Source organism: Silene latifolia, chromosome 2 (genome assembly GCF_048544455.1).
Source record: "Silene latifolia isolate original U9 population chromosome 2, ASM4854445v1, whole genome shotgun sequence".
Classification (NCBI taxonomy): domain Eukaryota; kingdom Viridiplantae; phylum Streptophyta; class Magnoliopsida; order Caryophyllales; family Caryophyllaceae; genus Silene; species Silene latifolia.
In genome coordinates, this window is record NC_133527.1 from 192209023 (window position 1) to 192497380 (window position 288358).

The 288358-nt window shown below is 39.2% G+C and overlaps 21 protein-coding genes, 2 long non-coding RNA genes and 3 pseudogenes across 30 annotated transcripts; 13 read left to right on the top strand and 13 right to left on the bottom strand.

The window, feature by feature from the left end:
* Positions 1 to 10234: 10234 nt before the first annotated feature.
* Positions 10235 to 11950, top strand: LOC141644069 (BURP domain protein RD22-like). The gene is made up of 3 exons (XM_074453505.1): positions 10235 to 10420; positions 10681 to 10792; positions 10975 to 11950. Exons 1-3 carry the CDS (start codon positions 10382 to 10384, stop codon positions 11835 to 11837), a joined length of 1014 nt encoding a protein of 337 aa, XP_074309606.1. The 5' UTR covers positions 10235 to 10381; the 3' UTR covers positions 11838 to 11950.
* Positions 11951 to 13592: 1642 nt separating this feature from the next.
* Positions 13593 to 15486, top strand: LOC141644070 (BURP domain protein RD22-like). Its single transcript, XM_074453506.1, has 3 exons — positions 13593 to 13754; positions 13882 to 13993; positions 14458 to 15486. Exons 1-3 carry the CDS (start codon positions 13716 to 13718, stop codon positions 15282 to 15284), a joined length of 978 nt encoding a protein of 325 aa, XP_074309607.1. The 5' UTR covers positions 13593 to 13715; the 3' UTR covers positions 15285 to 15486.
* Positions 15487 to 20009: 4523 nt separating this feature from the next.
* On the top strand, positions 20010 to 21632 carry LOC141644071 (BURP domain-containing protein 3-like). Its single transcript, XM_074453507.1, has 3 exons — positions 20010 to 20087; positions 20257 to 20368; positions 20742 to 21632. The coding sequence occupies exons 1-3, from the start codon at positions 20049 to 20051 to the stop codon at positions 21530 to 21532; spliced, it is 942 nt and encodes a 313-aa protein (XP_074309608.1). The 5' UTR covers positions 20010 to 20048; the 3' UTR covers positions 21533 to 21632.
* Positions 21633 to 22655: 1023 nt separating this feature from the next.
* On the bottom strand, positions 22656 to 23777 carry LOC141641848 (uncharacterized). Its single transcript, XM_074450495.1, has one exon. It carries the CDS (start codon positions 23775 to 23777, stop codon positions 22656 to 22658), a length of 1122 nt encoding a protein of 373 aa, XP_074306596.1.
* A 19-nt stretch (positions 23778 to 23796) lies between these two features.
* On the bottom strand, positions 23797 to 24288 carry LOC141641849 (putative mitochondrial protein AtMg00310). Its single transcript, XM_074450496.1, has one exon. The coding sequence runs from the start codon at positions 24286 to 24288 to the stop codon at positions 23797 to 23799; it is 492 nt and encodes a 163-aa protein (XP_074306597.1).
* Positions 24289 to 24782: 494 nt separating this feature from the next.
* Positions 24783 to 26329, top strand: LOC141632142 (BURP domain-containing protein 3-like). The gene is made up of 3 exons (XM_074444717.1): positions 24783 to 25010; positions 25161 to 25272; positions 25364 to 26329. Exons 1-3 carry the CDS (start codon positions 24972 to 24974, stop codon positions 26161 to 26163), a joined length of 951 nt encoding a protein of 316 aa, XP_074300818.1. The 5' UTR covers positions 24783 to 24971; the 3' UTR covers positions 26164 to 26329.
* Positions 26330 to 58643: 32314 nt separating this feature from the next.
* LOC141644073 (uncharacterized) lies at positions 58644 to 64322 on the top strand. Of its 2 annotated transcripts, XM_074453510.1 has the most exons (7): positions 58644 to 58799; positions 58941 to 59380; positions 59465 to 59540; positions 59718 to 60062; positions 62346 to 62437; positions 62525 to 62591; positions 63767 to 64322. In XM_074453510.1, the coding sequence occupies exons 1-7, from the start codon at positions 58788 to 58790 to the stop codon at positions 63962 to 63964; spliced, it is 1230 nt and encodes a 409-aa protein (XP_074309611.1). In that variant the 5' UTR covers positions 58644 to 58787; the 3' UTR covers positions 63965 to 64322. The 2 variants fall into 2 exon arrangements, with proteins under 2 accessions (XP_074309611.1, XP_074309612.1); XM_074453511.1 differs by lacking the exon at positions 62525 to 62591 and having other exon boundaries at positions 58646 to 58799; positions 63767 to 64210.
* A 1402-nt stretch (positions 64323 to 65724) lies between these two features.
* Positions 65725 to 67120, bottom strand: LOC141641850 (uncharacterized). Its single transcript, XM_074450497.1, has 5 exons — positions 66651 to 67120; positions 66457 to 66552; positions 66198 to 66349; positions 65895 to 66116; positions 65725 to 65792 (listed from the first exon to the last, which is right to left on the bottom strand). Exons 1-5 carry the CDS (start codon positions 67118 to 67120, stop codon positions 65725 to 65727), a joined length of 1008 nt encoding a protein of 335 aa, XP_074306598.1.
* A 2477-nt stretch (positions 67121 to 69597) lies between these two features.
* On the top strand, positions 69598 to 70926 carry LOC141644074 (BURP domain-containing protein 3-like). Its single transcript, XM_074453512.1, has 3 exons — positions 69598 to 69659; positions 69810 to 69921; positions 70008 to 70926. Exons 1-3 carry the CDS (start codon positions 69621 to 69623, stop codon positions 70820 to 70822), a joined length of 966 nt encoding a protein of 321 aa, XP_074309613.1. The 5' UTR covers positions 69598 to 69620; the 3' UTR covers positions 70823 to 70926.
* Positions 70927 to 71064: 138 nt separating this feature from the next.
* LOC141641851 (uncharacterized) lies at positions 71065 to 72450 on the bottom strand. Its single transcript, XM_074450498.1, has one exon. The coding sequence runs from the start codon at positions 72448 to 72450 to the stop codon at positions 71065 to 71067; it is 1386 nt and encodes a 461-aa protein (XP_074306599.1).
* Positions 72451 to 72954: 504 nt separating this feature from the next.
* LOC141644075 (uncharacterized) lies at positions 72955 to 194655 on the bottom strand. Of its 2 annotated transcripts, none has more exons than XM_074453514.1 (14): positions 194215 to 194529; positions 193960 to 194094; positions 193239 to 193368; positions 192561 to 192643; positions 192079 to 192138; positions 191207 to 191410; positions 190437 to 190565; positions 188409 to 189050; positions 186280 to 186472; positions 185956 to 186149; positions 185258 to 185362; positions 184931 to 185073; positions 183254 to 183532; positions 72955 to 73250 (listed from the first exon to the last, which is right to left on the bottom strand). In XM_074453514.1, exons 1-14 carry the CDS (start codon positions 194428 to 194430, stop codon positions 72986 to 72988), a joined length of 2778 nt encoding a protein of 925 aa, XP_074309615.1. In that variant the 5' UTR covers positions 194431 to 194529; the 3' UTR covers positions 72955 to 72985. The 2 variants fall into 2 exon arrangements, with proteins under 2 accessions (XP_074309615.1, XP_074309614.1); XM_074453513.1 differs by lacking the exon at positions 72955 to 73250 and adding an exon at positions 182519 to 183040 and having other exon boundaries at positions 194215 to 194655.
* Positions 84671 to 102942, bottom strand: LOC141626814 (uncharacterized). Its single transcript, XM_074440447.1, has 3 exons — positions 102788 to 102942; positions 99792 to 100715; positions 84671 to 85164 (listed from the first exon to the last, which is right to left on the bottom strand). Exons 2-3 carry the CDS (start codon positions 100699 to 100701, stop codon positions 84671 to 84673), a joined length of 1404 nt encoding a protein of 467 aa, XP_074296548.1. The 5' UTR covers positions 100702 to 100715; positions 102788 to 102942.
* LOC141644076 (3-ketoacyl-CoA thiolase 2, peroxisomal-like) lies at positions 104531 to 110263 on the top strand. Its single transcript, XM_074453515.1, has 14 exons — positions 104531 to 104787; positions 106158 to 106234; positions 106328 to 106412; positions 106539 to 106665; positions 107197 to 107295; positions 107459 to 107526; positions 107655 to 107762; positions 107856 to 107933; positions 108254 to 108386; positions 108477 to 108573; positions 109046 to 109169; positions 109248 to 109356; positions 109549 to 109632; positions 109851 to 110263. Exons 1-14 carry the CDS (start codon positions 104698 to 104700, stop codon positions 109958 to 109960), a joined length of 1389 nt encoding a protein of 462 aa, XP_074309616.1. The 5' UTR covers positions 104531 to 104697; the 3' UTR covers positions 109961 to 110263.
* Positions 121421 to 122911, bottom strand: LOC141626827 (UPF0481 protein At3g47200-like; annotated as a pseudogene).
* Positions 123028 to 124460, bottom strand: LOC141626838 (F-box protein At5g51370-like; annotated as a pseudogene).
* LOC141644077 (BURP domain-containing protein 3-like) lies at positions 146304 to 180773 on the top strand. 3 transcript variants are annotated; one of them, XM_074453516.1, is made up of 8 exons: positions 175532 to 175619; positions 175764 to 176203; positions 176288 to 176363; positions 176541 to 176885; positions 178225 to 178316; positions 178404 to 178470; positions 178816 to 179015; positions 179614 to 179698. In XM_074453516.1, exons 1-7 carry the CDS (start codon positions 175608 to 175610, stop codon positions 179005 to 179007), a joined length of 1224 nt encoding a protein of 407 aa, XP_074309617.1. In that variant the 5' UTR covers positions 175532 to 175607; the 3' UTR covers positions 179008 to 179015; positions 179614 to 179698. The 3 variants fall into 3 exon arrangements, with proteins under 3 accessions (XP_074309619.1, XP_074309617.1, XP_074309618.1); XM_074453518.1 differs by lacking the exons at positions 175532 to 175619; positions 175764 to 176203; positions 176288 to 176363; ... (2 more) ...; positions 178404 to 178470; positions 178816 to 179015 and adding exons at positions 146304 to 146353; positions 179817 to 180773 and having other exon boundaries at positions 179614 to 179725; XM_074453517.1 differs by lacking the exons at positions 175532 to 175619; positions 175764 to 176203; positions 176288 to 176363; ... (2 more) ...; positions 178404 to 178470; positions 178816 to 179015 and adding exons at positions 179178 to 179466; positions 179817 to 180773 and having other exon boundaries at positions 179614 to 179725.
* Positions 146513 to 147663, top strand: LOC141626852 (BURP domain-containing protein 3-like; annotated as a pseudogene).
* LOC141632147 (SKP1-like protein 4) lies at positions 169770 to 170588 on the bottom strand. The gene has a single exon (XM_074444724.1). It carries the CDS (start codon positions 170487 to 170489, stop codon positions 170001 to 170003), a length of 489 nt encoding a protein of 162 aa, XP_074300825.1. The 5' UTR covers positions 170490 to 170588; the 3' UTR covers positions 169770 to 170000.
* Positions 180820 to 182300, bottom strand: LOC141626866 (uncharacterized). The gene is made up of 2 exons (XM_074440464.1): positions 181639 to 182300; positions 180820 to 181408 (listed from the first exon to the last, which is right to left on the bottom strand). Exons 1-2 carry the CDS (start codon positions 182233 to 182235, stop codon positions 180851 to 180853), a joined length of 1155 nt encoding a protein of 384 aa, XP_074296565.1. The 5' UTR covers positions 182236 to 182300; the 3' UTR covers positions 180820 to 180850.
* Positions 194656 to 210000: 15345 nt separating the features above from the next.
* Positions 210001 to 224734, bottom strand: LOC141644072 (agamous-like MADS-box protein AP1). Of its 3 annotated transcripts, XR_012543887.1 has the most exons (9): positions 224363 to 224734; positions 222694 to 222772; positions 222406 to 222470; positions 215127 to 215226; positions 214988 to 215029; positions 214564 to 214605; positions 214207 to 214337; positions 211567 to 211807; positions 210001 to 210226 (listed from the first exon to the last, which is right to left on the bottom strand). XR_012543887.1 is itself a non-coding variant. In XM_074453509.1 (8 exons), the coding sequence occupies exons 1-8, from the start codon at positions 224545 to 224547 to the stop codon at positions 210261 to 210263; spliced, it is 687 nt and encodes a 228-aa protein (XP_074309610.1). In that variant the 5' UTR covers positions 224548 to 224734; the 3' UTR covers positions 210001 to 210260. The 3 variants fall into 3 exon arrangements, 2 of the variants coding, with proteins under 2 accessions (XP_074309610.1, XP_074309609.1); XM_074453509.1 differs by lacking the exon at positions 211567 to 211807 and having other exon boundaries at positions 210001 to 210303; XM_074453508.1 differs by lacking the exon at positions 210001 to 210226 and having other exon boundaries at positions 211497 to 211807.
* Positions 224735 to 236848: 12114 nt separating this feature from the next.
* Positions 236849 to 239187, top strand: LOC141644078 (uncharacterized). The gene is made up of 2 exons (XM_074453519.1): positions 236849 to 237409; positions 237614 to 239187. Exons 1-2 carry the CDS (start codon positions 237025 to 237027, stop codon positions 238006 to 238008), a joined length of 780 nt encoding a protein of 259 aa, XP_074309620.1. The 5' UTR covers positions 236849 to 237024; the 3' UTR covers positions 238009 to 239187.
* Positions 239188 to 239292: 105 nt separating this feature from the next.
* On the top strand, positions 239293 to 245292 carry LOC141644079 (uncharacterized). Its single transcript, XM_074453520.1, has 2 exons — positions 239293 to 239863; positions 244671 to 245292. The coding sequence occupies exons 1-2, from the start codon at positions 239308 to 239310 to the stop codon at positions 244871 to 244873; spliced, it is 759 nt and encodes a 252-aa protein (XP_074309621.1). The 5' UTR covers positions 239293 to 239307; the 3' UTR covers positions 244874 to 245292.
* A 612-nt stretch (positions 245293 to 245904) lies between these two features.
* LOC141644080 (putative 6-phosphogluconolactonase 1) lies at positions 245905 to 249876 on the bottom strand. Of its 2 annotated transcripts, none has more exons than XM_074453521.1 (4): positions 249696 to 249876; positions 248725 to 248928; positions 248320 to 248455; positions 245905 to 246677 (listed from the first exon to the last, which is right to left on the bottom strand). In XM_074453521.1, exons 2-4 carry the CDS (start codon positions 248895 to 248897, stop codon positions 246183 to 246185), a joined length of 804 nt encoding a protein of 267 aa, XP_074309622.1. In that variant the 5' UTR covers positions 248898 to 248928; positions 249696 to 249876; the 3' UTR covers positions 245905 to 246182. The 2 variants fall into 2 exon arrangements, with proteins under 2 accessions (XP_074309622.1, XP_074309623.1); XM_074453522.1 differs by lacking the exon at positions 249696 to 249876 and adding an exon at positions 249502 to 249675.
* Positions 249877 to 255477: 5601 nt separating this feature from the next.
* LOC141632154 (uncharacterized) lies at positions 255478 to 256400 on the top strand. The gene is made up of 2 exons (XR_012537762.1): positions 255478 to 255866; positions 255997 to 256400. It is a non-coding gene; the product is annotated as an uncharacterized LOC141632154 (long non-coding RNA).
* A 2651-nt stretch (positions 256401 to 259051) lies between these two features.
* Positions 259052 to 259647, top strand: LOC141632157 (uncharacterized). The gene is made up of 2 exons (XR_012537763.1): positions 259052 to 259440; positions 259571 to 259647. It is a non-coding gene; the product is annotated as an uncharacterized LOC141632157 (long non-coding RNA).
* Positions 259648 to 276097: 16450 nt separating this feature from the next.
* On the bottom strand, positions 276098 to 276847 carry LOC141641852 (uncharacterized). Its single transcript, XM_074450499.1, has one exon. The coding sequence runs from the start codon at positions 276845 to 276847 to the stop codon at positions 276098 to 276100; it is 750 nt and encodes a 249-aa protein (XP_074306600.1).
* Between the last annotated feature and the right edge of the window lie 11511 nt (positions 276848 to 288358).

Here is a 288358-nt window from a genome sequence, read left to right on the forward strand (position 1 = left end):
TTTTTTTTTTTTATGTTGATTGAGTCCGCTTAATAGGCCATGTCGATGTATTACTGGTTGATTAAAGTGCTCAGTCGCATATTATTACATGTTTATAAGGAATCTAAGGGAGTTCCAAGGTTAATATTTATGTTTATTAATTTCACGTTTAATGCGTAAAGCTGCGTATAAGTGTAGCTCGTGGAAGATGCTTTTGGTCCTAGGTTAATATTAAGTTTAAGACGAATATTTCTGTCCTAAATGAGAATTTGTGATTTAATTGATGTTCTGATATAAGAGTTTATGTCAAACAATGATTGTTGTAGGAATTGTGGCCTTTTTTTTTTTTTTTTTTTTTTTTTTTTTTTTTTTTTTTGCTGAAGAGGACTTGTGGGCCTGTGGCCTTCTTGAGAGTACGGATGAATCACTATGAATAGTGCTTGAAAGCCGTCAGGAACTTTTCCTAATATTTTTTTTTTCTCAATCCTCCCTTTTTATTACTCGGTACTTGATTAAACACAAATTCTCATTATAGACGGACACTATCCGTCTATACGTATAGATGAATACCATTTCCCCTCAGAAAATACCCATTTGTCATAAAGTGGGAAGCACATAGGGGTGCCCCACCTTGTCCCCCATACCCATTTTATTAGAGGTCTTTACCCGTCTGTTCGCCCCACCCGTATATACCAAGACCTATTGTTAATTTTTTTTTTTTTTTTTTTTTTGGCGGGCCTCGTACACTCTTACTTTTTTTTTTTTTTTTTTTTTTTTTTTTTTTTGACAATGGGCAAAAGTCTTACATTACAGTAATATGACTATCAAAGCCATACTCAAGAACTACAATGTAAAACCGAAAAAGAAACAACAGAGAGAAATAGATCCTTAATAAAAAAGGACAACTAGGAAGCGATTTCCATAGGCAATCCAAAACTTGATGATAGATAACGATGATCTGGTCACGAGCATCTTCACCCAAATCATCAGCCCGACAAACATTTCTCCCAGGAGACTGGATCGGTTGAGAAGTCATGAGGCAAGAACGAAGTGCACTTACGCCACAAGAGCGTAGAAATTTAAAATGGAAAGTAAGCCACGAAGGGCTACATCCGGTGGAGAAAACTCTCCTACACCACGTAGCACGAACACCACAGTCAACGGACCAAACTCCAAAGACAAAGAGTAAGCTGACAAGCTGGGAAGAGGAAAGCTCCACAACCAATCCCAACGTCAAATTCATCCAGCTACAGACAAAGACGGAAGAGGAACAGGACATCCTCTCACCCAAACCCCCATGGAACCAAAAGTGGCCGAAACCAACAGCTGCACAAGAGCACTGCTTAGCCACTCCAACAAGACTAATTATTCGACAATTATGACATAAACTCCTGTAAGAGGAGATTATTAAGAAAACCAAATTAGCTAGGAAAAGGAAATGAGACAACATAAAGAACGGAAAAATACCACCATCTCCGATCCAACCATCTACACTGAAACATTCCATTATACAGCTGCTCATTAAAAAATCAACTCCCAAAACACCACAAAACACCCAGTTATGTGACAAGAAAAGCCCGAACAGAAAACATCCGACCGAAACCCTTGATCCAACAAAAGAGCAGACAACAAGAAAACATAAACAGAAGCCTACAAAGGAGTTCCTCAGACGACCCATGACACACGGATAACAACCAGACAACACACATGCAAGCTTCGAAACGGGAGACCGACCGACCGACTCCTAAACGCAACAGGACACAGGCAACGATCCGATTGGCGGGGGAAGGGGCGAGGGAGAGGGGAACGCCAAGTCAGACAATCAGACCCATAAAAACAAACAACAGACTACAGAACAGTCCGACCGCACACATAAGGGAGGTGGGGGAAATGGGGGGATCACCTCCCTGACAACCGATCAGACCCATAGAAACTTCAACAGACCAACCGTGTAGCCTAGAGTGATGGGGGAAATGGGGGGATCACCACCCTAGTTGCATGCACGGAAAAAGAGATCAATAAAGACGATCAAAATCCCGAGGAACAGCACCGTGGATGGAGAATCACGAGGACATGAACACTGAAGAAAACACCGAAAGCAGGCTCACAACACCAAACTTATAACAAGAGAAACGGTCAAGAATAAGATCGGAAGATTCAGAAAAAGATGATTAAAACACAAAACTGGGTGAAATTGAAAAAAGTGATTTAAGAGAAGGGGTCACCGGAGATGGACCATATGACGGCCCAGTCTCCGGCGACCCGAGCAAATGTACTCAGGGTTCAGGGAGAGGAAGGGGGAGGATGGTGGTGGCAGATTATATTTTTGGGATTTTCTAGAGAGAGGGAGGAGGAAAGTTTTCTAGAGAGAAGTGGTACACTTGAGTACACACACCCTATTGTTAATTAATAGCTAAGATTTAATCTTTCACGAATTTACCTTATTATCATATTCTCTTTTTCATTACCTAATATTATGAATTGTTGATTCGAGAATAAATCATTAATTTCCTTAAAAGAAACAAAGAGGATCGTAGTTCATTTGCTAGATAACATGGGCGCTCTACTCTTCCATTTTAATGGAATATATGTTCGTGTATCAGTGGCGGAGCTGTGGAGACTGGAGAGTAGCTCCCTTTAATTAACAAAGAAAATTTTGAAATTGAAATGGCGGCTTTCGTCTTCAATTACCAAGATGCCGAATCTGCCAAAAAAAAGAAGACTTACTCCGTATTATTTAAGATCGATGACAATTGGTTAATCATGTGAGTTATAGCTTTCCAAGTTAAAACGAATTGAGTCATATTACGCCTTTTTTTCGCTTATTTTCATTCGATTCATTTATTCAAATTTCTATTGATTCGATTAATTCGATTTGATTGATTTGGGCTCCATTCGATTGATTGATTGATTCGGCTCCATTCGATTGATTTTCAATTTCGATTAATCAAATTTCAATTTCACTCCATTAAATTCAAATTTCATTTAACTTTACTAATTTAAATAATAGTTATTATTAATTTTGTTAACAATAATACTATTTTTTTAATATTAATATTATTTATTATTTATTATTATTATTATTATAATTATAATTAATAGTATTGTTAATAATTTATTTATTTATTATTATTATTATTATTATTATGATGATGATGATGATGATGAATATTATTATTAAAATGAATAATAATGTTATTAATGTTAATGTTAATGTCGTTGTTGTTGTTGTTGTTGTTGTTGATATTATTATTATTATTATTATTATTATTATTATTATTATTATTGTCGTTGTTATTATAATAATTATTGGTATTATTATTAAAATTCATAACATTTATTGGTATTATTATTAAAATTCATAACATTTATTATTAATATTATTAATGAGGCACACCGAACCGACTTGACTCACTTGCCAACACGGGGTCTTACAAGTCAACACGCTTGCCAACATGGTTACAAATTCGCTTGGTACCCTACGAATCATAAATCGTTAAAAGCGAATTCTATCAAGTTGATTACTGAAAATACATGTAACACATTTTCTATAAGCGAATCGCGAATCGGTAAGGCGTATTCATAGCGAATATGGTAACCGTGCTTGCCAAACCATCATTTGAGGTACACATAAAACCTATAAATATCTCACTATTCACCAATCAATGGTAAAAACTTCTCACCAACAACTTCATCTCTCTAGAAGTAAGACTACTCGAGCTACTACAAGAGGGCACAAAGATCTTAGCTTCAAGCAAGGTCCCGACTATCCACCTTTACCGTAAGGCATCAGAGAAGGACCTTTTGCATACCCTCTGAGGCCTTTGTTACGCGTGAAAGATCCATCCGAAGAGAGCAAGCATAGACTCGAGATGCCATATGAGAGTAGGGCGTTGACTCGACCTGAATTCGAGCAACGCTTACTTGAGTGTTTTTATTCTAAACAATTATTTTACTAATATCATTATTAATATGACCTTATTATTTATTATTGTTATTAAAAATATTATTAGTAGAAAAATACTATTTTTTCATTATTATAATTTATGATTATTCATATATAATATTATAATTTTTTTCTTTTAAATATTAATTTTAGTATTACTATTATACTATGAATATTAATATATTATAGTTGATAATAACAATAATTTTGAATACTATTATTATTATTATTAATATGATTATCTCAGTTCAATTCAACTCAATTCACTTTATTGATTCGATTCGATTCGATTCACTCACTCTATTGATTCGATCGATTGATTCGGCTCCATTCGATTCGATTCGATTCGATTCAGCTCCATTGATTCGATTCTGGCTCGATTGATTTGCTCAGCTCCATTGATTGATTGATTGATTCAGCTCTAAAAAGCCAGAAAGAACAGGGCCTAAGTTCAAGTTATGTCGAGCATTTTGGGTCAATTCGAGTGCAAATCTGATCAATATCGTATAACAAGTCAAGTTTATTCGTTTCAAGTTATTATCAAACAATAAAGTTATATACATATGGGATTATATTGTGAAACTGAGCATAGTAACAAACTGAGCTTCCATTAGAGAAGCTTGAGGTCGCCATTAATGGAGGTTGAAGCTTAGTGATGAAGAAAATATCTAAAACAGAATTTAGGAGAAAGTATGCTAGTGAAGAGAGAGTAAATAGAATGAGCAGATTGTATTAACTTAATCAAATCAGTTACAAGTGTTAGTTTATATACAAGATGAATCTCTAACAAACTATGAGTCAAAGTTAGTTATATGGTCAACTTGACAGCTGTACATGAGGTGGATTCTGTTAGAGGATGGAGCTACTAGAAACTTCCAGCTGGTGGTAGTCATGGTGATGCTTCGTCAGTTCAAGCCTCCTGCTCCATAGCCCCCCCTCAAGTTGGATGTTCATGAGAAGAAATAAACCGTAATCCCAACTTGGAAGATAAGAAATGATGCTGTTGAGCTCCTAGGGGTTTAGTCATAAGATCAGCTAACTGCAGACTTGATTTAACATGATTTGTACAGATCAAGCCTTCTTGAATCCTCTCCCTGATGTAATGACAATCAATATTGATGTGTTTAGTCCTCTCGTGAAAGACAGGATTTGCTGCTATGTGCTGCGCTGCCTTATTATCACAGTTAAGCTGAATAGGCAGAGTGACATGGACATCAAAATCCTTCAACAAGGCTTGTACCCAAACAATCTCAGATGAAGTATATGACATAGCCCTGTATTCAGATTCTGCTGAGCTTTTTGAAATGGTTTTTTGTTTTTTTGTTTTCCAAGAAATAAGGGAATCTCCTAAGAAAATGCAATGACCTGTTAAGGATCTGCAACTGAAAGTGCAGGAACCCTAATCAGCATCACAGTAAGCTTTTAAGTGGAAACTGTTGTTGGCAGGGTATATCAGTGTAGCATCCACAGTGCCTTTCAGATAGCGTACCACATGTAGGGCAGCTTGATAATGTGGCTCCCTGGGCACACTGAGGAATTGGCTAAGATGTTGTATGGCATAAGATAAATCAGGACGAGTAAGATTCAAATACAACAGCCTGCCCACCAGTCGTCTATAACATTCAGGATCAGAAAGTGGCACCCCATCATCAATTGAAAGATGCAGTCCTTTGGGTAATGGAAATTCAGTAGATTTGGCATCCTGTAATCCTGTATCTTTCAAAAGATCCAGCACATATTTCCTTTGATTCAATTTTATGCCTTCTGCATCCTGGATGACCTCCAAACCCAGAAAGTATCTAATGAGACCAAGATCCTTGATTGTGAACGCCTGATCTAGAGCTTTCTTGAGAATGGGAATAAAGCTGATATGGTCTCCTGTAATGAGTAAATCATCCACATAGACTAACACGATAGTGACTAGTCCATTTTCTTTCCTTATAAACAAAGAATAGTCACTTTTAGACTGAACAAACTGATGTGACAGAAGGAGTTTTGTGAGTTCTATATTCCACTGTCGAGATGCTTGCTTGAGCCCATACAAGGACCTTCTTAGTTTGCAAACCTGTCCTGGAAGAGCTTTGGTGTACCCTTCAGGTGGTATCATATAAACTTCTTCTTCAAGGAATCCATGAAGAAAGGCGTTATTGATGTCTAATTGATGAATTTTCCATTGCTTGGCAGCAGCTACAGTCAAGAAGATTCTCACAGTGACAAATTTAGCAACAGGGGAAAAGGTGTGTTTGTAATCTTTGCCCTCTACTTGACTGTATCCCTTTGCCACTAATCTAGCTTTATGCCTCTCTACACTGCCATCAGGTCTGAACTTAACTTTGTACACCCATTTGGATCCTATGGCTTTAAAACCAGGAGGAAGTGGCACCAATTCCCAAGTACCATTGGCTTCCAATGCCTGAAGTTCCTTGGTCATGGCTAAGACCCAATTTGGATCCCCTTGTGCCTGGCTGTACGATGAAGGCTCAAAGGTTTGGATGACAGCATTCAGAGAAGCTGTGAGAGCACAGGAATGTGCAGCTGCATCTGAAGAGTCTTGCTGAATGATCTTCTGAATATTGCTTGGGATAACAAAATCCTTGAGCTTAGAAGACAAAACTTTAGATCTAGTAGATTGTCTAGATATAATAGGTGGTATATCAGTATGTGTATTATGAAGACTGTCAGATGGGATAGGGTCTGCAGCATTGGATGTAATAGGAGAATTATTTGAAAGATTATTTGAAAAATTATCAGGAATACTATGTGTATCTGGAATATTATGTGTATTATGAGAAGTAATATTATCATGATTTGTGGTATTATTAGGTGTTATTATAGGAATATTCAGATCATCATCAAAAGGAGAATGGTCGGGAAATTTGTAAGGATCAGTAGAAGGTGTAGGCATGTCTGTATCAGACCTATGGAAAGGGAACTTATGCTCCAAAAAGATTACATCTCTGCTGATTATAATCTTTTGGTTATCAAGATCATACAATTTATAAGCTTTCTGGCCAAAAGGATATCCTATGAATATGCATCTCCTTCCTTTGGCTGCAAACTTATCCTTGGAAACAGTATTGATGGGTGCATAACACAAGCAACCAAACACCCTTAATTCATCATAAGAAGGTAACTTATCCATTAAAACCTCATAAGGAGTTTTCCACTCCAAAACTGAAGAGGGGAGTTTGTTGATGATGTAAGTAGCAGTTAGAACACTTTCTCCCCAAAACCTTTTAGGCAACTTGGCAAACAACAAAATAGCCCTAGCTGTCTCAATCAAATGCCTATGTTTTCTCTCTACTCTTCCATTCTGCTGTGGAACCCCTGGAACACTCTTTTGATGAAAAATGCCCCGTTTTGCTAGAATTCCTAAGCAGTTCTCTTGTATGATTTCAGTTCCATTGTCACTTCTAACAGTTTTGACAGTGGTCTGATAAAAATTCTCAACTTGAGCAAGAAAATTATCAAAGATAGATGCAACTTGAGTTTTGTACTTAAGCAAAAAGGTCCAAGTCACTCTAGTATGATCATCAACAATAGTAAAAAAGTAATGAGCACCAGTAATAGTAGCAGTCTTATAGGGACCCCAAAGGTCTACATGAATAAGATCAAACTTACAAGCTGCCCTATTAGTACTTCTAACAAAAGGTAGCTGATGTATCTTAGCTTGTAAACATGTCTCACACTCATATTGCTTCATGTCTTTACAAGGAACAACATCAATGTGTTGCATTTTAGACAACGAAGTATGCCCTAATCTAGAATGCAAAAGAGCTACATCAGTAACTTTATTACAAGTGGTATTTCTAGAACAAGAACAACTAACAGCAATTGAATCAGAAAACACTGAACTGTTAACAGTCCTAGCAACTGATAACTTGACAGCCTTATGCTTGAGCTTGTATAAGCCTCTTTCTTGAAAACCAACACCAATAGGAATGCTAGAAGCAGGGTCCTGAATCACACATTTATCCACCAAAAACTTTATCAGTAAACCAGTAGAAGATAATAACTTTCCTACTGATAAAAGATTATGTTTAAAAGCTGGAACATAAAGTGCATTATGCAATATAATTCCTGACTCAAGAGTGATATGACCTCCATATGACACAATTTGTGAAGATCCATCAGGTAGTCCTATCAAAATAGGTTGTTGTAATAATTGCAATTTATCAAAATAGTGCTTATGACCAGTCATATGATCTGTAGCACCAGAATCAATAATCCAAGCATCTTTACAAGTATCACAATACTGTTGAGAAGCAAAGGTGATACCTGCAAAATTGACTGATGCATCAGAAAAATCCCAGGAGTATCAGACTTTGCTTGATGTATCTGCACCATATGATTATAGAGTGCTGTCAACATAGCAGGATCAAACTGCACTGGAGGAACTTGCTGTGATGCATTCTGCAGAGAAAACCCCTGTGCTGCACCCTGCTGATGCTGAGTAGCAGCAACAAACCCTTGTTGATTGTGAGAACTACCCCCTTGAACGCATTGAGGCATATACTGAGAAGAAGAAGGGGCAAACTGCTGAAACTCCTGAGTCTGCTGTCCACAAGCAGGTCCACTAACAGTATTTCCAGAAAATCTTGCAAAATACTTTGCCTTCAACTCAGGGAACTTGATAAAACAAGCTTCAGGAAGGTGACCTTTCTTATTGCAATGATAACACCACCGGTTATCTTCTGCCTTAGGCTTCTTATCCTCCTTTTTCCAGACATTCCAGGGTGTTTTACCACCAAACTTAGCAGCATTCATAGCACTTGCATCTTGTGTGTTGTTAAAAACACTAGAAATCATCTTTTGACTCTCAATTTGTTGAATGATAGAATAGACACGATTAAGAGGTGGTAATGGTTCCATAGCAAGAATATTAGACCTAGGATGTTCATACACATCGCTTAATCCCATAAGAAAACACATAACTTTCTCCCTAACAGCTAAATCAAGCATTTTCCTATACAGATTACAAGTACAGGCTGCCATAGCTCCACAATTACATTCAGGTATTTCCTCTAATTCATCAATATCATCCCAATAACGCTTCAATTTAGTGAAATATTCAACAACCGAATCATTTCCTTGTGTTACATTCCTCAATTCCTTCTTTAATCGAAAAAGTAATGGAGCATTAGACTGTCCATACCTTTCACAGAGATCTGTCCATAAACTCTTAGCAGATTTACACGAAATGAAATTCTCCTTGAGCTCAGGAGCAATAGAATTGAGTAACCAGCAACGCACCATATTATCACTTCGCTGCCATTGCTGATACTTCTGAGACGTGGGAGCAGGCATAGGAACAGCACCAGTAAGAAATCCTACTTTGTTCTTCGTTCCTAAAGCCATAACCACGCATTTGCTCCAAGATAAGAAGTTTTTACCAGAAAACTTCAAATTTCCCAATTCCATGGAAGGTGAATCAGAATTAGCAAGAAAAGTAGGTTCATCATAAGGATTGACATAAGAAGCTTCAGTTGTAGCTGCTGAAGTCGCCATATTTGTACTGACTTTGTGAGAATATGATCAAAAACAAGAAAAGAAGAGGAACGATTGTTGATTTTGATATAAGCGAAGAATCGCGAAGAGAAATGAATGAAAATCTTTAATTTTGAACAAAATCAGAGTAAATGCGGAAGTATGATCTAAAGGTAAGCAGAAACAGGTTAAACCTGCTCTGATACCATGTGAAACTGAGCATAGTAACAAACTGAGCTTCCATTAGAGAAGCTTGAGGTCGCCATTAATGGAGGTTGAAGCTTAGTGATGAAGAAAATATCTAAAACAGAATTTAGGAGAAAGTATGCTAGTGAAGAGAGAGTAAATAGAATGAGCAGATTGTATTAACTTAATCAAATCAGTTACAAGTGTTAGTTTATATACAAGATGAATCTCTAACAAACTATGAGTCAAAGTTAGTTATATGGTCAACTTGACAGCTGTACATGAGGTGGATTCTGTTAGAGGATGGAGCTACTAGAAACTTCCAGCTGGTGGTAGTCATGGTGATGCTTCGTCAGTTCAAGCCTCCTGCTCCATAATATTCATTCATATATTCTATTTTATGTTGTCGTCTTCTTATTGATCATTATTAAACTAATTCATTATCAAATCATCTTAGTTCGTTTTTGATTCGCGGGAAATAGGTAAAGTTCCCCAAATTAATGTCTCTACATATGACTTTGATGAAACGTTACCATCTACGGTTATAATAAGCTTGCATGGGGCACAACAAGTGTGTGTTCGAACACGAAAAATACGCAATAAATTCATTCCAACTTTTTCCTAATTCACGTTTTACGTACATGTCCCTATGTGCTTCTTTCACTATAAATTCCAACTCCATTTTCAATTTCCTACAATTCCCTCTTAACATTACGAGTATTATTATTAATATTATTTTCTTTATTTCTCAAATCTCGTTTTGTTTTAGGCAACGTTATTACAATGGCATCGACCATGATTATTGTTCTTACAGTTGTTTATGTAGGCTTTCTTTACTCTATCTCTAAGCTCTTGAGTAAAATCGTTATTTAGACTTAAAATTAAGGTTTGTTAGAAGTTATGGGTCCAAATAATGACATTTTTACCCAAGACTGTTGTACAACATATAACTAATGTATGTCATTTGATATATGAGAAGTACAAAGTATAATTAAGTTATTATGAGGTCGTTATATGCGATAAATCATTTTTATTCGAGTTTAATCAAAATTTGATATCCACACACTTTTTTGTTATTACAGCTCATGTCGATGCCAATACCTAATGTAGCTGAGTCTTCAGCAGAAGCATATTGGAAATTGAATTTAGGAAGTGAGACCGTCATGCCAAAAATCGTTAAGGATGCACTCATAGGTACGCTTATAATTTAAATGTACCCCGTTATATCTCACGAGTCACGTCATACAACTTCTCTACAACTAACAACTTTATATCATAAGTAGTATAGCGCGCTTTTGTCTGAGATCCAATCAATGATCTTACGTCTTATTACATATAACCGAAAATCCTAAAACAAAGTCGATTTTATTTTTCAGGTGCAAATGAAAATGCCAATTATGTCCTACAACATGAAGTCCAAAAGGGTTTCAAAATATCAAAGGAGCTTGAATCAAGTATCCTTAAAGATGCAGAAATTGTAGAATACGAGATGGCCTTCAAAGTTACAAACCAACAAAAGGAAAGCATAAAAAAATTAGATCAAGAATCAATAATGCTTCAAACTACTCATGAAAATCCCACCATAGATCCAACAAAACATTCAGTTTATTTCACCGAACCTGACCTGACCCGACCTGGTAAAACACTTAAGTTAAATTTCATGAAAATCGAGGACGATGCCAAGTTTTTACCAATCCAAGTAACCAAATCAATACCCTTTTCGTCAAAAGCTTTCCCTCGAATTTTAGACTTATTTTCCGTTCAAGCGAATTCAAGTAGTGCCGATATAATGGAGGATACAATTAGGGCTTGTGAGATTAAAGCGATGTCTGAAGAAAAGAAGTTGTGTGCCCTTACACTAGAGGACATGGTAGATTATGTTAAATCCCATGTAGGGAAAAAAGTGTGTACATTATCGGGTTATGTAGCGAAAGACGTACAAAATGTGCATAAGATTGTGAATTCTAAGAAAGTCGAGAGTGATGTTAGTATGGTTTGTCATAAGATGGGTTATCCATACGCGGTGTTTTACTGCCATAACCTTAAGGAGACGAGTTTATATGAAATTTCGATGGTGGATTCAGAAGGGAAGAAAATGGATGCAATTGGTGTGTGTCATAAGGATACATCTTCTTGGAGTCCTAAGCATGTTTCATTTCAAATGCTTAAGGTGAAGCCTGGAAGTGTACCTGTTTGTCATTTCCTTAATGAAAGGAGTATAGCTTATGTTCTTAAGTAGAATAATTTTAAGGCTTTGGAAATTGAATTGTATGATCATGTATGATGGATTATATTATGTGTGTGTGTTGAAATAATATTTGTACAATAAAAAGAGTAAAAATGTTGCTAAAACTTGCCTAAATTAATTTATCATCTTAGTAATGAACAATAGAGAAGTCGAACATTCGGGATGTCGATTAAATACAGTAATATATATCGAGGTGAATACATGTCGGGTCATGTCTCACGTTAGATCGAGTTTGTCCGAGATATTATCGGATGAGGTTATCAACATTTACCATCTTTCACAATTTTTTCATCGGCTATTTCTTTACATTTCATTTATTAGTGGGTAAAAGTTGGTTTTCTTCTGCGAGTAGATCGAGTTGATTTTTTTTTTTTGGTAAAGCGTTCATCTCTCATTTTTTGGTCGTTGTACCGAAGCAAAGGTAAATAATAACCAGAACGAGAGGAGTTAAAGTTGGCCCAATAGTACAGAATCATTGCTGATATCTTCTCTTTAACTTGTATTTTTGAGTCTTTTAATTGTATGCACGTTAGACGTACTGGGAACAAAGTTGCTCATGCGCTTGTGAAACTCAGTCTTAGTCGCAGGAGTGACGATCAAGTATGGTATGAAGGGTATGCAAGTGAAATTGGAACGGTTTTTATTTTCCTATTTTTAATTAATATATAAATATTTTTTAATTTTTTTTAAAAAAAGTTGCCCCAATAGTACAGGTCAGCTCGATCAGGCCCGACCCAACCCACATTTTTCGGGCTCCACCCCCTCCTTGAACTCCAACACCCGACACTGCCTTCCCTTGTGACACCGTAATCCAGCCCGCCCTCAGTCAAGACTGGCCCACACTTTCTTGGCCAAGTGTGATGACTCGTGATCGGACGCTCGCTAGCTCAACCATAAGTTGAGGACAAGAAAATGAACTGGCTTAATAACATCCAAATAAGAACAAAAAATAAGAAAAAAATATACTCCAGATCGCCATCAATGACCATAAGGATCTTAACAATCCTGATAAAGACATGTCAGTTAGAAATACTATTAATAAAGAAGAAATTTGGTGGGAGAAACCTAAAAATGGCTTTCTAAAGCTAAATTTTGACGGATCAAAATTAAATGGTAATAAAGCTGCTCTAGGATATGTTATAAGAAATCATAATGGTAAAGTCATTTTGCTAAGAGCAAAAAAGTGCGGATCTAATACTATTCTTGTTGCTGAAAGTCTCGCTTTAAAGGAAGACATTTTAGCAGCTAAATACTTAGGAATCTCGAAGTTAATTGTAGAAGGTGATAATTTATGTGTTATCAGCTCAATCCGTAGTAGTTGGCAAATCCCTGGGAAATTTTTAGTATTATCAAGGATGTAAAGTTGGACATTCAGTTCTTTGATGAATTGATAATTAAACATTGCTTTCGTGAAGCCAATAAAGTTGCTCCATGTGGTGGTGCGGGAATGCATGGACCCGGGGGATTCAACCCCCTCGTCATCAAAAAAAAAAAAAGTTGCCGACTTTATGGCTTTTATTGGACACCCATGTCCAACTCTTTCGAGGTGGTTTGAAAGCCGGTGGCTTCAACTTACCTCTATCATTCGAAAGGATGAGATAGATTGGTCCTACCTTAGAAGATCAATCTAGTTTTAATACCTTATAAAAAAAACGTACGCCCTTTGCATGGGAGTATGGGACATAAGTCACACAAAGTGTATGTTGGAAGACACATGATAAACAACGTGCGTTATATTTGCTTGCTAATTCACGTTTTAGTTCCATGTTTCATGTGCATCTTCTTCCTATATAACTTCCAACTCTACTTACAATTTCTTCATTATTTGTTCGTCGTAAATCTCGTTTTCGAACAAGGAACGTTATTACAATGGCATCTCCCCTGTTTCTTGCTCTTACATTAATTTCTGTAGGCTTTCTTTGCTCTGCCTCTATTAAGCTTTCATTAAAAATCGTCTCTTTTTTGGAAATTAAGAATTGTAAAAAGTCCATAAACTTATGTAAAACCGTCTTATCTAAACATTTGTTTGTTACAGCTCACAATGATGCCTACACCTAATGTAGCCGAGTCTTCTGCTGAAGCGTACTGGAAATTGAAGTTTGGCAGTGAGACTGTCATGCCAAAAATCGTCAAGGACGCACTTATAGGTATTCTTATTACTTCCAAATCTATTCAATAGAGGTGGTTTTCGAGACAACACTTTAAACTTTTTTTAATTGCAGTTTCAAGATTGAGGTCAAACCTTGCCCTCCATTTGTTGCTCCAAGTAGACCTGTACTCGGGCTTGGTTAGGACCGGGTCAGGCTGGCCAAGGGCGAGTCGGGCTCTCCAAGTCAGACCGGGCCAGGCTTGGTCGGGTCGGGCCGGGATATGCTTGACCCGGGCCCAAGGCGAGTCTTACCAATTTTTATTTTATTTATTTTTGCTAAAATGGACGACCAAGAGCGGACCGGGCTGGAATTTTAGGACTCGGGTCAATGGCAGGCCAAGGCTGTGTCTGGCCGGGTCGGGCCAAGCTGCATAAATAACGGGCCAAGGCGGGTCGGGTCAGCCCGTTGTCTCGAGACGTTGTTTTCCATATTCCTAAGACAAAAGTATTCATTTTTTTCAGGTTCACATGAGAATGCCAACTATGTCTTACACCATATGATTGAAAAGGGTTTTACACTATCCGAAGAACTCGAGTCAAGTATTCTTAAAGGAGAATCGATTTATGGATACGGGCCCGGTTTGGTTCAAATTATTCATGAAGATCAAGTAATGGCCATGGCAAATCCCACCTTAGATCCCTCAAAATATCCAGTCTATTTCCTCGAAACCGATCTAATCCACCCTGGAAAAACATTGAAGTTAAACTTCATGAAAACCGAAGACCATGCCAAGTTTTTGCCAATCCAACTAGCCAAATCAATACCCTTTTCGTCGAATGATTTCCCTCAAATTTTAAACATCTTCTCCGTTAAAGCGAATACAAGCAGTGCCGAAATAATGGAGACTACAATCAAGGCTTGTGAGACAAAAGCAATGTCTCAAGAAAATAAGCTTTGTGCAGTTACACTTGAAGACATGGTAGACCATGTTAAATCCCATGTCGGAAACAAAGTATCGACATTACAAGGGTATGTAGAGAAAAACATACAAAATGTGCATCAAATTGTGAATCCTAAGAAAGTTGAAAGTGATGTTAGTATGGTTTGCCATAAGACGGGGTATCCATACGCCGTGTTTTACTGTCATAACCTTAAAAAGACGGTTTTATACAAGGTTTCGATGGTTGATTCAGAGGGGAAGAAAATGGATGCAGTTGGTGTGTGTCATAAGGATACATCTTCTTGGAATCCTAAGCATGTTTCCTTTCAACTTCTTAAGGTGAAACCTGGAAGTGTACCTATTTGTCATTTTCTCGACGAGAGAAGTATAGCTTATGTACGTTCTTAATTAAGTACTCCCTTCGTTTCAGTCAGTTGTTTACCTAAAGGGTATAAGGCTTCGTGTACTTCGGTAAATTGTAGTGCGTTCGAGTTGTGTGCTTAATTGTATTATGATGTTAGTGTCGTAATAAGCATTGTACAATAAAAATGTTGCTAAAACTTGTACTACTTTATCAACTTTGCTCCTAACAATGGAGAAGTTGAGTACTTCATTGTTTTTGTGAATAGTTTACACTTATTTTATTTTGTGAGGGCTAGGGAAATAAAACAAGTGTAATAATAGGCCGTCTTACTTAGACCCAATACCTTTAGAGTTTAATATCCTGACTTCATGTTAATCTATATTTAAGGAGCTTATGATTAATGAGAACTAGTTTAGACCCCGCACAATGAATGCGCAGTATTTATAGAGTTTTTATTTTTGTCTTACTTAATCATGCTAAGCTAACCGTTCATTAATTTTTCATATTTCACGTTATTATATTTTGAGGAAAAAATTGAACTTTAAAATTATTCAAAAAAACTAAGTAAAATTGAACTATAAAATAATAGTGGTATCTCATTAATTGTTTATTTTTCTCGTTATATATTTTGTTTAGAGAAAAAAATAAATTAAAAGTGAAAATTAATCCAAGAGGATTGAGTAATGTGCTGAAATACATTTTTGTAAATTATTTTTTATACCATAATGCTAATGATTCCAATTTATAAATTCTGTCAAGTTTTTTTTGTTATGAAGTAATCAAAACCAGTTATAGTTTTATTTATACATAGTATAAATAGTATGAGTCAAGTCATTATCAAATAATAATATCAATAAAAAATTTAATTTCTTATAGTTTTATATTATTTATACTTTAATTAAAATATAATAGTTTATTGTTTAGTGAAAATTATATAATTTGATGAAAATATTAATTTTTGTGAAAAGAATTATATAATGAAATACATTATTATTATTAATTTCCTTATTTAGTAAATACAATTAAATTATAAATAGTTTCCTTATTTAAAAAATGTTTTTTAGAGTGAAAATTTAAAAAATCTGGTAAGTGTACCTGCGGCATCACAAAAGATGCTGCCTCTCGCCAAGACTCGGAACGGTTGCACAAGTTTCTGATGGGCCTGAATTTATCTATTTATGCTAATATTCGCGAATTTTTTGGTTAATGAGGGTTCATTAGCAAGCTATTTAGGGAATTAGGGTTGGTTTCAAACTATTTTGGGTTCATTAGCAAGCTATTTAGGGAATTAGCGAATTTTTTGGTTAATGAGGGTTCATTAGCAAGCTATTTAGGGAATTAGGCCTGAATTTATCTATTTATGCTAATATCCACGTCATCACTTTTTTTTTTATTTTCAATTTTTATACAAAACCGCTAAGAAACCTAGCGGCTTTACAAAATGTCATCGTCCAAATATTTGTATCAGTTTAATTAAAAAAAAAAAAAAAAAATTTGAAAAGCAATGCCGCTGAGATTCTCAGCGGCTTATTCCACCATTTTTCAACAATTTGCATTAAGTCCACTATAAAATGACAGTACTGATATGGTAAGCCGCTAAGATTCCTAGCAGTTTTGCCTTTTATATATATAAAAAAAAACTAAATAAAGCCGCTAAGTTTCTTAGCGGTTTCATATAAAAATTGGAAAAAAATAAAAAGAGATGACGTGGACACTATAGACCCAAATAGTTTCAAACGAACGCTAATTACCTAATTATTTTGCTAATTAACGCTAATTAACCAAAAAATTCAATATTCGCTCTCATGTTTTGGCACTCGATCCGTTGTCCTCTCTTAATCGTGCTTTTCAGATGGTCTTGCAAGAGGAGCACCTCCGTACTGATGGGTCTGTCGTCTCGGCTGCCCCTGCGGAGGTCATGGCGTTTGCTATTCGCCAACCATCTCCACCGCAGCCCCCTGCACCTGTTGTGGACTACCGGAGAGAACACCGTGATACTGAACGCCAAGAACGGCGTAAACTTATTTGCTCGCATTGCTCTGGCACAGGCCGTTTGGTTGCATCTTGTTTGATTAAATCTGAGAAATTCCTGGATTGGTGGGGATGAGATCGTCCATGTACTATTGAATAAGTACGTGCTCGATAGCGGGCCAACACATGCTCGGTAGCCTCCACTTCTTCCCGTGTTCCTGCAACAACTAATGTGTTAATGGCGGCTTTGACTTATTAATGATCGTCTTTCTGGTATGTCATCTGATTGTATAATAGACACCGCCGCTTCTCGTCATGTCACCGGAGACCTTACCTGGTTTACTCATGTTCATTCTATTCCGTCTTGCCCTATTAATTTGCCCAATGGTCATATTGTCTCGGCTACACATGCGGGTTCTGTTTGGCTCGGTGACGCCTTAATTTTGATGGATGTTCTATTTGTTCTGAGTCTCACCTGCAACTTAAATTCCGTCTCCAATTAGTTGCTACTACTAATTATAATTTATGTTTTAATAATTCTTCTTGCTCCATTTAGGACCCTTCATTGAGAACGAGATTGGAGCCGGTAAGCTGCGGGACGGACTCTATATTTTAAGTGTGGTGGGACGGTCAACCAAGGTGCATCGGGTGAGCGTTGCCGACTCCTTTGATTTGTGGCACAAACGTCTTGGCCATCCTTCAAATAAGATTGTTCATTTACTTCCCAATGTTAGCAAAAACAATAATGTTTCCTTTCGTGACAATCCTTGTGATGTTTGTCATCACGCAAAACAAGTTCGTCATTCGTTTCATTTAAGTAATAACTAGTATAGACCCCGTGCAATGCATGCACGGTCTTTATTCTGAATTAGCTCATACAGGACTTAATGATACATAATTGGGCAATACCTCGCCTAATAGCGAGGAAGAAACTGACTCTCCAAATGTTGCAGGCGAAGTTTCTGCTCCGTCCTCTACTATTACTTCCAAGCCTCGTGGGCGTGGATACCGCATTAAAAAATGCATGTATACTTAATAACTAAAAGGGTTTGAGGTAATACATCAGATGCGTAATCCTTTTTCTCTACAAACATGGGGCGCGGAAATAGGAATAAAGTTCTGGGTAGCGAATTTTCCTCATGTTGTTTTATACTTACGTTAAGGTTCCATATTTAAAAATTTTTAAGTAACAAAAATCGATAATCTTACCCATTTTTGAACCCTACCTATTAGCTAGGTTCCCCCGACTACAAAACCAGCTCTGTTTGCGATGGTGTACGGAAAATCCTAAGACAGTTAATTTTTTCCAGGTTCAGGCACTATCAGATTGCTCATATTGGGTGTTCGATCGGTTATCAATTCAAATTCTCGATCAATTTTTGAATTCGGGCTTATTTTGCTAGGGAGTCATTGTTGGGCCTTAGGCAAAGGTCTTTGAGAATACTTCATAGACAATTGGGTGGTCTAATGGTGAAAACATGTAAATTTGAAATGTCGAGTAAATATGTGGTGAGTGGTGACAGGTCAGATCGAGTTCTTTATCAGATATTATCTTATCAAGTTATCAACATACACCCACTTTCCGAATTATTTCTTTAGGTTTTGTTATTTGAGTGTCCTAGTTATTTTTTTGTTTTTCCATTTTAAATAGGTAAATATTGTTTTTCTTCCGCTTGTTAGGAGTCTTTTGGTTTTTGAAATTTTAAAAAACGATTATGTCTCATTTTTATGTCTTTGTGCCAAAAGCAAACATATATAAATTAACTGAGACCGAGAGAGTATATTTTATTTAATGTTTAGTTCATATTTTGAGCATTATTAAGCCAATTGGTTCTCTTGTCATCCATACGGTTGAGCTAGTATAGGATCACGAGTTAACCTAGCCCGATTCTGCTTTAGGTTGATTTATGACAAATAGAGTTGTTATTGAGACTATCAATTTTATAACTTGAAAACATTATCATTTATCATATTGGTCGGGTTGAGTTTCCTGAATCGTCTATCAGCTTTCGTCGGCTCTAATACACGTTCCAACTAAAACGAGTAATTTTTTTGTTTTTCCATTTTAATAAATAGGTAAATGAAATGCTTTCTACGTTTACAATCAGCTTGCATGGGACACAACTCACACAAAGTCTATGTTGGAATACACATCATAAACCACCATTTTTACTTGCCAATTCAAGTTATATTTCCATTTCGGGAAATTTACCCTTGAACTTTGTAATTTTGCACATGGTACCCAACGTTTTAATTTTGTGTATATTATATCCTTCATGTTTGATTGTCATGCACAACATATCATTTTTGTCGCGCTGTAGGAAAGCTCAATTGCGCATAACTCCAAGATCGGAATTCAGAATCGGCCAATTTTTTTCCGCTAAATCATTATCTCGTCACAATCTACGATATGAGAAAAAAATTGCTGACTGACATTTCATAGCGTTTTTTAAACGAAAATTTCAAATCAAACATATCTTCGGTCTTAAGTATCCGAATGATCATTTTGTTTTATCAATCCATAGATCTTAAAGCGTTAATCAATTTGAAAAAAAATTGGTCAATTTCGATTTCTGATCTATAATTTATGCTTAATTGAAAATTTTAAAAACGATAAAAATGACAAGTTGTGCTTGAAAATCAAATTTCAAGGCTATCATGTGCACAAACTTAAAATGTAAAAAATGACAAAGTTCAAGACTATCACGTAAATTTTCCGTTTCCATTGTCCATCTTTCACTATAAATTCCAACCCCACCTACAATTCCCTACAACTCCCTCTTTACATTATTATTTTTTGTCTTAAATCTCGTTTTAGTACCGGAAACTTTACTACAATGGCATCCCCTCTGCTTCTTGCTCTTATACTTATTTCTGTGAGCTTTTCTTGCTCTGCCTCTATTACGCTTCCATTAAAAAAAAGTCCTTTTTTCGAAAATTAAGAATTTTAAAAAGTTACGACGACTTCAACTAAGAAGCGCCATTTAATTTAACCTTTTGTGTTTTTACTGAAATTTCGTATCTAAAAATTTGTTTATTTTACAGCTCGCAATGATGCCAACACCAAATGTAGCCGAGTCTCCTGCTGAATCGTACTGGAAAATGAAGCTTGGCAGCGAGACGGACATGCCAAAAATCGTCAAGGATGCACTCATAGGTATGCTTATAATTTAGTCTATTACTCCCTCCAATTTTTATTTATCCTCCCTTTTCTTTTGGGCACAACAAATAAGAAAAGTAATAAAAAATGAATAAGGGTGTGAGGTAATACTTCAGATGCGTAATCCTTTATCTCTAAAAACATAGGCAGAAATAGGAATAAAGTTCTGAGTAGCGAATTATCCTCATGTTGTTTTATACTTACGTTAAGGTTCCATATTTATTATTTAATAAGTCTTAGGTAACAAAAACCGATAATCTTAAGTGTTTTTGAAAGTTTACCCCTTGCTACTACCTAGGTTCGCCGACTACAAAACAAGCTCTGTTTGCGACAGTGTATGAAAAATCCTAAGAGAGTTAATTTTTTTCAGGTTCAGATGAAAATGCAAAAGTTATGATCCAAAAGGGCTTCTTCACAATAACAAAAGAAGTAGAGTCAAGTAGTATGTGTAATACAGAAGATCATAATTATTCGAAGGCCTTTAACAATACTCTTGAAGATATAGATCCTACAAAACATTCAATCTTTTTCATCGAATCCGATCTAATCCATCCTGGAAAAACATTTAAGTTAAATTTCATGAAAATCGAAGACAATGCAAAGTTTTTACCCGTTCAGGTCGCCAAATCAATACCATTTTCATCAAAAAATTACCCTCAAATTTTGGAAATGTTCTCTGCAAAACCGCATTCAACAAGTGCTGTAATAATGGAGGATACAATCGAGGCTTGCGAGAAAAAAGCAATGGAGTTTGATGAAATGAAGCTTTGTGCACTTACACTAGAAGATATGGTAGATTACGCTATATCATACGTTGGGCAAAGTATGTCGACGGTATCAGGGTATGTAGACAGAAAGATACAGGATGTTCATACAGTATTGAATGCCAAGAAAATTGAGAGTGATGGTGCTATGTTTTGTCATAAGATTTGTTATCCATACGCCGTGTTTTACTGCCATAAACCAAAGGAAACAAATTTATACGAGATTTCGATGGTTGATTTAGAAGGGAAGACAATGAATGCAATTGGTGTTTGTCATGCGAATACAGCTTTTTGGGCTCCTAAACATTATGCCTTCCAGATGCTTAAGGTGAAGCCTGGAACTGTTCCTATTTGTCATTTCCTCAATGAGAGGAGCATCGCTTTTGTTCCTAAGTAGAAATATTCGAAAGCACACAACCGTTTGATCGGGTTGTGTGCTTAATCGTATTATTTTTATGTTAATGTTGAAATAAGCATTGTACAATAAAAATGTTTCTAAGACTTGTACTACTTTATCAGCTTAGTTATGAGCAATGCACAAGTTTAGTAATTGTTACGAGTAATTGTTACGAGTACGGAGTATATCGTAACTTAGGTTAGCTGATAAAGTCATGAGAGATAGTACTTATGACCGGAGTTCAAGTTCCGTAGCATCAAATTTAGTAATTTATCATGATGGATCCCTATCGCCAAAAAAAAAAAAAAAAAACAATTCAATTCAAATTTACTAAATTTGATGCCTAAAATGAGTACCATTCGGTTATATTATTTGATTTAATTTTTGGGTCGATGCGGATCGACTCGGGTTTTAGCCACTATCAAATACTCATATTTGGGGTTCGATTGGTTATCAATTCAGATTCTCGATCGATTTTTGGATTTGGGCTTATTTTTCTAGGTCTACACAAAAGGGTTATTATTGAGCTCATAGGAAGCAATCGGGGCGAGTCATTGTTGGGCCCTAGGCAAAGGTCTTTGAGAATACTTCACAGACAATTGGGTGGTCTAATGGTGAAAACATGTAAATTTGAAATGTCGAGTAAATATAGTAAATACTATACGTCAAGGCGAGTTCATGTCGAGTCATATGTGGTGAGTGGTGACAGGTCTGATCGAGTTCTTTTCTAGATATTATCGTATCAAGTTATCAACATACACCCAGTTTCCGAATTATTTCTTTAGGTTTTATTATTTACTAGTGTCTTAGTCATTTTTTTGTTTTTCCATTTTAAGTAGGTAAATATTGTTTTTCTTCCGCATGTTAGGGGTCTTTTGGTTTTTGAATTTTTTAAAAGCGATTATGTCTCATTTTTATGTCTTTGTGCCAAAAGTAAGCATATATAAATTAACTGGGACCGAGGGAGTATATTTTATTTAATGATTAGTTCATATTTTGAGCATTATTAAGCTAATTGGTTCTCTTGTCATCCATACGGTTGAGCTAGTATAGGATCACGAGTTAACCTAGCCCGATTTTTTTTTTTTTTTTTTTTTGAAATCCCAAAAGGGATGGGAAACTATCATATCAAAAGAGTAGCCAAACCATCATTCACATCAAGCCTCGGAAGACCGCCTTCCCACAGTTTCTTCCCCGACCAAAGACCCGGATAATGAGCTAATGGATGTGTTACCTTAGTACAATTACGGTTAACAAAACGCCAAATTATATCCTCTACGTTACGACTAAAGCTTCGAATTTCATCCACAATTAGATACAAGCTGCTGCGACCCGTCTTCCCATCTCGTAGAATGTCGATTACAGTCTTGCAGTCGCTTGCCATGATCAGCCGCCTGCATCCCCGCCGCACCGCCTCCTTCAGCCCCTCCAACAACGCCTCTGCCTCCGCCTCCTCAACTTCAGCCATTCCCCTTCTGTGTATAGCCATAGCCCACACCACATCCTCCTCCCTGCCTCTACACACGACCCTCATCCCAACTACCCTCCCCTCTTTAACTCCCGCGTCACAACAGACCAAACTCCAACCCTCTGCCAACCGACCCCTGCACCCATCCTCCCTCATTTGTCCCTTCCGTGCTATGCTGCCACCATCCCCGCTCTGTCTCTCCACCCCACAATCCACCTCTGTCCTAATCTCCTCCACCCTTCTAAGAACGTCCCCCACATCGACTCTCCTCCCATCAAAAATCCATTTATTCCTTGCCTCCCAAATAGCCCAACACCCCAACATGATACTCCTCCTCTCATCCGTCCCACACTCCCTCCACAAATCCTCCACCCACTCCCTCACCCTCTCATGCCCAACTTCCTTCTTAATCTCCACCCCCAACCCATCCCAAATTCCCCCCACCCAACCACACTCTTTAACGAGATGGAGACAAGTATCCATTTCGCTATGGCAAACCGGACACACAACATCCAAACCACGAGTTCGACGTGCAATGTTTTTCTTTGTAGGAATCGCCTCGGAACAGAGTTGCCAGAAAATTTTTTTAACCCGCGGTAAAACATTCGAGCCCCACACTCCCTTCCACAACCACTTAGAGCTCGTCCAATCAAACGGGCCTTGCTCATCCACCTCCTCATTCATAAGAGCCCGATAGGCCGATCGAACCGTATATCTACCATCCTTTTCCAAAGCCCAACTCCAAATGTCCTCACTATATACCTCACTAAGCCTCATATTAAGAACCGCATCTTGCTCAAAAGGTAATAACAGCTCGAATCTTACTCGAATCCCACATCCTCCCATCAGCTCGCATCAAATCCGCAACTCTTATATCCTCCCTACCGGCTATTCTAGGCGACAACACCATTTTCGAATTCGACCCCTTGAGCCATGGATCACTCCACACCTTCGTGCCTTGTCCGTTCCCAATTCTCCTGATGCCACCCTTCCTCACCACGGTCCTTGATTCCCAAATGCCCTTCCACGTAAAACTCGGGTTCCGCCCTAGCTCAGCATTCATAAAAGCCTTCCCTCGATAGTACTTAGCTCGTAGAACCCTCGCTAGTAAACAATCCGGCTCCGTAGTCAATCTCCACGCCTGCTTTCCCAACAAGGCCATATTGAACTTGTGGAAATCTCTAAACCCGAGACCACCCAAACTCTTTGGTCGAAAAAGCTTATGCCAAGCCACCCAAGAAATCTTTCTCTTATCCCCATTCGAACCCCACCAAAATTTAGAGACCATTGATCGAAGTTCTTCGCAAAAATTGCTAGGGAGTTTGAAGACACTCATAGCATATGTAGAGAGTGATTGGGCAATAGCCTTTATCAGAACTTCTCTACCGGCCTTCGATAGCAACAAACCACGCCACCCTTGCAATCGTTTACTTAGCTTATCTCTCAATAGGCTCGTTAAAGCGCTCTTGGAGTGCCCAATAATCGTGGGCAAACTTAGCCAGATTTTGGTTTAGGTCGATTTGTGACAAATAGAATTGTTATTGACTATCAATTTTATAACTTAAAACATTATCAATTATCATACCGGTCGGGTTGAGTTTCCTGAATCGTCTATCAGCTCTTGTCGGCTCTAATACACGTTCCAACTGAAACGAGTACGTAATATTCGATTATTGGATTATACATCGACATCGACATCGACGTCTCTAGTCTCCACATATGACTTATGACGAAACGCAATGCTTTCTACGTTTACAATCAGCTTGCATGGGACACAACTCACACAAAGTCTATGTTGGAAATACACATCATAAGCCACCATTTTTGCTTGCCAATTCAAGTTATATTTCCATTTTCCATTGTCCATCTTTCACTATAAATTCGAACTCCACCTACAATTCCCTACAACTCCCTCTTTACATTATTATTTTTCGTCTTAAATCTCGTTTTAGTACCCGAAACTTTACTACAATGGCATCTCCTCTGCTTCTTGCTCTTATACTTATTTCTGTGAGCTTTTCTTGCTCTGTTTCTATTACGCTTCTATTAAAAAGCGTCCTTTTTTCGAAAATTAAGAATTTTAAAAAAGTAAGAAGCGCCATATAACGTTTTGTGTTGTTTTCTTGAAATTTCGTATCTAAACATTTGTTTATTTTACAGCTCGCAATGATGCCAACACCAAATGTAGCCGAGTCTCCTGCTGAAGCGTATTGGAAACTGAAGTTTGGCAACGAGACTGCCATGCCAAAAATCGTCAAGGATGCACTCGTAGGTATGCTTATTATTTAATCTATTCTACCCATTTATCTGGAACGGGTTTTCGAGACAACACTTTGACCGTATTTTGCGTACATATTTTTCAGGATCAAATGGGAATGCCAACAATGTCCTAAACCATATAATCCAAAAGGGTTTTACGCTATCCGAAGAACTGGAGTCAAGTATCCGTAAAGTCGGATCAATTCAGTTTTACAAGAAGGATTCGCTTCAAACTATTCATGAAAATCAAGATCACACAAAATATCCAATCTATTTCCTCGAAACCGATTTACTCCACCCTGGAAAAACATTGAAGTTAAATTTCATGAAAACCGAAGACAATGCCAAGTTTTTGCCAATTCAAGTAGCCAAATCAGTACCCTTCTCATCAAAAAAGTTACCAAAAATTTTAGGCATCTTCGCGGTGAAACCAAATTCGACAGGTGCGGAAATAATGGAGGATACAATCAAGGCTTGTGAGACAAAAGCAATGTCTCAAGAAAACAAGCTTTGTGCAGTTACACTTGAAGACATGGTAGACCATGTTACATCCCATGTCGGAAACAAAGTGTCGACATTACAAGGCTATGTAGACCGAAAGATACAAAATGTGCATAAAATTGTGAATGCTAAGAAAGTTGAAAGGGATGTTAGTATGGTTTGCCATAAGACGGGGTATCCATACGCCGTGTTTTACTGTCATAACCTTAAAAAGACGGTTTTATACAAGGTTTCGATGGTTGATTCAGAGGGGAAGAAAATGGATGCAGTTGGTGTGTGTCATAAGGATACATCTTCTTGGAATCCTAAGCATGTTTCCTTCCAACTTCTTAAGGTGAAACCTGGAAGTGTACCTATTTGTCATTTTCTCGACGAGAGAAGTATAGCTTATGTACGTTCTTAGTTAAGTACTCCCTTCGTTTCAGTCAGTTGTTTACCTAACGGTATAAGGGTTTGTTTGTGTACTTTGGTAAATTGTATTGCAATCGAGTTGTGTGCTTAATTGTATTATGATGTTGTCTCGAGTGTTTGATAAAACAGGATTACAATAACAGATTGTCAATTCGTCATACTAAGCCAAACATTCATCTACCTAGATACAATTATACTTTCTCGTATGTAACTAAACGACTATTTAGTTTGGTCCCACTTAAAATCATTAAAAACAGTCTTATACAAGAATATGTAGATGTAAACTAAAGTTAAGTGTCTTTTGGTGGTTGATGAGTCGTAATTTGGTTACATTTTGCCCCGCATTTATACCGATTCGACTCGATTTTGTGTGCTTAATTGTCTAATAAGCTCATTTAATTACTAATTTTAGTAATAATTAGTCGTATTAATTTATAATTAATAATTAATTGTATTTATGTATAATATTAGTATTATTATTATTATATTAATTTAATGTGCAGGCAAGACGGGAAAGTGAGGCGGAAGAGCCAGACGGGATTATGAGAAGAAATGGCGGAGGTGAAAATAGGCCAAATCATGGAAAAATAAACTAAGTAAAGGAGCAGCTGCTAATTTCAGACGGTCTTTACTGAGCTATTACTACCACCTCCGGCAACCGTGGCAGCCACCCATCACCACCACTAACATCCTCCCACTTCCAACTTCACAACCCAACCTCACATAACTACCATTGACCACCGTGGAAGCCACCACGACCTCCCCTATACCCCATGTCCATCGACATCAATAAACAACAACCATCTTCTCACCACCATAACAACTACCATGGACCACCTTGTCCGCTACCCACGACAACCACGACAGCCCAACACTCCCCTATCGCCGACGAACACCACCGCCGACCGCCACAGCAGCGGCCAAGGTCACGTTTTCCCCTTCATTTGTCCCGCAAACAATCAACAAACAACCCCTTGTACTCCATGCCGGTTCGGCATCCGTTTCTCCCTACCGGCAGCGCATTACAGATTTTTCTCCTTTTGCTCAATGTCTCGCTACCGGCATAGGCACCGGCAGCCGTCTCACCGGCACACAACACCTCTTTCACTTCGCGCATCAATTCTCGCTGCTCTCTACCGGTGGCCCTTCGCGGGTGCACCGCAATCACACACACCCCATTTAATTCTCGCTTCTTGCTTCAATGGTCTCGCTATCGGTGATCACATGGCCGGCGGGCCGGCAGGGCCCCCCTGCTCTGTTTTTGCCCTGTTTTTGACGGATTAGAGTATGCTGTGCGTGGATGAGTTTGCTTTTTTTTTTTTTTTTTTTTTTTTTTTTGGATGAGTTTGCTTTGGAGGATTAGAGTGTTGACTATTAACATTATTATTATTTTTTTTTTTTTTTGAAAACCACAAAGAGGGATTTAAATTTGCATATATGAAAACTCGGAACTACACGGAAGTCGACCTTCCCATACTTTCCTACCTATTACAGAATTCAAAATATGAGCTAAATTGTGAGCTACTCTAGTATCCTTACGGTTTACATAGCGCCAAATAACAAAATCAAAATTGCCACACACTTGTCGTATCTCTTCAATGAGCAGATATAAAAAACTCCGTCCCTTCAGTCCTTCCTTCAGAATGTCAATGACGGACTTGCAGTCACTCTCCACAACAACTCGTCTTGCTCCTCGCCTAGCTGCTTCCTTCACTCCTTCGAAAATTGCTTCCGCCTCTACTTCGTCTGCCTCCGCCATACCACGTCTCCTCTCCATCACAGCCCACTGTACTACATCCTCATGATCCCAACACACCACGCCCAATCCCACGCCCCATCCCTCCTTTACTCCCGCATCACACATGACACGCACCCATCCTTCCTCCAGCCTTCTATCAAGCAGCTCCCTTCTTGTCATCCTACTGCCCACGCCCTCCTTATTGTACCCTGCGCTGCCAACACCCACCGACCCATTATTTCTCCCTAGAACCCCTATCTCCATCTCCATTAACAGCTCCTCCACCCTCCTCTTCGTTTTACCCGTATTCATCGACCTTTCCTCAAAAACCAAACCATTCCTAGCTTCCCAGATTGCCCAACAACCCATCATAAACTTCCCTCGTTCCTCTACCCCCATCTCATGCCCAACTTCCTTCTTTGGCTCCAAACCCAACCCGTCCCAAATCCCTCCCACCCAACCACAACCCTTAGCGAGATGGAGACAAGTCTCCACCTCAGCTAAACAGACCGGACAAGTAGCATTAAAGCCTTGGATACGTTTTGCTACATTACCTTTTGTGGGAATCGCTTCATTGCATAGCTGCCAAAATAAAACTTTGACACGAGGCAGCACATTCGCAATCCAAATCCCCTTCCATAACCATTTACTCCGAGCATGGTCAGACGGCCCTTGATCAGCTCCTTCATCATTCATTAGAGCACGATATGCGGAACGAACTGTATAAATACCGTCTTTTTCAAATGTCCTCCATATTTCCTCCACATAATCTCATATTAAGGACCTCATCTTGTTCAAAGGGCAAAGAAAGAGACCGTACCTTATGCATTATCCACGATTTTCCATCAACTACTATAAGGTCAGAGACCATTAATTCCTCTCTCCCAGTCACTCTAGGCGATAGCACATATCCCGAATTTGAGCTTCGAATCCAAGGATCACCCCATATTTTAGTACTCAATCCGTTCCCTATACGTCGCAAAGCACCATCTACCTTAGAAATTAGACTAGAAATTAGATTAGAAATTAGTCTCTCTTATTCTCTCAATATTGTAAGACAAGAACATCTCCATTTAATTTTCCATTTAAATCAAAGTTGTAATTTTTCTTCTATATTAATTTAGTTCCTCTTTAGCTTATTCAAGTTTTACAATTATCAATAGTTTACATTTACATTAGTGGGGTGCAATTTGAAGGAGGAGGAAATTCATCCTTGTTATTCCAATCCAAGTTTCCATCTTTATGGTTGTTGGTATAATTCTTCCTCTTATTTCTCTCTTTATTTTCATTTGTATACATTTACTTTTTCTCTTCCTTGTTCGTGTTTCCAATTGTTGTTTCTCACCCAAAGATTGAATCTTTGAGTTGTTGTGTCAAAGTTTATGCCTTTTTATATTAATCTCATCTTAATTAGTTTCTTCTCATAGTTTTGTTGATTTATTGCATGTTTAATTGTAGTATTCAATTTCATATCATGTCTATGGTTAAAGAATTCATCTTTATTAATTATTTTGTCTTAATTACCATGATTAGTGAGTAGTCCTTTAACTAGGACTCGGTTTAATCCAACATGAGTAATTTGCTTGATTGATTCCCTTTAAAAGGTAGTTGTTGGGGAGGATTAGTAAGGGTAGACTAGAGGATTGATTTTGTGAAGTGGTCAATTTTGGGTAATGTTGGTTTGTGACCCTTGTCCACCAACGAAAGTTGGTTAGGTCGGGAATCGGGTACCCGGAAACCGGTCATATTGCTAACCTAGGTTGAGACCGAAAGGGAGAACCGGGGAGGGCACCTCTAGACTAGCGTTTGAATTCGACCTTCGAGAGAAAGAGTTGGATGACCCGGAAAATTATGAGGGCTAAATGGACTTAGGAGATGCTAGGATACCTTAGAGAAGTGCACGTTTCTAGGGTAGTCGAGGCCTCTACCTTTGGATTCCGACCTCCGAGACCGAAAGGGAGGGGGGTTGGGAGAACTAGTGTCCTAATGCGAACCCGAGAGGGGGGTATTAGGCGAATTAGAGCTATCTCCTCCTTACATATCATCCCAATAAATAGCTAAAGGAATCATGATGATGAATTATGAATTGTTGGTGAAAATCGGGTCCTAGGCTTTTAATTCCTTGAATTACATCATTTTCATTTTCTTGCTTTATTTCCATAATTAGTTCACTTGTATTTTAATTTATTTAGTTTATTAGCAAATTTTCCATCTCAATTATTGTCGACTTAGCTAAACACAAGATTTAAAACAATTAATATTTTCCCATGCTCCTTGTGGATTCGACCCTCAATTAGTGCAACGAACTCGTTCACTTGCGAGGTTAGATTTGATCACCATCAGTTGTCCCATTAAAAGTGGGTGAATTGGAAATTCACGTGAATTGGAGAAATGGAGGTTGTTTGTTTTCCCAAAATCACGTGAATTGTATTTTCCTAGGAGTTCTCAATTCTTCTATTATGGAGGAGTTTAATTACCTAGCCCTTCCTAGGCAATTGAAAACTCCCGCATGAATCCAACACCCAGATGCCAACCAAACAAGTTTTGGGCAATTCACGTGTTTTGTAAAATCATGAGAAATTAATTCCCGTAGGGCAACCGAACAAGATCTAAAAAATCTTACATAAATCAATTAACTGGGACAAAGTCATGAGCTCCACATCAAATAAAAGTGCAGAGTCTTATTGAGGTCAGACATATTCCGCCCCATGAAAAGCGCACACAAACCCATTAGTATAAAAACATGTGCTATTAAACTACTGTCAAGGTCATCATAGCTATCACTCTGAACTATAATCCGTAAAAACAATAGGTTTCAAAAAATCACGGAGTCCCAATCCGTAAAAACTATAGGTTTCAAATTTTCAAAACCCGAAATTAGGTAAACATAACCATCTTATTAGGTGAACCCAAGCAACACAGACCGATACCGAGTTGGAATGCCAGGGATCCCATTTGATGGGGCATATTCTGCACCCGCTGACCGAGTCAACATATTGAGCAAGGTCAAAGATATCCACAGCAAGTCAACGTATCAGACAGCATAACCGACGCAGCCTGCCGGCCTGTCACTTGGGTCTCGGCTGGGCAACTAGCCAGCCGGGAGGCATATCCGCGTACTCACATCCAAGTACCCTCGTCATGGAGTCAACCAGGCCAGCCGGCCTGCCATGGGTCCCTCGGTCGAGGGTAGAACAGTCTTTCCACCTGCTCTGCCACTTGGCCACTACGTGACAAAAGGTGAAAGTCTATAAATACTCCTCAATCCTCATTGAGAAAACGATCCAATAATCCGCAATTCACCCTAATACTCACTATAAATCTGGTATAAACTCCCTTATCTCTCTACAAGATACTTTGCCAAGTAACACACAACTTAACCTCTTTAAGTTTACTGACTTGAGCGTCGGAGTGAGTACGCTCGGTACCAAGCCGAGCCCTCAGTTTGTTCATTGTTTCAGGAGAGGCCGAAAGGAAGAGTCAAGCAAAGACGTCATTCACCAAGCTTACGTGGTAGCAAACACTGCTCCGAAATTACACCCGGAACAATTGGCGCCGTCTGTGGGGATAGATACTAAAAGCTAGTCAAATCCCTTACAAAAAAAAACCAAAACAAAACCCACCCAACAAGCTAAGAAAATGTCAAAACAGCCAGAACTTGTGAGTGTAGAAACTGAATTCTACCAGGATGAGACATTCCCTAATTCTGAGACCGGGCAGTCCCCCACCGGCCGAGTGATTGAGCCGGTGAAGTACGGGATGCCAAGAGAGCCAGAAACACCGCTGCCCACCGCCAAGTCTTTGTCATGGGACATGTGGTCGATGCAACCAAACGAAGCTATTCCTGGACGATGGGTAGTACGCCGATCACCCCGCCGCAACGACGGTGGTGGCAAAGACACCCAGGTGACCAGGGCCCATAAAGTGACCCCGAACAACTTGTCTGGGGCGATACAAGGAGCCATGCATACTAGGACGCCGGCGGAGCCCCGTCTTTGCCGATGGCGAGACCAAAGTCCTTACCCACTCGCGGGAGGACAGTGTCGCCGCGGCAACAACAAGGCCACCCCCGAAGAAATGAAGAAAGAAGTCCGACTCTCCAAAGTCGGACAACAAGAAGCCTTTCCCGCCACGGGGAGAGAAGCCGGACTAGGGTTGCGAGGAGCCGATCGCCACGTGTCATTCGACACGTGGTCAGACAGCCCCTCAGTGCCTATGTCCTCGAAGTCTCGGTGTCGACTAAACTGAAGCTGCCGTCCCTATCATACAAAGGGGGCAGTGACCCAACCGACCACGCCGAGGCTTTCGAGTCTTACATGTCGGTATGGGAGCAGCCTGATGAGGTATGGTGCCGAGTCTTCCCAACAACCCTGCATGGGATGGCCCAGAGTTGGTACAAGGGGTTGCCTAATGGTTTGGTATACTGCTACGTTGACCTAAGGGATAACTTCATAGCCCAGTACGCCTGCAACAAGAGAAGGGCCGTGGAGACATCGGATCTCCTCACTATCCGACAGGGGGAGGACGAGTCTCTGCGAAGCTATGTGAAGAGGTTCGACGCCAAAGCTCAGCAGATCCGTGAGCTGAACACCGAGCTGGCGGCCTTCGCACTGATGAACGGCCTCCCGAAAGGCGAGCTCAAAAATGAGCTGATCAAGTGCGAGGACCTCAACCCGAACTCCGCGAGAAAGATGGCCGACCGAGCCGTAAAGGTGGAGGATTACCACAAGACCTGGGTAGGCCATAGTGAAGTGGGCACCCTTTAAAGGAGGAGCCGCCGGGAGAATGTCGATGAAGGTCGCCGTGACATGAATCGGTCACGGCTGACCGAGAGATTTAACAGAAGCGAACTCGGCGGGCGCCGGGGAGTTCGGGACCATACACCCGTAAGCGCTACAACGGTCTCACCCCTGGTCAAATCTCCGTAGCCGAGGTCTTTGCCCCGAGCAAGAATGAAGGGCGAAGTGGGAAAGACCCCCAAGACGAGGGGGAAGGCGACGCAAGCCAATTTTGCGATTACCACGGCCAGACCGGCCATAAGACCGACAACCGTCGGCATCGAAGAACGCCATCGAGGAGCGATCCGAAAGGGGGCCCTCGGTAAGTACGTAGCTGGGGTCCCGAAACGAGCTCCGACGGGCGAATAGAAATCGTATTCCGGAGGATGGGAGTGATCCGGTGGTTATCGGAGGAAACGAGAACGGAGGGTCGCCTAATGGGCACAAACGGCACCTAAATGAGCTTTACCAAGCCATCAACTTTGTGCCCACCACAACGATCCCCGCTTCCACCGTCCCTGATATAACCATCGGAAAGAAAGACTACGAAGGATTCATAGCCCCGCACAGCGACCCGCTGGTAGTCCACCTGGACATAGCCAACCACTTGGTTAAGAGGTGCCTAATTGATACAGGCGCCTACACGAACATCATGTTCAGGGAATGCTTCCTCAATCTCGGTCTGAAGATTGAGGACCCGAGCCCCCGCACCAACCCACTATACGACTTCTCTAGGGCCTACTGGTACCCCGGGGTCAATCAGGTTGCCGGTGATGTTCGGCCAAAGCGGATGCGGCCAAGAATGTTTTATCCGAGTTCTCGGTCATTGATGGTTCGTCCGCCTACAATGTTCTGATAGGCCGGGTTACTTTGAGCGAGGCCGATCTTTGTAATGTCCATCCGGGCCCCGACATTGATGTATGTCTCGGACCGGGGGAGGCACAAAAGCTCGTCTCAAAGGACGAGAGAGACGAAATTGTCAATGTCCAAATATCGCCGAGGGTGTAACATGGAATCCCTCAAAGTGGCGAAGAAATCAGAGAAAGGGAAGAGCCCATCCAACAACGGGAGGGTGATCCGATGAACACTTGTCGGCATGGTCGAAGGAGCCGAGACCGAGCAAGTGGAAATTGACCCAGGACGCACCGTAACTATCGGTGTCGGCCTGGAACCAAAATTCAGAGCCGATCTCCTAGACCTGCTAAGGAAGAACAAAGACGTCTTCGCGTACTCAGCCGCCGAGATGTCAGGCGTGAGCCGAGAGGTGATCGTTCACAAGCTGAACGTGCTGTCCACCGCTCGCCCTGTCAAGCAGAAGATGAGTAACTCCTCGGCCGAGAAAGATGAGGCCATCAAGGCCGAGGTAGACAAATTGTTAGAGGCAGGCTTTATCATGCCTTGTACTTACCCTGAGTGGCTAGCAAATGTTGTAATGGTGAAGAAGTCATCAGGGGGGTGGAGGATGTGTGTTGATTTTACAAATCTTAATAAAGCATGCCCTAAAGATTGCTATCCCTTGCCTCGAATAGATAGCTTAATTGACGCAATGGCAGGCTACACTATGCTAAGCCTGCTAGACGCTTTCTCAGGGTAACATCAGGTATTCATGGCCGAAGAAGACATGCCTAAGTGCGCATTCATCACCATACATGGCACATACATGTATAAAATGATGCCGTTCGGTTTGAAAAACGCTGGCGCAACTTACACTAGGCTGGTGGACAAAGTGTTTCAAGATAAAAAAGGGCGAAACATCGAGCCTTACGTCGACGATGCTATTGTAAAAAGCAAGTCTGACAGCGAGCACTTGGCCGACTTGAGCGAAACATTTTGTTCACTAAGGAAATACAAGATGAAACTTAACCCAATGAAATGCAACTTTGGTGTCCGGGCAGGTAAGTTCCTCGGCGTGCTTGTCAGCGCCAGGGGAATTGATGCCAATCCAGAAAAAGTCCAAGCAATACTGGACCTACCGGAGCCGAGGAATCGAAAAGAGGTTATGATGTTGACCGAGACGATGGCGGCTCTCGCCCGTTTCATCTCTCGGTCAGCCGACAAGAGCAACCCATTCTTCAAAGTGTTGAAGGGGAATAAAGACTTCAGCTGGGGGAGGAACAGAGCACAGCTTTCAGGAAACTGAAAGCTCATCTTCTAACTCTCCCGACCCTGTCCAGGCCGATGCTGGGGGAGACGCTATATCTATACATAGCAGTTACCTCGGCCACGGTCAATGCCGTAATCGTCAGAGAAGAAGACAAGCAGCAACACCCAATCTACTTTATCAGCCATACACTGCTGGCCGCCGAAAGAAATTACCCGCTGATCGAAAAAGCAGCCTTTGCTGTCGTCGTTGCCGCAAGGAAACTGAAACCTTACTTCGACGCACATCCCGTGACGGTCCTAACCGACTAGCCATTGGAGAAAGCATTGGAAAAATTCAAAAAATCCGGCAGGCTCATCAAATGGGCAGTAGAGCTATCCGGCTTCGGCATTCAATACAAGCCGAGGCCCTCGATAAAGGGGCAGGCACTTGCAGACTTCCTGGCCGAATGCACATATCAAGAAGAACCAAATCCCGGAGTGTGAAAAGTATATACCGACGGGTCCTCCACGGCGAACAGCTCAGGAGCCGGCATCCTTATCATCAGCCCAAACGGGGACGAGTTTGAGTACGCCTTGAAGTTTACCTTCTCGGCCTCAAACAATGAATCCGAATACGAGGCGGTGATAACCGGAGTCGAGCTAGCTAGAGCTGTCGAGGCGGAGCATGTTGTGGTGAAAACAGATTCACTCTTAGTCACTAATCAAATCAGAGGAGAGTATGAGGCTCGAGACGACGGGATGGTAATGGAAAGGGTAAAAGCTGACACCGCTAAATTGAAATCTTTCCAAATCCAATGCATCACCAGGTCTGAGAACAACCGAGCCGACGCTCTCTCAAAACTTGCCAGTTCAACCATCAAGAATGTCACCGAACCGTCTTTGGTGGATATCGGGAATGCTAAAAGCATCACCGAGACCGTCGGCATGGTGGGCGACATAGAAGCCGAGACGACGTGGATAACTCCGATAATGAAATACAAACTAACAAAAGAGTTACTGGGAGGACCGTAGTCTCTCCCGGAAAATAAGAAGGATCGCCGCAAGGTACTTGGTGTTCGAAGGAGAACTATATAGAAGGTCCGTGATAAGACCACTTTTGAAATGTGTCGGCCCAGCCGACGCGGAGCTCATACTGACAGAGATTCACGAAGGCATCTGTGGACCTCACATGGGGGCAATAACTCTAGCCCACAAAGCTCTCCGAGCCGGCTACTTCTGGCCTACCATGCTTGAAGATTCCAGAGCTAAGACCAAGAAGTGCAAGAATTGTCAGATGCATGCTCCGGTGATACACGCACCTTCCCGAGACCTGCAACCGGTACTTAGTCCCCTTCCATTTGCACAATGGGGAATGGATTTACTAGGGCCATTTCCGACGGCCTCCGGAGGAAGGAAGTACCTGATCGTCGTCGTTGACTACTTCACCAAATGGGTCGAGGCGTCGCGGCACCGCCAAGACCACGGCCGTAAGAAAGGTAATCTGGGAGAACATCATAACTCGTTTTGGGTTACCCAAAGTCATGGTATTTGACCACGGCCGAGAGTTTTGGAGTGACATAGTGATGAACTGGCTAGAAGAGCTCGGTATCAAATTTGCATACTCCTCCGTCTGCCACCCTCAGAGCAACGGAGAGGCGGAAGCAGCTAATAAAGCAATCCTAAACGAGCTGAAAAAGAAGGTTGAAGATCTAAAGGGAAGGTGGGCTGATGAACTACCCGGCGTCCTGTGGTCACTCAGAACCATAGAGAAAGAAGCAACGCGGTACAGTCCATTCCACCTAGTCTATGGGTCCGAAGCCGTCCTGCCAATTGAAGCAACGGTGCCGACATTCAGAACGCAAACCTTTGACCCAGTTAAAAATGAGGAAGGCCTGAAAGCCTCCCTAGACCTGGTCGAAGAAAGTCGAGACACGGCGCGGCTTAATTTGGCAGTATATCAAAACCGAATGAGAAGAGCATACAACCGTAGGGTCCACAAAAGAGACTTAAGAGTAGGAGATCTAGTCCCAAGAAAGTCGGCCGCAACAAACAAAGGAAACATTCATGGTAAAATGACGGCCAATCGGGAAGGACCCTACAAAGTGGTTGAAAAAATGAGGCCGGGGACATACCTACCGACAGACATGGAGGGTGTGCCTCTAATGAGCCACTGGAACACGACAACTTAAGGAAATATTTCATATAGCGGCGGAGGTGTCCGAGACCGTTGTGGACACCCCAACGTATGATTATACCTTATAAAGAATGATCCAAGTTTTCCATCAAAATGCTTATCCCCTCCGAAGTCACTACCGAAGTAGACGCCGAGGCCAAAGCCGGGCAGTCACTACCAAAGTATAAGAGCGTATAAGCACTGTTGAGACGCAAATCTGACTGCCCCGGCCAATCCGAGAGTGGCAGAGGAAGCGATCAATATGTCTATAGATACGGAAAGCAGTTAAAACGTAAACTCGATTGCCTCGGCCAAAGCCGGGAGTGACGGGGGAAACGCGACTTGCCAACAGCAGTTGATACTCGCGAAAGTGACCAACATGCTTAGGAACGTATAAGTACGGTTGAGAAACGCAAATCTGACGCCTCGGCCAGACCGAGAGTGAAAGAGGAAGCGATCAACATGTCTACAGATACGAACGCTGTCGAGCCGTAACCCCGATTGCCTCGGCCAACGCCGGGAGTGACGGGGAAACAACGACCGATACGCTAACATGTTCACAACGGCGGTTGGGAAGCGCAAATCTTACGCCTCGGCCAGACCGAGAGTGAAGGAGGAAGCGACCGACATGCCAACATGTTTAAAAACGTTTAAGTACAGTTGAGATACGCATTCTAACTGCCTCGGCCAAGCCGAAGGTAAAAACGAAAAAAAAAGCGCTCAATTAAAAACGTAAGAAGACAACTGAATGAAGGATTGTGATCAAAGCCCCGGCCAAGCCAAGGGCAAATAAACAAACTTTATTAAACATGTTTACAGGTGATACAAAACGAAGTCAACGGCCGTCCCCAAAGGGATAGCCTAAACACTACCTACCAAAGTTCAACAAAAAAAGAAAGGTACGGCAAAAGGTTACAGACATAAGAATTGAAAGCGCCAAAAAGGATGGCAGGGAGGAAAGGCTCAATAGTTAGCCCCCGAACAGCTGAAACTGTCTGAAGGCCCGGGTGAATCTGGTGACGACCGCCCGTCTCCCTATGCTTGTTCCTGCTCGCCACCGGCGGCAGTAACGGCATTACCATCAGTGGGCGACCCAGAAGCCGACTTGGCAGCTTCACCTGCCTTTGCCCTCTCAGCTTCCTCCCTGGCCGCCTTCACCTTTTCATCATGGGCCGCCTTGGCCTCAGCCTCTTCAGCGGCCTTTTCCGCCTTTGCCTCCTCCGCAGCAGCCGCCTTCTCATCGAGAAGCCGGTCAAAATCTTTCCACGGGAAGGAGCCGTCAGGAAAGAGCTCTTTAATTACCTCCCTAGTAGCATCTTCGGCCTGGTCCCGATACCGGGCACACATCTCAGGGATAATGGCAGTTTGGAGCGTCTCAATGTCCTTCTCCCTCTGAGCAAGGATGACCTTTGTGTTCCTGTGCCCCTTCGCCTGAGCCGAATACAGAGACTTCCATTCTTCCCTCTGACCAACCATAGCATCATAACCGCCCTGAAGCTTCTCTCTCTCCTCCCGCAGCTTAGCGGCGTCAGCCAACGCAGCCTCAAGCTTGGCTCTCTCGGCTAGGACCGCCTTCTCAGCGTCCTCCCTGAGCTTTCGCTCAGCGAGGAAATCATTTTCGGCGGCCTGGAAGTCCTTCTTCGCCTTCTCGGCCTCTTGCTTAGAAGTAGCAAACTCAAGCCTAAGCCGTTCAAGCGCAGGAGCTGCCTCAGCCATGAGCTTCTCTTGCTGAATAATATGAGCGCCGGCTATGTCAGTCCACTTCGCAGCCTCTTGGACAACCTTACACCCTCCACCGCAATCTGGGCGGAGGAAGGCTTCAGGGACGAGGAGTCGACGGTAGCATTCTGATCACCCTTCTGCACAGGCCGCTTCTCCATTTGCCGTTCAGTAAGAGCGACAGCTGACGGCGGCTGATCTACAAAAAACCCTGACAAAGCATCCATGTCAACATTCATTGACATGTCAGAAAGTCTGTTATCAGGAATGCCTAATGAACCTGCTAAATTCGAGCCATAGGTTAGATCCGTACCAGCCTTGTCCTTCTTGGTTGGAGGGCTGGCTGGTCCCTTTTCTTTCCCGACCTCGGTAATAGCAGCAGCGGCAGGCTCGGACTCTTTTCTCTTGTTTGAAGAAGGAGGACCTTCCGCAACGGTGACCTCCTCTTCAACATCGACGACCACCACCACCTGATCCTTTTGGACCACAGGGACTGAAGATTGATCTGGGGTTGACGCCGTTGCCGCCGCAGACGTTGTCTTTGATCTCCGGCGCGGCACGTTACCGGCAATCCGCGCCTGAGCCGCCGTCACATCCAATGCCTTCAACTGCTGCTCCATAAGTTCGTGAGGAGTCGGTCTGCGGTCACGTGGTCCGGCCTTAGGATGCAGCTCAACAACTCTCCCATTCTCGTCAAGTCCCAACCTCTCGAGGACGGAGACAGGCAGTTCCGGGCCAAATCGGTCTGCAGAAGAAACGAAGTAGGAGTTAAGAAAAAGAAATAAACCAAAGTTCAAAAACAGAAACATAAAAAGCAAAGATGGGCCTCACACCGACCCCACTCACCCTGTTCGAGGGCCGGTATGAGGCCGACGTGGCAGAGCAGCTCATCCTGAAGAACAATCTGCGTCGGGGGCATCCATCCCTTCGGCGTCCCATCCTTTTCAGCCTCAAACAGCTTCATTGCCCGCTTTTCGTCCTCATTAAGATAGACCTTCGAGACGTCCATCTTAAGCTTATTCCGGTAGACGTATCTGTCATGCTCCCCTTGATTCTCGCACCGCAAATTGACACGGTCCTGGAAGGACCGGGGCAGCGGATAGTCCTCCGGAACCTCAACGTATACCCACCGCCCCTTACAGTCCTTGCAAGAAGTAAGCTTAGAGACGGTGATATAACCCGGCTCAGTCTGTATGCTATACCACCTCGTGCCACCTAGGACATTCTGTCGAAGGTGGTGAAGCCGGCGAAAGAGGTTCACCGTTGGGGCCTCTCCTTTGAAAAGACACAACCATACAAAACCAACAATCGTCCTGATGGCCAACGGATGAAGTTGTGCCACGGCGACATTCATGGCTTTAATAATGGCAGCAACGTATTCATTCAGAGGAAACCGGAGCCCATACTCCAGGTGTCTGATGTGTACGCCGATACAACCCTCGGGAGGGCAACAGACGGCCTGACCCTCCTCAGGGATAACAATTCTATACCCCCTGCCGAAGGAGTAATGGTGTTCAAAAAGTTCAGAACCGGAGCAGCTAGCGAACTTATTCGTCTAGGCACGATCAGGACTGATCGAGCAGGCATCACCGTGCCACGAAACAAGCGGCCTCTCTACGGCAGAAGGGGCCGCCTCATCATCATCATCATCCTTAAAACCCTCCAAAAATTTGGGATCAACCTCAGGAGAAGGCGACTTAGGACCCCCGAACCTTATCGGGGTGACGGCAAGTGGCTCCTGCTCATCAGGATGCGACGGTTCGCCCCCGTTAATATCTGGGTCCAAAGATCAGAAGACATGACAACAAATACTTAACAATTAAAAGTTGAAAAAATTTGTTTGTTTACCTTGGAAAAAGTGCTACGCCGAGTAACGCTTTGAAGACTAGAGAGAAATTTTTTCGAAAAAACTAAGAGAGGGAAATTTTTTTTGAGAAAATGAATTTTTGGTGGCCAAAATCGGGGCTAATCGCTTCTATTTATAGAGCAAAGCCCATGAAACGGACCAATCAGGGCACTGACCCATGAAGCGTCAACCAATCAACACCGAGCCACGTGTCAAGCATGCAGCCACAGAATGCCAATCGACGTATCTTCTTCAACACGCTCCTTGGTATCTACTTGCCAAACGGCCCGCTGTTCAACCAAGCTTAGCGGCAAAGATCGGCCGGGGCAATCAAAAGCACACGGCACTCTCAACCTCGGTCTCGGCCAGCGCCATTTTCTTTTCCACATTTGATGTCCATTACACATCCATGTGGAGGGGGATATGATACGGCCGAGCGAGTAACCAAGCCGAGGAAGAAGAAGCGGGAAGAAATTCAACTTGCGCAGAATACGCTTAACACTCATCGAAGGTCCATACCACGGCATAGACTACGCTGGGGGCAAATTGATGGGGCATATTCGCACCCGCCGACCGAGTCAACATATTGAGCAAGGTCAAAGATATCCACAACAAGTCAACGTATCGACAAAGATAACCGACGCGCACTGCCGGCTGTCACTTGGGTCTCTACTGGGCAACTAGCCACCGAGAGGCATATCCGCGTACTCACATCCAAGTCCCTTCTAAGACAGAGTCAACCAGCCAGCCGGCCGCCATGGGTCCCTCGGCCGAGGGTAGAACGATCTTTCCACCCGCTCGCCACTTGGCACTACGTGACAAAAGGTGAAAGTCTATAAATACTCCTCAATCCTCATTGAGAAAACGATCCAATAATCCGCAATTCACCCTAATACTCACTATAAATCTGGTATAAACTCCCTTATCTCTCTACAAGATACTTTGCCAAGTAACACACAACTTAACCTCTTTAAGTTTACTGACTTGAGCATCGGAGTGAGTACGCTCGGTACCAAGCCGAGCCCTCAGTTTATTCATTGTTTCAGGAGAGGCCGAAAGGAAGAGTCAAGCAAAGACGTCATTCACCAAGCTTACGTGGTAACAAACACTGCTCCGAAATTACACCCGGAACACCATTGTCTACGGCTCAACGCTAAACAATATCATTGTCCTAACTCCTGCCGTGGCAAGAAAGTCCACATAAGAATGAATATGCAGCAATCTTACCCAAAACACCACTTCAATTTAATCCCCCTTTGTAATTCTAGACATAAGAGAACAGACTAATAATGCAAGGAGATCGTATACAACTTTTAATGTGATATCTTTCTTAATCAGCAGTAGTCAATTATCACCCAACTGAATCAAAAATTAATATGGCATTATAAAGGAAACCAAACAGATCAAAGTAAAGGAGTATATTAGTATATTTATTCATATCTGAATTGACCAATTATATAGTGAGGCTATCTTAGTGTGCGAGATTAAAAATTAGTGTTATACTTGAAGGTAAGTTATTTTAAACTTCGCTAGTGTGTCAATAATAATTCGACCACACAATAACAGTCTCACTCCAATTACCAACAGTAGAAGTTTATGTGGCAGAATGGAACAAGACCCCAGGAGCCTGAGACCTCCAAAGAGCCATAATTTAATTATACACCTAATCTTATTACATTAAGCAAAGAGATTGAGGAAACACATTATGATCAGTACAAAGAAATGCTTATGGAGCAAAGGCGTCAAGCTCGTGAATCCTCATCTTCATCCGACGATAGCTGTAGGGCTTATTTGGTAAAATTCCAAGGTGAAACCAAGAATGGCGATAAGCTGAACGCCACATGTTCTAAATTTCCATTTTTGTTACCTATTTTGTTGTTTAGTAACCGTTTATTGAGTCTCATTAGTAGTTGGTTGTTAGCTTGCGTTGTCTTTCTTAAATAGCAATTTGGTGACTTTCCAAGAAATTTAAAAAAAATTATAACGAAAAGTAATCCAAAGAATTGCCAAACCTCAAGTAAGTAACGATTCAAATCAGAAATTATAAATTGTTAATTTCACTGTACAGCGTAGATTTTAGAAAATTTAAGTTGAAAAGAAGAAATTAAAAACCTAAATCTCAAATGATGAAGTTAATCACAAAAAAGTAATTCCAGAAATCACCAAAACTCGAGTAAGAAATAATCCAAATCAGAAATTACAACGATTAGTTGCTGCAAAAATTCAGAATGAAAAGCAATACCAGAAATTACCAAACTTGAGTAAGAAATTCATTGCAGTCCTTATTTATTGAAAGGGAAGACATATAAATGTTATTACCAAACCCTCGGGTTTGTTATATACTAGTTTGGATGCCCGTGCGTTGCAACGGGTAGTTAACTTAGTTTAAAAAAATTGGTTATTAGGTCTTAATATTTACATCTTATGTCTAATCATTTATTTAGATATGATCAAAAGTCAAAACATCTTATTTAAGAGACGTAAAAGATGTTAGGTTGATACCTAAGTTTCAAGGATGCCTCATATTTATAATCATAAGACCACTACATCTTATGTTAATCTTTCGATGTGGGACAATTCTATTATTTTTATATAATCCTACATTATTTTTCAATGTGGGACATATAACATACTAAGAAGTACACAATTTTATATATGTACAAATTATATGAAATCTATACGCTAATGATATCATTTTTACCACGAATCAAATTTGTTATTTTCATAATTTTCTTAATGATATTTTTTTGCCAAATGAAATGTAAAAATTTTTATATAAAAATTAGAAACATCACTTGAATATAATATAGGAAATAAATTTTATAATAATTAAAAGATTCTCCACTTTATTTTTTACATCAAAAAATATTATTTATAATACTTTCCTAAATTAATTTTTAAGATCAGCCCACCTTATGATAATTTTCTAATGTGGGACAATTCAACTATTTATATGTAGTATATTTATCACACATTCACACCTACATTATTTTTCAATGTGGGACAAATAACACACGAAAAAGTACACCATCTTTTTTGCACCTATTTCGATATCCAACCCGATTTAATAATCGAGAAAAAATAGTATACTATCTATTTATATTCGTACGTTTTTTTTCCATTTTTTGTCATAATTAAAATATGTACAAATGATATGATTTAAATTACCTTTTTTCCTAACACGACTTTTAAGATGTAATTGAGGGAGCAATAGAATGTATAAACAAATGTAAAATATTTCCTTTTTCTGGTGCGATTTTGATTAATGGTTAAAAATTATAATGTATTTTAGTTACTCAAATGTAATGAGGCATAATAATTACTTATATTTGAAAGTTAAAAAATTTAATCTCTACTATTTATCAATTTAAAAAAGCTCATTTTTGATTTGTTTGTGGATTTAAGATCTTTTTATGCAACACTTGATTGTATTATAATTCATAAATTTTCTATTTTAGTGCAGAGATTATCATTATATGATACAAACAAATTTATGTATATTTAGCACCCATTTTATTTTTTAATTATGACTTTGTCTTAAATAAAGTTATTATACTATCGATTGTCTTAAAATAAACATTATAATATCACTAATATAGTAATAAATAATCGCTTTTATAAATATCTACGTGATTAATATTTGTATGGTATTGTTTTAACTAAGGTTTGTCGTTAATACAAACTCTTATAAGAACTGTCTAAGATAATTTTTAAGCGATTCAAAAGATTTTGGGTTGATACCCCTAAGTTATGACTCATATTTATAATCATGTGATACCTCACCTCATGATAATCTTCTAATGTGGGACAATTCAACTATTTATATGTAGTATATTTACCACACCACCATTATTTTTCAATGTGGGACAAACAATATACTTAGAAATACACCATATTTTTCACACCTAATTCGACATCTAACTCAGTTTAATAATAATAAGCAAATAATATAGGAATACTATTTATTAATATTCGTATAGTACATTTTTTTTGAACTTCTTATCGTAATTAAAATATGTGCAAATAATATGATACTATATTCTAATGCTAGCATTTATTTACCACAAATCTAATTATATAATGTTTCAAAAAAAAAATTTATGTTATTTTTTTTTGCTAAATGAGATGTATAAGTTTTTATATAAAAATTATAAACACCACTTGGACATAATGATATAAACTCTTAAGAGCTCTCCAAGTCAATGCTTAAGAGATTCAGAAGGTTTTGGGTTGGTATTTAGGTTCTAAGGATGTCTTCTATTTATAATCATATGATCACCCACCTTATGCTAAACTTTCGATGTGAGACAATTCTATTATCTATACGTAATATATTCACCACACCAACATATAAAAATTATGTTATTTTTTTGCTAAATGAGATGTATAAGTTTTTATATAAAAATTATAAACACCACTTGGACATAATGATATAAACTCTTAAGAGCTCTCCAAGTCAATGTTTAAGAGACTCAGAAGGTTTTGGGTTGGTATTTAGGTTCTAAGGATGCATTCTACTTATAATCATATGATCACCCACCTTATGCTAAACTTTCGATGTGAGACAATTCTATTATTTATACGTAATATATTCACCACACCAACATATTTTTCAATGTGGGACAAATAACATACTTAGAAATAAACCATCTTTTTCTCACATAATTCGACATCTAACCAGTTAATAATAATGAACAAATACTATACTCCCTCGATTCAAGACCAAATACAACATTCCTTTTTTACACTATTCATGAACGAATATAATCTTTACGATTCTTTGCAATATGTAAGACAAAATATGGTCATGTGAGATCTTATTTGATTCACCTATAAAGTACAATGAGAATATCAAATTTTAAATTTTTTTTTATAATGTAAACTTAAAGATATTTACGTTGTAATTTGTGTATTGGCAAGTGTGTAAATGAAAATGTTGTATTTGGTCTTGAATGGAGGGAGTACTATTTATTAATATTCGCACGTTTTTTTTATAATACTTTTTTGGCAAATGAGATGTATAAGTTTTTATACTTTTTATCATACTGTGAAGATAATGATATAAAATCTTAAGAGCTCTCCAAAACAATACTTAAGAGACTCAAAAGATTTTTGGTTGGTATATAGGTTCCAATGATGACTCCTATTTATAATCATAGGATCACCCACCCTATGTTAATCTTTCGATGTGGGACAATTATATAATTTATACGTATTATAATCACCACACTAACATTGTTTTTCAATGTGGGACATATAACATATTAAAAGAAGTACACCATCTTTAATACTCGTATGTGCAAATCATATGAAATCTATACTCTAATGAAAGCATTTTTTACCACGAATCTGATTATATTATTTTCATAATTTTTATAACTTTTTGCCAGATGAAATGTCAAAGTTTTTATATAAAAATTAGAAACTTCTCATGAATATAAAATAGGAAATATAAATATTATAATAATTAAAAGATTCTCCACTTTATTTTTTATGTGGAAAATATTATTTATGAAACTTTCCTAATTTAATTTTTGATGATGTGGACGCTCTAGAATCGCTCGAAAAAACTCTCTTATATATATATATATAGATTCAGTAAAAAAAAAAAAGGAAACAAACCCGGCATCATATATGATTGTAGAATTAAGAAGATATAAGTTGAAAAGGGGACATTACCAGGATAATGTGAACCATCTGCCTGTTCCATCTCCCTATTTTAATTTACTGATTTGTTGTGGTTTGATAAACTATATGATGTATGAAAGATATGAATTATTGTATTTCTCAATGAATGAATATCGATACAAGGGTTAGCTTATATACAACAACTACCAAATCTTCCCCTAATCATAATTCCTATAAGTTAGGTAACTAATAATACATAAAGATATGAATACCTATTTACATGAGATTATGATATTATGCTAAAGGATATGGAAATAACTATCTAATATATTCTAAAACTCCGTCCCATTGTCTGTTTGTATAACTTTGACTCTTTTTCCAAATTGGTTATGGGTCATGTTACAAAAATTTCGCAATAGGGTCCCTACCTCACGTCTGTCTTTCATGAGAATCACCCAAACAGCTCGGCTATGGTCGTTAACAATACTTAAAAAATAGTGTGCTCCCGACAAACTACCCGTTCGGTAAGGTCCCCATATGTCGCAATGTATCAAAGCAAACAAAATATTACTTCTTTTATTATTAAGTTGAAAAACTGAACGAGTTTGCTTTGCGCGACAACACGAATCACAATGGGAATCAGAATTCAAATGCAAATCTTGACCAATTAAAGACGAAAAACGAGGTAAGATACTATTTGAAGGATGTCCGAGACGTTGATGCCAAAGCCTCGCATCTTTGTCAACTGTCGTCCTAGCTGCCTTATGTGTGTGCCGAAGGAAGTAAATCTCGTCTTTATGCTCACCCCGTCCAATCTGCATCCTCGTAGATTGGTCCTGAATAACGCAATAGTCACGATAAAAAGGCAAGACACAGTTATTTTCGTCTATCAATTGTTGAATCGAAATCAAATCACAAGTCAATTTTGGAACATATAAAACGTCTTTCAAAATGAAATTGTCATTCAAGGTGACACAGCCATGTTCACGTGCAACTATATGGGATCCGTCGGGTAACCCGACTCGGGATGGGTCTCCTGTCCATATATCTTCAAGAAGTTCACGCCGTCCGGTCATATGGTGCGAAGCACCGCTATCAAGTAACCAATTTCCAACATCAAAATTATTATTTATAATTCCTGACGACTTCGAAATACCTTCGGATTTCGCACTCAGGAGTGCACGTAGTTGCTGCAATTCCTGTGACGTCAAACTCTCAAGGCCTGACTCATCTTCGCTGGCATGGACCGCATTAGCAACCTGAGATTGTGATCCACGCCCTCCTCTGCCTAAGCCTCTGCCTCCTCCTCGACGTCCACGGCCACGACCTCGTAGGGGGTACCCGTGTAGTTCCCAACAAGTTTCCTCCGTATGAAACCACTTATTGCAGTGGGCACATCGAGGAGGTCCGTTTTGATCACTCGTTTGTGTACTACTGCTTCCCCTGCCTCCGGTAGCGATTATAACCGCCATGGCCGCCTTTGTGTGCTCTTCGTTTTCACGAGTCAGTGCCGAGTGTCTTTCCTCGCGCAGAACAATGGCGTATGCTCGACTTAACGAAGTAATGTTGTCTTCCATCAACAAATTCGTTCGAACGCGTTGATAAATGGGCGAGTCCAAACCCATGAGAAATTGATGAACTCGCTCCTCTTCTTTTTCCTTGGCTAAAGCTGCGGCTGCACCACAAGTACTGATGGGGCATATTCTGCACCACTGACCAAGTCAACATATTGAGCAAGGTCAAGGGTATCCACAGCATAGTCAACGACTCAGACAGCCTAGCCGATGGAGCCCATCGGCCTGTCACCTGAGTCTCGGCATGGTAACCAGCTAGCCGGGACACATATCCGCGTACTCATATCCAAGACCCTCGGCGAGCCTGCCACAGGTCCATCGGCCGAGGGTACAACGGTCTTTCCACCTGATAGCCACTTGGCCACTTGGCCACTACGTGACAAAAGGTGAATGCCTATAAATACTCCTCAACCTTCATTGAGGAAGGGATCCACAAAAATTGACCTAATAACCACTATTCATCTGGTAATATCTTCCTTATCTCTCTACAATACACTCTTAGCCAAGCAGAACATCTTACCTCTCTAAGTTTACTGACTTGAGCGTCGGAGTGAGTACGCTCGGCCAAAGCCGAGCCCTCAGTTTGTTCATCGTTTCAGGAGACCGCAGGAAGGACTCTAGCAAGGACATCATTCTACTAGCTACGAGTGGTATCAAACATCTGCTCTGGATTTACGCCCGGAACAATTGGCGCCGTCTGTGGGAAATAGACACTAAAAGCTAGTCACATTCATTCCCAAACAACAAAAACAAAAACACAAGAAAAACCCACCCCAAAAGCTAAGATGTCAAAACAACAAGTAGTCGTGACCGACGAAACCGAGCTACACCAAGATGACACATTTCACCATTCTGGAGTAGTGCAACCCTCCACCGGCGGAGTAATCCAACCGGAATTCGGAATGCCGACATTACCGGACACACCGCCGCCCGTCAACCAGGTCACCATCATGGGACAGGTGGTCGACGTAGCAAAACTGAAGACACTCCTGGACCTAATTGGGGGTGCACCAACTCACGCAGGCACGCCAACACGAGCGACGGAAGCCGCCCAGAGAACAGGCCTTAACGTGACTCCAAGAAACTTGAACGAGCACTTCGGGAGAAGCAGACCATATCAAGACGGAGGAGCCCAAAGTGGTCGTGGTAAACATAAGTCCATCTCGCACTCGGGAGAGGACAGCGTCGCCGCAACACCGACGAGGCACACCCCGGGGGAACCAGCGAAGTCCGACTCAGGAGAGTCGGAGAAGAAGTCCAAGTCAAAGAAGGAGCCCTTCTCGCTACGAGGAGAGGAGCCGGACCAGGAATGCAAGGAGTCGGTCGCCGCGTATCATCCGACACGTGGTCAAGCAGCCCCTAAGCGACTATGTCCTAGACACCGCCGTGCCACCCAAGCTGAAGTTGCCGGCGCTCACATACAAAGGAGATAGCGACCCAACCGACCACGCCGAGGCCTTTGAGTCTCACATGTCGGTATGGGAGCAGCCCGATGAAGTCAGTGCCGGGTCTTCCCAACGACTCGCATGGGATGGCTCGAGTTGGTACAAGGGGCTTCCTGACGGCTCGATATATTGTTTCGCCGACCTAAAGGACGCTTTCTTGGCCCAGTACTCTTGTAACAAAAGGAGGGCCGTGGAGACATCGGACCTCCTGACTATCAAACAGGAGGAGGGCGAGTCTCTGCGAGCCTATGTGAAGAGGTTCGACGGCAAAGTCCAGCAGATTCGGGAGATCAACCCCGAACTGGCGGCGTTCGCACTAATGAAGGGCCTCCCGAAGGGAAGCTTAAAGGACGAGCTCATCAAGCACGGGAGGCCTGGGCCGGACGCGCAAGGAAGATGGCCGATCAGGCCATCAAGGTGGAAGATTACCACAACAAGACTGGGTAGGCCCCAGCGAGGCCGAGCCCTCAGAGAAGAAAAGCCGCCGGGATGACAGTCCGGATGAGAGACGCCGCGACACTAACAGGTCGCGGTCTGATGAGAAACGCCGTGACAAGAACAGGTCACGGTCCGATAGATCTGCCAAGAAGCAGGACTCGACGGGCGCCGGGGGGAGTTCGGGGATGTTTTACCAAAGGCATTACCATGACAAAACCCCTCTGGTCGCATCGGCCGCCCAGGTCTTCGCCCTGAGCAGAAGCGAGGGCCAGAAGTGGGAACGGCCTCCCAAGCCAAAAGGAGATGGTGACGCGAACCAGTACTGCGAGTACCACGGTTGCGCCGGCCACCTCACTGACAACTGCCGGCACCTGAAGAATGCCATTGAAGAGCTAATCCGAAAGGGGTGCCTCGACAAGTATGTGGCCAAAGGCCAGAAGACTGACGCCAGCGGCTCGGATAAGAAATCCGTTTTTCAACGGATAGGAGTTATCCACGTAGTCATCGGAGGAAACGAGAACGGTGGGTCGGCTCATGGGCACAAAAGGCACCTGAACGAGCTGTATCAGGCCATCAACTTTGTGCCCAACACAACGACCCCCGCCTCCAGCATTCCCGATATGACTATTGGAGGGAAGGACTACGAGGGAGTCATCGCCCCTCACAGCGACCCGCTCGTAGTCAACTTGGACATTTCCAACCACCTGGTAAAGAGGTGTCTGATTGACACAGGCGCCTACACGAACATCATGTTTAGGGAGTGCTTTAAATGACCTCGGCCTTAGACTCAAGGATTTGAGCCCCGCACCCATCCATCACAGCCTTCTCTCCGGTGGCCTGGTACCCCGGGTTGATCGGACTCCGGTGATGTTCGGCGAGGGGAATGCGGCCAAGAATGTCTTAGCCGAGTTCGTCGTCATCAACGGCTCATCCGCCTACAACGCCCTGATAGGCCGAGTTACTCTGAGCGATGCCGACGCAGTGATGTCCATCCGGGCCCTGACACTAATGTATGTCTCGGACCGGGGGGAAGCACATAAGCTCGTCTCCAAAGACGAGAAGGACGAGGTGGTCAACATCCAGATATCCGCGCGAGGAGGATGCAACATGCAATCCCTCAAAGTGGCGAAGCAGTCGGAGAAAGGGCAAAGCTCATCCTCACAACCAAAGGGCGACCTTATGGATGCAACCGACGGCTGACGTGGGAAGAGCATGCAATCCCTCTAATAAGGCATTAGGAAACTAATAGACCTTGTTTAGCGCCGGAGGTGCCCAAAAACATTGTGGGCACCCCGACGCATGTTAATATCAAATGTAAAAGGGACCAAGTGTTTCATCAAAATGTTCATTTTTCGTGCTAGGCGCCATCGAGAAGCCGACGCCGTCTCTCATACTTGTCGATTGGATAAGAGCGGCGTTCGTTGTGAGAAACGACGACGCCCGCTCACACTCTTGTCGATTGGACAAGAGCGGCGATCGTTATAAAGAATGAAGCCGACGCCGTCTCATACTGTCGATTGGATAAGAGCGGCGTTCGTTTGAAAACGACAACGCCGCTCACATGTCGATTGGACAAGAGCGGCATCGTTATAAAGAATGAAGCGACGCCGTCTCATACTGTCGATTGGATAAGAGCGGCGTTCGTTGTGAAAAAAACGACGACGCCGCTCACACTGTCGATTGGACAAGAGCGGCGATCGTTATAAAGAATGAAGCCGACGCCGTCTCATCTGTCGATTGGATAAGAGCGGCGTTCGTTAGAAAACGACAACGCCGCTCACACTTGCCGATTGGACAAGAGCGGCGATCGTTATAAAGAATGAAGCCGACGCTGCCTCTCATCTGTCGATTGGATAAGAGCGGCGTTCGTTGTGAAAACGACGACGCCTGCTCACACTGTCGATTGGACAAGAGCGGCAGTCGTTATAAAGAATGAAGCCGACGCCGACTCATACTGTCGACAGGACAAGAGCGGTGGACACCATGAAGAAACGTAGTGCTATGGCAGTCACCCCAAATAGTAGACGCTTCGGCAGTCACGTAAAGTGGTAGACGCCGCGTAATACGCTATCCGGACGCCGACTCTTACTGTCGTACCAACAAAAAGCGATCTCCATCGAAAGCGACACCGCGACAAGATCGCGGCCAGCGCATTTGATAAAACAAATCAAAATGCCTTGAAAACGTTAAGTTGAGATAAACACTCTAAACCGCCTCGGCCAAGCTAAGTCGGAAACAAAAAGAGACGCTCAATTAAAGACGTCAGAGGGCAACTCAGGCAAAAACGAGAAAAGACCTCGGCATGCCGAAGGCAAAGGAATCAAACCCTTATTAATAATAACAGGTTACAGGTGGAAAGAATGCAGACAACGGCCGTCCCCATTGGGGTAAGCCGAAACACAACCTACCAAGGTTGTACAAAATACAAGGAAAGAAAAACAAAAATTACAAGCATCATTTGAAGCGCCAAAGGATGGCAGGGAAGAAGGGTTTAGCAATTGACTCCCAAGCAGCTAAAGCAGATCTGCTGTAAACTTGTTCTCATCAAGCAGCACTTGGTAGTATGTGAGGAGCTGAGGCAGATCTGCTGTAAACTTGTTCTCATCAAGCAGCCCTATGCCTGTTGCTGCTTACCATCAGCAGCGGTAGCCGCATCTTCTTCAATGGGCAACCCAGCAGCTTTCTTAGCAGCCTCAGCTCTGGCCTCGGCGTCTTCAGCCGCCCTCATTCTGTCAGCTTCCTCCCTGGCCGCCTTAGCCTTCTCAGCAAGAGCAGCTCTCTCCGCGGCCGCCTCCTTCTCAATTTTCGCCCTCACCGCCTCCTGGGCCTTCTCCGCCATGGCTTTCTCCTTAGCCGCAAGCTTATCATCAAGCAGCTCGTTATATCTGTCCCACGGAAAGGAATCCTCAAGAGGAAAAAGCTCCTCGATCACTTCCCTGGCAGCTCCTTCACCGGATCCGGGTCGGCGCATGATTGGGGAGCATGACGGTCTAGAGCATCTCAATGTCCTCCTCCTTCTGCTTGATGACGGCCTCTTTGCCCCGAATCACCCCGCCCTGGGCCTTAAACAGGCCCTCGGATTCGTTCCTCTCCGCTGGAGATAGAGGTCGCACGCCCCGTACAAAGTTACACTTCTCCAACAACTTCGCGCCTTGGGCCGCCGCAGCCTCGGCCTTGGCTCTCTCGGCCGGGACATCCTTTTCGCGTCCTCCCCGAGTTTTCTCTCGGCCAAGAGCGCCTTCTCAAAGCATCTCCCTAAGCTTCCGCTCATTGAGGAGATCCGGCTTCGCCGACGCAGCCACTCGCTTAGTGGCATTACGCTCATGAACAGCTCGAGCCACGGCCTTCTCTTGCTCCATGAGACGAGCACCGGTAATCACGTTCCACCTTGCCAGCTCCCTAATCAACTTCGTGCCTTCCTCTATAAGTCGGGAGACGGAAGCCCTCCGGGATGAAGGGACGGTGGTGACATTTGACCACCGGCCGCGGGCCGGGAGGAGGAAGCCTTTTGGGATGAAGGGTTGACGGTGACGCCTTGATCACCGACCTGCGCAGAGGACCCCCCTACCGCCGCCCAACGAGACCAAGAGCCGATGCGGTTGGTCCGCAAAAATTTAATAAAGACATCGTATCAACTCAGTATCGACATATCGAAAGCCCGGCTGAATTTGAGTCACGGGATAGATAGTTACCATGCTTGGCCTTCTTGACCGGAGGAGGCAACTCCTCGCCAGCAGTAGGGGCTGTCTTCTTCCTCTTACGGATGAGAGGAGATCCCTCCCCATCAGAGTCCCCCTCAGAAGGAATATCAACAATCTCCAATTTCTTGGGGGGAGGGATAGGAGATGGAGCCGGGGTCAATGGTGTTTTTCGCGTCCGACGCACTACACCGCTAACGACCCTCGCCTGAGCCTCCTCCACGCTCAAGCTTTTCAGCCGTTGTTCCATAAGGTCACTCGCCGACTTCCTACGGTCGTGGGCTACAGCCTTCGGATGCAAGTTAGCAACGGTCCCATCTTTGTGCAGCCCCATTCTCCGAAGAAGATCCTCAGACAAGTCTTTTCCAAAGTGGTCTGCGAAAGAAACAAAGCAAGAGTTAGGTAGAGGAAATAAACCGAAATCCGAGGAGCAAGAGCATTAAGAGCGGCGATGGGCCTCACACCGACCCCACTCACCCTGTGCTAGGGCCGGTATGAGGCCCACGTGGTGAGCGGCTCATCCCGAAGGATGATCTCGCGTCGGGGAATCCATTTTTTCGGTACCCCACTCTTGTCCGTCTCAAAGAGCCTCATTGCCGACCCTCTCATCCTCTCGGAGATAGACACGCGGCATCCATTTTGAGCTTCTTCCGGGAAACCCATCTATCGTGCTCGCCCGAGTCTCACACCGCAAGTTAACGGTCTTTGGAAGAAGCAGGGCAGCGGATAGTCATCCGGCACCTTAACGTACACCCACCGGCCTTGCCAGTCCTTACAAGAAGGAAGTTTGTTGACAGAGACATAACCCGGCTCCATCTCCACACTGTACCATCCGACACGGCCAGAAAATGGTTTGAGATGGTGAAGCCGGCGGAATAAATTGACCGTTGGGGTCTCTCCTTTGAAGAGACAGAGCCAGACAAAGCCGATTATGGTCCTCATAGCCAACGGGTGCAGTTGTGCAACGGCAACGTTCATGGCTCTAATAATGGCCATAACATACCCATTCAGCGGAAACCGGAGCCCATACTCCAGATGGTGCATGTATACGCCGGTATGGCCCGGTGGAGGGCAACAGACGGCCTGGCCCTCCTCGGGGATAACTATTTCGTATCCCCTACCGAAGAAAAAATGGCCCTCGAAAAATTTGTCGCCTGAACAACTGGCGAGCTTATGAGTCCAAGCACGGTCAAGACGAGCCTTACAGGCGTCGCCGTGATCCATAACGTACTGCCTCCCTTCATTACGACGAGGCCTTTCCACTTCATCACCAAAATCGCCATAGGAATCAGAGTCCTCCCATTCCTCAAGAATTTGAGGATCAACTTCAGGAGAAGGAGACCTAGGGCCCCCCGACGCAGGTATCCTAGGTCCAGCATCAGCAGAAGACATGTTCACAACAAATTACCAACGAAATAAAAGAAAATTTGTTTAATTACCTTGAAGAAATACACTCGCCGGATCGAAGACCGAAGATTTGAAGAATAGAAAGCCCTTGAAAGTTTAGAAAGATGAAGATTTTTGGGAGAAAATTTTCGAAAATTTGAGGAAATGAAAGTAATGGCCAAAATCACGGAATAAACTGCCCTATTTATAGGGAAAAGCCCATGAAGAAGGACCAATCAGGGCACAGCCCATGAAGCGTCAACCAATCAGCAAGCAGACACGTGTCAGACATGCAACCACGGAATGTCAATCGTTGCAACAGTTAAATGTCAATCAATACTACAGTGACCAAGCGTATTCAACACGCCCTTTCACATCTATACACCTGTTCATCTCCCTCAGAAAATTACTAAGTACCCGCTCTCCGCCGGCCACACGATCGACCAAGCCAAGAAGCACCGGCCGGGGGCAATCAAAAACAACCGGCACTCTCAGCCCTGGCCTCGGCCGGCATCATCATTCTCTCCCACATCGGATACCCTTTACGCATCCATGTGGAGGGGGGATATGGTAGGCCTACGAATGATCAAGCCGATGCATCAGAAGAAGCCGACGCAGAAAATTTTTGCAAAATAAATTGTGCAGAATATACGCTCAACATACATCGGAGCCCATACCACGGCATAGGCTACGCTGGGGGCAAATTGATGGGGCATATTCTGCACCACTGACCAAGTCAACATATTGAGCAAGGTCAAGGGTATCCACAAAGATAGTCAACGACTCAGGAGCCCTAGCCGATGGAGCCCATCGGCTGTCACCCGAGTCTCGGCATGGTAACCAGCTAGCCGGGACACATATCCGCGTACTCATATCCAAGACCCTCGGCGAGCCTGCCACAGGTCCATCGGCCGAGGGTACAACGGTCTTTCCACCTGATAGCCACTTGGCCACTTGGCCACTACGTGACAAAAGGTGAATGCCTATAAATACTCCTCAACCTTCATTGAGGAAGGGATCCACAAAAATTGACCTAATAACCACTATTCATCTGGTAATATCTTCCTTATCTCTCTACAATACACTCTTAGCCAAGCAGAACATCTTACCTCTCTAAGTTTACTGACTTGAGCGTCGGAGTGAGTACGCTCGGCCAAAGCCGAGCCCTCAGTTTGTTCATCGTTTCAGGAGACCGCAGGAAGGACTCTAGCAAGGACATCATTCTACTAGCTACGAGTGGTATCAAACATCTGCTCTGGATTTACGCCCGGAACAAGTACATTGGGGTACTTTGCTATGGCTAGCCAACTCGTCCCATATGGTTTTGAGACGGGTGTAGTATTTAACCACAGATTGTTTACCAAGTCGACAATCATCCAAATCGCTTTTCAGTTGATGCAACCTAGGGGCGTTACCAACCAAATAGCGTTCCTCCAACTCATCCCAGATTTCTTTTACGGTAGATGTATTGAAAGAGATGCTCGAGTGGAGTTTCGGGTCGATAGCAGCGCGAATCCATGCTTTAACCATAACATTGCATTGACGCCACGCTACTAACTCCATCTCGTTTTCTTCACTTGTGCCAGCGGCTGGTTTCGTCACAGTCTCGTCAATTAAACCGAGTTTGTTCTTTGCATCGAGACCGTTGCGCACGGCATCGGCCCAGATGACATAATTATCACCGTCAAACATGGTGGGTGTTAATTTGAGACTTGGACTATTATAAGGGTGGAGATATAATGGGGGAAGAAGGCGAGATAGCTTCGATCTTCTTGTCGCCTCCTCCTTTGCCAGTACCTCCAACACCAGTTGTATTTGTCATTGATTGAGAATTGTGATGTGCTGAAAATAATTATTTTTGTGTCAGGATCGATTTAGGCTGATACCATGATAAACTATATGAGGTATGAAAGATATGAAATATTGTATTTCTCAATGAATGAATATCGATACAAGGGTTAGCTTATATACAACAACTACCAAATCTTCCCCTAATCATAATTCCTATAAGTTAGGTAACTAATAATACATAAAAATATGAATACGTATTTACATGAGATTATGATATTATGCTAAAGGATATGGAAATATCTAATATATTCTAATATGGTTCGATATCAAGTAATTTAAAAAATCGATATCAAGCAATTTAGAGAATGGGGATGAGATAAGGATAAGAGAAGAAATTTAGAGAATTAGGATGAGATAACGATAAGAAATGAGCGATGAAGAAACGAAGAAATTTAGAAGGGTTTTAGATAAGGTTTTTAGTTTAATAACTATCTGTTTTAATCTGACAACTTAGCTTTTAAAATCAAAAACTTGTTGACTGAGTTGGCGGAACCACGCGCGGGCTATAGTCGCCGATTGAGGCTAGGGTGGTCGTCGTTCTTCCTTGGGAGGCCACATGAATTCGGTTTTGGTGGGACGTGGCAGATAGGGGAGTGGTAGAATTTTATATGACATGGCAGACAGGAGAGAAGATCCTATAAATGTGAATGAAATTTGGGTTTATGTCTAATTGGCCTATTCTTATTAATCTTAGAGGTTGTTTGGTTACCCACTAAACAATGCAGGAACTTAAATTTATGTGAATTCCAAAATGGGTATGTTGTTTGGTTACCCCAATTCACATGAATTGGAAGTTCCCATGAATTCTAATTCCTCCATAATGGGGGAAGTTGCTTACCTAGGTCCCCATAGGTAAGTTAGAATGCCTACTTGAATTGCACTTCCTCCATGGCAACCAAACAATTTTTTGCAATTCACATGAATTCCAAATTCACGTGTTTTATGACTTCCTAGATAATACAAATTCCTATATGCAACCAAACGACCCCTTATAAAACAATTTTGGTGATTCACCAGTCACCACCACCAACAACATCTAGTTGTTCTTAAATATGGGCCATGTGGGCTCAATATTGTTTACTGCGAGTATCTGTCTACAACCTTGTGGGTTTTCCATTTCACCCGTTACTTTTTTGTAAATAAATACAGTAATAAATTGTTTACTGCGAGTATCAGTCTACCACCCGTTACTATAGCATAGGTCTGACCCAAAAGGAGAGAAACCCGAGGAAAACAATTATATTTATTTATATTTTAATTTTATTTTAACGACCCGATATTTTATGATAAAAACTAACATATCTAAATATACAATTTATCAATATAAAATTTTAGGTTATCAAAATAAAATAATTTTTTATAAGTTTATTAATTAATTTATTTTGGCTTTTAATTATTGGGCTAATCTTATAAATAAATTGGTCTTACACAATAATTTGTGTAAATATAAATACTTAAATAAGATCCCAAACAGATATCCACGCAATCAATCTTTTTTTTTTTTTTTTTTTTTTTGTTCAATCGAAGCGCACTTAGGCCCTGTTTGGTAAACAGCATATTAGGTGAAATTAGTAGATTTCGGCTTAAATAGTAGTTTGACCAATCAATCTACTAATTTTACATGTTTGGTTAATAGCATATTCAGATAGCATATTGGCCGGAATCTACTGTTTTTGAATATCTTTGCTAATAGCAAAGATATTGTAATAGCATATTGAGTTTATACATGGAAATGGTAGATTTGTCCTATAATCTGCTAATTACCAAACACGCTTTCTTAATTCTGCTAATTTCATATGATGGTCAAACCTGCTACTAAAATCTGCCAACCGTATTCTGCTAACGCTATCTGCTATCATTAATCTGCTTCTGCTGTTTGCCAAACAGGGCCTTAAACCGCATTACAATATAGGGGAGGGAACCAAAGTTGGTTGGTGTGAGTGGTAAGGGCTCTCATCTCTTAAACAAGTGGTCACGGGTTCGATTCCTGGCTCTTGCGAATGAAAAAGCCAAACTTGGGAGGGGTCAACCCATTAAATTGCCTTCAGTACCCCGAAAGGAGATTGCCCCAGCTGTCGGTAGGGGATACTCCTGGTCAATACCAAAAAAAAAAAATATAGGGGAGGGAGATTCGAACCTGGGACATATTGTCCACAATACCTCCGTCTTAATCAGACATCTTCGGTGAATCAATCTTGTTCATAGCATTGCAAACCTAAAATTTGAGTAGTGAGAGGTTTGACTGCCGCTGCTGATTAATATGGTGTCGCCGGTATGTGATCTATCTATTTATTTAGTTTAGATTCAATGGTTGGCCTTATTATTATTATTATTATTATTATTATTATTATTATTATTATTATTTGGTGGGATTCTTTATTATTGATTGATTGTTGTTAATCTTTGTGGACAGCCAATATTCGTTGATGAATCATTTCGGCATATTAACGCTGCGTCGATCGAATCTGCAAAAAACCCATCTTATAAAGAACAAATCGAATTGGCCCTATTATACGAAAGAAGACGGGATTTTGTTGAATTGATTAATAACTCACCATCTCATTTACTCGATGAAAACTTATATTGGATACATGCTTTAATGTTTATGTGGGATTCTGGCAAATGTGTTGCTGCTGTTCTTGACGGCCAAACTAAATTAACCCAAATACCTCTTGCAATGTCTTGGTTTTCGCTATTCAACAATGGTCCTCTGCTTCAAGCAGCCGCAGATAATGCCACTAAGATTACCGCTTTACTGCTTCAAAGAGGATTTTCAGCTGACGTTAGAGGTGACCTCGATGGGAGGTTAGAAAACAAACTCCTCCCACTCCATGCCATTTTGAACCGCCTACGGTACTAATATTTCTTCTCCATCAACCAATATTATTTTAGACCTACATTAACATTTTAGTTCTATGATATGATTACTTTTCGCAGCACACTTGTATTGTTATTCCTTCCTAAGGAAAAACTTTCCGCCACAGTGCTTGTTGTTAAACTTTGTCAACTAGAGGTATGTATTTTGTCACAAATTCTCATTCTTGACGCAGAGTATCCATGATCAAATAAAACTCACATGAGTAGATAAAGACAAATCATTGCGGCTCCCTAGGCAGTTTGACTTTTTGTCTTATCTACCCATGTGACTAATATTTGAGGTGCTTGATAGTATTTGATGGTCTTGTGGTAGATTCGACGGTCGTTGGAAACTATCAGATTACTTGCCCTAAACACAAGGGAAGTCAAGCGTGAGTTCTATAACTACATAAAGGAAGGAAAAATGATTGAGGTTGGTGCATTGCTACTGGTAGCCAAGTCTCAGATATTGTCTCCATCAACATCTGCCGTTAACAAAGAATTCCGAGAATTCGAAAGCATCTCTGAGATGTATGATTTTGTCTTAAATGCCAAGTGCCTTAAAATAAACAATAATAAGTTGTTCGAGATGGAGGAGACCCTTGTATTACTCCGTATAATTGACAAGATTGGTGACAAGCTTGCAACACTTCTACGGCATGAGTTCGTACCAATTCATGTATGTATCCCCCCTTTTTTTCATTGTCATTAGCCCAAATGTGTTTCAATCTCGTAGTCGTAACCATATTGTGACCATGGCTCAAAATCTCGGCCGAGTTGTATTGGAATTTCACTTTACCGATACCAGTTATCTCTCAACCGAGATTTGAGTGGCTTGAGTGGCTGGACTAAGCAGATGGGTGGGTAGGTAGGATATGTTTCCGCTTTAAAAAATGTACGTTACTATTAGTTTACTTTTAAATAAAAGGTAGTTTTGTACATTTATAACACCAGACTGTCTCGCTTGCTTGTGACGGTCACGTGACTTCTCACACCCCTTTCCCACTTGTTCCTTGATCTTGTGAGAGGTCACAAGCTTCTCGCGGAATAGCGCTGTCACAAATGAGAATTTGTTTCGTAACACTTCAAATTCCAACAATTATGATACTTTACCTTTTAACTTCCCAAAGACACCAGAAAAAGAGACTAAAAAAGCCGACTATTTATGTCAATTTTATTTTCAGTAGTTTAAATGTAACAAAGTATTCAATTTTTATAAAAATTAATACTCTCTCGAAGTTTTATGAGTCTACCCTATTTCCCTTTTGAGTCTATTTTCCTATTTTCTCCTTTCATTTTTTGGTTATATTTTATTCATTTTTTTTTCAACCTCTTTTTTTTTCTATATTTTCGCATTTTGAGGTGTGTGTTCACTCATGGTCCATGGACGGTTCTAAACAGGGATTATGGATGGCAATGGATCCCGAATCCTGTAGAGATCCTCGGATCTTGGATCTAGTGGATATGGATATGGATATGGATATGGATATGGATATGGATCTGGGTCGGATCCATATGCATAAAAACGGATTCGGATAAAGGTTGAGATCTAGATTCTACCCTAGATCCATTTTTATTCAATTTTAAAATGAAATTTAAAAAATGAGTTAAACAAATAGTAACATTATATATTCATTTCTTAAAGTTTTTTCATATAATAAGCTATGATTTCTTTCTCATTAACATTTTTCAATTCCAAATTTATTTTTGTTATCGCTACTATATTTTATATTTTATGAAACTTTATTTCGATATCTTTACAACTTTATTTTAGCATTTGTACTCTAAAATAAATAAAATTAGTATGTTGAGTTGTAGTATAACCCAAAAAATAATATTTTAATATTTAAAAAATGATTTTTTATCATAAAATGGATACGGGATAGATCCAGATCAAGGATTTGATATGGATCTCTGAATCTGAGAATTGCAGACCCTGTGGATATGGATCGGATCTTGATCCACCATAGCACATAAGGATATGGATCTGGTAGGGATGGCAATGGATAGGATCCTATACGATCCAGATCACAGGATCTAAAATTCTGGATCTATCCATATCATTTTTGATAGTAAAAGAAAACTCCCTCTTAAAATATGAAAATATTAATTTTTGGATTTTAATACGAGGTAACATAATATTTTTCTCTATTAGATACAAATAATAAAGCTAAAATTTTTAAAACATAAAAATAATGTCTTATGAAATTACAATACTAAAAAAGTATTTTTTTTAATCGAAAAATGTTAAATCAGAAAAAATCGTTTTGATTTACGAGAACACATTTAAAAAACAAAGCATATAATTTTACTATTTGTTTAACTTAACTTATTTTTTAAAAAAATGAAATAACAATGGATCTAAGGGTAGGATCTGTATCTCTACCATATGATCCATAACCTTATCCACTGGATCTTAAATATTGCGATCCATATCCGGCGTGTCGGATCTGGATCCCAAGGATTCCATTGCCATCCTTAGTCTAAAGGATCGTTCATGTCAGCCGACCCCAAATCATTAATCATTTTGGGACTTGGGATTAAGGCTCTGATGTTGTTGTTTATTCAACCTCTATCCTAAAAAGTCAATAACTTTCACTACTTTATTCATTCTATATTCTTTATTTATTATTCATTTTTTATTATTTAATCTTTTTTCATTCACGTCCTTATTTTTTGTGCAAAAAGCAAAGAAGAAGATTGATAAAACTTGGAGGGAGTATTAATTTGCATTAAAATGTATAGTTTTATCACTTTAAATTATAGATTGATTATATGCACCTAGAACCTAGTTAGAACTTCGAACCATGTAACCTAGGTCCGTGACGACCATTTAAGGACCAATTATATTTATTTATACCGCTACCGCGACTATGACCGACGCCCAGATTTTGAAGCATGCTTGTGAGTTGTGATGTTTCTCACCCGACCCACTTAGGAGCTGTTAATTTCTGTGTTGTAGATGGGTGATTGTTCAGCGCTACTGGTTGAGTCCCTTCTTGAGGATGCTGGGTTTGATCCGAAGAATGTTGACTATAACCATCCTTTTCCCAGGTTTGATACTCTAAAGATTGCTCCTTTTTCTTTTGTTGGATATAATATAAAGATTAAAAGTTTGTTACTTACTTGCGGTTTTTGCAGAAGTGAAGTTGTGTCTTATTTTTCGAAAAGGGCCATTGATGATTGTGAAAACACAATTCGAACCTCAGTAAGGAATACTAATACTAATACTAACTTGTGGGCAACATAGTTTGCATTTCTATAATTTACCATTTGCAAATTACTACCCCTCTTAATAAGCTCTTATAATTTCTTTAAAATTACCATGTAGTAAGACCTAATTTGTTGCACTTTCCAACTACTCCCTCCGTCCTGGTCAATTGTTGCTCTGCAGACCACATGCTCTTTGGATGCAAGCAACTGTGCCAGGAATAAGCTTTCAGAGTGACTATCCTTAGTTGTTGGAAAGATTATACTGCTGATTAATCCTATCTAACCAAACCCCTCCCTTCCTTTGATCAATCTGCCATAGCCATTTAGACAACATGACTCTCTCTATTCCTAGAGAGCGGTTCTTTAACATCATATCCTCCTTTCAACCAAGGAACACAAATACCTTTCCAACACTTGTACGTACAACATTCTATTATGATTCTCCTGAATGTTCCAAAACAATTTCTTGCACATCTAATTCATAAGTTTGAGGATGTCATTTCAAGAACAAATCCTCATCCTCATCCTCATGGAGTTTGTTAGGAGGCTCAGGGTCTACAAGACTCATCAACCAGAGTTTCATCGAGTGATCAGGAATTATTGCGCTAAGTGGCATTCCGAGTCTTGTTCCACAACCAGAGCTAAGATGTTGTAGAAGAACTAGGACCTATCCTGAGTGCTTTACAGCCCCCTCAAGAGAGGTCGGTCTCCTTGCCCTCTAGCACGTACTCTTAACAGTCTGCATTCTGAGTTAACCACCTTTCTCTTTTGGGGCCTTGATTTAGTACTATGGTGGGTGGATGTGTAGTATCAAATGATATCAGTGCTTATTTTCCTCAACAATAATAAGCATGCCAAATGTTTTTCTTTCTTTGTTTGTCTGTCTTCTTTAACAATAAGTAACCAACCACATTAATTAAAAGTTGATGTACAATCCCAGAACTAATAATTTGAATGCACCCGAGGCTATACGTATGTTGTATGTTCTTCGTGTGTGGCTTATTGTCAGGTCTCTTACTTGAAGTTGCTAATTTCGAGGACTATGTTAATAATATTCGTTTAGTAGTTATTCTATTTTATGTTTTTTGTCACTTCTTGTGTCTTTGATTTGTTTTGTACCTCTCTCTGATGCCCTTCTTATGCTTCTAAAAGTGAATGTGTTTTTTCAAGGAAATGTTGCCGAGCTGGTTAAAAGAAGCAGTATGGAGGAGGGGTTTAGGTGACAAGTTTAGCATCACTTGTCGTCTTACTTATCCTGTTTTAGCAGCTGCATCTCCAATGCCAGAAAATATGAGGCCGCTACACCATCTCCTCAAGAGGACGGCTCCTTTTCTGGGGACGATAAAAAAGGTGTTTAGGCGCAGATAATTGCTCAGGTGATGATCCAGCGGAATAACAGCAAGTAAGTTGATGCAGGTGGAAGCTCCATCAACCAAAAGAAAGATCTTCCTCAACACTCTTATATATGAATCGGTTTTATGTCATAATTAGTTCGACGATTGTTGCTTAATATATTATTAAAAGTTGCCTGTCTGGTGTTGTACCCTATAATAAGGGAAACTAGTTATGCTTTTAAAATTACTAGTCACTGGGCCGCGCCCGTTAGCGTTGTTGTATTGGATTATGTTACTGTCTAGCTCCGATTGTTTTAATGTTGCGTCTAATTTCTGATAATGATTGATCACTTAATTTTATTTTTTAAAGAAAGGATCAATTCATGAATAAATAGTCATACGACATCTCTCTGATGCCCCTTAACTTTTTACTTTTCTAAGCTGTACCCTCGCGTATCACATAATACTAATTGTACCCCTGAGTTCAATAAGTAATTCTCAGTTGTAACTAAACTACCATATTCCGTCAATGTTAGGCGTTAACTGCCAACAAGGCACCGTTAAGTAGCCGACATGGCTTTTCTTTCCCCTTTTTCTTTCTTATATTTCCTCCATAAGCTTCCCCCCCCCCCCCCTTTTTCTAATTTTCCCCTCTATATTTCCCCTCCATTATTTCCCTTTTATAACCACTCATCCCTCAATCTTTTTTCATTAATACTCCAATATTCTTCACTCTCCTTTACTTTTCTCTTAATTTTCTATAATTTTTCATCTCAACATTCTAATGTCTTCTTCATCTAGCAAATGGAGAAGGAATGACTCAATTGAAGACCTTGAATTTTGAAACCAAAGATGCAATTTCTGTGGAAGGAATGCGGTTTTAAAGATATCAGGTTCAACATCGAATCCCCGAAAAGCGTATTTCAAATGTCTTGATTGCGACAAATTTTTTATGTGGTTAGGTGATAAACATGTTATAAAGAAAAAAGCTTTAGGAAGGATTAATGCTTATGAAGATGAAGAGTTCATGGGATTGAAGATGAAGAATGAAGAAGGACTTAAATTTGAGCTTAATGGGTTGAAGATGAAGTTTGAGTAAGTTGCTACCTTCATGAAGTTTATGTTTATGCTTAATGCTCTATTTTTCATCTTTGTTGTAGTAGTTGTGGTGCTTAAAATGTTAAACCTTGAAATTTAATGAAAGTTTGAAGAAGTTGTTGTTCCATTAAAAACTTGTACCATTATATTCAATGGAAGGTTTGCATCATTTAACCAAAATAAGACAATGTTTACAAAAGATGCTGCAAGTTTGCATACACATAGCAGCACATTTGGCACAAAATAGATGCAATGTTTGACCCTTAATTGTTCAACAACTAAACATGAAAAAAAAAAGATAGTTCATGGATTGAGAATTTCTTGCATTGAAGCTCCATTCAATCCGCCAAAAAGATGGTGCTTTCGTCAGAAACTAGTTACCTGCCTTCCTCTTTTTCCCTTTGTTTTGGCTTCCTTCCCCTCTCTCAGTGACTTGGCTTTGGCTTCCTTCCCTTCTCTCAGTGACAGTGACTTGGCTGCTCCTTGTTTGTATTGTCAACTGCTGCTGCTGCTTCTCTTTGGCTGTTAACCCTCCTTTGCACGTCTTGAAGTTATGGCCAAAACAACCACATTTCTTACACTTGACTGTGATTGACCTCTCCCCCTTTCTTTTTTCACCTGCTTCTCTCCTCCTGTTTCTGGATGGTCTGCCTATGGACCTCTTCAGTGTTGGAGGTTCCAATCTTGGGCAATCCATTATTGGCCATTGCTCGAATCTGGTATAGGTAGAATGGATAAACCATATGCAGCCTTATACTTAGCCACTGAGAACCAGTCACTGACTCACATATGCCTGAGGTACCTGTTGGCAGTTATAATGGCACGGATTGCATGCTTGCAGGGGATTCCAGTGAACTGCCACTAACCACATTTGCAGGTTCTATTGGTGAGGGAGACAGGTAAGTACGTCCTCCCATCACGAACCTCATAGCATGCTTTGGCAGAGGATGAAAAGGCTTCACAAAACTTGGATTCTTTCTTAAGCACTCTCAGTCTATCCCTGATGTTAGGACATATCCCATCATCAGGCCATGATTCAGCAACATGTTGTCTGGTTGCATGTCTTACCATAGAAATTCTTCTAATACCTGTAATGGGTGGACAATTAGAGCTAGTTCACAGAATAACAACATAGAAAGAATCAAATGCTTTATTGGTGTGTTTGTTACCTTCAAGAAGACTGAGCACTGGGTTGTTCCTATGCACTCCCAAGGTGTTGTTGAAACTTTCCACAAAGTTTGAGATGTTTTCATCATTAGACACTCTTGGATCAAACATATACCTCGCCCAATGTTCATGATTCCCTAAATCCATGAACCATCTGCCACAACCATGACCTCCATGCTGAACCAAGGAATCAAATGCTTTTTTGAAAACAAAATGGGAGTAAGCATTAACAATTTTCCATAACAGTTTATGCATAAGAACCCCAGGGTAGTCTTTTTTGAAATTTTTGCACAAATGTCTTGCACAAAACCTTCTGTAACATAAAGGTCATACTTGGTCCAATGTTGGCTCAATTCCCTACAGTGATAATACAATACACAAATCATTTCCTTAAGATGCCAAAAAAAATTATTGCATAGATGTAACATGTAAAAACCACAAAGTGTACAACTTACCTTCTGCCTATCTGATATGATGGTCCAGTCTTCTCTCCCACTTTCAGAAAGCATTTGCTTAAGATGTCAAAAAAATTAGACCAAGTTTCCTTGTTCTCAGCTTCAACAACACCAACAGCCACTGGAAATATTTCATTATTTCCATCCATTGTAATGGCTGAAAGTAGTACACCACCATGGTTACCCATTAAGTGTGTTCCATCCACTCCTATCAAACTCCTACACCCTTCAATTAGTCCCCTAAACTGAGCATTAAATGACACAAACAAGCTTTTAAACTGTAAAGGTTTTTCAGGGGTGTTCATGACAGTCCAAGCACATATTGCATAAGAATCAGGGTTAGTCTCCTTTATCATCTCAACATAAGCTGGCAGTAAGGCATAGGATTCATCATGCCCTCCATTAATTAAACTTAAAGCTTTTTCCCTCATTCTGTACATTGTAGAAGTCTTCATATTAAGCTCATACATTTCCATAAGTTTTTTTGAATGCCCTCTCCTGTTATTGCTGGATCTGCTCTAATGTCTTCAAGGAGTTTTTTGGCCACCCACTCACAATTTGCTAATGGGTTATTGTCTGTCACAACAACACAGCCATGGTCTGGGTTCCTGATTGATTTTATAGCCCAAGTGGTTCCATCAATTAGCACACTAGCATGGATTCTCCAATCACAGCCAACAATGGCACACCATGTTGTGTATCTAGACTTGTCAGCCTAGAGAGTGAACGAATCTTGAACTCCTAGACTCCGGGGTAAATTCCAAACACAAATCTCACCTTAAGTTCCAAACGAGTTCTGCGATACAATTCAATAAATTTATGGCCAAATGAACCTTGGGATTCTCACGAGTGCTCTAGAGAGATAGCCTAATCTCTCATAGAAGGAGGTCAATCCTTCACACTCAGGTAGGTGATTCCAACAAGTCTATCTCCATATAAACCACTCACGCATGAGCTATAGAATCATTAAGAGCTCTAAGGCTCAACCTCTCAACATAGCGGTGAATCCATCAAGTCCTTCTCAATAAGACCACCCAAATAAAGGGATATAGATTCATTAAAAGTTCTAAGGCTCAACCTTTCAACATAGCGGTGAATCCATCAAGTCCTTCTCAATAGGACCACCCAAATAAAGGGATATAGATTCATTAAGAGAAATATCTCAACCTCCTTCATTACGGTGATCTCATCAAGTCCGTCTCACAAGGACCACCCAATTTTGGGCTATAAGACCATTAAGAGCTATATGCTCAACCTTCCGAAATAGTGTACATGTCATAGGAATGGGATGTGTACACAAGTATGAGTTATCTATGGCTTCGTTAGACCACCCTTGCATAACAAGTTCCGGTATCCACCACAAATTCCTCAACTAATAGGCTTTTGCCCCATTCCCCTAGACAATTCTAGGACTTCTTTCTTTCTTAGTCCATTAGCTTAAATATGCTTCACTCAAATTTCACAAAGATAATAATTTGTGAGCGTATTATTCTCAATCAACTTTCTCAAATCTCAAATCTCAAATCTGCATAAAATGTATAAATCTGCATGTCATTATATACATTATTTTAGCATTATTAAGTTGATATTTCAGCATTATTAAGTTGATGTTAGCATTATGCTAAAGATAAACATTAGGCAAAACTACATGCCCCCAAAATTAAGTAGTAGCTAATAATAGCTTCACAATCACCCTGCATCTTACCCTGCAAGATTAAGAGCAATATAATATGCTTACACAATAGACAAGGTTATAATATTAAAAAAAAAAAACAAATCAATTCAAATTACTAAATTTGATGCCTAAAATGAGTACCATTCGGTTATATATTATTTGATTTAATTTTTGGGTCGATGTGGTTCGAATCGGGTTTCAGGCACTATCAGATTACTCATATCGGGTGTTCAATCAGTTATCAATTCAAATTCTCGATCGATTTTTGGATTCGGGCTTATTTTGCTAGGTTTACACAAAAGGGTTATTATTGGGCTCATCGGAAGCAATCGGGGCGAGTCATTGTTGGGCCCTAGGTAAAGGCCTTTGAGAATACTTCACAGACAATTGGGTGGCCTAATGGTGAAAACATGTAATAAATTTGAAATGTCGAGTAAATATAGTAAATACTATACGTCAAGGCGAGTTCATGTCGAGTCATATGTGGTGAGTGGTGACAGGTCAGATCGAGTTCTTTTCTACTAGATATTATCGGATCAAGTTATCAATATACACCCACTTTCCGAATTATATCTTTAGGTTTTATTATTTGATTGTCTTAGTCATTTTTTTGTTTTTCCATTTTAAGTAGGTAAATATTGTTTTTCTTCCACGTGTTAGGCGTCTTTTGGTTTTTGAATTTTTTAAAAGCGATTATGTCTCATTTCTATGTCTTTGTGCAAAAACTAAGCATATGTAAATTAATTGGGACCGAGAGAGTATATTTTATTTAATGATTAGTTCATATTTTGAGCATTATCAAGCCAATTCGTTCTCTTGTCATCCATAAAGTTGAGCTAGTATAGGATCACGAGTCAACTTAGCCAGATTCTGGTTTAGGTCGATTTGTGACAAATAGAATTGTTATTGACTATCAATTTTATATAACTTGAAACATTATCAATTACTCCATACAGGTCGGGTTGAGTTTCCTGAATAGACGTTCCAACTGAAACGAGGACGTAATATTCGATTATACATCGACATCGACGACTCTAGTCTCCACATATGACTTATGACGAAGCAATGCTTTCTACGTTTACAATCAGCTTGCATGGGACAACTCACACAAAGTCTATGTTGGAAATACACATCATAAACCACCATTTTTACTTACCAATTCAAGTTATATTTCCATTTTCAATCGTCCATCTTTCACTATAAATTCCAACTCCACCTAAAATTCCCTACAACTCCCTCTTTACATTATTATTTTTCGTCTTAAATCTCGTTTTAGTACCCGAAACTTTACTACAATGGCATCTCCTCTGCTTCTTGCTCTTATACTTATTTCTGTGAGCTTTTTTTGCTCTGCCTCTATTACGCTTCCATTAAAAAGCGTCCTTTTTTCGAAAATTAAGAATTTTAAAAAAGTAAGAAGCGCCATATAACGTTTTGTGTTGTTTTCTTGAAATTTCGTATCTAAACATTTGTTTATTTTACAGCTCGCAATGATGCCAACACCAAATGTAGCCGAGTCTCCTGCTGAAGCGTATTGGAAACTGAAGTTTGGCAACGAGACTGCCATGCCAAAAATCGTCAAGGATGCACTCGTAGGTATGCTTATTATTTAATCTATTCTACCCATTTATCCGGGTTTTCGAGACAACACTTTGACCGTATTTTGCGTACATATTTTTCAGGATCAAATGGGAATGCCAACAATGTCCTAAACCATATAATCCAAAAGGGTTTTACGCTATCTGAAGAGCTGGAGTCAAGTATCCGTAAAGTCGGATCAATTCAGTTTTACAAGGAGGCTTCGCTTCAAACTATTCATGAAAATCAAGTAACCAACATGGCAAATCCCACAAAATATCCAATCTATTTCCTCGAAACCGATCTAATCCACCCTGGAAAAACATTGAAGTTAAATTTCATGAAAACCGAAGACAATGCCAAGTTTTTGCCAATTCAAGTAGCAAAATCAATACCCTTCTCATCAAAAAAGTTACCAAAAATTTTAGGCATCTTCGCGGTGAAACCAAATTCGACAGGTGCGGAAATAATGGAGGATACAATCAAGACTTGTGAGACAAAAGCAATGTCTCAAGAAAACAAGCTTTGTGCAGTTACACTTGAAGACATGGTAGATCATGTTACATCCCATGTCGGAAACAAAGTGTCGACATTACAAGGCTATGTAGACCGAAAGATACAAAATGTGCATCAAATTGTGAATGCTAGGAAAGTTGAAAGTGATGTTAGTATGGTTTGCCATAAGACGGGGTATCCATACGCCGTTTTTTACTGCCATAACCTTAAGGAGACGGTTTTATACAAGGTTTCGATGATTGATTTAGAGGGGAAGAAAATGGATGCAGTCAGTGTGTGTCATAAGGATACATCTTCTTGGAATCCTAAGCATGTTTCCTTTCAACTTCTTAAGGTGAAACCTGGAACTGTTCCTGTTTGTCATTTGCTCGACGAGAGAAGTATAGCTTATGTACGTTCTTAATTAAGTCGAAAAATTTAAGGCTTATGGAGATTGTATGATCAACCTAAATGTTTTAATTTATGAACTTCGTAATGAATAATGGAGAACAATAACATATTATCGTACCATGCCAATTATTCATCGACACAATTACAAAATTATGTAAAAGATGAGATTGTTTCGGGTGGTCCAACATAAAACTATTTAAAACGGTCATATACAAGAATTTGCATATAAGTGAAAGCGAAGAAAATCATACAAAATCAAGTCATGGAGACGAAACTCATGAATTCTTGATCAGATAAAAGTGCATTCATTGTGTGAGGGGCTAGACATATTTGTAGCTCTACACTACCCTCGCCTTCCGGTCCAGTGAAAGCTCTGACCAGCCCATCGGCTTTGTTTCCGTACCCACATCTAACGCCCACGGCTCTACCTAACCCGAATTCAAGCCCATACAAGTCGAATCTCGTTGAGCCCATCATCACCACGGGGTTAGGCCGGCCCTCTGAAATCAATCGAGGGGGAACCATTGTTGGGCCTTTAGCATAGGCCTGTGAGAATAAGGCACATGCTGCGTTGTCGTCTTGGGCCACTACCGCCTGGTTAAGAAGTGCGGCAGCCCAACCGAGATTATTCAAGAGTAGTTGGCCCACCTCGGTGATATTGTTAACTGCTGAAACAAAGACACCGAAATAGGCTTCTGACAAAGGCGGCTTAAACCGTGGCCTAAGGTTAGCGATCAATCTACAATTCGGCTTTTCTGTTGATGAAAGGTTTCGAGCTCGACTTATGGATATCCATATTAGTGCTGTTAGAGCCTGAAATGAAGAAAGGTTTTCAGGGACGAAATTAGTATTAGTACATGACTCAACCATGGCTTTTGCCTTTTCCTTGAGCTTTTTAATTGATGTTGATGAATAATGGAATACTCTTTCCCTTAGATCGACTTCATCGGGTTGGACTATGAACTCGCGTGGTTCGAGATATGGGAGCATAACGGCCGGTCCATATGTGCAACAATTGGGTGGTCTAAAGTTAAAAACGGGTACATTTGAAATATCTGATGATCCCATAATTAATTCTGACAATGAATTCATGAAATGGTAAAACGAGGTCCCATCGGCTACACTGTGGTTGATGGAAAACCCTAAAAAGACACCGTCTGATATTTCAGTCACCTGAATCGATAACAGCGATCTAGTGTGACCGTCATGATTGATAGCCCTCTCACCAAGCTCAAAGAGGGACCGAACAATAGAAGGAACATCAAGGTTAGTCAAGAGGATATCCGAGCAAGTAAGATCTAATGCTGAAGCATGGATGAGCCGAGCTCCATGAGTACCCTTATCACAATCGACATATATGCAACAAGAATGCTTATCTGCATACCTCTCTGTGGCAAGTCGTCCCGAGAGCGGATAAAAGTGTGAAAGGGTTAGAGATAGGGAATGTTGAAGCTTCTTCAAGTAAGATGAAATTGAGAAATCAGGAGGTTTTCGGAAGAGGAGACCATATTGTATGTAATCCAATGATAGTAACGCTAAATCGACAGGACTTAGGTGGTACTTCCTTTTTGACGGAACGATTTCACAGCTTGGCATAACAAACAGCTCAGTATTGAGCTTTACCTTTCGACATACCGTCATTTGCAAATTTGGTGTTTCGTTGACAAAATATGGAAGAAATATTTTACTGCACCATAACTCGAATGTTTGCTTACTTTTAGGATCTGAATGATAGCAGGTTTTGTTATTTTCGTTCACTAGTTTACAGTTTCGTGATCCTATTTGTTTGCACGCTTGTGATTTGTTCTGCATAAGAGCTGCTAATTATAAACTTTGGTCCTATATTTAAGCACGTAAAACATTATCAGAAGATAATAGGCTTATATTTAGGACGACACTGGATCTGACCGTCTTTGTAACAAAAATAATTGATCGAGTTTTTATTAGAAGCATCCCCTTTTATCAGCGGGATATTCTCCTCCAGGTACTCCAGACAATTTAATAAATAGACTCCGTAAATCTCAACTTTGATTTCTTTCATTCGTAAGAGCTGATAATCTTAAATTACCCGCTTACAAAATTCATTATCTAGTCTATTATAATAAAATTACGAAATTTATAACTAGTCAATAGACTCAAAATTTTGCTGCACCTTTGCAAGAGTAGATGAAATAGCTTACCGTTTTCTCTTCCGGTTCTTTCCGAGCTGCCCAGACTTGAAAGCGTGTTCTTGCTCCTGAAGAAAAGCTTTTGCCTTGCCATACTTCTCTGCTCTCTCCTGCTCTGCTCTCTGTCTCTCTTTCTCTTTAACCTCGAGTAGGAAATGATTATCTTTTCTCAGCTCACGTTTTGCTCCCCTTGCTTCTTTTCTATATTCTTTAGCAAGCTTCCGCTTCTCAGCTCGCTCACGATCAGGATCATAACTTTTACCGATGGTGAAACTGTAAAAACAGCCGTGTTAGTGTATTCCTGTCACTTGGGAAGAATCAATACGAATTCCAAATACACACAAAAAAAGTGACAGCTAGCTTAGCCGGTGAAGCCAGTGAAGATGACACTCGTGATCAGGGTTCGATACCCGCTAACCGCTAGTATCAAATACCCTTTTGCTCCCTTTTTTTCCTTGTGAAAAAAAAAACAAAAAAAACATCAAGGTTGATGGAAATATTACTTCTCTTCAAATTTGGGATTCAATAATTTGATGGCCATGATGGGTACTGGCTTCTTTATCCTCATCTGAAGAGGTCGCCGGGAAATGTGATGTTCATCGGATTTTGTTCTTATCTGCTCAGCCAAATCTCTCAGTTTTTATCACTCACGTGGCCTCATTGTTGGTTGTAGTAAGAGAAAACAAAACCCTAAAGAATTACTCTCTGAGTCTCTGGTAAGAACACACTCTATACCTCTCTCCTCTACTCTTCCTTCATTTCTTACCGCCGTCTTTTATTATTTAATAATAATATTATTATTTACTTGACCTTGAGTTAATCGGCGGTAAGAAATGAAGGAAGAGTAGAGGAGAGAGGTATAGAGTGTGTTCTCACAATTTCTCATAATTCTCTCTAAGTTTAGTAGTTAGATTAGTTTAGTTATTAGTTTAGCTTAGTTTAGATTTACTTTATGTTATAAACATTTCAATGCAATTTTCATTCAAGTTATATTCCAAAGTTTCATTTCAAGTTATTTCATTACAAGTATTGTTCTTCCATTTCTAGATCATTTCCATGTTACAAAGTAATTTTTTATTCACATTTTCATTATGTTTTCATTTATCATTAATTTAATTTACATTTCCACCATGTTATAGCAGTTTCTTTTGTCTAGGGAATGAAGGGAGCCATGCATAAAAAGTATTTGTAAAATGTTAAATTAGGTTGATATAATATTGTCTAATTATTTCTATCACATGTTTGCATCGTCACGTTTAATCTTTTTTTAAAGGCCTTATTCATTGATTAAGTTTGTTCATTCGTTCTAAAAGTCGAGAGACACGGAATTGAATTAGACTAAGCATGTGTAGTAGGACGACCTAGTCATGGACGAGAGTTTCTCTAGGACTCGGTCTATGGTTGACACTAATATCGTAAGGTGGGTGTCTCTAAGCCTAAACAATTCGATTTATCAACTCTTGTGTTTAATTTGAGCATTTACATAATTTGCATGTGTGACCCGACCTCCCTAGATTATTTCTTTATCATTATTGTTTTCTTTCATAATCCAACCAACCAACCAACAAACGATAACCGACCTTAAGGTAAAATTCACTCCATAACAACTAATAAATAACTACCGCCTCTCTGTGGTTCGAACCCTACGTACTACATTCATTTGTTTTGCTAGGGTATAAATATTATCTTTGCATAGGTGTGCGATAGCGTATCAGTGAACTTAATTCCTAAACTCGTTTAATATTATTGATTACATCCTTTATTTACATTACAATTAGTTCATAGAAATCAAAGAACATTTGATGATGCCGGTATGCGATAAATCAGCCTTAGGCGAAAATCGGATAATAGTGAAAAATGCATTTACTATTTATTTTGTACTGAAATCAAATAGGGCAAGTCCTGAAGCGACTCTGGACACTTTGTTGAAAAACCAGAAGAAAAAGAAACGTGAGCCGGTACGACCTCCCGGACGACTCAAATTGAAATGTATAATACATGGTTGTTTGGATTCCAGGGTCCCAAAACAAAAATGACCAGAAATGGCACGGAAGCTTTCTCGGGTCAGATAAAGCAGCTATAAATATTTTGAGGAGCAACAAAAGACATTTGATGGTACCGATATGCTATAAACAAGCCTTAGGTGTAAATCAGATAATAGTGAAAAATACATTAATACTAGTTATTTTGGGCTGAAATAGAATAGAGCAAGTCCTGAAGCGACTCTAGACATTTGGTTGAAAAACCGGAAGAAAAAGAAACGTGACTCATTACGACCTCCCGAGCGGCTCAACTTAAAGTGTATAATACACGCTTTTCGGGATTTCGGGATCCCAAATAAAAAATGGCCAGAAATTGCACGGAAGCTTTTTTGGTTCAGATAAAGCAGCTACACAAATTTTGAGGAGCTGATCCGAAAATGGTTAGCTCGATTTAGGAGAAATACTATAATTTTTATTGCTGATATTTTAATTAGGAGTTTAATAAAGATTTCCTAAAAACCATAGAACTAGTTTATTTCCTAATTAGATTATTACTAGTTTATTTATTTCCTAGTTTCAGAATAATAGAATAAGGTAATTGTATAAGTTAGGTTTTAGGAAAATATTAACTTGTGAAGCAAGGCAGCACTAGGTCGTTTATTTTCTAGTATAAATAGAGGTCGTTGTATGTTATTTTTGTAACATTCCGTTTGATGTTTATGAGTGTCTTGATATTGAATTTTCTAGTGGATAATATGATATATTACGGAGCTAGCAACGTTTGTGGACGGTAGTTGGTAGTGTATGGAGTTGGTGTCGAGAGAGATATAATGGAGTTGATACGATATCGTGAGCCATGTTGTGGAGGTAGGAATAATTGGTGGAGTTGGTGTTACGGGTTCGTGTTTGGTAGATTGGAGTTTTGTTTTGAGTTCTTAGTTGCGTTGTTGTGTCTTGATCGATTTAGTATGTTTGTTTTTGAGTAGGGGTTGAACTTCGGGGACGAAGTTCTTTTTAAGGAGGGAAGACTGTAATACTACGGTTTTCTATGTCTATGGGTATCTGTCGAGTGGGGCTTACTCTGTCGAGTAAGTATGTTTTATACGAAACAGTAGTCTGTCTGATGGGTACTCGATCGAATATGTGTGGCACTCGATCGAGTAAGGGGCACTCGATCGAGTAAGTTACTTACTCGATCGAGTAAGTTACTTTTACGGGTTATTTTTGACGGGATTTGTTAATAACGCGTGATTCATATTTAAAGGTTTCTGTCACTTTATTCATCACTTTTACTTTTTCTAAAAACCCTTCAAAGAGAAAAGAAGTTACGTTGTCTCCGTCGTCGCGTTACTATCAAATTCCAAAGGCTAAGGTTGTCGGATCGTCACGTTCTTTACACCGTTGAGTTCGTCGTGTCGAGGGTAAGATCCTTGTATAGTTTTTATGTTGTTTCATTGATTTTGGTTAAACCCTAATTTGGGGATTTGAGGGGTTTTATGATTGTATAATTAAGGTAGTATTTGTATGAATGTATGTGTAGGAGGAGGGTTCGTAGAAGAGAGGTTTTGAGACAGTTGCTAGATCGTCTGATTCTGTGATTGCATTCCAGGTAGGGTTTCCCTACTCAGTATTAGTTACATGATTTGTGGTGATTGTGCTGTAGTTAGTGGTGATTGATTGATTCAGCCTGTTGTGATTTCATATTGTTGTTTGTTTCAGACGGTTGTTGAATATTATCATTGTTGTTGTTGTATCTGTCTGTGATCTTCGGGGCGCGTCCCTGGCTGAGTGGAGTCACTTGCGGGAGTGGCTTCACGCCCTTGATTCGCCTTCTGTGGAACCCGCCACAGAAGGGATGTGCACATTAATGAACATGAGTTTATCGCTCAATGAAGATGAGCGGGGATTTGATGGGTACGGCTGCGGTCCCCCACTGGCGGCGTGGAGTACTTGTTGCGATGGGTACTCTGGCAGGGCTACACACTTTAGTGTGTTGTCAGTTATGAGGTGATTGGAGACGGAGACTGGGATTGTGTGTGAGCTATTTGTATGATTGTTTCAGTGTGACTTTGATTGTGTAATTAGTACTGACCCCGTTTAAATGTTTTAAAAATTGTGGTGATCCATTCGGGAATGGTGAGCAGTTATTGAGCAGGTATGATATGACGCGTATGGGATAGCTGGGATAAGTCATCACGTGGCAGTTAGAAATCTTCTGCTGTGTCAGACGATGTTGTATAGTTTTGACAGTTTTATCAGTAGACCGTCTAAGAACCTTGTATTTTAGTTTAACAGTTTTGCTTTTGATCATGTAATCACCTTAAACTATATTGTTATTTAAATTATGTTTCCTCATTGTCATTTGATTATCATTGCCTCGGGTAACCGAGATGGTGACGTTCTCATACCTTAAGTGGTTCTGCTAAGGCACTTGGAGTATGGGGGTGTTACAATTTTCATATCAATTGAGTTATTGAATAAAAACAGTGAGTTTTTCGTTTACAGTTGTAAACATCGGTTCGACGCGTTCGTTCCAAAATTGTTATTGTTTGACGCGTTTTCAAACTTTAACCCGAGTTATAATCAATAGGTCTTGATTATAGTTCACCATTGTTCGAATTATAGGTCTAATTCGAGCAAATATCCCATTGTTTCAATTTCTTGGCAAATTTCGAAGCAAATATCCCTTTTTTTTATTATTGTTCATTATTCTATTAAACCGCTTCCGCGCAACTTTCATATCATAAGTGGTATTAGAGCCATTAGGAAAGTCGAACTATAGAGGAATTGTGTTTCCTTATTTTTACCAAAGGAGTCGTTTTAGTTAGTATAAATAGAAGTCATTGTATTCTTATTTTGAGCAAGATATATTGATTAATAAACATAGGATCGACGCGTTTTCGTTTCGAACTGTTATTGTTTGACGCGTTTCAAACTCTAACCCGATTGATAGCAATAGGTCTTGCGATTCAATCACCATTGTTCGATCTATAGGTCTAGATCGTGCAAATATCCCATTGTTTCAAGATCTTACCAGATTTTGAAGCAAATATCCTTATTTCATTATTGTTCCTTATTCTATTAAACCGCTTCCGCGCAATTTCCGTATCATAAGTGGTATCAGAGATTCGGCTCTTGATTTCCCTAAATCTAGACGGTCCTAGGCGTGTCAAAGCCAAGTTGTTAGTTGAATTTCTGATTGCGATTCGAGTTCAAGGGTTAAACTCATACAAGTAGTTCGAGGGTTAATCGGTTTTGCATCTCAGGAGCATTCTAGTAACTTGTTATTCAAGGCGTGACGGTTGCAAAAAACAAAAAAAAAAATACTGTTCACGAGACGTGGTACTGTTCATCCGAAAAAAAACTGGAAAAAAAGGGCAAAAAGAAGAAGACATGTCGGGAGTATTCTCAAGTCAAAGCACCTACGAGGAGAATGTTAAGTTTGATACGACATCACCTCCTATTTTTGATGAATATGATCATGAGGAGGTGTGGTACTTTATTGAGATTAAGGACTTGTTGAATTTTAGTATGGTTGATTTTCAAATAGAGAAGCATGATAGAAGTGTTGAGAAGTTGTTCTTTTAAGTTGAATATGTTATCAAAACGATTCATAACAATCAGGCTGATAGAGAATTTTCAAGACTTGTGCATGAAGGAAGGAGGGATGGTAGGCACATGCAGTTATGGCACAAGAAGATGCTGAAATTAAGAGGAATGACACGAGATGAGGCTTGGCATCGAAGGTGTGTTCGTTTTTTTATCCTGGCGGTTTTAAGTTACATGAATTGAGGACAATTCCTTTCAAAGGGGGAGGGGATGATCCGAAAATGGTTAACTCGATTTAGGAGAAATACTATAATTTTTATTGCTGATATTTTAATTAAGAGTTTAATAAAGGTTTCCTAAAAACCATAGAACTAGTTTATTTCCTAATTAGATTATTACTAGTTTATTTATTTCCTAGTTTCAGAATAAGGTAATTGTATAAGTCGGGTTTTAGGAAAATATTAACTTGTGAAGCAAGGCACCATTAGGTCGTTTATTTTGTAGTATAAATAGAGGTCGTTGTATGTTATTCATATCAATTGAGTTATTGAATAAAAACAATGAGTTTTTCGTTTACAGTTGTAAACATCGGTTCGACGCGTTCGTTCCAAAATTGTTATTGTTTGACGCGTTTTCAAACTTTAACCCGAGTTATAATCAATAGGTCTTGATTATAGTTCACCATTGTTCGAATTATAGGTCTAATTCGAGCAAATATGCCATTGTTTCGATTTCTTGGCAGATTTCGAAGCAAATATCCCTTTTTCATTATTGTTCATTATTCTATTAAACCGCTTCCGCGCAACTTTCGTATCATATGTTTTAAGAAGATTATGCTGTCAATTGAAGTAAGCACAACAAGCGTTTATGTTTAGTTCCTTCACTATGTTTGGTCTCGAGTGTTTACTTTCCTTTTCCTAATACAATTTCAACCTCCATTAAAACCCGGTTCTTTTGGGCTTAATTTCAGAGTTAATAAGTTCAGTTCAGTTCAGTTCAACTCTTCATTAAGTATAGTTTAGTTTAGTTCAATTAAGTTCAGTTCAGGTTCATTAAGTTCAATTCAATTCAATTCAATTCAAATTAGTTTATTTCAACATTAATATTACTATTCTTATTTTATATTCTTATTATTATCAATTATCATTACTATTATATAAATTTATTTACTATTGTTATTATTATTATTATTATTATTATTATATTATTTTATATTTATTATATTACTATTATATTTATTATTAATTAATTCGTATTGTTTATATTATTATATTTATATTTAATATATTTACTTATTATTACATCATTATGATTAATGAGAATATTAGTAGTATAGATACTTCTTCAATTCAACTCCACTCTAACGCTTTCTTTTATCACGTTTGTCAACGCGTATTTTACGCGGTAAATATCGTAAGCTACGTATTTTCAAAAATTATAAAAGTTAGATATTTTTAATGTACTCGTAAAGACGAATTAAAAAAGATCCCACATAAATATATTTTCACTTATGTATTGAGATAAAATGGAAATTAAAGTTGATTTGTGAATAATGTAGGAAATTGAAAGTGGTAGGGTGGAGTTGAATGGAAGAAGTATTTATTATTATTATTATTGTTATATTATTATTATATTTATTATTAAATTACTGTTTTAGTTTTTATATATCTTATTAGATTATTATTATTGATGGGGCATATTCTGCACCGCTGACCAAGTCAACACACTGAGCAAGGTCAAAGATATCCACAGCAAGTCAACGACTTAGATAGCCTAGCCGATGCATCCCATCGGCCTGCCACACCGGGTCTCGGCGTGACAACCCGCCGGTAGGGACACACATCCGCGTACTCATATCCAAGACCCCTCGGCGGCGAGTCAACATTGTCCGCCGGCCTGCCATAGGTCCCTCGGCCGAGGGGTAGATCAGTCTTTCCACCTGCTAGCCACTTGGCCACTTGGCCACTACGTGACAAAAGGTGAAAGTCTATAAATACTCCTCAACCTTCATTAAGGAGAGGATCTCACAATTATAACCTAAATACACTATTCATCTGGTAATATCTCCCTTATCTCTCTACAATACGCATCTAGCCAAGTAACACAGCTTAATCCTTTAAGTTTACTGACTTGAGCGTCGGAGTGAGTACGCTTGGCACACAGCCAAGCCCTCAGTTCGTTCATTGTTGCAGGAGAGGCCGAGTGGGACGATAGGAGCAAGAAGGATTCAGCTCAAGACATTATTCTACAAGCCACGGGTGGTAACTAATCACTGCTCTGGAATTATACCCGGAACAATTGGCGCCGTCTGTGGGGATAATCACTAGAAGCTAGTCACATTCATTCCCAAACAAAAACAAAACTCAAAATAAAAACCCACCCAAAAAGCCGAGAAAATGTCGAAACAGCAAGACGCAGTCGTGACCGACGAAACCGCGTTCTACCAAGATGACGCTTTCAACAACTCCGGAGTCATGCAGCCCTCCACCGGCGGAGTAATCCAACCGGAGTTCGGGATGCCAATAATACCCGACGCGCCGGTGCCAACCAACCAGGTCACCATCATGGGGCATGTGGTTGACGTAGCAAAGCTAAAAATGCTCCTGGACCTAATCAGCGACACGCCCGCTCACACTGTCACACCGACAAGAGCGGCGGAAACCGTCCAGGATAACAGGGCCCAAAACGTGACTCCGAGAAATCTGAACGGAGCACTAGGAGAAGTTGACCCGGTCAAGACGCGGGGAGCCCAAAGTGGGCGCGGTAGACCTAAGTCCTTCCCACACTCGCGGGAGGACAGCGTCCCCGCCGCACGAACGAGGCACACCCCAAAGGAGCCGGAGGAGTCCGACTCAGCAGAGTTGGAGAAGGAGTCATAGTCGAAGAAGGAGCCCCTCCCGCTACGAGGGGAGAAGCCAAGATAGGGATGCGAGGAGCCGATCGCCACGTGTCATTCAACACGTGGTCAGGCAACCCCTCAACGCCTACGTCCTAGAAGTCCCGGTGCCAAACAAGCTAAAACTGCCACCCCTATCATACAAGGGGGATAGCGATCCAGCCGACCACGCTGAGGCTTTCGAGTCTTACATGTCGGTATGGGAGCAGCCCGACGAGGTCTGGTGTCGAATTTTCCCAACAACTTTACATGGGATGGCTCAGAGCTGGTACAAAGGGCTTCCCGATGGCTCGGTGTACTACTACGCCGACCTGAAGGGCGCTTTCCTAACCCAGTACTCCTGCAATAAGAGAAGGGCCGTAGAGACCTCCGACCTCCTAACTATCAGACAGGAGGGGGGCGAGTCTCTCCGAAGCTACGTGAAGAGGTTTGATGGAAAGGTCCAGCAGATTCGAGAAATTAATCCCGAGCTGGCGGCCTTCGCGCTGATGAAGGGCCTCCCGAGGGGAGCCTTAAAAAACGAGCTCATCAAGAGCGGAGGCTTAGGCTGGGACGCCGCCAGGAAGCTGGCCGACCAGGCCATCAAGGTAGAAGACTATCACAAGACCTGGGTAGATCCCAGCGAAGCCGAGCACTCAGAAAAGAGGAGTCACCATCAGGACAGCCAGGACGAAGAACGCCGCGACAACAACGGTTCGCGGTCCGATGGAAAACGCCGTGAGAATAATAGATCACGGTCGGACAGATCCGACCGGAGGCAAGACTCGGTGGGCGCCGGGTGGAATTCGGGAACGTACCACCAGAGGCGGTATAGTGAAAAAACCCCCCTCGTCGTATCAGCCGCCGAGGTCTTCGCCCTGAGCAAAAACGAGGGCCAGAAGTGGGAGAGACCCCCCAAGCCAAAAAGTGACGGTGACACGAGCCAGTACTGTGAGTACCACGGCCACACCGGCCATTTAACCAACGACTGTCGCCATCTGAAGAATGCCATAGAGGAATTGATCCGGAAGGGAAGCCTCGGCAAGTACGTCGCAAAAGGCCAAAAGACTGACGCCGGCAGTTCAGATAAAAAGTCCGTTTTCGAACGGATAGGAGTGATTCACGTTGTCATCGGGGGCAACGAGAACGGAGGGTCCGCTCATGGGCACAAACGACACCTAAACGAGCTATATCAGGCCATCAACTTTGTGCCCAACTCAGGGATCCCCTCTGCAAGCATCCCCGACATGACTATTGGAAGAAAGGACTACGAAGGGGTCATCGCCCCTCACAGCGACCCGCTCGTAGTCAATTTAGACATATCCAACCACCTGGTCAAGAGGTGCACGATTGACACGGCGCATACACGAACATCATGTTTAGAGAATGCTTCCTCGGCCTCGGCCTGAAGATCAAAGACTTAAGCCCCTGCACCAACCCGCTATACTGACTTTTAGGGCCGGCCTGGTACCACCGGGGTCAATTAGGCTCCGGTGAGATTCGGCGAAAAGACGTCGGCCAAGAACGCCCTAGCCGAGTTTGTGGTCATCGACGGCTCGTCCGCATACAACGTCCTCATAGGCCGGGTCACCCTAAGCGAGGCCGACGCAGTGATGTCCATCCGGGCCTAACACGATGTACGTCTCGGACCGGGGGAAGCGCATAAGCTCGTCTCCAAAGACGAGAAGGATGAGGTGGTCAACGTCCGGATAGCTGCCCGAGGATGCAACATGCGGTCCCTCAAAGAGGCGAGAAAGTCCGAAAAAGGGAAGAGTCCGTCCTTGCAGCAGGAGGGCGACCAAATGGATACAACTAGGGGCCGGCGAGGAAGTGTGCTCGTAATGAGCCGATAGGGCATCGGTAATCTCGCAAGAATTTATGTAGCCGCGGAGGTGTCCAAAATATCTGTGGACACCCCAACGCATGTTTTCACCTAATGAGAAACCATCAAGCCTTCGATCAAAGCAAAATTTTCCCATCAGTTATCTACCAAGAAACAGACGGCTCACACTTTGTCATACCGACAAGAGCGGCGATCATTGCGAAGAAATACTGGCGCCGTCGCAGATCACCCCAAGTAGTAGACGCCACTAGCGATCACCCCAAGAGGTAGACTCCGTCGTGATCACTCCAAGTGGTAGACGCCACGTAACACGCTATCAAGAAACAGACGCCGGCTCACACTGTCATACCGACAAGAGCGGCAGTCGTTGCGAAGAAATACAGCGCCGTCGCAGTCACCCCAAGTAGTAGACGCCACGGCAGTCACCCCAAGAGGTAGACTCCGTCGCAGTCACTCCAAGTGGTAGACGCCACGTAACACGCTATCAAGAAACAGACGCCGGCTCACTCTGTCATACCGACAAGAGCGGCAGTCGTTGCGAAGAAATACAGCGCCGTCGCAGTCACCCCAAGTAGTAGACGCCACGGCAGTCACCCCAAGAGGTAGACTCCGTCGCAGTCACTCCAAGTGGTAGACGCCACGTAACACGCTATCAAGAAACAGACGCCGGCTCACACTGTCATACCGACAAGAGCGGCAGTCGTTGCGAAGAAATACAGCGCCGTCGCAGTCACCCCAAGTAGTAGACGCCACTTAGCGATCACCCCAAGAGGTAGACGCGTCGCAGATCACTCCAAGTGGTAGACGCCACGTAACACGCTATCAAGAAAAGACGCGGCTCACACTGTCATACCGACAAGAGCGGCGATCGTTGCGAAGAAATATGGCGCCATTGCCGTCGCAGATCACCCAAGTAGTAGACGCCACGGCGATCACCCCAAGAGGTAGACGCCGTCGCAGTCACTCCAAGTGGTAGACGCCACGTAACACGCTATTAAGAACCAACGCCGGCTTCCCCGGTCAATCCAACAAGAGCCATCGCACATTACACTCGCAAAAACATTCAAAGTGTCTTGGAAGCGTTGAAACACAGTTGAGATACGCACTCAAAAACGGCCCCGGCCAAGCCGAGGCGAAAACAAAAAGGGCGCTCAATTAAGAATACAGGAAGACAACTCTGATAGAGATGAGATAAAGACCACGGCCAGGCCGCAGGCGAAAGAAACGAATTGTTATTAGAAGATAAGTTACAAGATTTACAAGTGAGAAGAATACAGACGACGGCCGTCCCCGCGGGGATAATCCGAGACACAACCTACTAAAAGTTGTACAAAAAGCAAAAGCTACGATTATACCAAGAGATAGCGGGAAGGAAGAGCTGTGTAATTGGCCCACTGACGGCTGAAAAATCATTGTAAACTTGTTCTCATCAAGCAAAGACATGTTAGTGAGGAGTGAAACATATCTGTTGTAAACTTGCTCTCTTAGGCTGCTTGCCGCTCGCCATCGATATCGGCGGCCGCGTCTTCCCGAGAGGGCAACCCAAAGCGGCTTCTCTAGCGCCTCGGCCTTGGCCTCGGCATCCTCGGTTTGCCCTCATCCTTTCGGCCTCTTCCTTAGCCACTCTAGCCCTCTCAGCAAGAGCCGCTTTCTCCGCGGCCGCCTCCCCCTCCATCTTCGCCTTCGCCGCCTCTTTGGCCGCCTCCACCGCGGCTTTCTCCTTAGCCTCGACTCTGTCATCAAGCAGCACGTCGAACCTGTCCCACGGGAAGGAGCCATCAAGAGGGAAAAGCTCCCCGATAACTTCCCTGACAGCATCTTCGGCCAAGTCCCGGAACTCGGCGCACAGTTTGGGGAGCATGACGGTTTGGAGCATATCGACGTCCGCCTCCTTTTGCTTGATGATGGCCTCTTTGCCACGAATCGGCTCGGCTGGGCCTTAAACATGCCCCTGTATTGATCCCTCTGCTGGAGACAGAGGTCAGCACGCTTCTGAGCAAGGCTACATTCCTCCAGCAGCTTCGCAGCTTCGGTCGCCGCAGCCTCGGCCTTAGCTCTCTCAGCAAGGACCTCCTTTTCGGCGTCCTCCCGGAGCTTTCGCTCAGCCAAGAGCGCCTTCTCAGCATCTCCCCTGAGCTTCTGCTCATTATGGAGACTCAGCTTCGCCGACGCAGCCACCTGCTTAGTGGCATTACACTCGGAAACAGCTCGAGCAATGACCCTCTCCTGCTCCTTGAGGCGAGCCCCGGTAGCCACGTTCCACCTCTTGACTCCCTAATCGCTTTGTGCCTTCCTCTATAAGCTGGGAGACGGAAGCCTTGGGGGGGAGGAACGGCGGTGGTTTTTGGCCACCGACTGCGGCCGGGAGAAGGAAACCTTCGGGATGAAGAATTGACGGTGGCGCCCGATCGCGAGCTGCGCGAGAGAAGCCCACCGCCCGCCGCCCAACGTGAGCGATGGCCGACTGCGGCTGATCTGCAAAAATTCAATTAAAGCATCAGTATCAACTGACTTATCAGGAACACCTAATGGCACGGCTAAGTTTAAGCCACAGGATAGACGGATACCATGTCTGGCCTTCTTGGCCGGAGAAGGCACTTCCTTGCCCGGCAGCAGGCCGTCCTTTTTTCCTCCTACGAGATAAGGGGAGATCCCCTCGCATCGAGTCCCCCTCATCGGGAATATCAACAATCTCCACCTTCTTAGGGGAGAGGACGGGAGTTGAAACCGGTTTCGACGCCGTTTTCCGCGTCCGACGCACTACGCCGCTAATCACCCGGGCCTGCGCCTCCTCCTTGCTCAAGCCCTTCAGCCGCTGTTCCATGAGGTCATTCGGCGACGTCCTGCGATCATGGGCCAAAGCCTTGGGATGCAAGTTAGCAACGGTTTTGTCTTTATGCAGCCCCATTCTCCGAAGAAGATCCTCAGATAGGTCCGGTCCAAGTGGTCTCGCAAAAGAAACAAAGAATCAAGAAGAGGAAATAAATCGAAGTCCGAGAAAACAGGAGCATTGAGAGCGGTGACGGGCCTCACACCGACCCCCCACTCACCTGCGCCGGGGGCCGGTATGAGGCCGACGTAACAAAGCGGCTCATCTCGAAGAATGATCTGCGTCGGGGGAATCCATCTTTTCGGCACCCCACTCTTGTCCACCTCGAAGAGCCTCATCGCCAACCTCTCATCCTCCTTCAGATGGACCCTGCTGGCATCCATTTTCAGATGTTTCCGGGTGACCCATCTGTCATGCTCCGCCCTAGTCTCACACCGCAAATTAACCTGGTGCTGGAAGGAGCGGGGCAGCGGATAGTCGCCCGGTACCTTAACGTACACCCACCGACCCTGCCAGTCCTTGCAAGAAGAGAGCTTGTCAACAGAGACGTAACCTTGCTCCGTTTGCACGCTGTACCATCCGACACGGCCAGAGATTGATGGTTTTGAGATAATGAAGTCGACGGAATAAATTCACCGTCGGAGCCTCTCCCTTGAAGAGACAAAGCCAAACGAAACCGATTATGGTTCTCATGGCCAACGGGTGCAGTTGGGCAACGGCAACGTTCATAGCCTTAATTATGGCCATAACATACCCATTCAGAGGAAACCGGAGACCATACTCCAAATGCCGCATGTACACACCGGTGTGACCTGGCGGAGGACAACAGACGGACTAACCCTCCCCAGGGATGACAATTTCGTATCCACTACCGAAGAAAAAATGGCCCTCGAAAAGTTTCTCACAGAACAAGCGGCAAGCTTATGGGACCAAACACGGTCAAGGCGAACCTTACAGGCATCACCGTGATCCATGACGTACCGCCTCTCATTAGGACGAGGCCTTTCCTCCTCCTCACCAAAATCATCACCAAAATCACCACAAGAATCTTCATCCTCCCATTCCTCCAGAATCCGAGGATCAACCCTGCGGAGAAGGAGACCTAGGACCCTCCGACACGGGCCCACTAGGTCCAAAGAAAGATCGGCGAGAAGACATGTTCACAACAAATTACTAGCAAAGAAAAGAAAAATTCGTTTGTTTACCTTCAAAGGAAAAAGTGCTAGCCGGATCAAAAACTCTGAAGATTGGAAGAAAAAGAAGCCCTTGATTGAGCAAGATGAAATTTTGAAGAAAATTTGAGAAAATGAAATTAGTGACCAAAATCACGGGAAAAGCGCCCTATTTATAGGAAAAAAGCCCACAATGAAGGGCCAATCGAGCACTGACCCATGAAGCAACAGCCAATCAACGAGCAAACACGTGTCGAGCATGCAACAACGGAATGTCAATCGTCGCAACAGTTAAACGTCAATCAATGCAACAGTGACCAAGCGTCTTCAACACGCCCGTTCACATCCCTTCAACTATTCATTTTCCTCAACAAATTCCTAGGTATCTGGTCTCCGCCGGCCACCAGATCAACCAAGCTAGGAAGCACGGCCGGGGCAATCAAAATCAACCAAGCACTCTCGGCCTTGGTCACGGCCGGCGTCATATTCTTTTCCACATCGAGTGCCCTTTACGCATCCATGTGGAGGGGGGATATGGTATACGGCACGGCCTAGGATATGGTATACGGCACGGCCTAGCAAGAGCCACGCCGATGCACAAGAAGAAGCCGTCTGAGAAAATTTCTAAAAATTACTTGTGCGAATACATGCTCAACGTACATCGGAGCCCATACCACGGCATAGACTACGCTGGGGGCAAATTGATGGGGCATATTCGCACCGCCGACCAAGTCAACACACCGAGCAAGGTCAAAGATATCCACTGACAAGTCAACGACTTAGATAGCCTAGCCGATGCATCCCATCGGCTGCCACACGGGTCTCGGCGTGACAAACCCGCCGGCCGGGACACACATCCGCGTACTCATATCCAAGACCCTCGGCGGCGAGTCAACATTGTCCGCCGGCCTGCCATAGGTCCCTCGGCCGAGGGGTAGATCAGTCTTTCCACCTGCTAGCCACTTGACCACTTGGCCACTACGTGACAAAAGGTGAAAGTCTATAAATACTCCTCAACCTTCATTAAGGAGAGGATCTCACAATTATAACCTAAATACACTATTCATCTGGTAATATCTCCCTTATCTCTCTACAATACGCATCTAGCCAAGTAACACAGCTTAATCCTTTAAGTTTACTGACTTGAGCGTCGGAGTGAGTACGCTTGGGCACACTGACCAAGCCCTCGATTCGTTCATTGTTGGGGAGAGGCCGAGTGGGACGATAGGAGCAAGAAGGATTCAGCTCAAGACATTATTCTACAAGCCACGGGTGGTAACTAATCACTGCTCTGGAATTATACCCGGAACAATTATATTATATTAATATATTATTATTATTAATGAATAATATTATTATAATATTTATTATTATTATAATATTTATTGTTATTATTATTATTATTACTAATACCACTATATTTATTATATTATATTACTATTTTACTTTTTATATATCTTATTAGATTATTATTATTATTATATTAATATATTATTATTATTATTAATGAATTATATTATTATAATATTTATTATTATTATTATTATTATTATTATTATTATTATTATTATTATTATTATTATTATTATTATTATTTTGGTTCAGTTCAGTTCAGATAAGTTTAGTTCAGCTTCAGTTCAGTTCAGACAATTTTCGGTAAGAATATTCGTGGTCTACACCCAAACTAAATACGGAGTATTAATTTCAACTTTTTCAATTTTCAAATTTTTTCCTAAAAAAAGTTGTAGGATAACTTATGATTCGTATTAGCTTAATTTGATGATTTTTTATATATATGGAGTATATGACATCGTTTTCGTGAAATTAGGTGTATATATAGAGAGAGAGAGAATATGTTGTAGTTTTTTTGGTTGATGCGGAATTACGGTAGAATATAGGTCTCGCGTTTGAATCACCTTTTTTAATCGGACTGCTCTATGTTTTCCCATTTGACACCAAAGTATTAAGGGCTCGTTTGGTTGCCCTTTGTAAATCATGAAAGTTACAAAATCTCATGAATTACAATATTTCAAGGAGTTTTACCTAACCCCCTAGGTAATTATAAACTTATGCGGAGTTGAATTTCTATATAGGCAACCAAACGGATTTGCTAAAATCCCATGAATTTCATGTGAGAACATAATTCCCATGAATTTGATATTCTTGTGGAGTTGTAATCCAATGGGAAACCAAACGAGCCTTAATATTAGAGGTGTCTAAATTATTAAGTAAAAACTTAATTTTATCTATTACAAACAATATTACCTCTCAAGCCCAGCATATTTCTTACGGATTATATTAAACGAAGTTGAGGTATTTGATTTTTAAATTAGGTAGTTATTGGTCAAATGAGTATTTTCGTATGTTTTTTTCTAGCATTTTGTTTGTTTTATCAAGCTAACGTTTGCTTTGCTAGTATGGTCAGTGGCGGAGTGTGGATTTTAAGTTAGAGGAGGCGGAAATTTTCAGTGGAGACGAAAGGATAATATTATAAGGGAATCTCAAAAAATTCGAAATTTTCAAATGCCAGAGGGGGCAAGCACCACTGCTACACCCCCCCCCCCTCTCGCTCCACCACTAAGTGCGGTGATAGTCGAGTAGCGGTTAGGGAAAGGAGTAACGCAAGTCCGGTTGCCATCTCACACTAACGCGGTGCGTGTGGTCTCCGTGGGATATGGTTTTGTGGTAATTTTGGAAAACGCTCTTATATGTAATTCTCAACAATAATTCTTAACCCAAATTTTTTTAGCAGTCGGAAATTTAAAATATATTTCCTCCCATCCAAATCAAGATAACACTTATTTTTTGGCACTACTCATGGTTGTATGAAATCTTCGATTTAGTCTTAATTTATAAGAGAAAATATAGTCATGTGAGATCTGGTTTGATTTGTCGTCATGAACTCATGAATGCTATAAGGAGTCGTTTGGTTCACCATGGGAAGATAGAATTCCCGGGAAGATTAAATTCATGTGAAGTTGAAAATCATGTGAATTGTAGAAATCTTGTTTGGTTGGATATAGGAACTTGAATTCATGTGGGAACTCCCACTTACCTAGGGAGGTTAGAGCATCCATATTGAAGAGGAGGTCTTCTTCCTCTTCTTTATTTTTTTTAATTTTTTTATTGGGTACAATATTTTCTCTTATTTTTTGCCACATTTTCCAATTTCTCATCATCTTCCCCTTTTTTTCTCCACATCAAAGAGGATGTTGTGTTCCTCTTCTTTCAATCTTTAAAGTAGGACCCCATCACGCTTTTTCTCTCTTATATGGCACAAGGGCCAAAACAAGGACATACTCCATAAATAGAGGATGTCTTCCTCTTCCTCTTCCTCTTCAAAGAGAACACTAAGAGGATGTATCCACATTGAAGAGGATGTATCAATCAAATTATTACATTTTGAACCTCATTTCATTATTATACCGTACCCAACATAAATTACAAAACATTCATATAACAACTTTATAATTATCACACCATACCACTTCTTGTGAGGTCAGAACCTCACACAAACATTTACACATATCATAGACCCGTAATCACATCCAACTAGTCAATCCTGATCACGTAAGTTACCACTTGACAATGAATATCTCTCATCCGGACTTAACTCAGGTGCCTTTCATAACATATCCTCTCTTACACACAATTATCACCCCTCCGGCAAATGTAGCCATAACATCAGTACCCAACTTCCAGCGGACACCTCGTATATCCACATCTTATACTTTCTCACAACCAAACATACCAACCACCTCCACAAAATCAACCTCATTAGAACAACTAACTTCTCTAAAGTAACATCATTCTCAGCCACTAGTGACACTACTATGAAACCAACATCCTTCATGTGACTACTCTCTTACTATCACTTCTTAATATAACAATTTGTTTCCTCTCTTTGGTTATCATCCCAAATACGAACATCCAATCCATCAACAAAACATACCTCAACATTATTCCCAATTCTATCCTTTATCATATCGCTACCTAACTCTCCACCAAAATCTCAGATCTTGCAACACTCAACAAGCTTCTTATTCCCTTAATACCTCGAAACTCACGGCTAACACGTCGTCCTGCTCTCCTATATAACCATTAACTCACACCCTCTAGTGGGGATATCGTACATTTCATAATTTCCTACCTTCATGCTCCTTAACTCCGGTCAACGTTCTCTCAACTTGCTTCCGTCCCTCTTTCCCTCCTTTTACTCAATAATGCCAATTAATAAGTCATCTCCTTTCTCTTTCCACCTAACTCTTAGTCATTTGTTTATTTTCCATAGCTCCACAACTCTAGTTCCATTAATTCATATCAATATCTTATCATTCTTCTTATCATTTATCATCTCTCATCTTGCTTCACACTCACCCTTGTCACCATCAAGTCCACGCACTAACAGTTACTCTTCAATTAGTCGTATCTCCCTTTCGCATCTCTAGAAACCAAAATTCACTTCATACCGTTTGTCCAAAGAATTACACACTGGGCTCACCCCTTGATATTCCAACTTCCCAAACTTAGCCACTATCTACAAATCCACATCGCGACATAACTTCCTTTAAGTTCACTATATACCTCTCTTTCCTATCTTCTTACAACAACCTTCCATTACATATATCCTTAAGCAACTCTATCCTAGCTGTCTTCCTCCATAAATCCTTACACATCCAAATATGCCACTATTCGTATCCCTTATCTCAATCTTTCATTCTCATGCTTCTTTACACTTACATTACCCTTGCCCATATACACTTACTTTTATACTACTCAACACACGACTATATCACTTGTCATATCTCACAAAACATGCTCTTTACCTCGATTAGCTCATCATTCTTCCCTTTTCTTTTTCCACTATCCTTCACAACCACATTAACACATGTCTTCCTTACCCAACACATGTCCCTCATAAGCCGCCATTCTCCATGTCATAACTTCCGGTAACTTACGTATCAAGACCGTCTCACATATAAAAGAATGCGTTAAGACTCAAAACATACATGTGTATATACCCTACGACTCAAAACAATGTAAAAACATAGCCACCGGCTCAAAACAAAAGTAAGAACATAGCCACCGACTCAAAGTGGCCGCCCAATGAGGTACTCAGTCGAGTACATAACATACTAGGTCGAGTACAAGGTACTCGGTCGAGTAACTATATTACTCGGTCGAGTTTTCGACTCAGAAGCAAACTCAATTGTCGCAGAAGGATTACTCGGTCGAGTATTGGGAATACTCGGCCGAGTAGACCTTACTCGGTCGAGTATGAGACTACTCGGCCGAGTTCACGACTCCAGACGCTAAACAGTATTATCACAGAGAGATTACTCGGCCGAATATGGAATACTCGGTCGAGTATAAAAGATACTCGGCCGAGTAGGGACTACTCGGTCGAGTATCGCGCAGATTCTCAAAGACCGTCCAGTTTTCGTAAAACAGTCATATCTCACTCGTTACTTGGTCATTTTGGGCGTGTGACCTATCGTTAGAATCGTAAGAGGACAAGCTATCACCTCAAATTAGAATCACAACAATATCTTTTCTAGAACTAGACTTATGACAGTTTTAAGACAACCCTTCCGTAATCGATCTTCATACTAATCAAATTTCCTAAACCAAAACAATTTGAACATGCATCAAGCAACAACAACAACTCAAAACTCCAAGAAACCAGTACACAAGTGAACTCTTATCATACTCACATGAAAATTAAACACGACATTCACATATATAGATGCATGACCTTAATCACATGCTTCTACCAACAATCAAGCATTAAAATCATCATGTTCATATGCACATGTACCACTACCATACTTCATGTTCAACATTGTATTAAACAGGTAACATGATCACATTCTTCATGCTCAATATCAACTAGATACAATTCAGCATTCACCCTTCATATTTTTACCATGTTTCAACACTTAACATGCCAACATATTCCATGCTCAAAGTTTAACATCAACAAACCCTCGATACATCCTTCGACAACCATCACATTCCACTTCTTTCATCATTTCATCCAACCATGCACAAGATTCCAACTATAGGTATCAAACACACATGACTCAACATACAACAATTTCCCCCCATGTGACCGGCTTGAGATCGTAAGGGCCTTAATGCGACTTCGGGACGTCTCCCAAGTCTTTGCGGCAGCTCCAAACAACTCTCCCCGGGTTCATTTTATTTAGACTCCCTAAGTTCATTGGGTTCATTTGTTTTAGGTGCCGGAATCGTCGGCTCTGATACCACTTTGTAACACCCCCTCATACCAAGGTACCTTACCAGGACTACCCCAGCATGAAAGGTTGTTACCATCTCGGTTGCCCGAGGTTAGTATATATCAAAAGCAACAATCCAAACACATTTATTGATGTACGTAATTATAAAAGTTACATAGTCTCCAAAATCTAACAAACGAATTATCCAAATGGCAACAACTACAATAACAATAACTAAGGCTCATGATGGTGTCATCTAATCCAGCGTGGTGACTCTCCCATGACTGCCCCAAACTCAATAAATGTATCACCTGTCACAATCTGCTCACCATCCCCGAATGGATCACCGCAGGTTTTACAAAATAACAACACGGGGTCAGTACTACACAATCAATATAAGACAACAAACAATACAACTAGCTGATCATCGATCTCACACAGTAACCGACTACACACCGAAGTGTGTAGCCCTGCCAGATTACCCATCGCAACACAGGTAATCCTCGCCGCCAGTGGGTGACCGCAGCCCATCCCCACCTAGTCCAGCTCATCAATGAGCGACTAACAATCCCTGTCCCTTAATGTGCACATCCCCTCCCGTGACGGGTTCCACGGAGGGCGAACTAGGGTGTGAAGCCACTCCCGCAAGTGACTCCACCACAATCACACACACACAGCATCACATCTGCCACAACACCACAACCGTCACAACACAACCACACCAACACAATCTCCACAACACCCATCCTCCGATGATCAGCAGATAACAACAATTATGAACATATGCAATCTCAATCAATTAACAGTACTGAGTAGGAGAAACCCTACCTTTTCGCAATCCGCTATGCTGCAATCAATCATACAATATGCATAACAATTACCACATCGTCACCTACAACAATGATAATCAACAATCACATAACGCAAACACTATATGCAAAACCCCATTTCCCTCAAATTCATAATCAAAGACAAACCCTAGAACAATCATCAACAAACATGGGGATAAAGACTTACCGACGGAGGAATAAAGGATCGAATGCGATTGCTACGATTATCCACACACACATAGAGAGATTCGGAGTGATTAGAATGTCGTACGATGATTAGGTTTTGTAAATTATGTTTTAGGAAACTGCTTAAAGAAATATATATCGTTCTAATTGAAAGATCATAGATCCATATTAGACTCTCTAATAAAATTAATTTATCTCATAAATTGATGTTTATGTGATCTATGTAACATGCATGCTAATATGAAAGCATAAAAACAAAGTATAAGGAAAAACAATTTCCTTACATTGAATATAAGGTAAAATGGGCACAAATTAGTTCTCCTTACTAATTTGTTCTTGAGCTAAATATATGTGGATGATCCTCCTTGTATAACCTTCAACTAGAAAGTCTCCTCCAAGTAGCACCCAAGAACAACCCAAATAATATTAATAAGTAAGAACTAGTAACTTATTAATATGTGCCCTTGATAATAATACTAGTAATATTACTAACTATTCTTAGTAATAATGCATACTTATGAATTGTGTAAGAGAGGTAGTGTGTGCAAGTGAACAAATATATGGAGTGTGTAAGGAGGAAAGGAAGTGGCGGGTGGAAGGAGTCTTTAGTGGACAATTTTTGTTTTATATTTTTATCTTACATCACATGCAAAATGTAGTATAAGACATATATTATGGTAGTATACAAAATAAGGTAAAATGATTATGTAAGTAATCATCCATTACACTTATTTTACACGGTCCACATGACCATATACGGGTCCATGTTGGTTTTTATATTTGTCGCACAAATCCGTGTAATTTCTCATTTTAAACATCGTATCATGTTTAAATGCTTCCATAATAAATTCGTCCAATTCACTCCGTAAATATACGTGTACCACTACACATATTATTTACGTACTAATATTAATCACATTAGTCAATTAGTACAATTTTAGTAAATTAACAGTTAATTAACTAAAACCCGTTTCCCAAAACTTATTATTTAATTATCGCATAATTAAATAATAACTGCCGCTCCTCGAGTTCGCAACTCGAAATCTCTCTAATAATAATCGACTAACCTCTTAGTCGATAAATCAAGGGACTAAATAAATTGTATCTCATACAATTAATTAGTTATCAATTGGGGTTCGTTCCTTTAGGTGTGACCGAAAGGGGTCAGTTGATCACCGCCGCCTCACGACAATAACGTCAAACTCTAGTCGCCAACCGTTATCGATTTACGTTAATCAACCGACGAGGATCAAATAATTAAATATCCGATGATATTCTATTAATGAGATTTATTATGTTAACGCACTATTGTGGAGGACACTAACTCCAACAATCTCCCACTTGTCCGACACAAGGTGTGCGCTACCAATTCTCTTGTCCGTTTTAATCTCCCACTCAATGCAAGGTGTCTTTCAGGTCGCACTTGCACATGAACACATCGCGAGTGGTTTTCTCGATCGGGAGTGTGACTACCTGACCGGAAAAATCTCTCACAGATTACTTCCGAGCGTGGCCACGCATTTGTAGTCATTAACTCCTCGAGTGGCCTTGAGATATAGTTACCCAACGTGGGTGGACAATTCTGTATGCCCGGCCTATCTATCCTATTGCACAATACTGACTCACCATGACCTAGTAAATGCCCTTTTGGCCTCCTTTCACGGCACGACCTAGGACAAAAACCAAAGTCACTCGGAAACGCACTGCTCGGATAATAGTCTCCAGTCAAAAGAATCGACTCATTAGAACATCTTAGAGATCCCCGCCACGACCAGGCGTCTATAATAGAACTTAGGGACTCTCTAAATGGTCACTGTCCGACAAAGTGTCATACACTCTGCCTATGTAATCGACCAGTCATCACATATGACCTTATGGTGTTGAACAACCATCAATCGACTTACAATCTAGTCACTCCGAGACGTCACCTCATTAAGTGACTAGGGACAAAATACAATGTTCATCTTATTCACTTGAATAGTGTTCAACATTGTCTCCACAACTTATTCAGATAAACAAGGTATTAAAATTTAGTCACACTAAATAAAAATTCATAAAAGAATGAATACGAAAACAATGAATATGATTATCATATATATAATAAAAGATACACTATCCAATTATTACATATCCATAATCTAAAGAAAATCTGGTACTCGTCTCAATCCCATAGAGACGACATGACCATCATGCTTAGCCTTTGATAAAGGCTTGGTTAAAGGATCAGCAATGTTGTCATCTGTCCCAACCTTACAAATGTCAATTTCCTTCCTTTCCACATAATCTCTAATTACATGGTATTTCCTTTCAATGTGTCTAGATTTGTTACTAGACTTAGGCTCTTTGGCTTGAAAAATAGCTCCACTGTTATCACAATATAGAGTGATAGGATCTTTGGCGGAATGGACTACTCCTAGCCCCTCCATGAATTGCCTAATCCAAACAGCTTCCTTATGACCTCGGACGCGCAAGGTACTCAGCCTCTGTTGTAGAATCCGCAGTAACACTTTGCTTGAAGCTCTTCCAGCAAACAGCTCCTCCATTTAGCATAAACACGTAGCCGGATTGGGATTTCATGTCATCCCGATCGGTTTGGAAACTTGCGTCCGTGTAACCTCTTACACACAACTCAGTTTCTCCTCCAAACACTAAGAACGAGTCCTTAGTTCTTCTCAAGTACTTAAGGATGTTCTTTACGGCTATCCAGTGACTCTCACCAGGCTTGGCTTGATACCGACTTGTCATGCTCAAGGCATACGCAACGTCGGGACGAGTGCAAATCATAGCATACATGATAGACCCAACAGCGGAAGCATAAGGGACGGTCTTCATGTGTTCAATTTCCTTAGGGGTAGAGGGAGACTGTGACTTGCTCAAAGTAATCCCTTGGCCCATAGGTAGAAATCCTCTCTTGGAGTCTTTCATATTGAACCGGTCAAGAACTTTGTCAATATAAGCTTCTTGACTCAATGCTAGTATCCTCTTGGACCTATCCCTATAGATCCAGATACCTAAGATTCGTTGTGCCTCTCCCAAGTCCTTCATTTGGAAGTGTTTCCCTAGCCACTCCTTAACGGAAGTGAGCGATGGAATGTCATTCCCAATGAGCAATATGTCATCCACATATAGGACAAGGAATACAACCTTACTCCCACTAAACTTCATGTATAAACACGGTTCTTCCACACTTCTAGTGAATCCGTATTGTTTAATGACATGATCAAAGCGATGGTTCCAACTCCTAGATGCTTGCTTAAGACCATAAATGGACTTCTTGAGCTTACACACCTTCTTAGGGTTAGATGTATCCACAAAACCTTCGGGTTGTATCATGTACACCTCTTCTTCTAGAATCCCATTCAAAAAGGCGGTTTTGACATCCATTTGCCAAATCTCATAATCATGAAATGCGGCAACCGCTAAGATTATCCTAATGGACCTTAGCATAGCGACTGGAGCGAAGGTTTCGTCATAGTGTAAACCATGAACTTGGGTGAAACCTTTTGCCACCAATCTAGCTTTGTAAACATCTACATGTTTATCCACGCCGAGTTTAATTTTGTATATCAATTTACACTGAAGAGGTCGCACTCCCTCAGGTAAATCCACCAAGTCCCATACTTGGTTCTCGTACATGGAATCCATTTCGGACCGCATGGCTTCTAGCCAAAGCGAGGAGTCGGGACTAGACATGGCCGATTTGTAGGTAGTGGGTTCATTACTTTCAAGAAGTAACAAAACACCATCCTCTTCGATGTTACCAAGGTAGCGATCAGGTGGATTAGAAATCCTACTTGACTTTCTAGGAATAATTACCGTTTCAGAGGAAGAGGGAATGCTCTCCTCCACGTTCTCCTCTACCTCGTTCTCGGTTTGTGGCTCTCGAACTTCTTCAAGTTCATATTTCTTTCCTCCACGTTCTCCTCTACCTCATTCTCGGTTTGTGGCTCTCGAACTTCTTCAAGTTCATATTTTCTCCCACTCTGTCTCTTAGAAATAAATTCCTTTTCTAGGAAGACAGCATCACGAGCCACAAACACTTTGTTCTCGTGTTTATTGTAGAAGTAATAGCCACGTGTTTCCCTTGGATATCCTACAAAAAGACATTTGTCAGACCTGGGTGCAAGCTTATTGTCAGACTTGATCTTAACGTACGCTTCGCAACCCCAAATACGCATGAATGACAAATGAGGGACTCTCCCTGTCCATATCTCATATGGAGTCTTATCGGCTGCTTTAGTCGGGCTTCGATTTAGTGAAAATACTGCAGACAAGAGGGCAAAACCCCAAAATGAACTAGGAAGCTCAGTTAGACTCATCATTGACCGAACCATATCAAGTAAAGTTCGGTTTCTCCTTTCGGCCACACCATTTAATTGCGGTGTGCCAGGAGGAGTCCATTGTGATACTATACCACAATCTTTTAGGTGTGAATCAAATTCAATATTTAGATACTCACCACCACGGTCGGACCGTAGAGTCTTTATCTTTTTATCCAATTGGTTCTCTACTTCCTTTTGAAACTCTTTGAACTTGTCAAAGGCTTCACTTTTGTTCTTCATTAAGTAGACATACCCATATCTACTTAAGTCATCGGTAAAAGTAATGAAGTAGAGAAAACCTCCTCTAGCGGTGATGGTTAATGGTCCACACACATCCGTGTGTATGAGAGCCAAAACCTCACTTGCTCGTGTCCCTTTTCCCGCAAAAGGTGCACGAGTCATCTTGCCTAAAAGGCAAGACTCGCATGTACCATAAGATTCGAAACCAAATGGTTTGAGCACTTTTGATGAAGCAAGTCTCTTAATGCGTCTTTCGTTTATGTGGCCTAAACGACAATGCCAAAGGTAGGATTCGTTTGGATCACCCTTTTTGAGCTTTTTAGTTTCCATATGATAAACGTCATTAACATCATTTAAAACATAAATGCCTCCAATTGAAATGGCCTTGCCATAAACCACATCATTTAAAGAAAAAGTACAACACTTGTCCTTAATCATAAAACAAAAGCCTTCCGCGTCTAACGCGGAAATGGAGATGATGTTCTTAGTTAAAGTTGGTACAAAATAACACTTATTTAAATACAACTCTAAACCACTAGCTAAAGTGAGCACATAGGTCCCTACGGCAACGGCGGCTACTCTAGCTCCATTGCCCATGCGGAGATCCACATCACCTTTTGCTAGTGCTTGCACGTCCCTTATACCCCGCAAATGGTTACAAAGGTGAGAGCCACATCCGGTATCAAGTACCCAAGTGGAAGTACAAGCATAATTAACGTCTATCACATAGAGAGAGGAAATCATACCAATAGGCGTCACACGCCCTTCCTTGAGATCCTCCAAGTATTTGGGACAACTCCTCCTATAATGCCCCTTCCCATTACAATGGAAACATTCGGCCTCGGAGAGCTTGACACTTTTTGCCTTGGGATTGCCATTCACAACGGCCTTCCCCTTTCCCTTGTCAATTTTCTTTGACGATTTCTTGAATTGGGACTTTTCTTTCCCTTTTCCTTTCTTGACTCCAAGAGACATGTTCTTTAACTTCATGGTTAAAACATCTCCTTTTTCACTCCCACTAGCCTCCATATCCCTCTCCGCTTGGGTGAGGAGTGCATGAATTTCATGGTAACTCTTATCCATACCATTCATGTTGTAGTTTACCCTAAAGTGGGCAAACTTGGTGGGGAGTGAGTGAAGGATACGATCCACCACAAGAGTTTTAGGAATCTTACACCCTAGACGCTCTAGGATGTCAACATATTCGACCATTTTAAGGACATGGGGACCAACCTTTTGGCCCCTCTCAAGCTTAGCTTCAAAGAAGCGTGCCGCCGCATCGTATTGACGGACTTTAGGTGTTTGTGAAAACATAGTGATCATACGAGTGAATATCTCGTAAGCATTTAAAGAAATGCATGATAGCTTGAGGTTTGGCGATATTGACCATATCAACACATTCTTGATATCATTCAACATCCTCACATAGTCATCATGGGCGGTCCGCACCGCCGATGAAGCTCTTGCACCGGGCTCAATAGGAGGAGCATCGGTCAAGTAAGTGAGCACATTGTCGGACAACGCGGCACTTTTGATGTTGGATTCCCATTCAAGAAAGTTACTACCGTCATCTTTTAAAATACATTTGTCCATTACGGACCTTAGCCATGAATCTTTGCCTAGTGAAGTAGTCGATGGAGTTGATGAAGTTGCCATTGCGAATTAAAATGCTACAACAAAAAGGGAAAATTAACATTCATTGTTTTAAAAAATACTTGTAAAAACATGTTTAGCAAGTTTTAGCATTTATATAATGATCTCCCACTAAATTATATAAATGATTCCAAGACCCAAATATTAAACAAAAATGAGCATCGCTTGGGCGAAACATCCCATAATTGCGTAAATTCGGTAAGTCACGTTGACTAATTCTACCTCTAGAACTCTTGGTCGACAAATTTCCTCAAATTTATCTACTAGCCCCGGAACACAAGACCGTCTTATATCCCGTTGAGTCCAACCAATTTTGGCGTGTGATAACCGCTTACCACCCTACTTACCCAAGGTAAAAAGAGAACACCCCGCTTGGGCGAGCGTGGCTCTAATGAACAAGAGATTCATAGGTGTTACTAATTGGTAAGGCTAATCTCAATTTTAGTTATGTGAGAGATCTTGTCAATTTAGTCATAAATTCCTTATAAGTGAATTAATTCGGTGAATATAAATGACGTGAATTGACAATCGCGAAAAAGAATATGCATGTGAATGGCGATTTTGGCATGCGCGAAAATAAAACAAGCAAACATGTAAGCATATGATTAAATCCTAGTATGGCCTCCTAGTTAATAAACAACTAGTCTATTACACTTCGGAAACCAACTCCTTGGTCCCTTGCCTCTTCATTCCTTAAGTGGCTCTTCCTTGTGGGATTTGGAACACCTTCCAAAAATAGACTCCGTCTCGTTGTAATCCGTCTTTTGGAAACGCCGGTAAAATAACTATTACAAATGAATTACATAGCTATTCCTATTATACATTAATTAATAAAATGAATAAAACTATTAATTAATTACAAACCGACGATACGAGATCGTATTTAATTACAAACAAATCGATATTCCCATTCATTTCGGGTAATAACGATTAAAAATTAACTAGGCCATACTAGGTACAAAAGATAAATACTTTAAATAAATGACAATCATTCATTCAACTTAAATAAATATGCTTAAAATGCTGTAAATATGATGCCAAAATCGCCCTACCTATCTTCATTGGTATCCATCTCGGTTTTGTGGATTTAATCGATTTTTAACATGTAAAAATCAATAATTAACTCTTAAATCTCATTTAAGTCCAAACTAATTGTCCAAACTGTTTTGAACCTCAAAATTAGTCCTCACTAATTTTATGACAAATTATTAGTTTGGTTTGGTGATTATTTGCTAATTAAATCGGAAAAATCATAAAATTTAAGTAAAAATCCAAAATAATTGAAAAATTACCCAAACAATTGAAACAAAATTTTTTAGTATTCTGGAACACTCCCAAGAACACCAAAAAGTCATAAAAAATGCCCAAAAATTTCGGATAAATTTTGTGAAGAAAAAGATCGATATTTATCGGTTTTTAACCACTAAAACCAATAAATCATCAAAACAAAGTGAAAACACACATGCAAAATCACTTTTGACATTTAAATAATATTCTTAAATGTACATAAATTTATCATGGGCAGAATCAAAAATTTCGAAATAATGATTAATTAATTGGACTTTTATCGACTTTTTACTCAAAAAATCAATAAACATGCAAAAAAATCGAACCAACCTTCAACCTTTTGCATACAATCAGTAGAAAACATGCATGAAATACCATAAAAAGTTCATGCACCGAATCAACATTTAACTAATTTTAGTCAATTTTTCACTAAAATGCGACATTTTGACTCGGTTTTCTACCAAAAATCATTAAAATTAGCAAAATTACTTGACAAATCACCAAAAAATTCCACAAACCTTTTGAGATCAGTAGGTATGCATGTCCCAAAAATTTCGTGCCAAAACCTCTTCTAACACAATTTTTGAGTTTTTACTAATTATCTCATAATTCATAAAAATGCTTAAAATCAACATGCAAATTACAAGCCTATGCTCTGATACCACTTGAAAGATCATAGATCCATATTAGACTCTCTAATAAAATTAATTTATCTCATAAATTGATGTTTATGTGATCTATGTAACATGCATGCTAATATGAAAGCATAAAAACAAAGTATAAGGAAAAACAATTTCCTTACATTGAATATAAGGTAAAATGGGCACAAATTAGTTCTCCTTACTAATTTGTTCTTGAGCTAAATATATGTGGATGATCCTCCTTGTATAACCTTCAACTAGAAAGTCTCCTCCAAGTAGCACCCAAGAACAACCCAAATAATATTAATAAGTAAGAACTAGTAACTTATTAATATGTGCCCTTGATAATAATACTAGTAATATTACTAACTATTCTTAGTAATAATGCATACTTATGAATTGTGTAAGAGAGGTAGTGTGTGCAAGTGAACAAATATATGGAGTGTGTAAGGAGGAAAGGAAGTGGCGGGTGGAAGGAGTCTTTAGTGGACAATTTTTGTTTTATATTTTTATCTTACATCACATGCAAAATGTAGTATAAGACATATATTATGGTAGTATACAAAATAAGGTAAAATGATTATGTAAGTAATCATCCATTACACTTATTTTACACGGTCCACATGACCATATACGGGTCCATGTTGGTTTTTATATTTGTCGCACAAATCCGTGTAATTTCTCATTTTAAACATCGTATCATGTTTAAATGCTTCCATAATAAATTCGTCCAATTCACTCCGTAAATATACGTGTACCACTACACATATTATTTACGTACTAATATTAATCACATTAGTCAATTAGTACAATTTTAGTAAATTAACAGTTAATTAACTAAAACCCGTTTCCCAAAACTTATTATTTAATTATCGCATAATTAAATAATAACTGCCGCTCCTCGAGTTCGCAACTCGAAATCTCTCTAATAATAATCGACTAACCTCTTAGTCGATAAATCAAGGGACTAAATAAATTGTATCTCATACAATTAATTAGTTATCAATTGGGGTTCGTTCCTTTAGGTGTGACCGAAAGGGGTCGATTGATCACACCGCCTCACGACAATAACGTCAAACTCTAGTCAGCCAACCGTTATCGATTTACGTTAATCAACTGACGAGGATCAAATAATTAAATATCTGATGATATTCTATTAATGAGATTTATTATGTTAACGCACTATTGTGGAGGACACTAACTCCAACACTAATTACTTCCGAATCAAACCGCTGGAATATTACTCGCCAGACCGGATACTCGGTCGAGTAAAGTGTATACTCGGCCGAGTATCCTCTACTCGGTCGAGTATTCTTCATACTCGGCCGAGTATTCCACGGCAGAACCAAAACAGACTACACCATTGACACTACTCGGCCGAGTAGGCTCTACTCGGTCGAGTACTTAGCTTATAAAAATCCGTAGTGTTACAGTATCATTTCAATTTAAATTACAAATTGAATTAAATCCACAATAATTCTCAACCGAGAAATAAAGATTACACATCTGAGGTAGGAGTACCTCAGACCTTGTAATTTGTGAGCATATACACATTTTTTCTAAGTATATTACCATTTATAAATATAGTTTTTGAGCAATATTATATTTTTTAAGTGTAATGTTTTAGTAGATGTGCAAAAAAATTTTATGCTAAAGCAGAACTCAAAAACTTTAAAATAAAACTCAGAAAATAAACAATAAGAGGTACTATCTCAGATGTATAGTCTATGAACTGTTCTCAACCAGGGTCATAAAATTTCGGAAAAAAGGAACACGGATTAGGTACCAACAAAAATTAGTAGTCGTTTTTCTTACCTTACAAAAAAAAAAAAAAAAAAAAAAAAAAAAAAAAAATAATAGTCGTGTATATCTGTATCAGTGTAATCGATAGGTCAGTTGACTAGTTGTACATTATTGTTAAGTTCAGATTACGTTTCCGAAATGCTACATACATACTCACTATAAAAATCCCATATACCATCGTCATCATCTCATCCTCCTCCATTAATTTTCCTCACCTCTATAATCAATTTAATTTCTTTGATCAAATTCTTAAGCAATTTTAGAAATTATGGAAAGAGCAATTAATAGGCAAAAAGTTTTGTTAGATCATCTTCGTCCACCATCTTCATCTGATCACAGTTATGAAGCTTTCCTCTCTGTATGTCAATCTTCAAACCCTTTTTGATTGTTGGGTGTGTTTTATTTGGGTTAAATCATTGGATTATGATGGAAAGATTGGATTTTTATGTGTTTTTAGTAGTATGTTGAAGGAATTGAGATTTGAGGTTTTGGGTTTTGTTTGATTTGAATTGTTTGTATTCTGGGAGTTGGGATTTGGATTCTAGCTAATCTAATCGAAATTTCGTAGTTTTAGGTAATTGATTGTACACCTCCCGTCCCGGTCAATTGTTATCCTTTGTTTTTGGCACAAAGACCAAGGAAGGAGGAGAAGGAGGAGGGAGCCAATTATTAGATGACAAGTGGACCAAATTCAGTGTGAATGATCAAATTGCTCATCAAATGCATCCCTAAAATAGAAAGGACAACCATTGATCGTGACACCCCAGATGGAAAAGGCCAACAAATGACTGGGACCGGAGGGAGTATATTGTTTGATTTAGGGAAACTTGGAGATTGCTTTCTTAGTACATATACGTTGGAGAATTCGTGATTTATTAGGGTCTTAAAAAACGGGTGTCTTTCCGAAATTGCGTCTCGTTTAGTAGGGTTTAGACCGCGTACATCTCGACCCTCTAAATTCCCTTTTTCTTGGTGAGATTACAAGGAAATATTGTGAGGTGTAGCAGAATATGAGTGAACTTGGTAGAAACTAGGAACTTTAGTTATGGAACTACCCAATTATTTTGTTTACTATACTACCATGGAATACTCCCTTCATCCTGATCATTTGTTTACCCTGGATTAAAATACCCTCACAATCAATTTAAAAGTTAAACAAATGATTGAGACGGAGAGAGTATATTTTATCACTGGAGCATAAATAGAAACTCACTAGGGCAGTGTGTGTATGTTGATGATGTTTCAAATATTTGGGAAATGTGATTGGTTCCGAAAGAAAGCAAACTACTCCGTATGTCACAAGGGCTTGAGGAACCGATCTTTGTATTCCTCATATAGATCTCACTCTTCTTCTGGAAGTACCATCACCTTATCAACTGATTCACTGTGAGGACGCACTCGATAAATAATTAGTGTACTGCCCGCTAGTGTTTTGCCTGAATTACATCGAGTTTTCCTCCAGTTAATATTAGCCTTGAAATCTCTTATATTTCCTAGTTATCAGAAGTCGGTAACTATGCTCTACTATTCTTTTCACATTTCCTCCGATTTCCCTTGACATAATCTTATCTTTTTTAGTTCCCGTCTTCCTGAAATAACGTTCTGGTCATTAAGTAGAATAGGCCCTATCTAATTCATCTTCTGACTAGTGCTGTTCTCCTTGTTTATTATATTGTTTGTTTGATTAACTGTTTTTTTAAACTCTTGGTGTTGCCATGGTTGTTACAGGCATCTAATTGTGCTGCTGGAGATTCTGCTTCTTATCATAGGACTAGTGCTTTTGGGGATGATGTTGTCATCGTAGCGTAAGTTGTTGTCATATGATTTATCTAATAAATGCTTTGAATTCTCATGTTACACAAGAATTATTTATTATGCTGCATTCTGGTACCCTGCAGAGCATACCGCAGTCCGCTTTGCAAGGCGAAACGAGGTGCTTTCAAAGACACATATCCTGATGATATTCTTGCACCAGTTTTGAAGGTAACGAATTATAGTCCCTCCATGCAATATATTGCCAGCATTGAGTTTAAATATCAGCCAATATTAACTATTTAAACATGAACTGAATGACTATCATATACTTATTGACCTTTAAACTCATTGTAGGCATTGATAGAGAAAACTAATGTGAACCCAGCTGAAGTTGGAGACATTGTTGTGGGAACTGTTCTTGCCCCAGGATCTCAGAGAGCTAGTGAATGTAGGATGGCAGCATTCTATGCTGGTTTTCCGGGTATGTATTGTCCTTTTCTTCAACATTTTGTTCTCGGGTCTTGATTAGGAAACTTTGTTTAAACTTCATTTGAATTATTTTGTAACCTGAAGATATATACATTCTCACATTTGGCATGAACCTAATTTAAAAATATGACTTTGGAATTAAGATTAATATCTTATGATATATGGCTATTTTAATTTTGTCGTGCAAAGTGTTGTAGAACTTGTAGTGAATATGAATAATTAGGAGTTCCAATGTTGCATGTTTTGGTATTCAATTTGGTTTGGTAGACACAAACAGTACCTCATTACAACAACATAACAACAATAAACATTACCCCGATGCCTTGAGGGAGGGATCCTGCTCTTCCACAAATGGAAAGGTAGGGGGCGGTTGTAACAGCACAAAGAGGCTGTTTCTAAATGAGCCAAAATTTAGCTCCATTTGCAACATAGTTTAAAACAGTTGATGTTTCCTAAATCTGTAAGTAGGACACGTGTGTCTTATCTCTCACCTTTAATTATTTTTGCTACCTGTAATTGACAGAGACTGTTGCTGTAAGAACTGTGAATAGGCAATGTTCTTCAGGCCTCCAGGCAGTTGCTGATGTAGCTGCAGCCATCAAAGCTGGATTCTATGACATTGGTGAGCACTCCTAATTGGTGAAAGTATTAAATCGCTATCAGACACCTTTCCCTGTGGCCTGCAGCTTGTTGAGCGAGCTTAAAGGAAAATATAAAATGTGAATTATGTGATAATGTTTCCTAAATCTTTATAGCAATTTTCTTATCGGATGTTTGGTTTGCAGGTATTGGTGCAGGTTTAGAGTCAATGACGACAAACCCCATGGCATGGGAAGGATCCGTAAATCCTAAAGTAAGATCTCCATCCTCATGCCTATATAATGCTAATGAGATGGCTTGTTGCTTATTTTCACCCTTTAGACAGATGTTTTATGTGTGAATGTGGGACTTATGGTTATGATTCTTCTATGGTATTGGTAGGTTAAAGAATTTGTTCAGGCGCAAGATTGTCTTCTTCCTATGGGTGTGACTTCGGAAAATGTTGCACAACGATTTGGCGTTACAAGGGAAGAGCAGGACCAGGCAGCGGTGAGTTCGAGATCTTATGTTTCTGTAGTGATGTACATCGGGTATTTTCATACTTTAGTAATGTTGACATTTCCTTTGAGCTCGACATATTAGGTGGATTCTCACCGGAAAGCTGCTGCTGCCACTGCTGCTGGTAAATTTAAAGATGAAATTGTACCAATAAAAACCAAGGTAATTCCGATTCTTGTCTGTTTCGTTTGGCAAATAATGCTTCTTAGAAAACATCTGTGCTTACTTGGCCCTTCAATCCTCCTTTCTCTTCAAAGAGCAACTTATTTTTTTGTTGAAGACATTGAATGACAATTTTCTTCTCCTCTTGACCCTTCTTGCTTTTTCTTCATTGTGTTTAACCGAACCAATTAGTATTATCCACTTCAAACATTTTCCAGAAATTAGTATTATCCTCAAAGTTTTTCATCTAGAACATACAGAACCTTGATTAGTTTTGGTTTTCCTTCCCCTAAGTATCACTGACCTTTCTTCTCTTGTAGCTTGTGGACCCTAAATCTGGAGATGAAAAGCCTATCACTGTTGCTATGGATGATGGTATTCGGCCAAGCACAACCGTGGCGGACCTAGCAAAGTTGAAGCCTGTATTCAAGAAAAATGGGACAACAACTGCTGGTATAGGCTTTTGAAAAGTGGATTGCATGGGGCCTTTTCTTGTCGATCAGCTATATATTTGATGTTCTTTTTTCATATTTGTCTGTGTAGGGAACTCTAGCCAGGTGACTGATGGTGCTGGAGCCGTGCTACTTATGAAAAGAAGCCTTGCTGTGCGCAAAGGGTTACCTATTCTCGGTGTATTTAGGTATAAAATAGATTTAAAACAGTAGCTTAATGTTTCAACACATGTTTTTGGACTCGGAAATTCTATGAAAATAGTACACTTGGTGGTGCATGTGTTGTAACTCTTGCAAGGGTAACCTTGAGGTATGATAGAACATGCCACCAATAACAACGGTCTAGGATTGGATTTTTTTTTTCTTTTGTTTTTGAAAACTGTAATAGTTTGAACTCTTGAAATCATATGAAGGTTTTTAAAGTTGATAAAATTACAATTGTTCGGTAAGTGCGTGTCATTTATGGTAACATTAATTTTGGATAATGGAAAGAGTGTAAATGATACACACCAATCACTTCTACAATTAATCAACAAGGGTCATTTCATTTGGGTGCCATGTTATTCCTTTAAATTTCAAGAATAACGTTGTCTTATTTCTCTACGTCCGTTATTCATAGTGGTTGGGATGTTTTGAAATCGAGTGCATTGTTTGGTACAGGACTTTCGCTGCCGTTGGAGTTGACCCTGCTATCATGGGAATTGGGCCAGCTGTTGCAATCCCGGCTGCTGTCAAGGCTGCTGGCTTAGAACTCGATGATATTGATCTTTTTGAAATAAATGAAGTGATAATTGAGTAACGACGTTTTTCAAATATAATCTACGCCATTGTGTATCTTCTAACCTCAATTTTGGTTGTTCAGGCATTTGCATCTCAGTTTGTGTATTGTCAGAAGAAGTTGGGTCTTGATCCCGCAAAGATCAATGTAAATGGAGGGGCAATGGCAATAGGGCATCCTTTAGGTGCAACAGGTATGGACGTAATTTTTTTCTCTGTGTATCAGCCTTCCTCTTGGCTTTCCCCTCTGTCAGTGACTCCGCCACCTTGTGCTTAGCAGGTGGTCTTGGGTATCACGTCTCAAGGACTATACCATCTAAGCTAATAGACTGTCAACGTAACAATAGTTCACTGTATAATTAGCTCTTTATTGCCCTATGTTTTAGGTGCTCGTTGTGTTGCTACCTTACTGCATGAGATGAAGCGTCGTGGAAAAGATTGCCGGTTTGGAGTTATATCAATGTGTATAGGTATATCATCCCTTCCACCCATATTCTATATAATTTCATTAGGCAATTTGATATTTCATATAATTTTGACGAGCATATTTTGACAGTCCGTCAACTTAAGTATGCCTGTCACTAATATAAAGTTAACGGACCAGTTTCATGCTTTAAGACCGTCCACAGCAACTTGTAAACAAAACTTCTAGTTGTATGTAAAAACTAAGCATGGGTTGCAATTACAGGGACTGGAATGGGAGCAGCTGCAGTTTTCGAGAGAGGGGACGCTGCTGACGAGCTAGTCAATGCTCGTACAGTTAGCGCAAATGGGCTACTCTCCAAAGATGCTAGATGATATATTCGAGCTCCTGGAAATAATTGTAAACTCGACTGATAAACAAGGTTGCGTTTGATGGTGGTTTGAAATTATATAGCATTCATAAGACTATTTGGTGCCAGTTTAGTTTATCAGTCACCAAAGAATATCGATATACTCCCAAGGTCCTGAACAGTATCTGTTGTTCAGGTGGCGAATGTATCACTGTAGGTCTTTCTTTGAACATTCATAATTCATATGCTTTCTGAATAAAACTTGGCTATCAACCTATGACTCTGTACTGCTTTATTCAGACAGCTTAATAATAGATGTATTGTAGGATATTGCGTTCATATATCGCAAATTTGCAATCAGACAGCTTAATAGGTTAGTTTTGAGCATGTAAAGCAATACAAAAATATTGAACCAAATCCACAAACCACCTCGGAACCACAATCATGTCCGATGACCACCCACTGGTGCTCCGCCTTTGCCCACCTTGTCGACTCCATCTCCATATAACATTGAAATCTAGTGCCCAACCTCTAACCGCCAACCCAAACCCCAAAAAAGCCCTCTCCTACCACATCGTTATTGGTACATGACCGGCCATAATAACCGACACATGGTTAAAAAAAAACCCTTGAAGAAAGGATACGTGTAAAAGTGTTTTTTTGTCCCAGACCAAAAAAGACGGCTTGTTAATTTGTCTTCAATTTAGTTATATGATTATTACTCGTATTATTTTCGTGTCAATTGAACCAAATCGAGTACAATAACCCTGAGGGGAGGACATTTACGATAAGTCTTCTGTGACACCGTCTCACATTATCTTAATGTAGCATGTAATAAAAACAAACGAAAAGTAAAAGAGGGGAAAAAAAGGAATTCAAAGTTTATGATTAGATCGTCTCATATAAAATTTAGTTTTAGTTCAATACTGTTATTGAAAAACCGTCTCTCATAGGACCTGGTGGCACAATTTGTTGCATTTAAAACAAGGTCATACACAAACAAAGTCACTTCACTTCCTCCATTAACAGTTGAACACTCAGTTTCCAAGACATGGATGATCATGGATTCATGGACGTCGCAAAAATCCTGGACAATCGACTTCTCGTATAAAACCCTAACTTTTCTCTTTCCCCAATTATTCATCCTTTCTTTCTAATTTTCTTTTTTCATCCTTCATTCCGCGATTATTGGAGTACTAATTTAGTAATTTAAATTCAAAATTTGAAATATCTCTGTTAATTTTTTTTGTTTTTTCAATTTTTTTTCACGATTTTAGGGGTTTTTTTTTTTTTCGAATTCTATGATCTCTAATGCGTGAATTGACACTAATATGCATAATTTTGAAGCTTTGATTTTCTTTTCAAGTGTTGTAATGTGCTGCATGATTCTGAAAATGATTTTACAGAATGCGAAAACCATGTCGTTTTGTAAAGAAGAGTTCTTGAATTATCATCCACGAGATTACGCAGTAGCTACATTCGGGTTTTGTTCTCATGATTTTACTGGTGTAGATTGTAGAACCCTTTTACACAAGACTTACTCATTGTTTGTTCACATTTGATTAGAATATCCTTCACAAAGAATAAAAAAAGGTCAACAAATGATTGGAACGTAGGAAATGTATGTTATTGTTTCGATGTGATTATCCGATCTTATGATACGGGTTTATTGCCTGTTGTTTTCTTCTTAGGGGCTAATGGAGATAAGAATCCCATAGAGGTCGATAAGATCATAGTTATTCCAGATACTCGTGTTAGGTTATGTAAAAAACAGAATATTTGCCGGGACGCCATTTTCTCTCCACATTCTAATTCGCGAGCTTCAGGGGTGGCAAATATTGATACTTCAAAAGTTGATCCTCATTACAGAGGTGATTTTGGTGATATTAACGGGAGTTGCTGCGTAAATAGTCCGGCTGCTCTATCTTCCTTTAGGAATGCTCTTAGTTTGAGCACAGTTGCAGAGAGAAATATAGAAGTTCAAAAATATTATTCTACCCCTCAAAATGTGGAGGATGGCAAATTATCACACGACAGTTTTCCTGAAATGTCATGTCACCGCTACAATAGAGATGTTGTCCCGATGTTTGACCATGGTGGTATTAAGAAGGCTTCGAAAGACGTTGCTTCTCTACATATCCCTTCTACGTCTTTTTACCAGAAATGAAGATAAGGGGAAAGGGAAGACTGGCAATGATATTCCTGTTTATTGTGATGCCTATCCTGTGAAAAGCAATGATGAAGTTTCCTGTGTTGTTTTAGAGCATAATACTGAGGAGGGGATTCCTATGCCATGTAGCTCTGTGCGAGGACCTAACACTATAAAAAGGAAAAGTGTGGTTCACCATGGGCATCTATCTCCACATACTATACATTATAAGGCCACAATATCTGTAGAGAGTTCTCGTGTCAGTTCTTATGCCAAGTGTAACAGCGTATCTGGTCAAGATAAATGCAATGTGGCAATGTGGGTATTGGCAATGATAATCTTGTTCATTGTGATGCCTATCCTATGACAAGGAATGATGAAGTTTCCCATGTTGCCTTGAGCATAATACTGGAAAGGGGGTTTCTGCATTTTCGAGCTCTATCCAAGCACCCCGCATACAATAAAAAGTAAAAGGTTGGTTCACATAATATAGTAAAGGCCAAAATGCCTTCAGAGGGCTCTTCTGTCGGTTCTTATGCAAAGTTTAATGGCATAGCTGACGGTCCTCGTAATGTAATTGATCTGGAAAAAATCATAGCTAATGAAAACACCGCAAATCAATCGAAAGGAAAAGGGGTTTTTAAAAATCGTTTTAATCTTTTCTCTCGATTTAAATTTTAAGTTTTTATAAAAGAAATCTGGAATTTCGATTTTAAAACCCCTAAGTTTACCTTGATTTTCCATTACATTTTCGTTCTTCCTTTTCGTTTCTCATCTTCCCCTTTTTTTATTCACATTTTGAGGCGTGCGTTCACCCATGGACGGTTCGAAAGGATGATTCATGTCAGCCGACCCCAAATCATTTTGGGATTAAGGCTCTGATGTTGTTGTTGTTGACGTCATAGTAGCTTAATGCAGGTTTCTTAGAAAGGTGAAAACTTTAGCTTTGAAAAAAAACATTGAAGTGCTCATGGTTGGGAATGTAATTTGCATTTGTATGATGTGTGCTTGATTAAGGTATAATTCATTAGCTTTTCACCCCGTAACTAACAATCTTGTACCTCCTTTCTGCCATTCGAGAATTTTTGAAGGTGTGTTTTTAAGAAAAAACACGAAGAAATTTCCAGAATCCTTCTTCACACAATCGTTTGATACGTTCACGGATTCCTTCATCACATGTTGCGAGGTCAAGGGCTCATAGTAATCGTCATCCTTCTACAGTTGCTTCTGGAAGGAGTGGTAGATTTCTGCTGAACATGTATATAGATACGGTATTGCTTACCTATCTTCATTTTCCAATCATCTATTTGCATGTCTATTTCATTGATTAGCAGCATAACGTTGATTTTCGTTTTCCGTTAAGGAAAGTTGTGGTGCACAAAAATTAATTGGTTGTCGTTCGTTTCCTACGACCCAATGATCATACATTCATACGGATCTCTAGTTTTTTCAGTTGACTTATTCTGCTTGGTATATAAAGTATGATGTATCCTTAGTTCTTAGCTTATCTTTCTCTTTTTTACTTTTCAGTTTTTATCTTATTCATCAGTACATCATATACTCCTATAACTATTCTGTTTCTGAATTAATTCATTTATCACATCTCGTGCTGCAAAGTAGTCTTCTTTGATAGTGGTCTTACCTTTGTTGTATAACTTGGTATTAAAAATTAAAAATTTGACGTCCATTGGAAGCTAGTTATGTGATAGTGTTTCGGACTTTGTTAATTGTTCTCCTTTTTCATCCTCTGCTGTCTGAATTCCACCCGTAATTAGTTAAAAAACTTTTTTAAATTTGATTTCTGAAGCCTGAGTGAGCTTGCCTTATCTATCTTCAGAAGCATATATAGGGCTTCCGGCCTATTGTGTGACTTTATACTGTTGTGCTGTACATTAAGGCCATTTTCTGTGAATTGGCCTTTGACAACAGCTTATGTATGTTATGTAGAGAATGGAGTTATTAGAAGCATTGGAAGGTGTGGCTGGCCAATGATGATATTAGGATGATTAATCAACTTCTTCATTCAGATCAGGAATTTGGCGAGTAAGTTCTCATATACTCCTATCTTTCAATGATTGCTATTTTTGGTCTCCTTTGGTTTTTCTTTCAAATGACCATTATATAAAAATCATATTCTAACTTATACTATAAATTTAGAGGGCACAAATTCTCATTGAAGACATGACATATCCGTCACAAGCTGAAGACGGATACCATTTTACCTCACAATGTACCCACTTTTTCTCTCTCTGTAACACTATTCATGTGGTCCCCTTTCTCCACTAACCCATTTTGTTACCATTTTATCTCACAAAATATCCGTCACAAATGGTAACCCGTCACAAGGGAGACCAATTGTTTAGAGGGTGGCCAATCGTTTTGGGAATGACAAATGAGTCAAAATGGAAATGTGGCCATTCTTGTTAGGATCACTTTCTGGCCACAAAAGTCAAGTTTCCAACTTTGACCAGTGATGGCCGGTGCTTTCTTTTCTTTAATGGAAATTTGGTTAATATTATGTTTTAAAGGACATTTTGTATGAAATACTTATTTTTTTTAAGATAGTCTGCATTGTTTTTGTTTTTGACAAAATAAATAGAGAGAGAGAGAGAGAGAGAGAGAGAGAGAGAGAGTGTGAAAAGGGAATCCAAATAAGGCGAAATGAAACAAGTCTTGCATGTATGTCCGGTGGTCAACACAGTAAAAATGACCTTTATTGTCCGGAAAGTGAACTAGTTGAGTAAAAAGAGTAGACGGGGATGTAGCTAGTGACATAAATTATTGCAAAATTCAACCCCAAGATCACCTCAGAAACATTTATAGGGATTGAATCCAATGCAACAGTAGCAAAAATCAACCCCTGGACATTTCATTTTCCTGCATAAGCTTATATATATTAGTCTTCTGCTCTGCTTCATTATTTCCTCTCCATTTCCCACCTGATCTGGTATTGCCATAAGTTGCTCTATCTTCGTGGATTCAGTATTGTCATCACTGTATATTTCATTTTTACCTGCATGTTGTCGAGGTGCAAGAAAAATTAATGTATGGTCAATCCTAATACCATGAACTTTTAGTTAAACCAATCATAATCAGTGGCGTAGTTAGGAGAGTTGGAGTTTGAACGTTGATGGTGCTCCGAGTCTGCATTTTAGGCAGGCTTAGGGTTAAAGAATAATTGTTTTAAGTCATAAGGACCGGTAAATGAGTATAGAGAGGGTTCTGAAACCATAACCACAACCCAAGCAAATGAAACATTCCTTTTACGCCACTGCACCACAATCGTTATATAATGGACTTAGATGAATATTATTAGTAATTATTATAGTAGCGACGTCGCGAGGACCCTGCTAGGCCCTATCTCTACTGAGTGTGGGGTTTTAAGGGACGAGTACATCGTCCTACCATCGTGGAAGTGAAACTTTCTTATAATAAAAATTCAAATTTACGAGAAGAATAGAGACAGGGAAAACTTACATTGTACAAAGGTTATTAGGAGGGACAAAAATGATAAGTAGAGGAAAAATGTTGCATCTAGTTATAGTACTCACCATTGCAGTATTTTGTGAGTCTTTTGTTATTTCTTGAGTAAATAAATTTGGAGTTATGTTAAATTACTTTCCCAACATTGATTTTATACTAGTTGGAATTGAAGTTCATATAGGAATATAGTATTAGAAACTATATTATTGGTAGATAATCTGTTATATTATAGAAATAAATATTTATATTTTTGTGCAGAGAATATATGACTTTCTATAATAATATACAGTATTATCTAATATATTTTCTAATATTATTGGTAGATAATCTGTTATATTATAGAAATCAAGGGTATGTTTGGCCTCGCTTTAGAAAAACTGTTTTTGCTTTTAGAAATGAGTTTTTTAATAAGCTACTTCTTGATAAAACTGTTGGTGTTTTTTCTGACATTTTACAAAAAAACGACTTCTCAACAAGACTTTTTACATAAGCGGATGAAAAATGAAATTTTTTGTTGAAAAGTATATCAAGACGGGTCTCGATTTGTAGAGTGAAAAAATATGAATTAATAAGCATTAATTTTATTTTATTTTTGTCATGTTTACAACATACAATTTGTCATTTATGCATTAAAAATCTTTAAAATAAAAGTAAAAGCTAGAAGCACTTCTGCTTCTGGCTCTCAAAATTGGCTTTTGGGCTTAAAAGAAGTTGTTTTAACTTCTTCAAAATTGATTTTTGGCCTTGCTTGTGTAAAATAGTTTTTACTTTTTAAAATGAGTTTATTCACAAGTTACTTTTTGAAAAAAATTTAGTGTGTGTTTGGCCGACTTTTAAAAGTGTTTTTGGCCTTAAAAACAGTTTTTGGCCAAACACATCATTATTTAAAAGCTAAATCAAAATTTCTCAAAAACCAAAAAATCAACTTTTTGCCCATAAAAATAGAAGCAGCAATTTGCTATTTCTGTTTTTGAAAAACACTTTTAGAAAATTAATCTTAAGAAACAAAAACTCATTTTCAACAAGTTAGGCCAAACATGCTCTTAGTTGTTTGGCCATACTTTTGTAAAAGCGGTTTCTTATAAATTCATTTGTTTGGCCTAACCACTTCATCCAACTTTTTTTTTTTGCTTTTTTGGCTTTTTGGTGCTGTTTGGCCAAGCTTAAAAAGTGCTTTTGCAATTGAAAAAGTAGTAGCTTGGCCAAACATGGTAAATTAGAGGGTTTTAAAAGTGTTTTTGAAAAGCCAAAAACTGATTATTCACCCCTAAAAGGAGAAGTAGATAATTACTACTTCTACTTCTACTTTTCACATAAAGAACTAAATAAGCAAACAAAAGTTGTATTAAAGTAGTTAGGCCAAACATATAATTTTGTGAGAAACCACTTTTACAAAAATATGGCCAAACAACTAAAACTTTTCCGAAAAGTAACTTATGAATAAACTCCTTTTGAAAAGGAAAAACCATTTTCCATAATCAAGGCCAAACAGCACCTTTATTTGAAAAGTAGAAGTATAAGTAGAAAATACCTACTTCTACTTTTTGGGGGTGAATAATGAGTTTTTGACTTTTTAAAAGTGGTTTTAAAACTCCCTAATTTAATGTGTTTGGTCAGGCTACTACTTTTTCAGTTACAAAAACACTTTTAAAGTTTGGCCAAACACCACCATTTAGCCTAGCTTGTGCTTATTCAGTGAAAAAGCATTTCTAAAAGCCGGACCAAACAGCATCTTGGAAAATAAGGGAATGTACCAAATACTGTCAATTTAGGAAAATAAATGATCCTCTCCCATATTTGCTGATTTCATTCATGCAGTTGAGCTGTGCAATATCACAGTATGTCATTGAATGACAGTGAGAATGAGAAGTACCCACGATACTCGGACACGTCTGTTGAGTGGCGTATTCCGTATCGATACGATACGATACGGGATACGTATCGGATACGCCAATTACTGACACGATACGGATACGACAACGACAATGGAAGCATCTTGATCTTGATCTTAATTCTGATGGAAAAACATGACTTAACTGTAATATTTTAATATTTATGTATGGAAAGGATCTTATCTTGATCTTGATCTTTGGTGTGAGAAAGAGATTGATCTTGATCTTTGTGTGAGGGAGAGCGGTGTGCGTGGAAAAGGAGAGTGGAAAAGGAGAGAGAGAAGGAGAACTTGCGGCTGGTGTAATACGGTAATGGGTAGAAAGATTAGGGATTTATTTTTTAAAAGAGAAGTGTGGGGGAGGGGGTGGGTAGTTGGGTTAATGATACTTTTTTTGGGGATTTATATTACTGTCGAATTGGGTTAATATATTTTTTTTTGCAAAACGTCTTAATTACTTGTGATGGACAAATCCGTCATAAACTGAAGACGGATATTGTCTCTCTCACAATAAGGCAAGTGGGAGGGCAAGTGAGGGGGAAAAAGCACCCTATGAATAGTACCACTTGCATATTGTGAAAGGGGCACTATCCGTCTTTAGCTTGTGACGGATAGTGCCCGTCTTCAATGTGAATTTGTGATTTTTTTGTACTATGATTGATATCACATAAAATGTTACACATCTCTTTTTCTAACTTTTTATATCACAAAGAATGGATAATTCATATGGGGTTTGATTATATATCACAACGAGATAAATTGAACATGACATGAGACGTAGATCTCCGCAGCGGGCTTATAGAATTAGGTATAAGAGACCGACCCACAAGTAATTGAGTTTCCATCCTAAAACCCCATATGGGGTTTGATTATATATCACAAAGAATGTAAAGCTCATTTTCACATTTTCTACCCCACCAAAACTCTCTCTCCTACTCTTTCAATTATGAACAATTTATATACTCTTATTTTAAACTTTTATTTTATAAATTAATTAAGTATGTTCATTGCAAAATAATAATTAGATGATACGAATAATGTTAAGAATAATGGGGGGAAATTAGAAAAAGGAAAAAAAATCATAACAAAAACTAATAAAAAAAAAGTAAATCTCACCATATCTATCTAATTTCCCTAATTACCTTCCCATCTCTTTCCAAAACATTACCCCAAAGCAATTTCCCATTCCATCCTTTACCCAGATCAATCTTCAACCCAAATAATTTTTCCCAAATTAAATTAATCCATCCCCTCCCATCTATTTACCCAGATCTTCCCCTTTCATCCCCTTCACCGTAGTTAAATGATGAACTATTGTCATTTATCCCCTTCCATCTACCCCAATCTTCATCTCTTATGTCTACCTTACACTATGAACTCGGGTAAATTAATTTTTAATCGTAGCATTCATGTTTGAATCTAGTTACTAGTATAATTTACGGTTTTTTTTATGTCAAATATATTTATTTATGTATATATATAAAAAAAAAAAGATTCAAAATATGTCAAAATGGAGTTCATTTTATAGATAATTTAAAAAAGTAGACTGTAACTAAGAAGACATATGTAAAATGTAATTATCCCATCAACCTCATTGGATAGTGTGGATCTCGGATCCCGATGATGCCTGTTAATCTCTGTTGGTCGTTTTTATCTGATTGATGATTTTCTATAATGAAAATGCATAGATACCCATCCTTAGTCTTCTTGTGTTTTTTATTAAGACTTTGTGTAGTAATCCCAACGTCTTGATCAATAGTTATCTATTTCTTTTATTTGAGGGGGATTTCTTTTATTTAGTACAACTGATGAGCAGGCATGAGTAAAGCTAATGGTTATAGTTCCTGGTTTTTTCTGCAAAAACTGAAGCATAGAGTTTAACATGTCCATGTCATTTTTAGTGTGTGTGTGTGTGTTATAGTTCTCAATAAACGTCACTGGTCTACTTCAGTAGTCCAGTGACGTTTCAAGATTTTTGTTCATTGATGTTTAAGATTGCGCTTTATGTGCACATCCCTTTTGCACAAGCACCATATGTAAAGCTTGGTTTCCTCTACATTGCAGACTCAGGGACTCTGACCGATTATTTGCATCGGCAACTGTTCAACACATACTTTTGAGGCATCATTAACAGAAGACGGGCTTTGTCACTGTCTCAATCTTAAACATCAATGCACCAAATGAAGAATTGCACTCTTTTCTGGCTTAAAACTACAATCATCCATGACAGGAAGCCGAAAAAAGTAGACTGTAACTAAGAAGACGGTCTTTTGTTGCAATCGTTTAGTAAATCCGACTCTTTGCTAGCCCGAAAGTTGGATTAATTTCATTTTGAAGTACATTTAAAATTGTATAAATACTGTTGACGGTTCTTTAACTAGTGACACTTGCTTCTGCAATATTCAATCCCAAGAACACCATTGTAACAGTCAGGAGGTATGACCGAAAAACAGCAGTAGCAAAGCTTAACCCCCACACATTCGGACTGCTTGCATGTGTGGTTATTACAATAAACTTCAATCCCAAGAACACCATTGTAACAGTCAGGAGGTATTTTACCTGCATGTTGTTGAGGTGCAACGAAAAATTAAATGTATGGTTATTACGATAAACTTCTATCGTCAAACCTATTATGATCAATGGTGTAAATAGAACTGTTGAGTGGAAATTGCCGGAGTTTGTATCTTAGTCTAATTAAAAGAGGCCGGAAAATGAGTACATAGTAGATTTTTAGACCCCTCTCTCCGGGATTATGTGATAAATTGACAAGTATACTCGACTGCTCCTCCTATCGTTGTCGAAGACTCGAAGTTAAACTAATTAAAAGTGATCAAAATTTATGAGGAGAATAAAGACCCAATGAAAACTTACATTGTGCAAGGGTTACGTTATTAGAAGGGACAAAATGATAAATACAAGCAGACTGTTACATCTAGTACTGGTAGTCACCATTGCAGACTTTGCAGTACTTCCTTTGTGAGTCTTTTGCTATTTGTTGAGTAAATAAATTGTTAATAAGTTCAAATAAATTGATTTGGAACTTCAAGCATTTATTGTAAATTGCAAAAATAATCTGCCAAAATACAATAATTATTGTGTAAGACCATCTTACAATGTTAGGCGATCCGTTATGGTTAAACTCGTAGTTATAAACGAGTGTTTAACCAATAAAAGTATTGTCTCACAGTCTCACGGTGTAAAACAGTCTTAATTACTTTTTCAAATACATTTTTTCATTAAGTTTTCGCCTAATACCCTTCTTACCTAAAACCTAGCAAATTAACTCGTATTCAACTTTTTCCCCTAAAATCCAATTCAATTGCTCCAAGAACTTTAACAATGGAGATCCTAATCGCCTAATAAATTTAGTAGTTACCAGACTACATCATAATGTTGAAATGGGCTAAGTTAACAAAGAATCTTTGGTTTTATTCTTTCATTTTGGAGCAATTTGTCTCGCTTGATTTGACGGAGATTGATACCATCTTAAATATCGTTGCGGTTAAAAAATTACATTCTCCATGAAGTTAAAATAAAATCTAGTAAACGACCGAAATTATAGAGCAGGCACACTAATCAGTAATCATTGCTATTTGAAAATTAATTTGCTTGGGAAAGAATTTCATTCTCCGATTGTGGCTGGGGACAAACAGAGAATAAGGGAGAGTCGGTGCAGGTGGTGTTGGTGCGGTTGGCGGTGGACCTTTTGGTGGCATTGTACAACAGGGCTGGGTTGGACGACTGGTGTTTTAGGGAGGGTTGTCGGCTGGGTAGGTGGTGGCGGTAATTGATTTTAGGTGGGGAGAAAATGACAAGGGTATAGTCGTAAAAACTGTATGTGAAAGAGTAAAATTCGTATGTGAAAAAGCACGACCCTTTTTTTTAATGTGTGCCCTTAGCACACACATTAAGAACCTGTAAGGGAAAAAGATTCACAATATTATTTCATTAATTATGGTAAGAATAATTCCACACCTCAATTTTCATGAAAAAATCTTGAGAAGCCTTCCCAAGGTCCTTAATGTGTACCCTAAAAGCACATGTTAGAAAAACCGCTCTATATTTACCGAGGCAAATAAGGTAGTGTACCAAATATCTGTCAATTTACAAAAATAAATGATCCTCTTCCATAATTGCTGATTTCATTGTTGTCCTTTTAAGCAAAGTAATATCTGGGAAAATAGGGTAGATTCATACAGTAATTAGTACTTGAGCTGTACAATTATATCACAGTATGTCTGAATGACAGTGAGAATGAGGAGAACAACAGCAGCCACTGTAGAAATCATTGACCAAGGATTACTGAAGTAATCTTGTCGCAAAATCGCCTTCCACCTGTTCCACGGGGTCCCACAATACTCATTTAGACGCCTACAAACATCCGCATAGTAGAAGCTTCCTCGAGAGTATGTCGTCCCCTTGGAGATGTCGCTAAACAATCGATACACATCCTCGCTGCTACCAGGGGAGTTCAGAATGATGCCATTGTTGATCAAAACTTCCACGTCCTTTCGATCATAAATCAGACTGTCCAAGAAAAGAACGTAATCGATCACAAAAGATTATTCCCGAGGATAATGGCATTGCTCAAATGCAACTAGATTCCTGAGTTGAGATTCCGTGTAATTTTCCAGCATTAGTTCTGGAATTGAGAGTAGTCCATTCTCAAATTTGATGTCAAGGAATTTATCACTTTTGTCAGTCAACCTTTAATGTGACACCAGACTCGTACAATTCAGAGATTCCGTCAGGGAATCCCCATTCCTGATTCGCAGAGTAGAATTCTTTACTGTCTGGAGGTAAATAGTAAGTTGTCAGGAAATCAGTCAGATGCAAGACCTTTGTCTTCTGGAAATGCTGAGGAACCTTGCCAAGTCCGATCATACACTCACAAGCAAGTCAGGTTCATAATACTTGGGACCTTCTCGGAGTCTTCAAAAGCAATGTTATACATCAAAATCTCAAGAACGAAAAAAGGAATTTGGTTCTCAAGCAGTTTCAGATCTCGCATAATAGCTTGGCTCAGAGCTGGCCGGTAGAAAACACGATCATCCACGTCATAATTCGCTCCCTGCCAAGTCAGCAAGTACTCAATAATGAAACATCCATCAATAACTAACATTTCCGTGAACTCTATGCTGGACATCACATATTGATTGTTTCCACGTAACAATCCCGTGCTTCCTTCTCCCATTTCATTGATGCACTTAAGTAATCCTCCACCGTCTTGTTCTCATTTCGTTGTATGAATCTTTGAAGGTATCTCAACTTTTGCTCTTCCATCACTTGAACCCTTGGACAGCCACGATGAAATGGGCCGATGGAAACGAGGTTAGGAGTGAAGGATGAACAAAGGATCTATCTTCCGCTCTTACAACATAATTAACTACTCCGTGGCTTGTAAAACATGCAAACAATTAGGAGACCGCAACAATTACCTTAGACAAATGCATCAAGGACCAAACAAGCAATATATATAAAAGATCAGAATCTGATTACTAGAATGCACCAAGTTGTACAGATCCAACAAATGATAAACATTATCGGGGCACAATTTGGAGGGACAAACTCATTTAGGGCCTGCCTGTTTGTGAATTGCACATAAAACAGGTCTAAAAACCATTGGCGATAGTGGTAGCTCCCGCGTATATAAAGTGATCAACATCCTGCTGACAAACTTATCATCGTAATAGCACAATAATGTTGCCTCATAAAATCCGACAAAAACAAAACCACTAACATAGCAGCTCATCACAATTATCTGCATAATACTCAAACCCAGTAAACTACCTTCTCAAATCCCTACACAAATCTTCGAATCAAGTTATCTATCATTCGAAGCTCATCGTGTATTTGTGTCACATTAACCAATCATTTTCGTGCCAACTCCATATGTCCATAGAAGCAACATAAATCTATCAATTCTACTCTATATGCCGAAATACTCTTAACAATTTAATCAAAGGAATAATACCAAAATAACACAAAACAAATCTTACATTTGTTAACAAAATTACCAAATCAAAACAATACCAATATACGCGTATTTTGAAACTAGTGCACCTCCTCACAACTTCTCCAATACCTTTACGAGTAATATATGGGCAATCACTCACATTTATCAGCTCTAGGTTAGGGCAGGAGAGTGATACTTTTTCGAGACATTCATTCCTCAAGGTTTTGTTTGCGTTTAAGCATAAAACTCGAATATGTTGGTTTTTCGCATCACTCACAGTCACAGCAAACTCTTCCGTCCCCACGTTTGTTTTCTCCATCTCCAAACTATTTAACATAGAACAGTTCTTCAGTAAAGTCACCTTGGAGCAAGAATTTAGCTTAATAGTGTTCGCCTTAGGAAGAAAATTCGATATATCAATTATAGTTTGATCAGTAACCCAATCAACCCCTTCTAATAAAGCAAAGTATTCAAGGGACTGATAAGTACGCAAAAGCGATAAAACCCCAGAGAATGTAAATTCCTTGCAGTGGAACAATGTCAACTTTTTCAAAGGAATAGAAGCTTCAGCAATAGCACAAAGCAACTCATCAGAAATACTCACTCATATGCGAAAAATCGAGCAGAGATAATTTTTGAGCAAAACCAAGAGCCTCGCTGGTTGTAGGAACAGCCAAGTCCACACCTAACAACCCTACAGACCTCAAATTCCCACAATTACGCAACGCGAAAACAACCCCTTCTCGAGTGATATGTTTACAATTTTTCACCATAATCTCCTCTAAATTTTGACATTTGTTAACAAGACCAATAACAGACACATCAGAAACATAGAAATTACCAGACAAATTAACCTTCCTTAAACTACTAAGATTAGAAGCAATAAAATCAACCCCAGCATCAGTAATACCACCAGAAGTACCAAGATGGCTAACATCTAATTCTTCTAAATCAATCATGAATTGATCAATAACATTCAAATCAGAATCATTAATATCACGACAATTAGACAACTTCAATGACTTAATTTGTTGGGAAAAACTCATATTTCCCTCTTTGTGTAATTACGGGAAAAATAAATAAAGTGAGTAAATTAAATTGACAAAGACACAATAGAATTTTTGATTACGCGGAAAAACCCAAATAGGTAAACAACCGCGGGACGAGTGTCCAATTCTTCCACTATAATATTTGTAGTAGGATTACAAGTCGTCACCTTAATAAGGTGGATATCTCTCACTATTAATAGTGGCTCTCTTCTCTTACAAAACTCTCACAATAATAATACTAATTATTGTGGAATAGTAATATATGTTTTGTTGTTGTGATTGATGATGTGAACTTTCTAATGCTACGTATTTATAGGTGATCATAGTAGAGTAACCTATGCTTCCTTAAAAGCTCAAATGAATGTTATTTCTCATACATTCATTCAACTAAGGAGTTTTACGTATGTGAGAATGAACACATGTAGCTTGTTCATTCAATAGAGAAGTTTCATAGCATAGAAACATCTTGTATTTACTTCATGTGTTAATTCCCTCAATTAAAGAGAGAATAACCCAACAAATCTCCCCCTTCTCGACTTAATTGGAGGGCATCACCACACCGGAACCATCACAACAATCATCGAACTTCTTTGTTGATATGGTCTTGGTCATCATGTCGGACCAATTGTCATCAGTGTGAACTTTATCAAGTTGAAGCTTCTTTTCTTCTAACACATCTCGAATCCAATGATATCGAACATCGATGTGTTTGGATCTTGAATGGTAGGCTGGATTTTTAGCTAAATGAATAGCACTTTGACTATCACAAAGTAAAACATACTCTTCTTGCTTTTGACCAAGTTCTAGCAAGAAATTCTTCAGCCATAACATTTCCTTACAAGCTTCGGCGGCTGCAATATACTCAGCCTCGGTAGTTGACAATGCAACACATTTTTGCAGTTTAGACTGCCAAGATACAGCTCCCCCTGCAAAAGTAGTCAAATAACCCGATGTCGATTTTCTGGAGTCGACATCGCCAGCCATGTCTGCATCACAATAACCTTTTAGCAAAGGTTCGCCTTTTCCAAAACATAAGCATCTATTGCTCGTTCCCAGGAGATATCTAAATATCAATTTCACAAGCGGACCAATGTTCCTTTTAGGGATTAGATAAATGGCGAGTAACTACTCCGACCGCATAAGCAATGTCGGGTCTTGTACATATCATGGCATACATTAGATCGCCAACAGCGGAAGAATAAGGGACATTTCGCATCTCGAGCCTTTCATTCTCACTAATCGGACTTTGCTTCTTACCGAGTTTGATATGTCCAGAAGTGGCATACTAACCGGCTTGGCATTGTTCATCTTGAACTTCTCAAGGACTTTCTCAATATATCTCTCTTGGGATAGCCATAAGAGTTTCTTCTCTCGATCACGAATAACTTTTATCCCAAGGATCTGTCTCGCCGGTCCCAAATCTTTCATAGCAAACGATTTGCTTAGAGCTTTCTTGAGCGATACAATTTTCAGCTTATCTTGCCCAACAATTAACATATCATCAACATATAACAATAGTATGATGAAATCACCACTTGCGTACCTCTTCATGAAAACACAATGATCAGTCTGTGTTTTCTTAAAACCGTGCTCGGTCATGAAGGAATCAAATTTCTTATACCATTGTCGTGGTGCTTGCTTCAAACCATAAAGACTTTTGTTAAGACGACATACGAGATTTTCTTTACCTGGTTTTTCAAATCCTTCAGGTTGATCCATATAAATCTCCTCGTCAAGATCTCCATGTAAGAATGCAGTTTTCACATCGAGTTGCTCAATCTCCAAATCTAGACTAGCAGCTAGACCCATTACAACTCTGATAGATGACATCTTCACAACAGGGGAAAATATCTCATCAAAATCAATCCCCTTTTTCTGATTGCATCCCTTAACAACAATTCGAGCTTTGTATCGAGGTTTAGGATTGTTCTCTTCATTCTTGAGCTTGAATACCCATTTACATCTCAACGCTCGTTTTCCTTGAGGCAACTCCACTAGATCATAAGTGTAATTCTCATGCAAGGATTGCATTTCTTCTTGCATAGCTTTCTCCCAGTCTTCTTTATTATCGCTGGTTAGCACTTCTCGATAATTCTGAGGCTCTCCCGCATCAGCAATAAGTTCATACTCTTCTTCACTATATCTAGTGGATGGACGTCGTTCTCTACTGCCACGACGTGGTTCAGGTTGAACCGGAGCATTTATATCATCTGCTTCAAACTGTTCAACATTTTGATCATGATTTTGTTCTCTTTCTTCTCTCCCTATATCATCTGGTACCACGGGGGATGGTGAAGAATTATCACGAACAATAATATGAGGCTGAGACTTCTCAGACTCCTTGAGGTCTTCTATTGTTTGATCCTCGAAAAATACAACATCTCGGCTTCTCACGACCTTTCTTTTGACTGGATCCCATAATCTATAGCCAAATTCATCTTTGGGTGAGCCAAGGTAAATACATTGCCTGGTTTTTGAATCAAGTTTGGCTCGCTCGTCCTTTGGAATGTGGACGAATGCGCGACAACCAAATACCTTCAGGTGATCATAAGATATCTTCTTTCCCAACCATACTTCATCTGGAATGCCTCTATTTAAAGAGTTTGATGGCGAGAGATTGATAATATCAATAGCAGTCTTCACAGCTTCTCCCCAATATGAGTTTGGGAGTTTTGCGTGAGATAACATACATCGAACTCTTTCACAAATAGTCCGGTTCATTCTTTCAGCTATGCCATTTAGCTGAGGTGTCTTCGGAGGAGTCTTTTCTAGTCGAATGCCAAAAGACTTGCAATAATCTTCAAATGGACCACGGTATTCACCACCATTATCAAAGACGGACGCACTTTAACTTCTTACCCGTCTGACGTTCCACCATGGCATGAAATTCCTTAAAGGATTGGAGTACCTGGTCTTTGGTTTTCAACAAATATAACCAAACTTTTCTCGAATGATCATCAATAAAGGTGACAAAATAAGATGCACCTCCTTGAGATTTTTCAGTCATAGAGCAAACGTCAGTATGAACCAAATCTAGGATATATTTTCTTCTAGATGGCGAACTGGATCTTTTAAATGAGACTCTATGCTGCTTGCCTGCTAAGCAGTGTGTGCAAGGATCAAGAGATTTACCTTTCACCTTTGGTAGTAGGTCTTTTTGTGAGAGAATTTGTAATCCTTTCTCACTCATATGCCCTAACCTTTTATGCCATAACTCCAAGGAAGAATTATCATGAGCAATATTTGCCTCCCCCTTGAATAAGCGCCCATGGGTGAAATATAAGGTACCTTCTTTCTTTCCTCGAGCGACAATCATATTACCATTGGTGAGCTTCCACTTTCCATCACCAAAGTAATTCATATACCCAGCATCATCAAGTTTACCAGCTGACATCAGATTAAGCCGCATATCGGGTACATGTCTCACATCCTTCAACATAAGCTTACAACCGGTACTAGTCACTAGTTGAATATCTCCTAGGCCAACAATTTTGCTTGTGACTTGATTTCCCATTTTCACTGTACCGAAATCACCTTTCTTGTAAGATGAAAATAACCATTCATGTGGGGTGATGTGAAATGATGCACCTGAATCGACAATCCATAGGCTTTCATCAGAAGCTAAATTGAGATAATTGTCTTCTCCGATTATAAATATATCGGTTTCTTCCTCAATTGCGACAGCGCTGGTGCTTGGTTCTTCTTTCTTCTTTGGGTCAATTTGATCTGGCTTGACCGTACCATTTTTCTGGTCTCTCTTCAGATTTCGACATTCGGGTTTTCTATGACCCGGTTTACCACAATAATAACAAGTGATGCTTGCTCTAGAACGATATTTGGATCGTCCTCTTGACTTGTCACGCCCCTTGTTTCTAGAGTTATCACGATTTTCACTTCTGCCTCTGTTTTCAACAACATTAACATCTGAATCTGTTGAAATACCACGCTCCTTTCTCCTTGCTTCTTCATTTAGAAGACTGTCAGTAACGACATCCATGGTGAGATTTCCTTCAAGGGATGAGTTACTGAGTGTAACAACTAAAGTGTCCCAACTCTCAGGAAGAGAGCTTAAAAGCAATAGTGCTTGTAGCTCATCATCAATCTTCATATCCACCTTGGTTAACTGGTTTACAAGACCCTTGAAATTGTTCAAGTGTTCAATCATGCCTTGACCATCTTTATAATCTAACTTCACCAATCGTCTTACTAGAAGAGCTTTATTTCTAGGAGTTTTCTTTTGAATCATAGATTCAAGTTTTGACCATAATTCATGGGCATTAGTGAAAGTAGCCACATGCTCAAATAAACTTCGGTCGATATATTTACGTATCATAGCGACCGCTTTCCGATTAAGGAGATCCCAATCTTTGTCTGATTTTCCTTCCGGCTTGTCTTCACTAATGATAGGCTCATACAAATCCTTACAATATAAATGATCCTCCATCATTGGCTTCCAATAGGAATAATTATCAGCCGTGAGTTTAAACATGTCACCATCATAATGAGCGACGGTAGTCTCCATAATAACACAAGAATTTATAATGAGCCCACTAACGTGGCTCTGATACCACTGTTGGGAAAAACTCGTATTTCCCTCTTTGTGTAATTACGGGAAAAATAAATAAAGTGAGTAAATTAAATTGACAAAGACACAATAGAATTTTTGATTACGCGGAAAAACCCAAATAGGTAAACAACCGCGGGACGAGTGTCCAATTCTTCCACTATAATATTTGTAGTAGGATTACAAGTCGTCACCTTAATAAGGTGGATATCTCTCACTATTAACAGTGGCTCTCTTCTCTTACAAAACTCTCACAATAATAATACTAATTATTGTGGAATAGTAATATATGTTTTGTTGTTGTGATTGATGATGTGAACTTTCTAATGCTACGTATTTATAGGTGATCATAGTAGAGTAACCTATGCTTCCTTAAAAGCTCAAATGAATGTTATTTCTCATACATTCATTCAACTAAGGAGTTTTACGTATGTGAGAATGAACGCATGTAGCTTGTTCATTCAATAGAGAAGTTTCATAGCATAGAAACATCTTGTATTTACTTCATGTGTTAATTCCCTCAATTAAAGAGAGAATAACCCAACATAATTGACTATCAATTTTATAACTTGAAAACATTATCATTTATCATACTGGTCGGGTTGAGTTTCCTGAATCGTCTATCAGCTTTCGTTGGCTCTAATACACGTTCCAACTGAAACGAGTAATATTCGATTATACATCAACATCGACGTCTCTAGTCTCCACATATGACTTATGACGAAGAAATGCTTTCTACGTTTACAATCAGCTTGCATGGGACACAACTCACACAATGTCTATGTTGGAATACACATCATAAACCACCATTTTTACTTACCAATTCAAGTTATATTTCCATTTAGGAAAAATTATTTTGTATCCTTCATGTTTGATTTTCATGTACAAGATATTATTTTTGTCGCTGTAGAAAAGCTCAATTGCGCATAACTCTAAGATTGGAATTCAGAATCGGCCAATTTTTTTTCGCTAAATCATTATCTCGTCACAATCTACGATATGAGAAAAAAATTGCTGACTGACATTTCATAGGGTTTTTTTAACGAAAATATCAAATCAAACATATCTTCGGTCTTAAGTATCCGAATGATCATTTTGTTTTATCAATCCATAAGCGTTAATCAATTTGAAAAAAAAAAAAAATTGGTCAATTTCGTTTCTGGTCTATAATTTATGCTTAATTGAAAATTTTAAAAACGACAAAAACGACAAGTTGTGCTTAAAAATCAAATTTCAAGGCTATCATGTGCACAAACTTAAAACATAAAAAATGGCAAAGTTCAAGGCTACTACGTAAATTTTCCGTTTCCATTTTCCATTGTCCATCTTTCACTATAAATTCCAACTCCACCTACAATTCCCTACAACTCCCTCTTTACATTATTATTTTTCGTCTTAAATCTCGTTTTAGTACCCGAAACTTTACTATAATGGCATCCCCTCTGCTTCTTGCTCTTATACTTATTTCTGTGAGCTTTTCTTGCTCTGCCTCTATTACGCTTCCATTAAAAAAATGTCCTTTTTTCAAAAATTAAGAATTTTAAAAAGTTACGACGACTTCAACTAAGAAGCGCCATTTAATTTAACCTTTTGTGTTTTTACTGAAATTTCGTATCTAAAATTTTGTTTATTTTACAGCTCGCAATGATGCCAACACCAAATGTAGCCGAGTCTCCTGCTGAAGCGTACTGGAAACTGAAGTTTGACAGCGAGACGGACATGCCAAAAATCGTCAAGGATGCACTCATAGGTATGCTTATAATTTAGTCTATTACTCCCTCCAATTTTTATTTATCCTCCCTTTTCTTTTGGACACAACAAATAAGAAAAGTAATAAAAAATGAATAAGGGTTTGAGGTAATACTTCAGATGTGTAATCCTTTATCTCTACAAACATAGGTAGAAATAGGAATAAAGTTCTGGATAGCGAATTTTCCTCATGTTGTTTTTATAAGACTAGAAGATTTATGGAATTGTGATTGTATTGACAAAGCTGATGATACAACGGTTTATATAGTTTACAATTTGTGCAAAATAAGGGAAAGATAATAATTACAAAAGATATGGTAGCTATATTAACAATATACAAAGATATGAGTAAATATTTCCTAAGTATAGGAAATATGGTTAATACGCCCCCGCAAGATGGACGTCCGAGGAGTAAGGCCAATCTTGGAGCGAAGTTCGAGGTAGTCGGTTTTGTGAAGCGGTTTGGTGAGAATATCTGCCAACTGATCTTTGCTCGCGACGTGTTGAATTCGAATGTGACCATGAAGCAGCTGTTGTTTGACGAAGTGAAATGAGAGAGCCATATGTTTCATGCGAGAGTGAAAGACCGGGTTTTTGGCATATAGAGTAGCAGAGATGTTGTCACAGAAAATTGCTGGAGGGTTGGTGACGGAGATATGGAGCTCGTGGAGGAGGTTACGGAGCCAAAGTGTCTCGGTTGTGACGGATGCAACGGCGCGAAATTCAGTTTCAGTGGTGGAGAGAGCAAGACCTCGTTGCTTCTTGGATGACCAGGAGATAGGATTCCGTCCGAGATAAATGATATAGCCGGTGGTGGAGACATAGGTGTCTTTGTCACCGGCATGGTCTGCATCACAGAAGGCATGAAGACGAGAGGGGGAAGCTTTGTACAACTGAAGGCCAATGGTTTGAGTCCCCTGTAAATAGCGCAAGAGACGTTTCAGAGCAGTCCAGTGAGTGGCGGTTGGATGATGCAGGAATTGAGCTAGACGGTTGATAGGAAAGGCAATGTCGGGTCTGGTAAGAGATAGGTATTGGAGACTGCCAACAATGGCCCGATAGTCAGAGTGGTCTTGGATGGGTAGATGGTCTTCACGAGTTAAGGGAGGTGAGGAAGCCATCGGAGTGGTATTAGGTTTAGCATCTATCATTTTGTACTTGGTGAGGAGATCAAAGATATATTTTGATTGATTGAGATGAAGACCATGTGAGTTGTGAGTGACTTCAATACCTAGGAAATAAGATAGTGGTCCAAGGTCTTTTAGAGAGAAACGTTGTGATAATTTGTCAATAAAGGAACGAAGTTGAGTAGGGTGTGGTCCAGTGACAATAATGTCATCAACGTAAACTAGCATGTAAATAAATGTGTTGTTGGTGTGTAGAATAAATAAGGAAGAGTCGGATATAGACTGTTTAAAACCATAGGATAGAAGATAGGAGGTTAATTCAGTGTACCAAGCACGTGGAGCTTGTTTTAAGCCATAAATTGCTTTGTTTAATTTGCATACGTAATCGGTTTTAGTGTGATTGACAAAACCAGGGGGTTGTGACATAAAAACATGATCAGTGAGTGATCCTTGAAGAAAAGCGTTATTAACATCCAATTGGTTGAGAGACCATGAGTTAGTGACAGCTAAAGCTAAGATGAGTCGAACAGTAGTTGGTTTAATAACTGGGCTAAAGGTCTCATTAAAATCAATACCGGGTCGTTGATGAAACCCTTTAGCAACTAAACGAGCTTTGTGTTGTTTAAGGGTACCGTCAGGATTGAATTTGTTTCGGTAAACCCATTTGCAACCTATAACATTTTGGGAAGAGGTGCGTGGAACAAGTGTCCACGTTTGATTACGTTCAAGCGCATCAAATTCTTCTTGCATCGCATGACGCCAGTGAGGGAGAACGAGAGCTTGCTTGATCGTATTTGGTAAAATGTCAGTGGTTGATGAAGTTTGAGCGAGATTGGTGCTATAGTTCGGATTTGGTTTTCTAATGCCATTGGAGAGTCTAGTAACAACGGTTTTAGTGCCTGGTGGTAGTGCCCGTGGACGTGTTTTGGGATTGGGTTGGGGGGGTACAGCGGAAGAGGAAGGAGGGGTAGGAGGAGGTTGTTGATCTTGGGTTGAAGTGGCAGCGATGGATGGTTGAGGGCGATGAGTGTAGACTTGAGTGATGGGCGGTTTGACAGGAAGTGTAGGTGTCGGGTTGGAGGGTGTAACTGGGATGGGAGTGGCAGGAGATGACGCGGGAGGAAGGAGTGGGATATGAAGGGTGCACCATTCGTCAGTGGTGGCGGATGGAGTGGAGGAAGGTGGCGAAGTAGTGTCTCGAAATGGGTAGTGTTCGTCAAAAAATTTGACATGAGGAGAAGTGTAAATGCGATGGGTTTTGGGGTCTAAGCAGTGATATGCACTTTGGGTATTCGAGTAACCTACAAAAATACATGCGATGGACCGGTTGTTTAATTTATGCGTTGTATATGGTCGGAGCCAAGGGTAGCATAGGCTCCCAAAATTGTGTAATTTAGTATAATCCGGTTGTACATTATGTAACTTGAAATAAGGAGTGTCTCCACCCAAACCTTTGGTGGGGAGGCGATTGATTAAGTAAGTAGCAGTACAAAAGGCAAGAGGCCAATAGGACGTGGAAAGACCAGCGTGGTTTAACAGTGCAAGGCCGGTTTCGACGATGTGTCGATGCCGGCGTTCAGCGTAGCCATTGTGCTCCGGTGTGTTTGGAGGGCTAGTGCTATGCGAAATTCCGTTAATGAGAAGCAATTGATTCAGTTTTACATACTCACCACCATTGTCACTAAAGAAGCGTCTTATAGGTCTGTTGAAATATTTTTCAACCAAAGCTTTAAATTGCATAAAAATTGTAGTAGTTTCGGACTTCCGTTTTAAAGGATATAGCCATACATATTTGGTATAGTGGTCAACGAAAATCACATAATACTTATAATGGTCGTAAGAGTGAACCGGACTTGTCCAAACATCTGAGAAAAGTAAATCGAGTGGTGCGTGCGAGGTGATAGACGAGACTGAGAAGGGTAATTTGGTGCTCTTCGAAACACAACAAGATTCACAGTGATCAAAATTAGAGATACGAAAAGATAATTTTTAATTGATAAGTTTGGTTACATCGTTTGTGGGATTACCTAACTTATGGTGCTACGAAAGAGGCGTGGTTCCTTTCCACGAAGGAGGCGTGGTTCCTCTATGATGAAGCTCGGCCTGATTGACGACGGGTGGGGGTTGCCATTCATACACTCCCTTGGTTGCTCGGCCCTGAAGGAGCGTTTTCTGGGTTCGACGGTCCTTTACAAAGAAACAATTGTCAGTGAAAAGAACATAAGCATTGTTGTCATAGCATAGTTTAGAGATGGAAATTATATTACGCGAAATTTTTGGAACATGAAGAACGTTATTAAATCGAAGATTATGCATCATAAACGAACCTGTGTTAGCGATTTGGAGGGCCGAGCCATCACCTATGATAAGGTCATCGAGACCGTCATAGGGGGAGTAAAATGCGAGGGTGTCCAAATCGTGTGTCAAATGGTGAGATGCTCCACTGTCAAATAGAAAGTTGGGGTTTGGAGCGGGGTTAGCGAAGGACTGGTTGGTGGGAACGGCAGGTGCATAGGACGAGTTGCCGTAGTTGGCTGCATGGGCTTGCGGTGGAGCCTGAGGTTGACGGTAGTTAGGCTCAGGAAACGTGATATTGGGAAAAAGCCTTCGAAAAAGAGAGCAATTTGCGATAACATGACCCACTTCGCGACACCACTGGCATCGACCTTTGAAGGGGCGAGGAGCGGACTGGTTTTGTTGATATTGAGAGTTGGGTTGATGATAGGTGGTGGCGGGTTGATGATAGGTGTTTGTCGATTGGAAGTTTGGGGTGGTTTGAGGACGAGGGTTGCCACGGTGGTTGTGGGTGTAGCGGTAGGCAGGGTTGGCAGAAGGTGAGAAGTGGGTTTGAGTGGTTGAGGTATCATGCTTAAGGAGAAGTTCTTGTTGTAACAGTTTCTCGTGAAGTGCCTCGAAAGTAATAGGTGTATCCCGGGCACGAACTATGGTTATAACGGGTTTAAAGGTCTCATAATCAAGACCTTTTAGAACTTGGGCAATGATGTCCTCTGGGTCTAGGATTTTTCCCATAAGAGCTAGTTGGTCTACACAAACTTTGATAGAGTTCATGTAGTCTGAGACGGTTTGTTCCGTAGTTTTGGTTATGGAATTGAAACGTTCTTTTAGTTGCATGATATGAGCTCGAGAGGGGTTGGCGTAGGTGGAAGCAAGAATATCCAATGCTTCCTTTGCGGTTTTCGCTCTTACGATTAGAGGTTGTAAGGCAGTAGATAAGGTACCCATGAGGGCACCAAGAATTAGTCCATCCTGTTTGAGCCATGTCAAAAAGGATGGGTTCGGTTGTTGAACGTTGTTGTCGTCGGTGATGGTTTCGGTGGGTGGTTGATCGGTGCCGGTGACGAAGCCAAGTAGGCTGAAACCGAAAAGGATATTGGTGAGTTGGAACCGCCATGCGGTATAGTTAAGAGGGTTAAGCTTAACACAATGATTGAGGTTAAGCGATGTTAATGGTTTTGTGTTTTCATGAGGATTTGGTACGACGATGTCGTTATGGTTGATGTTACCTGCCATAGTCGTTGAAGGAAAAGAGACAGTGGACGAGGAGGCGCGGCGTTTGAACGAAGGGGTTTTAGGTCGAAGATTAGGGTTGGATCGATTTGTGACTTTTGATACCATATAAGACTAGAAGATTTATGGAATTGTGATTGTATTGACAAAGCTGATGATACAACGGTTTATATAGTTTACAATTTGTGCAAAATAAGGGAAAGATAATAATTACAAAAGATATGGTAGCTATATTAACAATATACAAAGATATGAGTAAATATTTCCTAAGTATAGGAAATATGGTTAATAGTTTTATACTTACGTTAAGGTTCCATATTTAATAAGTTTTAGGTAACAAAAACCGATAATCTTAAGTGTTTTTGAAAGTTTACCCCTTGCTACTAGCTAGGTTCGCCGACTACAAAACAAGCTCTGTTTGCGACAGTATACGAAAAATCCTAAGACAGTTAATTTTTTTCAGGTTCAGATGAAAATGCAAAACTTATGATCCAAAAGGGCTTCTTCACAATAACAAAAGAAGTAGAGTCAAGTAGTATGTGTAATACAGAAGATCATAATTATTCGAAGGCCTTTAACAATACTCTTGAAGATATAGATCCTACAAAACATTCAATCTTTTTCATCGAATCCGATCTAATCCATCCTGGAAAAACATTTAAATTAAATTTCATGAAAATCGAAGACAATGCAAAGTTTTTGCCAGTTCAGGTCGCCAAATCAATACCATTTTCATCAAAAAATTACCCTCAAATTTTGAAAATGTTCTCTGCAAAACCGCATTCAACTAGTGCTGTAATAATGGAGGATACAATCGAGGCTTGCGAGAAAAAAGCGATGGAGTTTGATGAAATGAAGCTTTGTGCACTTACACTAGAAGATATGGTAGACTATGCTATATCATACGTTGGGCAAAGTATGTCGACGATATCAGGGTATGTAGACAGAAACATACAAGATGTTCATACAGTATTGAATGCCAAGAAAATTAAGAGTGATGGTGCTATGTTTTGTCATAAGATTTGTTATCCATACGCGGTGTTTTACTGCCATAAACCAAAGGAAACAAATTTATACGAGATTTCGATGGTTGATTTAGAAGGGAAGACAATGAATGCAATTGGTGTTTGTCATGCCAACACAGCTTTTTGGGCTCCTAAGCATTATGCCTTCCAGATGCTTAAGGTGAAGCCTGGAACTGTACCTATTTGTCATTTCCTCAATGAGAGGAGCATAGCTTTTGTTCCTAGGTAGAAATATTCGAAAGCACACAACTCGTATTATTATGTTAGTGTTTAAATAAGCACTGTACAATAAAAATGTTCCTAAGACTTGTACTACTTTATCAGCTTAGTTATGAGCAATGCACAAGTTTAGTAATTGTTACGAGTACGGAGTATATCGTAACTTAGGTTAGCTGATAAAGTCACGAGAGATAGTACTTATGACCTGAGTTCAAGTTCCATAGCATCAAATTTAGTAATTTATCATGATGGATCCCTATACGCCAAAAAAAAAACAAAAAAAAAAACAAAAACAAATCAATTCAATTCAAATTTACTAAATTTGATGCCTAAAATGAGTACTATTCGGTTATATTATTTGATTTAATTTTTGGGTCGATGCGGATCGACTCGGGTTTTAGCCACTATCAAATACTCATATTGGGGGTTCGATTGGTTATCAATTCAGATTCTCGATCGATTTTTGGATTTGGGCTTATTTTGCTACAAAAGGGTTATTATTGAGCTCATCGGAAGCAATCGGGGCGAGTCATTGTTGGGCCCTAGGCAAAGGTCTTTGAGAATACTTCACAGACAATTGGGTGGTCTAATGGTGAAAACATGTAAATTTGAAATGTGAAACTGAGCTGTGTAAGCAAGAAAGACTCCATTAATGGAGCTTGAGGACGCCATTGTTGTACAGTGGAAACACAGAGTTGTAAAATATATGTAACTGATTAGAGAGAGAGAATTGATAGAGAGAGAAGGAGTAAATAGAATTTGTAATCTCATTAACTTAATGAATCTGTTACAAAGTTTAGTTTATATTCAAACTAATTCTAACAACCTTGGTCAATAGTTAGTTACAATGGTCAACTATGCTAGCTGTCAATCTACTGTGTCAGCTGTACAGGGAAGCTTCTAGAACTGCGATGGATACCATTAGATGTTGCAGTGTCTTTATCGTCTTCTTTGATGACCTGCTGCTGCAGATAGAGCACCTGGTTCCATAGCCCCTCCTCAAGTTGGATGCTCATGAACTGGAGTGAAAAGCAATCCTAACTTGGAAGACAAAAAATGATGTTGTTGAGCACCTAGGGGCTTGGTCATTACATCAGCCAATTGTAGACTTGATTTTACATGATTAGTACAGATTAATCCTTCTTGAATTCGCTCTCGAATGTAATGACAATCAATTTTAATGTGTTTTGTTCTTTCATGGAACACCGGGTTAGCTGCAATGTGCTGAGCAGCTTTATTGTCACAATTGAGTTGAATAGGTAATGCAACTGTAACACCAAAATCCTACAGCAAAGCTTGCACCCATACAATTTCAGAAGTAGTATATGACATGGCTCTATACTCTGATTCTGCAGAGCTTTTAGAAATAATTTTCTGTTTTTTTGTTTTCCATGAGATCAATGATTCACCAAGGAACACACAATGACCAGTTAAAGATCTGCAACTAAAAGAGCATGAGCCCCAATCAGCATCACAATAGGCCTTCAAATGAAGAGTATTATTTGCTGGATAGAAGAGAGCAGCTTCTATTGTACCCTTGAGATACCTTACTACATGAAGTGCAGCTTGAAAATGGGGTTCCCTGGGAACACTTAAGAACTGGCTGAGATGCTGTATGGCATAAGATAGATCTGGTCTGGTCAGATTCAGATATAGTAATCTACCCACCAACCTTCTGTAAGACTCAGGGTTAGAAAGTGGTTTGCCAGTGTCAGTAGACAAGTGTAGGCCTCTGGGAAGTGGGAATTCAACAGATTTTGCATCCTGCATTCCTGTGTCCTTAAGAATATCTAATACATACTCCTCTGATTCAGAAAGATGCCCTCAGAAGACTGCAAGACTTCTAATCCCAGAAAATACCTGATAAGCCCTAGATCTTTAATAGTGAAAGCTTGGTCTAAAGATCTCTTGAGAGTAGGAATAAAAGCTTTGTGGTTCCCAGTTATCAGAAGATCATCAACATAAACAAGTACAATAGTCACAAGATCTTCTTCCTTCCTAATAAACAGAGAGAGTAATCACTCTTGGATTGAACAAAAGAGTGGGACAAAAGCACTTTAGTGAGCTCAATGTTCCATTGTCGAGAAGCCTGCTTGAGCCCATATAGTGACCTCTTTAGTTTGCAAACTTGGCCTGGTGATGCCTTGGTATACCCTTCAGGTGGAAGCATGTACACCTCTTCATCAAGGAACCCATGAAGAAAGGCGTTATTAATATCTAACTGGTGAATTTGCCATTGCTTAGCTGCAGCTACTGCTAAGAAAATACTTACTGTGACAAATTTTGCCACAGGGGAAAAAGTGTGCTTGTAATCTTTCCCTTCTACTTGACCACAAGCCTGGCTTTATGCCTTTCCACACTACCATCAGGCCTAAACTTAACCTTAAAGACCCATTTTGATCCTATTGCTCTAAATCCAGTTGGGAGTGAAACAAGCTCCCAAGTACCATTATCCTCCAAAGCTTGGAGTTCCTTAGTCATAGCTGAAACCCAGTTTGGATCATCCTTTTCTTGTGAATAAGAGGAAGGCTCAAAGGTCTGAATAACAGCATTAAGTGATGCTGTCAAGGCAGAAGAAGCAGAGACAGTATCTCTGTGTATAAGCTTTTGTATTTTATTTGGAATAACAAACCCTTGTAATCTAGAAGAGAGTGTTTTATGTCTGACTGATTGCCTAGATTCATAAATTGTAGAAAGAGTAGGATCAGGGATAGAAACATCATTTGTAGTATTATGATGCAAAGATATGGAATTTGTGGTTATTTCATTAATAGGAGAAGAATTATTTTGGATAGGAGAAGTATTGTTTGTAGTATGAATAGTTGTATTTCTCTGCTGAGCAGGAGAAACAGCTGGAGTATGATTATTAGTAATAACATCATCATCAATGACAGAATGCACAGGAAATTTGTAGGGATCTGTGCTAGACTCATTACTTTGATTATGGTAGAGAATATTATTCTCAAGAAAGATGACATCTCTGCTTACAAAGATCTTCTTGTTGTCTAGATCAAACAGTTTATAAGCCTTTTGTCCAAAGGGATATCCAATGAAAAGGCATCTCCTTCCTTTTGATGCAAATTTATCCTTAGTCACAGAATTAATGGGAGCATAACATAAACAACCAAAAATTCTGAGCTCTTCATATGTAGGTACTTTACCCATTAAAACCTCATAGGGAGTCTTCCAATTCAAAACAGGAGATGGAAGCTTATTGATTATGTATGTGGCAGCTAAAACACTCTCACCCCAAAACCTTTTGGGTAATTTAGCAAATAACATCATAGCCCTAGCAGTCTCAATCAAATGTCTATGTTTCCTCTCTACTCTACCATTTTGTTGTGGTACCCCTGGCACACTCTTTTGGTGCATGATGCCCTTCCTGGCCAAGAGCCCTAGACAATTATCTTGAATTACCTCTGTGCCATTATCACTTCTAAGGATTTTAACAACAGAATTATAGACATTTTCAACTTGAGCAAAGAAATTCTCTAAAATGGACACAACTTGAGTTTTGTATTTGAGCAAGAAAGTCCAAGTAGTTCTTGAATGATCATCCACAATAGTAAAAAAATAATGAGCACAGTGATTGAAGCAACCTTGTAAGGACCCCAAAGATCCACATGAATAAGCTCAAATTTACAAGTTGCCCTACTAGTACTTCTAACAAAAGGTAACCTATGAATTTTAGCTTGCAAACAAGTTTCACAATCATAATGCTTCATGTCTTTACAAGGAATAGCAGTAATATGCTGCATCTTAGACAATGAAGTATGCCCTAATCTTGCATGCAAGAGATTAACATCACTATGTTTATTACAATCTGATGCCTGAGAACAAAAACAACTAACAGTAGGAACTACTGCATTATTAACAGTAGACAACTTGGCAACTCTATGCTTGAGCTTGTATAAGCCTCTTTCTTGTAAGCCAACACCAACAGGAATGCTAGAAGCAGGGTCCTGGATCAGACATTTCTCCACCAGAAATTTTATCAGCAAATATAGTAAATACTATACGTCAAGGCGAGTTCATGTCGAGTCATATGTGGTGACTGGTGACAGGTCAGATCGAGTTCTTTTCTAGATATTATCGGATCAAGTTATCAATATACACCCACTTTCCGAATTATTTCTTTAGATTTTATTATTTGATTGTCTTAGTCATTTTTTTGTTTTTCCATTTTAAGTAGGTAAATATTGTTTATCTTCCGCGTGTTAGGCGTCTTTTGGTTTTTGAAATTTTTAAAAGCGATTATGTCTCATTTCTATGTCTTTGTGCCAAAAACAAACATATATAAATTAAACGGGACCGAGAGAGTATATTTTATTTATTTAATGATTAGTTCATATTTTGAGCATTGTTTGAAAGAATGAGGCAGAGATGATGTTTTGAATTGTGAATTCCTTGTATTACGATCAACTGTTTATATAGGGTACATAGTTAGCTAGGGTTTTACACAAGATAACCTAAGATACAAGCTAAGAATATTGACAGAGAATAATATAGGTAAGATTACAGTAAAATAAATATTTACAAGATAAATCGAAAGATTACGGTGGTACCATAATCTTATCATCCCCCCGCAAGACGAACGGCGGTGATGAGAGCCCAATCTTTGGAAGGAGCATATTAAAGCGATAACGAGGAAGGGCTTTAGTTAGGAGGTCAGCGAGCTGGTCGTCTTGAACCACAGGAATTACATGAAGAGAACCAGATTGAACGCGCTCACGAATGAAATGAAAGTCGAGGGCCACATGCTTCATCCTAGAGTGGAACACGGGATTGGAACTAAGTTGCGTGGCACCGATATTGTCACAGTAAATGTGTGGCGTGGCAGGTAGTTGAACACGGAGTTCGCCAAGGAGATTAGTGAGCCAAATGAGTTCAGCTGCGGCATTGGCGATAGAGCGATACTCGGCTTCGGTGGAGGACCGAGCTATTGTCTTTGTTTCTTCGAGCTCCAGGAGATGGGATTGCGCCCCAAGTAGACAAGATAGGCACAGGTGGAGAGAAGGCGGTCACCATCACCTCCCCAATCCGAGTCAGAGAAGGCATGAAGGGTGAGGGGAGAGTCACGGTGAATGGTGACACCATGAGAGGGTATGCCAACGAGATAGCGTAGGACACGTTTGAGGGCCTTCCAGTGAAGATCAGTCGGTTTGTGCATAAATTGGGAGAGTTTGTTAACAACAAAGGCCACATCTGGGCGAGTGAGTGACAGGTACTGAAGTGACCCAATGAGTGCACGAAACTCGGTGTCATCTGGGTGAGGTTGGCCAGCAGTGAGGGTGAGCTTCTCATACGCATCTAGAGGGGTGGCAGCAGGGCGTGCATCGAGCATGTTTGCACGTTGGAGAAGGTCAAGAGTATAGCGATTTTGGTGCAAGTAAATACCTTTAGTAGTTGAAACCACTTCAACTCCAAGGAAGTAGGAGAGAGTGCCGAGGTCCTTGAGGGAGAAGCGGGTAGCAAGAGTAGCGATAAATTTGTTGACAGCTTGAGGGCAGGATCCTGTGACAATAATGTCATCTACATAGACAAGAATAAACAGAGTGACATTAGTGTGGGAGTAAAAAAGAGAGGTGTCAGAGACGGCATTGGTGAATCCAAGGCTGATGAGGTAGTTTCGCAACTCCGTATACCAAGCACGAGGGGCCTGTTTAAGGCCATAAATAGCTTTATGGAGGCGGCATACGTAGTCAGGATGGGCAGGGTCAACGAACCCCGGAGGTTGAGACATGTGAAAGACACCAGTTAGTGTTCCTTGTAGGAAAGCATCATTGATGTCGAGTTGACGGAGGGGCCAGGACCGAGTGACTGCAAGAGTTAACACCAATCGAATCGTCACAGGTTTTATGACGGGGCTAAAGGTGTCAGTGTAGTCGATAGTGTGGCGCTGGTGAAAGCCTTTGGCTACTAAGCGGGCCTTGTGCTTGTCTATAGTGCCATCGGGTTTGTATTTAGTGCGAAATATCCACTTACACCCGACAATATTTTGGGAGGGGTGAGGGGGAACAAGGCTCCAGGTTTTGTTAGAGAGGAGAGCAGAGTGTTGGAGTTCCATTGCAGCACGCCAAACGGGGTCAGAGAGCGCACTTTTTACAGTGCGGGGTTCATTGGGAGTGAGTTGGGCCGTGAGGTTCAGCATGTGGCGAGGTTTGTAGATGTTGTGGGAGGCACGTGTGGCATGGGGGTGAGAGGGAGGAGGTGGTGGTGGTGGGGGTGGCGGAGGAGATGGTGATGTGGGGGTGGCAGGGGTCATGGTGGCCGTGGAGGGCGTGAGTGGAGAGGTGGGTGAGCTGTTTGATGCGGAAGCAGGGGAGCTGGTGGAGGTGGCAGGGGTATTTCGGGGTGGGTTGGGTGAGTCAGGCGGAATAGGAGGGGGTTGGGATGACGGGGCAGGTCCAGGGATTAGTGGGACAGAGGCAAGGCACCAGTCCGAGGGGGAGGGGAGAGTCGTGGCGGCAGGGGTGGTTTGGGGTGGGTCTGTGCGAAATGGGTACGAGGTTTCAACAAACCTTACATGTCGGGACACATAAATGCGATCAGTTTTTGGGTCAAGACATAAATAGGCATGTTGAATGGGTGAGTAGCCAACAAAAACGCAGTCAATGGAGCGAGGGTCGAGTTTATTGTTGGTGTACGGACGGAGCCATGGGTAGCATCTACAGCCGAAGTTATGGAGGTTGGAGGACTTGGGAGTGGTACCAAATAACTGGTTGTACGGGGTGGAGTGGTTGAGGGTAGAGGTGGGCATTCTGTTTATGAGGTAGCTGGCTGTGAGAAAAGCGAGGGTCCAGTATTTAAGTGGCATAGAGGCGTGGTCAAGGAGTGCTAGGCCAGTTTCTACGACGTGCCGATGTCTGCGCTCAGCGTAGCCATTATGCTCAGGAGTGTGGGGAGGGGATGTAAGATGAGAAATGCCTTGTTCAGCGAGGAAAGGAGCGAGTTTTTGATATTCACCCCCATTATCAGAGTATAGAGTTTTAATGGGGGAGTTAAATTTTTTTCGAATAAGGCTTTGAAGATTTTAAAAATATAGAGTGAGTCGGATTTTTGTTTAATAGGATATAACCATATGTATTTAGTGTGATGATCAACGAAAATTATGTAATATTTGTAGTTATCGTATGAGTGGTGTGGTGAGGTCCAAACATCGCTAAAGATAATATCAAGAGGTGCAGTACTTTGTAGAGACGAAATTGAGAACGGTAGTTTCGAACTTTTATAAATAGCACATGAAGAACAATGAGTATTATTATTATTAGATAATGATAATGATAATGATAAAGAAGACATAATTTTTTGTAAAACAGGAGGTGCGGGATGACCAAAACGATGGTGATGATCACCCTTATTGAGCATAGTGGCTAGGACTTGAGGCGGAGAGACACACGGCCAGTAGTAGACACCGTCACGAGCAGGGCCGGTGAGGAGGGGTTGACCTGTGCTAATGTCCTGTACAACAAAGGAGGTGGGTAAGAACACAATTGAAACATTATTGTCACGGCAAAACTGAGAAACGGAAAAAATGTTTTTGTGCATAGACGGAACATGGAGGACATGATTTAAAGCAAAAGAGCGAGTAGAGGAAGAGAGTAGAGTGGAACCAGAGTGTCTGATGGGGATGCCATAGCCATCACCAATCACAACTTCGTCGGTGCCGTCGTAGGGGTTGTGGAGGGAGAGGTTTTCTAGGATCGATGTCACGTGATGAGAGGCGCCACTATCAAGGAGCCATGGGGAGGTCGGAGAGGCAGGTTCAAGAGTGGTGGGGTTGGCCTGTGGTGGGTTAGTGTTGGCTTTGGTGGGTCGAGGGATGACGATGTCAGGGTGAAGGCGTTTAAACTCAGCACAATAGTAGAGGACATGGCCGCGAATATTGCACCACTGACAGCGGCCCTTGAATGGGTTAGAAGAGGGTGGTTGAGTTGAGGCAGGGGTTTGGGAGGCAGGCTGGTGAGTGTTAGGGCGAGGAGAGTTGTAGTGACGGGTGGAGGTGGCCATGGCGACGGCAGGAGCAGGAGTGGGAGTGGTGGATTGTTCAATTTGAATAGCGAGTTCTCGGTTGATTAGTTTTTCGTGAAGTTCAGGGAAGGTAATAGGATTATCTCGGGCTTGAACAGCTTCAATGACGGAGCGGTAACGAGAGTCAAGACCATCAATGACAATGTCAGTGATGTCCTCAACACTCATGGGTGCACCAAGACTAGAGAGTTTGTCAGTGAGTGTGTTGATTTTGGTCATATACTCAGAAACAGAGGAGGAGTCAAGACGGGTGGCTTTGAGTCGATATTTGATCTGTTTGATGTGGCCACGGGAGGGAAGGGCGAAGATGTTGGCAAGGAGTTGCCATGCGGCACGGGTAGTGGTGGTATTGGTGATGAGCGGGGACACGGTGTCGTCAAGAGTACCTGCGAGCGAGCCAAAGAGGAGTTTATCTTGCAGAAACCAGGTCCCATAAGCAGGGTTGGCCGTGGTTGATTTTTTTTCAGAGGATTCCACGGTTTCTGGTGGAGGGGGCGTTCCATCAATGAAGGAAACGAGGGAGTAGCCAGTGAGGAGGGATTCAATTTGAAGTTTCCATTGAGGGTAGTTGGAGGGGGTGAGTTTTGTGACGGAGTTACAGTTGAGTTGAAGGAGGGGTTTTGTGGGTTGATGAGGGTTGGGAATGGTGCTTGCCATGGTAGAGAAAAAATTGACAGTGCAATGATACCATGAAAGAATGAGGCAGAGATGATGTTTTGAATTGTGAATTCCTTGTATTACGATCAACTGTTTATAAAGGGTACATAGTTAGCTAGGGTTTTACACAAGATAACCTAAGATACAAGCTAATAATATTGACAGAGAATAATATAGGTAAGATTACAGTAAAATAAATATTTACAAGATAAACCGAAAGATTACGGTGGTACCATAATCTTATCATTGTTAAGCCAATTGGTTCTCTTGTCAAGTTGTCATCCATACGGTTGAGCTAGTATAGGATCACGAGTCAACTTAGCCAGATTTTGGTTTAGGTCGATTTGTGACAAATAGAATTGTTATTGACTATCAATTTTATATAACTTAAAACATTATCAATTACTCCATACAGGTCGGGTTGAGTTTCCTGAATCGTCTATCAGCTTTTATCGGCTCTAATACACGTTCCAACTGAAACGGGTAATATTCAATTATACATTGACATCGACGTCTCTAGTCTCCACATACTCGTTCTGTTCCGGTCATTTGTTGTCCTTTTCCATTTTTGTGGTGTCTCAGCCATTTGTTGTCCTTTCTATTTTAAGAATGAACTTGATGAGTAATTTGATCATTCTCATTCAATTTGTTCCACTTGTCTTTGTGCCAAAACTAAAGAACAACCATTGACCGGGACGAAGGGAGTATGACTTATGACGAAGCAATGCTTTCTACGTTTACAATCAGCTTGCATGCAACTCACACAAAGTCTATGTTGGAAATACACATCATAAACCACCATTTTTACTTGCCAATTCAAGTTATATTTCCATTTTCAATCGTCCATCTTTCACTATAAATTCCAACTCCACCTACAATTCCCTACAACTCCCTCTTTACATTATTATTTTTCGTCTTAAATCTCGTTTTAGTACCCGAAACTTTACTACAATGGCATCTCCTCTGCTTCTTGCTCTTATACTTATTTCTGTGAGCTTTTCTTGCTCTGTTTCTATTACGCTTCTATTAAAAAGCGTCCTTTTTTCGAAAATTAAGAATTTTAAAAAAGTAAGAAGCGCCATATAACGTTTTGTGTTGTTTTCTTGAAATTTCGTATCTAAACATTTGTTTATTTTACAGCTCGCAATGATGCCAACACCAAATGTAGCCGAGTCTCCTTTGAAGCGTATTGAAATCGAAGTTTGGCAACGAGGCGCCATGCCAAAAATCGTCAAGGATGCACTCGTAGGTATGCTTATTATTTAATCTATTCTACCCATTTATCCGGGTTTTCGAGACAACACTTTGACCGTATTTTGCGTACATATTTTTCAGGATCAAATGGGAATGCCAACAATGTCCTAAACCATATAATCCAAAAGGGTTTTACGCTATCCGAAGAATCGGAGTCAAGTATCCGTAAAGTCGGATCAATTCGTTTTACAAGAAGGCTTCGCTTCAAACTATTCATGAAAATCAAGATCACACAAAATATCCAATCTATTTCCTCGAAACCGATTTACTCCACCCTGGAAAAACATTGAAGTTAAATTTCATGAAAACCGAAGACAATGCCATGTTTTTGCCAATTCAAGTAGCCAAATCAATACCCTTCTCATCAAAAAAGTTACCAAAAATTTTAGGCATCTTCGCGGTGAAACCAAATTCGACAGGTGCGGAAATAATGGAGGATACAATCAAGGCTTGTGAGACAAAAGCAATGTCTCAAGAAAACAAGCTTTGTGCAGTTACACTTGAAGACATGGTAGACCATGTTACATCCCATGTCGGAAACAAAGTGTCGACATAACAAGGCTATGTAGACCGAAAGATACAAAATGTGCATCAAATTGTGAATGCTAAGAAAGTTGAAAGGGATGTTAGTATGGTTTGCCATAAGACGGGGTATCCATACGCCGTGTTTTACTGTCATAACCTTAAAAAGACGGTTTTATACAAGGTTTCGATGGTTGATTCAGAGGGGAAGAAAATGGATGCAGTTGGTGTGTGTCATAAGGATACATCTTCTTGGAATCCTAAGCATGTTTCCTTCCAACTTCTTAAGGTGAAACCTGGAAGTGTACCTATTTGTCATTTTCTCGACGAGAGAAGTATAGCTTATGTACGTTCTTAGTTAAGTACTCCCTTCGTTTCAGTCAGTTGTTTACCTAACGGTATAAGGGTTTGTTTGTGTACTTTGGTAAATTGTATTGCAATCGAGTTGTGTGCTTAATTGTATTATGATGTTGTCTCGAGTGTTTGATAAAACAGGATTACAATAACAGATTGTCAATTCGTCATACTAAGCCAAACATTCATCTACCTAGATACAATTATACTCCTGTATGTAACTAAACGACTATTTAGTTTGGTCCCACTTAAAATCATTAAAAACAGTCTTATACAAGAATATGTAGATGTAAACTAAAGTTAAGTGTCTTTTGGTGGTTGATGAGTCGTAATTTGGTTACATTTTGCCCCGCATTTATACCTGATTCCGACTCGATTTTGTGTGCTTAATTGTCTAATAAGCTCATTTAATTACTAATTTTAGTAATAATTAGTCGTATTAATTTATAATTAATAATTAATTGTATTTATGTATAATATTAGTATTATTATTATTATATTAATTTAATGTGCAGGCAAGACGGGAAAGTGAGGCGGAAGAGCCAGACGGGATTATGAGAAGAAATGGCGGAGGTGAAAATAGGCCAAATCATGGAAAAATAAACTAAGTAAAGGAGCAGCTGCTAATTTCAGACGGTCTTTACTGAGCTATTACTACCACCTCCGGCAACCGTGGCAGCCACCCATCACCACCACTAACATCCTCCCACTTCCAACTTCACAACCCAACCTCACATAACTACCATTGACCACCGTGGAAGCCACCACGACCTCCCCTATACCCCATGTCCATCGACATCAATAAACAACAACCATCTTCTCACCACCATAACAACTACCATGGACCACCTTGTCCGCTACCCACGACAACCACGACAGCCCAACACTCCCCTATCGCCGACGAACACCACCGCCGACCGCCACAGCAGCGGCCAAGGTCACGTTTTCCCCTTCATTTGTCCCGCAAACAATCAACAAACAACCCCTTGTACTCCATGTCGGTTCACCGGCATCCGTTCTCCCCTACCGGCAGGCGCACACAGATTTTTCTCCTTTTGCTCAATGTCTCGCTACCGGCATAGGCACCGGCAGCCGTCTCACTGGCACACAACACCTCTTTCACTTCGCGCATCAATTCTCGCTGCTCTCTACCGGTGGCCCTTCTGCCGGTGCACCGGCAATCACACACACCCCATTTAATTCTGCTTCTTGCTTCAATGGTCTCGCTATCGGTGATCACATGGCCGGCGGGCCGGCAGGGCCCCCCTGCTCTGTTTTTGCCCTATTTTTGACGGATTAGAGTATGCTGTGCGTGGATGAGTTTGCTTTTTTTTTTTTTTTTTTTTTTTTTTTTTGGATGAGTTTGCTTTGGAGGATTAGAGTGTTGACTATTAACATTATTATTATTTTTTTTTTTTTTTGAAAACCACAAAGAGGGATTTAAATTTGCATATATGAAAACTCGGAACTACACGGAAGTCGACCTTCCCACACTTTCCTACCTATTACAGAATTCAAAATATGAGCTAAATTGTGAGCTACTCTAGTATCCTTACGGTTTACATAGCGCCAAATAACAAAATCAAAATTGCCACACACTTGTCGTATCTCTTCAATGAGCAGATATAAAAAACTCCGTCCCTTCAGTCCTTCCTTCAGAATGTCAATGACGGACTTGCAGTCACTCTCCACAACAACTCGTCTTGCTCCTCGCCTAGCTGCTTCCTTCACTCCTTCGAAAATTGCTTCCGCCTCTACTTCGTCTGCCTCCGCCATACCACGTCTCCTCTCCATCACAGCCCACTGTACTACATCCTCATGATCCCAGCACACCACGCCCAATCCCACGCCCCATCCCTCCTTTACTCCCGCATCACACATGACACGCACCCATCCTTCCTCCAGCCTTCTATCAAGCAGCTCCCTTCTTGTCATCCTACTGCCCACGCCCTCCTTATTGTACCCTGCCCTGCCAACACCCACATACCCATTATTTCTCCCTAGAACCCCTATCTCCATCTCCATTAACAGCTCCTCCACCCTCATCTTCGTTTTACCCGTATTCATCGACCTTTCCTCAAAAACCAAACCATTCCTAGCTTCCCAGATTGCCCAACAACCCATCATAAACTTCCCTCGTTCCTCTACCCCCATCTCATGCCCAACTTCCTTCTTTGGCTCCAAACCCAACCCGTCCCAAATCCCTCCCACCCAACCACAACCCTTAGCGAGATGGAGACAAGTCTCCACCTCAGCTAAACAGACCGGACAAGTAGCATTAAAGCCTTGGATACGTTTTGCTACATTACCTTTTGTGGGAATCGCTTCATTGCATAGCTGCCAAAATAAAACTTTGACACGAGGCAAAGACATTCGCAATCCAAATCCCCTTCCATAACCATTTACTCCGAGCATGGTCAGACGGCCCTTGATCAGCTCCTTCATCATTCATTAGAGCACGATATGCGGAACGAACTGTATAAATACCGTCTTTTTCAAATGTCCTCCATATTTCCTCCACATAATCTCATATTAAGGACCTCATCTTGTTCAAAGGGCAAAGAAAGAGACCGTAACTTATGCATTATCCACGATTTTCCATCAACTACTATAAGGTCAGAGACCATTAATTCCTCTCTCCCAGTCACTCTAGGCGATAGCACATATCCCGAATTTGAGCTTCGAATCCAAGGATCACCCCATATTTTAGTACTCAATCCGTTCCCTATACGTCGCAAAGCACCATCTACCTTAGAAATTAGACTAGAAATTAGATTAGAAATTAGTCTCTCTTATTCTCTCAATATTGTAAGACAAGAACATCTCCATTTAATTTTCCATTTAAATCAAAGTTGTAATTTTTCTTCTATATTAATTTAGTTCCTCTTTAGCTTATTCAAGTTTTACAATTATCAATAGTTTACATTTACATTAGTGGGGTGCAATTTGAAGGAGGAGGAAATTCATCCTTGTTATTCCAATCCAAGTTTCCATCTTTATGGTTGTTGGTATAATTCTTCCTCTTATTTCTCTCTTTATTTTCATTTGTATACATTTACTTTTTCTCTTCCTTGTTCATGTTTCCAATTGTTGTTTCTCACCCAAAGATTGAATCTTTGAGTTGTTGTGTCAAAGTTTATGCCTTTTTATATTAATCTCATCTTAATTAGTTTCTTCTCATAGTTTTGTTGATTTATTGCATGTTTAATTGTAGTATTCAATTTCATATCATGTCTATGGTTAAAGAATTCATCTTTATTAATTATTTTGTCTTAATTACCATGATTAGTGAGTAGTCCTTTAACTAGGACTCGGTTTAATCCAACATGAGTAATTTGCTTGATTGATTCCCTTTAAAAGGTAGTTGTTGGGGAGGATTAGTAAGGGTAGACTAGAGGATTTATTTTGTGAAGTGGTCAATTTTGGGTAATGTTGGTTTGTGACCCTTGTCCACCAACGAAAGTTGGTTAGGTCGGGAATCGGGTACCCGGAAACCGGTCATATTGCTAACCTAGGTTGAGACCGAAAGGGAGAACCGGGGAGGGCACCTCTAGACTAGCGTTTGAATTCGACCTTCGAGAGAAAGAGTTGGATGACCCGGAAAATTATGAGGGCTAAATGGACTTAGGAGATGCTAGGATACCTTAGAGAAGTGCACGTTTCTAGGGTAGTCGAGGCCTCTACCTTTGGATTCCGACCTCCGAGACCGAAAGGGAGGGGGGTTGGGAGAACTAGTGTCCTAATGCGAACCCGAGAGGGGGGTATTAGGCGAATTAGAGCTATCTCCTCCTTACATATCACCCCAATAAATAGCTAAAGGAATCATGATGATGAATTATGAATTGTTGGTGAAAATCGGGTCCTAGGCTTTTAATTCCTTGAATTACATCATTTTCATTTTCTTGCTTTATTTCCATAATTAGTTCACTTGTATTTTAATTTATTTAGTTTATTAGCAAATTTTCCATCTCAATTATTGTCGACTTAGCTAAACACAAGATTTAAAACAATTAATATTTTCCCATGCTCCTTGTGGATTCGACCCTCAATTAGTGCAACGAACTCGTTCACTTGCGAGGTTAGATTTGATCACCATCAGTTGTCCCATTAAAAGTGGGTGAATTGGAAATTCACGTGAATTGGAGAAATGGAGGTTGTTTGTTTTCCCAAAATCACGTGAATTGTATTTTCCTAGGAGTTCTCAATTCTTCTATTATGGAGGAGTTTAATTACCTAGCCCTTCCTAGGCAATTGAAAACTCCCGCATGAATCCAACACCCAGATGCCAACCAAACAAGTTTTGGGCAATTCACGTGTTTTGTAAAATCATGAGAAATTAATTCCCGTAGGGCAACCGAACAAGATCTAAAAAATCTTACATAAATCAATTAACTGGGACAAAGTCATGAGCTCCACATCAAATAAAAGTGCAGAGTCTTATTGAGGTCAGACATATTCCGCCCCATGAAAAGCGCACACAAACCCATTAGTATAAAAACATGTGCTATTAAACTACTGTCAAGGTCATCATAGCAATCACTCTGAACTATAATCCGTAAAAACAATAGGTTTCAAAAAATCACGGAGTCCCAATCCGTAAAAACTATAGGTTTCAAATTTTCAAAACCCGAAATTAGGTAAACATAACCATCTTATTAGGTGAACCCAAGCAAACAGGACCGATACCGAGTTGGAATGCCAGGGATCCCATTTGATGGGGCATATTTCGCACCCGCCGACCGAGTCAACATATTGAGCAAGGTCAAAGATATCCACTGACAAGTCAACGTATCGACAAAGATAACCGACGCGACTGCCGCTTTGTCACTTGGGTCTCGGCTGGGCAACTAGCCAGCCGGGAGGCATATCCGCGTACTCACATCCAAGTACCCTCGGCATGGAGTCAACCAGGCCAGCCGGCCTGCCATGGGTCCCTCGGTCGAGGGTAGAACAGTCTTTCCACCTGCTCTGCCACTTGGCCACTACGTGACAAAAGGTGAAAGTCTATAAATACTCCTCAATCCTCATTGAGAAAACGATCCAATAATCCGCAATTCACCCTAATACTCACTATAAATCTGGTATAAACTCCCTTATCTCTCTACAAGATACTTTGCCAAGTAACACACAACTTAACCTCTTTAAGTTTACTGACTTGAGCGTCGGAGTGAGTACGCTCGGTACCAAGCCGAGCCCTCAGTTTGTTCATTGTTTCAGGAGAGGCCGAAAGGAAGAGTCAAGCAAAGACGTCATTCACCAAGCTTACGTGGTAGCAAACACTGCTCCGAAATTACACCCGGAACAATTGGCGCCGTCTGTGGGGATAGATACTAAAAGCTAGTCAAATCCCTTACAAAAAAAAACCAAAACAAAACCCACCCAACAAGCTAAGGAAATGTCAAAACAGCCAGAACTTGTGAGTGTAGAAACTGAATTCTACCAGGATGAGACATTCCCTAATTCTGAGACCGGGCAGTCCCCCACCGGCCGAGTGATTGAGCCGGTGAAGTACGGGATGCCAAGAGAGCCAGAAACACCGCTGCCCACCGGCCAAGTCACTGTCATGGGACATGTGGTCGATGCAGCCAAACTGAAGCTATTCCTGGACCTGATGGGTAGTACGCCGATCACCCCCGCCGCAACGACGGTGACGGCAAAGCACACCCGCAGGTGACCAGGGCCCATAAAGTGACCCCGAACAACTTGTCCGGGGCGATACAAGAAGCCATGCATACTAGGACGCCGGCGGAGCCCGTGCTGCCAGTGGCAGACCAAAGTCCTTACCCACTCGCGGGAGGACAGTGTCGCCGCGGCAACAACAAGGCCACCCCCGAAGAAATGAAGAAAGAAGTCCGACTCTCCAAAGTCGGACAACAAGAAGCCTTTCCCGCCACGGGGAGAGAAGCCGGACTAGGGTTGCGAGGAGCCGATCGCCACGTGTCATTCGACACGTGGTCAGACAGCCCCTCAGTGCCTATGTCCTCGAAGTCTCGGTGTCGACTAAACTGAAGCTGCCGTCCCTATCATACAAAGGGGGCAGTGACCCAACCGACCACGCCGAGGCTTTCGAGTCTTACATGTCGGTATGGGAGCAGCCTGATGAGGTATGGTGCCGAGTCTTCCCAACAACCCTGCATGGGATGGCCCAGAGTTGGTACAAGGGGTTGCCTAATGGTTTGGTATACTGCTACGTTGACCTAAGGGATAACTTCATAGCCCAGTACGCCTGCAACAAGAGAAGGGCCGTGGAGACATCGGATCTCCTCACTATCCGACAGGGGGAGGACGAGTCTCTGCGAAGCTATGTGAAGAGGTTCGACGCCAAAGCTCAGCAGATCCGTGAGCTGAACACCGAGCTGGCGGCCTTCGCACTGATGAACGGCCTCCCGAAAGGCGAGCTCAAAAATGAGCTGATCAAGTGCGAGGACCTCAACCTGAACTCCGCCAGAAAGATGGCCGACCGAGCCGTAAAGGTGGAGGATTACCACAAGACCTGGGTAGGCCATAGTGAAGCTGGGCACCCAGAAAGGAGGAGCCGCTGGGAGAATGCTGATGAAGGTCGCCGTGACATGAATCGGTCACGGCCTGAGAGATTTAACAGGAAGCAGAACTCGGCGGGCGCCGGGGGGAGTTCGGGACCATACACCCAGAAGCGCTACAACGGTCTCACCCCCTGGTCAAATCTCCAGCCGAGGTCTTTGCCCTGAGCAAGAATGAAGGGCAGAAGTGGGAAAGACCCCCCAAGACGAGGGGGAAGGCGACGCAAGCCAATTTTGCGATTACCACGGCCAGACCGGCCATAAGACCGACAACTGTCGGCATCTGAAGAACGCCATCGAGGAGCTGATCCGAAAGGGGGCCCTCGGCAGAAGTACGTAGTGGGGTCCCGAAACGAGCTCCGACGGGCGAATAGGAAATCAGTATTCCAGAGGATGGGAGTGATCCAGGTGGTTATCGGAGGAAACGAGAACGGAGGGTCAGCTAATGGGCATAAACGGCACCTAAATGAGCTTTACCAAGCCATCAACTTTGTGCCCACCACAACGATCCCCGCTTCCACCGTCCCTGATATAACCATCGGAAAGAAAGACTACGAAGGATTCATAGCCCCGCACAGCGACCCGCTGGTAGTCCACCTGGACATAGCCAACCACTTGGTTAAGAGGTGCCTAATTGATACAGGCGCCTACACGAACATCATGTTCAGGGAATGCTTCCTCAATCTCGGTCTGAAGATTGAGGACCTGAGCCCCTGCACCAACCCACTATACAGCTTCTCTAGGGCCGGCCTGGTACCCCTGGGGTCAATCAGGTTGCCGGTGATGTTCGGCCAGGCGGATGCGGCCAAGAATGTTTTATCTGAGTTCTCGGTCATTGATGGTTCGTCCGCCTACAATGTTCTGATAGGCCGGGTTACTTTGAGCGAGGCCGATGCTGTAATGTCCATCCAGGCCCTGACATTGATGTATGTCTCGGACCGGGGGGAGGCACAAAAGCTCGTCTCAAAGGACGAGAGAGACGAAATTGTCAATGTCCAAATATCTGCCAGAGGGTGTAACATGGAATCCCTCAAAGTGGCGAAGAAATCAGAGAAAGGGAAGAGCCCATCCTTACAACAGGAGGGTGATCCGATGAACACTGTCGGCATGGTCGAAGGAGCCGAGACCGAGCAAGTGGAAATTGACCCAGGACGCACCGTAACTATCGGTGTCGGCCTGGAACCAAAATTCAGAGCCGATCTCCTAGACCTGCTAAGGAAGAACAAAGACGTCTTCGCGTACTCAGCCGCCGAGATGTCAGGCGTGAGCCGAGAGGTGATCGTTCACAAGCTGAACGTGCTCTCCACCGCTCGTCCTGTCAAGCAGAAGATGAGTAACTCCTCGGCCGAGAAAGATGAGGCCATCAAGGCCGTGGTAGACAAATTGTTAGAGGCAGGCTTTATCATGCCTTGTACTTACCCTGAGTGGCTAGCAAATGTTGTAATGGTGAAGAAGTCATCAGGGGGGTGGAGGATGTGTGTTGATTTTACAAATCTTAATAAAGCATGCCCTAAAGATTGCTATCCCTTGCCTCGAATAGATAGCTTAATTGACGCAATGGCAGGCTACACTATGCTAAGCCTGCTAGACGCTTTCTCAGGGTAACATCAGGTATTCATGGCCGAAGAAGACATGCCTAAGTGCGCATTCATCACCATACATGGCACATACATGTATAAAATGATGCCGTTCGGTTTGAAAAACGCTGGCGCAACTTACACTAGGCTGGTGGACAAAGTGTTTCAAGATAAAAAAGGGCGAAACATCGAGCCTTACGTCGACGATGCTATTGTAAAAAGCAAGTCCGACGAAATGAGCACTTGGCCGACTTGAGCGAAACATTTTGTTCACTAAGGAAATACAAGATGAAACTTAACCCAATGAAATGCAACTTTGGTGTCGGGCAGTAAGTTCCTCGGCGTGCTTGTCGGCGCCGAGGGGAATTGATGCCAATCCAGAAAAAGTCCAAGCAATACTGGACCTATCGGAGCCGAGGAATCGAAAAGAGGTTATGATGTTGACCGAGAGGATGGCGGCTCTCGCCCGTTTCATCTCTCGGTCAGCCGACAAGAGCAACCCATTCTTCAAAGTGTTGAAGGGGAATAAAGACTTCAGCTGGGGGAGGAACAGAGCAGCACGGCTTTCGGCAATCGAAAGCTCATCTTCTAACTCTCCCGACCCCGTCCAGGCCGATCTTTGGGGAGACGCTATATCTATACATAGCGGTTACCTCGGCCACGGTCAGTGCCGTAATCGTCAGAGAAGAAGACAAGCAGCAACACCCAATCTACTTTATCAGCCATACACTGCTGGCCGCCGAAAGAAATTACCCGCTGATCGAAAAAGCAGCCTTTGCGGTCGTCGTTGCCGCAAGGAAACTGAAACCTTACTTCGACGCACATCCCGTGACGGTCCTAACCGACTAGCCATTGGAGAAAGCATTGGAAAAATTCAAAAAATCCGGCAGGCTCATCAAATGGGCAGTAGAGCTATCCGGCTTCGGCATTCAATACAAGCCGAGGCCCTCGATAAAGGGGCAGGCACTTGCAGACTTCCTGGCCGAATGCACATATCAAGAAGAACCAAATCCCGGAGTGTGGAAAGTATATACCGACGGGTCCTCCACGGCGAACAGCTCAGGAGCCGGCATCCTTATCATCAGCCCAAACGGGGACGAGTTTGAGTACGCCTTGAAGTTTACCTTCTCGGCCTCAAACAATGAATCCGAATACGAGGCGGTGATAACCGGAGTCGAGCTAGCTAGAGCTGCCGAGGCGGAGCATGTTGTGGTGAAAACAGATTCACTCTTAGTCACTAATCAAATCAGAGGAGAGTATGAGGCTCGAGACGACGGGATGGTAAGATACCTGGAAAGGGTAAAAGCTGACACCGCTAAATTGAAATCTTTCCAAATCCAATGCATCACCAGGTCTGAGAACAACCGAGCCGACGCTCTCTCAAAACTTGCCAGTTCAACCATCAAGAATGTCAGCCGAACCGTGCTGGTGGATATCAGGAATGCTAAAAGCATCACTGAGACCGTCGGCATGGTGGGCGACATAGAAGCCGAGACGACGTGGATAACTCCGATAATGAAATACAAACTAACAAAAGAGTTACCGGAGGACCGTAGTCTCTCCCAGAAAATAAGAAGGATCGCCGCAAGGTACTTGGTGTTCGAAGGAGAACTATATAGAAGGTCCGTGATAAGACCACTTTTGAAATGTGTCGGCCCAGCCGACGCGGAGCTCATACTGACAGAGATTCACGAAGGCATCTGTGGACCTCACATGGGGGCAATAACGCTAGCCCACAAAGCTCTCCGAGCCAGCTACTTCTGGCCTACCATGCTTGAAGATTCCAGAGCTAAGACCAAGAAGTGCAAGAATTGTCAGATGCATGCTCCGGTCATACACGCACCTTCCCGAGACCTGCAACCGGTACTTAGTCCCCTTCCATTTGCACAATGGGGAATGGATTTACTAGGGCCATTTCCGACGGCCTCCGGAGGAAGGAAGTACCTGATCGTCGTCGTTGACTACTTCACCAAATGGGTCGAGGCTGTCGCGGTACCTGCCAAGACCACGGCGGCCGTAAGAAAGGTAATCTGGGAGAACATCATAACTCGTTTTGGGTTACCCAAAGTCATGGTATTTGACCACGGCCGAGAGTTTTGGAGTGACATAGTGATGAACTGGCTAGAAGAGCTCGGTATCAAATTTGCATACTCCTCCGTCTGCCACCCTCAGAGCAACGGAGAGGCGGAAGCAGCTAATAAAGCAATCCTAAACGAGCTGAAAAAGAAGGTTGAAGATCTAAAGGGAAGGTGGGCTGATGAACTACCCGGCGTCCTGTGGTCACTCAGAACCATAGAGAAAGAAGCAACGCGGTACAGTCCATTCCACCTAGTCTATGGGTCCGAAGCCGTCCTGCCAATTGAAGCAACGGTGCCGACATTCAGAACGCAAACCTTTGACCCAGTTAAAAATGAGGAAGGCCTGAAAGCCTCCCTAGACCTGGTCGAAGAAAGTCGAGACACGGCGCGGCTTAATTTGGCAGTATATCAAAACCGAATGAGAAGAGCATACAACCGTAGGGTCCACAAAAGAGACTTAAGAGTAGGAGATCTAGTCCCAAGAAAGTCGGCCGCAACAAACAAAGGAAACATTCATGGTAAAATGACGGCCAACTGGGAAGGACCCTACAAAGTGGTTGAAAAAATGAGGCCGGGGACATACCGGCTGACAGACATGGAGGGTGTGCCTCTAATGAGCCACTGGAACACAGACAACTTAAGGAAATATTTCATATAGCGGCGGAGGTGTCCGAGACCGTTGTGGACACCCCAACGTATGATTATACCTTATAAAGAATGATCCAAGTTTTCCATCAAAATGCTTATCCCCTCCGAAGTCACTACCGAAGTAGACGCCGAGGCCAAAGCCGGGCAGTCACTACCAAAGTATAAGAGCGTATAAGCACTGTTGAGACGCAAATCTGACTGCCCCGGCCAATCCGGGAGTGGCAGAGGAAGCGATCAATATGTCTATAGATACGGAAAGCAGTTAAAACGTAAACTCGATTGCCTCGGCCAAAGCCGGGAGTGACGGGGGAAACGCGACTTGCCAACAGCAGTTGATACTCGCGAAAGTGACCAACATGCTTAGGAACGTATAAGTACGGTTGAGAAACGCAAATCTGACGCCTCGGCCAGACCGAGAGTGAAAGAGGAAGCGATCAACATGTCTACAGATACGAACGCTGTCGAGCCGTAACCCCGATTGCCTCGGCCAACGCCGGGAGTGACGGGGAAACAACGACCGATACGCTAACATGTTCACAACGGCGGTTGGGAAGCGCAAATCTTACGCCTCGGCCAGACCGAGAGTGAAGGAGGAAGCGACCGACATGCCAACATGTTTAAAAACGTTTAAGTACAGTTGAGATACGCATTCTAACTGCCTCGGCCAAGCCGAAGGTAAAAACGAAAAAAAAAGCGCTCAATTAAAAACGTAAGAAGACAACTGAATGAAGGATTGTGATCAAAGCCCCGGCCAAGCCAAGGGCAAATAAACAAACTTTATTAAACATGTTTACAGGTGATACAAAACGAAGTCAACGGCCGTCCCCAAAGGGATAGCCTAAACACTACCTACCAAAGTTCAACAAAAAAAGAAAGGTACGGCAAAAGGTTACAGACATAAGAATTGAAAGCGCCAAAAAGGATGGCAGGGAGGAAAGGCTCAATAGTTAGCCCCCGAACAGCTGAAACTGTCTGAAGGCCCGGGTGAATCTGGTGACGACCGCCCGTCTCCCTATGCTTGTTCCTGCTCGCCACCGGCGGCAGTAACGGCATTACCATCAGTGGGCGACCCAGAAGCCGACTTGGCAGCTTCACCTGCCTTTGCCCTCTCAGCTTCCTCCCTGGCCGCCTTCACCTTTTCATCATGGGCCGCCTTGGCCTCAGCCTCTTCAGCGGCCTTTGCCGCCTTTGCCTCCTCCGCAGCCTTTGCCTCCGCAGCATCCGCCTTCTCATCGAGAAGCCGGTCAAAATCTTTCCACGGGAAGGAGCCGTCAGGAAAGAGCTCTTTAATTACCTCCCTAGTAGCATCTTCGGCCTGGTCCCGGTACCGGGCACACATCTCAGGGATAATGGCAGTTTGGAGCGTCTCAATGTCCTTCTCCCTCTGAGCAAGGATGGCCTTTGTGTTCCTGTGCCCCTTCGCCTGAGCCGAATACAGAGACTTCCATTCTTCCCTCTGACCAACCATAGCATCATAACCGCCCTGAAGCTTCTCTCTCTCCTCCCGCAGCTTAGCGGCGTCAGCCAACGCAGCCTCAAGCTTGGCTCTCTCGGCTAGGACCGCCTTCTCAGCGTCCTCCCTGAGCTTTCGCTCAGCGAGGAAATCATTTTCGGCGGCCTGGAAGTCCTTCTTCGCCTTCTCGGCCTCTTGCTTAGAAGCAGCAAACTCAAGCCTAAGCCGTTCAAGCGCAGGAGCTGCCTCAGCCATGAGCTTCTCTTGCTGAATAATATGAGCGCCGGCTATGTCAGTCCACTTCGCAGCCTCTTGGACAACCTTACACCCTCCACCGCAATCTGGGCGGAGGAAGGCTTCAGGGACGAGGAGTCGACGGTAGCATTCTGATCACCCTTCTGCACAGGCCGCTTCTCCATTTGCCGTTCAGTAAGAGCGACAGCTGACGGCGGCTGATCTACAAAAAACCCTGACAAAGCATCCATGTCAACATTCATTGACATGTCAGAAAGTCTGTTATCAGGAATGCCTAATGAACCTGCTAAATTCGAGCCATAGGTTAGATCCGTACCAGCCTTGTCCTTCTTGGTTGGAGGGGGTGGTCCCTTTTCTTTCCCGAGGCCTCGGTAACGAGCGACGGCGGCGAGCTCGGACTCTTTTCTCTTGTTTGAAGAAGGAGGACCTTCCGCAACGGTGACCTCCTCTTCAACATCGACGACCACCACCACCACCGATCCTTTTGGACCACGGGGATCGAAGATTGATGGGGTTGACGCGTTGCCGCCCAGACGTTGTCTTTGATCTCCGGCGCGGCACGTTACCGGCAATCCGCGCCTGAGCCGCCGTCACATCCAATGCCTTCAACTGCTGCTCCATAAGTTCGTGAGGAGCCGGTCTGCGGTCACGTGGTCCGGCCTTAGGATGCAGCTCAACAACTCTCCCATTCTCGTCAAGTCCCAACCTCTCGAGGACGGAGACAGGCAGTTCCGGGCCAAATCGGTCTGCAGAAGAAACGAAGTAGGAGTTAAGAAAAAGAAATAAACCAAAGTTCAAAAACAGAAACATAAAAAGCAAAGATGGGCCTCACACCGACCCCACTCACCCTGTTCGAGGGCCGGTATGAGGCCGACGTGGCAGAGCAGCTCATCCTGAAGAACAATCTGCGTCGGGGGCATCCATCCCTTCGGCGTCCCATCCTTTTCAGCCTCAAACAGCTTCATTGCCCGCTTTTCGTCCTCATTAAGATAGACCTTCGAGACGTCCATCTTAAGCTTATTCCGGTAGACGTATCTGTCATGCTCCCCTTGATTCTCGCACCGCAAATTGACACGGTCTGGAAGGACCGGGGGGCGTGGATAGTCCTCCGGAACCTCAACGTATACCCACCGCCCCTTACAGTCCTTGCAAGAAGTAAGCTTAGAGACGGTGATATAACCGGCTCGGTCGTATGCTATACCACCTCGTGCCACCTAGGACATTCTGTCGAAGGTGGTGAAGCCGGCGAAAGAGGTTCACCGTTGGGGCCTCTCCTTTGAAAAGACACAACCATACAAAACCAACAATCGTCCTGATGGCCAACGGATGAAGTTGTGCCACGGCGACATTCATGGCTTTAATAATGGCGAAGAACGTATTCATTCGGAGGAAACCGAGCCCATACTCCAGGTGTCTGATGTGTACGCCGATACAACCCTCGGGAGGGCAACAGACGGCCTGACCCTCCTCAGGGATAACAATTCTATACCCCCTGCCGAAGGAGTAATGGTGTTCAAAAAGTTCAGAACCGGAGCAGCTAGCGAACTTATTCGTCTAGGCACGATCAGGACTGATTGAGCAGGCATCACCGTGCCACGAAACAAGCGGCCTCTCTACGGCAGAAGGGGCCGCCTCATCATCATCATCATCCTTAAAACCCTCCAAAAATTTGGGATCAACCTCAGGAGAAGGCGACTTAGGACCCCCGAACCTTATCGGGGTGACGGCAAGTGGCTCCTGCTCATCAGGATGCGACGGTTCGCCCCCCGGCGCAGAAGTACTGGGTCCAGCATCAGCAGAAGACATGACAACAAATACTTAACAATTAAAAGTTGAAAAAATTTGTTTGTTTACCTTGGAAAAAGTGCTACGCCGAGTAACGCTTTGAAGACTAGAGAGAAATTTTTTCGAAAAAACTAAGAGAGGGAAATTTTTTTTGAGAAAATGAATTTTTGGTGGCCAAAATCAGGGGCTAACTGCTCTATTTATAGAGCAAAGCCCATGAAACGGACCAATCAGGGCACAGCACATGAAGCGTCAACCAATCAACACCGAGCCACGTGTCAAGCATGCAGCCACAGAATGCCAATCGACGTATCTTCTTCAACATGCTCCTTGGTATCTACTTGCCAAACGGCCCGCTGTTCAACCAAGCTTGGCAGCACCGGCCGGGGGCAATCAAAAGCACACGGCACTCTCAACCTCGGTCTCAGCCAGCGCCATTTTCTTTTCCACATTTGATGTCCATTACACATCCATGTGGAGGGGGGATATGATACGGCCTGAGCAGAACCAAGCCGAGGAAGAAGAAGCCGGGGAAGAAATTCAACTTGCGCAGAATACGCTTAACACTCATCGAAGGTCCATACCACGGCATAGACTACGCTGGGAGCAAATTGATGGGGCATATTCTGCACCCGCTGACCGAGTCAACATATTGAGCAAGGTCAAAGATATCCACAACAAGTCAACGTATCAGACAGCATAACCGACGCAGCCTGCCGTCCTGTCACTTGGGTCTCGGCTGGGCAACTAGCCAGCCGAGAGGCATATCCGCGTACTCACATCCAAGTCCCTTCGGCACAGAGTCAACCAGGCCAGCCGGCCTGCCATGGGTCCCTCGGCCGAGGGTAGAACAGTCTTTCCACCTGCTCTGCCACTTGGCCACTACGTGACAAAAGGTGAAAGTCTATAAATACTCCTCAATCCTCATTGAGAAAACGATCCAATAATCCGCAATTCACCCTAATACTCACTATAAATCTGGTATAAACTCCCTTATCTCTCTACAAGATACTTTGCCAAGTAACACACAACTTAACCTCTTTAAGTTTACTGACTTGAGCATCGGAGTGAGTACGCTCGGTACCAAGCCGAGCCCTCAGTTTATTCATTGTTTCAGGAGAGGCCGAAAGGAAGAGTCAAGCAAAGACGTCATTCACCAAGCTTACGTGGTAACAAACACTGCTCCGAAATTACACCCGGAACACCATTGTCTACGGCTCAACGCTAAACAATATCATTGTCCTAACTCCTGCCGTGGCAAGAAAGTCCACATAAGAATGAATATGCAGCAATCTTACCCAAAACACCACTTCAATTTAATCCCCCTTTGTAATTCTAGACATAAGAGAACAGACTAATAATGCAAGGAGATCGTATACAACTTTTAATGTGATATCTTTCTTAATCAGCAGTAGTCAATTATCACCCAACTGAATCAAAAATTAATATGGCATTATAAAGGAAACCAAACAGATCAAAGTAAAGGAGTATATTAGTATATTTATTCATATCTGAATTGACCAATTATATAGTGAGGCTATCTTAGTGTGCGAGATTAAAAATTAGTGTTATACTTGAAGGTAAGTTATTTTAAACTTCGCTAGTGTGTCAATAATAATTCGACCACACAATAACAGTCTCACTCCAATTACCAACAGCAGAAGTTTATGTGGCAGAATGGAACAAGACCCCAGGAGCCTGAGACCTCCAAAGAGCCATAATTTAATTATACACCTAATCTTATTACATTAAGCAAAGAGATTGAGGAAACACATTATGATCAGTACAAAGAAATGCTTATGGAGCAAAGGCGTCAAGCTCGTGAATCCTCATCTTCATCCGACGATAGCTGTAGCCGGCTTATTTGGTAAAATTCCAAGGTGAAACCAAGAATGGCGATAAGCTGAACGCCACATGTTCTAAATTTCCATTTTTGTTACCTATTTTGTTGTTTAGTAACCGTTTATTGAGTCTCATTAGTAGTTGGTTGTTAGCTTGCGTTGTCTTTCTTAAATAGCAATTTGGTGACTTTCCAAGAAATTTAAAAAAAATTATAACGAAAAGTAATCCAAAGAATTGCCAAACCTCAAGTAAGTAACGATTCAAATCAGAAATTATAAATTGTTAATTTCACTGTACAGCGTAGATTTTAGAAAATTTAAGTTGAAAAGAAGAAATTAAAAACCTAAATCTCAAATGATGAAGTTAATCACAAAAAAGTAATTCCAGAAATCACCAAAACTCGAGTAAGAAATAATCCAAATCAGAAATTACAACGATTAGTTGCTGCAAAAATTCAGAATGAAAAGCAATACCAGAAATTACCAAACTTGAGTAAGAAATTCATTGCAGTCCTTATTTATTGAAAGGGAAGACATATAAATGTTATTACCAAACCCTCGGGTTTGTTATATACTAGTTTGGATGCCCGTGCGTTGCAACGGGTAGTTAACTTAGTTAAAAAAAATTGGTTATTAGGTCTTAATATTTACATCTTATGTCTAATCATTTATTTAGATATGATCAAAAGTCAAAACATCTTATTTAAGAGACGCAAAAGATGTTAGGTTGATACTTTCCAAGGATGCCTCATATTTATAATCATAAGACCACTACATCTTATGTTAATCTTTCGATGTGGGACAATTCTATTATTTTTATATAATCCTACATTATTTTTCAATGTGGGACATATAACATACTAAGAAGTACACAATTTTATATATGTACAAATTATATGAAATCTATACGCTAATGATATCATTTTTACCACGAATCAAATTTTTTATTTTCATAATTTTCTTAATGATATTTTTTTGCCAAATGAAATGTAAAATTTTTATATAAAAATTAGAAACATCACTTGAATATAATATAGGAAATAAATTTTATAATAATTAAAAGATTCTCCACTTTATTTTTTACATCAAAAAATATTATTTATAATACTTTCCTAAATTAATTTTTAAGATCAGCCCACCTTATGATAATTTTCTAATGTGGGACAATTCAACTATTTATATGTAGTATATTTATCACACATTCACACCTACATTATTTTTCAATGTGGGACAAATAACACACGAAAAAGTACACCATCTTTTTTGCACCTATTTCGATATCCAACCCGATTTAATAATCAGAAAATAGTATACTATCTATTTATATTCGTACGTTTTTTTTCCATTTTTTGTCATAATTAAAATATGTACAAATGATATGATTTAAATTACCTTTTTTCCTAACACGACTTTTAAGATGTAATTGAGGGAGCAATAGAATGTATAAACAAATGTAAAATATTTCCTTTTTCTGGTGCGATTTTGATTAATGGTTAAAAATTATAATGTATTTTAGTTACTCAAATGTAATGAGGCATAATAATTACTTATATTTGAAAGTTAAAAAAATTTAATTCTACTATTTATCAATTTAAAAAAGCTCATTTTTGATTTGTTTGTGGATTTAAGATCTTTTTATGCAACACTTGATTGTATTATAATTCATAAATTTTCTATTTTAGTGCAGAGATTATCATTATATGATACAAACAAATTTATGTATATTTAGCACCCATTTTATTTTTTAATTATGACTTTGTCTTAAATAAAGTTATTATACTATCGATTGTCTTAAAATAAACATTATAATATCACTAATATAGTAATATATAATCGCTTTTATAAATATCTACGTGATTAATATTTGTATGGTATTGTTTTAACTAAGGTTTGTCGTTAATACAAACTCTTATAAGAACTGTCTAAGATAATTTTTAAGCGATTCAAAAGATTTTGGGTTGATACCCCTAAGTTATGACTCATATTTATAATCATGTGATACCTCACCTCATGATAATCTTCTAATGTGGGACAATTCAACTATTTATATGTAGTATATTTACCACACCACCATTATTTTTCAATGTGGGACAAACAATATACTTAGAAATACACCATATTTTTCACACCTAATTCGACATCTAACTCAGTTTAATAATAATAAGCAAATAATATAGGAATACTATTTATTAATATTCGTATAGTACATTTTTTTTGAACTTCTTATCGTAATTAAAATATGTGCAAATAATATGATACTATATTCTAATGCTAGCATTTATTTACCACAAATCTAATTATATAATGTTTCAAAAAAAAATTTATGTTATTTTTTTTTGCTAAATGAGATGTATAAGTTTTTATATAAAAATTATAAACACCACTTGGACATAATGATATAAACTCTTAAGAGCTCTCCAAGTCAATGCTTAAGAGACTCAGAAGGTTTTGGGTTGGTATTTAGGTTCTAAGGATGTCTTCTATTTATAATCATATGATCACCCACCTTATGCTAAACTTTCGATGTGAGACAATTCTATTATTTATACGTAATATATTCACCACACCAACATATAAAAATTATGTTATTTTTTTGCTAAATGAGATGTATAAGTTTTTATATAAAAATTATAAACACCACTTGGACATAATGATATAAACTCTTAAGAGCTCTCCAAGTCAATGTTTAAGAGACTCAGAAGGTTTTGGGTTGGTATTTAGGTTCTAAGGATGCATTCTACTTATAATCATATGATCACCCACCTTATGCTAAACTTTCGATGTGAGACAATTCTATTATTTATACGTAATATATTCACCACACCAACATATTTTTCAATGTGGGACAAATAACATACTTAGAAATAAACCATCTTTTTCTCACATAATTCGACATCTAACCCAGGTTAATAATAATGAACAAATACTATACTCCCTCGATTCAAGACCAAATACAACATTCCTTTTTTACACTATTCATGAACGAATATAATCTTTACGATTCTTTGCAATATGTAAGACAAAATATGGTCATGTGAGATCTTATTTGATTCACCTATAAAGTACAATGAGAATATCAAATTTTAAATTTTTTTTTATAATGTAAACTTAAAGATATTTACGTTGTAATTTGTGTATTGGCAAGTGTGTAAATGAAAATGTTGTATTTGGTCTTGAATGGAGGGAGTACTATTTATTAATATTCGCACGTTTTTTTTATAATACTTTTTTGGCAAATGAGATGTATAAGTTTTTATACTTTTTATCATACTGTGAAGATAATGATATAAAATCTTAAGAGCTCTCCAAAACAATACTTAAGAGACTCAAAAGATTTTTGGTTGGTATATAGGTTCCAATGATGACTCCTATTTATAATCATAGGATCACCCACCCTATGTTAATCTTTCGATGTGGGACAATTATATAATTTATACGTATTATAATCACCACACTAACATTGTTTTTCAATGTGGGACATATAACATATTAAAAGAAGTACACCATCTTTAATACTCGTATGTGCAAATCATATGAAATCTATACTCTAATGAAAGCATTTTTTACCACGAATCTGATTATATTATTTTCATAATTTTTATAACTTTTTGCCAGATGAAATGTCAAAGTTTTTATATAAAAATTAGAAACTTCTCATGAAACTTTATTTTTTATGTGGAAAATATTATAATAATTAAAAGATTCTCCACTTTATTTTTTATGTGGAAAATATTATTTATGAAACTTTCCTAATTTAATTTTTGATGATGTGGACGCTCTAGAATCGCTCGAAAAAACTCTTATATATATATATATATATATATATATAGAGGCCGGATCCGGTGAGGCACCTCATTATGGCGAGGCGGCCGGACTCACCAAAATCCTCATTATGGTGAGACAAGATCCGGTGAGTCCACCTATATATTTGAGTCCATGAGTCCATAAAACAATATCACGCACTATACAATACAATATCACGAATTTTTTTTTTCGAATTTTTTTTTTTCAAATTTTTTTTTCGAATTTTTTTTTTTCAATTTTTTTTTTCGAATTTTTTTTTTCAAATTTTTTTTTTTTTTTTTTTTTTTTTTTTTTTTTTTTTTTTTTTTTTTTTTTTTTTTTTTTTTTTTTTTGAATCTCATACCTTATTCAGTGAATCTTTAAGGCTTGTTTTGTGAAACTTGATCATCATAATTAGTTAAAATCACTTATTTCGCTCTTTTCTTTATTAGGTGAATCTCAGACTTTGTTTTGTGAATCTCAGACCTTGTTCAGTGAATCTTAGAACTTGTTTTGTGAAACTTGGTCATCATAAGTGGTTAAAATCACTTTTTTGCTCTTTTCCTTGTTTGGTGAATCTCAAACCTTATTTTGTGAATCTCATACCTTATTTAGTGAATCTTAAGGCTTGTTTTGTGAAACTTGATCATCATAAGTGGTTTAAATAACCTATTTTGCTCTTTTCTTTATTAGGTGAATCTCAGACTTTGTTTTGTGAATCTCAGACCTTATTCAGTGAATCTTATAGCTTGTTTTGTGAAACTTGGTCATCATAAGTGGTTAAAATCACGTTTCTTGCTCTGTTCCTTATTTAGTGAATCTCAAACCTTATTTTGTGAATCTCATACCTCATTCAGTGAATCTTAAGGCTTGTTTTGTGAAACTTGATCATCATAAGTGGTTAAAATCACCTATTTTGCTCTTTTCTTTATTCGGTGAATCTCAAACTTTGTTTTGTGAATCTCAGACCTTGTTCAGTGAATCTTATAGCTTGTTTTGTGAAACTTGGTCATAATAAGTGGTTAAAATCACCTTTTTTGCCTTTTTCCTTATTTGGTGAATCTCAGACCTTATTTTGTGAATCTCATACCTTATTCAGTGAATCTTAGGGCTTGTTTATTAGGTGAATCTCAGACTTTGTTTTGTGAATCTCAGACCTTGTTCAGTGAATCTTAGAGTTTGTTTTGTGAAACTTGGTCATCATAAGTGGTTAAAATCACGTTTTTTGCTCTTTTCCTTATTTGGTGAATCTCAGATCTTATTTTGTGAATCTCATACCTTATTCAGTGAATCTTAAGGCTTGTTTTGTGAAACTTGATCATCATAAGTGGTTAAAATCACCTATTTTGTTGTTTTCTTTATTAGGTGAATCTCAGACTTTGTTTTGTGAATCTCAGACCTTGTTCAGTGAATCTTATAGCTTGTTTTGTGAAACTTGGTCAATTTTGTTCCTCAACATGAACGTGGAAAAAGATCAGAAGCTATATACACAACTATACTAGTACAGAGCAAAATACCAAAGTGACAACTATTTCTTTTCAAACAGTAGCGATTAACCAAAAAATGGAAAGTTCCAAGGTAAGGACTAGAGCACACCTCGAGAATCAATTTCTTCAGTCGTTCCTCTAATGGCAGGGGGAGCATAAATAAGGGAACAACTCACATGATGAAAACTAGTGGAATGATTTAATTATTTTAAAACCAATTAGCTCAAATGGCAGAGCGTTGTGCAATGCACAAGGTGTGGGTTCGACTCCCATGTTGGTTATTGACTACTACTGTTACTTCAAAGCCTAATTGGTATTTCTCTAGTGGATTTTTGGGTTTTGGCCTTTTCTGTCATGTCCAATTGCACCCAATTTAGATAATTTCTAACATTGACTTTACAAAGGACTCAAAATTGTAATCATTTGCTCCTTTAGTGGCTCTACACGACGTTTTGGCTTATGCACGCCGTTTGTGGACATTTAAGTTTGAGCTTCTTCTACTCATCCTCAATTTTGCACATCTGAGTACAGATTTGGCTAACTCATCCTCAATGTTATTGTATTTAAGTTTAATACACTAGATTCTTAAATTAACTAGGCTATATGAGATTCGAACTCATATCTTTGTGCAAGATTTACACATTGCTCTCCCATTTGAGCTAATAGCCGTTAAGATAACGAGTACATAACAAAGATTAAATAAGGGGAACCTTAAGCTAATAGCCTTTAGATATGCAACAATGAAAAGTCTTTGCCAAGCTTAACATCTCGGTTTAAGGAGTTTCTTACAAGAATGATGAAAACAATTCTAACAAACACCATTATCCGTCAAGTAAACATCTCTCCGATTAACTATCCGAATACAACTCCGAGACCCGGCATCCTTTTCTTTCTTCATCATAGGCCTAAGTCTAACAAACACCATTATCCTACTACTATTCCTCTGCCTCTCAAACAGGGGATCCATTTCTTGACCCGGTTTTCGCCCTCCTCGAAACCCTCTTCCTTCTAACTGTGATCCTAATGACAATTTCCTCGCAAGCATATATGATATACCCCCGCTAAAAGGGTATTATAGTCAACTTGAACAGGAAAAAAGAGTAGGCACATACCAACATAATATCAAAGAGAGTATCCTGATCGACTTTAGCAAATTCAGCATCCCATTTCTTAAGTTGATCAGCAGGAGAAGTAGTATCCGAAGGAGTATAAGTATGTGAAGTTTCAACATGCTTTTCACAGTACTCAATTACCTTATCTAATATGTATGCAGTAATATTAGGAAGTGGGATTGCGTTATCAGCACAATCATCTTCAATCATGTGTTTGATTGTTTGAGATTGTAATGCAACAGCCTCTTCCACCTCGAATTCCTCGTCATCTGATGATTTCAGCACGATTTTCTTTGTTTCTGTTGCACCTGAAGACAATGATAATTTAATTGCGGCCGCCATTGCTTCTGTTGCAGTTGGAGACGATGATACTCCAATTGCGTCCGCCATTGCTTCTGTTGCAGTTGAAGACGATGAGCCTTCAATTGCAGCCGCCATTGTTGAGGTTTAGAGTTTCGATTGGCGTGAATTAGGGTTTTGTGTTGTTGTACTTCGACTGGAGGGGGTTGTGAATTGTTAGGGGAGATTGAGGGGTTTCTGGTTGAATTTTAGATGATTAAAAATTTCAAAATTAGTTGATTAAAAATTTAACAAATTAAATAAGTTGATCAAAAATGAGTGTGATAGATGTGGAATGAAATCGGGATGAATCGAATTGAAAATTAGTTGATCGAAATTACCTAGATCCGAATAGAAACTAAGATGATAATGGCGATCAAAATTTTAGTGGTAAAATGGCGATCAAAATTTTAGTGATAATGCTGAAGACGAGCTGATGAAGACGACGGAAAAAGAGAGAGAAAGTGAAGAGAGTTGAAGATGAGTTTAGTGATAAATTACTGAGTAGGGAGGAAAATTGCACCTGTAAGATGTAGGGCCGTAGGACACATGGCATCATCTAGTTTTTAGATCTAATGGTTTAGAAGGTGTCCAGCCGCCTCACCCTAAGAAGGGTGTCTCACATGATTCAATCTCTCTCTCTATATATATATATATATATATATATATATATATATATAGATTCAGTAAAAAAAAAAAGGAAACAAACCCGGCATCATATATGATTGTAGAATTAAGAAGATATAAGTTGAAAAGGGGACATTACCAGGATAATGTGAACCATCTGCCTGTTCCATCTCCCTATTTTAATTTACTGATTTGTTGTGGTTTGATAAACTATATGATGTATGAAAGATATGAATTATTGTATTTCTCAATGAATGAATATCGATACAAGGGTTAGCTTATATACAACAACTACCAAATCTTCCCCTAATCATAATTCCTATAAGTTAGGTAACTAATAATACATAAAGATATGAATACCTATTTACATGAGATTATGATATTATGCTAAAGGATATGGAAATAACTATCTAATATATTCTAAAACTCCGTCCCATTGTCTGTTTGTATAACTTTGACTCTTTTTCCAAATTGGTTATGGGTCATGTTACAAAAATTTCGCAATAGGGTCCCTACCTCACGTCTGTCTTTCATGAGAATCACCCAAACAGCTCGGCTATGGTCGTTAACAATACTTAAAAAATAGTGTGCTCCCGACAAACTACCCGTTCGGTAAGGTCCCCATATGTCGCAATGTATCAAAGCAAACAAAATATTACTTCTTTTATTATTAAGTTGAAAAACGGAACGAGTTTGCTTTGCGCGACAACACGAATCACAATGGGAATCAGAATTCAAATGCAAATCTTGACCAATTAAAGACGAAAAACGAGGTAAGATACTATTTGAAGGATGTCCGAGACGTTGATGCCAAAGCCTCGCATCTTTGTCAACTGTCGTCCTAGCTGCCTTATGTGTGTGCCGAAGGAAGTAAATCCCGTCTTTATGCTCACCCCGTCCAATCTGCATCCTCGTAGATTGGTCCTGGATAACGCAATAGTCACGATAAAAAGTCAAGACACAGTTATTTTCGTCTATCAATTGTTGAATCGAAATCAAATCACAAGTCAATTTTGGAACATATAAAACGTCTTTCAAAATGAAATTGTCATTCAAGGTGACACAGCCATGTTCACGTGCAACTATATGGGATCCGTCGGGTAACCCGACTCGGGATGGGTCTCCTGTCCATATATCTTCAAGAAGTTCACGCCGTCCGGTCATATGGTGCGAAGCACCGCTATCAAGTAACCAATTTCCAACATCAAAATTATTATTTATAATTCCTGACGACTTCGAAATACCTTCGGATTTCGCACTCAGGAGTGCACGTAGTTGCTGCAATTCCTGTGACGTCAAACTCTCAAGGCCTGACTCATCTTCGTTGGCATGGACCGCATTAGCAACCTGAGATTGTGATCCACGCCCTCCTCTGCCTAAGCCTCTGCCTCCTCCTCGACGTCCACGGCCACGACCTCGTAGGGGGTACCCGTGTAGTTCCCAACAAGTTTCCTCCGTATGAAACCACTTATTGCAGTGGGCACATCGAGGAGGTCCGTTTTGATCACTCGTTTGTGTACTACTGCTTCCCCTGCCTCCGGTAGCGATTATAACCGCCATGGCCGCCTTTGTGTGCTCTTCGTTTTCACGAGTCAGTGCCGAGTGTCTTTCCTCGCGCAGAACAATGGCGTATGCTCGACTTAACGAAGTAATGTTGTCTTCCATCAACAAATTCGTTCGAACGCGTTGATAAATGGGCGAGTCCAAACCCATGAGAAATTGATGAACTCGCTCCTCTTCTTTTTCCTTGGCTAAAGCTGCGGCTGCACCACAAGTACATTGGGGTACTTTGCTATGGCTAGCCAACTCGTCCCATATGGTTTTGAGACGGGTGTAGTATTTAACCACAGATTGTTTACCAAGTCGACAATCATCCAAATCGCTTTTCAGTTGATGCAACCTAGGGGCGTTACCAACCAAATAGCGTTCCTCCAACTCATCCCAGATTTCTTTTACGGTAGATGTATTGAAAGAGATGCTCGAGTGGAGTTTCGGGTCGATAGCAGCGCGAATCCATGCTTTAACCATAACATTGCATTGACGCCACGCTACTAACTCCATCTCGTTTTCTGCACTTGTGCCAGCGGCTGGTTTCGTCACAGTCTCGTCAATTAAACCGAGTTTGTTCTTTGCATCGAGACCGTTGCGCACGGCATCGGCCCAGATGACATAATTATCACCGTCAAACATGGTGGGTGTTAATTTGAGACTTGGACTATTATAAGGGTGGAGATATAATGGGGGAAGAAGGCGAGATAGCTTCGATCTTCTTGTCGCCTCCTCCTTTGCCAGTACCTCCAACACCAGTTGTATTTGTCATTGATTGAGAATTGTGATGTGCGGAAAATAATTATTTTTGTGTCAGGATCGATTTAGGCTGATACCATGATAAACTATATGAGGTATGAAAGATATGAAATATTGTATTTCTCAATGAATGAATATCGATACAAGGGTTAGCTTATATACAACAACTACCAAATCTTCCCCTAATCATAATTCCTATAAGTTAGGTAACTAATAATACATAAAAATATGAATACGTATTTACATGAGATTATGATATTATGCTAAAGGATATGGAAATATCTAATATATTCTAATATGGTTCGATATCAAGTAATTTAAAAAATCGATATCAAGCAATTTAGAGAATGGGGATGAGATAAGGATAAGAGAAGAAATTTAGAGAATTAGGATGAGATAACGATAAGAAATGAGCGATGAAGAAACGAAGAAATTTAGAAGGGTTTTAGATAAGGTTTTTAGTTTAATAACTATCTGTTTTAATCTGACAACTTAGCTTTTAAAATCAAAAACTTGTTGACTGAATTGGCGGAACCACGCGCGGGCTATAGTCGCCGATTGAGGCTAGGGTGGTCGTCGTTCTTCCTTGGGAGGCCACATGAATTCGGTTTTGGTGGGACGTGGCAGATAGGGGAGTGGTAGAATTTTATATGACATGGCAGACAGGAGAGAAGATCCTATAAATGTGAATGAAATTTGGGTTTATGTCTAATTGGCCTATTCTTATTAATCTTAGAGGTTGTTTGGTTACCCACTAAACAATGCAGGAACTTAAATTTATGTGAATTCCAAAATGGGTATGTTGTTTGGTTACCCCAATTCACATGAATTGGAAGTTCCCATGAATTCTAATTCCTCCATAATGGGGGAAGTTGCTTACCTAGGTCCCCATAGGTAAGTTAGAATGCCTACTTGAATTGCACTTCCTCCATGGCAACCAAACAATTTTTTGCAATTCACATGAATTCCAAATTCACATGTTTTATGACTTCCTAGATAATACAAATTCCTATATACAACCAAACGACCCCTTATAAAACAATTTTGGTGATTCACCAGTCACCACCACCAACAACATCTAGTTGTTCTTAAATATGGGCCATGTGGGCTCAATATTGTTTACTGCGAGTATCTGTCTACAACCTTGTGGGTTTTCCATTTCACCCGTTACTTTTTTGTAAATAAATACAGTAATAAATTGTTTACTGCGAGTATCAGTCTACCACCCGTTACTATAGCATAGGTCTGACCCAAAAGGAGAGAAACCCGAGGAAAACAATTATATTTATTTATATTTTAATTTTATTTTAACGACCCGATATTTTATGATAAAAACTAACATATCTAAATATACAATTTATCAATATAAAATTTTAGGTTATCAAAATAAAATAATTTTTTATAAGTTTATTAATTAATTTATTTTGGCTTTTAATTATTGGGCTAATCTTATAAATAAATTGGTCTTACACAATAATTTGTGTAAATATAAATACTTAAATAAGATCCCAAACAGATATCCACGCAATCAATCTTTTTTTTTTTTTTTTTTTTTTGTTCAATCGAAGCGCACTTAGGCCCTGTTTGGTAAACAGCATATTAGGTGAAATTAGTAGATTTCGGCTTAAATAGTAGTTTGACCAATCAATCTACTAATTTTACATGTTTGGTTAATAGCATATTCAGATAGCATATTGGTAGGAATCTTTGTTTTTGAATATCTTTGCTAATAGCAAAGATATTGTAATAGCATATTGAGTTTATACATGGAAATGGTAGATTTGTCCTATAATCTGCTAATTACCAAACACGCTTTCTTAATTCTGCTAATTTCATATGATGGTCAAACCCGCTACTAAAATCGCAACCGTATTCTCGCTAACGCTATCTCGCTATCATTAATGTCATTTTTTGCCAAACAGGCCTTAAACCGCATTACAATATAGGGGAGGGAACCAAAGTTGGTTGGTGTGAGTGGTAAGGGCTCTCATCTCTTAAACAAGTGGTCGGGGTTCGATTCCGGCTCTTGCGAATGAAAAAGCCAAACTTGGGAGGGTCAACCCATTAAATTGCCTTGATCACGAAAGGAGATTGCCCTTTGTCGGTAGGGGATACTCTGGTCAATACCAAAAAAAAATAATATAGGGGAGGAGATTGAACCCGGGACATATTGTCCACAATACCTCCGTCTTAATCGGACATCTTCGGTGAATCAATCTTGTTCATAGCATTGCAAACCTAAAATTTGAGTAGTGAGAGGTTTGACTGCCGCTGCTGATTAATATGGTGTCGCCGGTATGTGATCTATCTATTTATTTAGTTTAGATTCAATGGTTGGCCTTATTATTATTATTATTATTATTATTATTATTATTATTATTATTATTATTTGGTGGGATTCTTTATTATTGATTGATTGTTGTTAATCTTTGTGGACAGCCAATATTCGTTGATGAATCATTTCGGCATATTAACGCTGCGTCGATCGAATCTGCAAAAAACCCATCTTATAAAGAACAAATCGAATTGGCCCTATTATACGAAAGAAGACGGGATTTTGTTGAATTGATTAATAACTCACCATCTCATTTACTCGATGAAAACTTATATTGGATACATGCTTTAATGTTTATGTGGGATTCTGGCAAATGTGTTGCTGCTGTTCTTGACGGCCAAACTAAATTAACCCAAATACCTCTTGCAATGTCTTGGTTTTCGCTATTCGACAATGATCCTCTGCTTCAAGCAGCCGCAGATAATGCCACTAAGATTACCGCTTTACTGCTTCAAAGAGGATTTTCAGCTGACGTTAGAGGTGACCTCGATGGGAGGTTAGAAAACAAACTCCTCCCACTCCATGCCATTTTGAACCGCCTACGGTACTAATATTTCTTCTCCATCAACCAATATTATTTTAGACCTACATTAACATTTTAGTTCTATGATATGATTACTTTTCGCAGCACACTTGTATTGTTATTCCTTCCTAAGGAAAAACTTTCCGCCACAGTGCTTGTTGTTAAACTTTGTCAACTAGAGGTATGTATTTTGTCACAAATTCTCATTCTTGACGCAGAGTATCCATGATCAAATAAAACTCACATGAGTAGATAAAGACAAATCATTGCGGCTCCCTAGGCAGTTTGACTTTTTGTCTTATCTACCCATGTGACTAATATTTGAGGTGCTTGATAGTATTTGATGGTCTTGTGGTAGATTCGACGGTCGTTGGAAACTATCAGATTACTTGCCCTAAACACAAGGGAAGTCAAGCGTGAGTTCTATAACTACATAAAGGAAGGAAAAATGATTGAGGTTGGTGCATTGCTACTGGTAGCCAAGTCTCAGATATTGTCTCCATCAACATCTGCCGTTAACAAAGAATTCCGAGAATTCGAAAGCATCTCTGAGATGTATGATTTTGTCTTAAATGCCAAGTGCCTTAAAATAAACAATAATAAGTTGTTCGAGATGGAGGAGACCCTTGTATTACTCCGTATAATTGACAAGATTGGTAACAAGCTTGCAACACTTCTACGGCATGAGTTCGTACCAATTCATGTATGTATCCCCCTTTTTTTCATTGTCATTAGCCCAAATGTGTTTCAATCTCGAAGTCGTAACCATATTGTGACCATGGCTCAAAATCTCGGTTTTGAATGACTGCACTAAGCAGATGGGTGGGTAGGTAGGATATGTTTCCTCTTTAAAAAATGTACGTTGACTATTAGTTTACTTTTAAATAAAGGGTAGTTTTGTACATTTATAACACCAGACTGTCTCGCATGCTTGTGACGGTCACGTGACTTCTCACACCTCTCTCCCACAAGCTTCGTCACAAATGAGAATTTGTTTCGTAACACTTCAAGTTCCAACAATTATGATACTTTACCTTTTAACTTCCCAAAGACACTAGAAAAAGAGACTAAAAAAGCCGACTATTTATGTCAATTTTATTTTCAGTAGTTTAAGGCCCTGTTCTTTTGGACTGAAACGAATCTGATCTGAACTAAACTGAACTTATAGGATCTGAACTTAACTGAACTGAAATTATAGGATCTGAACTGAACTTATAGGATCTGAACTGAACTGGACTTATAGGATCTTAACTTTTTTGAACTGAACTTATAGAAGCCGAACTTAACTTTATTTTATTTTATTTAACTTAACTACTACTACTACTACTATCATGTTTTGATTTACGAGAACACATTTAAAAACAAAGCATATAATTTTACAATTTGTTTAACTTAACTTATTTTTTAAAAAAATGAAATAAAAATGGATCTAAGGGTATGATCTGTATCTCGACCATATGATCCATAACCTTATCCACTGGATCTTAAATATTGCGATCCATATCCGGCGTGTTGGATCTGGATCACAAGGATTCCATTGCCATCCCTAGTCTAAAGGATCGTTCATGTCAGCCGACCCCAAATCATACCCCAAATCATTAATCATTTTGGGACTTGGGATTAAGGCTCTGATGTTGTTGTTTATTCAACCTCTATCCTAAAAAGTCAATAACTTTCACTACTTTATTCATTCTATATTCTTTATTTATTATTCATTCTTTATTATTTAATCTTTTTTCATTCACGTCCTTATTTTTTGTGCAAAAAGCAAAGGAGAAGATTGATAAAACTTGGAGGGAGTATTAATTTGCATTAAAATGTATAGTTTTATCACTTTAAATTATAGATTGATTATATGCACCTAGAACCTAGTTAGAACTTCGAACCATGTAACCTAGGTCCGTGACGACCATTTAAGGACCAATTATATTTATTTATACCGCTACCGCGACTATGACCGACGCCCAGATTTTGAAGCATGCTTGTGAGTTGTGATGTTTCTCACCCGACCCACTTAGGAGCTGTTAATTTCTGTGTTGTAGATGGGTGATTGTTCAGCGCTACTGGTTGAGTCCCTTCTTGAGGATGCTGGGTTTGATCCGAAGAATGTTGACTATAACCATCCTTTTCCCAGGTTTGATACTCTAAAGATTGCTCCTTTTTCTTTTGTTGGATATAATATAAAGATTAAAAGTTTGTTACTTACTTGCGGTTTTTGCAGAAGTGAAGTTGTGTCTTATTTTTCGAAAAGGGCCATTGATGATTGTGAAAACACAATTCGAACCTCAGTAAGGAATACTAATACTAATACTAACTTGTGGGCAACATAGTTTGCATTTCTATAATTTACCATTTGCAAATTACTACCTCTTAATAAGCTCTTATAATTTCTTTAAAATTACCATGTAGTATCTTCGTGTTCATGGTTGTTCCCGAGGCTATACGACTTATGCTGTATCTTCGTGTTCATGGTTGTTCTATACGACTTGAAGTTGCTAAATTTCGAGGACTATGTTAATAGTATTCGCTCAGTAGCTATTCTATTTTGTGTTTTTGTCACTTGTGTCTTTGATTTGTTTTGTACCTCTCTGTGATGCCCTTCTTATGCTTCTAAAAGTGGATTGTTTTTCAAGGAAATGTTGCCGAGCTGGTTAAAAGAAGCAGTATGGAGGGGTTTAGGTGACAAGTTTAGCATCACTTGTCGTCTTACTTATCCTGTTTTAGCTGCATCTCCAATGCCACAAAATATGAGGCCGCTACACCATCTCCTCAAGACGACTGCTCCTTTTCTGGGGACGATAAAAAAGGTGTTTAGGCGCGGATAATTGCTCAGGTGATGATAGAAAGATCTTCCTGAACACTCTATAATTGACTATCAATTTTATATAACTTGAAACATTATCAATTACTCCATACAGGTCGGGTTGAGTTTCCTGAATACACGTTCCAACTGAAACGAGGACGTAATATTCGATTATACATCGACATCGACGACTCTAGTCTCCACATATGACTTATGACGAAGCAATGCTTTCTACGTTTACAATCAGCTTGCATGGGACACAACTCACACAATGTCTATGTTGGAAATACACATCATAAACCACCATTTTTACTTACCAATTCAACTTATATTTCCATCTTTCACTATAAATTCCAACTCCACCTACAATTCCCTACAACTCCCTCTTTACATTATTATTTTTCGTCTTAAATCTCGTTTTAGTACCCGAAACTTTACTACAATGGCATCTCCTATGCTTCTTGCTCTTATTGTTATTTCTGTGAGCTTTTCTTGCTCTGCCTCTATTACGCTTCCATTAAAAAGCGTCCTTTTTTCGAAAATTAAGAATTTTAAAAAGTTACGACTTCAATAACGTTTTGTGTTGTTTTCTAGAAATTTCGTATCTAAACATTTGTTTATTTTACAGCTCGCAATGATGCCAACACCAAATGCAGCCGAGTCTCCAGCTGAAGCGTACTGGAAACTGAAGTTTGGCAACGAGACTGTCATGCCAAAAATCGTCAAGGATGCACTCATAGGTATGCTTTTAATTTAATCTATTCTACCCATTTACTTGGAACTGGTTTTTGAGACAACACTTTGACCGTATTTTTCATACATATTTTTCAGGATCGGATGGGAATGCCAACGATGTCCTAAACCATATAATCCAAAAGGGTTTTACGCTATCCGAAGAACTGGAGTCAAGTATCCGTAAAGTCGGATCAATTCAGTTTTACAAGAAGGCTTCGCTTCAAACTATTCATGAAAATCCCACAAAATATCCAATCTATTTCCTCGAAACCGATCTAATCCACCCTGGAAAAACATTCAAGTTAAATTTCATGAAAACCGAAGATAATGCCAAGTTTTTGCCAATTCAAGTAGCAAAATCAATACCCTTCTCATCAAAAAAGTTACCAATAATTTTAGGCATCTTCGCGGTGAAACCAAATTCGACAGGTGCGGAAATAATGGAGGATACAATCAAGACTTGTGAGACAAAAGCAATGTCTCAAGAAAATAAGCTTTGTGCAGTTACACTTGAAGACATGGTAGACCATGTTACATCCCATGTCGGAAACAACGTGTCGACATTACAAGGGTATGTAGAGAAAAACATACAAAATGTTCATCAAATTGTGAATGCTAAGAAAGTCGAAAGTGATGTTAGTATGGTTTGCCATAAGTCGGGGTATCCATACGCCGTGTTTTACTGCCATAACCTTAAAAAGACGGTTTTATACAAGATTTCGATGGTTGATTTAGACGGGAAGAAAATGGATGCAGTCGGTGTGTGTCATAAGGATACATCTTCTTGGAATCCTAAGCATGTTTCCTTTCAACTTCTTAAGGTGAAACCTGGAACTGTTCCTGTTTGTCATTTGCTCGATGAGAGAAGTATAGCTTATGTTCTTAATTAAGTCGAAAAATTTAAGGCTTATGGAGATTGTATGATCAACCTAAATGTTTTAATTTATGAACTTCGTAATGAATAATGGAGAACAATAACATATTATCGTACCATGCCAATTATTCATCGACACAATTACAAAATTATGTAAAAGATGAGATTGTTTCGGGTTAGTCCCGCGTGAAACTATTTAAGACGGTCATATACAAGAATTTGCATATAAAGTGAAAGCGAAGAAAATCATAGAAAATCAAGTCATGGAGACGAAACTCATGAATTCTTGATCAGATAAAAGTGCATTCATTGTGTGAGGGGCTAGACATATTTGTAGCTCTACACTACCCTCGCCTTCCGGCCCAGTGAAAGCTCTGACCAGCCCATCGGCTTTGTTTCCGTACCCACATCTAACGCCCACGGCTCTACCTAACCCGAATTCAAGCCCATACAAGTCGAATCTCGTTGAGCCCATCATCAGCACGGGGTTAGGCCGGCCCTCTGAAATCAATCGAGGGGGAACCATTGTTGGGCCTTTAGCATAGGCCTGTGAGAATAAGGCACATGCTGCGTTGTCGTCTTGGGCCACTACCGCCTGGTTAAGAAGTGCGGCAGCCCAACCGAGATTATTCAAGAGTAGTTGGCCCACCTCGGTGATATTGTTAACTGCTGAAACAAAGACACCGAAATAGGCTTCTGACAAAGGCGGCTTAAACCGTGGCCTAAGGTTAGCGATCAATCTACAATTCGGCTTTTCTGTTGATGAAAGATTTCGAGCTCGACTTATGGATATCCATATTAGTGCTGTTAGAGCCTGAAAAGAAGAAAGGTTTTCAGGGACGAAATTAATACTAGTACATGACTCAACCATGGCTTTCGCCTTTTCCTTGAGCTTTTTAATTGATGTTGATGAATAATGGAATACTCTTTCCCTTAGATCGACTTCATCGGGTTGGACTATGAACTCGCGTGGTTCGAGATATGGGAGCATAACGGCCGGTCCATATGTGCAACAATTGGGTGGTCTAAAGTTAAAACGGGTACATTTGAAATATCTGATGATCCCATAACTATTTCGGACAATGAATTCATGAAATGGTAAAACGAGGTCCCATCGGCTACACTGTGGTTGATTGAGAACCCTAAAAAGACACCGTCTGATATTTCAGTCACCTGAATCGATAACAGCGATCTAGTGTGACCGTCATGATTGATAGCCCTCTCACCAAGCTCAAAGAGGGACCGAACAATAGAAGGAACATCAAGGTTAGTCAAGAGGATATCCGAGCAAGTAAGATCTAATGCTGAAGCATGGATGAGCCGAGCTCCATGAGTACCCTTATCACAATCGACATATATGCAACAAGAATGCTTATCTGCATACCTCTCTGTGGCAAGTCGTCCCGAGAGCGGATAAAAGTGTGAAAGGGTTAGAGATAGGGAATGTTGAAGCTTCTTCAAGTAAGATGAAATTGAGAAATCAGGAGGTTTTCGGAAGAGGAGACCATATTGTATGTAATCCAATGATAGTAACGCTAAATCGACAGGACTTAGGTGGTACTTCCTTTTTGACGGAACGATTTCACAGCTTGGCATAACAAACAGCTCAGTATTGAGCTTTACCTTTCGACATACCGTCATTTGCAAATTTGGTGTTTCGTTGACAAAATATGGAAGAAATATTTTACTGCACCATAACTCGAATGTTTGCTTACTTTTAGGATCTGAATGATCACAAAGCAGGTCTTGTTATTTTCGTTCACTAGTTTACAGTTTCGTGATCCTATTTGTTTGCACGCTTGTGATTTGTTCTGCATAAGAGCTGCTAATTATAAACTTTGGTCCTATATTTAAGCACGTAAAACATTATCAGAAGATAATAGGCTTATATTTAGGACGACACTGGATCTGACCGTCTTTGTAACAAAAATAATTGATCGAGTTTTTATTAGAAGCATCCCCTTTTATCAGCGGGATATTCTCCTCCAGGTACTCCAGACAATTTAATAAATAGACTCCGTAAATCTCAACTTTGATTTCTTTCATTCGTAAGAGATGATAGTCAAACATTGTCCGCTTACAAAATTCATTATCTAGCCTATTATAATAAAATTACGAAATTTATAACTAGTCAATAGACTCGAAATTTTGCTGCACCTTTGCAAAAATAGAAGAAATAGCTTACCGTTTTCTCTTCCGGTTCTTTCCAAGTTGCCCAGACTTGAAAGCATGTTCTTGTTCCTGAAGAAAAGCTTTTGCCTTACCATACTTCTCTGCTCTCTCCTGCTCTGCTCTCTGTCTCTCTTTCTCTTTAACCTCGAGTAGGAAATGGTTATCTTTTCTCAGCTCACGTTTTGCTCCCCTTGCTTCTTTTTTATATTCTTTAGCAAGCTTTCGTTTCTCAGCTCGCTCACGATCAGGATCATAACTTTTACCTATCATGAAACTACGAAAAACAATCGTATTAGCATTCCTATTACAGGATGAATCAATACTAATTCCAATTACACGAAAAAAAGGTGGCAGCTAGCTTAGCCGTGTGTGATACTCATGATCAGGATTACTGGGTTAGATACCCGCTTAAATACCCGTGTGCTCCCTATTTTTTCTTATAAAAAATAACAAAAAAAAATAACATCAAGGTTGATGGAAATATTACTTCTCTTCAAACTTGGGATTCAATAATTTGATGGGTACTGGCTTCTTTTTCCTCATCTGAAGAGGTCGTCGGGAAATGTGATGTTCTTCGGCTTTTGTTCTTATCTGCTCCGACAGATCTCTCAGTTTTTCTTGCAAAGGATCAGGCATGTTTTTCTGGTGTACCACTTCAATTAACAATGCTGATATAGGCAAAAATGTTTCAGGGAAGGCTTTAAGATCTCCATAAATATTAACAAATCCCTTGAGCGTTTCCACCACTGACAGAAGGACACCGACCCTGCATTCCATGGAGCTACACGATAAAATACTATCGTAGAATTGCAACCTACTTAAATTTCATGTACATGTTCATGCGTGCAAACAAAAGAACCAAAAGAAAATGCAGTATATGCATATGTGAATACAGAGCTAGACACAAACAAGAAATAAAAGCCTCTGGTAGTGTACAACTGTACAAGTACAGCCAGCCACGGATGTTCAAGTGGCAACTGTCATGACGCTTAAAACCATCAAGTACATATCAAACCCTCTACTACAGCTTATCCCGAAGCGGATGTTACTCATATTGAATTATTGAACCATATGGCTGGATCGTAACAGCATTCTGCTTTTGTGCATCTAAATAGAATGTCCACGTCAATGTTTTCGTCTAAAGACTTCAAATCATCATGCTATCTTAATTCTTAACCGCAAATATCAGCATACTATAAAAACATATGGCGAGTTTGGGACCAATACAAAAACACAAGTGGGGAGTTTGTATAATGAAGTGTACATTTTTGCTTTCAAGCAAAAGTTGTTGCCCAAAACAATTTTGTAACATCGCTAAAGAGGCACTATCATAATAGTAAAGCTAGGATGGTGGCTAACCATCACTGGCTGGAAGGAGGCAGGAATAATTGTAGAAGAATGCAAAACTTAATTGAAACTAATGACATTCTTCTCTTGCATGTTTTAGTCCATCAGTCATGACACTTTCTTAAAACCATTAAGTACATATCATGCATACTTCTCTTGCATGAAACTAATGGCATTCACAAATTTATTTATGGGTTTTTCTAATGTGTGCCCTTTAGGGCACACATTAATAAACCAAATATGGAAAGATTCATAGGATATTCTCACTAATTATGGTAAAACTAAGTTTATAATTGCATTTATCATGAGGATATGTTGTAGATCTTTCCATATTTGGTTTATTAATGTGTGCCCTAAGGGCACACGTTAGAAAAACCCTTTATTTATTATTATGCTCAGAATCCATTGTTTCTATTTTACAGATAGCATGACTGGTGAATACTTTTCTACTTGATTTTTAAATCTCATACACCCAATAGTCATTCGGCCACCAACAGAATTAAGATATAAAGATAGGATGGACAAGCAATATGATAACAGAGTTTTAGATGAATGCAAGAAATTAGCGGTCATCCCACCATAGTGATCCTAACCCACGGACTCTATCCGTATCAAGATGTTTCTTTCAGGCTCATCAAAGCCCGTCTTGCACAATACAGTTATTATATGGTTATCTAATTGTGTAATGCTACCTAAACAACTGGCAGCTAAACCACTGACAAGCAGGGATGTTTGGAGTGACTCAAGTGAGTTGTGTGCACCTGTAAAAGACTGCCAATCCTTGAAAACGGTACAGATGAAAAAGAGCAAGACTAACCTGATAACATCGGTGTCGAAAAAGGAGGAATCTTCAGGTAAGGTCATAATATTAAGAAAATCTAAAGGCTGAATCTCCATCACAGGTTCTTGGACACACAACAATGGTATGGGTGCTTTGACCTCTAGAAGATGGGAAAACTTCTGAAAAGACAAACACACACAAACATCGGTATTTCATTTATTATACAACAGAGATTAAGAAGCAACCCAGAAACTGACCAAGGGAATGAAAAACGGGGGTAAAAAAACATCAAATCATCTGTCAGCTATAAGCTGAGTCAAAGTTACAATACTACACTATCAATCTAAATCATAAGAAAAACACCTGAAAAACTTCAGAGGACCGTTGAGATCTGTCCATAGCCGTATGTAGTAGTGCCTTCAGGAAGGTTAGGGCTTCAGGACAAAACTTTTGGGATTGCTTTGTCACCTACATATACAAATTTAGTCAGCAGCCCATAGTAACCAAATAAGCAACAAGTCACAACAAACAGTTTGTGCAAGAATAAAGAAACAATAATACTACGCAAGCATTATATGGGATGTTATCACCAAAGGCAGACTAGGGAAAGTAGACCATTAGAATAATTTGTTAATACATAACAGCGGCAGATATTAAAAAGTTTTTACACAATATCAAGGTAAGATTTGAGCTCTGACTGAGTCTCGGGTGATCCATTGCTATTGGCTTCGCAAGAAAAAACTTGAATATTTTATAGTTTTACAAGAGAATTAGAATAAAATCAAGGATATGAATTGGACGTCAGAGTACCCGTGTCCGACGGGACCGACACTTGGACTTGGACTTTTTGTGTGTATATTTTTAGGGTTCAAGTATGAATTCTTTTAGCCTTTAGCTATCACCCAACAAAAAGAATCCATACGTGAGCACGAAAAATATACAACAGCAAGGTTTAGCTACGATAGGATTAAGTCGCTAAACAAGGTCAATCATTAAAAGAAAAGCATTAAACTCGGTATCAATTTTACAACGGAAGCAAAGCTAAGATTAAGATGACATACCGAAAGAACTAAGGAGCACAAGAAAGATCCAATGGCAGCGTCACGAACAGACAGAACAGGACACCGCATCAAATACTCGCACATTAACAATATAGCAGGGGTCATGACAGCATGGCGAAAGTCAGAGCAAGGAAATATCATAGACCAAAGTCTCAGTAAAAGCAGGGTCTTAAGAGAAGGCCAACAGCTCTTATCTACATATAATAGAAAAAACAGAGGCGTAAGTTATGCGCAATAGTTCAAACTATCAACTACTAAGAATCTAAGACCCTCAAGTTATATAGTAGTCCCACAGTATAACAAGTGTAATGCTTGATTGTGAACCTGGATCTTTAATGTCCTCACAGAATTTAGTCCGGATCCGAAATATGCGTTCACGAGCACAGATTGCTGAGAAATATGGAATTTCTGTACTCATCTCCATCAACGGATTGACCAACATGTTGATGAGTTGGAATTTTAATGGCTTTTGACTTGCCAATGTCGCAAAATACTGCAAGAGTAAACCATAGAAGACCTGAAAGAAACAGCATCACCTTAGGTAAACACCCTACAACAAAGTGGACATACCCTTCCACAGTACAACGTTAAGAAAGAAGCACAAACATAGGATCACTGTCAGAGTTGCCGTAAGCTAGCCCGTCCCAAGAAATCACCCAGTCATGACCTCACAAAAACTAAAATGGCCTAGAAACAATCCCATGGCAAGCTGAAGCCTAACAAAACATGGTAGCAACCAGCAGAAAAGTGACTCAAAACACATTATAAATTGTCATTTAGATTTGAAGTCCACCGGCTTCATATCATTATTCTATATAATATATAAATAGTACACAATAAAGGCATTGCATAGTTGGAGAAATAAAGAATAGTTCTCATTTCAACCCTATACTCCTCCACTGCTTGATTACTTTATGCTTAGAGACTGAAGTATCTTTGTTAGCCATTACATACCACCCTACCACTACAATCACCTGATACATATATAACCTGAAGACGACACGACAAGACACGACACAACACGACACGACAAGACATGGATATGAGTATGGATTCTATACCCGTCACTTATTGGTCCAACACGTCTCCTAGGAGAACTGAACTAGTGAAGCTTGCACCACAAAGTAGACGAAGACGGGTTTATAAGGCATTTAGTATCATATTTGATGATTTTATGGTTGGCAAAGGGGAAAGGGAATGGAATCAAGAAAGGGAAAGAAAAGGAAAGGAATGGGTTACCCTTTGATCATTAGCCTTGTTTGGTTAAGATAAAGTAAAGGAAAAAGAAAACCACCCAAAAACCGCCAACCACCCCACCTTACTCCAAAACTACCACCATGATCGACATTTCAATCAGAGTCAAACCCCGACACTGCCGCCCTTGCCCGAAACCACCGTCGGCCCCTTCCTCACCCGTCAACATTCATTCTCACCCCTCGAACTTCGAACCCAAACCACCCGAAAATCATACCCATACACTCGAAATTCCCTCCCCCACCCTCAAAACCACTAGATCCGGTGATTTAAGGGGCAAGGAAAGGAATTTCGAGTGTATGGGCTTGATTTCTGGGTGGTGGTTATGGGGTTGAGGTGCAAATTTTGAAGGGTGAGGGGAAACTACGACTAGGCCGTGCGGTGGTTATAAAGAGGAAACAATGACGGGGTGGAGGCTAGACTCGCCGGTGGCAGGCGGTGTCAGTGGTGCCGACAAGGATGATGTTTGTGGCGATTGGTGTTGGGTGGCGGCGGCGTGTGGTGGGTATAGGTGTTGGATGCTAATGTAAATGGGGGAATGGAGGAATGAGATTTGATACTCTAGGGGGTGGGGGTATAGGAGGTAAAGCCATTCCCAAATATGGGTAAAGGCAATGAAAAAATAGTGTATCCAAACACCTTGTAAGGGAATGAGTCCCTTTCCCTCAACCAAACGCCCCCTTAAGTCTTACTTGTTAAGCTTCTTTCCATTATACTCGATATAACTGGAATACTTTGCTGCATACTCATTTTAGGACGAGGTCTCCGTATCTCAAAATTTTAGTCGACACTTGGATATATACCCTCATACCCAAGTCAGAGTAACATAGGAAAAGACCCAGTAAATAAATCAAAATCAATTTAGCTCAAAGATCCAAATATGAGATGACTGGCCTTAACCTTGTTAACCCAATAGACTGTATATAACTGACAAACGTGACAGAAACCCCAAATCAACAGCCAGAAGCAAACTGCAGAAAAAGCATCATCAAACCAGTTGGGCCCGAGACAACATGACTAGAGTCTCGTCCCAACTAACAGACCCAGTCCCAATGCTGATCTGAAATACCTGACCAAGACCTCTACATATAAAGGACAACATACTTTGATAATAGTTCACACATACGTCAACGCTGCATTCACCAAGTAACAGAAACGCATATAAGTAAATGTTTGAAGGCGTGAGAGATGGCACATACTTGCATTTTTTTTCGATTTTCAGCAGCAAGGACAATACGATTGTACGAGCGGATTCTCTTAATCGCCTCAATAATGTCTTCATTAGAAAGGTTTCTAAACAATCGGTCCAACTCCTCCGCATTGGCAGGAGCATCAATTGTAAATGGAAGCTCCTGTTTAGAACAAACAGACTGTTTCGTAACTACCATTGCCTTGACTGAATCTGACTGGATACACTTTTTTGCCATCCTCTTAGAACTCCGAACGTTGTGATGAATTTTGTCTTCTCCTACCGCCTCTTCATCTGATTCGTCTTCATCCTCAGAATCAACATCGTCATCACTTTGTTCCCAGTCCTTCAAAATCTCCCCCTCTTCATCAATCTCTTCACCTTCTTCTGTTTCCCCCTCAGTGTCTTCATTATCTCCCGAATCATCAGAATCTGATTCATCCTCATTATCTTCAGCATCATCCCTTTCAAGAATTTCATTGATCCATCCCTTTTTGCTTTGTGGCTTTTCATCAATGGTGAAAGAATCACCAAGGTCATCACCAGAAATATGACTCGACTTATTAGCAGATGGATTTCCAACACCTTCAGAATCTTCATGCTCTTCATCACTGGCATCATCATTAGCAAGCATCCTGTTTTGTCGTTCTTGCTGAAAGTATAACCAAACGAAAGATTAGCAAAAGGCTTCTGCAGAAGTTCCATCAAGCAAACAAGTAACAGATTTTTATACGCTATGCAGGACTTTAAACATATATGCTCAGCCTGACACCACAGCTACATGTAAATCATCAATGGTACAAGTGATGGAGAAGACTGCGCCTTATTGAAAATTTTAGGTCAAACAGTTGATTTGGTGTGTGAAACGAACTCTCAGAGTGAAGGAGTTTGGACTTTTCAGAGCTAAATAATTTATCGTTTCCATATTCATATAGAATGCAACAAACTACCTCACATAGAAACCTTTTGTCGGCAAAAACTAAAATTGTGAAATTGAAGCACTTGATACTCACTTATTCAGTTATATACCAATTAATATAACACACATGAATACAACACAAACATAACAATATGGGTTTCGCCTGAATTTTTAATGTGTTTTTAGCCCTACAAACTCCTAGTTTAGCAAAACAAGCACTTTTTTAAAAGTTTAGAAAGTATCTTAAAAGCCCGAAAATCAAATATTGATTAAAAAGACAGAACCACTAATTTGGTTTTGTAGGCCGTTGCTTCCAAAACTGTGCACTAGCCACGTTCTTTATTTTCATTTGTCATCATTTATCAAATCTTTGACAGTTGATTGGAATATTTGTGTATTTTAAAATCAAATACATGTGTCCAAATATTCTAACTGGAAAATTACTTGTTAAATGATGTGATTGGAAAAAAAAATGGTGAAAGAAAAGTTACAAATTATAAAAATAAATTAAAACACAAATTCTCGTTTGTGACGGACACTATCCGTCACAAGCTTGTGACGGATAGTGGCCCTCTCACACAATGGGAGGGCAAATGGGACAAATATGGAGCGCGGAGCGCCCCACTTGCCCTCCCACTTGCATATTGTGAGAGGGTCACTACCGTCACAAGCAAGACGCTTTGAAAATAAAAACAATGATGAAAATAAATTAGGCCAAACCTTTCTAAAATTATCAGCATTATTTTTAAGCCTGACCACAACGCACCAACTCATCAAAAACACAGTTTTTTTCTTTTCTACAAAAGAAAAGGCATTTGGAAAAATAAGGCCAAAGATGCTCTCAATATCATGACAATGATGCCTCACTTGTCAGAGGGTTAACACAAAATATTTACAAAGCAAAGGGTAGAAAAGACAACAATAAGAGTGCCGAGATAAATTTTGAGTTTGGATTATTCTCCGACTTCACATCCCTATATTAATCGAAAGTCCCCTTGACGCAAGATTAGCAAAAGTTTAAATAAAAATAAATTAGAACAAATAATACTTGCAAGTGCAACCAGTGGCACACCAACTAGAACTCATAATATTGACTTCAATGACCAGATATAAACATACCTCGAGCTCCTCTAACCTTTCTTTCTCCTCCAACGCAATCTCTTCTGGTGTTTTCGTCCTATCAGATGGACGAGCACGACTTGCCATCGACATTTCATTAACTAATTTGTCATATTCATCAGGTCCGTCCTGCAAAAACCAGAAACTACATTATTTTTTCGCAAAAAGAAGCAAAGAACTGTAATATCGGTACGGCTCTAAACCGTAAAGATTCAACTAAATTCTATTTTCTTACTCCAAACCCTGGTGATGTGAACCTAAGAAAATATAATAGGGGCAGAAAAAAAAAAAAAAGGCCAACGTAACAATGTCATGAAAACGTCAAGTAAAACATGTAAATTTTCAGCGTGATTTGCAGCATACTCTCAATCCTCAAACACAAACAACATGTCATGGTTTAAAATCTCGGTCGAGATGTATCGTATCGCCCGAGATGCATCGGTATCGAAGGCGGCCGATACGAGATATCCCGAGATGTATCGGGTAAATAAAAAATGGGAAAGTATCGGCCGAGAATCCAAGATCCGATTTATGACAGGTATCTGCCAACTCAGCCCAATACAGCCCGCGATGAACCCGAGATGAACAAGTTATAACTTGTACCGGCCAAATTTTGTAATGAAAAGCTCTTAAAAATTGTAAAACATTGCTCAAATTAATTATTCTAGATAGAAATAATCTCAACTTCTTAGGAATTCTCCAGCCAAAAATTGTATAACTTCTTAGGTGAAGTGAAATGAATTCTCCACCCAAAAATGACAGTACAATACCTGCTTATGAATTTTGGAAACGGATGAAGCTTCTTCTTTCTTAAGCTCCTTCGAAAAATTTGGGTTCACAAGGGCTTTTAAAGCATTCAACTTGTTTGGTTGCGTAAGGGATGAGAAAGCTTGAGACTGAACCAAAGATTCAAAAACTTTGTCCAATTGTTCAACCAACTCCACATTTTCTTCTTTCTCCATTGCTCTTTTGGCCTAGCAAAAAGAATAGTAAAAGAGAATTAGAAAGATCCAATTACGCTTAGCAATTTAATAGACAATCTCCTCGAAAATAAAAGCTGGATAAAGCGACTCACATTAAGCCATTAAGCTCGGCAATAAAGAAAGTAACAAGGTGGAACCTACAATGTTTACTTGCTTAATAGCAGTGCACCGATAAAGTTCACATATTGTAAGCATTTGGCCTATCAGGATAATCAAAGGCATACAGCATAGCAATAGATACTAACTTCCTACCAATGTTCCTATATATAACGCCAGATGACATGTGCGGAGAGATGCAAATGAAGGATCCCCACAGGAAAAAAACCACAGCTGAACCGGGCCACCATGTTTTTAACAATGTGGCAGTTCACAAAAACGGGGTAATAGAAGGAAAACTAACTACTGTGCTTGCCCATCAATTCATTAATATGCTAAAACGAACATAAGTGGGTTGTCATAAAAAATCACCATACATTGAAATTTTTTGTCGAATCCAGCCCAGAAAAACATTTAACAAATTACTCTATCCATTTCAAAAAAATATTTACTACATACATATTTTAAGGAAGAAGCCAAGAAGGGCAAAAATAGAGTACAAACATCAAAACAAGCAGATAACAGTATCATCCATTCTGCAGCATCAAGGAAGAACAACTCACCCTGAAATACTTGTCTTTCTGCATAACTTCGCCCATAACCTCCTTCTTGCTCTTCGGCCTCTGCACAGTAATTTTAGTCAAAAACTTCAGAGTACTAAAATTAGGAATTTATTTTGTCTGCATAAGTGCATATAGTTCAACACTTGGAATAATGGAAGCAATCAAACTTGTACTGATACAAAGAGTCAAGAGTTTTTAACCAAAAGGAACCACTTTGACTTTAGAAAACTTATTTTTATGCCCTCCGTCCAAGAAATATCTTCCTACTTTGTTTTGCACAAATAAGAAGCTGGATATGTGAATAGATATGAAAGTTGGTGAAAAACATGGGGTCGGAAACTATAATTACCACAAAGAATATTCAATGAAAGAAAGATTTCAAATAAGATCATTCGTGGACAGTATAAAATGGAATCAGGAAGAACATTGATGGACACAGGTAAAACTAAATACATATATGAAATTTGATAACAGTGTCTTACATTATCCTCCCCCGCGCCTGCGTCTCCAACAGCGGACCTCTGTGCATCAATATTTTTAAGTTGGTTCAAATAGCTAGACCCATCTGGATATCCAAACCAACAAAGAAACATCAAAACATGCCTTTAGCAGCAAGTATTGTGTACCAGCGACGGAAAAAATTAATAACCTGACGGCAGAGAAAAAGCTAACTACATAATGTACCCGCGAATATGTAGAAGTTGATGATGGCATACGATACAAGCTTACTAAATCTAAACATTTAACTAAAGTCATAATCTATACAAGTATGCTGACTCACATGTCAAACACAAACACAGACACAGAGACAGATTCTCTCCTATCAAGTATCAACCGTAACTACCTTCTTCTTTTCCTTTATTTCATTTCTGTCCCTACTAAAAAGCATGGAGGCAGAAAAATAGTATGCACAATGTTGAATAATAGAAGTCAAAAGGCAACTTAGTTTCATTCTTCATAGCATGATTTGAAACGCGCACAATATTGTCACACTAAGCCCCTATAGTTTGAATTTCATCAACTATCATATACCAAAGCCCTTCTTCCGTATCACCACTAGCAATCCTACTTCAATTCTATTTCATTTCTGTACTTCAAAAGACTGTGTTCAAAGAAAATAAAACATCAAAGAAAATGGACACAGAATACTAATTACGTACACCTATCATTAGCCTCGTCATCACTGCCGCGCTCCAACTCCTCATCATAGTCATCCCATTGCCCACCATTAACCCCAAGCTCATCTTCCTCTCCATCTGATAAAGTGTACTTGCTTGTCTTTATTTTCTTCTGTAAAGTCACAAGTTTGAAAGATTTTGTTAAAAGTAAACCAGAAAATATAGTTCACCCATGACAATGTGAGAGGTCAAATAACTACTAAATTCCAATCGACTTCTTTCAAGGCCAGTGTAAGACTTGTTCGAAACAAAACCAACATTACAAGAAGACATCAAGTCTAGATATCTTTTGTTTATAGCTAGCTTATTGATAACTTGATACACTAAAGGCTAAACAGAGCAACATAACATTAGTACATTATTGTCAAATTACCAATACATCTAAACAAGCTTCGTCTAGCTCGTACTCAAACATTCTCCGTAAGTCACAAATCAATCCTCATCATTGTCATTAAAGTTCATACTTCACATCTTCCAATCACCAATTCACAAATAACCAACGGTCAATTTCGAAAACCACCTATAACAACAAAACAATGCATTCCTAATCATAACACCCAAAACCCGAAACAGCAAACCAGCAACCTCAAGCTCACACTTCGAACGCAAAATTGCTTTATCAAAGCAATGCATTCCTATAATCAAAACACCAAAACACTCAAAACAACAGCAAACTAGCAGAAATCAGATAGAAAAAAACAACCTGACGCTCGCGCTGGGAACGTAAAATGGCCTTATCAAACTCAGGAAGACCTTCATCCAGCTCCCCAATTCGCTTATCATCAAACACCGACGCCTTCCTGCTTTGATTATACTCCTTCAACAGCGTCTTTTTTCGCTGCAAATTCATTCAACATCCGATACACAATCAAATAAATACACAATCAATTCTAACCTCAATTAAACCCTAACAAATTCAATCAAATTCGAATCAAACACAAAGCAACTATGCAAGTACCTTATCAATGGCGACAGAGCGAGCTTGACCGATACGACGTTCTTCGCCTTTGCGTTTTTTACCGACGATGTCGAATTTACGGCGAGACCAGATAGTTTCGAAAGGGTTTTGTTTATCCTTAACGGATTTATCCGATTTGAGCTTCATGGAAATGGAATTAGGGCGTGCGCTTGATTTCTTCTTCTTCTTGCTGCTGCTGTTACTAGTTTTCGCCATTGTTGTAGAGGTTTGAGAGCAGAGAGCGGGGAGGGAGAAAGTGTGAAATTAGGGGTTTTGTTAGTGTTAGGGTTTATGCTTAGAAAGCGTATGGACTATGGTGGTGAACTGGTAGTAATTCTTGTAACCTAGATAACATGAACCGGTCTCATTATAATTTTTTGGTTTGGTTTAATCATCCAATCAAGCCTAACTAGGGATATCACCGGGACGGATTTTAGCGGTTCGGACTCCCACACTCACCTCGATGCGGGTATTGATTTCACATGTAATGGGATAAGTATGGGTAGCAAAAATACCATAAGTTAGAGGTCGTGAGACGGATGTGGGTATTACATATTCACATGACCCCGCCATAATACCCAATTGGTCTGCATATATCCTTGCCCTGACTCGGTTTATTCATCATCGTCTCACTTATCTATAAAACTATATTAAAAGGGTAACCTTAAAAGGCCACGTAGACAAAGCTACATAAGCGAAGAAAAAGCCACGCGTGCATATATAGTTAAAAGACAACTTTAAATACATTTAATTTTTTTCCATGTAGGATTATCATAATTAAATTCTATTAATTTATATTGTTAATATTAAGGCTACTTTAATAAATTTATTAAAATTTATTATAAGGCTTAGTAATATTTTTTTGTGTGGAAACCATAAGATCATGATTTAAATTATAAAAATAAATTTAAAATTTAGTCTCATAATTTAAATCATTCAATTTGTTCATCTAACTCCTCCTTAACCATAATATAGTAGCTAAAAGGTCTTATATAGTAAATAAAAAATCTAATAATTTGGATTATAAAGCTACTAATATCTACAAATTTATAAATATAATTAAAAGAAAAAACCAAAATATCTATCATCATCAATATGTCATATTTTAACTACACAGTTAAAAGGCAACTTAATACATTTAATTTTTTTTTTGCCATGTAGGATTATCATAATTAAATTCTATTAATTTATATTGTTAATATTAAGGCTACTTTAATAAATTTATTAAAACTCATATTAGGTTTAGTAATATTTATTTTTGTATGGAAACCATAAGATCATGATTTAAATTATAAAAATAAATTAAGAATTTACTCTCATCATTTAAATCATTCAATTTGTTCATCTAACTCCTCTTTAACCATAAATATAATAGCTAAAAGGTCTTATATAGTAAATAAAAAATCTAATAATTTGGATTATAAAGCTACTAATATCTACAAATTTATAAATATAATTAAAAGAAAAAAACAAAATATCTATCATCATCAATATGTCATATTTTAACTACTTAGTTAAAAGGCAACTTAATACATTTAATTTTTTGCCATGTAGGATTATCATAATTAAATTCTATTAATTTATATTGTTAATATTAAGGCTACTTTAATAAATTTATTAAAACTCATATAAAGTTTAGTAATATTTATTTTTGTATGGAAACCATAAGATCATGATTTAAAAAATAAATTAAGAATTTACTCTCGTCATTTAAGTCATTCAATTTATTCATCTAACTCCTCCTTAACCAGAAAGATAGTAACTAAAAGGTCTGATATGTGGTAAATAAAAAATCTAATAATTTGGATTATAATGCTACTAATATCTACAAATTTATAAATAATTGAAAGGAAAACCAAAATATCTATCATCATCAATATGTCATATTTTAATTACATATACAAGATAACTTTTTAAACGACTTTCATGCAAAGTGGAGTTTGTAAGGAAAAAATTAATAATAATAATAATAATAACAATAACGATAACGGTAACGATAACGATAACGATAACAATAACAATAACAATAGCAATAACAATAGCAATAATAGCAATAATAATAATAATAATAATAATAATAATAATAATAATAATAATAATAATAATAATAATAATAATAATAATAATAATAATAATAATAATAATAATAATAATAATAATAATAATAATAATAATAATAATAATAATAATAATAATAATAATGCAAACCTTTTACATACCATTTCTCATTTTCCCATATTTATGTTTATATTAAACTTCATAATAATGAAAAATGGATGCTCAAAAGTCATGAACTTGATCTTTATTTATACCTATATTAAATTTGATAATAATGAAAAAATAATATTTAATAGCCATAAAACGCATCCTCAATTGTTTATATACTTTTTATGGAAGGCAAAATTTGTAAGCAAAAAATTTCTTATCTCTATCGTTAGTAGAATGGTATGTGTCACCGATATTATTAACTAATTTTTTTTTATTGGAAGTTTCATTGGGTTATGAAATGTTCATCACATTTTCAATTTCGCGTAAGTGTTTGTTTTGTTCTCATTTAGGTGCTATCAATATTATTTATTGTGTTAACCTCTTCCAAGGTAAATATACTTACATCTCTATGATTTGATTATCATTCCCTCTTTTTTTCATTACTTAAGGTGAAACTAAGTTAATAATGATAATATTGCATAAAACAAATTCCACTATTATTGTGTTATTTTTTTTAATAGGTATGATTTATTGAAGAAAGAAGATTATAATGAGAAGTGAAATACTAAGATTGCTTAAACAACTATATTTTACATACTAACTAAAGATTGGTGACATCAACGTGGAATCGTGGATGATTAATAATTTTTTGAGCATTTATTATATATATTTTTAAATATCACAAAAACTCCGGAGAGACAGTAGAGACCTCTCACATGATGGGGTGATGGACCCACTGAATTTCTTTTTTTCCTATTATGTCTCCCACTAAATTAGTGGGAGACGGTCTCTCATGAGACCTACTATTGAAATTGATGGGGCATATTCTGCACCGCTGACCAAGTCAACATATTGAGCAAAGTCAAAGATATCCACAACAAGTCAACGACTTAGACAGGCTAGCCGATGCAACCCATCGGCCTGTCTCCTGGGGTCTCGGCCTGGCAACCTGCCAGCCGGGACACATATCCGCGTACTCATATCCAAGGTCCCTCTAGGCCGCCATAGTCTATCGGCCGAGGGTAGAACGGTCTTTCCACCTGCTAGCCACTTGGCCACTTGGCCACTACGTGACAAAAGGTGAAAGCCTATAAATACTCCTCAACCCTCATTGAGGAAAAGATCCAACAATTAACCTAAGAATCACTATTCATCTGGTAATATCTTCCTTATCTCTCTACAATATACTTAGCCAAGTAACACGCAACTTATCTCTCCAAGTTCACTGACTTGAGCGTCGGAGTGAGTACGCTTGGCACAAAGTCAAGCCCTCAGTTCGTTCGTTGTTGCAGGAGAGGCCGAGAGAAACGACAGAGACGTGAGGAATCCAACTCGAGACATCATTCTACAAGCCACGGGTGGTAACAATACTTGCTCTGGAATTACACCCGGAACAATTGGCGCCGTCTGTGGGGAAAGACACTAGAAGCTAGTCACATTCATTCCCAAACAAAAATACACACAAAAAACCCACTCCAAAAGCCAAGAAGATGTCGAAAGAACAAGAGGCATTCGTGACCGACGAAACCGAATTCTACCAGGATGACACCATCCACAAATCTGGAGTTGTGCAACCCTCCGCCGGTCAAGTGATTCAACCGAAGTACGGGATGCCAATAATACCAGACACTCCGCTGCCTGCCGACCAGGTCACCATCATGGGACATGTGGTTGACGTAGCAAAACTGAAAATGCTCCTGGACCTAATTGGGAGTACGCCGGCTCACACTGTCACGCCGACAAGAGCGACGGAAACCGTCCAGGAGACCAGGGCCCAAAATGTGACCCCCAGAAACTTAAACGGAGCATTAGGAGAAGCTGATCCTGTCAAGACACCGGGGGAGCCCAAAGTGGTCGTGGTAGACCTAAGTCCTTCTCGCACTCGTGAGAAGACTTTGTCGCCGCGGCACGAACGAGGCACGCCCCGGAGGAGCGAGAGAAGCCCAACTCGTCAGAGTTGGAGAAGAAGCCCGACTCACCAGAGTCGGAGGAGAGGTCCTTCTCGATACGAGGAGAGAAGCCGGACTAGGAATGCGAGGAGCCGATCGCCGCGTGTCGTCCGACATGTGGTCAGGCAACCCCTCAGCGCCTACGTCCTAGATACTCCGATGCCGACTAAGCTGAAGTTACCATCCATAGCATACAAAGGGGAAGGTGACCCGACTGACCACGTCGAGGCTTACGAGTCTCACATGTCAGTATGGGAGCAACCTGATGAGGTTTGGTGCCGAATCTTCCCAACGACACTGCATGGGATGGCACAGAGTTGGTACAAGGGGCTGCCCGACGGGTCGGATATCTTTGTTACGCGCCGACCTAAAGGACGCATTCCTAGCCCAGTATTCCTGCAACAAGAGGAGGGCCGTGGAGACATCGGACCTCCTGACTATCAGACAGGAGGGAGGCGAGTCTCTCCGGAGTTATGTGAAGAGGTTCGACGCCAAGGTTCAGCAAATTCGTGAGCTGAACAGCGAACTGGCAGCCTTCGCGCTAATGAAAGGCCTCCCAAGAGGAGACCTAAAAGACGAGCTCATCAAACGCGGCGGCCTGACCTTTGATGCCGCCAGAAGACTGGCTGATCAAGCCATTAAAGTGGAGAACTACCACAAAATCTGGGTAGGTCCCAGCGGGGCCGACCACTCAGAGAAGAAGAGCTACCGGGAGAACAACCCGAATGAGGAGCGCCGTGACAATAATAGGTCACGGTCGGCGATCTGCCCACAAGAACGGGACCGGCGGCGCGCGGGGAGCTCGGCACCGTACTACCGAAAGCAAGACAATAATCACACCCCTCGGTCGTATCCGCCGAGGTCTTCACCCCGAGCAAAACGAAGGTCGGAAGTGGGAAAGGCCCCTAGGGCGAGAAGTGACGTGTGACACGAGCCGATCGTGAGTAGTACCACGGCCACACCGCCACTTAACAACGATAGGCATTTGAAAAACGCCATTGAAGATCTAATCCGAACGGGAAGTCTCGGCAAATACGTAGCGGGGCGAAAAAAACAGATACCGACGGGACGAATAAAAATCCGTTTCGAGCGAGTAGGAGTAGTCAACGTCGTCATCAGGGACAACGAGAACGGTGGGTCCGCTCATGGGCACAAACGGCACCTGAATGAACCATATCAGGCCATCAACTTTGTGCCCAACACAGCAACCCCCGCTTCCAACATCCCCGATATGACCATTGGGAGGAAAGACTACGAGGGAGTCATCGCCCCTCACAGTGACCCACTTGTGGTCCACCTGGACATAGCCAACCACTTGGTGAAGAGATGCCTGATTGACACGGGCGCCTACACGAACATTATGTACGAGAGAATGTTTCACTCGACCTCGGTCTGAAGGTTGAAGACTTGAGCCCCTACAAACCGTTGTACAGTTTTTCTGGGGCCAGCCTGGTACCCCTGGGATCAATCAAGCTGCCAGTAATGTTCGGCGAGGGAAGTGCGGCCAGGAATGTTATGTCCGAGTTCGTGGTTATTGACGGCTCGTCCGCCCACAACGCCCTCATAGGCCGGGTCACTTTGAGCGAAGCCGACGCTGTGATGTCCATCCGGGCCCTAACATTAGTGTATGTCTCGGACCGGGGGGAGGCGCATAAGCTCGTCTCGAAGAACGAGGAGGATCCCGGTTTATGGGAGGTCTACGCTAACGGCCCCTCCACGACCAACAGCTCGAAGGCCGACATCGTTATTATCAGCCCAAACGAGGACGTGTTTGAGCACGCCTTGAAGCTCACCTCATTGGCCTCAAACAATGAATCCAGGTACGAGGCGGTGATAACCGGTGTTGAGCTAGCTAAAACCGCCGGGGCAGAACGTATCATGGTGAAGACAGATTCACTCTTAGTGACCAACCAGATCAGAGGAGAGTACGAAGCCCAGGACTACGGGACGATAAAGTATCTAGAGAGGGTGAGAGATGGCGCTTCAGAACTCAAATCCTTCCAGATACAGTACACCCCCAGATCCGGAAGCGACCGGACCATCGGCATGGTCGAAGGAGCAGAGACCGAGGAGGTAGAGATTGATCCGGGCCACACCGTAACCGTCGGTGTCAACCTGGAACCAAAATTCGAGCCGACCTCCGGACCCGCCGAGGAAGAATAAAGATGTTTTCGCATACTCGGCGGCCGAGATGCCAGGCGTGAGCCGGGAGGTGATTGTTCACAAGTTGAACGTACTCCCCACCGCCGCCCGATCAAGCGAGAGAATAAGGAACTCCTCGGCCGAGAAGGATGAGGCCATCAAAGCCGAAGTAGATAAATTACTAGCGGCGGGTTTCATCATGCCTTGTACTTATCCTGAGTGGTTAGCCAATGTTGTAATGGTGAAGAAGTCATCGGGGGCATGGAGAATGTGTGTAGACTTTACCAACCTTAATAAAGCATGCCCCAAAGATTGTTATCCCCTGCCTCGAATAGACAGTTTAATTGACGCCACGGCAGGGCTACACCATGCGAGCCTGCTGGACGCCTTCTCGGGGTATCACCAAGTATTTATGGCCGAGGAAGACATGCCTAAATGCGCATTTATCACTGCTAACGGCACATACATGTACAAAATGATGCCGTTTGGTTTGAAGAACGCCGGAGCAACGTACACAAGGCTGGTAGACAAAGTGTTCCAAAATAAAAAAGGACGAAACATTGGGGCTTACGTTGACGATGCTATTGTAAAAAGCAAGTCCGACAGCGAGCATTTGGTCGATTTACACGAGACATTTTGCTCACTAAGGAAATACAAGATGAAGCTCAACCCAATGAAATGCAACTTCGGTGTCCGGGCAGGTAAATTCCTAGGTGTACTTGTCAGCGCCAGAGGCATAGATGCCAATCCGGACAAAGTCCGAGCAATCCTAGACCTGCCGGAACCAAGGAATCGAAAAGAGGTTATGATGCTGACCGGGAGAATGACGGCTCTCGCCCGTTTCATCTCTCGGTCAGCCGACAAAAGCACCCCATTCTTCAAAGTGTTGAAGGGGAACAAAGACTTGGTGGGGGAGGAACAGAGCACGACTTTCAAAATCGAAAGCTCATCTTCGGACTCTCCCAACTTTGTCCAGGCAGTCTTGGGGAAACGCTATACCTATACATAGCGATTACCTCGGCCACGGTCGATCTTTGTGATCATCGGGAAGAGGATAAACAACAACACCCAATCTACTTTGTCACCATACGCTGCCCGCCGAGAGAAATTACCCACTAATTGAAAAAGCAACCTTCGCCGTCGTCGTTGCCGCGAGGAAGTTAAAACCCTACTTCGACGCACACCCCGTGACGGTCCTAACCGATCAACCATTGGAGAAAGCTTTGGAAAAATTCGAACAATCCGGCAGGCTCATCAAATGGGCGGTGGAACTCTCGCCTTCGGCATTGCATTCAAGACAAACCAAGGCCTTCGATAAAAGGGCAAGCACTTGCAGATTTCTTGGCCGAATGCACATATCAAGAAGAGCCAAACCCAGGGGTATGGGAGGTTTACACCGACGGCTCCTCCACGACGAATAGCTCAGGAGCCGGCATTCTTATCATCAGCCCAAACGGAGACGAGTTTGAGTATGCCTTGAAATTCACCTTCTCGGCCTCGAACAACGAATCCGAATACGAGGCGGTGATAACCGGAGTCAAGCTAGCTAGGGTGCTGGAGCGAGAACACATTGTGTTGAAGATGGACTCATTGTTGGTTACTAACCAAATCGAGGGGAGTTTGAGGCTCGGGACGACGGAATGGTAAGGTACCGGAAAGGGTAAAGGCCGACATAGCAAAATTGAAGTCTTTCCAAATCCAATGCGTTCCCAGATCGAGAACAACCGGCCGACGCCTCTCTCAAAACTTGCCAGTTCAACCATCAAGAATATCACCAACCGTGCTAGTGGATATCGGACCGCTAAAAGCATCACCGACGCACTCGCACGGTGGGCAACATCGAGGCCGTGACAACGTGGATGACTCCCATAATGAAATACAAACTTGCAAATGAGTTGCCGGAGGACTGCAATCTCTCGGCCAAGATAAAAAGGATCGCCGCCAGGTACTTGTTGTTTGAAGGAGAATTATAAAGAAGGTCCGTAATAAGGCCACTCTTGAAATGCGTCGCCCACCCGACGCGAGCTAATTTTTGAGAAATTCACGAAGGCATCTGTGGTCATCACATGGGGGCAAGAACGCTGGCCCACAAAGCTCTCCGAGCCGGCTACTTCTGGCCCACCATGCTTGCGGATTCCAAGGCTAAAACCAAGAAGTGCACAAACTGTCAAATGCATGCTCCGGTGATACACGCTCCTTCCCGGGACCTACAACCGGTGCTTAATCCCCTCCCTTTCGCACAGTGGGGGATGGATATGCTAGGGCCATTCCCGACGGCCTCCGGAGGAAGGAAGTTCTTGATCGTCGCCGTTGACTACTTCACCAAATGGGTGGAAGTCGTAGCGATGACGGCAAAAACCCACGGCGGCCGTCGGGAAGGTAATCTGGGAAAATGTTATAACTCGTTTCGGATTACCCCAAGTTATGGTATTTGATCACACGAGAGTTTTGGAGTGACCGATAATGAATCGGCTAGAAGAGCTTGGCATCAAGTTTGCATACTCCTCCGTCTGTCACCCACAGAGCAACGGGCAGGCGGAGGCGGCCAACAAAACCATCCTCAACGGTTTGAAAAAGACAGTTGAAGACCTTAAGGGAAGGTGGGCCGATGAACTACCCGGTGTCCTGTGGTCCCTTCGGACCACGGAGAAAGAAGCAACGGGGTACACCCCCTTCCACTTAGTCTACGGCTCCGGCGATCCCCGCCAATCGAAGCGACGGTGCCAACATTCGAACGGCTACCTTTAACCGGTTGAAAACGAGGAAGGCCTAAGAGCCTCCCTAGACTTGGTCGAAGAAAGCCGAGATACGGCACGCCTCAACTTGGCAGTGTACCAAAACCGGATGAAAAGAGCCTACAACCGAAGAGTCCACAAAAGGGACTTAAAAACAGGAGATCTGGTCCTAAGAAAGTCGGCCGCCACCAACAAAGGAAATATTCATGGAAAATCGACGCCAATCGGGAGGGACCCTACAAAGTAGTTGAAGAGATGAGGCGGGTACATATCGGCCGACAGGACATGGGGGCGTGCCTTTGATGAGCCACTGGAACACTGACAACCTAAGAAAATACTTTGTATAAGCGGCGGAGGTGTCCAAAACCATTGTCGGCACCCCGGCGCGTGTTTATATCTAGTGAAGAAACGTCCTAATTTTCCGTCAGTATTTATCTCCTCCGTGGTCGACACGCTAGAAGAAACGTATACTCAGTGCAATTGAGACGCAAATCTGGCGATCAATATGCCTACACAGTTACGAACGCTGTCGCGCCGCAACCCCGATTACCTCGACCAAAGCCGAGAGCGACGGGGAACACGTCGGTCGATACGCTAAAAAAGAGACGTATACTCAGTGCAATTGAGACGCAAATCTGGCGATCAATATGCCTACACGATTCTTAACGCGCTGCCGCGCCGCAACCCGATTACCTCGGCCAAAGCCGAGAGCGACGGGGAACACGTCGGTCGATACGCTAAAAAAGAGACGTATACTCAGTGCAATTGAGACGCAAATCTGGCGATCAATATGCCTACACGATTCTGACATTTAACGCCGCCGCGCCGCAACCCGATTACCTCGGCCAAAGCCGAGAGCGACGGGGAACACGTCGGTTGATACGCTAGAAGGAACGTATACTCAGTGCAATTGAGACGCAAATCTAGCGATCAATATGCCTACACAGTTACGAACACGCTAAAGACGTTAAACACAGTTGGGACATGCATTCAAACTGCCTCGGTCATGCCGAGGGTAGAAACGAAGGCACTCAATTAATAACGCAAAAAGACAAACGAGGAATTGTGATCGAAGCCCTGGCCAAGCCAAAGGCCGATAAGACGAACTTTATTGAAAACAATTACAGAGAAAGTACAGACGACGGCCGTCCCCATAGGGATAAGCCTAAACACAACCTACCAGGAGTTTTACTAACAAAACAAGAGAAAGAAAAGCAAAAGGTTACAGACATATCATTTGAAGCGCCAAAAAGTGGCAGGGAGGAAAGGCTCAATAGTTGGCCCCCGAACAGCCTAAAGCTATCCGAGATGCGGGTGAGTCCGGTGACGACCGCCCGTCTCCCTATGCCTGTTCTTTGCCCTCCATCGCATGGCAAAGCAAAGACATCTTCGGTGGCCGGCTCGGAGGAGGGCTCAACATTTTCAAGTTCCTTTAGCCTCTCACCCTCCTTCACCTTTGCATCGTAGGCCGCCTTGGCCTCGGCCTATCCGAGCCGCCTTCGCCGCCTCCCTTCTCCCATTTGCCGCTTCCGCAGCATCAACCATCTCATCCAGAAGCTGCTCAAATTTATCCCACGGGAAGGAGCCATCAGGGATAAGCTTTTTGATTGCCTCCCTGGTCGCCTCCTCGGCCTGGTCCCGATATTTGGCGCACAGTTTAGGGAGGAGATCATCTTGAAGCATTTCGATATCCTTCTCCTTTTGAGCAAGGGAAGCCCGCGCATCCCTAAGCGCCTCCGCCTGGTTATGGAACAAATCTTTCCACTCGTCCCTCTTGGCAACCACGGCGTCATAAGCGCCCTTAAACCGGTCTCGCTCCTCCATCAACTTGGCGGTGGCAGCATCAGCATCCTCAACTTTGGCTTTCTCGGCCACCAGCAGCTTCTCAACCTCCTCCACACGCCTCTTGGCAGCAAAGAGGTCCAGCTTAGCCTTTCCGGCTTCCCCCTTGAAGCGGAGAGATCAAGCTTGAGCTTCGCAATCAACGGCGCAGATTGGGCCACGCTCTTTTCCTGCTCCATGATGTGGGAGCCGGCTAGACGGGTCCACTTCGCTAGCCTCTTATATATTCTCTCACCCTCCGCCACGAGCTCGTCGGAAGAAATCTTCTGGACCGAGGAGTCAACGGTGACATTTCTATCACCTGTCTTCTCAGGCTGCTTCTCGAGCCGCCGCTCAGTGAGAACGGCCTCTGCCGACGGTGGATCTACAAAAAATTTAAGGTCTGTCCATCAGCTCGTTGGGAGCTAGTCTGCGATCAAGCTTGGTAGCCGTAGGACGCCGTTGAACAACCTTCCCGTCCTTATCAAGCCCCAACCTCTTTAAGGTCTTCTCGGACAGACCCTGGCCAAACCGGTCTGCAAGAAATCAAGCAAGAGTTATATAAAGGAAGCGAAACAAAGCTCTAAAAAGGGATACAACAGGCAAAGATGGGCCTCACACCGACCCCACTCACCCTGATTGAGGGCCGGTATGAGGCCGACGCGGCAAAGCAGCTCATCCTGAAGGATAATCTGAGTCGGGGGCAGCCATCCCTTCTCAGCGTCAAACATTGCAGACGCCGCTTTTTCCTCCGCAGTAAGAGGAACCATCGAAGCGTCCATCTTAACTTTACCCCGGGAAACACATCTCTCATATTCTTCCCGGTTCTCACACCGCAAGTAAACAAGGCCCTGGAAGGACCGAGGCAATGGGTAGTCCTCAGGCACTCGGACGTACACCCACCGCCGTTGCCAGCCCTTACAAGAAGTAAGCTTAGACACGGAGACGAAGCCTGGCTCCGTCTGCACGCTGTACCACCCCACTTTACCGGGGATTGACGGCCGTAGATGATGAAGGCGGCGGAATAAGTTAACCGTCGGGACCTCCCCCCTAAAGAGACAAAGCCACACAAAGCCGACTATCGTCCTCATGGCCAACGGATGCAGTTGAGCCACAGCGACATTCATAGCTTTGATGATGGCCATGACGTGTTCGTTCAAAGGAAACCGGAGCCCATACTCCAGATGCCTGATATACACGCCGATGTGACCAGGGGGAGGGCAACAGACCGCCTGACCCTCCTCAGGGATAATAATCTTGTACCCATCACCGAAGAAAAAATGGCCTTCGAAAAGAGTCCCGCCGGAAGAGTGGCGAATTTATTAGTCCAGCGCGATCAAGACCGGTTGTGCAGCCTCGCCATGATCCCGGAGACGGACGGCCTCTCAACAACAGAAAGAGTCCTCTCACCATCAGAAGGAGTCCTCTCGTCATCATCAGCATCATCATCCTCATCCTCCCACTCCTCCAGATTTGATGGATCAACTACGGGAGAGGGAGACCTAGGACCCCCAAACCTTATCGGGATGGCCTCTAGTATCCCCTCCCCATCAAGACGCGACGGGGAACCCCCCGGCGCCGAAGCGCTAATCTCAGCGTCAGCAGAAGACATGATAGCAATGATTATTTAACAAGAGAAGAAAGGAAATTTGTTTGTTTACCTTAAAGAAAAACACTCGCCGGAGTAGCAACCCTGAAAATTAGAGGACAAAGAAGGCCTTGGAAATTTAGAGAGAAGAAAATTTTGGGAGAATGAAATTAGTGACCAATTTCACGGAACAAATGCCCTATTTATAGGAAAAAGCCCATAATAAAGGACCAATCGGGAACGACCCATGAAGCATCGCCAATCGGAAGCGGACACGTGTCGGACATGACATGCAACCACGGAATGTCAATCGTCGCAACGGTTAAACGTCAATCAACGCATGCGGTGATCAAGCGTCTTAAACACACCTTTTCATATCTCTCGCCTATTCATCTTCCTCAACAAATTCTCGGTATCCGCTCTCCGCCGGCCACCCGATCAACCATGCTAAGGAGCACCACTGGGGGCAATCAAAAGCAACCTAAGACTCCCAACCCTGGTCTCGGCCGGCGTCACTTTCTCTTCCACATCGGATGCCCTTTACGCATCCATGCGGAGGGGGAATATATATGGTACGGCCTAACAAGAACCAGGCCGAGATAGAAGAAGCCGATCTGAGAAAAATTTGAAATTACTTTGCGCAGAATATACGCTCAAAGATACATCGGAGCCCATACCACGGCATAGACTACGCTGGGGCAAATTGATGGGGCATATTCGCACCACCGACCAAGTCAACATATTGAGCAAGGTCAAAGATATCCACAACAAGTCAACGACTTAGACAAAGCTAGCCGATGCAACCCATCGGCTGTCTCTGGGGTCTCTTGGCAACCTGCCAGCCGGGACACATATCCGCGTACTCATATCCAAGGTCCCTTGGCCGGCCTGCCATAGGTCTATCGGCCGAGGGTAGAACGGTCTTTCCACCTGCTAGCCACTTGGCCACTTGGCCACTACGTGACAAAAGGTGAAAGCCTATAAATACTCCTCAACCCTCATTGAGGAAAGGATCCAACAATTAACCTAAGAATCACTATTCATCTGGTAATATCTTCCTTATCTCTCTACAATATACTTAGCCAAGTAACACGCAACTTATCTCTCCAAGTTCACTGACTTGAGCGTCGGAGTGAGTACGCTTGGCACAAAGCCAAGCCCTCAGTTCGTTCGTTGTTGCAGGAGAGGCCGACAGAGACGTGAGGAATCCAACTCGAGACATCATTCTACAAGCCACGGGTGGTAACAATACTTGCTCTGGAATTACACCCGGAACAGAAATATATGGCTAAAAGGTGGAAAATTTGAGGGGATGACATAACATTTTTTGTATAATATTGTTTAATAGGTGAACTATTCGGCAATAATGATCCAATTGTTGTTCAAGTTGTTGCTGCTTTAAAATTTTTAGTTCCGCAATCTATTATTGTATTAGCTTCAATTTTATGGGGGTATGAAATGTTAGTTTTGTCATAACATTTCTAATTGTGTGTTTTATGTTATTTTCAGAATTGTTGATGAAATTTTGACATCTAATTTGTGAGGGTACTCTATCTTTGGGGATCTTTGTTTGATAATATAGTTTTGTTTAATTTGATTATATGAATACTAATATTATTAATTCATTTTAGGTTGCATTGAGTTACTTTAGTTTTGATAGGGGTATCTTAGTATATCTAATATATGAAATTTTAATTTCTGATAAACTATTGTATAAAAGACTAATTGAATTTATACAACCCTTAAAACATGAAAACCATAAATTGAATTGATCGTAGTATGTTATTGTATTAAATCACTAAAGTATTACACTAGAAATAGAACAACCCGTGAATTTCACGGGTCACAAAACTAGTTCTATACTCATACGTCATACACACTTATCTATAATTATATTATATCAAATAAAAATAAAATTTTAATACTTTAAAAAAGCAGTGTAAACATTTGTTTGCCTTTGCCACGTCATTTTTTTCTCGAGCTACAACAATTTACTCTAATGGTGAAGCCAATTTACTACTAGTTTGATGAGACTCATCTAATACATTATCTTATTTATTTATTCGATTCTTAATTTCTAAATATAAAATTAAACTTTATATATGAGAATGAGACCATTCATATTAGCTATCTTCTTCTTGTGGGTCGGTCCATTTAAGCAAATAGCTTCATGGAGCTACTAGCTCGAAATTATTTGAGCAAAACTAATTTACATGGACAACTCCAATTTCTTAAAATTGCAAGCAAATCTTTTTGCCCAATCATTAGAGATTCTCTAATAAAAGCGTTTTGTGAAACACGGCTTTTAATAAAAAAAAGTTTGTGAAACACAACTTTTAAAAGAAATTTTTTACGAAACACGACATTTTGATCGGATTCTGACAACTTAAAGCGAATTCGGCAAGAGAACAATATCACACATGCCTTTTTTGCTTTGACCTTTTCTGTTACATTTTTTCCTCCAAAAATCGATTGAAAGAACATATTGTTCTTTAAATACAACAATAAAACACTGAATATGCATATTACTTCAATTAGATTATCAATCGATAACGACGTTTGTAGATTGATTTGTAAATTTAATGGACTATTTTGATTTTTTTTATGCTAAATTGAGAAAATAAATTAGGTTTCGTAAAAGAAATCATGAAGTATGAAGAAAAATTTGAAAAAAGAGAGAGGAGAATTGAAAGATGTTAAAGCACCGTTTGGTTGCCAAACTTGCCACTAGAAATGTGGGGGAATTCGAAAATCCCATGAATTAGAAAAAATGAAGATGTTTGATTGGTTACCCAAAATATCCCTTCATTTACTTTTTCATAGGATCTGCAAACTCCTCCATAGTGGAGTTTGATTACCTAGCTCCTCGTAGGTAGTTTAAAATTCATGTATCCATTCAATTCCTACATGTCAACCAAATGGTTTTTTAGTAATTCACATGAATTACCTTAATTCACGTGTTTTTGAAATTAACAGGAGATTAATTCCGCCATGACAATCAAACGACACCTAAGACGTTACTTCATAAGTAAAGGTGAATTCATCATCATCATCATCATCATCATTTTATTTTATTTTTTGGTCAAACTCCGACCAAAATGTTGTGTTTCACAATTTTTTTTTAAAGGGTGTTTGCACAAACTTTTTTTTATTAAAGGTGTTGTTTCACAAATTGTTTTTATTAAAGATTGTGTTTGACAAAAAATCATAAGCCGTATTGTTTAAGTTGTTCAAAATCAAAATTAAAGATTGTGTTTGAAAAAAAATCATAAGCTCTGTGACATAATGGATTCCAAAAATTCATCGCCAATAATGTGTCAACGGTCAAGGAAAAAACTTCATATACCAAGTACAAATAAATTAACCAAACTAACATCATGATCATGAATCAAGTCTTAACCTATCTGCCAATATATCATAGAGCTGTTCTTACTTCTAAGTTTTCAACCACATATCACATTGCGAACTAGATATCCAAAGATAACACATTACAATCTCAATCATTTTTACCGTAAGTCATAACCTATTTACTTACCCGGGAAAAAAATTATTGCACATCATATATTTCTCTAATGCAGCTGCCAATCCCGCTGACATGGCATCTCAGATTTTAATTAGAGTCTGATGTGGCAGTTTATTAGAGTAACTGAAAAGAAAAAAAAGAAAAGAATCAGAATAATCTAATATAATGATCTAATTGAGGAAAAAACGGAAGAAAGAAGTATAGAATATTCCATTTGGATATTGCATACTACAATTAACAATTGCAACCGAATAAATAAGGATGCCGTTTGTGCTAGGAAATCTTTAAAATTTGATTTGTTTATGCTAAAATTATGGTGATTTTTCCAAAATTTACAGGATTTACATTATAAATGCTAAAATCTTGGAAATTAGGGCTATTTGTTACATCAGTTAACTAATCCTAGAAATACGTTAAACTATAAAAAAGATAACCAATTCTAGGAATTAACATGGCAATTATCTTTTTCATTTTCCAATTCCTTGAAATAAATTCATGCTCTATGAGTTTTCACAAATTCTCATTGAAGACGGCGATATCTATTACAAGCTTGTGACGGATATCGTTTCCTCTCATAAAATACCCTTTTTGTGAGAGGTCTTCAGCTTGTGACGGGATTAACCCGTCACAAGCAAGACGCTTTGATGAGTTTTTTGGATTTGTTATTGCTCATTGAGTTCCGTTGTCAGATTAAGAGCTTGGTTTTGTTTTTGGATTTACATCTTTTGATTTTTTTTTCTTTGATGACGAGGGGGTTTAGTCCCCCCGGGCCCATGTATTCCCGCACCACCACATGGACCATGTAAGTCACCCCCTTCGGGGGCTGCAATGGCCAAGTGATCATCGCCCCAACTGGTAGTCAAACCCGGGTTTTGAATAGTTATTGCTCCTTCCATCATCATGATAAAATGCTAAAATCATGGAAATTAAATTAATGTTTTAAATAACAAAAGTACTCTATAAAAATCACATGCATATAAGGTCCTAAAAATAAATTTGGATCCTATCCATTACTTTCTCTCCATTACCTCTCTAATACACTCTTATTTCTAATATATTTTCTCTTTCCACTCATTTAAACATTACTTTTATGAAATAATTACAACCATTAAATCGTCCCAAAATTTAATCCGGGCCGTTTAAAAATAATGGAGGTCAATTTCTTTTTAGGTAATGGAGAGAATCCGAACCGCCTAAAAATTCCCACCAAAAGCAAGTTTAAAGAATATGATGAATGAGAGGAGGTAAGATTTAAGAGTGATCACTTGGTTAATAATTCGAAATAAATTAAACGTTATATCTTAATTATGTTATGATTAACTATGTTGATCTAAAATTTTAAAAGCAGACCCGTGAATTTCACGGGTTTAAAACTAGTAGTTTTACAATACCAAATAACCAAATGCTTACAAACATTATTATCGAAATACATGTACCGTTGTCTTAGCAATAATTAACTAAAATAAAACATTGATCCATTTTTAAACACTTAAAATCAAATTAATAATTGGATGCGTCATGTGGTGAAAATTAAAATAGCGAATGATGTGCCCAACAATTTGACTCCAACGTAAGATTAAGATCATTCCTACTTCCTTCTCCACCTTGTTCCTTTTCATACGAGTTGCTGCGTCAATAAAATTAATATTATCATTACCAATTTTTATTTAAGACCGTTTTAAATTAATACGTTTCTCACATCTAATTAAAATAATATGAAAATAAGTAAGACTTTAAGAGGTCTTAAATTAAGACGGTGCACTACAAACAATCCTATTCTATGAAATAAATACGACCAATTCTACATAAAATTTAGGTTTCGCACTGTAGGGCTCGCCGCTTGTGTGGGGGGATTGAGAATTATTGACCACAGAGATCGCGCCAAGCAAATCCCCCCTTTCAAATGGCCAATAGGTTTATACATTCAGTTGTACCATAAACATTGTACAACCAAGGTATAAGAATCCGAGCTTACTAGTATGGGTGCCCGACTTCGCTCGGGCTACCTATATTTAGCATTAAATAATATTTTCAATTAACTTAAACTATTTTAATTTGCATAACTCATAAATTTATCATTAATACATTTTTCTATGATACGGAGTATATCTTAAAATTACAATGAAATAAATTATGAGCCAAATTCGCTACTTCCGCTATTAATATTTTTCTTAAATCGATTGCTTAGCTAATTGTTCATATATACTTTATTTTGTTCTTAGTATTGTTACATTTTATATATAAATAATTAACATTTACTTTTTATATTATATTTTTTATGTTTAAATAATTAACATCTTTATACTAATTAATACCATAAGTGGGGCATGTTTATTTTAAGGAAAATCATCATATTCTGGTGTTCTCTAAATATATACTTCAACCAAAACTATATTATATTTACAATGAAGTCCCTTGTTCAGATCCATCACACAGTACTATTGATTTAAAACTATATAGTATAATTAATTTGTATAGATTTACTTAATTACATTGAAATCCCTTGGTTTCTGGAATTAATATATAGTACTAGTATTGGTGTCCGGCTTCGCCCGTGCTACCTCTACTTAATTACCATTAATTTTTTTTCATTAAATAATATTACTTAAAGTTCCATAACTCATAAATTTATCATTAATATATTTTTCTATGACATATCCTAAAATTACGATGAAATAAATTTTGAGACGTATTCACTACTCCTGCTATTAATATTTTACTTTTATTAATGAAACAATAGTAATAACATTTCACTACTTGCCCGTAATCATTGTTAATTTCACTACTCCCGCCGTAATTATTGTTATTGTCACTACTGTCGCATTAATATTGATAATTTTACTACTCCCGCCGTAATTATTATTACTTTCACTATTGCCGCATTAATATTGATTATTTCACTACTCCCGTTGTTGTTTCTACCACTTTCACTAATCTCCCTGATAATATTGTTACTTTTACTATTCAAATGAGTGTTTATTATCATATTACTATATCCAATGTTACTGCAATTCTTTTCTTAACTGACGAAATTACTTTTACTACTTAGGCATGCAATTTTAAGAAATTACTTTTATAACCTACTTATTATATTTTTGTATGTTAAATAATTAACATATCTATACATCTAATAAACTATAAAGTTTAATAAAGTTGCATAGATTTTAAATTTAATATATAATTTTATGATGATAATAATTAATACCATAAGTGTGCATGTTTATACTAATTAATTATTTTATTTTAAGAAAATTGACCATCTTCTCGTCTTCTATAAATATTTAAGAAAATTACCAAGCATCTTCTTTCTTTTAGTCTCCTTGAAATTGACCATCTTAATTAATTATTTTATTTTAAGAAAATTGACCATCTTAATTAATTATTTTATTTTAAGGAAATTGACCTTGTTTTAGTCTTTTACAAATGTTTAGGAAAATTACCAAACTTCTATATAATTTAATTTTAACCCAAACTATATAATATTTGCATTGAGATCCCTTAATCAGGTCCATCACACGGTCCTAGTGATTTAAAACTATATAGTATAATTAATTTGTATAACTTTCTTTAATTACATTGAAGTCCCTTGGTTTCTGGATTTAGTATATAGTATTGATTGATTAATATGTATTTTTTTCTGAGCTAATTCAAAGTTCATGTTTTTAATGTGTAAATGGATAAGCTCCATACTTTCTAATAAAACTCATATTTTTTAACATAAAGCTCGGATACTTTATCACAAAACTCAGATTTTACACCATATAACATATACAACTGGTTGTATAATCCATGAACTGGTCAATTCTACCTAAGTCTTTGGGTAAGATCCTATCATTTTAACGAATCCTACATTATCTAGCCATGTAGGTGAGAGGATGGTATAACCAATAACACCATCTTATTTTCGCTATGTTTTCCAATTAAACCCTAAAGCTCGACTCAATAATGCTTCATTTAACCTTAGATAAAGACTTAGCAAACTAATGAATGAAATAAGCCATTAGATTAGAAAGGATTTTAAGTAACCTCATGTTCAAAGGGACGGGAGGGTGGATTAGGTAATCCGATGAAGTAGCAACATCTTGATGATTCTGCTGCTGCTGCTGCCATTGCATTTGTTGCGTTTCAGTGGTAGCGGCTTTTCCTTTCTCCTTTATCTTCACATTTGTATTTCGAATATTAGGCAAAAAAACATATTAAGGATTTAAGTAGCAAATTATGCATGCAGTTAATCTTGTGTAAGCCAGTTTTGAACTAACATAATGTAAAACGTATCGAAACACAATTCTTTTAATGGGCAAAAATGTGTTCAGGAAACTCACAAGGCCCGCCTCACATAAGTATTTGTGTTATGCGTAAGCTAATGTATACACACATATATACCTTCTTTGCCAACATCTTATTTTGCTCCTCCATTGATCTTTCCTGTATATTGTACATATATAATGTTAGAAAATCTAGCAATTTATTGTCTCAAGTTGTACATATATATTTGGTTGACTTATTTTGTAATAGAGTTAACTACCTGATGAATTCAAACTCAATTCTAAACCCTACAATCCCATACCATACCGTCCCCGGAAGTTTCTAATTGCGCTCCCCGAGTGGGAGAGATTCATACACATTCATACCAAATAAGTTTAGAGGTTATGAAGGTTTCAAATTCATAACTCTACGAACATTATAGTATGAAATACATTTCAATCCATTTCATTCCAGTATTTTTAACCAAACGACTTCTTATGTACATGTCTTTGTAATTTGGAATGACTATATATTAGCCTAACAATGTCCATTAAGGCCTTACCTTCTTTTGAAGTTCAGAGATGGACTCATGCATTAGTTGATTCTGTCACGTAAAGCAAGCAAATCAAACTTCAGATAAATAGATTGTTAAGAAATTAAATCAAATGGCTAAGAATGTGATCTAATGTATAATTAATTACCTTCTTTGATCGTATGTGTTTGAGACCAACGTCAAGTTGTTGTTCAAGACTTTGAAGTTCTTTCAAATTCAGTGCGTCCAAATCTTGTCCTAGGTACTGCCTACAAATCAATTGCCATCGATCTTATAAATTGTTCAATCGTTAGGACACTAGTGTAGCTCCCATGCAAATGCACGGTATTTTAGATACAAATATTACAGAATTTGACAATTAATTAAACTAATGCAGGTTACCTCCATTTTGAAAAGGGTAGAAAATTTGCATATGTAATTTCAAGACGATATTTTATTAGCCTTATTTTTGTAAAAGTTAAAAATGATTGATGTTATGAAAATAGATTAAGAGATAAATATTGTTGGAGTAAAGATGCAGCAACAATTTGAAAACTATATATCTGTTGTTGTTAATTGCTGTAACAATGTCGTCTGTTTTAGCAAAAACTCTTCCTGATTTGACTAAACTGGAAAAATTAGACGGTCATAATTATAAGCGTTGGTCACAGAAACTGTTGATGTTCTTCGAACAACTAGAAATTGATTATGTCTTTGTTTAGTGACCCCTTTGCTCTGTTAAAGAGAGGCTGTTATCGAGACCGTAGAGAACACCCCCTCTGCTAAATCTGTCTAAGTTAAGTCAAACGAAGAGGATATTAAGAAATTTGATAAGGACAATAAACTTGTTAGATGCCAACTTCTAAACAACATGATGACACCTGTTTGACTGTTTATGGTTCATAAGTCGTCTAAACGATATGGGAAAGCTTAGAGGCTAAGTATGGGGTGATGATGCGGGAAAAAGAAATATGTTGTGGGTAAGTGGTGGAATTTCGGATGGTCGACGGAAACCCATCATGGAACAAGTTCATGTCTACGAGAACCTTTGTGCTGATGTCGTGAATGAGGGTATGAAACTAGATGACATTTTCGTGGCTAATGTTCTGTTAGAAAAATTCCCTCCCTCCTGGTCTGACTATAGGAACCACCTTAAGCATAAGAAAAAGGACCTGTCTCTCCAAGAACTAGTAGGACACATGAGGACCGAAGAGGCAAATCGCCTTAAAGACAAACCCGTTAGTCAACCGTTAAAACTTCGTTCTTTTTGTTAATGCTAAACTGGTTGAGTCCGGTGGTCCGTCCTATCTTGAGAAGTTCAAGGGTAAGGGTAAGGCCAAGGTTGGTCAGGGTAAGAACCAGGGTCGGGCTAAGAAGAATGGTCCAGGGAAGCATACCAAACCGAGTTGCTAAGATTCGAAACCAAAGGGTCCCATTGTTTGCTACGTCGTGGGAAAACTAGTCACAAAGCCTACCAAAGGTAATTTGAAAAGAAAAGCTGAAGCCAATGTTCTTTGATCGATGATGATATCATTCTGCTTTGTGGTTGTGGAAGCTAATCGGTGGGTAATCTTCTTTGAATGGGTCTTGATATCTGGCGCTTCCCGGCATCTGTCAGGCGATAAGGGACTATTTTTTGAGTTCGAGGAGGTAGCGATGGGGAATGCGTCTACATGGGTAATTCTTCATCTGCAATGATCACAGGCAAAGGCAAGATCTTTCTCAAACTCACCTCGGGGAAAACACTTGCTCTCACCAATGTTTTATTTGTACCCTCATTGCGTCGAAACCTCGTGTCTGGTGCCTTATTGAACAAAGCTGGTTTGAAACTTGTTTTTGAGGCTGACAAGGTTGTAATGTCGCGTAATGGGGAATTTGTAGGCAAGGGTTATCTTTTCGGGGGTCTTTTTGTATTGAACACCGATTGATTTTTAATAATAATGCTTCTATACGCTTATATTCTTTGAGTCTATTGATGTTTGGCATGGTAGATTAGGTCATGTGAATGTTGACTATATTAAAAAACTTAGAAATATGAGTTTAATTCCAAGTTTGACGAGTCAAGAATTCTCTAAATGTGCTAGCTGTGTTGAGGCTAAATTCACAAAGAAACCTAGTAAACCTGTCACAACTAGGAATACGAGTCTTCTTGAGTTAATTCACACCGACCTAGCTGACTTCAAAAATGTGGCAAGTAGAGGTGGAAAGAATTATTATGTCACCTTTATAGACGACTGTTCAAGGTACACCCATGTCTATCTGCTTAAGACTAAAGATGAAGCAGAACAATCGTTTATAAACTTTAAAATTGAAGTCGAAAATCAACTCGACAGAAAAATTAAAAGGGTAAGGTCTGATAGGGGTGGTGAGTATAAATCCAGTTATCTAGCCGACTTTTGTGCCGCTAACGGTTTAATACATGAGACTAGTCCACCTTACTTACCTCAGTCTAACGGTGTAGCTGAACGGAAAAATAGAACTTTAAAAGAAATGATGAATGCTATGCTTTTAAGTTCTGGCCTATCTGACGATATGTGGGGGGAAGCAATTCTATCGGCTTGTCACATTCTTAACCGTGTACCTCATAAGAAACTTGACAAGACACCCTATGAAATTTGGAAGGGCTATCCTCCTAACCTGAGTTACCTTAAGGTATGGGGGTGTTTGGCTAAAGTGGGTTTACCAGATTTTAGGAGACCTACCGTTGGACCAAAGACCTATGATTGTGTTTTTATAGGTTATGCTCAAAATAGTTCTGCTTATAGATTAATGTCTTTAAGTGATCGTTCTATATCTGAAGCTAGAGATGCTGTGTTTTTTGAGCATGTTTTTCCATTACAGAAGAATGTTGATTCACCTCCTAGTTTACCTGTTACATCTGTTGATATCTCTTCACATGCTAGTAGTAGCTCTTCTATTGATCATGTTGTTGAACCTAGAAGGACTAAGAGACCTAGATGTCCAAAGAACTTTGGAGCCGATTTTGTTTCAACTTTCTTTGTCTCGAACATGGATACTCTGTTTGTGCTAGTGATGAATTTGTTTCAGCCTTTTTAATAGAAGATGACCCAAAAACGTATAGTGAGGCAATGAAATCCATTGATGCTAATTTTTGGAAAGATGCTATTAAAAGTGAACTTGACTCTATTGTGTCAAATCAGACTTGGGAGTTGACTGATTTACCTAAAGGTAGTAAACCCATTACAAGTAAATGGATCTTTAAAAAGAAAATGAGACCTGACGGTACAATAGAGAGGTTCAAAGCTAGACTTGTAGTTAGAGGCTTTACACAAAAGAAGGGTATTGACTATTTTGATACTTACTCTCCTGTGACCAAAATTTCGACTATTAGGACTCTTATCGCCTTAGCTGCTATTCATAACCTTGTTATACATCAGATGGATGTTAAAACTGCTTTTTTGAATGGTGAACTAAGGGAAGAGATCTATATGTCTCAACCTGAAGGTTTTGTGATTGAGGGTCAAGAGAGTAAAGTGTGTAAACTGAACAAGTCTCTTTATGGACTGAAACAAGCACCTAAAAAAGTGGTATGAGAAATTTAACAACACTTTGATAAGTAATGGCTATGTGGTTAACAATTCGGATTCATGTGTTTATTCAAAAGTAATAGAATCTGATTGTGTGCTTATATGCCTTTATGTTGATGACATGTTAATACTTGGTAATAATTTAGAGGTGATAATTAGAACCAAAGAATTTTTGTCATCACATTTTGAGATGAAGGACTTAGGAGAAGCTGATGTTATCCTAGGAGTTAAGGTCATCCGAAACCCCAATGGAATCTGTCTAAGTCAATCTCATTATGTTGAAAAAGTGTTGAGAAAGTTTAACTGCTTTGATGATGTGCTTGCTAGAACACCCTATGATCCTAGTGTAGCATTGTGTAAAAACTTGGGCAAGAGTGTTTCCCAAGAAGAGTATGCTAAAATCCTAGGTAGTGTGATGTTTTTAATGAACTGTACTCGACCAGATATTGCCTATATGCGGTTAGTAGATCGAGTCGTTATACACATAACCCTAGCAATGAACACTGGAATGCTCTTCGTCGTTTACTAAAATACCTAAAAGGAACAGTTGACTTATGTTTGCATTATAGTAAATTTCTCTTTGTGTTAGAGGGATATTGTGATGCGAATCGGGTTGCAGTAACGATGAGATCTGTTCTACTAGTGGTTATGTATTTACCATGGGTGGAGGTGCTATATCGTGGAAGTCTTCTAAACAGACTTGTATTGCACGCTCTACCATGGAATCTGAGTTCATAGCTCTTGAGTTGGCGGGACAAGAGGTGAATGGTTGAAAAACCTTTTAGCCGATATACCGTGTGGGGCGGACGGCTAACACCGGTCTCCCCGCACCGTGACTCGCGCAGTCGCTATTGGTGTTGCAAAGAATAGTGTCTACAATTCAAAGAAGAGACACATTCGAATAAGGCACGCTGCAGTTAGACAACTCCAAGACAATGGAGTGATTGCTTTGGACTATGTGAAGTCCGAAAACAATCTTGCTGATCCCTTTACTAAAGGGCTGGCTAGGAGACTAGTCGTTGATACGTCGAGGGGAATGGGGCTTAAGTCCTTAGGTCAAGAGCGAGACTTGACTAGGTCTAAAGCTTCTATTCCTATGGCGTTGTATGATTCATAGCCTTTATGGTGGTGCTTTTGAGACGCACTTGATGGATCATACACCAGGTTGGACTTGGGTCCTTAATGACTCATGTGAGAAGTGCTATTGAGAAGCACTTGAGTCACCTACGTAGGTGTAACGATCATTAGACTATGAGAAGTCTTCTGAACACATCTATTAGTACCGAGGTAAACGCATAACTCTAAAAGAGCGCGTTGCACTTTCGCGGAACGATCTTAATTCTGAAGGTATGATATGTGTTGTGGGGGGTATCGACCGAAGCTCAGCTAGGAATTCAAATCGCAAGATATTCTCTCGCTGTAAGTAAGTTGTTTCCTCATTTCACTAAAGTGTCAATTCAAATCGTAAGATATTGATACCTAAGTATCCAATCCTTCCTTTACCCAGGAATTTCTTCTCTTTGCTTTTTCTCGCCATCTGTGGGGGATTGTTGGAAATGATGGCTGTAAAAGCCAAGTTGCTTTGTCCAAATTTCCATTTGATATCCCACATCGGTGGAGTAGCTTGGTCTCCTTGTGTTTATATTGTCTTTTGTCTATCACTAGCCAATTGTGTGGACCAAGGAGGCTTTTGTTGGGATTGTTGGGCCTGTGGGTTTGGGTCCAAACACACACGCTGTGTGTGGCCCGGCCCGGCTCGGGCTCGGGTTTGGGTTTGGGTAGAGCACCTGCGGTGCGGGCCAAAGGCCCCCTTTTAATCTTTTTTGGGCTTGTGTGTAGTGGGCTGTCCACATTCAGTGTACTGGAAGTTGTAACAGTCAGTCAATGGAGAGTATTAGTGGCGCGATTAAAGAGTCGTTAATGCTCCACTAATTCCGTTTGATTGACTTTGCATTTGTGGAGCGAGTTTTTGGCTCATTCGCCGATCTTTTTCGCTATAAATAGATCATCTCGCATCTCTCCAGAACACACATCAACAATCACTCTCCTCTCTTCTTCCTTCTCTTCTCTTAAATTTCTGGGTAATGGTAGTTATCTTCGTTCCAAGTCTCACAGTTCCGAGTGGGCGAAACTGAGTTGGAGACTGTAGTGTTATCCTTGGGGAACTACCGGCACTAGCTGATCGCCACCACGGTCGTACCGGAATATAGTTTTCAAGGCAGTGGCTCCGTTACCACGGCACTACGATTCGGGTTATATCTCTTCTGTTCTTTTCGTTTTTCATTGTTGCTGCATCTTTACTCCAACAAATATTAATAGTGAACACTAATTAATTAGGAAATCAGTAGAATATTACCTGGGCGGGAAATTTAAACATGAGGATTTAGAGATCTATTAATCTTTTAGTATATAGAAGATTTTGACCCATAATTTCTTATTTCATAGAAAATCAATGAATTTTTTATGATAAAAATTGTGGAGGAAAATCTTTTGCATATCAAATTTGTGCAGATTCTAAGCATTTCAATTTTATGAATATATCCAATTAAAATATTATATCCATTTATAGTTCAAGATATACCTATAGAATAGACTAAAATAATAAGCCCAATTCTAGATTTTAAAATTTTAAGCGGGAAAATTTGGAGATCCACCTATATTTTTAGTAAAAAAGGGATGTTACGTAGTATGAAATATGTATTTTAATGAATTTTTTTTTATACATCAAAGTCAGAGATTTTATTTTCTCGATGAGCCAAATATGTATTCCTTTTTTTTGTCGCGAAGTTAATAATAATTGTTTATAGTTTAGTTTTGTGCATAATAAGGATGAGCCAAATACTTCTCTGTTAATAGCACAAATGAAAGATTTAGTTATTTGTCGTTTATAATTTGATACCTATGTTATTTTATTTTAATTAAAGAAGTATAATTTAGAGTTGATTGAAATTATTATAGTTTGATAAAAAGAATATTAATTTGATAAAAAGATTTGTTTAATGAAAGAAACATTTATTTTCATATTTGAGTCGGTGTACTTTGGCGAAAAAATTTTCAGAATGCCTATTCTCTTAGTAGATATCGAATTCCCTTTGACATATATTTTTACAACAATGATTGAGAATTCCCTTTGTTATATATTTTTACATTATATTTTACAGTGACATTATTCATTTAGGCATGACATATATTTAATTTTAGCAATGATTTAGGTGTGACATATATTTAATTATAGCAATAATTTTAGACTATATTTTTTATATTCTTACAGTATATTTTACAGTGACATTATTCATTTAGGCGTGACATATATTTAATTATAGCAATGATTTAGGTGTGACATATATTTAATTATAGCAATGATTTTAGAGTATATTTTTTACAGGTTATAATGTTAGGCGGGAAAAAACTTAGAGACTCCTATTCATTTAGTAAATAGGGGATTCCTAACACACTGAATTGTTCGATAAATAAACGGACATGAGCAATAACAAATATAGTGGCTTGCAGTGGTGGAGCGAGGGGGGTTAGCAGGGGCGGTCGCGCCCAGTTGAAAAAACACAAAGTTTTTAGTTAAATTTTCGAGTTTTTTTCAAATTTGCCTTATGAAATTACTCGTTCGCCCCTACTGAGATTTTTCGCCCCTCCTAACGGGGAATTCTGGCTCCGCCACTGGTGGCCTGGTATAGTGGTAACGTAGTCTAGGTAGTGTCTGAAGGAAAAATAGTTCTAATAAGCTAAGGCAAAATAAATACAAATTGTTCAATCGTTAGAGCATTCCTAACATAGTCGATTTAGTTAATCGCGATCTATTCATGTCATCGTATTTGACATGTAAACGGACATGATCAATAACAAATACTCCGTATATTCAAATAAGACAATGCATAACATTCGTACCTATGGTTTCTTTGTAGTAGGTCAAGCTTGGCCTTAAGTTTGGCATAATCAAATGTCCAGTTTACCTATTTCAACAACAAGCATAGTTTAAAATTCTCGTTAATAAACGACTGTTATATCATATGCATACAACTGACTCATGATTTCTTGACTTTTGAAATATGGGAACTTGAGAAGTTTTAATTATTGTAATTTTTTGTCAAATAAGTAAGACCAATACAATAAATGGGGAGGGGGTTTTGAACCCGTGACCTATATCATATATTGATCTAGTTCGAAATTTGTTACCTGGGCGTCCGGATCATTTGATGCTAGTTGCTTCTCTGCATAACAATATCTCTCATACCTTTCTAAAATCTTCTCCATGCTACATCAGTTATTAAAACACCTTTCAGTTAACTCGCATAACAAAATGTGTTATAGACATCGTTTAATAGACATAAAATACGATTTGTATCATTGAACTAGTCAAAATTTTGATTTCAAAAGTGTAAAAAGGTTGATTGTTATATATGTAATTAAAGGCAAATTCTCATCTCAGACATGCTTTAAAAAATATCGTTGTTTTGTACTCGTAATAAAAAGTGACCAATTGAATGACAAAATCTTACAATTAAGGGTAATTTCTTTGATCAAAACATGGTCACATTTTCTCCGTCTTAATTTCAGATGAAAAAACCGATTTTAAGGGAGACTTGTTGGAAATTCAAAGGACTTAACATAGTACTGTATTTTTCAATGAATTGGATCTTCAATAGTCCGTATCTTCTATGAGTACAAGTGTTATTACATACACATTGTTTCATGTTATTATCCGTTGTGCTAATCAAATATCCGGTAAGACTTTTTCCCTTAGTTCCGGGGAATTGTTTGACTACAATCAACTCTATTTTTTCATAATAACAAAATAAATCATTCAAAATCCTATTAAAAATGTTTTTATCAATGAAATTATTGATGTTGATTAGTATTACTCGTAATAATCTGTATATTAAAAAACTCAATCCCATTAATATCGAAACAAATTAACTTAAACATTTCACTAAACATGATTAATTAACTTAGTACCGAGACGCTAAAGATATTTCCTAATGTATACAAATTATTGATGTTAATTACTAGTTATTTGTTTTATGTAATACTCCGTATATTAAAAACTCGATCATATCGAAACAAATTAACTTAAACATTTCACTAAACATGATAAATTAATTTAATACCGGTACGGTATGCTAAAGTTATTTCCTAATGTATACAAGTTCATCATGATTCATAATAACAGTTTTTCATACAAATTTGCCCGATTAATAACTAGCTTTTTCTTCAGGTGATTTTATAATTTATTTCACTATTTTAGAATCTAAAACTAATACGAAGTAAGTAAGTAAATCTGGACTTTCCCACGTGAACTAAATTTCCCAAATCAAGCAAAAAAATATAACATGAAATATAAATAGTCCAAAAATAGGAATTTTACAAATCATACCCCAAAATATATCCATAAATAAATAACATCATTTGACAGATTATTTATAGTCGGACCAACTCATCTATATTCATTTAAAATCTAATAAATTTATTTTCATGAATCATTAAATAAATTAAATAAATACTGATTATTAGGTTAAACACTTTTTAGCGGTCTTTTTTTTTTTTTTTTTTTTTTTTTTTGTATAAATGACCCAGAAGTGCAGATTTAAAGCTGGGTAACTGCGTAACTCTTTTCATGACTTTACCAGCTATATCATGTACAAAAAAAAAAGATTTACCAGTTAAGCTAGCTCACATCGTTAATTAAAAAGTTATATCATCAACGGATACTTAATGAGTAAATATTGATTATGAGGTTAAAACATCTTTTTTGGCGGTCTTATATGTAAAACCGGTCAAATAATTATATAACCGGTTATATGTACAATCGGATTAATACCCCGTAAACTAAAAGGAAAGAAAATACCAAGAATCGGAAGCGAAATCAAAGAGTTTTCCGCGATGAGAAAAAATGATAAGAGCAACTTCAGCATCACAAAGAACAGAAATTTCATGAGCTTTCTTAATAATTCCACTTCTTCTCTTTGAGAATGTTACTTGTCTATTGATCTTGTTTTCTATCATCTTTAGTTGAACCCTTCCTCTCCCCATTTTTTATTATATTGGTGAAAATTAGGGTTTCTGATTTTTTTTTGGGGTGGAGGGGGGAATTTAGAATGTGATGATATTATATGAGTTTTGTAGGTGAGAGATGTGTGGTTTATTAATGGAAACCGGAATAATTGGTGTTTTTAGGGCAATGTGCTGTCAACTTGTTGTTGGTGTTTTCTCTTTAGGTATGGACGTATGGTTCCTACCTTGTACTACTAGTCTACTACACTGCAAAATTCTTATGTCTTTTCTTCCTCTTTATTTAAAAAGCTATAAATATAAAATAAATATAGGGGAAATTCCCAGTTATACCCCTCTGTTATGGAATAATCTTACTTTTTTCTTCTACTTTTCAGGAAAGTCCACTTATACCCTTTACTGGTTATTCTTATTTATACCCATGAAATATATATTAGTCTCACTTGTACCCTTACTTTTAAGGAAAGTCCACACTCAACATCATAATACTAAGCACCAATAATTAAGACGTTAAGTGAATTCTTATTTGTCATTATGAAGTGGGGAAGAAGTGATAAGTACCCTCGCGTAAGATGTTAAGGGCTATGTAAATAATATGATACCTCAATTGAAATATTTGTTTTCTCTCCAAAAATATCGTTTTTTCCATCCAAATTAATTTTACATGACTCCACTTCATCATCAACATTCATCTTTTACTCTTTTACCGCAATTCATCCTCAATATTCATCATTTATTATACTTAAGGGGTATATGTGAGAACAACTAAGAAGTTGAAGGTTACAAGTGGGCTTTCCTGAAAATTAGCAGTACAAGTGGGATTAGTCCATATCAGAGGGGTACAAGTGAGAATTTCCCTAAATATAAATAAAATAATAACATGAATGTATTTTATTGGTTAGAGAGGTCACATTAATGGTCCTCCCACGAGATACCTCACTCACTAAGAAAAAGAATATTTCACTTTAAAATAAAACCAATTAATAGTAGGAGAGTAACTCGTTAGTTTATAAAGTAGTAAATTGTATCCTCACTGAAATACTCGTATAAGGATAATTCAGTTAGGGGTAAACAAGTCTAGGATCGAATCAGAAACCTAAACCGGATAAGCGATGCTCACTCTTAACACAGTTTCTTCACTATAACAAAAAAATGACCCTACCACAACACCACTAACAACTTAATTACTCAAATCCGACAAACATCTTCAACAAAAAATTAAGTTTCTTTAATTTGTTTTGATTTCATTGTTTATTTTGTTTTATTTAAGGTTATTTTTGAAATAATTTACAGACGATGTACTCAGAGTTGTTTTTTTAAAACGTGAGAAAGTTTGGTAAAAAAATTATAGGCTATAGAAATATTTTTATTAGAATATACGTACATTTCATAATATGTTGTTGATATGAACGGTTAAGAGTCTTGATCTCTTTCATCATTTAGGAAAAACTATTTAAAAAATCCTACACATCAGTTTGTAACAAACTCCAGTTGCTGACAGCCTGTCATAGAAGTTAGTTACTTTTGTACAGATTAATACCTGTATATAAACAGAGGACTACATCAGGGGCGGATCTAGGGGGCCCGGGTTGGCAGTGCCCACCATGAATTTAAGAATATTTATCTTTCAGTGAAGATATTATGCATGTAGATGCTGTAGCATAGTTGGTAGGAGGTCCCTATTTGTTATCATAGGTCCTGTGTTCAACTACAACTAGGGCAGTTTTTCACAAGTGTATTGCTGTGTATTTTTTGGGCCTTAGAGTCTTAGACCACACCATAGGCCCATAGTTTACTTGCTAATAGTTTTTTTATCAAAAAATTGTTTCTAACAAGATTTGAATCTCCGACCACCAAGGTAATAAGTTAATGTATCGACCACTAATCCATTAGCATTCATTGCTTATATACAATTATAATGTCCTATATATCTTAAAAGGGACGTTTTTCACTACTATAAATTACGTTCTATAAAATTTGATGTATAGCTAACATTTTGCTCATTAATTTTTTTCAACTTTTTAAATATGTATACAAATTGAACTAAGATATCCATAAAGTGCCTCATAAAATGGAAGACGATTTATTTAGGAAAAAAATTGTGCCCCCCTTATGCTAAAATCCTAGATCCGCCCCCTGGACTATATACTGTGTAAATCAATTTTTGATCAATAATAATCACACTCTATTTACTCAAGTTGTTCATCGTTTAGCTTGAGTATTAGCTTATATTTTGATCTAGAATTCTGTTACTCAGGATTCAATATTGTATCAGAGTCACGGATCGATCCAAATTTGATGATTTCTTCATCAAATTGATGTTTTTCTGCATCAATTGTTTACATTTTTTTCTCAAATCGTTGCTTTCTTGCTTCAATTTCCTCAAAAACACTAAAAATTTCATTTCTTTACAATTGATTTTGCTGAAAATTACTGTTTTTTTCTCGTTTTAATCACAAAATCAATACAAGACTTCTGTTGTTGCTTCAAATTTCGCAGAATTGTCGACAGTTACTTCATCCTCTGTATACAAGGATCCTCCACCTCACTATTGGCGATCAATCTCTAGCGCAGCTTGTTGCGCACGTTTTCTCTGGCAAATATTTCCTCCATTGGTCCAGAAACATTCGAATTGCGTTAGTCTCCAAGAAGAAGCTCGGTTTCATCAATGGTGCTTGTCCACAACCTGCTTCAACGGATGATCGATATCAGGATTGGTTACGAACTGATTATACAATCATGAGGTGGATTCAATTCTCTCTTTCTGAATAAATCGCTAAAAGTTTTTCTTATGTTACTTCTAGCAAACAATTTTGGGAGGACCTAAACGAACGATTTAATCAGTCAAACGCACCGTTTCTATATCAATTGCTCAAGGAAGTAGCTGAAATCAAACAAGGTGATCTATCAGTCACTGAATATTATGCTAGATTGCGTTATGGTTGGGAAGATATCAGATCTTTAATCATCTTCTTGAATGTGATTGTGGTCTATGTAGACGATTTGCTGATCACTAAAACACCACCTCTGAAATGCACAATATTAAGAAGTTTTTGCATGAAGCTTTTACTATTACAGATTTGGGACATCTAAGGTATTTCCTTGGAATTGAAGTATCCAGATCTACTACTGGAATCCTGCTGAATAAAAAAAGTACATAGTGGATATTCTCAAAGATTCAGGAATGACAGATGCTAAACCAGCAAAGTTTCCCCTACCAACAGGTCTGAAACTGTCTGTTGATGAAGGCTAGGTATTGGCCAATCCTGAATTGTATAGGAGAATAGTATGAAGTTTATTGTGCTTGAATCTAACTAGGACAAACATCAGTTATAGTGTTCAGCACTTAAGTCAATATGTGTGTGAGCCAAGACAGCCTCATCTTAATGCTGCCATACACTTGATTATATATTTGAAAAGGACCCTAAATATGGGACTCTTCTACTCAGCCAATTCTGATCTGGTCTTACACAGTTACTGTGATGCAGATTGAGTTCCTGTGTGTTTACAGGGAAGTCTCTCACAGGCTATTGCATTTCCTTAGGGAACTCATTGATTTCATGGAAAACTAAAAAGCAAGTTACGTACAGGAGCATGAACTGCCGGTGAAATCGTTTGGCTCAATGAATTGCTTAAAGAATTACATGTTGATGTGCCTACACCTATCACATTACATCGTGATAACAAAGCAACATTACATATTGCTGAAAATCCTGTATTCCATGAGAGAATTAAACACATCCAACTAGATTGTCATTACATCAAAGAACATATTACATCAGGCCTGATCAAAGCTACATACTCATGTTTCTACACTTCACAACAACTAGCTGATGTGTTGACCAAAGCGTTAGGTGAAAAACAGCATGTCTATTTGACTGCCAAGTTGGGACTTGTTGAGACTTCACCATAGTCCAACTTAAGGAGGGGATGATTATATATAACTGTTACTGCTGCAATACCATGGTTTCATACTCCCACTACTACAAATTTAGGCAACTACAACGCCCCTTTAACAACGATTATTCACGAAAATCACAATAGACGTTGTAGAATGTATGGCGGGAATTTTACTAAAATAAATTACAACGGGTATGGTTATAAAAACCGTTGTTATTAGTTTTAACAACGGGTCACACATGCACAACCGTTGTTAATAATTTGGCGCAAAATTGGCGCAAAGTTAGTGAAAAGTAATCACAACGGTTACTTTTGAAACCCGTTGTTAAAACATATTTGACAACGGGTGTTTTTTACAACCGTTGTTAAAACATATTTCACAACGGTTGTTGTTTAATAACCGTTGTCAATACCTTCCATCTTTGTATAAACCACACAAATGTGAAAGTCTGCTGCTGACCACAAAACACAACCCTTAATACACAAACACAAACACAAACAGAGCAGACAAACAAACACAAAACACACACTCTCTTTCTCTCTTTCTCACTTTCTCATCGTCGCTTCTTCTCGCCGTCCTTTGTTGATTTCATCGTCTATTACGTTCGTATTTATCGGGTAAATCTCGCCAATCGTTAGTTTCATCGTCATTATTTTCTTTTTCTATTTATTTCTTTTGCATATATGTGTTTTTATCGACCATTATGTTATTTGTTTAAGTATTGTTCGCATAATTAGTTACTAAAACAATGAAGAAGCAAGATGCATGAAGAAGTAAGATAAACATAATTAATATATATATATATATATTTATAAATACATAAATTAAAAAAAAATTACATATGTAAAAATGCAATTCTTATATTTTCATGGAGGATCTTATTGTGCTCTATCGTATCCATCCTCTCCTCCTTGGCTATTTGGAGGTTCCGTTCGCAGATTGCTATATCGTCATATAGCCGCAATCGCTAATTTCGCTCCGTCAAGCCATCTTCTTTGGCGTGCTTGATGCGGTTCGAGCTTCCGCAAGGTAGCTCTGAAACTTTCCTCAATATGGAGGAAGGCGGATGAAGTTGTTGTTGTTCTCGATCATGGTAAGAGTCTTTAGGATGAAATCATTCATTTTGTTAGAGTTTTTTGAGTTTGATTTGAAAGATTAAGTAGAGTTTGTTTTAACAGTTAGAGTTTGGAGATGAATATATGAGATAATAATGGAAATGTTAGTTGAGATATGCAATGTATTTATACTAAGCAATGTGTGTGGGTTGAGTTAATTGCTTTTTAATTAATAAATATGTTAGGAAGTTGTGCCATAATCATCATCATATCTCTCAATAATGCTCCTTCAAATCCGTTTACTAACCCTTCTAATTCCATATTATCCGTTCATATGTGGTGTGATGTCGGTAATAATGCATGCATTGGAATTCTAACAGGCCGTAATTATGCATGCATCTAGTAATATTTAATTTAATTTTTTTTTATTTTTTAAGAACAAACAACAACGGTTATTTTATAACAACCCGTTGTATTTAGTTATAACAACGGTTTTGTATATTAAAACCCGTTGTTATAACTTTCCCCCCAAAATTGTGTCACACTTTCCACAACGAGTTTTTATACATAAAACCGTGGTTAATAGTTTTAACAACGGTTTCCTTAAGTAAGCCAACCGTTGTTAAAACCTTCTACAACGGACGCATTAACAACGTCCGCTTTTTTATATAACAACGGTTTTTGACCGTTGTTATAGCCTGTATCTGTAGTAGTGTCCATGCACTGCTACTGCATTCATAGATGAATGAAGACTTGAGGTTGAAGGCAGTAATCTAAAAGCTTCCTATCCTCGTCAGCGCCACATCAGTTTGTAACAAACTCCAGCTGGTGACAACCTGTCATATAAGTTAGTTACAAATTTGTACAAATCAATACTTGTATATAAACAGAGGACTATATACTTTGTAAATCAATTTTTGATCAATAATAATCACACTTTTATTTACTCAAGTTGTTCATCTTTTAGCTTGAGTATTAGCTTACATTTTGATGTAGAATTTTGTTACTCAGATTTCAATAGACCACGCACTCGATTCTCATCATTTTAACTTTAAAGTCAGAAGTCAAGAATTTAAGACTTATCGAATCTAAAATAGGGGGCGGAACCAGGAACTAAATGTAACTGAGGCTAAATTTAAAGAGATATTTCATCGATAATTTGATTGGCCGCTCTTATTAGAAAGTCGAAATACACATATGTATATACTTCTCGAAAATTCACTTATATTTCATTACTCCATTATAGTTATTCAATTAAATATGATTGGACTCTTTTATTTGTAAAAAAAGAAATAGCAAGAAAGTCATTTTTTTTCGTTCATTGATACTCCTTTCATCCATGTCATTTGTTTACTTTTGATTTTAGCACAAAGACCAAGAAAAGAGTAAGAGTCAATTATTAGATGACAAGTGGACCAAATTGAGTGTAGATGATCAAATCGCCCATCAAAAACATTCCTAACATAGACAGTAAGACAGGTAAACAATTGACCGAGACACCCAAAATGGAATAAGTAAACAAAAATAACGGAGACGGAAAAATTACATAGCCTACAATTCTACAACCGGGTTTGTAAACATCGAGGACGTTTTAGTAACTATCGTCGACGTTATTCATTGCAAAAGACGATAATGCCCCTCACATCTCACCGACACTTTCATTTCCTCTCTAATTGAAAAAACCCAAAATACTCAACACCCAAACCTTCCACCACCATCCCACGCCGCCACCACTGCCATGCCGCCGCCACCACCACGTCAAAACTCTCCCTCACAAAACATGTTTCATGCAATTTAGACAATAGTTAGACAATAAAAATGATACATAATCTATATAAATTACGTTAAACGGATAAGAAAACGAGTTTATTGTCCAACCACGGACTGAAAGTTGAGACTCAACAATCAATCCATGGCCAAACCACGAGACTCAACGTTCGACCATGTCCAAACCACGAGACTCAACGTTCGACCATGGGTCGAACGTTGAATCTCAAAGTTCAACCATGGTTAAACGTTGAGACTCAAGGTTTGGTCCATGGTTGAACCTTGAATCTCAGGGTTTGGTCCAAGGGTTGTACAATTTCATATTTACGCAAAAAAACCCGCATTGTTTTCTACGATAAGTAAATACGTGACGTAAATCAACTAAGAATAAATTTAACGATGCGCAAAAAAATGAAAATTAACCAAAATATTGAAGCAATTATGTTGTTTACGTACCGGTGATTCGGGTTCCGTCATGCTAATTAATGTTGTTAATTGTTGTTGTTGGTTTTTTTTTTTAATTTGGTTGATTTTACTAGAATTTGAGAGAAAAATGTTTAGAGAGAGAAAGTAGTGTAAATATTTAGAGAGAAAAAGTAGTGTAAATATGAAAACGTCGTCGATAGTTACTAAAACGTCAACGATGAAAATCAGTCCTCTTCTACCACACAGAGTTCCAAAGTAGTACCTCAATTGTACAATAATACTACCAACTTTACCTCTTTGGATTTAGTAGCAAATGATGTCTTATCAAAAGTCTCGTTAGTTAACCTTTCTATCTCCAAAATGAATGGAATATGAATGATAAGTTAGGTAGCAATTTTTGGCCTATATAGTGATTACTTTTAAACAATGTGATCAAAAGACGTTGTCCTATAACCTTATAAGTTATAAGTGTTATAACACTAGGCACATGTCTCTGCTCTTCATTTTGGGGCCTGTATCAAGACTGTTTATGTTCAAAACAATCTTTGATTTGTCAAATTTGATCTAAATTTTGAAACTAGTCAATATTATGAAGAATTGACAGTATAAAAAACTCCACAATTTTGGGAAGACATACATTTCAAAACTTTTACCGACTCAAAAATCTCTTCGTGAAAGGCTGTGTGAAAAAAATAACAATAGAAGTATACAATAAATTAAATACTAAGGCCTCGTTTGATTGTTCACCCAATTCATGGGAATTCTAAAATCCCATGAATTGTGGTTTTGGGAGATTGTTTGGTTACCCCATATTTTATAAAATGGGGGAGTTTCAAACTCCATAGGGGTTTCCAACTCCTACATGATGGGGGAATTGAACTACCTACCCCCCTCATGGTCATTGGAAACTCCTAGAAAATAAATTCCAGTATGAGCAACCAAACATATTATTGCAATTCATGTGAATTTCGATGTAGAAATTTAAATCACGTGCATTGCAGATCAACACATCAATTCAATTCCGTTATGAACCAAACGAGGCCTAAGTGTCTATTATGATAATAACATTGCTGTAAGATGAAAATGGGACAAATATACTCTCACTTGGGTATATAGCACATATATTTTTGTTAAGGTATGATTATTATTGGTAAGACTCTTCAAAGTCTTAAAACTCTGACATATCAATTTTTCACTAACTTTTAATATTTCTTTATTGTTCAGATTCATTTCGGACTTATCTCAGACTCTATACATTATCAGTCAGACCCACCACATACTCTACTTTTTCACTCTACCTTAGTCCATGTGGACCCTTATTTTGTCTCATCTACTTACTTGATCCGTTTTAAGTTTAGGACATATATTACCGTCTTAAATAAGATTTGATGATAATAAAGAGCATGCAGACACGTCATATATTCAAATTATAAATATTTTATTTTAACAATGTTGTTATTTATCTAAGTTTTATGATTTAGTAAATATAGACATATAATTAACAACCTAATCTCTTCCCTACAAAATTTCGATAAAACCTAATAAAGGTCATTATGCTTGCGATCGTTAGAGAAAACGATTATTGCAAATTTGCAATCGACGTGGTATATATATGTAAAGGCCATCCACGGTTATAGAATCACAAGGGAAAAAAAATTAAACACGATGTTTTAGAAAGAATAATTAATAATCTAATCTTTTCCCTACAAAATTTAGGATAAAATCTAAAGATCGTCATGCCTACTGACGATGGCAAAGATATTCTCGCCCCGACCGAAGTCAACACATCGAAGCAAGGTCAAAGCTAAAAGACAATGAAGTCAACATATTAATGACCCTAACCGACGCACTGTCGGCTTACTGTCACTGGGTCTCGGCTAGGCAACTAGCCGGCCGAGAAGCATATCCGCGTACTCACATCCAAATTCCTCTCGGCATGGAGTCAACCAGCCCCGCCTGTCATGGGTCCCTCGGCCGAGGGTAAGATAGTCTTTCCGCCTGCTACGACCACTTGGCCACTTGGCCACTACGTGACAAAAGGTGAAAGTCTATAAATACTCCACTTCTCTCATTGAGAAGAGGATCCCAAACTCACTGGATAATCTGGTATAAACTCACTTATCTCTCTACAATATACTTTGCCAAGTTAACACACAACTTATCTCTTGAAGTTCACCGACTTGAGCGCGTTGGAGTGAAAGACGCTCTGCACTCGGCCGAGCCCTCAGTTTGTTCATCTTTACAGGAGAGAGTGAAAGGAAGAGACAAGCAACGACATCGTTCAACAAGCAAGCAACGATTGCAAATTCACAAACGGCGTGGCTTATGTGAAACCATCCACAGCTATAGAATCACAAGGGGAAAAAAATTAAACACGCGGTTTTAGAAAAAAGAAAATCTCAAATCATGTAAATAATGACCTATTTCATATATTATTACCCTATAAATTTTATAATTCGACTCGAATGTTTCACATATTAATTAGTCTTCTTTTTTGGTATGTAGACACATTATAGAGAATTAATTAGTCTTCGAGAGTGGACAAAGTTATGAACATATAGTGGTCCATTTAGAGCGACTGTCCAAGAGCAAGACAAAAACCCCTTAGTCATTATCTTGATTCAGTTTCACATACTGTCTCCACATTTTGCCCATATTATCTCATTTAATCACTTCACGAGTATCACGACATAAATACACTTAATTTTCTTTTACCATTATTCCGTTAAGAGTAAAGTTTACAACGATCAATAAAAAACACGAGATAATACGTTATATATAAAACCTTCAAGTTTCAATGTCATTATCCTCTCTAGTCTCTATAATCCACTAAAAATAACAAGCGTTAAGATTATGTGAGCGAGTGATACTAAGTCTCGATATTAGCCATTATCTAATAATGTCATATTATTGTCTGTCCGATAAAGACTCTTGGGATACAATTGCTATAATCGCATTGGTTTGTTTTACCGTTGAAGTTTATAATAATCAATAAAAACATGAGATAATAATACCATCGAGTTTTACCACCATACTTTTTAAGGTTTACTAAAGTAACATGAGAGACGGTTATCAAGTCTAGCTCGATATTAATTAAAAGGTGACAACTTATCGTTGTCTGTCCGATAAAGACTCTTGACAACGACTGTTATCGCACTGGTTCTTTTATCCTTATTAACAGTAAAATTTATAACAATCAACAAAAACAATGAGATACTACCATCGAGTTTTTTTTATCACCCTTTTTAAGGTCCACTAAAGTAACAAGAGAGACTTTTACCAAGTTTAGCTCGATATTAACCGGTGACACCTTATCCTGTTCGATAAAAAGTCTTGACAAATGTTGTCATCCCATCAATTTCTTTTACTGTTAATAGAAATTTATATCAATCAATAAGAACATGAGATATATAACATTATCGAGTTTTATTATCACCTTCTTTAAGGTCCATTAAAATAACAGTACTAGAGATCAGAGTATTATCAAGTCTCAATACCATCCGATAAAGCCTTATCATTGTCCGTCCGATAAAGACTCTTGACAACTGTTGTCATGGCATTGGTTCTACCGTGGGATCTTGATTTATAAGGTGAAAGCTTGACTCAACATCCACTCACGGGCCTCCATTGTAGATATTGGTCTATGTTTTTCTTCATACGATGTGCACCCTTCATCGACATGTTGCCAAACTGTACACCGTGTCCATTAGTATTATTACGTTGTAGCAATTTTGTAAGCATAGTAACGCTAAATAATCTTTGATTTTATAAACCACACATAAAATAAATTTCGAAAAAAAGACTACCACTAAATAGAAAATTAATAAAATTCTTGATATTATAAGATGCAAATTTAAATATGTAGTGTATAAGTTTATAAAATCGTTGTATGTCAGTATGATAGTTTCATACATACTTCCATACAACACCAAACGGCAAAGGTTGATTATTAACTTGTTTATCCAAAGAAATTGTGCAAGACATTATCCATATGTATTAGTGCGATTACGATTGAATAGACTAAGCTAATTTATTGAAGTATAGTAAGGATCGAGTCTAATCATCAATCAACTTTGAGATATAATCTCATTTCGCACTTGACTTGTTACTAGTTCACGGTACTTAGCTATATTATCGACTTGCTTTATGAAGACTCGACATTTGACAAGTATGGCTCGACTTAGGTCGCTAATGTGACGATCCAAACAACTCAGAGATCGATTATACGGGACTACGGGACTTAATGTAATAATGTCCCTTGGAAATAAGTAGTATTAAAAAGGATGAGGACCATCCTAGGGAAATTTGTCGGACATAGAAATGTACATGCATGTGTCTAGTGGCGCATAGTGACTGATATTTACGTGACAATTCAGAGAATGGAGTCCCAGGGCGTACCCTCTTTGTATATCATACTTGACCCTTGTAGCTTATTACCCATATACTCTCCTTCCCTTAAGTCCCATCTCATGCAACCTACACTAAAAGATAAAACATATATGTATATGTATTTTTGATATATGTATAATTATAAAAAAAAAATGTAGAATGTGTGATAATTGTATGTGATTTACTAGGTGCAACTGATTCGTATTACGACCCTATTTTAAAAAAGTATTAATCATGTTTCATGAAGTAGTAAAGACTGGTTCTTTTCGGTTGAAAAGAGTTGAGGTGAGTTGAACTAAACTGAACGGAGCTGAATTGAACTGAACTTAGCTGAATAAAAACTGAAAAAAGAGTTAATTTGAATAGAGCTGAGTTGAACTGAACTAATTCAACTGAATGAAGTTAAATTGAAATTAAGGAAAAAAAACACTGCCTAAACATGGTTAATACTAATTCAGAGTTCAAGGTATGAAATCGATTGAGTTCTAGATCGACCCCGTGAGACCCAATTTAATGACTAATTTAAAGGTCTGATCTATGTCTCAAATCGATGGACAATTAAACAATTAACCAAACCTACATCAAAATTAAAAGAAAACGTATAATTTTAAAATTAAGTCTTTTCATAAATACTCTCTTTTTAAACTCGCTATATCTGAAATGAAAATTTAGCGGATTTTGATTTTTTTTGTCGGATCACGAGTTTTCTAGCCAGTCCACCTCTTCATGTACTATCAAATCTAAGTACTATCTACCAAAGGATTAAAGTTTATGGTTCCCATTCTCTTTGGGTCATTCTTTATCCTTACTTGAGAAAAAAACAATAATCTCATTTTGAGTGTAATTCTTAGCCATAAACCTTCTTTATATTTGTACGTACTTTTATCATTTTTTCCCATTACACAAATTTATCAAATCTAAATTAAAACATTACTCTTCCATTGCAATATAATTCTAAACATGTCCACCACAACCATTTCTGAATACAAGAAGCCTCTCCACCGACGAGATAACTCCGGTGAGCTAGACGTTTTTGAAGCGGCACGTTACTTCTCCGGCTACAATGACAACAACAATGTTCTTGTAGGTGATGATGAAGAGAACGCGATCAAAAAAGGAAAACAGGGGAAATTAAGGCCAAGAGGAGCTAGCTTAGACATGCCTTCTTTTAAACAAAGTCATCAATATTATTACAAAGAATATCATCAAAACTATACATTAGCTCGACTCGACCAACACCATCAAAACCAACCACAGCAACCACCACCACAACAACAACAGCAACAACAACGACAACAAATTATGAAAGAAAATAAGAAATTTAAGCAACCAAGTTCCCCTGGTGGTAAGCTAGCTCAATTTTTAAACTCGATTTTTAACCAAAGTATAATAACCTCGAAAAAGAAGAAATTACCAAAAACAACATTGTCGATGAAAGACGAAGATGAAAGCCCTAGTGGTAGAAGGCTAAGGAGGAGTAGTATTAGCCATTTTCGGTCGACAAGTAGTGTTGTTGATGAGAAATCATATTATTCTTCTTCTATTTCAGGGTTTCAAACACCGAAAATTACTCCTTATACTATCAACTCTACTCCTACGAAAACTTACCAAAATGTCAAGAGTTTTCAAGATTACAAACAAGTTTTAGCTACTTTGTCTAAGTACAAAATTCAAGAAAAAGAACTTGCAAAAATTTCTAAGGATGCAAAGGTAATTAGAGGAGATGATTATTATTATACTAATAATAATCGTCGTAATTATGAAGAAATTAAGAAGATTAATGAAGATAAAATGGATGATTATGAAGATGTAGAAAGTGATGCAAGTTCTGATCTTTTTGAATTACAAATTGATGATGAATTTACGTTTTGTTCAAGTGGATTGCCTGTTTATGAGTCTACTCATATGGAAAACATCAAGCAAACTTCAGCAACTGCAAAATAAATCGAATTTGGTTAATTTTTTGTGGATATTTAATCATTTAATCATGAAGTGTAAGTATGAGAAAATAAATTTGTGTTTATATATGATGAATTTATTCTGTCGAGTGTCAATTTGTTATGTTCTTGTATCATGTTAATGTAAAATTGTTCCTTATAATAATTTAACTATGTAAATTACAATTTTGGCTGAGATGATCTTTCAAAAATATCGGTCTTGTACTTTAGATTTTAGACTTTTAGAGTGAGGTACCAAAGTTAAATCAAACTCAACATGTCCAAAAAAGCGGTCATAAAAAGACAAATAAGTCTTATCTCCAATTGTCGAGTATTAATTTGTTACTATGTTCTTGTATCTTAATGTAAAATCACCTGTTGTCACTTGTAAGTTATAATAACCTAATCAGGTAAATTACGAATTTGGTCGAGATGGTCTTCTAAAAATATTCGATTTAGAACAACGTATCATAATTAAATCGAATTTAATAAACTTAAAAAAGTTCTTATAAAAAGACATTTTTGTTTTTATACTTGTACAAATTTGCATATAGTTAGATAAAATAGCTTAACTTCAATACATTTCAAGTAAAGGGAATTTTTCATTTTATTATTAATCAACATAAATAAAAGTATAAAACATACAAATACAAAGTCAATAAACTTGACATTTTCTGTCTCATTATAAAAATCCGAAATATCTTAATCCAATTTTTCATTTTATTATTAATCAAGCATAAAAGTATAAGACATATAAACTCGACAAACCTGCCAATTCTCAATGTTATTATACAAATCCAAAAATACCTTTTATCGAATTTACACTTTTTTTTTTCTAACAACTTGAATTTCATATCAGAAATTTGAAATTACCATATAACTAATGAAAAAACCAATATAAAGACACTCTCACCCTAATCTAATCCAAATCCGAATTAGACTTGAATAACTAGGGATGTCAACGGATCGGGTTCGGGTCGAGTGAAGCTTCATCCGTCATCCATCCGTCCTTTTAAAATCTCATCCAACCCGTCCGTCATCCGTGAAACATATCATCCATCATCCATGGATGAAACGGGTGGATCGGGTGATAAACGGGTGTTGTGTATTTATATGTTTCAAGTTAAAAAAAATGATGATTTTTTATTCTCTACAAAAATAAAGTTAGATTATTATTTTAGTTTAACTTTCTAGTGGATAGGTTCACAAAATATCAATATTGAGATTATTATTATTTTATATCTTAATAATTTGTTATATATAAAAAACATTAAATAAAAAAGTAATAAAATCGGGTAATGGATGGATGGCAGGTGAAATTTCTTCATCCAACCCATCCGTCATCTGTCATCCGTTTCATCCATTTAAGTCGGGTTTTCATCCGTCTTTTAGAATCGGGTGGATCGGATTTCGATCGGGTGCGGGTGAAATTGACATCCCTATCAATAACCCATCGACTCCCCCCAGCCCACCTCCGACCCAACCCGGACTAGGAACTCGAAAGTCGAAACCACACATAAATATCACCGATCCAAATCCAAACCCGATCCATAGCTTCAGAATGCAGCAAGGAACACAGAAAACAACTCTCTACGTAGGAGGACTAGCAGAAGAAGTAAACGAAGCAATACTACACGCAGCATTCATCCCTTTCGGCGAAATCAAGGATGTTAAAACACCTCTCGATCTTGCTACCAACAAACATCGCTCTTTTGGTTTCGTTACTTTCTTAGAGCGCGACGATGCCGCCGCCGCCATGGATAATCTTGATGGTTCTGAGCTTTATGGCCGTGTATTGACTGTTAATTATGCTCTTCCTGAGAAGATTAAGGGTGGTGAACAAGGATGGGCTGCTCAACCTAGTATGTCATTTTACCCTAAATTCTAACCCTAACCCTAACCCTAATTCTTTTGATTGTTTGTTTGCTTGTTACTCTTTCTGTCTTAATCGTTTGTTTACCTTTTATATTCATCGTGATTTTACCCTAACCCTAATTATTTTGATTGTTTGCTTTGTATTTGTTATGTGTTTTGTGGTGTTAGAGGGGAATTTAGTGATTGGAGATGTTTTTAGGGTTAGTTTGGTGAAATTGGTGGCGAAGCAAGTGAGGAAGTTAGCACTTAGCAGGCAACGTACGTGGCACACGCTGATGCGGAGGTTTTAAACTGTAATGCGGATATTTTAGAACATATTTCGTAATATGAATATGAAATATGTAGGAATTAGTTTGGAATTCGCTTAGATTTTAGGGAATCCGGTAATCCAGGCAGGGGCCGCCTACCTTAGTTCTTTTGGTGGTTTGTTTGTGACGTGTGTTGATTTTAGTGGGAAGTTTGGTGATTAGAGGTGTTGTGAGAGTTAGTTTGGTAAAATCAGTGACGGAGTGAGTGAGGTTGGTTAGCAGGGGTTGTCTAATACGTAGTACGCTTTGATGCTGAACATATATGATTACACTAATACGCACTTTTGGAACTGTGATACAGATATTTGCTGTGTGGTTTCTGTTGTTGGGCGTTTATTTAGTGGCTAGAGATGTGATGAGGGTTAGTTTGGGGAAATTAGTGGCAGAGTGAGTGATGGGGGTAGCAGGGGTTGCCTAGTTCGTAGCATACTCTGATATGGAACATATATGATATGGATATTTGATGTGTGTTTTGGATTGTTAGGTGTTGGTTTGGTGATTAGAGATGCTGTGAATATTAGGTTGGTAAAAGCAGGGCGGAGGGAGTGAGGGGGCTAGCAGGGGTTGCCTAATTTGTAGTGGGCAATATCCAAGTTACACACTGATACGCGCTTTTAAATCTGCAATACTGATAATTTAAACCATTAATCATAATACGAATGTGAAGTGTGTTAGGAATTAGTGTGCAATTCCCTCTGGGATTTGAAGGAATCTGGTGATCTAGGCAGGGGTTGCCCAATCTAGTATGCTCCTTAACCTGAACGTTGTCTTGTTAAATGCAAATTTAGCGATTAGAGTTGCGATGAGGTTTATTTTGGGTGAATTAACATATTTGAGGTTTTAGATTTAATTTTTTAAATGACATTAGGCATACTGAGGCGATTATGTGTAAAAAGGAGGAAAGGAGGCATAGACATGCGGTTTTTCCGAACAAATTTCTAGTATGTGATACTCTACGAATAGTATACAGTTTAACCCTATTCTTAATTCTTTTATGGATTTGTCCTGTGTTTTGTTGTTACTTGTTGAGGTGCAAATTTGTGCTTATAAGTTATAACTGCTATGAGGTTTAGTTTGGTAAAATTTGTGGCGGAGTTGGTGAGCAGCGGCTAAAAATGAGAATTTGAGATTGATGTGAATAGTGGTCAAAGGGATTTTTTCAGTTTGATTCATGGATAGTCTTGCTAAATTTATGAGATCAGTTTCGGAATTGGTGACGGTGGTGAATTGGGTATTTTAAGTTGTGGCAAGTTAGTTTCATGGAATTAGTTGTAGTCTGAACTATTAACCTTGAAAGGGAGTGAATTACAGTTACAGGAGATGTACTGGCTAAGTATTGTTATTTGTTGTGCGGAACTGCTTATGGATAAGGTTCATTCAAAAAATCGATTTATTGTTATGTCAAGAGTTTTATGTAAATTGAAATCGAATTGGGTTGTGGAATAGAGTTGTATTAAAGTTGATGAGACTATATCTGTTTTGGGGCTATGTAGTTTTTTTGTAATTGGAAGGAACTTAGTAGGGATTCATTATTCAAGCACCAGTTATCGGTACTCGGGAACTGCTCATGCTTGAGTGGCTTGGTTCAATTTCAATAGGTTTATGTTTGATTAAGAAGAGCATCTAACATTTGTTAGGCAACATATAGATGTGGTGGACATATTTATTTGCAAAAACGTTTAGGATTCTGGGGTTGGAAGAGACACATTGTTAGTTCTGATTCAGGATCATGCTTGTTCTTGTTCATGCAGTTTGTTGGTTCTGTATATGGACTCGGGAAGATTTAAAAAAAAAAAGAGCTTTTTATTTGACCTTCATAGTTTCACTAATATTGTTTACAATGGCATGGTGCTTTTAGTTCGTAGTTAGCCAATCCTTAGAAAAAGTGAAGAAAATGGTGTAAAGGATTTGTAAGTATTGGTGAGTGTGACATGTCAGGTTGTCGTTGGGAACAATTGAGCTGTGTGCCATTGTAAATCCTTTACACCATTTGGGCGATGTCAGTGAGATGTCACATTCATCAACACTCTTTTGGGTAACTATGATTCTCTGAGTGTTGATAATTGCCTATGATGAAATCTTAATTTGTCACGATATAGCTGTGTGCCTCTCATGCTTTTCTTTGGGATTTTTGTGATGTTATGGTGTGATGGAATTGATGATTGACAACAAAGTATGAGGTGAAGCAGATTTTGAGATTTATTATCCTTTTTGCTTAGTTTTAGTATTTTGTTTTACGTTTCATTTTTGCTGTTGCCTACCAGTGAAATTATACTTAAGTTTGTGTTGACATAATATTAGTTATATATGTTGCCTACCAGTGAATTATTTAAGGTTTGGAGATATTATACAATGGTCATGATACAAGTTAGGCAGTGATGAGGCTAAGTGACTACTTAGTTTGCTAGACATGTGCTGCCTCATAAGGGCACTGAACAGCAGTGCCTCTCCGAGCCTTATTTGTACAATTACATGTTTGTTTCAGCTTGACCAATGGTTAACAACTTGCCATTTAGTAGGATAAACTTTGCTGAACTGTTTGGAGATATTTCCATAGCTTATATGCATCTAGAACTTAAATGTCTTTGTGTTTTCCACCACAAGGATAAATTGTGTACATCCGACCCCCTTAGATTGTCATAGATAGGAGCCTTTGAGGTACTGTAATCATTCATTGCCATTTTCATTTATGGGTCATGGGAAAAGGCCAACAGAGGATTAAGGTTGCATACCCCTACTGGCCCTAAATTTCCTCTCAGGAGTCTTACCCTGCCATTTGCGGGAGTTCACTAGGCATCATGGTTATTGTTTATGACATATGAGCCATGCCGAATAAGCTGACGTTTGACAAGAACAGACTTGGAAAAATTGGCAGGTAGAAGTTCATATATTTTGAAATAGAGATGTGTTGTTTGTCTCGCACTGTTAGCGAGATCTACTTGTCACTTGTGGAATAGCTTGTATTGTTGCCGTGCTGGTATTTTTATCTTTTACTGATTGCAAAAATTATAGCAGATTGCCCAATGTGATGGGTTATATGCAAGTTTAGTGATTATAACTATTATGAGGTTTAGTTTGGTAAAATCAGTGGCGGAGTTAGTGAGCGTCGCTAACAATGAGAAATTCGTGATTGAAGTGATTAGTGGTCAAAGGGATCGTTTCAGTTTGATTCCTGGATAGTCGTACTAAATTTGCGAGATCAGATTCGGAAGTAGTGATAGCGATGCAATAGGTATTTTAAGTTGTGGTAACTGGCAAGTGGCAAGCTAGCATCATTAAAATAGTTGTAGTGTGAACCTCGAAAAGGAGGCATTTTTCAGTTACAGGAGGTGTTCTGGCTAAGTATTGATGTTTATTGCTCGAAGCTGCTGAACAGTAATGTTCATTAGAGAATTGATCTATTGATATGTGAGGGTTTTATGTATTTGAAATGGATTTGGGTTGTGGAATAGAGTTGTATTCAAGTAGATGGTCACTATATCTGTTTTGGATTATGTTGTTTTTGTAATTGGAACTGAGTGGCGATCTCAATGTATAAGTATCGTTTATCAGTACCTGGTAACTTCTCATACTTGTTAGGCAACATATTGATGTGGTGGATGTGTTTATTTGCAAAGACGTTTAGGATCTTGAGGTTGGAACAGACACATTGGTAGTTCTGATAAGATCATTCTTGACGCTTGTCCATGCACATTTGTTGGTTTTGTTATGGACTATGAAGTTTTTTTAAAAAAAGAGCTTTTGTTTTGACCATCAGAGCTACACTAATATTGTTTACAATGGCATGATGCTTTTAGTTCGTAGCTGAGGCAGTACGACAAAATCACACTAGCTGATTTTCACTGCGTCTTTTTCCTCAACTGTGGTGCAAAACCATTTTCTAGTACGTCGATTTCAGAACGAGCTATTGTCAGTTTCACCGTTTCACAACAGCCGGCTCAGTGACATGATGTCACTACTATTTTGGACCGTGAATGTAATCTTTAATATTCTCCATTTAGTTGTAAGAATAGCTTACATGGTGGGTCTCAGTGTTTCCCATTGTTGTAGCTTTGCACCACAAGGATAACATCGTGTACTTCCGACCCCTACATTGTCATAGATAGGAGCCCTTGAGGTGTCATAAATAGGATTGAGGTACTGTAGGCATTCAATGCAATTTTCATAAATGAGTCATGTGAAAAGGTCAACACATGGTTAAATCCCCTCTAAGAGTCTTACATGACCATTTGCTGGAGTTCATAGGGCATCAATGTTTTTGTTTATGACATATGAGCCATGCTGAATTTAAATTATAGCAGTGTTGTTTCTTACGGACTTTTAGCGTGTGGAATAGCTGATATTGCTACCATGTCATTTACCTTGTTTTCGTGCTAGTATTTTTACTTTTTACTGATTACAAGTATAGCAAGATTGCCCAATGTGATGAATTATCATCATAAAGACACCATGCTTCTATCTAACACATATTTTTTCTTTTCTGCAGTTTGGGCCGATGCAGATACATGGTTTGAGAGACAGCAAATGGAAGAAGAGATGCAACGTCTACAGGCTGAGAATAAAGCCTCAGATGAAGCAGCACAGGAGTTGCACCGGAAAAAAATGGCAGAAGATCGAGATGGCGAAAAAGAGGATGATCCCATGGCGAGAGCCGAGGCCGAGGCTCTACAACAAAATCACACCAGCTGATTTTTACCGTGTCTTTCCCTGTAATGTGTCCGTCCCTAGACCACCTTCTAGTACGTCAATTTCAGAATGACCATGACCTACCGTCAGTTCCACAGTTTCACACCAGCCGGCTCAGTGACAAGTCAGTACGATTTTGGACAGTGATTGTAGTAATGTTGAATGTTTCTGATTTAATTATATGAGTAATTTACGCGGTGGGTCCCGTCTCAGAATGTTTCAGCTTTCACTGGAGACAAGGAGGGTTCATATAATCATAGTGTACTATTTGTGGACCTTGAGAGATAGAGTAATCTGTAGTTGACAGAGTATTTACAATGTTATTAATGCTGTTAATCTTATCTTCAACTTTCTACAGTTCAATCAGATCAGAGTTGTAGACATTGCATTATTGGATCTACTGATTAAACTATTTGGGTTTACTCTTATCTTCACACTTTGTAGATAATGTTACCTAACTAAACCCATTCATGTTTTCTTGGTTGAAGTGACTGAGGAAGGATGTCTAGGTGTCGGTGATTTGGAATCCATTACTTCGTCCACAAATTCTTGTTTGTGACGTCTGTTAAGTCCAATTCACTATACTTTTCAAATTCGCTCGCATATTTGGTTAAATGTAGTGAAATGGACTGAACTGAATGGAGGGAGTATTTATCAGTGAGAGCTAAGAGTAGATTCTTGATTATAATCAAATAAGTCGAACAATAATAAGTCGTACTTAAAACCGTCTCAAGTTAATACCTTTCACAATCTTCCTCTTATTTTTGTCATGTAAATCGGTTGTTAATACTGTCTTCAAACAAGAATTTGTCCAAAGGATCAAATTTTATCGATTTTGATAGAATTTCTGCGATTTCCACATTTTTCTATAGATGTTCTGCATCTGTTTTTGGAGACAACCCACATTGGCCTCAATTCATTAATATTAAATCAAAAGAAACAGCGACGATAATAATTGAAGGAAGAGCGACAGACCAAAACCTCTCACGTAGCCTCCACGGACTAACATCACGTGCTACTCGATTGCAGCCTGATTAGAGAAAACATAAGTGAACATCTAAAATTGCAGGAATTATGTTCCTTTCCGCCACAAAATATACACCCATGTCGACAAAATAGAGCAGTCATAACTCATAAGTCACAACAATGAAGGGTCCTATCTAGAACATCGAACATAGCCTACAATAAACCACCATTGCTAACTAAAGATCTTGACCAGATACTAACCATCCCACAATGGCGAACCCAAAAGAAGAAAAGAATAAGAAGTGATCTCGGAGCTTCCAGCTATTGTGCTCTTCTCGAAACCCTACTAAGAAAACTCGACTCCATCAAGCTTCAAGGCAGCTTGTTTATCCACAAACCACACCAACTTTCCTTTGGTGGGCTGGACCATCCTAGCTGGCAAGCCCAAAGACTTGGGTCCCACATCCCTGGTATCTATCGCCAAGCGGAAGGCCTCAGCTTTACTTCCACCTGTCACAACCACAGCCACATTGGATGCTGAGTTTATGACAGGCATGGTGAAGGTGATCCTCTCAGGTGGCGGTTTTGGAGAGTCAGTTATGAATGTAATCCATTCGTGTTTCACCTTCAAAGCCGAGTGATTAGGGAATAGGGAAGCCACGTGTCCATCCGGGCCCATTCCTAGGAGGATGAGGTCAAATTTAGGGCAATCATTTATGTCGGAAACGCTGATTAGACGGCTTTTGACCAATTGTCGGATCTCAAATTCATACTCGCTTGCAGCCTCCTCTGCTGATAAGGAATCATTGATTGAGTGAACGTGACTCGGGATGACTGGCACCTGAAAAGCATTCAAAGCCATTATAAGAACACAAAATCTCATTATAGACGGCACATATCCGTCTATAACTAAAGACGGGCCAAATACAATACCACATTTCCTAATAGGACAAACAACAAGTGGGGTGGTGGGGGCCAAAAATGTCACCACTTTCAAGCTATTTGACCCGTCATTCTGTTCCTGTTCCTAATAGGACTAGCTGTTATAAGAAATACGGAGTATAAACAAGATTGATGCTTACAAGTTACAAGTTTCTAACACAGTTACACAGGTGACTTTTGTTGCATCTGCAACAAATCCTACACTAGTCTTGACCGTTAACTAGTAACTCGACCAGTCGACCTCCAATAATGAATTCAACACTACAGAATTCCAAAAATGGTTTTGTAATGGTCGGATTGATAACTAAAAGCTGATAAACAATGTGCATGTGTTCTGTGAATCGAGTATTGTGTTCCACCGCCAGATAGACCTCAGAAGAAGGAATCAAGTTTCTTACAAGTTACTGATCTAAAGCAACAAGAATTAAACATGAGCTTTCAGCCAATCACCAGTAACCAATGAATAATAAACTAAGAAATATTAAGCTAGGCCTTATCACTTAGGGAATCTCGTAGGTTTCGATAATCTAATACAGATTAACCACTACATTATGATCTGCTATTTTCCTATTGACCAAGAGGGCATTTCAAGCAAAGTAAATAGAGATTAGCGAACAAGCACATGCAGATAGAGATCCGAGAGTAAATGCTTCATAACTTCATAGTTCAAAACTGGAAAAGCTCCAGCATACGGCTATACTGATAGTCCGTATTAGGTTGCAAAAACTATCAAATAATTGTATAGAGAGATTCATGTAAACATGCTCTAGACCCTTGCGACTCACGAGGCATACCAAGGACCCTTAGCAAGTAAGGGTAAGCCGCAAGTGGTGTGCGCCCCATGCACAAAAGACACATTGCTTTTGCAAACAAAGGACCAGGGTGAAGATAAACAGAGCTTATGAATTAAAACTGGCTTTGGAGATGACCTGCCTCTGATCTGCTAGATTAGAAGAACATGAAAAAACTACAATGTAGTTCATCGAATTTTACATGGTACATTTTTTTGTCATTGTAATTATGAAGTATATAACCTTTCAGTGTGAAAGACCAAGCAAAAATTGAAACAGATAAAATCGCAATCTTGTCTCTCTCGTCCTCTTTTTTTCCACAAATTCTCATTTGTGACGGCACTATTCAGTCACAAGCTTGAGACCTCTCACAAAGAGCAAGTGGGAGGGCAAGTGGGAGGGGAGCTGTGAGAGGTCACAACTCACAAGCTTGTGACGGTCACAAGCAAGACGATCTGTTTTTTTTTTTCAGCATGTTCCAACCAAAACGTCATTTCTGTTTTCCTCCCTACACTTCAATTTTGACATGTTCTAGAGCACACAAAATTACTAAATAACAACAGGTCGCTGAAATCAACGAATTTTCTTAAACAAAAACAAGTTTAAGACCAAGGCAGATTCTTAGAACAACAAAGGCCAATATACAAAGACAGATTCCAAGTATCCAACAATATCCACAACATCACCAAGAAGATAGTAATCTGTTCAAGAGAAAGGCAAAAATTATGACGACAAATTAAAAAAACACACCTTGTTCAAAAGTCCCTCTTTAGCAAGCTTATAATTGCTATCAGCATGACTCTTAGCTACCACACGCTCATCAACCCAAAATATATACCATTTGCCCCAATCAATTGTCTTACTAAATGGCGCATCACAAAGTTTTCTGTACCAGGAAAAAGATTATTTCAGAGACAAACCAATAACAATACCATCTAGTGCCTCAAGCGTTACCAACTTCCTGCAAATGGAAGGGTAAGGGCATGGTGAAGCTGTTTGTGGGGTGAATCGTTATGAACATTCAATCAAGAACGCGCAACTAGTTTAGTGATCAATTTTACGTAAATTTCATCAGAATACAAACCCAAAGTATTGAATCATTGGCTTCAGTTAAACTGAAAACAAATTATGGAAAAGAAAGAGCAGAAGTTATACCCCAGCATATCAATCAGAGAACCACCAGATAAGGCAATGGTGAACACTCCGCGTTCTTTGACTGATGCCTCTGATATCTCAGAAATGTATTCAACCAAATCAGTACTAAGATCATCCAAACTGTCATGAATCCTTAACTCCCCTCTACTCGTCTCAACTCGAGGAAACGACATGCTTTCAGTCCACAACTAATTAAGTGAAATTCTGTTTCACAAATCACAAACAGGAACACAGAAAATATCTTTAGCACAACATTTCTACACTGGTATACCCTTACAACACAAAAATATGCAGTTCTTCAAATAATAACCAGAATACAGCAACAAGCCAACAACACAAAACCCTTGTATGATTATTGTCGTTGGCGGGTCTAAGGGGATCAGATGTACGCAACTTTACCCTTACATAACTCGGCCACAAAAACAACAATAGCTCATAACCATCACAACAATTTATGCCACATGCCAACAATTTAACATACATGCAACAAAATTATGAAAATCTGAAAGTCAAAGATTCTGCATTTAACCTAATTGAATACAAATCCATTAATCTGGTTACAAGTACAAAGTTAAGACGGTTTTAAGCAAGACCAACAGGAAACTACACACATTATTACAGCAAACCCCATATCATTACAGTAAATTAACACAAAACCCACTAAAACAACAACCAATATACTACAATTACTCGCAATAATTGCATATGAGACCGTCTCACCCAAGACTTACTCGTAACATAACTATAATACATTGTCAGAAAGAAAAGTGGGCTTACATTAAAAACACCAGAAGTTGAAGAAAAAGAAGAAAAACAGTGCCAATTATGCAAGAAATAAAGAAAATAAAAGATGGGTATGATCACAAATTACACAATTTATAATGGGTTTTAATTTTTTTAGTGATTAAATGATAAAGATTAAAACTTTATACTAAAGAAATACTGTGAGAAAAGAGGAGAAAGAGGTTAACCCTTAAAAGTGTAATGCAGCAGCAGTAAGATACAAAAGGATCACAAGAAAACAGAAAGAACAGAAGATAAAGAAACGTCTCTTCTAACTTCTCTCTTATCTCTCTCTCTAAAATGTCGCCATCTTCCCAACAATCTCTTTCTTTATGATGTCATTGGATAATTTCAGATATAGATTAACTTGAGTACGACTAGGACAGTAACCATTTATTAATGAGGAGGTTTACTGGTAACTTTTTTATCTATTTATTACGGGTTTTGGTTATGTTATGACGACATGATGTATTACATTGATTAAACGTAGTTGCTCTTTCATGGACAAAGATTACTCTTTCACGGACTTTTTGTCATTACTTTTCCATAACTTACCCTTTACCAAAAACAAAATACTCTCTCTCTAGTTCTCTCCCTCGCAAAATTAATCAAATCCTTCAAATTACTCAATTATAGACTCTAATTCTCATGTCGATTAAGTAATAACTCTAATTTACTAACTTTATTAACTATGCTATATCAAATTGGAAGATTAAATTGATTTAGAGCAATGAAATTAGGGTTTGAAAAGATTATTATCAATGAAAAGTACCTTCTCAAATTATTGTCAAATTCTTGAGATGCGGCAATTTGCCAGGAAATTAGTCAATCATTGTAATTGCTACGTTGCTACGCGGAGTGTTTATGCATCATATCAGTGGACAATTTTAGGAGGAAACAGCAAATGTGTTCATCTTTGAAGTGTTCGTCAATTTTCAGTTTGTCAAAATTGAGACCATTAGATGTTAAAGTGTCTTTTAAGTCTCTTAATTATGAAAGATTTTGAGTAAAATCTCGGGAGCAGTATAACTGAAATTTTTGAGGAATTTGATACGTATGAATTAGCTTGACAATTCCGATCCGCTACTTTTTTGTTGAATTAATGAAGAAGATTGGTTTTTCGGTGGAAAAGTAAATAGCTATGGATTACGAAACAAAACGAAAATGAGGGGTAGAAATGAGAAGGGTATAATGGTCATTCATGTCCATGATTGAGTAAATCATGTCCATGAATGAGCATAACCCTGATTAAATAATGGTTGTGAGAAGTTTTAAGTTTTAAGACGGTTTTGAGTGAGATATAGTAATTGGATTTTTAATGTTTATGAGTGAAATTCAAATTATGACAACAAATTTCAATGATTAAATTAATAATGCACTATTATTTTTTTTTTTGTTAATGTCGCGATAATATAAACTAAGTTTAAGAATATACTCCCTCCTATTCACCATTTTCTTCCCTATTTCCTTATTCGGATTATTCGGGTTTTCTTCCCTATTTCTTTTTTTGGGTTGATTTGTGTGGTCCAAATTAAATTACATGTGGGGTAGTATGTTTTGTGTGGTCCAAAATTAGTTTCTTATTCCTTGTGCAAAAAGGAAAGGGGAAGAATATAGTGAATAGGAGGGAGTATTACTATTTACGGTCTCATAAATATGAGTGATATTAGTAATTTTGGAATAGCATCATCTCTTCCCTTAAATTAATTAAAATTTATGATGATTTGTAAATTGTGTCAACGTGGTATACTTTCTAGTTCGTCCTTCGCCGAGCAATGCCTAAGAACATATTTTTTTTTTTTTTGATATTAAGAAAAGAAACAATTACATAATGTTAGAGCATACTAAGCCCTTTATACATACGTAATTTAACTTCACAACGAATCTAACAACTAACATTAGAGAAAGATAATGTCGGATATAATAGTCAGGTTGATGGAGTACGAAATAGAAGTTGCAGTCATCGTTGTCAACATCTTGCACACAGCCAGCATCTTCAGAATGTCGCCGATACATGTGAGTTGCGGAGAGGCAAAGACCAGGTGTACTTACGCCACAAGAGCGTAGAAAGGAAAGGTGGATTGTAGACCATTGCAACAGCCTACATCCGGTGGAGAATGAACTCCTACACCTTGGTGATGGAACTCTACAGCCACACATACGCCAACGAACCAAAACATACAGCGAGCACAAAGACCATATCAAAAGACGCCCGTCAACCAATCTTCTGTCCATTTTTGCTACCAAGTATCGTCTTGTAACGAATCCAACCCAGACAGGACATAAATCTTCCACTAGAGTCTCATAATTGAAACTTATTATGACTAAAAGCAAATTAACTAAAACAGACAACCCATGGATAAGAGGACAGGACACCTCAAACATCCATGAATGAACCACTAAAATAAACCTATAGGAGGTTATTATTTGAAAAAATAAATAACAAACGAAGCCAAGAAGAAACATTATACGGAGGTAAAGACCACCGCGTCCAGACCAACCAACAACATTGCCAGACTCCAACTTCACCCTACCCCGCACATCTCAAACAAAGAAATCCCCATCAAACAAGCAGACACACAAACAGAACCACCACCACCAAACCAACCATTCCACCAGAAACCTAACTCAAAACAACAACACCAAGACACAGCAAGCCGAAAAGAAAAAGGACCCGACTACCACCAGGAAGACTAGAAAAGGACCCAACACCATAAACATCCACACGAACTAAAACAAGATCTCCTAAAGCTTATGTTCCAAAGACCCGAGCCACAACTGTCATAACACATGCATGCAACACCCGATTCACCACCAACACCTCCCAGGACCACCACTTAACATGCAAACAAACCAAACAACGGAACGACACTGACAGCAACAAGTGAAAAATGAAACGGGACGATAGCTTCCCACTTTTAAAATTTGTGCATGTGGAAGTTTCTTTTATGTAATGAATTTATTAATTATGATTCTCTACATTTCTTATCTATTTCCTCTCACATAAGTATATTACTTCCTCCATTCTAAAATAATCTTACTTTTCCTTTTTAATCATCCCTCCCTTTTCAAAACGAAAAACTAAAAACTACTCCGTATTAATTTTCATGTAAACTTTACCCCACTTATCTTTTCTTTTTATTATTCAACTAGTTTTAAACCCATGCAAAATTGCGCGGGTATGTATTTGGGCCGTTATTAATATTTTTTGATGTATTTTTTTTTTTTTTTGCATTTCTATTGTACTTATCTAACTGGTCTAAATCAGCGATCTACATAATTAATGTTTAAACTGGTTACAAATACGTGTTCACATGCAATGGTTTAAGAGGAAATAACAAAGGATATTTTTTTAAAAAAATATATCGTATTATCTAGTTTTTAAAAATTATGCATGTAATTTATTCGCATTATATGTACTTCATTCCCGTAATTAAATGTAATTCCTTCTCGTAATTATGTAATTTTATTATTATTATTTTTTTTTAAAATTATGTAATTCATTTATTTGTAATTAGTTTCATTTATTCCGATTTGTAATTTATTTCGCTTATATACCATTAATTTCATTTATTCGGAATGTATAAAATTATTTCATAGTATTTGTTCTAAGACGGAATTTGTCGCATGTTTGTATAGCCGAAATTCTGAAAAATAAATACATTGCACACTAACGGGTCCCACCATAACATGTATTTCCAAAAAAAAGTTGAATTAATGACGTGGCACGCCCTGGATTGAGTATTGTCTTCTGAATTAATAAAGATAAGATTACTAAAAATCAATTTGGTGTAATTTACCGTCAGGAAGTTAATTTTGAAATAAAGGAAGTCAAATAATAATTTTTCTTTATCAATTAATTACATAAACTGTTAAATTATCTGAAAATAAAATTCAAACCGTCAAAAGAAATGGAAGAAAATCGAAAGGATAAGAAAGAGAGAGATCTAAAATGTAGGAGCTTGATCTAATCATTTATTTTCCTCAATTTCTTTTCAACTAGAACCATCATTGAGACAAGACATTGGCAAAGCAAAAGGATAAATGAAATGAATAGGCAAAGAAAGGGCATATGTCACTTTGGAATCTCTTTGGTCAATAAGGTCATATGTTTTTGGACTGTCACTTAATTTAAATTCATTTCAATTTTTATAAGTTTAATTCAGTTTAGTTCAGATTTTATAAGTTCAGTTCAAATTTATAATTTTAGTTCAATTTAGTTCAGATCATATAAGTTCAGCTCAGTTCAGTGCAGATCCTATAAGTTCAATTTAGTTCAGTTCAGATCCTATAAGTTCAGTTCAGTTCAGTTTAAATCCTATAAGTTCAATTCAATTCAGTCAGACCAGATCAGTTTTAGTCCAAAAGAACATGACAACCTCCTTTAAAACGGATATATCCGTCAGAACATTAAAATGAGTTAAGTATTATTTCATATGTACATATAAGATAAATATGTTGCTTTTTCCGAGTATTTTATTTTATTATAATTATTTGACCCACTGTCTTAAACGAAAATTTGTCCACTTTGGGTATCAAGATCAAAATAATGAGTTGGAGAAAGTGGGGTTAAGTCTATACCAAACTACTTACTAATGCTACACTTCATATCCTAAACCTAATCGAATCCACTCAAACACTCTTTAATTTTTACAATTCTTAAACCAAACACAATGGTGATTCTTTTTAACGTGCATGTAGGGAATATAGACTACCTTTTATAGATCAAGATTATGTTATTTTTATGTATCCTTTTAAGGGGTGATTATGTCCCTTGCTCAACTATTCATATACATTTTTTATCCATTTAAAAATAAGAGATTCTTTACATAATATTTATGTAAAACATAGAAGCGTCCAATTGCTTCTAAAATAAGCACAAAGCACTCATAGTAGTATTTGTGCTCATACATAGTGGTCAGGGGCGGATCTAGGTAGAAGGCTACGTGGGCTTGAGCCCAGCCAATGTATGAGAATAAAATTAACTTCTGTTACTAAATGTTCACTGATTCAATATATCTTAGTTGGTTTGAGTACTGACATGAAGAATTTGCTTCTGTTTTGACAGCGGGGGTTCAAACCCCATAACAAGCAATTTTGTTTTCCTCATAATATCCCACAAGTTGGCTGACATTTCATCATAAATCTTAATAATGTTTTTTTTTTTAGCGAAAATCTCAATAATGTTTATGATAAATTGTTAATACGGTGCACATAATAATTTGATTGTTGTTAAAATTAATTTTAAAAAAAAATGTACACACCCACCTATTCGAGAATACAAAAATATTATCATATTTTAAAAAGACGGAGATAATAGGACGTCTTCGTTTTTTTCATGATAGTTGTTATATTTAACGGAACTTTGAAAATAATTTGTAAACAAGTACTCCCTCCATTCAACAATTATCACCACATTTCAATATAATACCTCTCACATATAATAGAGAAATGGAGTGATAATTGTTGAATGGAGGGAGTATAAAATTTGCAATATTTAATCATATATTTTTACAAGATAATATTTATTCTGTATATTGTAATTCTCCCCAAAACCATATAGCTTTGCCTAGTTATGCTATACACTATGTGCGACTTCGATTATACGGTTTGCCGGTTTCACAAGTCTAATCACCGCGGATGTTAACCTAGCTAGCCCAACCTACTTCAAAATCCTGGATCCGCCCCTGATAGTGGTGGCGTAAGAATGTCGTTAAGGGGAAGAAGAGAGGGCAAATCAATATATATATATAAAAGAGGCTTTTTTCAGGCAATTCTAAAGTCTCCAACTATTTCACAATACTAAAAAAATAAAAAAAATAAAAAAAAATATTAAGGATATGATATTTCAACACACTAAAAGAATAAAAAAACATTAAAGATATGAACCAAACTAAAAGATAAAGTTTGTAATATAGGTAAGTCTCATATTTGTACCAAACAAAAAGTCTAATATGACTCAAATACTTCTATAACACCGGCTACAGTATTATATATACTCAATCCTCTTGCTTAATCATAAACCATTGGACTTCTTTCTATTGTTTTGTACGCAACTTTTTTTGGTTTGTTCATGTCGTATTACATTGATTGGCGATTTCTTTGTTTTTCTTTTCTTTTCGCAGCACGATTAGATTTCATACAATAATATTCATCTTATTACGTACGAATGTGATTGAATTCTTCTTATTTACCTTCAAACGTTACACACTATGTAATTCAATATGCTCCTTTATTTTATTTGCCTATGATATGTATGCTTATTAAATAAACTTTGTTGGTATCGCAGGATATAATATGAAGATTGAAATAGGAGGTTCAATTTTAGGAGCTTTAACCGAAAGGAGGACCGAGCTTGGGTTCGTCTCCAAACTACAATTTCTTTGGTGTTTTTATATTTTAGTATGCTTTTTAGTTTTTTCGTTGAGATTACGTTGTTTACGCTTTAATTCAAAATCTAATTTGTCACTATTGGTATTTTTTTTGCAGGAAATTTTTCCCGTTTTACTTCTATGATTGTATTTTAACAGGGGTATTATGTTAATGATGACTATAATTTCTAATGATGACTATAATTTTCTACCACATTCCATTATTTAATACGGTATGCAGCTCTTCCCTGACAAATAAAAGGTTGGAAAGTGCTTGCCATATATAGGTAAACGATTGATCGAGATACCTAAAATAGAATAGGTAAACAAATGACCAGGACGGAGGGACTAGGGAGTATATGATTAACAGACGATAAAGCATATCTACTCTATATTAACAGACGAGGACCATGAGGTTCTCCATGCATAATCCCGTACGAGTATTGCTTAATTAATTCTCAAACATTATGTAGTCTATTATTGTGAACACAGCATGATGAATGAGAACTTTTCGAGTGTTTACATATAGTCCAAGTTAAAATTTAAGAATGATTTTCGAGCAATGTAATGAATATCATAGTTCTTTTCTTATTTGATCGATTTCAATAATTGTAACAATACTAATTATGCATAGTCGATTTACTTTCTAACAACACAAAAGGATTCTTAAAGTAAAATAAACACTATAGAATAAGGAGTATAATTTTTGGAGACCGTCTCTCAGGAGACCTACTCATATTTTATAGTGTATACCAGTATTGTGTTTGCAAATTTGTTATTAGAGTTGTTTATCATAGAAATTCGTTTATGAGACTTACATATTGACCGTGGTTTCGGTAATGTGCGGCAAATTCAGACTTAAAATAAGTGGTTATGCATCTAATTTTATTGGATATAATAGAAATCGTAAACGAAAATCATTTACGATAATACAATAATTAGTAAGTGTAAATAACATCACCAAAATGCAATAACTATAAAACAATACTTTAACAAAACCGTCCCCGCTTTTAATTTTGTTAAAAGCCGTTTCCGAAATTCATAAACTAAAAAGCGAGAATTATATTTTCACATTAAATTGTTTTTAAAGTCCAAGGGCATAAAAGGAATAAATGAAAAAATAGGGGGCGTAACAAGTAAAACAGGGGGCGTGATATAGCATATCTCTATTTTATATCCCTAGCACTTGAAGGTGTTGATTAAGTAACAAATGGATAATAGGTTGGATGGAAAATCAAATTACGCTTTAAAACTATTCTCAATATAGAAAGGTTAACAAATGAATGAGACACTCATAAATAAAATAGGTCAACAAATAACCAGAAAAGAACACTAATTATACTAATTATTCATGACCTATTAATATCGAGTAAAAACTTTAGTCGTAAAGTCTAAAAGAAAACATAATTTTCATGTTGTTTTCTATCAACCAAACAATATCCTACGGAGTATTATGTAAGATTAGTAGAAACTATTTGAGTGTTTGCATATATTTACCAAACAATTCTTAACAAATTTGTAAGGACTTTTTTTTTTGAAAGTAAATTTGTAAGGACTTTAAGTAAAGGCAAATATTTCTTTTTATTAATATCACTTCACAAAATAACTCTAGACCACTCAAACGGGCTGGATGGGTCGGCTGGTCAGGCGGTTCATACATGTTAAACTCGAATACGGGCCAGACTAAATATGGGTGGGCTTATACGGGTTACGGGTCGAAAAAGTTACATTTTCCAGATGAAAAAAAAACTACATTTGTACAAACTCACGGTTCATACATGTTAAACTCATTAATTATTTATTCTACGAAGATCAAAAACTTATATTTTCCAGATGCAAAAAAAAACTACATTTGTACAAACTCACTTACAAACAGAACACTATTTAGTTACTCGTGCATGACGATTATAACTTTTATATACACAAATCATAAAAAAAAAAACTTAATTTATTTGTATATACTCATATTCTTAAAAAATTATTTCAATGTATTTGTATATACTCACATTCTCAAGAGAAAACTAATGTTAAGAAAGTAAACATAACTTCTCAATTGCGAAGATACAATTAGAGACGGATCGATATTATTACCGTCACAACGACGGGCACAAAATCTAGTTACTAATAAAACAAGGTGCATCAGGAAAAAGATCCGAATTTTTTACAAAAAAATTACAATTTTTAATGATGATAGTCTTTATTGACATCCTTTAAATCCTCCACTGCCATATATACTACAACCCCTTACATACTCTTCTAGATTTCAAATACAAAAGATGACCACCAACGATTAAGTCATGAATCAGAATTCTCTCCAATTTCTTATCTATTTCCTCTAATCGATTCATATATTATTTTACCTCCCTCTTATTATCTTCCATTGCTTAACCCTCGGTCGTAAATTATTTAAAAAATGAATATAGATAACCAAAAGAAAATGGAGAGGATCGTAATTGAAGCAGTGTATATAAACCACTAATATATTACTTCCTCTATGCATTTTTATACACACAAATAATATGTATTTGACTCGTCTTAAGTTTAAGACGAATAGTGCCGTTTTATGAGAGACTTATTGTATATAAATACCTACAATCTCAAGAGCAAGAGGGCAATAATATGATTGCACTCTAAATGGCCAATCAAGGTTGATGATAAATACGTTACATCAAAAAAATAGTTCAAAAAACTTGACCCACGAAGCACATGTTACTCCAATTATTAGAAAGAAAAACTGGTTAGGATACTGCATGGTAGTATAGGATTGTGTCCCACAATTTGTGGGCACTTCTTTGGCTTTTCGTAAAACTAGAATTTACTCAAATTTGTTACTTCTTCTCTATCCCCCTCCTTCTTCATACCTTTGATGTTTTCTTGTTTTTAACCCTTCTTCCCAATGGCAGGTAACGAAGGGGACAAACAAAGACGATAATCATGAACATCATATCTCGTTTGTGGCGAGGCTTTTTTCAGGCAATTCTAAAGTCTCCAACTATTTCACAATACTAAAAAAATAAAAAAAATAAAAAAAAATATTAAGGATATGATATTTCAACACACTAAAAGAATAAAAAAACATTAAAGATATGAACCAAACTAAAAGATAAAGTTTGTAATATAGGTAAGTCTCATATTTGTACCAAACAAAAAGTCTAATATGACTCAAATACTTCTATAACACCGGCTACAGTATTATATATACTCAATCCTCTTGCTTAATCATAAACCATTGGACTTCTTTCTATTGTTTTGTACGCAACTTTTTTTGGTTTGTTCATGTCGTATTACATTGATTGGCGATTTCTTTGTTTTTCTTTTCTTTTCGCAGCACGATTAGATTTCATACAATAATATTCATCTTATTACGTACGAATGTGATTGAATTCTTCTTATTTACCTTCAAACGTTACACACTATGTAATTCAATATGCTCCTTTATTTTATTTGCCTATGATATGTATGCTTATTAAATAAACTTTGTTGGTATCGCAGGATATAATATGAAGATTGAAATAGGAGGTTCAATTTTAGGAGCTTTAACCGAAAGGAGGACCGAGCTTGGGTTCGTCTCCAAACTACAATTTCTTTGGTGTTTTTATATTTTAGTATGCTTTTTAGTTTTTTCGTTGAGATTACGTTGTTTACGCTTTAATTCAAAATCTAATTTGTCACTATTGGTATTTTTTTTGCAGGAAATTTTTCCCGTTTTACTTCTATGATTGTATTTTAACAGGGGTATTATGTTAATGATGACTATAATTTCTAATGATGACTATAATTTTCTACCACATTCCATTATTTAATACGGTATGCAGCTCTTCCCTGACAAATAAAAGGTTGGAAAGTGCTTGCCATATATAGGTAAACGATTGATCGAGATACAAAAAATAGAATAGGTAAACAAAAAATGCGAGGGACGGAGGGGACTAGGGAGTATATGATTAACAGACGATAAAGCATATCTACTCTATATTAACAGACGAGGACCATGAGGTTCTCCATGCATAATCCCGTACGAGTATTGCTTAATTAATTCTCAAACATTATGTAGTCTATTATTGTGAACACAGCATGATGAATGAGAACTTTTCGAGTGTTTACATATAGTCCAAGTTAAAATTTAAGAATGATTTTCGAGCAATGTAATGAATATCATAGTTCTTTTCTTATTTGATCGATTTCAATAATTGTAACAATACTAATTATGCATAGTCGATTTACTTTCTAACAACACAAAAGGATTCTTAAAGTAAAATAAACACTATAGAATAAGGAGTATAATTTTTGGAGGCGCCTCTCTAGGGACTCTACTCATATTTTATAGTGTATACCAGTATTGTGTTTGCAAATTTGTTATTAGAGTTGTTTATCATAGAAATTCGTTTATGAGACTTACATATTGACCGTGGTTTCGGTAATGTGCGGCAAATTCAGACTTAAAATAAGTGGTTATGCATCTAATTTTATTGGATATAATAGAAATCGTAAACGAAAATCATTTACGATAATACAATAATTAGTAAGTGTAAATAACATCACCAAAATGCAATAACTATAAAACAATACTTTAACAAAACCGTCCCCGCTTTTAATTTTGTTAAAAGCCGTTTCCGAAATTCATAAACTAAAAAGCGAGAATTATATTTTCACATTAAATTGTTTTTAAAGTCCAAGGGCATAAAAGGAATAAATGAAAAAATAGGGGGCGTAATAGTAAAAAAAAAGGGCGTGATATAAAGCATATCTCTATTTTATATCCCTAGCACTTGAAGGTGTTGATTAAGTAACAAATGGATAATAGGTTGGATGGAAAATCAAATTACGCTTTAAAACTATTCTCAATATAGAAAGGTTAACAAATGAATGAGACACTCATAAATAAAAATAGCCAACAAATAACAGGAAAAGAACACTAATTATACTAATTATTCATGACCTATTAATATCGAGTAAAAACTTTAGTCGTAAAGTCTAAAAGAAAACATAATTTTCATGTTGTTTTCTATCAACCAAACAATATCCTACGGAGTATTATGTAAGATTAGTAGAAACTATTTGAGTGTTTGCATATATTTACCAAACAATTCTTAACAAATTTGTAAGGACTTTTTTTTTTGAAAGTAAATTTGTAAGGACTTTAAGTAAAGGCAAATATTTCTTTTTATTAATATCACTTCACAAAATAACTCTAGACCACTCAAACGGGCTGGATGGGTCGGCTGGTCAGGCGGTTCATACATGTTAAACTCGAATACGGGCCAGACTAAATATGGGTGGGCTTATACGGGTTACGGGTCGAAAAAGTTACATTTTCCAGATGAAAAAAAAACTACATTTGTACAAACTCACGGTTCATACATGTTAAACTCATTAATTATTTATTCTACGAAGATCAAAAACTTATATTTTCCAGATGCAAAAAAAAACTACATTTGTACAAACTCACTTACAAACAGAACACTATTTAGTTACTCGTGCATGACGATTATAACTTTTATATACACAAATCATAAAAAAAAAAACTTAATTTATTTGTATATACTCATATTCTTAAAAAATTATTTCAATGTATTTGTATATACTCACATTCTCAAGAGAAAACTAATGTTAAGAAAGTAAACATAACTTCTCAATTGCGAAGATACAATTAGAGACGGATCAATATTATAACCCGTACAACGTACGGGCACAAAATCTAGTTACTAATAAAACAAGGTGCATCAGGAAAAAGATCCGAATTTTTTACAAAAAAATTACAATTTTTAATGATGATAGTCTTTATTGACATCCTTTAAATCCTCCACTGCCATATATACTACAACCCCTTACATACTCTTCTAGATTTCAAATACAAAAGATGACCACCAACGATTAAGTCATGAATCAGAATTCTCTCCAATTTCTTATCTATTTCCTCTAATCGATTCATATATTATTTTACCTCCCTCTTATTATCTTCCATTGCTTAACCCTCGGTCGTAAATTATTTAAAAAATGAATATAGATAACCAAAAGAAAATGGAGAGGATCGTAATTGAAGCAGTGTATATAAACCACTAATATATTACTTCCTCTATGCATTTTTATACACACAAATAATATGTATTTGACTCGTCTTAAGTTTAAGACGAATAGTGCCGTTTTATGAGAGACTTATTGTATATAAATACCTACAATCTCAAGAGCAAGAGGGCAATAATATGATTGCACTCTAAATGGCCAATCAAGGTTGATGATAAATACGTTACATCAAAAAAATAGTTCAAAAAAACTTGACCCACGAAGCACATGTTACTCCAATTATTAGAAAGAAAAACTGGTTAGGATACTGCATGGTAGTATAGGATTGTGTCCCACAATTTGTGGGCACTTCTTTGGCTTTTCGTAAAACTAGAATTTACTCAATTTTATTACTACTTCTCTATGACCCCCCCTCCTTCATACCTTTGATGTTTTCTTGTTTTTAACCCCTTCTTCCCAATGGCGGGTAACGAAGGGGACAACCAAAGACGATAATCATGAACATCATATCTCGTTTGTGGCGATAATCATGAACATCATATTTCGCTTATGGCGGTCACATGCTTATAACATCTCATAAGTCACAATAACCACCTTTTTTTTCTTAACATTAATTAAATCGGGTAGAGACTAACAAGCTTGTGGCGTTTTAAATTGTATTTTCCGTTCGCCTCTATCCGTCAAATGATTGATCATCGACGTCGCTTTAATGCTCAATTGAGACAAAAATTGGGTAACATGTGTGCATGGCAAAACTGTTCACGCAACGTACGTTGCCTTAACTAGATAGCTACTGCCGAAAACATCGCAATGAGAGCACAAGCGCAACAAAGTTGAAGAAATGCAAACAGGAAGAATGGTTGAAAGCTTTTGATATTATTTGATAAAAGAAACGTAATACACCATCTACATATATAGCAAAACTAAGGCCATAAGATCTAATCTTTCTTAATACTAAGGCTAGAAGATAGGAAACTAATTAAACACTTTACATATAAGAGAAGATATTATGCACTAATATATTTCATATTCACACCATACGAATATAATCTTCCAATACTCCCCCTCAAGTTGGAGCACTAGGTGTTCCTATGCCCAACTTGGATTGAAGATACACAAAAGCTTCACTCCCGAGTGCCTTAGTAAAAATATCCGCCACTTGCTCCTTGCTCCGTACATGTGATGTGGAAATAGTCTTATTCATGAGATGATGTCGTACAAAATGACAATCAATTTCGATGTGTTTTGTACGATCATGAAAAACGGGATTCTTCGCAATATGGAGTGCTGCCTTGTTGTCACAATAAATATTCATTGGCTGGGAATGCTTGACTCCAAGTGACTCGAGGAAAGATTTTAGCCAAAGGAGTTCACTTGTCATGGCTACCAATGCCCTATACTCTGCCTCAGCTGTGGATTTTGACACCGTCGTCTGTTTTCGCGCATTACATGAAATAGGAGAATGACCAAGTGATACATAATATCCAGTAATCGACCTTCTTGATATCGGACAAGCTCCATAATTTGAGTCCGAATAGCCCCTCAATACCAGGTCACAGTTACAATCTATAATGATTCCTTTTCCTGGGCAGCTCTTAATGTAACGCATTGCTCGATACACTGCATCCAAGTGCTCCTGTCGCGGTGCGTGGACGAATTGGGACAAGACATGTACATCATATACTAAGTCAGGCCTCGTGATGGTCAAATAGATTAAGCGTCCCACTAGTCTTCGATATTTCATTGGATCGCCCAATAGTCGCCCTTTTGCCAACGCTAATCCATGGTTCGGTTGGATGGGAGTAATAGCTGGCTTTGCTCCTTCCATCCCAGCCTCTTTCACAATTTCCAATGCATATTTGCGTTGGCTAAGAAACAATCCCTTTGACCCGGTTGCAACTTCTATTCCCAAAAAATACTTAAGCCTTCCAAGATCTTTAACTCCAAAGCTTCGGTCAAGGAAAGCCTTTAGTCTATTACTAACTTGTTCATTATTACTTACGACAATCATGTCGTCCACATACACTAATAATCCAATGAAAATGCCATCTTTGTTGTAAGTAAATAAAGAATAATCAGCTAGTGATTGAGCGAATCCATACCTCGTTAATGAGCTAGTCAATTTTGCAAACCGGTTTTTTGAAGCCTGCTTTAAACCGTACAATGATTTCAAGAGCCTACAAACTTTCTTTGTCCCATTACTTTTAAATCCGGGTGGCAAACACATATACACCTCCTCATCTAAATCACCGTGTAGGAAGGCATTGTTTACCTCCAATTGAGCTATAAACCATCCTTTCGCCACTGCTACCGTTAGCAAACACCGTACACTCGTCATTTTGGCAACGGGTGCGAAAGTGTCATGGTAATCCACACCTTCTATTTGCGTATAACCTTGCGCTACCAATCTCCCCTTGTAGCGCTCTATTGTCCCATCTGCTTTGTGCTTCACCTTAAAAACCCACCGGCATCCAATGGTTCGTTTTCCTTCCGGCAAGTCTACCACCTTCCACGTTCTATTAACTTCCAATGCCTCTATTTCTTTGGCCATTGCTTGTCGTCATTCCTCCTTTTGTGCTGCTTCTAGATAGTTTCTTGGCTCGCGCACCGCATCAATGTTGACCAAATAATTCCTGTGATTAATAGAAAAACAATTGGTGGTGACATAATTTGCTATTGGATAACGGGTACCTTTCTTTGCGGACGTCGATTGAACTGGTGGAGTGTCTTGAGTGGGGTTTATTATACGGGTCGACTTGCAAACGTAGTCCTTCTTCCAATACGGTTCAAACTTTTCTCGTGCTCCTCGGCCAACCTGTGCACTAACTCCCACTGTCTGCTCTTGCTCTACTTGTTCGTTCTCATTGGTTTGCTCATGATTAGTGGTATTTGACTCTCGGTTCACTTCAGCATTACTTTCTTCCCTTGACTCATCAACATTTTCATTTGAAACATTGTCACTATCTTCCCTTGACTCATCCACGTTTTCATTTGAAATATGTTTGTCATGGTCAAAATTCTCTATTACCTCGTATGTGTCTGATATATTAGTTTGCACTTTCCCGTCTGAATTTGTGGAATTAATGTCGGAAAAAGGCAAAACATGCTCATAAAAGATTACATCCCTTGACTCAAAAATAGTCCGAGTTTTTAGGTCGTATACTCTCCAACCTTTCTTGCTGTGTGGGTACCCAACAAAAATACACCGCTTGCCCCTCTCATTAAATTTATCTTTCGGCCTATCCTTGTTGTGGGCATAGCATAGACTACCAAAGACTTTAACATTATCAAAAATAGGTCGTTCACCATGCAAGACTTCATAAGGAGTAAAACCACCGAGAATACGAGTTGGCGTACGATTAATTAAATATGCAGCAGTAAGAACACATTCACCCCAAAAATTAATTGGCAAATTAGCTTGGAAACGTAAGGCTCTCGCTTTTTCTAATATATGTCTATGCTTGCGCTCTACCCTACCATTTTGCTGTGGGGTGTCAATGTTACTTGTCTGAAAAATTATCCCATTCTCGCCATAATACTCTCTCATAGTCCCAGATAGAAACTCCGTTCCATTATCACTTTGCACTACTTTCACTTGTTTTCCAAATTGTGTCAAAGTCATTTTACAAAATTTCATCATAATTTTACTCACTTCTCCTTTATCACGCATCAAATAAACCCACACATTTCGACTTTTATCATCAATAATTGTGAGAAAATACTGTGCACCCGAGTGACACTTAGCATGATATGGACCCCAAATGTCACAGTGTATTAAAGCAAACAAGTCTGAACTTCTTTTATGATTAAGTTTAAAAACTGATCGTGTTTGTTTCGCTCGACAACATGCATCACAAATGTCACTGGAGTTCCATAACAAATCAACACCAACTAAATTATTGAAAAGAGATAAAGTATTGCTAGATGGGTGACCTAGTCGTTTGTGCCAAAGTCGTGTGTCTTGCTTAGCACTGGTCCGAGCTACTTGCACTTCGTCGTTCTTCAAATAATAGACCCCATCACGCTGCTCCCCGCGTCCAATCTTCATCCTCGTAGATTGGTTCTGTATAACGCAATAGTCAGTATAAAAAGTCACAACACAATAATTCTCTTTAATCAACTGTTGTACTGAAATCAGATCACAAGTTAACTTTGGGACATAGAAGACATCTTTTAGAACAAAATTATCGTTCAATACGACTTCTCCATGTTCTTGTGCCACTATGTGCGTCCCATCTGGTAAGGTCACTTTGGAAGGTGCTTCTCGTCTTATTTTTGTGATCAACTCCCTTTGTCCAGTCATGTGGTGTGAGGCACCACTATCCAATAACCAATTAATCATGTTATTATTCATACCTGCAATCTATTGATTACCGTCTGATGATTTCGCACCGAGCAAGCTACGCAACTGTGTAATTTCCTCTGCCGTGAACGAAAGCTTCTGTGTCTCTGTTTCATTCACTGTTGCTGCATTTGCTACCTGAGAAGTATTCCCTGTGCCTCTGCCACCACGTCTGTATCCACGTCGTCTGCGGCCTCGGCCCCTTCCTGGGTATTTATCAGGGTGTTTTTCCCAGCAATTATACTCGGTGTGGTAAAACTTTGTGCAGTACGTGCATCTGACTGGATCTGCATCCTTTGCTCCATTATTTGAAACGAAGCCACAACCTCTACTTTCTTCATTGTTCATCCGTGCAGCCATTGTTTTTTTTTGTGTTATTAATTGTTCTGAAAATTGCGGAAGCTTTTAATTAGGACTGAATTGCTCCTGATGCCATGAAGAAATGCAAACAGGAAGAATGGTTGAAAGTTTTTGATATTATTTGATAAAAGAAACGTAATACACCATCTACATATATAGCAAAACTAAGGCCATAAGATCTAATCTTTCTTAATACTAAGGCTGGAAGATAGGAAACTAATTAAACACTTTACATATAAGAGAAGATATTATGCACTAATATATTTCATATTCACACCATACGAATATAATCTTCCAATAAAAGTCAATGGTATTCAATACTAGTTTGAAAGCCCGTACTTCGTACGGCTTAATGACATTAAACAAGATTTGGTTTTTCTTTATGTTTAAGGCTAATATGATTTGGTTTTCTCCCCAAATCCTCTTTCTTGCGTTTGATAATCTTCTTGTCAACAAGATTATTGTCGGCATTCTAAGGTCTCGCCCTAATTCAATACTGATTGAATTTTCTCTTGGAGTTATCGGTATTTGTCAAAAAGTTCTTCTAGTTGGCTTTCAGAAGGCTTAAGCTTTTTTACGATGTAACTCGTTAATACCCAGCAGTAGATACTAGTTTTGGAACTGAATTTTTTGTGCGGCATATATTGTGCTTCTGATGTGATGTATAAATCTCTTTAGTTCATTTTGTTTGTATCGAAACAATAAAATCTGATTTGAGGAGGTAAATCAGCAGCACCAAACATTATCTCTGTAAAGTCCCTGTTGCGACCAACCAAGGAAAACAGTGGGGGAGGATGCCCATTCAGATAAGCAAACCGGAGGCGGTTGATCAGATAAACCATGCAGGCAAAGGAATAGAAGATTTTGAACCAACCGCAAGCTGGCAACTTGAGAAAGCAGGGAGTTTGACAGGGACAAATGAAGAATTGAACATCACATATCCTGAAAAATAAAAAAAAAAAAAAAAAAAACAATAAATGATAAAGAAAACAACACAAAAGAAAACAACACAGGATTAATTTTTTAAAAGCAATAAAATTTGATGAAAAATATTCTAAAACCTCGAGTAAATTTTACCGTTTACTATGAAACCTAGAGCTGCCTGGTTTTCTTTTTTCTCGACAGTAACCATTTCAACCCCACCAAAAATCTATAAAATATAATTAAAAGGCTACCCTAAAATGACTAATAGACGCCACGTAGACAAAGCCACGTAGAATCCAAAAATGCCATGTAAATGCCACGTAAATGTGAGCATTAAAACTCATTGCCACTTAATTGTCTTATTTTATAGATTTAATTCATTTTTCCATAAATTAATTTAATTTATGTAACTCTTACAAATTTACATCAGAATTTCATAATTTATAATCAATATTAACATTTTAATTGAACTTTTGTGATAAAAACATGTTAATAAATGTCACAATTTTTAAAATTGACATTTTAATTGAAATTTTGGTAATAAAACATGTTAGAGCATCTCCAATGGTTATTAGAAAGGACCTGCTTGCAATTTTAGAAAAATTTCAAGCGGGTTGCTCACCATTGGATTAGGAAAAATACGACCCGCTTGAAAGCTACACCTGCTCTACCAAGCTACATGCTTGATTTCAAGTAGCTTTCCTTTTATTGGTCGATTATTTTAAGTGGGCCAATTCAAGCTACAATTGTATGTCGCTCACCATTGGAGTGGTATCTAGCTTACAAGCAATATTGTTGAAAATTCTTATGTGGCAAAGCAAGCTACATTAACTCGTGGCTTACCATTAAAGTGATAGAAAAGTAGATCTATATACTCAACATATTCATATATAATTTAGGTTAATTTAATCATAAAATTAATTGGTGATCTTATGCATGCAAACAATAATTAATATAAAGAAGAAATCTTTATCTTACATTGGAATTTTGGTTTATTTGTGCTTTCCTCAATGGAAGAACTAAGATCCAAGTATAGGATCTCTTCCAAAGTATAATACCCAAGGCACACTCTTAATAAAATTAATATTATGTATACTAGAACAATATTAATTTAGTGATAAAATTGACCCAAAAATATTTTGTTTTGGGCTCTTAAAACCGGTTAAGAGAAAGGAGAAGAAGAAGAAAATATTTTATCTCTCTAAAATATTTTATGATGAATGAATGAATGTCACACAACAACAATTGTATATGAAAAATATAAGGCAAAAACCCTTTGTTTTTCCTTGTGAAAAACCGGGTAAGAGGAAGGGAGGGGAGCCAATGCATGCTTGAGTTTGTCTTCACAATGACAACTAGTTTGCATGGCTAGTTTTGTAGGGGAATGATTATGTTCACCACTCACATAATCAACACAATAAAACTCCCTAATACTCCCTTAATTTCGGTTTACATAGATAATATGGACTCCATATTATCTTTGTCAAAATGTCAATTTGTCTTATGTTACATGTCATATGTAACATAAATTTGTTATGTATTTTTAACATATTAAAAATCAACGTATTAATAAAAATACGTCATATACAAAAATCGACTTAGCAATTCATAATTACTTGTACCAAAATATTTTACCAATTTATAAATCACAATAACTTGTATTTATAATAATTCATTCAATTTCAATTGTTTCCTTAAACAATAATTTCATCTGAGTAATGAAACAATTCGATTACTCAGACCGTAGCTCATTTAATCAGATTATAATGAAATACGTAAATTTTACTTCCAAAATCGTCCGTCAATTTTAAATAATTTAATTGACTCGTAACGTTATACGATCAATTAATTGGTCAATTAAGAGTGTTGCCCTTTAGGTATGGCCTAGGGGATCAACTGATCACCACCGTCGCACGACAGTAATGTCAAACTCTAGTCAGCCAATCATTACCGATATGTGTGGACCAGTTGATAGTAAAAATATTATTTCCCAATTGTATTCTTTATAATGAGACTTAAACATGTGATCATCATGATCAACAGTTGTGATCGCATTATTGTTGGAGGACACATATTCCAACACTTACCATTAAAGATGCTCCTAATAAATTAAAACCTTTTATATTACTTAACATGCACCTACCATTTTTATTAACATTTTTTCCTATTTAATTCATTTTTTTAATTAAACATTATAGTAAATTGATTAAAACTCTTCATAATACTTAACACCCACCAAATTAATTAATATTTTTTCCTATCTAATTAATTTTTGTAATATAATATGTTAATAAATTGATTAGATTTCCTTATACTACTTAATACCCATAATTTTCATTAACATTTTTCCAATTTCTATGGGTTTGTCAGATAAGGAAAGAAGAAAAATCCGATTCTTCAACTTTAGATCTTCAATTTTCGATCGCGAACCTGTAAATCGTCGGACGAGAACGTCGTCGTTTTTCAAACCTGTCAAATACATCAATCAACTTTGTCAAATATGTAATTTTTCGAACGGGAACGTCGTCGTTTTTCGAACCCGTCAAAATATCAAACGATCAACAGCTTCGAATTCGTCAAAATTTCATGGTAAAAAACGCCGCAATTTTTCGAACTTGACTTCATTGAGAAAAATTTCCGTCCAAAAATATTCAAAATCTTGTACACAAACCCACGTCTAGGGAATGTGAACCTAAAAAAATCTCAACTCAAGACAAACTTTGAACGATCATTGTCAGGATGTGAGTTGAAGACATATTGGAATTACATGGCATGAAAACATGTCTCCTAAAGTCGTGATTCCATATTTCATGGTTTCAAACCAATTAATGTAAATCAATGAAAAGAATCGACCGATTTTTTTAGATGAAAAAAAAATATTATGAGTAAATTGAAAAATAGGTGAAGAAATCCCGTCGGAGGGCACCATAATTTATTAGTTTCTCCGGCAGGTCAGTGAAAGATCGTTTTTTTTTTAGCCTCAAGAGCGTGAGGCTCTGATACCATATTAGATTTCGAGAGAGTGGAAGTCATAATATACCGTAATTGTTATTGATAATAGTTCGTGGTTCGAATGATTACAATGGTACCATATTTATATAGTACCTGGAATATCTAAATCAGTTATTTTTAAGGGATACTATCATGTTAGATGACTCTTTCAAATTTCAATAATTGTTTGCTGAAAATCTAAGAAAGATTTTAGAGTTTTGAAATCCATTTTATTTCTGATTTTCACAATCGAGTAAGTTGTTTAAGTGGATTTTCTAATATAGGTTACAAAATTTCATAAAAAAATAAAAATTTCTAATTATAACGCTTAAAAGCGGTATCTTTTCAAATACTCAGAAATACGTATACTATCACTCCTCCAGTTGAGTTTCTCGAATAAATTGCTTATAATCCTAAAATATAGTCATACCTTTTGTATTAATATGTTACTCTATGCATCATCCGTTACCGTCCGCACAATAATCTGTCCACAAGTCAGTATAATTCACTCTTTAAACAATATGTACTGCTATAATAAGAAACTAAATACACCCAAATGCACAATAAATAGACAAAGATGCTCAATTTGATCACATAGCTATGACATCCACATGCATAATAATCCATTTAAATAAATAGCTAAATAAACAACGGTTTTTCTATCCTATGCCCACTAGGCATAGGATAAGAAACTTAAAAAGAAAAGAAATAAATGATATTTTTATGGGAAATTGCAATATCAATTACTTTTACTTTTATTTACAAGAAAATACATTTATTACTTTTTTTTTTGGGGTTTTATCCAATGCCTAGTGGGCATAGGTTAGAAAAACCCAATAAACAATGAACGACTAATTACAGTATAAAAGATAAAATATTCTAGCGAGAAGATCAAAACAAAAACGTGCATCAAAAGTTTAGAAAACAGTATATTTATACTTAATTTTGAAGAGGTAGCAATTGAATTGGTTTACGATTTATTGTGAACAAATATAGATAAATTTTGTTATTATTTGATTGATAGTAACAGATTTTAAAGCTATTTAGTATTATAGTCAATTGATGAACTCTAGTTCATATAGAGTTGGACAGTGCATAGAAGTGTTGTACGATTATTTTTATATCAGTTAAAAGCCTTTTTTTCCAATTTAAGTTATTTAGAATTATTTATTAATATGCGGTGTTTTGCCAATGTTGGAGACCCTGTAATCGCTCAAAAAAACTTCCTGGGATAGATAGATAGATATTGAATGACTTATTTACCGGCTCATCTATCTATATATAAGATAGCAAAATTGAGATGTAATTTTTAAAAAAAAATTTAGCAATTTTTGTTATGTATCAATTGTATCACACGATTTTTGGGAATACATTGTCTTTTTTCAGTTTTGAAAATTTTGGAACTTTGAGTCAATCACTCGAAAAGGAATCTTGATTTATTAATTATCCTAAATCAATTCAAATTATAGTTGCCTTATTATTTGATGGCTTTTAGTAATTTGCCTTTTATGTGGTGATTATTATTATTTCGGATTTATACTTTGTATTAAATAACAATAACAATTATGAGTTGAAAAATTCAGGCTTTAACACTGTCAAAATAATAGTCGTAGTTACCGAGTTTTCAGCTTAGGAAACCAATCTTCTCTATATTAATCCAGAAGCATTTCAAGCAATTTCATGCTTCCACGTCATCAATGTGAAGTTTTATTTTTATTTTTATTTTTTCCAGAAATTGAGTTAGTGGTGGGGCCTGCTGGTGTACAAATGCATTTATTTGATAAAATGTCGCGCGATTAAACACATTCGATAAAAGTCGATAATTAGTTGTATACTAATTAACTTCGTAAGATTTTGTTTACAGAAATTAATTTCATTGAGGCAATTAATTACATAATTAATTATAAAGTCCATAATTACAACTAAATATATCGTCTATTTAAATAGACTGTATTAAGGCAATAAATTTTTGACGGAACTAAGGTCTAAGAATAATATAAATACAAATGGACTTTACGCTACAACTTTTGCTGGAAAAATAGTTATACTAATAAAATTACCTATTATTATTATAAATGAAATAAAGTATAAAATATTCATGTAAATTTATTAATATATTTTAAATGTCAATTATTATATAAATGTTCTTCAAAACATACCCGTGCAATTTTGCACGGGTTGAAAACTAGTGATGATATGATTAGGAATACTATTGTTTTTTTTTTTGATAAAGATCAAACTTTTATTAAATCAAATCAAGTTCCGCCAACCTAAGGACGGGCTGAGGAAAATCAGTTACAAAGACACGTTCTTCCTCCGCATTCGAACAAATTCTAGCACAAAAGTGAGCCACCGTATTACCCACTCGCTTAACATGGGACACACCTTGAAAATCAAAAACTGTAACTAGCTCACACACCTCCCGAATGCAAAGTCCATACGGACTCCTCGTCACGACTTTCCCTCTAACAGCTCGCACAAGGTTAAGCGCATCAGACTCCAAGCTTATCCTTGTCAGCCCCTCCCGTCTTGCCACCTCCATTCCGAACAGCATTGCTTTAGCCTCCGCAATCTCAGCACTCCATCTTGCACGCTTTCTTAGACACGCGACAAAGACCACAACACCATTCTCATCCCTTCCCACAACACCCAGTCCCACCGTCGAGTCCTCAAAAATAGCGGCATCTGTATTAATCTTAACCGTCCCGACATCTGGCGGTTCCCATCCCTCCCTACTCACCCCTTCCCCCGTAACACCTCTCCCGTGGCCTTCACCTGCAATCGTCTTGTAATCAGCTACCATTCTTGCGAAACCCATGATTGTAACCTGCGGATTGCACGGTTCCTCCTCGAACAAGTACGAGTTTCGAATGGACCATAAAGCCCATACTAAAGCCAACAGCCGTCCCCTGTCCTCCTTATCAACTTGCTGCAAACCCCAAAGCATCCATTCCCAGAGAGATGTTTGTGGAGCCACACTCATAATCTCCTCAAACCCACTCTCCTCCCAATAACTTCTTGTCCATTGGCAATGAAACAGAGCGTGGAGTTCTGTCTCTCCTTCCTCCTCGCAAAAAGCACACCTATCATCGGGACAACAGTGACGACGGAATAAGTTGGCTTTTACTGCTAACATCCCCGTACATCCCCTCCAAAGAAAGTGAATAAGCTTCGGTGGTACTTTTAACCCCCACAACAACTTCCACATTCCATTCCCCGTAGCCATGCCCTGCTCGTCTGCTTCGAAATTTGGTCCCATCCCCAACCAATAACCCAACTTTACAGTGTAGTCCCCATTCCGAGTAGGCCACCAATAGAGTTGGTCATCAGGTAGATCGCTGCTTAACGGGATTTCATGAATCCTCCTAGCTTCCTCTTCCAAAAACAGAGTACTCAGGCTGTCCTCTCGCCATGAGCCACTCTCCGCATCAATAAGCTCGGCCACATACATAGACGGATTCGCTTCCAAGTTTGGATGTGGTATACTTCTCCCTCGCTCCCCTGGAAGCCAAGCATCCTCCCAAACCTTAATGGATAGCCCATTTCCCACTCTCCATTTCAGCCCATCCAGAAGAAGCGATTTTGACCCCCAAAGACTACGCCACGCAAAGCTCGGATCGTAACCTCTCCGCGCCTCAAGGATAGAAGAATGTTTGAAATATCTCGCCTTCATGACCCTCCCCACCAAAGATCCCGGGTTCGTTAGAATCCGCCAAACCTGTTTTGCCAGCAATGCTTGGTTAAAAACCCGCATATCTCTAAAGCCCATCCCACCCATGGCTTTCGGCTTACACAGCCTCTCCCACCTCCACCAATGGATCTTTCGCTGACTCTCCGAAGAACCCCACCAGAATCTAGCCATAGTCGAATGCAGCTCGTTAATTAAGCCCTCGGGAATCGCAAAGAGACTCATCATATACGTTGGGATGGCTTGAGCGACCGCCTTGATAAGTATTTCTTTCCCCGGCTTCGAGAGCATCTTTTCCTTCCACCCTTGCATTTTCTTCCACACTCGTTCCTTCAGACATGCGAATATAGCTTTTTTCGACCTCCCAATTATGGTGGGTAGCCCCAAATATTTCTCATGTCGTTCCACCTCCCGGACCCCCAACGCCGAACAGAGCTCTAACCTCGTGGCTGGTAACACCTTTTTACTAAAGACAACTTCCGATTTGGAATAGTTAATTTTCTGCCCAGAAGCTCTTTCATACTTGCTGATAATCTCAGCTATTTTCGAGCACTCTCTCAACGTTGCCCTTGCAAAAAGGATACTATCATCCGCGAAGAAAAGGTGGGAAATTCTCGGAGCTCCCCTACACACCCTCGCACCGTGAAGCACAAACCCTGTCCACCGCCTCTTTGATTAAGTACGAGAACGCATCCGCACAAATAAGGAAGAGATATGGCGATATCGGGTCGCCTTGACGTAAGCCTCTACTTGGCCGCACCACACCCGAAGCTTTACCATTAATGAGGAAGGAATGAGACACCGTCGAAACACAATTCATGATCCTATTTCTCCAAACAGCTGAAAAACCCATCCGCCGCATCACTTCATCAAGGAATACCCATTCCACCCGATCATAAGCCTTACTCATATCGAGTTTTAATGCAATAGTACCCTGCCTCCCCTCCCCATTACGTTTCATTGAGTGAAAATTTTCGAACGCAATTAACGCATTGTCCGTAATGAGTCTACCAGGTGTGAATGCACTTTGGTTTTCCGAAATAAAGTTATTCAAGAAAGGCTTCAACCGGTTCGCCAAAGTCTTCGAGATGAGTTTGTATACCACATTACATAGGCTTATGGGTCTATACTCCGTGATCTTCCGTGGTGAGGCACACTTCGGTATTAGAACCACATTGGTCGAGTTAACTTTGTCCATACCACCTCTACCATCCCACCAGTCACGGACAAACCTACACAAATCCGGCCCCACAACCCCCCAATAACGCTGGTAAAAAAGAGCGTGCATACCATCCGGGCCAGGCGCTTTATGTGGATGCATACTGAACAAAGCCTTCTTAACCTCTTCATCGCTCAACGGACTATCCAATATGCTGTTCATATCCTCCGACACAACATTTGGAATGCAATGCAGAATCTCGTCAAAATCCGAGGGATTACTAGTACAAAACAGGTCAGTAAAATAATGTTCAATAACCCTTGATATATCAGTTTCCTCCGTACACCAGCCGCCTTCTTCATTCTCAATTCCATTGATTGCATTCCGTTTTCTCCGCTGCTTGGCTTTATGATGAAAATAACTCGTGTTCTTGTCTCCATCGCGTAATTCACACTTCCGGGCTCGCGTGTACCAGTATGTCTCAACTTGTCTACGCAACTCATCAATCTCCTTCACCGTCTCCCTACACCGAGCCAGCATGTCCGCAGATGGCGGTTGCTTCTGCCAAAACAACAGGTCAGCCTCCTTATCGCGAAGCCTCTTCTTCACGTCCCCAAAGCGCCTTCTCGCCCACTCCGCCAATTTCACCCCACACATTTGCACCTTCCTGGGAACGTCCTCCCCTATCCCCTCCTCCCATGCTTCCTTCACAACCCCTTCGCACTGATCATCTCCTACCCAAAAAGGCTCGAACCTGAAACCCCGACCTCCCCTTTGACTTGTCTCTCTTCTTCCTTAATTATAATGGCTGCGTGGTCTGAGGAATAGATAGGAAAATGTTGAACAAAAGCTCTAGGAAAAAGGTATCTCCACTCCATTGTAGCCAAAGCCCTATCTAGCCTTTCTCGAATCATAGTTTCAGCGGTAAGACCCCTTTGCCACGTAAATATGTTGCCCTTATACCCCATATCCTGAAGAGCGCAATCATCAAGAGCTTCTCGGAACGCATCCATCTGTCTCTCCCCCCTTATCACCCCCCCTTCCTTCTCTTGCCCACTAAGAATTTCATTAAAATCACCGAAAAAAACCATAGGCACCCGGCTGCCATTATACGCATACCTGAGCAGCTCCCAAGTCTTGTGTTTATTCCCCGTCTCCGGCCACCCATAAACCCCAACTGCTCGCCAGAGAGGAGCATTCGACGCATCTAACACTTCAACCATCACATGGTTATTATTATATGAAATTAACTGAGCATTTACATCCCTCCACCAGAAACCTAAACCTCCCGACCTCCCCCTACTACTTATACAAATACCCGACGAAAAACCACAACTATTTCGGATTTTCTCCAACTCCCTCGCACTCATCATTGTCTCCATAACGAAGACAATGTTTGGGCATTCCCTCCAACACCAATCTCGGAGGGTGCCAACCGTCAAGGGATTGCCCAACCCTTGACAGTTCCAACTGAATATTTTCATTGCTGTTCGCGGTGCTGGTCATCGCCAGTCACCGCTACTTTCAGAAATGTATCATTCTCGTTCTCCCTACTACACCATCTCTTACTCTGACCTGCCTCATCAACACTATCACCACTCCCCACTTCACCCTCTCTGCTTCTCTTACAACCCGCACCATGTCCCTGCACACACGCCTTCTTTTCCGTCCCATTCCTCCTCCCCCAGTCCCTCTTAACCTTTATAAACTTCCTGGCCATAGCACGGCTATTCGTGCCCGCATGAGCCCTTGAACCTCTCATATTATCAGCATCATTTACCCTCTTATCGCTGGCTCTGGGTAAACTCTCCTCCTCCTTTCTCGTCACCATTCCCATCCCCCTTCCTTCACATCCCTCTTGCAACCCCTCGTCCCCTTTAATTCCTATCCCCCTCAGCATCTCCACCATTCTATCCAACTCCTCCTCCTCCTTCAGTTGTTCATCTTTCTCGGGAAACAGTTGTTTTGCGCAGGCTCCCCTCCCCCCTTCGCCCCCATCAGAACGTCTCGCCACACGCCAAGGTGAAGCTTTCAACCAGTCCCCGTATCTCCTATCCTCTCCTATTCTTCCTTTCCTTTCTCCACAATCTTTCTCTCCATGTCCCATGCATCCACACACATAACAGAACAAAGGTAAACCCTCATAACTAAGTCGAACTGTCCAAACCTTGCCCCCCTTCCCTCGGAGCTTTAAGTTGTCTAAGAGCGGTTTACGCACATCCACTACCACCTTAATTCGCATAGATCGATTGATTTCTGGGTTAGCGGAATTGTCAACCTCCACAAACGTACCCACCGTGTTCCCAATATTGATGGCATTTTCAGCATTAAGACGTTCAACAATAGGAAGGTTATAGATTCGCACCCAAAGGGGAGAAAAGAATAAGGGTACCTCTGACGGGATAGCATCCTCTCGCAAATCTGCCATAATAAAAACATGCCGCTCAAAGTGCCACGGTTGCTCCTCTAACACCCGTTTCTTGTCCTCCTCACTCCTGAATTTAAACGTGATCAGTTTCATCTGTTTATCAACCACCTCCCCAATAACCTTCTCCTTCGTTTTCCATGCCCTAATCATGGTGTCAATTAGGGCTTTCTGGTTAACGTTTCGTTCCGTCCATAATCGCCCCACAATGCAAAGCCCAGCCTTCTCCTCTTCCTCCGGTGACGCTCCCACCCACTCTAGCACTTTTTCCATCTCTTCTGCGTCCTCCTCCAAAGTCTCATTACACGGTCCATTGAGATCCAACGTATTTTGTGATAATTGTTTTGTCATGATGTTAAAGAATAAAGAAAAGGAACTCTATGAATGATTGGAATCGAATGATTGCAAGCCTGACAATCAGGGGCAAAACCTAGGTAGAAACCCTAGGGGCCACACCCTCCCAAGGAAACCCTAGAGGGAACTCATCTTGTAAAGTATTATTTTTAGATGGAAAGAAAGAAGATGTATTAGGAATACTATTGTTTGTAATAATTTGTAATTGTATTTTTTTATTAGGAAGTTATTTCCAGAGGAGTCCACCTTAAACAATATAAATAAGCAGTAAGGATCCTCTGTCCCACTTTTGTGTCCCATTGTGTGTGTCACTCCACTCACCTTTTGACACATCACTTGTTGCAAAATAAAATATTGCAATAATTATATTAATTTGTTGATGTGTTAGAAGATGATTGGATTGGTACATGCATTGGGACACCAAATGGGACAGAGGATCCCCACTCATAAATAAGAGATTAATCTCTTACTAGTTTAGACCCCGTGCATATTATATGCACGCTACTTAAAGTTTAATATTTTTATAAAATTAATTATATAATATGGTATCTTATAATTGTTTTCATTTCTCATCATTGTATTTTGCTTTGATAAATAAAAGATAGAACTGAAAATTGGTCAAGAGAATTGAGTAATGAATTGAAATATATTTTAATGAAAATATTTTTTATAGCATAAAGCTAATGAGTTTCATTTTATATATATTTTTTTTCAATTTTTTTGATCACGAAAGTAATAACAACGATTTCTAGTTTTGGTTTTATATAGAATATAGGTCAATTCATCATCTAATAATCGGATCAATAAAAGATATAGCAATTTATAGTTTTATATCAATTTTATTTATTTTAATTAATATATTATAGGTTAGAATTTAGTGAAAATAGTATAATTTGATGAAAAGATTAATTTTAATGAAAATATAACAGATGAATTTTTAATTTTTAGTTTCCTTATTTAGTGAATTAACATAATTATCATTAGTTTCCTTTTTTGAGAATATGATTTTTGGCGGGAAAATGATAGAAATCACCTATTCTTTTAGTAGATAGAGATTTTCATAAGAATATTTATTTACCTCAATACAATACAACAAAATACCCCAAGGTCTCCGTTTCCAAGCAGCGTGGATGTGCCACTCGAAGTTCTCTGAATTTGTTAAATCCAATTGGTGAAATGATTATCCCCTTATACCGTTTGTCTTCGATTTTGCTGAGCAACTTCAAAATTGGAATAAGACGGTTTTTGGTAATATTTTTGATCCTAAGAAGAGTTTGGAAAGGCGTCTTTTGGGAGTACAGAATAAATTATCACGAGGGGGTCCCAATTATCTTCTGAAGTATGAATTCAAACTGAAACAAAGACTTGATGAAGTTCTTAAGCAAGAAGAAATTCTTTGGTTTCAGAAGTCAAGGATAGAATCGATGAATACAAGATTTTTCCATATCAGCACTGTTATTCGGAGAAAACATAATCGGATTGAGGGTCTTCGAGATCAAAACGGGAATTGGAATTTTGAATGCAAGCGATGTCAAAAGCTTGTTTTTAAATTTCTTCAAAGCCTCTTTTGCTGGTCAAATATCTACGATTCATTTAGGGGTAGCTTTGGGACTCTTCCCTGAGCTTACATCGGAGGAATGTATGAAACTAGACTGAGATTACACGGTATCTGAAGTCCAATGTGCCCTAAATCAAATGTCACCGTATAAATCTCCGGGACCCGATGGTTTTCAAGCCGTGTTTTACCAAACACAGTGGGATACAGTATCACCGAGTCTCTGTGACATGATATTCCGGGTACTCCACAACAATTCTTTCCCTGAAGGTCTAGGTGATGCTTTTATTGCACTCATCCCGAAAGTGGATCACCCTCATTCAGCATCACATTTTCGCCCAATTGGTTTGTGCAATGTGTCATTCAAAATCATCACCAAAATGATTGTCAACCAGCTCAAGTCTGTTTTACCAGTTTTAATCAGCCCAATGCAATGCAGCTTCGTACCAAAGAGACAAATATCGGATAATATTATTTTGGTCCAAGAAGTACTCCACTCGATGAGGAGTAAAAAGGGGAAGAAGGGGTTCATGGCTATTAAACTCGATTTGGAGAAAGCCTATGATCGTCTCGAATGGCCCTTTATTGAACATACTCTTGGTGACATGAAATTACCAAGCAAAATGGTAAAGACGATCATGAATTGCATTAAATCGTCTACTCTCAATGTGTTATGGAATGGAGAGCGTACTGAAAATTTCTCACCCACGAGAGGAATACGGCAAGGGGGTCTGCTTTCTCCGTACATCTTCACTATGTGCATGGAGAAGTTGAGTCAATTGATTGAATTTGCATATCGTATTGATGACTGGAAGGGGTTTCGGACGAGTGAAGAAGGCCCGACTTTAACGCATCTTTTTTTCGCGGATGACATAATTTTATTTGGTGAAGCCTCGATGTTCCAAGCCACGGTTATCAAGAAATGCCTTGATGACTTCTGCAAGGCCTCGGGTCAGAAAGTTAGTCTCGAAAAATCAAGGATTTTCTTCTCCCCAAATACTGATGAGGACGTAGCATTGAGTGTCTCGGGAATTTTGAACATTGCTACAACTGATGATCTTGGTATGTACCTCGGAATGCCAACAATCAATGGTCGGGTAACCAAGGATACTTTTGAGTACATTGTTCAGAAAATTGATAAAAGATTGACAGGTTGGAAGGCGAAGCATATTTCATTGGCGGGTAGGGCGACTTTAATACAATCCACTCTTTCGACTATACCCACATATGCCATGCAATCAGCTCGCCTACCCCATTCAACCTGTGACGACATTGACAAGAAGGTGAGGAGGTTTCTATGGGGCGGTGTCCAATCTAAGCGCGGGCTGAGTTTGGTTTCCTGGGATATGTGACGAAGGGGAAGGATGCGGGAGGTTTGGGTTTGCGATCAATGAGGCAAGTCAATGTGGCATTCATGGCAAAACTTGGTTGGCGCATGCTGATGGAACCTAATGCACTCTGGGCGAGAGTACTCCGACACAAATATTGCAAAGAACGGAGCGATATTAATATGTTTAAAGCTAAGAATTCGAGTTCTAATGTGTGGAAAGGCATAGTAGAGGCTGCTGACACTTTAAAAAATGGTTTGAGCTCTTCAATTGGGAATGGAAGAAAGACCTTATTTTGGCTGCATCGATGGGCCTTGGACCATCCCCTTGAAGAACTCTCATTGATCGAAATACTGAATCAGGTGCGTGATTTTTCTGTTGATCAAATGTGGAACGAAACAACGGGTTGGAACTGGGAACTTTTCGCGGAATTTCTGCCGGATGAGATACTCCAAACAATTGCTTCCTTTGATGTAGTGAATGAAATTGAAAATGATGATGTTCTAATGTTCTATATTGGTCACAAACGCCATCAGGTCAATTCACCATTAAGTCGGCAATACGCCTAATTCGTAATGACTTCGAGGATGAACGTGAACCCTTTTGGAAGCTCCCTTGGAAAACATGGGTATGTACCTCAGAAAATTCGACTTTTCCTTTGGTTGTTACTTCATGACCGAATAATGTCGAATACCAATCGTGCGAGACGGGGTTTCATTGATGATCCAAGTTGCATTGTGTGTGGAGGAAGTGAGGAATCATCCATTTGTAGAGAATTGATTATAATTGGATGATTATTATTAACATTAAGCATTGTATTTATACAAGAGAGCACACAACCCTAATCCTTGATAGACAAGCTAACTATCTTACAGAATATGGAAAATACAATCTATATAAGATAACTAAAGATACAATAAATAATTACAAGATATTTACGTATTATCCTTAACACGCTCCCGCAAGATGGACTGTCCTTGGACAAGGCCAATCTTGGAAACCAGTGAAGAAAAACGAGCACGAGCTAGGGGTTTCGTTAAAGCGTCAGCGAGTTGATCGTCCCCCGAAACATGTTGTACCCGAAGAGTCCCTTGTTGAACCCGTTCGCGAACAAAATGAAAGGCCAAAGCAACGTGCTTCATACGGGAGTGAAAAACGGGATTGGCAGCATAATTGGTTGCACTTAAGTTATCACAATATATCACCGGAGGAGTAACAGAGGTCACATGTAGTTCATAAAGAAGAGATTGAACCCATATAAGTTCCGAGGTAGTATCAGCTATGGCCCGGAACTCAGCCTCCGTAGATGAACGAGCAAGGGCTCGTTGCTTCTTAGAAGACCAAGAAACGGGATTACGACCAAGGTAAATGACAAAACCAGTAGTGGATACATAATCCGCCTTATCACCCGCAAGATCAGCATCACAAAATGCATGAAGAAGCGGAGGACTCGAGCGATGAAGCATAATGCCGTGAGAAATGGAGCCTTTCAAGTAGCGTAAAAGACGCTTCAAGGCAGACCAATGGGGAAGCCGTGGAGCCTGCATAAATTGTGCTAACTTGTTGACAGCAAAGGAAATATCCGGACGGGTTAGTGACAAATATTGCAAGCTACCAACAATAGCTCGATAATCCGTGACATTGGGAATGAAGTCACCAGCATCTTTACGCAAGAAGCAATCAGAAGCAAGAGGAGTAGGCAGCGGTTTAGCATCTAACATTTTATGACGATCAAGCAAATCATAAATGTATTTCCTTTGAGATAAAAATAAACCAGAGGCCATGGGACGGACTTCAACACCAAGAAAATAAGACAACGGACCCAAATCTTTGAGAGAAAACCGAGAAGCAATGTGAGAAATAAAGGTATTAAGAGAAGATAAACACGGACCAAGAACAACAATATCATCAACATAGACAAGTAAGTAAATAGGGGAGGACGAGTGATGGAGTATGAATAGTGAGGGATCAGCAAGAGACCCTTTGAAACCGTAGGACAGTAAGTAAGATTTTAATTCAGTGTACCACGCCCGAGGTGCCTGTTTCAGGCCGTATATGGCTTTGGAAAGTTGGCAGACATGGGACGGGCACGTTTGATCAATGAACCCAGGAGGTTGCTCCATGAACATGGTTTCTGTAAGAGTTCCTTGAAGGAAGGCATTGTTGACATCCAATTGACGGAGATGCCAACCTTTAGTAACTGCAAGAGAAAGCAACACACGAATCGTAGTAGGTTTGACAACGGGACTAAAAGTTTCTGAAAAATCAATACCTGCACGTTGATGAAATCCCTTAGCTACGAGTCGAGCCTTAAATTTGTCGATGGTATTGTCTGGACGATATTTGACACGATAAACCCATTTGCACCCCACAACATTTTGAGAGGAAGAACGTGGGACAAGAGACCATGTTTGGTTGCGAATGAGTGCATCATACTCATCCTGCATAGCTGCGCGCCACCGGGAGTCAAGGAGAGCTTGTTTGGTGGTAGTGGGAAGAGAGGGAGTTTGGGTAAGGGTTAGGAGTTTGGCATATTTAGGATTAGGCTTTCTGATGTTGTTCATAAGACGGGTAGTAGTGGTACATGGAGGAGGAGGGGGGGTGGGGGAGAATGGGAAGGAGGAGAAGGTTGGGCAGCAGGTGTGGCAGGGGAGGCAGCAGGTGTGGCAGGGGAGGCATTCTGAGTTGGCGAGGTAGGGGTGGCAGGGGAAGCAGGGGATGAGGGATCCGTGGGGTCAGCAGGAGAAGGGGAGGAGGTGGGTGTGAGGATGGGCAAGGATAGGGTGCACCACTGCTGTACAGTGGGCAACGGCTGAGACGAGGAGGAAGGAGGGTAAGAAGGGAACTCGTGCTCAAAGAATTTTACATGTCGAGAAGTGTAAATTTTCTTTGAGACGGGTTCAAAACAGTGATAGGCAGATTGAGAGGAAGAATAGCCAATGAAGATACATGGTGCGGAGCGGGGAGAGAGTTTGTGAGAAGCATAAGGCCGTAGCCATGGATAACAGAGGCAACCAAAGGAGCGCAATTTGGCATAATTGGGTAAATGATTGAAGAGACGGAAGAATGGAGAGTCATTGTTGAGAGTGGGAGTGGGAAGGCGATTTATTAGGTAGGCAGCCGTAACAAACGCGAAGGACCAGAGTGAAGAAGGAAGGCGAGCATGATGAAGTAATGCGAGACCCGTTTCAACTATATGACGGTGTCTTCGTTCCGCAAAACCATTATGCTCGGGAGTGTGTGGTGGCGAAGTGAGATGGGAAATGCCATCATTGAGAAGAGAGGGAGTTAATTTGATATATTCCCCACCATTATCGGAGTAAAGACGTAATATGGGGAGATTGAAATATTTTTCCACAAGAGACCGAAAGCGATTAAACGTAGGTGCGGTGTCGGATTTTTGTTTAAGCGGATACAACCATATATAATGAGTGAAATGATCAATGAATATGACATAATATTTGAAACCATCGATTGAGGATACGGGAGAGGTCCATACATCGGAGTAAATTAAATCAAGAGGAGCGGAAGACGTAAGAGAATTGAAATTAAATGGTAACTTATGACTTTTATTGATCTCACAAGAATTGCAGGGACGATTAAAGGAAGTACTAGTAATTAAATTTTGACGACAAATATTAGAAAATATATTGTGAGATGGATGCCCAAGACGATGATGCCACGGCACGGGTGTGGAAGCAAGACCGACATGAGCTTGAGGGATAGAAGGCGTCCATTCATATACGCCAGAGCTAAGAGGACCTTGGAGGAGCGGAGCTGTCTGCGAGGGAACCTTTAATGAAAAAGAGGAAGAGGAAAATTCAAGTAAGAGATCGTTATCTTTGCAAAGTTGTGAGATAGAAATTATTTTGCGAGAGATTGAAGGAACATATAACACATTATTAAAGTGTAAGGTAAGGGAAGGAGAAATAGTGATAGAAAAAGAACCTATATGAGAGATGGGTAAGGATGAACCGTCCCCAATAATGAGTTCATCAGTACCGTCATATGGGGCGTGCAGCGAGAGAGTGTTGAGGTCATTAGTTATGTGATGAGTAGCGCCGCTATCCAATAAATAGGATGACGGGTTGGCAGAGGAGGCAGCCATAGCCGTGTGGGCTTGAGGGCGCTGCTGTTTAGAGCGAGGAGGAGGTTGAGGGAACACAACATTGGGGAATTTGGTCTTAAAGTCGACACAGTTAGAGAGGTAGTGACCTGTGTAGCGACACCACTGGCAAGTGCCGCGAAAGGTAGTTGAGGGAGAGGGTGTGGGAAGCAGACCTGCAGTTTTGGTGGAGACAGGGCGGTTGGAATTAGGACGGTAGGAGGCAGCATTAACAGTAAAGGGTAGAGGAGAGGAGGAGGGGGCAGAGGCAGGGATATGGGCAAGGTTGAGCTCGTGATTGAGGAGCTTTTCATGGAGGGCTTCGAGAGTAATGGGTGTGTCACGAGCACGAACCGCCTCAATCACCGGTTGATAGGTTTTGTAGTCAAGGCCACGGAGGACCTTGTCCACAACATCTTCAATATCCATTGTTTTGCCAAGAAGGGCAAGCTCATTGACACAAGCAGTTATGTCATGCATATAGGTGGCGATTGAGCGGTCAGATTTGGTAATATTGTCGAAACGATTTTTCATTTGGAGCAAGTGACCACGAGAGGGATTGGCATAGGTAGTCTCTAGGATAGTCCACACCTCGCGAGAGGTGGTGGCTTTCAGAACAAGTGGGGAGACATCCGAGTGGAGGGTACCAAGCAGTGCTCCTTTGAGGAGACTATCTTGGCGCTTCCAGGTGGCGAATTTGGGGTTGGGATTTGTTTTGGAGTCGGTGGTGACAGTAGCAGCAGGGGCAGGATGGGAACCATCGACAAACTTGAGGAGATCGAAGCCATAGAGGAGATCAGCAACCTGCGTTTTCCAGGCACGGTAAGTTTTGGAGGTGAGTTGAGTGCAGGAGGCAAAGTTTATGAGAATGAAGGGAGAGGTGGGCTCATGGGGGTTTGGGATTGAAACACCAGAATTAGCCATGAGAGAAAAAAAAAACGGAGATTAGGGTTGTAGAAGAAAGATAACAGCCTAGGATGTAAGGCTTGATACCATGTAGAGAATTGATTATAATTGGATGATTATTATTAACATTAAGCATTGTATTTATACAAGAGAGCACACAACCCTAATCCTTGATAGACAAGCTAACTATCTTACAGAATATGGAAAATACAATCTATATAAGATAACTAAAGATACAATAAATAATTACAAGATATTTACGTATTATCCTTAACACCATTCACTTACTACGTGATTGTGTGGAAGCAAGAAAGATTTGGGATTTGTTCTCATCGAGTTTGCCATCCATGTTTTTCGAAGGGGACTCAGTAAATCATTGGGTTATTGCTAACCTTTCTGCAAAAAATGTCAGGGGATCGGACTCATGGCCGTCTTGCTTTGCTATAGCAGTAAGGTGGATTTGGAGGTGGCGTAATTGTCGCATTTTTAATAGATTGGATGACATACCAGAGAACATCTTCACGTTCCTTATGCAAAGACTATGGGAAGTTCGAAAGGCCAAGGAATCGACGGACCTTCTCGCAGATCAACACACGAACCAATATAAAGATATCTTTGTTCGATGGGTAGCTCCTCCGGATGGATGGTTAGTTCTTAACATAGACGGGGCATCGAAAGGAAATCCCGGATTATCAGGGGCAGGTGGAATATTTCGGGATTCTACAGGTCAAATGATTGTGGCGTTTACGGAGAGCTTGGGCATAGCGACAGTGACTAGGGCGGAGTTAATGGCTCTTAGAGAGGATTACTTATTGCTCGATAAAGACAGTTTAATCGGTTTATCATTCAAACTGACTCGAAAGTGGTGATCAGTTTACTACAATCGGAAGACACGTCCTCATCGGCCCATACTCCTTTGGTTAACATATGCAAATGCTTCCTTAATGATCACCCATGGAGAGTGAAGGTTCATCACATCTATAGAGAGGCGAATGCTTGGGCGGATTGGCTTGCGAATCGAGGCGGGGTTCAAGGACAACATCTCATGATTTGGGAGCCAGGGGATACCCCAGTGTCGCTTCTTCGTTTTATGCAACACTAGTTTTAAACCCGTGCAAATTGCACGGGTTGCTATTTTAGATTTCGTTATCATCAACTAATGTATAAAAATGATTATTTTTTAAAGTCTGCTCTAAAATTTTCAATTTGTATTACTCCTTGTAATTTACAGTTAATGTATTATACAATTGGTTGTATATACAACCTATTTAATGTAGATGAGCTTTGTTATAAAGTTATTGAGCTCTACTAACAAAATTATCGAGCTATGATACAAAGTTATTGAGCTTAACAGAATAATTATTAAGCTCAATAACTTCGTTAAATAGCTCAATAACTTGTAAAATAGCTCAACATCTTTGTGTAAGAGCTCAACAACTTTGAGGCGGTTGTATAATGCTACTATACAACCGGTTGTAGGATAGTTTTTGTGCTCTAATTTACCATTTTCTTCCCGAATGAGTAGATTATACAACCTGTTGTATGATGTTGTATGATGTATAATCCAAGCTCTGCATTAAAGTTTTCGAGTTTTGTTTAAAAGAATCTAAGCTATGCTGTAAAGTTTTTGAACTCACACTTAAAAAAAAACTCTTACAAAACTCAGAAAAATTACACATAAGCTCGGATTAATGTATAAGGTTGTACAATGCTTATTATATAACTAGTTGTATAATATTATTTGTATTTTCTTCCCTATTTGTTTAAACAGATTATTCGGCTTTTTTTCCTATTTCCCTTTTTAACTTGATTTGTGTGGTTCATATTTAATAACATGCATGTGGGGTAGTGTGTTTTATGTGGCCGAAATTCAATTTATTATTTTTTGTGCAAAAAAAAAGGGGAATAAAAAGGTGAATAGGAGAGAGTATAATTTTAACTGTAGGTTTGTGCACGATTTAACATTTTGTGAACTTGTAATATTATGTATCACAAATAACACATTAAGTTTAATTAGCCAAGTATTCGTTGTAGACTGTAGTCTGATATGTCATCTTGTTAGGTAAGTTTGAATTGCTATTTTGTGTTCTTACTTGGTCGACTTCAAAGAAAAAACTTTACTTATAAGATGAAACTAAATTATATGGATGGAAATGAACACAAAATATTACGTAAAGTAAAATATGGTTAAGCTAACTAAGAATAACATCAGAAAAATTAATACGATTGTTGCACTTGTGATATTGTATTAGATACATGTCAACATTAGATTATCATCTGCACAATTAAAGGCGAAATCTTATACTATATGATATAGTCGTA

Bases quoted from the DNA above. Each gene is read 5' to 3' on its own strand.
- LOC141644079 (XM_074453520.1), top strand. From the start codon at position 239,308: ATGGCAGGTGAAATTTCTTCATCCAACCCATCCGTCATCTGTCATCCG. The intron at 239,864-244,670 runs GTATGTCATTTT...TCTTTTCTGCAG, and splicing joins AGGATGGGCTGCTCAACCTA to TTTGGGCCGATGCAGATACA.
- LOC141644080 (XM_074453521.1), bottom strand. From the start codon at position 248,897: ATGTCGTTTCCTCGAGTTGAGACGAGTAGAGGGGAGTTAAGGATTCAT. The intron at 248,456-248,724 runs GTATAACTTCTG...TTCCTGGTACAG, and splicing joins TCTCTGATTGATATGCTGGG to AAAACTTTGTGATGCGCCAT. The intron at 246,678-248,319 runs GTGTGTTTTTTT...AATGCTTTTCAG, and splicing joins AAGAGGGACTTTTGAACAAG to GTGCCAGTCATCCCGAGTCA.
- LOC141644074 (XM_074453512.1), top strand. From the start codon at position 69,621: ATGGCATCTCCTCTGCTTCTTGCTCTTATACTTATTTCT. The intron at 69,660-69,809 runs GTGAGCTTTTTT...TTTATTTTACAG, and splicing joins TTGCTCTTATACTTATTTCT to CTCGCAATGATGCCAACACC. The intron at 69,922-70,007 runs GTATGCTTATTA...CATATTTTTCAG, and splicing joins CGTCAAGGATGCACTCGTAG to GATCAAATGGGAATGCCAAC.
- LOC141641848 (XM_074450495.1), bottom strand. From the start codon at position 23,777: ATGAGGCTTAGTGAGGTATATAGTGAGGACATTTGGAGTTGGGCTTTG.
- LOC141644073 (XM_074453510.1), top strand. The intron at 59,381-59,464 runs GTACTAATATTT...TACTTTTCGCAG, and splicing joins GCCATTTTGAACCGCCTACG to CACACTTGTATTGTTATTCC. The intron at 62,592-63,766 runs GTAAGGAATACT...TGTTTTTTCAAG, and splicing joins AAAACACAATTCGAACCTCA to GAAATGTTGCCGAGCTGGTT.
- LOC141641850 (XM_074450497.1), bottom strand. From the start codon at position 67,120: ATGTATGAGCTTAATATGAAGACTTCTACAATGTACAGAATGAGGGAA. The intron at 66,553-66,650 runs GTAAGTTGTACA...TTATCACTGTAG, and splicing joins TCATATCAGATAGGCAGAAG to GGAATTGAGCCAACATTGGA. The intron at 65,793-65,894 runs GTTAGTGGCAGT...ACTGGTTCTCAG, and splicing joins CAATAGAACCTGCAAATGTG to TGGCTAAGTATAAGGCTGCA.
- LOC141644078 (XM_074453519.1), top strand. From the start codon at position 237,025: ATGTCCACCACAACCATTTCTGAATACAAGAAGCCTCTCCACCGACGA. The intron at 237,410-237,613 runs GTAAGCTAGCTC...CTTCTATTTCAG, and splicing joins GCAACCAAGTTCCCCTGGTG to GGTTTCAAACACCGAAAATT.
- LOC141641852 (XM_074450499.1), bottom strand. From the start codon at position 276,847: ATGAAAATATTCAGTTGGAACTGTCAAGGGTTGGGCAATCCCTTGACG.
- LOC141644070 (XM_074453506.1), top strand. From the start codon at position 13,716: ATGGCATCTCCCCTGTTTCTTGCTCTTACATTAATTTCT. The intron at 13,755-13,881 runs GTAGGCTTTCTT...TGTTTGTTACAG, and splicing joins TTGCTCTTACATTAATTTCT to CTCACAATGATGCCTACACC. The intron at 13,994-14,457 runs GTATTCTTATTA...CATTTTTTTCAG, and splicing joins CGTCAAGGACGCACTTATAG to GTTCACATGAGAATGCCAAC.
- LOC141644069 (XM_074453505.1), top strand. From the start codon at position 10,382: ATGGCATCGACCATGATTATTGTTCTTACAGTTGTTTAT. The intron at 10,421-10,680 runs GTAGGCTTTCTT...TTGTTATTACAG, and splicing joins TTGTTCTTACAGTTGTTTAT to CTCATGTCGATGCCAATACC. The intron at 10,793-10,974 runs GTACGCTTATAA...TTTATTTTTCAG, and splicing joins CGTTAAGGATGCACTCATAG to GTGCAAATGAAAATGCCAAT.
- LOC141644075 (XM_074453514.1), bottom strand. From the start codon at position 194,430: ATGGCGAAAACTAGTAACAGCAGCAGCAAGAAGAAGAAGAAATCAAGC. The intron at 186,473-188,408 runs GTATGTGCCATC...TGTTTCTTTCAG, and splicing joins AAAATCGAAAAAAAATGCAA to GTCTTCTATGGTTTACTCTT. The intron at 185,074-185,257 runs GTGTTTTTCTTA...TTGTCTTTTCAG, and splicing joins GGTCCTCTGAAGTTTTTCAG to AAGTTTTCCCATCTTCTAGA.
- LOC141641849 (XM_074450496.1), bottom strand. From the start codon at position 24,288: ATGGTCTCTAAATTTTGGTGGGGTTCGAATGGGGATAAGAGAAAGATT.
- LOC141644072 (XM_074453508.1), bottom strand. From the start codon at position 224,547: ATGGGGAGAGGAAGGGTTCAACTAAAGATGATAGAAAACAAGATCAAT. The intron at 222,773-224,362 runs GTATTTTCTTTC...TAACTGATGTAG, and splicing joins GATTTCGCTTCCGATTCTTG to CATGGAGAAGATTTTAGAAA. The intron at 222,471-222,693 runs GTAACAAATTTC...TTGTTGAAATAG, and splicing joins CAAATGATCCGGACGCCCAG to GTAAACTGGACATTTGATTA.
- LOC141644077 (XM_074453516.1), top strand. The intron at 178,317-178,403 runs GTTTGATACTCT...CGGTTTTTGCAG, and splicing joins TATAACCATCCTTTTCCCAG to AAGTGAAGTTGTGTCTTATT. The intron at 178,471-178,815 runs GTAAGGAATACT...TTGTTTTTCAAG, and splicing joins AAAACACAATTCGAACCTCA to GAAATGTTGCCGAGCTGGTT.
- LOC141626814 (XM_074440447.1), bottom strand. From the start codon at position 100,701: ATGGCAACTTCATCAACTCCATCGACTACTTCACTAGGCAAAGATTCA. The intron at 85,165-99,791 runs GTATGATTTCCT...GGCATGTTTAAG, and splicing joins AGGGCGTGTGACGCCTATTG to GCCCAGCCGAGCCGATTCGT.
- LOC141644071 (XM_074453507.1), top strand. From the start codon at position 20,049: ATGGCATCCCCTCTGCTTCTTGCTCTTATACTTATTTCT. The intron at 20,088-20,256 runs GTGAGCTTTTCT...TTTATTTTACAG, and splicing joins TTGCTCTTATACTTATTTCT to CTCGCAATGATGCCAACACC. The intron at 20,369-20,741 runs GTATGCTTATAA...AATTTTTTTCAG, and splicing joins CGTCAAGGATGCACTCATAG to GTTCAGATGAAAATGCAAAA.
- LOC141632142 (XM_074444717.1), top strand. From the start codon at position 24,972: ATGGCATCTCCTCTGCTTCTTGCTCTTATACTTATTTCT. The intron at 25,011-25,160 runs GTGAGCTTTTCT...TTTATTTTACAG, and splicing joins TTGCTCTTATACTTATTTCT to CTCGCAATGATGCCAACACC. The intron at 25,273-25,363 runs GTATGCTTATTA...CATATTTTTCAG, and splicing joins CGTCAAGGATGCACTCGTAG to GATCAAATGGGAATGCCAAC.
- LOC141641851 (XM_074450498.1), bottom strand. From the start codon at position 72,450: ATGACGGTATGTCGAAAGGTAAAGCTCAATACTGAGCTGTTTGTTATG.
- LOC141626866 (XM_074440464.1), bottom strand. From the start codon at position 182,235: ATGACGGTATGTCGAAAGGTAAAGCTCAATACTGAGCTGTTTGTTATG. The intron at 181,409-181,638 runs GTACCCGTTTTA...TCTTCTTTTCAG, and splicing joins GATCATCAGATATTTCAAAT to GCTCTAACAGCACTAATATG.
- LOC141632147 (XM_074444724.1), bottom strand. From the start codon at position 170,489: ATGGCGGCTGCAATTGAAGGCTCATCGTCTTCAACTGCAACAGAAGCA.
- LOC141644076 (XM_074453515.1), top strand. From the start codon at position 104,698: ATGGAAAGAGCAATTAATAGGCAAAAAGTTTTGTTAGATCATCTTCGT. The intron at 106,235-106,327 runs GTAAGTTGTTGT...GGTACCCTGCAG, and splicing joins GATGATGTTGTCATCGTAGC to AGCATACCGCAGTCCGCTTT. The intron at 107,296-107,458 runs GTGAGCACTCCT...TTTGGTTTGCAG, and splicing joins AGCTGGATTCTATGACATTG to GTATTGGTGCAGGTTTAGAG.